We start from the raw sequence: 264,695 nt of genomic DNA, 5'->3' as shown, positions 1-264,695 counted from the left end.
AACTTTAAATGAGTTTATTCTCATGGTTGGCTCTGTATTTTCCTGAGGTACTTTTGGCATCAAAACGCCGTGTTTGATAACATTTGATAACATTAATTAAAACTTCTCAGTGTTTGACATGTCCTCCGGCATCTTTCAGATCAATTTGAGAAGATTTCTTTTAAATCATATTTCACCTTTTATTGTGTCATGTAGTGCAGGGTGCTGGTCTTGGTCTTGACTTGGTCTCGGACCCTAAAAGTCTTGGTCTTGTCTCGGTCCCTATACATTCTGGTCTTGGTCTTGACTTGGTCTCAGGTTAGGTGGTCTTGACTACAACACTGACATCTGTTTTCTATAGTATGTGTATAATGGGATGAAACGTGTTAAATTTATGTAATAAGACCAAAAGAAAGGTGAAATCTGATTCAGAGAAATATAGCAAATGTGATTAGGACAAAAAGTTGACAAGTGTTCATCATAAAACTATTTTGGCTATTCAGTGACTGATTAACTCAACAGTACCATTAACATGATAGGCATCAGCACACTTCATTTCAGTGACACTTTATTAATCCCAAATGGGGATTTCCTTTAAATAACATTGGACAGGAGGAGTTGTATAAAAATAACACATCTCACTAAAACCTATTCACTTTTTATCTGTAAACAAATTCAACTGTTGAGCTAATTAACACTTCATATTAAAACTTGTATCTAATTGTCTTTCGAAGTGCGCACAGTTTGCAAAAAAAATTTCTCACACAAAGGTTTTGCTTTTTCTAATCATTTTGAAGGTCAAGTGTAATTTTAACTTACAAGCATTTTCAAAAAGCAAAAACAAATGATTGTAGTAGAGATAAACATATGGCCTTAAAACAGCATCTGACTTTAAAAATACAATAACCAAGAATCAACAGTGAAGTAAATTAATTATTTTCTTAACAAAATCTTTATTTTCCATAAACAATTTGTGGTTTGAGCCGTCCACACTTCCTATCCTTAACTACATAAAACGAAAGTTTGCACGACATAACAAGGGAAAAATCAGAAAACGTAGTGACTCATTTTCCTCTTATACGATGCAAAGTAACATATGACCCTTCTGAACATATTTACATAGACGTGAACAACGGATTCATCTTGACAATCATCTTACAACGTGTGGTTAATGAGCGACGTGGAAGTTAAAGTAGCTCACTTTTACTGGAATCTTGCCCATCGGCCTTTCAGAGCAGCAAAGTGATCAATGACCTTCTCATTAAAGCTATATAGATTCCTGACTTCCTTCCCACTGAAAGTATTGCCAGTGAACCTCCTGACCCCCAAGCATTTCACAGGAGCGTCTTCATTCTTTTTAAAGTGGAGAAAAACCTCTCAGCTTCAGCTGTTGTCATCGGAGTGGCAGTGTTTGATGGAGTCGCCGTCTCCTGGAAGTTGGATCTATGGAGAGCCTAAAGTGGGCCCAGTGCATCACAGCACGCCTTGAATTCAAGATCCTCACAAATAAGGGACATTTCTGCTTTGAGCATGGACTAGTTTAACACTGGACATGCCTTCATTGTAGCATTTAGAGCAGGGGTCCCCAACTCCAGTCCTCAAGGGCTACCATCCTGCAACTATTAGATGCATCTCTGCTCCAGAATGTCTGAATTCCCTTACCAGCATCTAATCAGCTCTGCAGTATGCTGGTAACAGAGATGCATCTAAAAGTTGCAGGATGGTAGCCCTTGAGGACTGGACTTGGGGACCCCTGATTCAGAGCCTCAGCTGGAAACGTGTGGCAAGGCTTTTTCTCTGGTCTTGCAGGTCTGATGTTTCGTAGATTGGTATACCTTGCTGTATAAATGTCCTTTGCTTCATTTTCCCAGCATTAAACAGCTTTACTGCATGTATTCATTTAACTAGGGCAGCTCTGACCTAAAAAGGGCTGAGCAATATAATCCAATCTTACCTTATTGCCTCCACACGGCTTGTGAAGCACCGGAGGGCACCTTAATGAAGAGCGCATCAATGTCCTTCAGCAGCCGGTACAGCATGTCAACATCAGGCATGATTTTTGTGAAATGGCTGCAGAAAATACTGTGATCATCTCATCACACTTACAAAGCCAGATGCCTCCCTCAGTGTGGTGCTGTTAAAAAATTCTGATATCCTGATGGTTTTCAAAACACTAGGAGGTCATCTTGGTTTCACATGGTATTGGTAGTCGGCTGCCGCTAAACTTCTGTCTTGCAATTGAAACTCTAAGCAACCTTCTTGTAGCAGTCTTACTTTGAATGCTTGGTTTTTTGACCTGCTAAAACTGCCTGTGCCACTCAAGTCTGAAGAAAAAAAAAACTTCACTGCTTGTCCAATTACATTGGTGTGCACTGGAGTTTAAATTCCCATGGAAGTTTGACAGCATATAGATTAATACAGAGGGTTCTGCTTTCAGTGTGGAATAGCAGCTAAATGACCAAAAGCTCACCATTTATTGACTAAAGTTTCAATTTAAATGAGTATGGTATCTACAAGATGATTGCTAGAAATAGATTAGGATGAACACAGTTAGTTTATTACCGTACATAAACCACATTATTACATTTTCATTTCTAAAGTGGAGCTATCTTCCCATTTTGTAATAATTGGTGCAAGACGTAGTAACGTTATTACACATGCGGCAGAAAGTATTGCCAAATGCGTACGTAATGCGGTTCAAGTGTTTTGACATTTTCAAGTGCAGTTTTTGTTACATTATAATGCAGTGTTTACAAGGCTACCAAAACCACCAAGCTGTGGAAAAACATCTGGGTTGTTTGAGCCCCGATCTTCGTCTTTACCCCGCAGGGCTAACTCAAACACTTTCCATGGTCTATGAGACGGGCTAGAATAGAACGGGTGTGACGCTTGTTTTTTCACCACCAGGTGGTGGACGTTGATGCTTTAGTTGTCCAGACATTAGCATCTGTGCTGCCATCTGGATGGGGGGGAAAAATGCAGGGGAAACAGAAAAAAAAAAAAAAGCACCTTACGTTTTCCCATTCAAACCAAATGCAGGAAAATCCTCAAATACGACTGTCTGTCCTTTGTGAAAACTTTATTTAAATAAATTCTGAAACTTTTTTTTCTTCATCTGACACATTCTGTCAGTGATGCGTCTGAGCTGCTCCTTTACATCGCCCACATTGACACTCAATGCAGTCGTGTAACTGTTCGGGGTCAATTGCTTGATTTGCATGATGAAATCACACAGGGCTTGCCCTTGCCATCCTGTAGGCAGTGTGTATCGCTGTGTCTGAATGTTTATATTTCAAAACAACTCAATCAAAACAGGAAGTAGGTCTGGGGTGATGTGGACTGTGGCCTCTGTCGGCTGTAAAGGGCAGGGCTAGGCCTGTCGCGATAAACGAGAAATCGTTTAATCGTACGATAAATTAAAACTATCTACGTCATTTTAATTATCGCCGTTATCGTCTCTTCCAGCCTTTTTCTCTTTCTGTTGATGACACTAAATGAAAAAGGCTAAACTCCGGTGCTCGCCACTGACCCTCCCTTCCTCATTTCCTTAGTGTAATGCCCAGCGCACACTACACCATCTTAGTGCTGTCGGTCGATTGTCGGCCCATTTTCAAAATCTGAGACCACACATTAGCCGACAGAAATCCTAGGTATAACGGTTCCAATGGCTGGCTACAAGTCCAGCTAACTAATTTTAAAACCAGGCATTAATCAATGCTTTACTACAATCTATCTGCAACGCATGTGGCTCTAGTGTCAGCGCGTCCTGACTGAATGAAAATCAATAGAACCGATTTATGTCACGTTAACGAAGAACAGCTGAAAAGTTACCGGGTTCATCAACGTAGCGATTTCGCTCCAACTCCTCCCCTCGTCATTTCTATATTCTTTGTACAAAATGTTTTATAACCATTAATGTTGTTTCCACATATCATCTCCAATGTCCGCTGGACTTCGGGTTGCGCCGTGTCAGCTGTTTGGGATTCCCCTCGGTAATTTCCCCTCAGAAAGCGCGGAGCAGAATCCGGCTTTCTGACTGTCACATTCTGATTTAGATTGATCTAGGCCATCACAAAAAGAGACAATCAGAAAAAAAAAAAGTTCTAAGATTGTCATTCAATGTAGGTGTGAACTAACCTGCAGTGTGAACTATTGCATCAGGTAGTCGATGTGCCCATCTTCTCTATTTAAATCTAATGATTACTGAAGGGCAATATGGTAAACAGACTTTATAATCTGCACTCTTTTGGTTGAATGCAGTATTTATTTACACTTTGGCTTTATGTTATTTATTTTTTATTCAAGTACATGTTTGCTAATGGAGACTGAGAATCAATTTTATTTTTATTTTTGGTTGTTTTGTTTATTTTGTTTATCAGTTCCAGTGTTGGGTGTTCTTTTTAAAATAAAGTGCATCTATCTTTGGCAGGAAATCGCATGCATTATTACGTCATTTCCATTAAATCAGTGTAAAAAGGTCTTCAAACAATACTATCGTCTATCGCAATAGTTTTTTGAGACAATTAATCGTTCAGCAAAATTTGCTATCGTGACAGGCCTAGGCAGGGCTTCAGACAGCAGGGCGTTGTGTTGAGTGGAAAATAACAGAGGTAGAGCAAATTTCTCAAAATTCAAAAGTCCTCACTGCTCCTCAATTTTCACCACTTGCGACTCTGCCCCGCCACGGAACGGATTCAACGGTAATTATCTACCCTTAATGGTCAATGAGCGGATTCATGCTGCCTCTGCAGGGCGCAACCCCACGCCACAACGCGGCAAAATTATTGTGCTCAAAAACTAGGTATAAAAGAAAAGAGGGCAATCTTTTTCTCCTTTTTGACTTGTCGACCAGTTGCTCCATGAACAAGCCACCCATGTTCAAATAGGTATTCCCTAAATTGCCCAGAATGCCCTGCATTCCCTCTGACAACAGGCTACGATTAGTTAACACGTTTCAAGATGTCCGCTTTTTAGCAGTTTTAAAAAATTTTTATTTCAAATTTTTAATTCAGTAACAGATGACTTCAATTGTAACTGAGTGAAATATGTAGAACACACATCACCAAAGTAAAAGTACAGATTATTAAACCTGATAAAAAACGTATGTGATTAGTCGCAATTGAACATTCAGCACGTCAATACGCCAGGAATGGATTTAATTTCTTTTGTTAAAACCCACATAAAATATTTTCAAAAACGGAACAATAAAAAAAACGGTGTGAGCGGAGCTCAACGTTGCCGTATTTAAGTCCAGACGAGACACTTTGATTTATTTTTCTCTTCCCAGTGACTTACAGCAAACACATCACTTTTATTTAGTGATAATACTTTATACCCCCCCCCCCCGTCTCCTTCCGCTCAAAACCATCAGTCCTATTTGCAGCTCTTTTGTTTGCTGTCAAACTCCATTAAATCCTCTCTGTATGCTGTCCAAAAACAATTAAAACCACATCAAAGAGGCACACTGTTGCATCTGGCAGTGTGCTCTTCACCTCCGTGGGCATATCGCTTGCTGAGTGCCAGCCCCGCATGCATCCGCCTGTACTCCAGCCAAAAACGCTCACCAAAGAACGTGTATTCATACCTGAGAGACTGAAGCTTCCCTCTGTATGCATTATTTACTTATGATCACCAGAGTCTGGCTGCAAAACAAAACCACAGATGTTAAGAAGCCACCCACATAGCACCGCGTAATGAGAGCGAAATCCACGCCGTCTTTCCTTTCGAGCGTTATAACAGTCAGGCAGTTATTAATAAAACTGGGAACCGTATTTGCTTTTCTTTAACGAAGCTCCTTGCTAAGGAGGTTGTTTACACCACTCTTCGCATTTGTCATGAAGCTGAATTAGGTGTTTGTTATTACCAGGATTGAACCTGCAGCACGTTCGACGTATTGAGACGCAGCCAGGAGGATCGGACAACGTGTCGCTACCTTGTTGGGTTAATAACTTTTGTCGTCTCATAAAGTCACGTCCTCGAGTTAGAATATCTTTATCCGTTGGGTATTGTTTTGCGTGACTTGGTAAACATTAATAAAAGCTTGCACAAGTTGGTAAGTTATGATTCAGTGCAGTCAACTGAATTCAACAATACATGGCGTTAAATTGGGTCAGTTCTTTTTCCCCACTGGCGAAGATGAGAACTGTCTAAGAGCATAATAAATTATGATATCAGACAAACGATCCCAAGCGTTACAAAGCAGTAACCCGATTTCAACAGAGTTCGATGTTCTTGCGCAGTGTTTGGATATCTTCTGTAGTTTGGTGAGGACAAATGTCATTGCTGTCTTTGTAGTACGGCGTCGGATTGTTTTGAACTTTACAATCACAACAATGTGGAAGAAAAGTAGCTTTCAAATGGTTTTCATATGTGGGGACTTAATTAAGCACAGTTCTAATTATTAATTTGAACTATTTTGTCAGGGTGGAAAGAAAACACTTAATACAACTTGATATGATTTGGAAAAGAATTGAATGCATGAGCACAGCAAAAAAAAAAAAATAATAATAATAATCTTGCAAAGCATCTTGTATTCTAAGACTGCAAATATCTCAGTACTTGAAATAAGATCAATGTAACACAAGTGACTTTTCAACAAGCTTGTTTCAAACCAATAACTTCTTAATATTGATAAAAAAGTACTAGTAAGTGAAATAATCTTATAGGGGAACTAGTAAGAAGAACAATAGTTTCACTGATATAATTCAGTTTTTGATTGACGTGTATATTTGTAACTATAAGTATAATTTTGACCATATGTGAAATAGGAAAAACAAGTAACTCAATTCCTAATTTTTGTAGCAAATTCTCATTTTATGAAATTAGTGATTCTTTTGTTTGTTAAAGGTTTTATATTACATTCATTGACATGCTGGGTGTATGTTAATGCTATCCCCAGCACGCTACACTCTAAAGGCCTTCCAGGTTTTTAAGCCATGAAGCTGGTGGGGACACTGTCAAGAACTCATAGACCTATGTGGATATTTTTAGCACGTCGAAAACTGTCAAGACAACCGTGAAACAAACTGAACGCACTCACTGGTGAGACCAAATATTCGGCTGGCGCTGGTTGCAAAAGAAAACAGAATAAAACAGCTCCTGCGTGGGATTTACCTGCCAGAAAAGTTTGAGCAACAACCATTTCTTTTCTTGTCTTTTCCGCACTTTTAATTACCACGAACGGAAAGTCACTGTTTAAATACACGCAAGCCCAAAACGCGTAACAGAAACATGCTCATACTTGAGAGAGCAATTAAAGGCTCAGGAAACCTTGAGTTAATGAGCTTATTAAGGTGTGACAAAATGAGTTTAGAAATATTGTGTTTATCCACAACGCTCCAATTTTCTGGGTGTTTTTATAATCTGTAAGTGATAATCATCAAACATGGTTTTCTGTGTTTAAATTTGCATATTAATTTAGCAGTACTGAGTGAACCTAATGCAAAGTAAAGGAATAGTAAAATATGCAACCCTGATTTAAGCAGTTGTTGTCTTTGGTAAATATTTACATGGAAAAGGTGTATCTATAGCTCCTTAAGTTTTATACAGCTGCGTCAGATTGCCAAAGTACCCCCACCTGTCAAGTATTGACTTTTCAGTATTTAAGTCCGATCAGATTTGGCGTTCCCGATCAAGAAGAGAATAGAATGAACAGTGAATTTGATCCTTTATCCCAATTTCTGAGGTCTGGCTGATTTCGCCTTATTTTACACGTGCATGTTCAAAAGCGCCGACCATCTGTGGAAACAGATTTGTGCGTTTCTTTACAAACTTATTTATATTTAGAAAATCGTTTGCGGGGCTGAGCTGCTCACATATTTTAAGTGAGAAAGTACACAGAGATCTCAGACACATAAAAAGGCTTGACATTGTATGGAGAGGCTAATGAAAGCTGCACCGACAGAGAGACTACAAAGATGAAAGCAGTGGATTTAAAAAAACAAAAAAAAACAAGCAATAAAGAAAATGTAACTGACAGATTGAGGGGGGGGGGGGTAGAAATACGGCAGGCAGATGGCTCAGAGAACGATAGACGGGACAAGAAGCGAAGAAGGAAGCATGAAAAGGAAGGACGCAAAATGGAATACCAGAAAATTTCCTGTCAGGCTGAAAGGATCAAAGAAATCGTCAGCTTCCAAAAAACCTTGATGTTGTGGAATAGAGACCAATTTACTGTGGATGGCAGAAAGCCTGGCTTCACCTGTAAATTGCACTATGTCTGCCGGAGCAGAGCAGAAACAAAACCGGGTCTAATGAAAGGGAAACTGAACATGACGGAAAATGACTTAACGTGTTGAAGCGACAAAGATTCAGCGACGGGGCTTCGTATTCCGCTCACTGTGCTCACTTCTTTTGCTGTACGAAAGAAGCCAACGCTCTAATTATTGTTGATAATGCACAATTTATCACTGTTGGCTGTACGTAACCAAGCTCAAGTCTCCCTGCGTGCTGAGTAGGGTAAAACTACAAAGCATATAATTTGTCTTAACTTTTATTTTGTGCTTTGCTTGGATGGTAGATTATTATCATCCTAATAGTGAGTATCGCTCACTTTTCTCTCGTTGTGTTTTTTTGTTGATAAAAATGCTCGTCCCAAATGACTGCAGGATTGTTGGAGCCACCTCGATGTTTTTTTACTTTTTGCTCTATGTTGAATCTCTTCTGTTTTACCTATTCTAATATAAATCCCAAGGACACAACGCATCTTTAACAAAGGCTCCGAGAGTAAGAACAAAACAAAACAAAACAAACAATTATCTTCTGTCCATCAGATGCTTGACATTGAGCCTGTACTCTTCAAGCTTTTAAAATATTCCAGCCACATTCACACAGGAATATGTTTCCAGATTTATTACCACGCCGGTGATGCTCAAAAATCCAACATTCGGTTTGAAACTTTGAAGTACTTTAAGGAGTTGTTCTAAATGTGTTTAAAAAAAAAATCTAATTTATTTTGTAATTATCTAAGAGGCCCTTGCGCAACTGCTGAAAGTAACTCTTCATTGTCTCAATTCTTCACTATTAGTTGTAGAAGTAGCAATCATAGTTGACTAATGTTGGAAACAAACAACAACAACAAAAATTGCATTTAAAGACTGTAAATTCGGGGTGTGAAACTCATTTTCATTTCGGGCCACGTCCAGATAAACAGCCTCTTTAGAGGGCCGATTGTGTCAGAAAACTACCATGAACAAACTATTTCTCATTTGAGAACTTCTTGAAATTAAATATTGAGCATTTGTTCCCTTTCACCTAATTTGGCTGAATACGGAAAAAATTGTTTTCATTGATAAAATACTTTTTAAGCACACTGTTATTGTGAAGATTTCATTCCCAGAGTGTCGAAGACCGCATGAAATCTTCTGAGGGGCCCGATATGACCCACGGGCCTCGACTCTGACACACGTTCTGCCAGTTAACATTGGAGAACCTCGGTCAGCAGTGGCCTCGCTCACACTTGCTGTTCTGGAAAGAGATAAGGATTAACATTTGATAGGCGGTGTGCTGAAAGATTCTTTCACACCTGAAGGAACCAAACTGCTGCTGCTCTGTCCGTCTTATACTTATTTTTGTACAAAATCTATCATGTACGAAAACAGGATAGATTTCGTACAGCCATAAAGATGCATGCAAGCATGTACGTCCTCCAGCAGGAGCCTTTTGTGTTTTCCTTTTCGGTCGTTTTCCATCTCGGACTGCATCTGGATCTAGTAGTGATCTAGTAGGATTGGCAGCTCCTTTTTTTGTCCGAAACCTACATTCTGGTGCTGTGGTGAGTATCTTGAGCTAAATCCTAAAGCTGAAACAAAAATGGTAAAACTGCAACAAACTGTTGGCCAGTCCGTCAGTTGTTTGCAAGCAAAATACAGGCTGCTAAACTGAGTTGATTGAAGTATTTTTATTAAAAATTGTTTTCCCGTACTAACAAAAACTCCTAAAAACAAACCCTGACACCTGGCCAACAGGAGAGCCACTTTTCTTGGGCAAGTTCTGTTAAATTTCTGAACATACAAAGAATGTAGCTACACAATCACTATCTTTCTACGAAAGAAAACCACTGCTCTTTGATTTATTTAAATATGCATGTTTATAAAATTTTATTACATACAATTTTTTTAAAGTATATAAAGTATTTAAAGTATTTTTCTATTTAAGATTCCCCCCTGCTTTTACTCTGTTGTTGGACTTTTAATTTTTCCGGCCATCTGAAAAAAATGTCATCGGTATATCAATCGACCTGAATAAATACCATCCATCCATCTTCCTCCGCTTATCCGGGGTCGGGTCGCGGGGGTAGCAGCTTCTGAAGCCTGAATAAATAAATAAAAACCAATAGATTTTTTAATAACTTTATTCGGGATAGTAGCCACAGTACTTTGCACCACGTTCAGTTACGCTAACCACAGCTAGGACTACTTACCGTCAGACCTGAAGAGCAAAAGAAATCACTTTAACCGAGCCCGTCTAAGAACGAGACTTTAGGACTCCAGGAAACGGCACTGAGAGCCATTACCCGTAATGTCCTTCCCAAAATGACTTTAAGAAAGCAAAAATGACTCATCCTGGAGGATTGGACCAAAAACGGTGGAAAAACTCTGGCTAAAAAAAGAACACAAGGGCCCATCTCACAGTTTGCAAAAGTCTTGGCCTTTTTTCCTTTTTCTTTTTTGAAAGTATTCCGTACTGATGAGACAAAAATCGAGCTTTCTGGATGAATAGATCCAAGTCAGAAAAAGAACATAGTACCCAAAGTTCAAAGTGTCTGGAGCTGCAATTCTGACCAGCTGTCATTTGACCAGCTTAAAGATGGCTAACTTATTACCACTCTGGACAGTGATCCAAGGAAGGCACACTAATCAGCAAATCCACCTCTGACTGCGTAACCTCTGAAGTTCAGGCTATGGATTAGCCTAGTCAAAGTCTGGACTGACGTCCAATTTAGATCCTGAGGCATGAAATTAGACTGTGAAGACGAGTTGGCCAAAACTCATTCTAAGAAATGTGATTCTTACAACCAAGATCATTTTAAGAAAGTAAAAGTATTGTATTATTAATTTAGTTGGTGGCAAATGAGGATGTCAGAATTGTGCATCATATGAACATGCACAGAAGGTTTTGTTTGTTTTTTACAAAGCGCAACATCGCAGAATTATTGACCAGTGTAATTACATTCACATGTGAACTGAAAATGAAAAGAAAAAGGAAAAAAAAAAAAAACATCTCTTGTGTTTGATCTTGTAAAAAGCTTCAAGATTTCTGGGGAAATTTCAATACATAAAAGGCCAATGACAGAGTAGTGCGAGAACTAGATGTGCCCTTTAAGCTCTTAGGTGCCACTACATGACAAGCCATCATGTCATTGTAATCGATAGACTCACAGAAGCTGGGGTCATCCCGGAAAACCAATGTCAATCACCGCGACCTTCTGACGCATCAGTAAATACGACCTGAGGGTGGACACTGCAAGGACGAAGACATGCCTTGCTCTGGGCAAAGTTCTGTAGCTCGTCTCAGACGGTGGATGTGTGTTCTCAGATGACTTCTTGTTTCCTCTTTGTTTTAGGCAAAAACGAGAAAATAACCTGCTTGTGTTTCTAGACGTCTACAAATTAGAATAATGTTCCAATAGCTGTCAACGAAAGCTGCCACCGCCAGCAATTTTGATGATGTACAGCCAAGAACGTTTGAGGATATCCGTTCAGTATGCATGTGTCAAACAAATGGTTGTTTTATAATGCACAATGCAGCCTCCTGCTACACAAGTTTTAAAAAGTGACAACAAAACAGAAAGGACTTTGAGCTATTTCTAAACTCTGTTTGGGAACGTTGAGGTTTCACATGCAGCTACACTGCAGAAGAAAATGATGGACCAAACCACAGCCTTATGCCACAGTATGCAACCTTCAACAGCAATAAGGTATGTTGTTGGCTCTGCACTTTACTGAATTACTAATATGAATGTAAATATGAGTGGTGCTGCAGAAAAATCCGCTAAAGTTCAAATTCAGCCGCCTGCAGCATTCAACCAATGTCCCAAACCCTTCATATCAAATAATATGCAACAGCACAACAGTGCTGTTATGGCAGAGGGGATTTCCCTCCAGCTGCACTTTTATGGTGCATTCAAGTACATCTTAAACGTTGGATTGGCTAAATATTAAAAACACCAACGTGATGTAAATTTTTTTTATTTTCAAATGTCTGTACCTTCTTATAAAAATTCTTAGACAGTTTTGGAGTAGTTTTATTGGTTTAGCCGTCCTATTAATGTTTGCGACTTAAAGTGACAGAAGAGAATAGGATTTGTTCACAGAAGCCCCAAACTGGAACTACCTTTAACAGATGAACGGATTGAAAACGGCTCCAAAGGGCTAATCATTTACTGTGGATGGCAACTGGTAAATGTGCATTGTCCACCTTCCAGGCATTCTGGAAAGCTTTTTTTTGTTTGTTTGTTTTTGTGCCTTTATGTAACCTTGGTCTGCTCTTTTCATGACGGATCCAAATTTTACAAATGCAACCCAGGCCACTAAGATATGTGGTCCTAAGTTTGATGCATATCCGATCTCTTCAAATGTGACCTGTGTCTGTACGTCAGTCATCCGACTTGTACGCCAAACGCCACTGTTCTGCATCCTGATACGCAGAAGCGTGAAGAAAACCAACAACCACGGTGGACCACGATGCAGATTGAGTTGTTTAATGTGCTGGCTCTTGTTACAACAACCTTATAATCTCAGGTTGCGCTTCACCATTACCATCCATGTTTACTTCCGCAAACACTGACTTTGTAAAAGTAAAGTCAGTGTTTGCTGACTTTAATGCGATATTATTGCCCTCCCCCCCAAAAAGTGGGTGTCAAACATGTTTGGTCAGCTGGTTTTACCACTGTATTTGCTGTACAATGGCTGCTGGAAAAGATAAATGGTTTTTTTTGTGGTCTTTTCATCTACAAACCACTTACTGCATTCTTGTTGGTTGAGCTGGAGGTTCTACTTCTGCTTTTGGGCCAAGGATTTGCGGTTGTACAGCTGTGCATCTGTTTGTGCACCCATTTTCATGCGTGTTAAGTGCGAGTGTAAACACAGATTTGAGCGTAGGGGGTGCGGTCAGCAGCAGCTTATTTGAAATTTGAAGTGATGGGAGTCTGAAAACAGCTCATTCTGAAAGATCAATCTAGGCAGCACTCAGCAGATGAAACCTCATTATCCAAGACTGATTTTGTGAAAGGATTGTAGTGAAATTGTTTTGTATAGCCTACAGGCCTACGCTAACTTGTTCAAGGAAGCAAAATAAGCCCTCTTTAAGAAGACCCCAACGTAAATATTTAGTCTGGTGAAACATCTAGGCTGCATTCTCCAATAATCAGAGCAGAAATTGCATGGAAAACCACTTTGAGACAAGAACGAGGCTGCTAACAGCAATGTATTGCTCTTTTGCATAATTTTCTCCAGCCTATCAATTAAATAATACATGTCGTTGCACACTTCCAGCCTCCTCACTTTTTGTTCCTCACATCAGTTCTGAAAATCTCTAAAATACACTTTTCTGAAAGATTTCTCCAACAGTAGTGTTAAATTTTTATATATTCACAGTTTCTTTGATGGTGTGCAGTTTGTATTTCAAAAACCTTTCGCATGAAGCGTTAAACGTCTTTGTCATTGTTAGTTAACGGGAAAAGGCAAAATTCAGAATGAGACAGTTGCTAAAAGAACGCGCATCATTATTGAGCAAAACAACGGACAGCTTTATATTTATATATAAAGTGAACTCAACTTTATATATAAATACAAGAATGGGAAACATGAAAATATAAGACAAACACCAACAATTTTACCCAAAGCAAAAACTGTTCCACCAAAGCAGACTTTAAAAAGTTGCTTAATGTACAACGGTAATGAACCTCAGGTATGTCATACCATGCACAAAGAACAAATGTATGGAAAGCAGTTTTGCCAAATTCTGCTTATGACTTAGGAACCATCAGTCTTCGGAGGACTAGATGTTACAAATAAAGGTATTTTAGCAGACTGGAGACCTAAGATGGAAACTCGCTAAGCAGTGCATTAGCAATGAGAGTTCAAATGTGAGTTTTTCTTCAGACTGATGAGACGATCAAGCTAACCAGGTTAAGTTCACAATGGTGAATCCTTGCTGTGGCAGCTGTAACAAAACGCATCAGAACCAGAATATGTTCTGATGAGGCTCGCTTTGTCAGATGGAAAGCATCTTATGAAAATAACCTTAAACATTTTTTATTAAGCCCAAATTTCTCAGTTAAATGTTTTTTTTAATTTTTATTATCTGCAATATTGTTAGAGCAGAAATATATTTAAAATTATTCTACATATATTTTTCCATTAACTTAAGTGGAAAAACATCATTATTAACAAATGAAGGTTTTCAAATGTCCCTTTTGTGTGAAGTTAAATTGATATGCCAGTGATAAAATACTTAGACTTTTTAATAAATTGCCTTTTCAACAATATTCAAATTGATTTATTGGGTTTATGTAATACAAACGTGTACAAAACATAACTCTACTTAAGTGTGGGTGTGGTTTGGTTGGTTGGTAGGACGGCCTTAACTATTGAGCTAAAATGTGACAAAAAAAAAAAAAAAGCACCAGCTGCTTGAGTGTCAGATAACGATGATGTGTCTTTATCTGTCGTCCACTGACGAATACAAAAAATATATTCTGGTGAGGAAACCTGTCCATCAGACGAGGCAGACACTCAAAACTACCAGTGTGCTTAGAATGACAAATCCCAGACAGTAGAAAATGCGACGGCACAAGCACTTCCCTTATTAAGAGTGAGACCAGTCTGGGCAGAGCGAGAGAGACGGGAAGAGCGCGAACAGAGATTAACCCCGACTGCATCGCCGTCGGCAACACGACAAGTAAAGAAAATAAAACTGAGAAGACTGGGTTTTATCTGAAACTCCTCCAGTTGCAGCACGAAACCTAACATTTTTTCTCGACATGTTCGGCTCACAGTGAGGTCGTTGATTACACATCTTATAGCGAAAGTTGTTAACTTCTAACTGTGCAACACAAACATTTGTAAGAAGGTTAAGAGCCTGAAAGTAGAAAGATTATGGCCCATGGTTTGGCATCTTCTATCAAATATGCGAGTGTGTCTCCTCAGGCTTTTTGGCTCTTTGAGAAAGTAAACTTTAGCCAGTGTTTGGGTTGCGGTGTTCCTGGAGGTCTAAAGTTTGTCTGGAATTGGTTTGAAAGCTTGGAGTAACTATCTGGACAGATGCACAGCCACTGGCCTGGAGCTGCTGGACGAAGCAGGACAGGTGACCCAGCAGCCGAGCAGAACAGTGTGTAGTCTCTGAGAATCTATTAAAACCTCTTTTTTTTTCTTTTCTTTCACTTTGGCTGAATTTGTGGAGCACCTAAATGAGGAGCGTCAAACTCATTAAAATGTCGGTCCACGTCAAGATTATAAATGTCTTAGGCATAACGGCCAATCCTCTACTTTCTGAAATCATAAGGGGGAAAAAAAAGACACTTCTCTTGAATTACATTGTTTTCCCCCAAACTAAACAAGCCCCCTTTCTGTCACGTTGCTGCCAATGGTGCCAAAAAAAAAAAAAAAAAAAATTTTTTTAGAAATTAAATGAAAAAACAATTTCATAGTTCTTGCAGTTGGATATGCTGTTCAACTAACAAACATATCAAATTATCCCTTGATACAAATCTTTGTAAAAAATCTCAAAAGTGAAACAGCCGCATAAAAAAATATCTTGACAAGTAGATGTAGCATTTCTCAGTGTTCTTGTCACCACTTTGCTCTTTTTTCTCCTCTTCTTTTTTGAGCGAGTGGCTCCATCTGTAGTGTTGCCGCTGACGCTCGGTCCTCTGCTGGTACTTGGCTTTTGTTTGGTCATTTAGCGGCTTTCCAGCTTGAAGCCAGCGAACATCTGGGCACACGAGCCGATTAGTTCTCCAGAGCGCTCTCCGATATTTAATATGCTCGCTGACATGGCTAATATTCGTCACGTTATTCTAAGTGGAATGCATTGGCCGCCCCGCTTTAACATCCACGTTAAAGTTAAAACGTTTAATTATGCCGCCGCTGACTCGCTACATTTCTGCTTCTGTGTGTGTGTGCAGCTTAATGGCACACTTTTATTTGATGAGTACTATAATGCAGTACAGGTTGGATCTTATAGGCAATAATTGGGAGGCATTATCATGATATGGTGGAAAACTTTCTCATCGTGTTGCACATTAATTGGCCTGCCTACATGTACGAAAATATAGGGTGCATTTATCTTCCCACAGGCTCCCACATGGTGTCAAAGACTTACCGTACATCTAATTACAACATTTTTGGATTTTGCCATCAATAGAGCCGCTTCACTGTAAACCGCAACAAGGGAGACGTAATTTTGCTCAGTTGCAAGGTTGCAGGAGATCAGACCTGATATATTGCCTCTTCTTGTAGTTGTAGTTGAGTCTTAAGGCGGCAGCGATTCCTTCATCCATGTGTGGAGCGTCACTTAATCTCCTATGGGAACCAGCTGTGCAAAATATATGGGTGGAGCTACGGTTTCCCAGCTTCCGCCTCACAGAGCAGCCTCTCCCCTCACGACTCCTTCACCCAGCTCCTTTAGGCTAGCCAGCAGCATTTAGTAAACACGTGTTGAGCTACTTCCCAGTGAAACGCTGGTAAAAAAAACATTACAGGATTAATAGAGGAGCGATGTTGTAATGCCTCCCTGAAGGCAGGGTTTCATTTTAAAGCGACAAGAGGCCCAATTTCAGGAAGTAAAATTTCCTGTCATATTTGAAATATAGCATTCATAACCACTGAGGCTAATACGGTTACTTGATTGTGCTATAAAAAGGCAATATGCCCGGAAAATATTAAATACTGCCCCTTTAATGCATAGAAATGATCCAGTGCTGCACTTTCTGAAAACATCATTTGTACTTCAGGATTTTTTGTAGATCCAATCAAGCATTCACACTATACAGATTTTTTTTTTTTGGCAAAGGAAAGTCAAAAACTGTTTAATTTTCACCCCTTTTTACAATTAGGCACCACGTCTGTATGAATGTGTGCAATCTGAGTGGTTCTGAATACTTCTGCAGGGCGCTGAATGATTGCTCTGTTGACACACTGTAGATCTATATGTATTATCGATGAATCGGAACCATGTGATCACACGTGCAGAAAATCAGCCAAACACAAATAATCAGACTTTACTTATTTTATTCTTTTTAGCGCTAAAAAGAAAGAGACGCTTACCCTCACAGGCTAATTTGTTGTGACGTGAATACACCGGGACTAAACAGCATCTGATCAAAAACGGACGATCCATTCTTTATATCTAAGACACGCCTTACTGGTTGTCTGATGAACTACGTCAGCTAAGGAATGTCATGATATCATGGTGTCAGCTTAAGTTTCACTTCTACTGAAAGCCTTTTGTTTGAAAGTGAAACATGCAAGGTCAGGTTTCATTCCTCCAAAAGCTCTCTGTGCATAAATGAAACATACTATGTGTGAAATACAGCTGTATGTGCATGAGTACACGTGCAAATGATCCAGTGCTGCACTTTCTGAAAACATAATTTGCACTTCAGGATTTTTTGTAGATCCAATCAAGCATTCACACTATACAAATTTTTTTTTTCTTTTTGGCAAAGGAAAGTTAAAAACTGTTCAATTTTCACCCCTCTTTACAATTAGGCACCACGTCTGTATGAATGTGTGCAATCTGAGTGGTTCTGAATACTTCTGCAGGGCGCTGAATGATTGCTCTGTTGACACACCACTCACTTTAAGGTTTTACGTTGGTGTTTTGTTAAATGTGTTTCTCCCCAGTAGCTTACACATACCCAAATTAGCATAACGCAATGAACCCCCCCAAAGGAAAACATTTCCATAAAAAAATGTTTTCGGTAAAAAGTTGAAGTTCTACATACCAGCTGTTGGCTCTGTGGGTGGAGGATTGTTAGTGGAAGCAGAACAAGTCACACAAGAAATGTTAACTTTCCTTCTGCAACAAGATTATTAGAAAAACTTTTCTTTTTTTACAGTGAACATTAAACTCTGGATCTTCACCTGGATCCTGTCTCAATGGCTTGGATCCAGGTTCCTAACTATTAGACTTGGGGCTTTCTGAAATATTTTACAAGTGCATAGAACGCTGTTGAAAACACTGAAGAGAAGGGGTAAAATCCTACAAAAACACAACGGCGACCCCTTTAAAGTCTAGGAAAGACTGGAAGTGGACAAATAGACATTAACTCCACTCTCGGCTCATCATTGCAATGCCTGCCTTTGTTCGCAATCTTGCAAATGGCCCAGTCATTAGGATACACTGTATGAATATGTAACTTGCACTTCCCTCAACAATTTACCTGATGCTCTGCCAAGCAGCACTGGCAGTCAGAGGCAGAAAAGACAGCTCTCAGAAAATGCGCTGTTGTTGGAAATCAAAAATGTCCTGACATGATCGTTGCCAGCCTTTCTGCAAAATAACACAGCCTCTTTTTTTCTTTTTCTTTTTATAAAACAGAAAATGTTTTGCATTGTTGGCCCAACCTATCACTGGAAATCTCAGCGTCTTGCACATAGACTGTTTCACATAGAAGAATATATATATATATATATATATATATATATATATATATATATATATATATATATATATATATATATATATATATATATATATATATATATATATATATATATATATAGGCAACATTATCTCACTTCCCTGAATCTATAATGCTATCGCTGTCGCTGGGTGGAATGGCTATTGTCTCCTGTGAGAGATTATGTCAGCTCTAATAAGTACAATTGTATATATTTTCATGCATTCGAAACAATATTTTCTGGCATGTGAATTTTTAGCTCTGTGAGGGAAAAAAACAAACAAACAAAAAAACACAATTCCCCAACTGGAAATAGCAGGCCATCACCAGCTGCACATCTAAAACTTGGGAGAAGGTTTTAGCTTTGCAGCTGTGCAGGAATGATGTGGCAGCGCTGCTGCCTTGCACCAAGAATGTCCTTGGTTCAAATCCTGGCCTGTCGTTTTTCTGCATGGAGTTTTCGTCGGCCCTCTCCCAAGTTCTCCAGCTTCCTCCCACAGTCCCAAAAGCATGACTGTTAGGCGTTTCTCTAATTTGCCCTTAGGTACGAGTGTATGACTGATTTTGATTGCTCGTTAAGAGTCGAGCGCCATTGGCTACGTTAAGCTCGTAAGACTCTCCACATACAAAACGTACAAAGCAAAACGGCCGCATACAAGTCACGAGCTCCACAGAAATATCATTATATTTTTAAATGAGGGGGAAAACTACATCCAAATTCTTCAACTTCGCTTTAAGTCAACATCTGAACAGGAACAGGTGCGCGTTCCCACAGGATAACGATGCCAAACTTTCCTCAACACTACTTTTGGAACGGAGAAAGAAGTAAACGGTAAGCGTCAGAAATGATCTCCACAGTCCTGCTGATGCGCTTCGAAGCCAGAACTCTGATAGGAAAGTCAGTTTTAAATTAGCTTTCGTTTCGATATTCAACCAGAAATGATGTCGGAGGCTAAAAACTGAAGCTACCTTGTGACTCAATAGAGGGCTGTGATCCAAATATTAGAGGGGAAGTATTCATGATCCTCTTGGTTTTAGAAGCTTTATAATAAAATCAAACTCGTGATCATAATTTAATTTGTATATAGGTTATTTAAAACAAACGACTCTAAAAGAGGCCTCGATGAGCCTGAGGAACGCCTGTAAACTTCCCACCAGTTCTGCATGTCCAACCCACTAACACTTTTTTCTCTTTGTGCATATTTTCCGCAGGTCTTCACGAATCTGGACGCATGGCTTTTTAATTTATTTTAACAAAGCCGCCTCCTCTGCCTTTTCCGTCCTCAGCCCATATCTTTCTCTCCCCGGCTGAAATAACACGCGGAAAGGACCGAAGAGTCGGTTGAGTGACAGAGAGGAAATAAAGGGGGATAGGAAAGCTAAATAACAACGCATTCATTTACAGCCATTAGCATTCAAACAATCGTTCGAGCCTCGCAATCTGGCACAAAGCCCCCCCCTGTCACATCCTCACCTTGGACACTTGCCACCAAAACAGACTTGCTCCTCATACAGTCGTTCTTCGCGCCTGCCGTCGGCCGGCTTTATTTTGAGGGCGTCGGCACTTAAATGCCACTCAGAAAAAAAGGGAAAAGGGAGAGGAGCGGGATGGAGGGGAGGGTGGTGACAGAGCCTGAGGGAACAAACATCACCACCTGTCTGGCTCCCTGACAGCAAGGAGCAGACAGGTGGAGAGAGGAGGAGGACAAGCAGAGCACCGTGTGTGTGTGTGTGTGAGAGAGAGACTTCTTCTTCATTTTTTGTGTGTGTGTGTGTGTGTGTGTGTACAGAGCTGAAGCATCTTTCCAGCCGAGAGATTGGCATCTGTCTCCATTTGATTCAGACTATGCCGTGCGGCAGCTGTCCGTGACTGTCTGCGTAGCGTGCCATTAGACGCCATACCTGGCCAGTTCCTCTGGAATACCTACATGCATCTGTCCGTCCGTCTGTTATCCTCACGCCGACTGTCAATCCGCCCGCCTTCGCTCATGTCCGTCTCCGTGGCAAAGCCGCGCGTCCTCATTGTGACGGGAACGCTTTGCGTCGGTTTCTCTGTCACTCTGCAACATGTTCCCCGTACACGCTTGCAAACTCCGCCGTGTTCTTGTCCGTTTGTTCCCAAAGGGAACCCGTACACTGGTGGATGACAGGGAGATGTACTGGGATCAGAGCCGCGTAGCCTTCCCCCCACCCACCCCATCCCGTCCTTCCATTCCTCGGACTTCCGGGCCCCTGACGGTGGCCTTCAAACACAGGCTCAAGCTGGCAGCTTCCAGACACAACCGATATGAGACACAGTCACTGGTTAAGTAAGGTGTGCGGAAGCTGCCATAAAATTTAATGTGCAGCTGATAAATCAAGTTCCCATGTGCGCTTGAATGTCAGAGAAGGTGAAGGTCTGTTTGATTTTCACAGCTGATGCCACTCGGTTAAAGAGAAGCTTAGCATTAATCATCTGAAGGAGAAATAAATGCCATATTACGCCACAGAAATGTTAACGCGCCTGCTTGCTTAATAGGATGCGATTTGGAATTAAAATGGCTAAATAATTTTCCCGGACGCAGATATTTTATTACTTTAATAATGATAAACATTCTAGATTTGATTTCATAATGCCTTAAGCATGATCAGGGCCTTCCCTAGCCTTCAGAAGTTTAAGGTAGGGAGAAATTCAGGTGTATAAATCTGTGTATAGATGTGTCACCTCATGCACTGCTGTTATAAATCTGCATTTGCAGTGAGTTGGGGGCAGCTGCACCTGCTTTCTAAGCCACTCTATCTCTGTCACTAAATGGATACACAAATTAGTATTCGTACCCGGGACGCTCCCTCCATGTGTCTGAATAACGGCCTTTTGATGAAACTCGTCATGGAATTCACCTTCCAAAAAATTAAAAGCAAGAAAGGAAATTTAGAGAATTGAGTCACATTTTGTTGTGTATTCCTGCCGACTGAAATAGCTTGTGTTGCCACTTGCATTTTGACAGCAAGTCAAAAGATTGCATGCGTGTGGACTGCTGTACACTTTCACAAAGCTTTAATATTTGTACATGCCGAGTTGTTTGTGTAAAATATTGCCCCACTTTCCTCTCCATTTTGCAAAGCGGTTCACTGAAATGTCATTTCATCAGTCCAAACTCCATTGTTTCAGCTACGTTAACCAAACAGAAATCGCCTGTTCTTAGCTATTAGAATAATAGTCTGTTTAACACTCCTTCACACAATTCTTCAATTGGTAAAATGTTTGTGTTGCACTTTATCAGCATGGATGGAGGAGGTCCAAGGCAGGTGAGAATGAGCGATATTTATTTTTACTGCAATAGATTTCTTTCACCCCTAACTTCTTATTCTCTGGTATATTTCATCTTTCATTTACATTTGCAGTATTATCTGTAAGCTATATACAGTTGTGGTCAAAAGTGTACATACACTTGTAAAAAATCATAATGTTATGGCTGTCTTGAGTCTTCAATAAGTTCTACAACTCTTATTTTTCTGTGATAGAGTGATCGGAACACATACATGTTTGTCACAAAAAACAGTCATAAAGTTTGGTTCTTTCATAAATTTATTATGGGTCTGCTGAAAATGTCACCAAATCTGCTGGGTCAAAAATATACATACAGCAACATTAGTATTTGGTTACATGTCCCTTGGCCATTTTCACGGCAACTAGGCGCTTTTGGTAGCCATCCACAAGGTCCTGGCAAGCTTCAGGTCGAATGTTTGACCACTCTTCTTGACAGAATTGGTGCAGTTCAGCTAAATGTGATGGTTTTCTTGTATGAACCTGTTTCTTTAGCACTGTCCACATGTTCTCAATGGGGTTTAAGTCAGGACTTTGGGAAGGCCATTCTAAAACCTTAATTCTAGCCTGGTTTAGCCATTCCTTTACCACTTTTGATGTGTGTTTTGGGTCATTGTCTTGTTGGAACACCCAACTGCGCCAAGACCCAACCTTCGGGCTGATGGTTTTAAGTTTTCCTGCAGAATTTGGAGGTAATCCTCCTTCTTCATTATCCCATTTACTTTCTGCAAAGAACCAGTTCCACTGGCAGCAAAACATCCCAGAGCATAATACTACCACCACCATGCTTGACAGTAGGCATGGTGTTCCTGGGATTAAAGGCCTCACCTTTCTCCTCCAAACATATTGCTGGGTGTTGTGGCCAAACAGCTCAATTTTTGTTTTGCCTGACCAGAGAACTTTCCTCCAGAAGGTTTTATCTTTGTCCATGTGATCAGCAGCAAACTTCAGCCGAGTCTTAAGGTGCCTTTTCTGGAGCAAGGGCTTTTTTTCTTGCACGGCAGCCTCTCAGTCCATGGCGATGTAAAAAACACGCTTGACTGTGGAGACTGACACCTGTGTTCCATCAGCTTCCAAATCCTTGCAGACCTGCTTCTTGGTGATTCTTGGTTGACTCTTGACCATCCTGACCAATCTCCTCTCGGCAGCATGTGATAGCGTGCGTTTTCTTCCTGATCGTGCAGTGACACAACTGTTCCATGCACTTTATACTTCATGTATAATTGTCTGCACAGTTGCTCTTGGGACCTGTAGCTGCTTTGAAATGGCTCCAAGTGACTTCCCTGACTTGTTCAAGTCAATAATTCGCTTTTTCAGATCCACACTGAGTTCCTTTGACTTTCCCATTGTAGCTTTTGTAGCTGAGTCTAATCACTGGGACAAATTAGCCCTATAAAAATGGGCTCATGAGAAGTCAACATCAGAATTCAATCAGAATCACATACAAGAAGTGAAGAGGCCATGACATGAAGCTAATTTGATTGACACAACTCGCTACATCACCAAAATTGACATATTTTGTTGCTGTATGTATATTTTTGACCCAGCAGATTTGGTGACATTTTCAGCAGACCCATAATAAATTTATGAAAGAACCAAACTTTATGACTGTTTTTTGTGACAAACATGAATGTATTCCGATCACTCTATCACAGAAAAATAAGAGTTGTAGAACTTATTGGAAACTCAAGACAGCCATAACATTATGATTTTTTACAAGTGTATGTACACTTTTGACCACAACTGTACATGCATATTTCAGTTCTCAGCCACTGTTTGAAAAACATTTCATTGTATTTGCATGAAAGAATTTCTGATTCTGGATCCTATTTATTTTATTTTATTTTATTTTTTCCGGAAGGAAATTTTTCCGACAGCCTCGAAATATCAACAAATGTTGCTGGCATGAAAGCGATGTAATAGGCTTCAATGACATCGGTGCACTGAGTGCTGCATTGTCCATTATGCAACGATTGCTTGGAAGCGCACGCACACTTGTTTGCGAGTTGTGTTATTTGAAGGCACTATTTACTTTTGTTTCACACCTTAAATGATTTGGCACGTTAAAGAGAAAATGTCTCTTTGACCATGAATGCCATTGTTTGGGCCTGCGTGTGTTTAACTGTTTTGAAAATGTGGGGCTTTGAGTTGACAGCTGCATGAAAGCAATCAAGAAAAACTGATTGATGATATGTAATTTAACATTCAGCACTTCTGCACCCACAACAACTAGGCTAACAAAATAAAATTGTGACCAGATACAAATGAAGAAAAGATTTTATTATACCAAGTAAGCAATGTAGAAATAAGCTACCAAAAAAAAACTAACCGACGTTAGAAGTAGCTAGGCTATATATATTGATTAGCTGCATGTCTGGCTGGCCAGGTAGCCTAGCTTCTACCACAGCAAATTAAAACTACACAGGCAATTTTTGTGCCTCTCTGACTCTGGCAAATATTCCCTCTTCATTTCTTTTTTGGTCACCGGACAGTGTTGAAATATTTTGACATAATGCTTTCTGAAGTCACTTACATTACCAGACTCACCCCACTCATCCCCCCCCAGAGCGCGACTGTCAGTGAGCAGCAATGGGGCAGTGAGGGGAGATGGATGAAGCAGTAAATTATCATTATTATTATTATCATTAGATGTTGTGTTTAATATTCTCTGCTATTCAGTTGAATTGGTGTACAATCTTTAACATTACAGTTATACTATTATTTACTTTGGATCAACATTATTAGCATTTTCTTCTTTTGCTCTTTCTTTTGGTTTGCTATTTTGTTTGTATTTCCTTTTAAATCCTGTTAAGCACTTTGTATTGCGTGGTTGCTGAAAATGTGCTATATAAATTAAATTATCTTTTCCTGTTACCTAGAAGTTTTAAAAAGAATAGTTGCTCTTTCTTTGAACGGTTTTATGGCGCCCCTGGTCTGGTGGCGCCCTTAGCATTTCCTTATACTAGCTACGCCGTCAGCCGGTCCAGAGTGTGATGAATGATAATGAAGGGATGTGGGTCAAGCCACAAATTACGGGTAGATGGACAGACAGAGATGTCACCTGAGCTGGGTCAAAGATGAATAAACGCAGTTTAGATATTAATTCATTGTTTTGTGGCTCTCTACCAAAATAATCAAACAGAAGCCATAACAGCTCAACATCCATTTGTGTCTATCTAAAAAAAGGAAAATCATTTCGCTCTTTTAATGAGAGTAAGCAGGAAAATGCCATCAACTTAACTTTGTGATCGAGAGTATTGGAAACTCTAAAATACCTGAATTGGTCTATTTCACACAAAAACAAAAGGAGGGGCTCGTCTAGAGTACCAGTCATACTAAAATCGCCTCTTCTCTCGTGGTCATAGTGAATAATCACAATTCGTCGACAGTCCTGACACCAGGATATGATGCAAAGCATTTAGTTTTGGCTCAGGGTTCTGCTGAAGCTTGATTTGCTGCTCATTTTACAGTAGCTGCCGTTTTGCTCAATGTGGGCGTTCATTTATTCAGCATTTTGAGGTAAAACTGATCTGTGAACACTTACTAATCTGCTCTTTTTGAAAAAAAAAAAAAATCTTAAAAATTGTTTATGAAGAAAATAAAAAGGTTGGGTTCAAGTAAGCAGAAGTGACAGGGTGAGAGCACTTCCCGTCATTCATAAAAACATTTTTTTTTGTAAATCCTCTTCAGCTGAGATTCATTTTGACTTGCAAGCTGAAATTGTTGCGTCTGAATTCCAGATGAAGCACACCCACTGGCATTTTGTTGTGCAGGTTGTCTTCTTTTTCTTTTTTTGATTCTGGAAACAATATATTCAGTCTGCTTCTGTGGCCCATCCAACTCAGAGTGCCTGCCAAACACATGTATGGCAAAACTGGCTCTCCAAGCGGCACAAAATCCAGGCAGATGTGTTCCTTGGCCTGAATGGGGAAGAATCGGATCCATTCAAAACCCACAGAAACGAGCACAAATGTATATTTTTAATCCAATGTAATAGTCTCCCACTCCATTTTCTTTTTCAATAATAGAACCCCTCCTCCCTCAAAAAAGAAAAAGGAAAAAAAGAGGCAAGAGCATACACGTCTCTCTCGCTCTTTTGACAAACACTCTCACAGTCTCTCTCCGGTGGATAAATCAGCCCTTTCATGCTCTGTCGTCTGGCCGGCCCCGTTATTCTCTGCTCTTACAACACGGCCAGAGCAGTCCCACTCTCTCTCTCTCTCTCTCTTTAAAAAAAAAAAACTTTTCTAATGGTCACACATACTTCTCTTCTCGGCCTCCTCCGTTCTTCAAAGAGCTTCCGCTGGAGTCAATCTACAAGTACCGAGTCGACTGGAGATATGGGGGTTTACAGCACTCATAATGACCGGCGAAACGTGTGAGAGAGTGAGTGTGTGTGTGTGTGTGTGTGTGTGCGCGAAGACGACAAGGTTTAATTTGCTCCGTGGTGATAAGGAAGGAGGTAATGGCCCTTTGAAATAAAACCGTGACTGCGATACAGATGGTCTGATTAACATAAATATAGAAATGTTATCACTTGATTGTCAGCTGGTGACTACTTTGGTGTGATAATGAGGGCCAAAATATTTGCTCAGGATAAGAAACGGGGACGGATTCAAAATGATCTCGGTGGATATTTGTGTTGTGTTCCTTGTGCCCAAACTGAGGCTGTATTTTAAATTTGTCGACAGCTAAACGCGTCGCCGATGTTATGCGCCGCTTTCGGTGCTTGTAATTAAAAGGAATCCCTGCAAATTATTGCAGTCAGATTAGCAGTAACGTTGTGATTAATGCAGCAGTAAGGTTCACACTATGGATTTATTCCTTAGCATTCTGAACAAAAGGTTGCTAATAGCATAACTCTGTGAGGCCCAGGCAGCCAAGTACGGCATAAAATAGGATCCAATTAAAAGTGCCGGCAAACTTAATACTTAGAAATTGTAATTATTTGTAATTTTTACCCATAGTGCATTGGAAAAGTTTGTGTACCTGATGAATGTTTCTCCATTTTGTTATGCCACAAACAGAAATGCAACTTTTTTTGTTCTTAGTTTTAGTGTTTTGTTGTGGTTATAGATGGGCCTCCATAAATTCAAAGTCTTGCCTAAGATCAGGGCTTTGACTGGGCCGTTTTATCACATGAACATTAGAAGTGCACCGATTTATCGGCAAGCCTATTTATCGGTGCCGATTTCCTTAATTTTGGGAACTCTGTGATCGGCCAATTTTTACATGTGAGGGCGATCTTATCCACCGATTTAATCGACCTCGGCAAAGGCCTATAAATCAAGCACTGTGATTTTCTTTTCTTTTCAGTCAAATCCCATGAGAGAGATTTGACTGACAAACCTGCCGGCCAGGTCATGTCTGTACATTTACAGTTAACGATAGTTACCCCATTGATGCCAGTTCAACAACTATCTTGAGATATTGAGCAACATTTCAGACAAAAAACTGGTATCAGCCCAAAACAGAATTGGTAAGTTAGGCTTTTTGAAAGATTGGTAATTGGCGATCGGCCAGAAAATTGCAATCGCTGCACCGCTGAAGAACATGCTTTTGTGTTTAAGGTCCTTCTGCTGGACGGTAAATATCCACTCCAATGTCTTGTCCTCCCCCTATTACTGTATTGATTTGTATTTACCTCCATCTAATTTTATCATTATTTCTCACAAGAAAAGCATGATTGTGCCGCCACCGTGTTTCACTGTGGGGATTGTACGTTCAGGGTTAAGTGGAGACAGGAGGTCCAGACAGTCCAGCTGTCACCTCATCTGACCAAAACAGGATCTATAATGAGAATTCGGATGTTAGTTTTCAATTTCCTTTTAGAAATACGTACTTGTCTGCGTCGCTGTGTCACATAAAAATCACAGTAAAATGCATTGTTTGTGGTTCAGTTTGAAGTCTCAACTTGCCACATAGCTGAGCTCAAAGTTGTTACCACAGCAACACAAACTGCACAGGTCAAGATTCCCGATCTGATCCATGCTGGTCAGCAGCAGGTTCTGGGGCCACAAACAAAACCCCGAAGGCCTCGTGCCTTCTGAGATTCATAGAAGTTTATTCTCAGAAACCCTCAGTGAATATTTTATTGTTTGAGAGAGCAGGGTGTGTTAGACCTCACTTTTCCAGATACCAGAGAGAGAGAACTACTTTTCTATGTTTTCATTTATGCTCTTCATCTCTATTTCTGCTGCTGACAAGATTGGCGCTGACCCTTCTTTATCTGAACACATCGAGTCTCCTCTGCAGCATGCAGACTCCATAAACCCCCGAGCTTTGCAGTTGATCCAGTACTTAGTTTTTCCTAGCTTTTCAGTGATTGAAAGTAAGAACTGTAGCTGAAATCCCTGCTGCCCCCGCTGCCCGACCTTTGGATTCGGCAGAAGACGATGGATGGATGGGTATAATTTATGGAGTGCTGTGTACAGCGGCTCTCGTAAGTGTTGAAATTTTTTTATGGTGGGGAAAATAAAAACATTATAAAGATTTTAACTCTTCCCACCTGAAACATGACGTGTCCATGTTACATACGCGTTCACACCCTTAAGCTAAACCTTTGTTGAAGCTCATTTTGATTCTGTTTCCGCAACAAAAGTAACCTTTTGTTGAAGGCGATTGCCATCCCACATCTTGACTTCTCCAAATTTCTGACTTTCTGTAGTATGGTCTTTAGGTGACCCCACAGATGTCCTGTCAAATTTATCTGCAGACTCTAAGCCGTTGCAAAATTTGACTTTCGTTCCAGTGATGCTTTCTTTTGTTGAATAAAAAATACGTTTGGACTTGCTGCAGTTCTGTTCAAAGAAAGGTGGAAGAAGCAAAACATGACTGAGGACAAAAGGTGTTCAAAAGTAGAAAAAAAAAATCAGTTAAATAACCTCAAAATAGGTCAAACTCAAATGCAAAATAAATCAAATTATATATAGCATGGATTGGGCCCCACTCAAGTGACGTCAACGAAAAGCAAACCAAAGAATAAAAGTTGCTTAAATTGGGGGTGGAGTAACCCAAACTTGCCACATGAGGGAGGTACAACATAAGAAAGGAACAAAATGAGCAAAAACACATGTAAAACAAATAAAACACACGTGACTAAACTTAACTTATTCACCAAATAAGTTAATATTAAAGTGACAAAGTAAGGTCAACTTTAACAAGTACAGTTCCCACGCTTCAGGCCTTTGTAAAAGTTGTATGTTCCTGGCTTCAGCAACTCTGTTTTTTGCAAAGCCTAAAAAAAAACCACAACAACAAAAAACAAACAAGTGTAAGTAAACAAGACAAATATTAATTAAAGTGCGCACCCAATAGGAAATAGCTTGAACTTATGCATATTAGTGCAGTTTCACTCAATGTTAGCCAAAACTAGCTATGCTACCTCTGTGGTGGGAGGAGCATCCTCTATAGGTGGACACCTGATTTTTGTTAGACAATCACACAGGAAGGATGAAGGGTAAAATTTTAATTGGGTATTCCAACAAAGTACAAGGTTAAGAGCATGTGCATGCATGACACCAGGGACAGCTCCTTGTTTTTAATTGTTCTCCTAGATTTGATTTTCATTCGAATGTGTGAGATAAAAAAAAAATGGAGAAACTCTTTCAGGTCATAAATCATTAGGATGCCGAAACATGCCTGACCAAAAACAGTTATATATATTAGAAGAAAAATAAAAATACATCGGTGGTCATGGGGTGTGTATGGGATGGATGGCCTTTTGTTGTTTTAATTGGGTTGATTTGAACCTTGGCCATGCAGTCCTGTGTCTCAGTGTTTCCCTCAATGTTAGATCAATTGCTGTTTGTTGCTAGGAGTTCTGGTTCGGAGCGGGTTTGTCCCCATCGCTCTGCAACCTTGAACAGGTCAAGGGGACTGCAGGAAATTCATGAATATGTCTTTTGTGAACTTTTCATCAATGTGTATTCATGAATGAGGGAATTGTAAATGATCCAATCTATCTGAGGTGGATTGGCTCTCTAGTGCAGTGTTTCCCAACCCTGGTCCTCAAGACTCACTGCCCTGCATGTTTTAGGTATTTCCTTGCTTCAGTGCAGCTGATTTCAATTGATGACTGATTAACAGGCGTTTGTTGAACTGCAATCAGTTGAATCAGGCACATTAAAGCAGGGAAACCTCTAAAACATGTAGGACAGTGTGCCTTGAGGACCAGGGTTGGGAAACACTGCTCTAGTGAAGAGATTATTATTATTATTATTTTAACAGCTAAAAAAATTAATGGAAAAAAAAATGAAGTATTGAGAACTTGCTCTTGTTTGGAAAGCCCAAGCCCAGAGGAAGCGTTTTGACGTCCTGCTGAAAGCGGCATCATTTTGAGTAAAAGGCTCCGAGTCGAGCCTGCGACGTAACGGCGCCTTTCAAATCCCAATGGCTCACTGAATGAGACATTTTGAGACGTAGGCAGCCCCCAAACAAAGCGAGAGGATTGTGTAATATCAAAAGTTTTTATTCCACGGATCCCTCCCACCCCCTCAAACAAGCGCTCTGGAGAAATAAAAAGTGATTATGCGTCGCACGTCTCCTCTAATCTCGCATTTCCTGAAACGGCAGGGAAAGGTCAGAATCAAGAGTATTAAGGGCGAGCGGTAATAACTTGCACTCTACCACCGATAAATTTACGAGACACTTTAAAAGTATTGGAACCGCCTTTGACAGCAAACTCTTTCTAAAAGCTTTACACCAAACGTGAAAATGTATTACTTTGTATCGCAGCTGCACTGGAGGGCTGTTCATCTGTTTTGCCATTAGCTAAATTGCACAAAATCAAATTAATGCACAATGCAAACTATGTGCAAGCTGAGTCTAAGTACCCCTTGTAAATCCCTTTTGTCAGAACAGCGAGACTTCCTGCAGCGCTCTGAGAATCAAGTCTTGTGTTTTACATTGCCACATACTTTATCAGCCGTTCACCGAATAAGTAAGAGTACGGGAAGCAAAGGCTATTGACTTGTGTGTTTTTGCTGCATTTCTAAATTAAGTTTAAATAAGGACTAATGGATGCTTTGCAGCTCAAATGTGTCCATGTGGAAAGCTTGGAAGAGTGGGAGCATAAATATGACGGCACTGCAAATTCTACAACTAGAGACCAGGGAGGGACATAGTGATTTGCTTATGTATACAGGTCTTTACCGTTCTTTTCCACTTTTTTTAAAACTCAAAAGAAACCCACAACTTCATTATACTGCACTGGGATATCATGTGACAGACCCAAATGTTCAAAATTGTAAAGTGGAAGAAAAACTGTATGGCATTCAAAATGTTTTCACAAAAAAAAAAAAAAAAAAGAAAGAGAAGGGTTGTGTATTTCTGAAGCCCCCCCAAAAAAAAGAAAGAAAGAAAAAGCATCCAGTTGTTCTGTGAAGGCATCAGAAGTTTGCTGGAGAACATGAGCAAACAAACGGCACCGACTGTCTTTGGATATATCAGAGTTCTGTCCAGTCCGTCATCTGTGACCTGACGCAGTATGGAACAAAGGCAAAGCTGCATGGACATGCAATTCTGGCCAATACAGGGGAAAGCTGTTGTTCAAAGAAAGTCTTAAGTTTAGAGTTTGTCATAAGCAGAGGTGGGTACGAGTAACTAGTTACATTTACTGAGTTTCTAAAAAGTTGTGTAACTTTTAGTAAAGAAAAAAGCTTTTAGTATCTTTGCGGCACTTTACTTTCATTTGGCTGATATTATTATGAACTATTTCTACCAGTACATTTCTGGATGCTATCCTATAAAGTGACTGCAATGAAGGACATATTTTAATCAATAATGTGTAAGAGACAGACACATCTACAGACTTTGTTCAATGTTGTTTTCAGTCGGCACTGTGAGAACTGGTGGCAGCATCATGCTGTGGGGATGCTTTTCCTCAGCAGTGGCAGAGAAGCTGCTCAAATTTTAATTTTAAATTTTTTATTTTTTTTGTTTTTTTACTCTGGTGGCCCTTATTTGAAAGTGCTCAGATGGGAAAGTGAGCAATGAGAGAGAGAGGGAAGACAAGGGCAAATGTCACCAAGCTGGGAATCGAACCTGCGACGGCTGTGTCGAGGACTAAGGCCTACATTAGATCCAATCACGTACTTCTACAATGACACAAAGACTTAATTTAGCTTGTGAATTTAATGGTTAGTTTGTAACTCTATTTAGTATCTAAATATTTAGCTCCAATTTTAAAAAATTATTTTGCTAGCTAAATATTTGGTTCCAAACTAAGCATTTAATTTTCAAGTTAGCAAGCTATTTAGCCGGCTTGCTAACTAAATATTTAGGTTGCTAGTTAAATATTTAGCTCGCAATTAAACATTTAGCTAATATACCAATTAGCTTGTCGATAAGTGGAAGTGGAATATCAAAATAAAGGGTGGAGTTATAAACGTGAGTCAGAATAGACCAGGAGCTTCTTAAAGAGACAGAAGTCGATTTCAAAGTGTCAGAATGGAAAGTCAAGTTTTCTTTAAATCATATTTGATGCAGCATTTTTATAACTGAAGGTGACATAGGCGCCATTTCATAACATAATCAAGTGACCACGTGCCAGAAAATACATAATATCGACAATTCAACTCAATTTAACAGAATTTTAAGCTTTACAAAAAAAGAACAAGGTCCCTCAAAGTATTTACTCAGGTGAAGTATTTTGTTAAAAAGCATTCCTCCCACCTTTGCTCAAAAAACAAAAATATAAAACTTGTAAAATGACAATGTGAAAAAGTTTCTGCATGGTGTGATAATATATATTTCTAATATTATAAAGATTAGGACTTGGATGGAAAGCTGGTAGAGAGTTAAAAGTTACTTAAAAAAAGACATAATATGGTTTAAAAATACTTAAATGAAATGGAAAGATTTTTCACAGAAACATGGCCAAATGGATGCTTCAGAAGCTGCGCCGATGTTTGAAAGAAGATCCTATTGATCGTCACGATGGTCACGGACGGAACCGCGTGGGGTAATGAGTCATAAGGAACATAATGGGGCGCACGTGTTAATCACTTCCGAGAGGGAGATGAGAGGGAGAGCCCGACAGAGAACCAGGAGACAAAACCGAGCGAAGCAGAGGTAGACGCTCAGGAAAGGAGAAAAACAGAGGCGGGCTGGGAGACTTTTTCCTTTTTTTATTTTTTTTTGGAGTCCCGTTATTATTGGTAAAGCTGAGCTGGAGTCAGAGCGAGAGAGGGAAAAACAGAGAGAGAGGGAGCAGAGAGCAGAGAGGAGAGAAAGCCGACGATGACAGCGTTCGTCCTTCTCCGACTCAGTTTTGTGACCGACTGACGGACAGCACCAGCAGCCGAAGAGGAAACTTAAGATAATCACGCCGAGATCCGACACCTGAAGGTATTTTTGCTCCATTTTTTTTTTTATTTTATTTTAAACCGTGATGAACATGTCTGCTTCATATGTTCACCTCGGTCAGGCTGAGTGGAGATGAGACCCAGTTTCCCTCATCATCATCATCACCATCGTCGCTCGGGTATTTGGGAATCGCCTGTATCTCCCCGTCTGCTCTTTGGCATACCTGCTTGACACTTAAAAAAAAAATCAGGCTTAAATTATTACTAATATTTTTATAAACGAGTCTTTCAAAAAATGATGCTACGTGGATCCGTGGATGAAATTTTAGGGAAACGGAAGCGTTAATGGAACAACTCCGTGCGCATTTTTGCGAGACACGGACGTGCCTGAGCCTGCTTTTATTGCTACGAAAAGACAAGAAAACCCCCCCCAAAACACTAACAATCGAATTAAAGTGTAATATAACTGTATAAAAAATGTTCAGCGGAGCCAATTCTGCGATGCATAATGGTAAAAAGGCAGGAGCCCCGTTTGGAAGTCCTTGCTCCAAGACTGAACCTGTCCCCTAACGCACAGCAGCACGCGCTTTAACGTGAGGGACTTTAACCGCCTTGATTAAAAAACACAAACCGGACAGTGATCGATCCTCTGACTGATCACATTGATCCGTTCGTCGTTTCCACCTGATTTGTGTTCCGTTTAGGTGTTGCCCTCGACCGCAAGGTGAAGGAAATGACCCCCCCCCCCCCCCCCCTCTCTCTCTCGCTCTCGAGCAAACTGGACGGGCGTGATATAATTTTTTTATTTTATTTTCCCTTTTTTTTTTTTACGCGTTCCTGACAGGCGCAGACAGTCCGGGGCGCAAACATTTTACCGTCCGCTTATGCGCAAATCTGTCTGCGGTCCAGCGTGTCCCCAAAGAGGCTGCGAGGCGCTTAATTGCCAGTGGCGGTACCGACGGGGGTGGGGGTGGAGGGCATTTGACGAGGTTTGGGGCAGGGGTGGGGGCCGGTTATACCGCTTCACATTGCATCACTAAGAAAGCCGTCAAGGGAATCATATGAGCCAGAGATGATGGATCTCTAGTAGTACTGTCTTTTATGTAATTTATTCTATTATTTTTATGTTTTATGCATGAAATTAAAAGAACAAAGACCAAACTTTCTGAATTTGCAAAATTAATTAATTTACATAAATATATTTTCTTTTTATACCACCGTGCATCCATTTATTTTGCACAACAAGCCTGTGGAGTCACTGGTGCTCCACCAAGGGGACCACCAGTAGTTGCGAGAGCCACTCTTAGTCAGACTGTCCTATATGCATATATTTTTTGTATGCCTATGTTTAGGCATACAACATAGGTATATGTTGTTGTAAAAACTGTCAGCTTTTATCTGACAGTTTCATGTGTTTGATGATCTTATGCATTAATTTAAGATGGCAAAGGACTGGTATTGTTGTAACATAATAGGTTGTTTTGACATTCCATTGGCACTTAACACATCAAATCGGCCTTGTTAGACTTGTAGTTGACAACAGGAGCTTACCAGAATTCTATGATGCTGTTGCATTGGACCTAAACTTCACATTCCTTCATATCCCCATTTCTATTAAAGCTCCTGAAATTCTGCGTTGGTGGTTGGTTTTGGTGAGTGGCCACAAGATTATTCCAGCCCCGTTCCACCCGGCCACCCTCTTGCAAAATTTTCTTGAGGAGCTCCTGCTAATTGCTTCCATTCATTACACAACCTCATAAGTCAGTGATAATAAGTCTTTGGCTTCGTAACCACTTGTGCTGGCAATGTGCTCGTGCCTTTGCAGATATCACCTATATTTTTTTATTATCTTTATATTTTTTTCCCTGTGCACAAATGTAATAATGTGTGTGTGTGAGAGAGACCTTAAGCATCCACTGCCCCTCCTGGGAAATACATTTGCTTGGATTTATGACCTGCCTTCTCAGGTTATATCGATTATTATAGCCTGGTGTGTACCAGCTATATTTTTGTAGGAGCAAGAAAAGTGGGTCTGCCGTATCTATATATAAATTCTGGATGTTGTCGGGAGCACAGCGAGCGTTTGAAACAGTCATCTCCGCAGCTGAGGTCAATTCTCCAGTGAAACATCTTTGCTCTTATAGCCCCTTGTTGAACACATTAGGACTAATGTTATACATGAATGGCTCCCACACACACACTCGCGTACACACTTATGATGGGCCTTAAGCGAGCATAATGGCTCTGTTCGGTGTGAGAAGTGCTTATGTATGTGGAAAGCTCACATAGCAAACATCCCTGGGTGAAAATTGCAATTACATTTGTTTACGTATACAAGGCCATAATTTGCTTCTGAATGTGATGATCTCTGCGTATCAGTTTCTTTGATTGCATTAGCACTTGTCTATCAACTTTCCCCTGACCAGCAGGGGCATTGCAGGAACTCAATTGGTAGGAAATCAAAAGAGCGAAGCATGCTGCTTTTCTCCTTTGGTTTGTGCCAGTCTGCATGTTAGCATTCAATGAATAGCTTTTTACCCAAATGGGACATGGAAAGCAAAAGGGGTGACGCAAAGCCAGGATGAAACGCTAAAAAAATAAAAAAAAGGCATTGAGGTATGAGAGGGATGGTGTGATAAAGTGAAGAGGACTCAATGAAAGGTGGACAAGGGTAAGGTTAAAGAGATAAGGAGAAAGAAAAATGAGCAAAGAAGAGGAAGAGGAAGAGCAGGTAGATGTGGAAAGGGGTTACACAGAGTCTGACTGATGTTGATGATGAAACTGCGCAGACATTACAAACTGGAAGGAAAGGTGTTGCTGTTGTAGCATGGGAAAGACAGACTTGGCATAGGTACTGTCAATCTGAAGACAGCTGGTTTGGGAAAGGATGATGAAAGAATGGACATACTGTATGAAGGGGAATGTGATTTGTTTTTTTAAGCATCAGAGGTCTTTTACAAGGTTCCTAATCTGGAACTAATCTTGCATCTCTGGATTATCTGGAAGGGCTATTGAAGTCAACTCTTACCCTGTCCACTTGTTTGCCTCTGAGGCGACAAACAACGTAGTCGCGGCCTCATAGCAGTTCGTTAGCCTTCTTGTTTTGCGGGGTGATAGTGATGTACCAATGACAGATGGTTTATGTGAACCCAACACACATTGGCAGCAAAGTGAACCAAGATGGAACGAATCACTGGATGTTACCCAGGAGTAGCGTTGACACTAAAAATCAAACTAATAAGCCACCATGCTTATCATAATGTGCATAGGAGTTGTCTGACACACTCATGTGTAGCAGTCTGTGAGCCCCACTGAGTTAAACTGCACACCTTCCCTTGTTACTGCCTCTGTTACCTGACTCCATTGTTGAAAGTTCTTGTCTGTGGGAAATAGGGTGCCTGATGGGTGAGGAATAACATCAAAATCAGATAATAAGAAATTGTCTTCTTGATGAAACTGTTGATTTTAACAAGATCTTTAGAAGCTTACAGTACGAGAGCCATTAAAGAGTCCCATCATGCCATTCATACAATTGATAGTCATTTTATTGAGAAGCTTGGGGAAGTGTTGGAGTGGTCAGAGTTTTCTCTGGCTGTTTAAGGTATAGGGTAGGTTAGTGCGGTACCCTACCTGTTGCTGCGCACTTCCAGCAAGCTAGCTGATTAGGCTCTCACCTCATTTTTCAGTAAAGACAAATTAACCGCAAATTATTTTATAGAAATATTTTGTTGCATGATAAAGACAGACATTACTGGTATGGGCTCACCACACTAGTAATGTCTGTAATATTACTAATATTACAAACTCCCATTGAGTTTGAAATAGACTCAGTTAGAGTCTGTTTCAAACATAAATCCTTTGCTAAAGAGGCTAAAGATTGATAGGGAAACAAGGTCTGAAATCTCCTTTGTTTTATTATTTAATAATTTCTTCTATGGACATTCACACCTCTAAGGTAACTAGTGTTTCCTTGCTGGAGTGACAAATCACTCACTAGCACAGTTGTAGAGCCTGCGTTGGCTGTCCTTTCTTTCTTGATGTGATCACAGTCCGACAGCGATCTTGCAGATATGGGCCAACATGGTGATATCTGTTTTGTTGAGGCAGATGTAACGTCCACACAGGGAACACGGTAAATTATCAGTGAGTTCCCCATTTCCTTTTGATTCCCTCCTAATGAGAATGAGAGAACCCCCGTGATGATCACCCTGGGGGGCTTTTCTCTTTTGTGGCAATGCTTGTGTGTGTGTGTGTGTGGCAGTCAACAGCAGCGTACCATTCATTAGCTGACAATTCAGTGAAATGAATCAGACAACATAGGCTCCCAGGGATCTGTGTGGAGAACAAGGAAATGACTGCTTATTGCTCAACACATGAACATTCCCCTGGGCCCCCATGCACAGAGATAATGCGGTGGCTCAATTCCCTTTCCAAGTCTTTCTAATGGTGAAGGAAACATGGCGCTTCTGCAATCTAGCATTGCTTCAGATCCCCCCTGTGCTTTCCAGGGAGGAGGAACACAGACTGAGCCGTGCAGAGCTCCTCTTCCTCTTGAGTTGGACTTTGGAAGGGGGAGTAATAAGGCCTGCGACTCTGCATTGACTTTGCTGAGAGCTGGATCTCAACTATATCAGCTCAAATTACCTACTCAAGGCAAGTGACTGATGAGGCATTTCTTACCCACACGTGATGCTCCTTTTATACACCAGATAGATGTATGTGTGTGTGTGCGTGTGTGTGTGTGTGTGGGGTGATGTACTATCCCTTCCTCTCCATGCCCTTTGATGGTGATCGCGCATTAAAGGAAGGGAAAGGCGGATGATTGCTGATGCAGACTTTTCAAGAAGGGGAAATTTGCCAGCAGTTTCACAGCAAGATTCTCTGAGGAGAAGTGTTGGAATTAGCCTGAACATCCCCCCACCCTGCTCTTCCCTCCAATCCCAAATATTTCTTGAATGCTAAGCTCTGCCTTCAGCATACTGAGTTGAAATTTAGGGCAGGACACACTGACCCTCAGCCTTTGCTTTGCTATGTTGAGACACAAGGCCACCATCTCCCTGGCGCTGAGGGAGGAGGTGGGAGAGGGTCATTTAGAGAAAATGGTTCTGTCTGGCGGGCGGCACAGTGCTCTTTTTTCCCCCCTTTGTAGAAGCCTGCGGTATAGTGTTTCAGACGATGTCACGGTCTGATTGTCACAGACCAAGAGCGTTGTTTACGTGCGCGTATGTGGCAGTGTGTGTGGCCGGCACATTTTCATGCACATATTCAATTGAAAGCTTTCAAACAGGCTTCCCTATGTGCTGTTCCTCCAGTTTTATTCCCCTTTCACCAGAACTAAAAATGCAAAGACCCAATTTTTTTTCTCCTTCCTACTAACTGCAGGGGTCTGTATTACTGCCTGGTTGAGCTAGATCTCTATACTAGATTGTTGAAAACAAGTCCCAGCTCTTTGGTGGATGGCTGTCAGGATGGGCGGAATAAAGGAGGATTCCAGTGAGAAAAAATAAATTGCACAGCATCTCGCTCCACTGGAGACAAAATACAGAAAAACAGGAGGCTGCCCCAGGCTGGGTGGCTTGGCATTTGCGTGTACATGGATGTTCTTCGTATTAACATTTATACCCCACTGTAAAGAAATGAGAATGAAAGAGGGCAAGCGAGGCAGACATTGACAGAACGAGAACAAGTGTAAGGGGTGACTGTGTGTGTAGATGTGTAGGTTCTTGGTTTTGCCACCATCGGCTGTAGCATTAGAGCAGTGAGCTAAAAGAGGAGTCCTTTCTTATTGCTTTGGATAGAAAGTTTGAAGAAAGTTTGTTCTTTATGTAAAGAGTGACACAATGTTTTTTTGTTGTAGAGGCAAAATATCATTCGAGAGATGCAAATGGTTTGTGACAAACTGACTGGCGTCCAGGCACAGGAGAGTCACTGTATGCGGATGACAGTATGTGTTTGTGCTGTTTAGTGATGACCTTTCTCTGTAATATTGAGAACCTTTTCGGGCAACACTCCATTATTGCTGACAGGATAACTTATCTCACAAGGAAAAGGCAGGTTTGTCTGCAATAAATGAATGTCTGTAATTTGTAACTAAATACACTTTAGGGTTGTCCTGTTTGTTTTAGTTTTCTTAAATTAACTTTTTTCATGCAATACCATTAGCTATAAGGTGACCCGTTCCCATGGCAATAAGCTGCAGAACTATGCATAAACCTTATTACTCAGCTACAAGATTCGTCCAACGCAGTAGTTTGAGGGTAAAACCAGAACTGATGCCAAAGCATATTCTTTGTTGTTCTATAAGACAAACTCAGGAACTGATATAGGCTTTCCACAGTTAGAAAACTGCCTTCATCCCAAGTTATTAAATATCCAAAAACATCTCTTTGTAAATGTTTGTTCCTCCTTCTGTTGTGTTCAACATTTCTGTAAAAGACAAATCGCATCATTACTGTAAGTATCCCTCAGATGTCTTGGGTCACCATTTTAATTTGTAAAGGTTGCTTATGAAGGCAACTATAACCAACGTTTCTGATATCTGATCAGTAATTATCAGCAAAGCTACAGCTGAAGATGTTACCACCAAATGCTGACGTGAAATGCCCCGACAGTGTACATAAACGTAGTTGGAAGCCCTTTAACATTAAAGTTTCGCTCTGTGACTTGCGTATGTTTTTCAGAGTTAGAGAGCGTAGCCCTGGGGAAAACTGCAATCTGCTTCCCTTTGATTCCACCATACACGATCTGAAAGCACACATGGCCAATTTTCTCAGCAAGTCAAGTTTATTTAATAGTACGTTTCGTCAATATGGTAATTCAAACATGAGCCATGATACAAACACAACACAATAAGCAAAAAAATAGAAAAGCATTACATTACAGTAGCAAAGTAAAAAAAAAAGTAATAATCCAGATGGAAATTAATGGTGATCTTGATATTAATTAAAGGCAACTGTAAGCAGACGGGTTTTCTGCCTTTTAGCCTTGATTTAAAGAAACCCAATGTTTCATCAGTTTTCTGGAAGCTCGTGCCAGACTAAAAGAGCATAAACGCTGAACGCTGCTTCTCCACGTTTGGTCCTGACTCAGAGAAAAACCAGAAGACCCGAGTGGTCTGTAAAGCTGACACCACGACAGATCTTTAATGATCTCCTCCTATAAAAGGAAAGAACAAAAAGACCCAAATTGGGCGATTCACGCTTGCATGTTGATCATAGAGCTTTGACGCGAAAAGGGCTAGAAATCGAGTTTGTAGTCTTCATAAACCTTAGCACACTGTGTTGCATCGACTCATATAAAATTTTATAACAGGCGATAATAAAACTGATATCTTATTGCAGTGAACAGATATTGAATCTTTAAAGACCGGCGTCTAAACGGTTGGTCTTAAATGAGGCACATTGAGAAGATGTCTAACTAGAGTTTTAAACGTGGCTCCCACAACAGTTTGACTGCTGTGTTTCATCATGGGCCCACTTTCTATTCCAGCAAAGAGCCGGTGCTGAGGTTAGCCACTTTTATGGATTCTGTCGCCACGTTGTGCACCAACCCATTACCCCTTCTTTGCATGAAAAAAAGGAACATGTGTTGGAAAAATAGAGCTGATTTATTACCGTCACTGGTTTAGCGCTTCAACCGCTTCGGTTGATTGGGTGGACAGCTTCAAACGTGTGTGTTCACACTTGACATTGAAATCCATCCTGAATGATCACATCTAACTTAGCCTCTCTTCTTGCAATTAAACGTGGAGCAAGATCAGAGGGCTGAGAACTGAAAAACAAACCAGACTCTTTTTCTTCTAAATTTATCTGAAGTTAGTCTGACAGAAGCCATACTCAATAAAGTCAAAAATAACGAGCTATAATAAAGACCTCTAATAGGCTAATGAAACTAAAATGGGATTGCTATATTTTAGGATTTTCTACTATAAAAGCAGGACCTTCAGCTCTACCCTCCCTTTACAGGCTTTTATCACTCTTGGCTGAAAGAGTTACAATTTTGGGATGAAGGGTGATTATTTCTATTTTAAACCCATTGAACAACGGATGAATTTACCCACTTATCTAATCCTCACATCTTTGAATCCTAATAAACATGTGTAATTCCAGTTTCCCCTACATTAGCGGCAAATAAATACCGTATTTTTCAGACTGTAAGCTGCTACTTTTTTCCCGCACTGAACCACGCAGTTGAACTCTGGTATCATAACACCGAGCAGACGGATCCAAAATAAATCAGAAGCCACAATGGAAAACCAGTTTTCCCTTTGTGTTTTTTTTTTTCTGCTCTTGAGCACATGTGAAATTAAAGGCAGCAAGTGGAAGCTAACTGTAATAATTTCGTTATGGGTTAACACAATTTAGAAAGACTTTTATGCTGTTCAACAAAAAGGTGCCTCTGACTGTAAGCTGTGCTAAAGAATGAAATTTGTTTTTTTCACATTCAGAAAATTAGCTAATATTTTGAACAATTGGGTTTGGATCAAAGCAGCAGCTTTCACACACTGGTAGTACTGCCATGGTGCTGGCACTGGCAGCCCAAAGTGAATAAAAAAAAACACTCATCATTTTATTTTGCATCAAATACTCAATGACCTGCTAATCCGAGTAAAATCTGTGGTTTTCAAATAATTCGATTTAGTCAGAGGGAAAAAAAAACCAAACAACTATTAAAACCAACCTGATCCTACAGTGTGCTTAGAGAGGAAAAAAAAAAGTTGCTTTCACTTTTTTAAATCGTGAAATAGCGACGTCATTCAAAGGAACGACCCGTCTTCAATTGGATGGCAAGCACCAACCTACCGGAGATTCTGAAGTGTCACGTCAGCCTTTCCCACCTCATTTCTTTCCCTACTTTTGTGTTTTATCGAGTCCCTTCCCTGTTTCAGAGGCGAGAGTCAGTGCTTAGGTATTTGCTCAGGTGGCTGATGATGCTCTTCTGCGTGGCTGTGAGTTACAGTTCAGCCGCAGATGTGCCTCTGTGGTTGTGGTGGTGGGGCTTGATGAAGAACACCTACAGCATAAGCTGCCTGCCCTGACACAGGAGTCCTGCAGGAATTTACAAAATCCTATTGCAAATTTCCCTTCGCCATGAAGATAATTGGCTTATTCCTGTGTTAAATAGCCGGTCCTTCAGGATACCGGCTTCAGCATGCTCTGTGTAGACATGTGTCTGTTCCTCTGTGTGTGAGGGACTTACAGACATATTACATTCTTACTTACTGTGAGAAAATGATAAACTGATAGCAGAGTGACTCTTCGTGTAGCTGCTATGCTGAGGTGTCTCGGAGTGCAAGGGCACGGGCTTGATTCCCAGTGGGCTCTTCTTTTGAAACTAGCCAAAATGGCTCCTTCTTTTTGATGTTGGGGCAGCGGATACACAGACAGCCTAGTTCAGGAACAATCTGTACATCCAAGCTGCATTTTTCATGCCCTCTAATGCACTCAATTTCTGCTTTTTTAAATTAATTTATTTATTTTTTGTTGAGCTTTACACCTCAGTTTGAGGCTTTCACGCAGACTTGGATGTGGAGAAGGTGTTGCCTCGCCTAAATCATTACCCGCACATCAACCACAATCTGGGTCTCTCTCAGAAGAATCCTTCCCTCAGCAGTCTCGCGCCTGGAGGAGGCACGACCTCAAAAACTGTGCGAGCGGCGCGCACGCGTGGGCGCACGCATACAGATGGGCTCGCGTGCGCCTATTTTCACACACACTTTAACCCCGAAGTGGCTCCGCAGCCGCACTAACAGCGGACGCTTCTGTGTTCTTGGCCTGCGGGCAGCTGCTTAGCGATGAACCAGACCTCAGCTGATCCAGCAGCTCGGAAAGAAAAGGAAATCAACTCGACGCTCGAGCCAGAAAGCGAGCGGGTTCGGAGATGGATGAATAGTCGGCGGATGCGCAGATGTTCGCGTCCTCTGCGAGCCCATGTTAGAAACCAGAGAGCTATCGCGCATAATTCTGGGACGTGACCGAAAACTGTCTAGTTAGAGTGCATCAGGAAATGGATGAAAGGGGAGAATTCCCCGCACACGGTGGGAGGAAAGAGACGGAGCTAAAAAAAAAAAAAAAAAAGAAACGAAAAAACCCAGTCTCTTCTGTGTGTGTGTGTGTGTGTGTGTGTCCTGATGGCTGCTTAGTTGAACAAAGACAACAGAGAGACAGTTGCTATGATGTAGTTTCAAACCGAGTGCTCTGTCAGTGTGAAAACATGCTGGACCTGCTGTGAAGTGAAATGGTTGAAAGCATCTTTTCAAAAGCCTGACTGATGATATTGAGCAGATAAAATGGCAGCACCTCAGGGAGGATTTTTACTTTTTTTTTTTTTTTTTGAAGCTAAAAATACAGAAGCAAAGTACAGTTAGATCAGGCTCATAATGTCAAATTACGTTAATAAATAACATGTTGTTTTAAAAAAAAAAATTGTTTAATGTAGCTACTTTGTCACATGGGAGATGGGACTAAGAGTTTGCATTCTGCTGAATGGCCGTATTTTCCAGGCTATCCTACAATCACAAGGGGCGAGCCGCAGAGCAGGAGGTTCATCAGCGGCGTAATTAACGCAGCGTAGTTCAGTTGTCATGCGTGATATTTCAGAACTACGATCTACTTGAAAAGGCCTTTTGATGAATGGCCAATTAGAGGCAGACTCCTCATGCCTGGTGGCTGACTGATCTCTTTTTAATGGCACTCCTGTTTCTTTGATAAAACACAAAATGAATCATCGATACTCTGTCCTGAGGGGGGGAGCGCTGAGCTCTGATTTGAACAGTAATTGGGTTTGCAGCAGCAGTTCGGGGTCAGTTTTGGGTTGCGGCGGCTCTGTGGCAGTGGCGACCCGCCTCAGTTGTACTCTGATTCACACGGCCGCTCCTGCGATTTGCTGTTTGTTTTTCCCCTAACTACTGCTAACAATTTAACCCACAGACGATGAGTTTTCTTTGTTTGTTTTTTTTTTACGTTTGCGTTTTGTGGTCCTGGACCCTTTTCCTCCGTTTCTAATGCTAAACTACGGAATAATCGCTGCTGTTTGCTGTCAGACGATCCAAAGAAAAGGGAGAGAATGAGCCGTCGTGTTGATTGAAATTAAAAACTGGAGTGAAAAGAATAAAAGTTCAAACTGGAGTCACTGTTGGGTGTACATACTTGTTCTACTCAACATTTGACTGTGTTCTTGGTCGGAGATACTTCTGGTGGAGATTCTTTCCCTTTCTATGCAGCTGGAGTCAAAACTGCCTGCAGTCAGACACTCGTAGGACATCTCAAAACTTCTTCCACAGGTACTTGTTTTGGTCTTTTCCTGGATGACACCTGGTGCTTTGGACAGCTGAGTTTTGCAGACAATTTGTTGCTTCTGTGAGCAGATGTTTATAAAATGACTTTCTTCAGCGTTGCGTCATGTCATTTGCTTATCAAAAACATACCTGAAGTGTTGCTTTGATTCTTTCACGTATGTTGGAGAAGTCCTTTAATTTTCCATGGGAACCATTCAGCTGTGCAAAATTGTCGCACCTCAGAGGTTTGTTATAGGAGTCACTTCGGTGAAGCGATGCTAAAAACGTTCTTAGACTCTTAATAGGAGTGACGTTGTGACTTCCTAAAGGTGGACTTTCAGAAACAGCAGGAGTTTTTTTTTAAGAGACAGAAGTCCAATTACAAGGCACTAAATGATTTAGTTGAACCTCTTTTAAGTCATATTTAATGTATACAGCATTTTTACAACTACTGAAAGTAGCACAGTTACTTGATCACGCTATAAATTAGATCTGTGTGCCTGGAAAACGCGTAACGCTGCCTCTTTAAGTTTTCCACATACAAATATTTTCTGTATAAACACCAACTTGAGTTTGTGAGGTTATTTAATATGTCATCAAAACTAGATTAACATCAATAGGTTCAGTTTCTAATGTGTAATCCATTTTTTTTTTTTGTTGCATGATTATTTCAGATTCTTTGTGTTTGGCTGGAAAAAACCCCACTTTGATTAAACATGAGATATCTATCCTTGATGTCTATGCTCTGATTGCGATGCATTTAAAAAAAAAAATGTTATTCATAGAGCATTCCTTATTCTGCATAATTAATGTTCTGGGAATAAAATACAACCACGGCAGAGATAAGAAGTGCCGCAAAAGGTACAACAGAAAAACAAAATGTCTCATTTTCTCTTTTATTTACCACTCCTCCTGTGGAGATGACTAATATGTGTTTGCCTTTCTTCTAAAAAGGGGTTGTCATGGGAGAAAAGTTGAAGCTGCAAATCCACACCGTGTGGCAATTTGAGCGAGCAGCCCACCAGGCCGCTTTTGGCTCCCCCAATGGGCAGTGACACCGTTTTACTTTTTTATTTTATTTTTTTTATTTTTGCATCAGTGTTTTGCAGCGGGGGCCTTCAGCCACTGGAGATTTCTCCGCTTCCCCGAGCAAACAGAAGAGCCTCAGATGGAGGCGATTAATGCTGTCAAAATGTCACTGCATCCACCTGCTGGCGTCGCGGGAGCGGGACGATAATCTTATAATTCATCGCATTAGCCCGCAGGACTGCGTCTCTTGTATGCATCTGGCTGGAAATGGCACAGGAGTTTATGTATACGTCTCTCCGCCCCTCCCACCCCACCCCTACTTTCCCCTCCGCTCCGCTGCACAATGCAATGCGGCTCCTCAGCGTGAAAATTGCAGAGCGGCCCTTTGCGAGTTCGGTCGCAACAGAAGTTTGTTCGACAGGTGGCCGCTCGGGGAGAGATACAGAAGTGGGGAAATCTCATGTTGTGGGTTTCCACTTTATAAACGTCATTATCGTCTTCACCTGACCCCGAGGATGTTCCGCCGTTCAGCTTCGACCCCAATTTTGTCGGAAAACCTCAAGCCGCGGCGCGTGTGGTTTTCTCGAGCGAAATTGGCAATCGAGTCAACAAAAGGGACTTTTTTTTTCTTCTTCTTCTTCTTCTTCGTTCCTATCTCAGAGTGGAGTGTTAGGCGTGACAGCGTGTGCCTCTATGTGGCGCACGCTGACTCAGTAATCTTCCCCGCCTGGAGCCGTCAGCATCTTTCCTCCAAACAAAGTTTTCTGACTGCGCCTCTGCCAGATTTGGACCGTGTAGAACATTAGTGTAACAGCCCACGCTCCTAGAATACAGATTTGTTCTTGAGTGCACGCCAGAAGGCCTCCATATTTTACGAGCCCCCTCTCTACCAACACAAAGTCTTGAGACTAATTATCGCCGTCGCACTCAGACACAAAGCTCGTTTATTATTGCATCGACTTCACATTTGTTTTGGCCCTGGCCTACATGGCAGGGAATCCACGGCGCTCAGGAGCCGCAGCCGCTCTGAACTCGACGGAGCTCAATTCAGATGGAGAATCCGCTCTACTGCGCGTTGTAGGCTAAAAGGTTGTTTGTTTTTGTTTTTAAGAGTCTTGTCATGCGTCTCTTCTCAGTCGACGACCCTTTTTTAAAAAAGATGTTTTCCCCGTCTTTTCCACATGTGAGCTGCTCACTTGGGAACCGAGCTCGGTTCCTGAGAAGGTCTTTTCCTCATCTGTCCTGCCCTAGAAATGCCTTGATACTTTTATTATCACACTGTTTTATCCCCCCACCTTCTCTCCCTCCACCCAGCTTATTGTATCAGTCCTCTGATTTAAACTATTTTTTACACATGGTGCAAGACTATTTTTAAGAGCCCGAGAAATGTTGATCGCAAAAATGGAAGTGGAGCACGCCAGCGTAGTTTAATAAAGCCACTCACTGATTCACGGGAAGAATTCTGCATTTCAAATCTGTAAATATCTTTATTCAGGATTACGTAAACAAGTGTGACATTTACCTTTATTACGTCTGAATATCCTAGACGGCTGGTTTCTACTTCCGGCTGTGATTATCTAGAGGTAATAACTGTCAACACGTGGACTCATTGCCAGTCAATAACAAGCTCCAATCATTTAACATCTCAAAATATTCCCAGGTTGAAGGGACTTTGCAGTCAATCCTGGCATGATTACTGAGGGAAATATTCCAAACAAGCTGTCAATCTCACGCCGGCTGAGAGAAACGTACTCAAAAACATGTTAAGTATGTGTTGGTGAAGTCTCTTGAACATTTGGCTTTGGAAGGATAGGTTAGATATTTTATGGAGTTAAAACATAACACTGAAACAAAATAATACACCTTGGAAAAGTATTTATACTCCTTTAACTTTTGATCTTATATGTTATTGGGATTGTATGTTATAGACCATTACAAAAGCCCATAATTTGTAAAGTGATGAGAGAATAACTTATTCCACACAAAAAATCTGAAAAGTGTGGCACACACTTGTATTATTAAGCCCCTCCCCTGACGCCCGGCCCCAAAGGGTGAATAGTTTGTAGAACCGCCTTTCACTGTGATCACTGCTCAGGCTTCTACCAACTTTGCACAAAACAGCTCAAGACTTTCTTTGAACAAAAATGGTCGAGTCTGGGCAAAGGTTCTTAATTGGATCTAGGTTTTGACTTTAACTGGTCCATTCGAACACGTCAATATGCCCTGATCTAAGCATGCTAACCTCCATACCAGTACCAAGTCTTTTGTACGCTGTACTTGGCTCTATCCATCTTCCCCCAACACTGAGAAACGTATATCATGATGCTGGAGGTCATAGCATGATGTAAAGTTTCTTCCATTTGTCCTCTACATGCCTTGTGATAAACTCCAAACAGGCCATCTCAGTACTTTCTTTTGAAAACGGCTTTTTACGTGGACAGCCGGATCTTAGTTCAGTTTGGAATTGTGCCAAACTCTATATTTTGTGACGACGGACTGAAAAGGTGTCCATGACATGTTCAAACCTCAGGATATTCACCCATTCAACAGGGGCTCAGTGAAAGGGAGTTACCTTTTTATCAGTTTGTGTTTTACTTTATGTTGAGTATATTATCTGTTTTCTGAATGTGAGGCTGCTGCTGTTCCCCAGTATCTCTGTCACAACGTCTGGGTGTTGTATGGTTTTGTTGCGGGTTTTATTTTCTCGTCTTCTAGTGTTTTGTGTTCATAGTCGTTACTTTTATTAGTCATGTCTGTTAGGTTTGTATCCACAGTTCTTGGTGTTCTTCATGTATTATATCTCCTGGTTATTTTCTGATATTTTGGGGTTATTTTATTCATGCCTAATTTACATTTGAATACTTGTTTCTGTTTTCCTGTTTGTTCTGCTTTCCATACCTTGTCTTTACTCTGCTATTCTCCATCCAGCCTTACTCCACAGTTTACTTTCTGGTCTTGGTTATTGTGCTTTTCATTTATCAAGTTCTTGTCTCGGTTTGGTTCCAAGCTTTGATTATTTTCCTGTCAGGTTTCATTGGTTTTAGTTCAGTCTACGCACCAAGTTTCCTGTTTGCTGTATTATTGTGAGGTCTGTCGGGTTTCAGCTTTTTCTCTCGTTGCAGTTAATCAAGCTCACGTTTTTCACCTGTGCCTTCCTCGTCTCTGTCAGGCTTGTCATCTGTCTGTTGTGCTATGTGAATCCCTGTCTTGCCTCTTTTTCGTTGCTTTAGTCTTGTCATCGTTAATCGTCACTGTCGGTCGTTTTTTCGTTCACGTTAGTCAACATTTACCAATTTTGTTTTTGTTTTTTGTAGATAAATCTTCCCACCTAGAGGATTTATCTACTAGGTGAATAGACCCAAATGTAGTCACCATCTGCATTTTGGTTCTCCTTTAAAGCAAAACTATCAAAAAAGTATATGTTATGTTTCTTAGTAACCTAAACTTGCTTTAAACCACGCCAGTGTTATCCCAGACCGGTGTGCTGCATTTATCCTGAGATTAAATTACACATTTTGTGGATTATGTGTAGTAAACAGGTGACCTCTGAAGGTTGTAGTGATACTTATTTATGTGTAACAGAATAGGGGGAGGTTGAATACAGAGTAATAAGTAAAATGAATTTGGATTTGTATGATTTAAACCAATCACGGATTTTCTTTTGAATCTCTTCTGATGTTGGGGCTTATACTCTTACCTCTGTCATTGTTAGTCATTTCCACTCCAGATCTTCATCTCTTTTACAAGCTACCAAAACTGAAAACAGGCGAGGTCGAAACCCAAAACAATTTGTGCCCAAAATTCTTCCCTGACTTGCCTCTGTCAATGGGAGAAATAGAATATTTTTGTCTCATCTTGTTTCTTCTTTTAGAAGCAATTACAGCTTTTCTCTCACATCACTCAGCATTCCCCTGGCTCCTCTCTGTTTACCGCCATGAATGGCACATAATTTAAAAGCTGTCACCAGACATAAATTCAACTACAACACTGCAGGGAGACTGTTCCTTTGGCTGTGTGGGGGCCCCTTCGTTCTTATCCAGAAGTAAATAAAACAGATTTACCCAAACATGACAATTGCATGCTATCGTCGTTATGTTTTTTGGTTCACCCACCCCCCACCCCAAGTTTTTCTCTTCTCTGGACACATGCCGTGACGATGACTGCGCTTGCCGATCTTCAACTGACTCCCACGATGTGACTCATACATTTTAAGTCTATTTATGTTTTAAAGCCTTTCAGTTTGAAAAATATATTTTTTTTTTGTTCTCAGTTGGCCAGCTGAAGTGCCTCCGAATACCTAATTAGAGTTTCTCGGCCTTCTCGCGTTACGACGGACGCCCCTCCTTTTCCCCATAACATTTGATTCTGACGAACTATTTCAGCTCGCCTAGGCCTGTCACGATAGCAAATTTTGCTGAACGATTAATTGTCTCAAAAAACTATTGCGATAGACGATAGTATTGTTTGAAGACCTTTTTACACTGATTTAATGGAAATGACGTAATAATGCATGTGATTTCCTGCCAAAGATGGATGCACTTTATTTTCAAAAGAACACCTAACACTGGAACTTATAAACAAAATAAACAAAACAACCAAAAATAAAAATAAAATTGATTCCAGACTCCATTAACAAAAATGTACTTGAATAAAAACGAAATAACATAAAGCCAAAGTGTAAATAAATACTGCATTCAACCAAAAGAGTGCAGATTATGACATTTATATACCATATTGCCCTTCAGTAATTATTAGATTTAAATAGAGAAGATGGAACATCGACTACCTGATGCAATAGTTCACACTACGTTAGTTCACACCTACATTTTCCCCTTAAGACAATCTTAGAGTGTCAGCTGTTCTCGATGCAATTTGGTAACAGATCATCCTGTAGTGTGTGGTGTGTTACGGTAGATCGTTGTGGCCGCTCCGATCTAAATCAGGGGGTTTTCCCACTGGGATCGTTAACGCAGCCTGTTGAATGTGACAGGTAGCCAATCAGAAAGCGCAGATTCTCCTCCTGCTTTCTGAGGGGAAATTACCGAGGGGAATCCCAAACAGCTGACACGGCTGAAGTCCAGCGGACATTGGAGATGATATGAGGAAACAACATTAATGTTTATAAAATATTTGGTGCAAAGAATATAGAAATGACGAGGGGAGGAGTTGGAGCGAAATCGCTACGTTGATGAACCCGGTAACTTTTCAGCTGTTCTTCGTTAACGTGACATAAAAAGGTTCTAATGATTTTCATTCAGTCAGGACGTTACGCTGACACTAGAGCCACATGCGTTGCAGATAGATTGTAGTAAAGCATTGATTAATGCCTGGTTTTAAAATTAGTTAGCTGGACTTGTAGCCATTATGTTGTGCCCACTGTCGGCACATCGAACCCGATGGAACCGTTATACCCAGGATTTCTGTCGGCTAATGTGTGATCTCTCAGATTTTGAAAATGGGCCGACAATCGACTGACAGCACTAAGATGGTGTAGTGCACATATGTCAGAGTCAAGGCCCGCGGGCCACATCCGGCCCGCGAGAAGATTTTCTACGGCCCCTGGGATGATCTTGATTTATTATTAGAACCGGCCCGCACCCCGTCTGAAAAAATGCGAGATGCACACCCCTCCCCGTTCGATCCTCGCGCGCTAACCCCGTCCGCAGGAAATTTACGAAGGCTTTGGTCCGATGTACTAGACCAAATGCGTCATTTAAAAAAATCTCAATGAACATTCGATCAGTCCGGCCCTCGGCTTGTAGCTAAATTTTTTATTTGGCCCTCCGTCCATTTGACTTTGACACCCCTGGTGTAGTGTGAACTGGACATTACACTAAGGAAATGAGGAAGGGAGGGTCAGTGGAGAGCAGCGGAGTTGAGCCTTTTTTCATTTAGCGTCATCAACAGAAAGAGAAAAAGGCTGGAAGAGACGATAACGGCGATAATTAAAATGACGTAGATAGTTTTAATTTATCGTACGATTAATCGATTTCTCATTTATCGTGACAGGCCTAAGCTCGCCTCGTCTTTAGTGCTTGTGAGGGTGTCGGGCCTCTTCTCAGAGGTTTTTCCCTTCTGGTGTTTTCGCAGCAACAACTATACACTAATGCATTCTGCTCTACTTTTGTCACAGTCCCTCTCTACGCACCTGCACCAAACAGGCCGTGACACGGAACACGGTAAATGTCAGCAGACACAAGGAGGAAAGGCGAGTGATGATCGGATATTTCTCTGATCCGTACATATGGAGTCAATCAGATGTCTGCGAGTGAGGCTCCTCTCTCTTTTTGTGTTATTGCATGAGGTACAGTTGGAGTTGGAGCCGAGACGTGGGGAGTGTGTGGGTGTTGTGGTGTGACACATCTGGGTAAAGTGACATGAGGAGGTCCTGATAGATTTGGGCTGAGCGGGAGCTTGTTTCTGTTGTGCTCCGTCAGGCGGAGGCTCCTTCCACATGCCTGCCTAATGCTCCTGATAACTGCTACCTAGCCTGAAGCTGCTCTGCGTCTTTATCTAGACAGAGCAGCTCAGAAGTTTGCACACACCCATCTATGCCATGAGTGTCTTTGTTTTGTGCTATACCGTTCCTTTTTGATGAACTGATAACAGATTACAGGTTCAATGATTTCTAAAAACCAAACAAAAGCAAAATTATTGCTCTTGTTTGCGTATAACCTGGACTCATCTGTAGATAAGTCTTTTAGTACGTTGTACAGAAGGTTTTTGGTAGCCATCTTCAAGCCTCTTTCATTGTTCTGATTGGATTTGTGATCAATCTTCAAATCAAAAATGGCATCATGTCGTTGGTGTAACGTCAAAGAAATGCCTACATCACCACGGAGACGGACTTTTATCATGCGTCAATCCAGGCTGGTGGAAACAGCTACTGAGCTTTGCCATAATGGGATGTTCCTGAACCCCTGAAGACCGAACTTCTCCTATCCTGAACTGCAAAACTTATGAATGTTCAGTAAGGTTGAGATCCCAGAGATTCGATGTTAGCCTCTTCCATCCCTTCCTCCACCAGTTTTGATGCGCAATTGGGATCATTGTCCTACTAAGAGTACACTAGTGTAACATTTCAACCACTTAGCTTTTGATTTTAGGTAAATTTGAAGAATGTCAAGATGGTCCGTTTTTAGTTTTTCATTCTCTTTTTGCAATGTTGATGAAAGAGCTCCTTAGCTTGATGTTGCTACCACCAGGCTTTACATTCACGACAGTGTTCTTTGGATTGTGTGATGAAATGACTCAACTTTTCTTTTGAGTGACGATGCATGTTTCCTGCAAGTCATTTGACTTGTTCATGTGGACAAGTTTCATTTAAGCTTGAAGGTGCCAATTTTGGAGCGAGTGCTTCTATGTTGATTGGCACCCCCTCTGTTCAATTTAACATTACATTTTAATCTGTAAAAAAAAACCCTTAACTTCCATCTATTGCCGGTGACTTTGCTCTTCGAGCTGCTTCCAGATTTTGCTAGGCATAAGACCTTGTGGTTCCTAGGTTTGTTCCTGGGCATCCTAATGAGTTTTCTCACGTCTACCATTAACCGTTTGGGTCAGCGTGTTTAGACTTTGACTCAACTGGGTTCTTCAACAAACACAGATCAGAACCCACTTTGTACTGCAAACATTAAACTTCTGGAAAGCCCCTGACCTCAACGCCATTGAAAATTCCAAAATCTGCTTAAGAATCATGTCTGCATCAGAAAACCAGTCAGTTTAATTCGGCACTATCGTCAGTTCAATAAAAATGGTTCAAGTGCATATGCAAAGCTCCCAAATTAATGAGACTCATGTACATCACCGGATGCTTATGACTATCTCTGCATGCATAGGTGTGTGTCTCTACAGGCAACGGGTCAAAAGTGCAGGCAGCAGTGCAGAGTGTACTCTGAAATGTGCATGTGTGACATGATTTGTGAGTCCGGCAGAAGATGGAGGGTGTGAGATTAAAAGGACGCAACACAAGGACGTGAGAAAAGACCTGCCTGACGCCTTTGCATGCAAAATGGCCAAAAAGCCCTCAGTTGATGAATGAAAGCGTCAGTGGCAAAAATGCAGTATGACCATGAAGTTGACAGTAAGAGCGACATTGAGCCCAAACAATTTCCATTTTCTGTTGAATTTCATTTCTCTGTTTCTTTAACCAACGCGCGTCTCAAGGTTAGCTGCTAGGTTGTGCTGCTTGTGTGTGTAGTGTGCTGAGGTCTGGAGTGTTTTGTGCCTGTGCACAGGAGTGGGTATGTATACGCATGTGTGTGTGTGTGTGTGTGCGTGCGTGGGTGTGTGTGTGTGTATGGGTGTGTACGTGAGTTGGGCTCCCAGTGGGAATTGTATTTCGGTTGCTCAAGCCTGACAGATAACAGCCCACCCTGCTCGTCACATCAATTATTGAGGGGACGGGAAATTGATCGGCTCAAACAGTGAATGTTACCCTCTCTTGCTAGTCTACTCGGGTTCTGTTTTTTTTTTTCTTCTTCCTCATACTCATGCTGTTTCCCCTACTTTATTCATCCTCCATCTATCTCTTCCTGCTCTTTTAATCCCTCAGTCGTCCTGTTTTGCTTCTCAACCTCTGTGCCTGACCCACTTCCTCAACAACTTTCTCTTCTCTTTGAATTTTCTGTTCTTTGGGATGCCATTGGCTGGCTTCTCTTGATATTTGCCTTATCCTACAGTCTTGCTCCAGGATATAGACAACTGCTTTGACTAAGTTTCTCAGTTATCCATGTAATTCGACTTCTGGTTTTCTGGCAAACTCTGCTCTGTTGTGTGTCAACACACCCAATTCTTATTCTCTTGCAGTCTGTACAAGCCCCTTTTCACCCTGCTTCATCCCTGCATCCTCTCTTTGCCAGCTAAACATCTTTGATCCGTCTCCCTTGCAGCTCTTTCTCACAGAAACTCAAGTGTTTGGTCTTTGTCGGGTCGACAATGCCCCTCAGAACCACGTGCTGCTAGCCAATGGGGATGTTTGCGTTCCTACAACAGTCGTCACCGGAATGAAAAAGGAGGCCTAATTTGAGCTCAGTTCATCATAGCGAGATTGCCCCGCTTTTATTGATAATTGCCTTTTTCCGTTCAAAGGGATGGGCGCTTAAGCTGTCAGCCGTGTAAACATGAGAGATGCAGCTGTTGCCACAATTAGCGTCTCACTTTCCCCTAATGAAAGGATTAATCCGCCAGCAAATCTCTCGGCTTCTTTTCAAATGCCAAGCCCCCCATTCAGCTCGCTGCCAGTGGAAGAAAGGCGGCCCATGTCGAACAAAATGGGACAATCTACAACCGGAGCCAAAAATCGCATTCATCGGCTCAGCCTGGTGTCACATCATCTGGGTCCCTTTGCTCGCTGCGGAACAAGAGAGACCCTTAACCAACTGCTGTTTGATGATTTCCTGAGTGCTGCCTTTGCAGTCGTCTGTTCTCACAGCGTGGCTCCTCTGCAGAGCCACCTCCGTCACCACGCCTTCAGCCTCTTTGCTCAGATCCATGCGCTCCGGCCCTGGAAACACAACACAGCCTCTTGTCAAAATCCCTCGTAACGGAGGGCTTTGCTTTCCGCAGACAGTTGAACGTCACTAAGTGAATAGCTGTCTCGTCCTGGAACAAGATGTGTCTGGCCAGCCTACAGTGAATGACAGACAACAGAGAATAGAGGAGAGCTTAGTCTATACCTTTGAAGCCATTGATTGGACTTATTGATTGGTTTTCTTTCTCTGCAACATACAGACAAAAGGCACAGGTGTGGAGTTGCCCCGCAAGATCAACTCCATTACGAATGCTTGCATCCCAACTCTTTGAGGTCAAGTGTTGTTCAGAAATAGGACCATAATTTACATCCAGTTATTTAAAGTGTAAGTCAGTCCAACTCAGAAGTCAGATTGCCTTGCAAAAGTATTCACAACCATTGACTGTTTGTTTTCTGACATTAAAACCTCTAATTTTAACATATTTTGTAAGAACTTTATTTGACAGATGAACACAAAGTTGGTCTATCATATAAGGATACCTATTTTCTAAAATGCTTTAAAAATAAAAGTCTAAACTTGCATTCACCTACACTACAAAAACACAAAATCTTACTAAGTATTTTTGGTCTAATTTCATGTGCAAATGTCTTATTACACTTGACATGCTAATTTCACAGATTTATTCACTTACAACAAGACATTTTCTCATGTCATAAGTGAAATAATCTGTCAGTGGAACTACCACTTTTCTTTTTATCAGTATTAGAAAAATACTTATTGAGATAGTCTTCTATATATTGCTGGAAAGTAAGTTAGTTTTTTCTTATTTCAAGTTTGCAAAGATATTTGTACCTAGAAACTACCCGAAAAATACTTGATACAATTTTGAGTTTTTGCAGTACATAATTTCCTAACAAAACTGAGCTAAGTGCCTTCAGATTTAATTTAATTAGTAAGTCCAGCTCACCAAAGTTTAATTTAATAATATTATTAATCCAGGTGTTTGTAGGTTTGAGAACATTCGCAAAAAAAACCGCATCATACAAACCAAAGGAGGAAAGAAGTTGAAGAAATTTATGCAGGATAAGTAAAACAAAAAGAAGATATCTTGAGGTTTAAACATCTCGCATAGCACTGTTCAATCTTTTATCTGAAAACGGAAAGAGTATGGGACAACTGCAAACTTTGTTAGACATTGTTGTCCATCTAAACTGAAGAAGAAAAATAATTGTTTAAAGAAATATTTTAAGATACTCTGTTTTAAAGTCTGCTCAGGTACCACCAAAATATTGAAATACATTTATATACTTTATGGCACAGACAACATTTTGAGTGGTGGAAAATACTTAACACGCTGAGGGAAGAATTTTAGTAAACCAGTAAAAGACATTTAGTAGCTCTAAAAGACTTTAGACTGGGATGGAGATTCACCTTGTAGGTTTAGACCCAATACATAAATTCCAATAAAACTCAATCTTGGCAAATGCTATTAAATTTGTCCAAGTGTTACATATTCAGGCAAACTACAGTCATATTCATGTTTCTTGTGCTTTAAATTGTTTTCCTATGTAGTGGTTGGCACATCCCCGCAATAAGCATACAGACTGGGGGTTAAAGTGGCGATAAGAAACCCAGTCTTACTTTAGCAGTCACCTGAGCCCTTAATGTCACATTTTGTGGCAACCAGCAGGTAATTCATCACAGTGACTGTCACATTGGCTCAGGTCTTCCAGCTCAGCCCTTTGATTTTGTGGCAAGAAGAGAGGCTAACACTTGGCAAGCTCACTCAGGTTAGCGTTGGGTATTAATCAACTGCAGGAGCTCTCTGCTCTCATGATCTTAAAACAGAGGGGATCTAACACGAAAATAGACAAAACACAGAATTAATAAAAAAACAGAATATTCTGGCATTCATTAAAGATATTAAAGTGATTTTTTACATCTTAGTCATATCAAAAGAAAAAAAAAGTATTTTCACACTTTGGTCTCAAGAATAAAATAATTGCAATGATGAGGCATGGAAATAAAATAAGATTTGAGAGAGTGCCCTTTGCAGTGTTATCAGATGACCCTGCAAAGTGACAAATTAAATAGGCAGATGGCAAGTTTTAGAAGGTGAAGTCATATAATTAGTGAACTGAATGATTTTTTCCTCCTAAATGCACATTTAGGAAGGAAGCCGTAATGAAGTTTCAAAGAATGGTTTGAAACTGAATATTAAAAATAAATCACATCGAGGCTAATGTAAATACTGCAGTTTAGCTAGATAATTTTTAAGATAGCATAATTATTTTTTCATGCGTTATGAGGATGAATTTACATTCTGTAGCAATAAACTCAGTGTAATGATCAAAAGTGTCTATATGTATTTGTATTGTAATTTTTTTCACCCCTACTGTTTCATTGAAGATCACTTGGATCATTTTGCATCTGTTGGATTCTGAATTTAATCAAAACATGTGTTCAGATGTTAGTTTCACTAACACAGACCTCCATCTTTATATCAATGAACTCTAGACGTCTTGTTTCGTGTTGCTCCTTGCGATGCCTTCGCTCTTTATCAGAGCAGATAAACACATCATGTGTTAAGTGAACCCGACCTGTTGTGAGTCCACACAGTTTCATCTTTACCTCACGTGTCACGGTTGGGCTAATGGCGCCGGTGACACAAGCGCACCTAGAAAGTCTGATAAAACGCAGACGTGTCAGTCATTTCATGAGGCTTTTATTGGATCTCTGTTTGTCTTTGCTTGGTTTTCAAGACCGCTTCAGGGCTAACAGATGGTGAAGTTTCACCATGCGGCTCTGTCACAGTAGAAAAGAAATAAACATGGTTGTTTTTGGTTGGTTCTCAGAAACAAAAAAAGAGATTTCTGGGAAAAGCGTAGTGGAATCATCTAAGTTATTCCACGATTATTTAGTCCACATAAATCATGCATTAAGCATCATAAAGTGATTAGTGCTGGGAAAAAAATGGAGATATTTAAAAAAACACAGTGGATTTTCTTGGTAGGTTCGGTTTGGATGTGGAGTACCAATTAAGAGTAATTTTTTTAATTTTTTAATTTTTTTTTTTTTTTAAAGATCACTATCAGAGTCTCTGCTGATACTTACTGTTGGTCTACTGTTTGCCATTTTATCCCAGACTCACTTGCACAAGCAGTCACAATTTTTGAATTGGGCTATATGGGCAGTTGCCCAGGGCGGCAGTAGAAAGGTTGTGCACTAGAAAATGAAACTTAGTGTTCTTGATAGGTTTCCCATTGGTTTTATGTACGTGTAGATGAGAATAGGGAAACTACATTATGTTGTGTCAGTGAGATGGCACTAAATTTTATCCCACACTAGAATATCTGATCATTTCTTCCGTTGTCATCGGTTTGGTTTGGGAGGCAGTTTTCACGTTTACATGTTTACTGCTTGCAACTCATGTTAGAGGCTGTGAATATAATTTTGTTGATCTATCATGTTTTATTTTTTCTTTAGATTTGAAGTGTTTTCTTCTTCTTTTTTACACAGTGGGGCCTGTTGTTTAGCCACAGGTACAATAAATGCATCAGGGTTATTTTTCTTTTTATTGTATCATATAGATTAGCTGAGAAAGGAAAACACATTTAGCACTTTAAAATCAGTCTGTTGTGAAAGATGGCCCTCCTGGCTCACACTACCAAGTGCAGTCGTATGCAGCTACAACCGACTCTATTTTGAACTGTACTTTGTTATTAGTATATTGATTGATTTTAAGAGCCCTGGATAAAGCAGCCATTATTGGTCAGAGTATAAAGCCTAGTTAAGTGTCTGCTCTCTGTCTATTTTTAATTTATTTGCTCTGAGCTGCAGGGCTTTGCAGAATGCTAGTTAATTATCTTATTTGAGTTCTGAAAACTGTGTTTGTAATTACAGCCAAACACATCCAATTGAATTTTTATTATGTATTAATTGGAATATGTAAGTTAAAACCCAAATGCCCTTAAATCAAATATTCAACTTAAGAATTGATCAAAACAACGACTGAAAGATACAATTACTGAGAACTTTGTGGCGCCTGGCTTCCAGGAGTCTCACTGGCTCACCGGACCAAACGTTAGCAGTGGAGAAATAATTATAAATATGTATGCAAACAGTGTTTGTACTGATTTTTCAAATGCGTATCTACTTGGGAAGTGAGCCATGAAAGGACAGTTTTCAGACTTAGTCAACAGTTAAATTCTCTCAGCATGTAGGAGCTCTTAAAGCGGGAGAAATGAATTCGCAAGCAAGAAGAAGCCAAAGCACACCAGCCGTAGGTTCTGTTTACCTGTGATTTAATATTAATAGATCATTGATCCAATAAAATGCAATCTGCAACAGCCTGAAGTTTGCTACATACATGAAATAAAATTACATTGCCCGTTGTATTCCCATCAACAAAAGCAATCAGTAAGTGTCAGGTAAATACAAATTGCATTTAAAAGAACATGACAGATATTTTCCATTTGCACCAAAAGTCAAAACGAGGTCATCTAAAAGTTTTTCAGCCTTTCAGGAACATCAACATGATTGTAATTTGTTATTTTGGTAAGAAAGACCACAATGACAGAACATGTTATCTCCTTCCTCCATTTTGGTAAAAATAAAGTGATAGTGTTGTCAATCATGCATGTGTATATGCTGCTCAGTATGCTAATGGCAGAGAAACAACTTGCAGATGCAGGAAAACTGTTTATCCGCTGTCATCGGTGGCTATGCTAACTAGCCTGAGCATTTATGGCAGACTCCGGTTTGGGGAACTATCTGCAGCACAGCAGAGAGAAGGGAGGACGGAGTTGGATGAGAATGCATGAGAGTGATTGGCAGCACTAAGCTCCTCCTCCTGGCTCTGATTGGTTGTTTCTGACCGAGTGGTGTATTTCTGCATGTGGCAGTAGGACTGCAGGGAGCTGGTTTTCTCACAGATTACCTGCCTCATTTTATTCTGTCATGACAGTGGCAGTTTTAACAAATGTCTAAAAAATCACATATTTTCTAATAAAAGTAAAATTTTTCCACAACAGCACCAAATAATCATAGTTTAATACACTTGGTTGCATCACAAGTTTAGTATTTATTTTTTTGGCGCAGTCTGTAGACTGGATTCAAGGGTTTTATCTAACCATCTCTCCTTATCTTCTGTTTTTGTAGCTTGTGCCAGAGTGATTGAACAGAAAAATTGGATGAAGCAAAACCACCTGGGAAAAATCTATGGACTATGAGGTAAGAATATGCAAGATTACTTGGTAGCCACCAGCTAATCAATTTAGCCCCTGTCTTGACCTTCACAGATGAGGTCTAGTTTGTTGTGTTTATCTTTCTGTCTGAGGTCTGAATGTCCGCCCACAAACCTGACCATTTAGGTTTACCCCCCTTGTCATATATTCCTTTTCTTTCTACCTGAATACTGATCATTAATGATGTTTCATCTGTGACACTGAAACATTTAGATTCAGAGCCAGGACTGATTATCTGCTTGTTTTTAATCAGTTTTTTGTTTTTTTGTTGTTGTTGTAATTTTATGTCTCACGATGCGTCTCCCTTGTTGTTTTCTCTGCTTGACCTAAACCAAGCAAGGTCCCTCAATCAAGGTCTATTTGAGTGAAGGATTAGATCTCAGCCGCCATACAGATACATAAACAGTAATTGTCTTAATCCCTTGTTCGCACACATCTTTATCTCTGTCATCTTTAGCCTCGTCGTAAGGCTACCTAGTTCTCCACAATCCTCCACATCTATTCATTCACTGTAATTTAGAGCTCCTCCACTGACCTCAGTGGTAGCCGGCTCATCTTAAAGCCCAAGATTACACAACTGCCCTTCTCCGTATCTCCACCACTTCATCTCGGACTCTTCGGCTCTCTCTTTGCTAATCCAAGAGTATTATCTCTCAGCTTTGACTGTCTCCCAACTGTCTAATTCGTTCCCCCACCCCACCGTTTGCCCCCCCCCCAACCTCCACCATACCCACCCCGCCCTTCTTCCCTTCCGCCCCCTCCTCTCTCTCTCCTGGTTTTTTGCGTTCAGCGTTTCAGAGCGAGTTTATTGCTATGACAGGCGATCATCAGTAGAGGCCGCAGCGTTTAATGGCTGTAAGCACGCACCGCCGACACGCACGCCGGTCTGTGTGTTTCAGCGCGAAGCGGCACAAGCAGCAGGGTCAGCGCACACAAACACACACGCAGTCTCTTTCACAGCTGAGTGAGCATCCTGCTCCCTACATGCTCCCCTTCTCTCTGGCTGCGAAGGAGCAAAGGAAGGAGAAGAAAAAAAAAAGTCTGGCCTGGACTTCAGCTGATAGTAACTAATGACTGTCTGATTAGTTCATTAGTCTGGCTCTCCATTGCCTGCCTGCTGGAGTCAGAGCAGTTTACTTTTTTTTTTTTTTTTACTGTAGATCAACTTCATGCACAAAAGCCACCCACGGTCTTCGAGCTCTATCTCCCCCTGCTTTGTTATGCTGCTTCGCATGATGCTTTGAGCAAGGCGAAAGGATTTCGCCTTGGAGAAGTTCCCGGACCGATTGTTGAATTTTCTCCTTTTGTCTTAGCTCACATCGTCGATCTCAGCTGGCCAACAGCTGCGAACAGCTGAGCCTCGATTTCATTGCTCGACATCGAGGCCCAGCAAGAACCAGATACGGCTAGACTCCACCGTTTTAGTTTTAGCAAGTGGAGTGAACGGGATTATCTGCCACCCAGCTGGAGAAATGTTCAGATTTGAAACGCAAAGAAAATAGGATGCTGCACGTTGTGGTGTCGTCTACCAGTGAGGATTCCCAGCACCTTTTATTTTTGTGAGTTTGACAGAAACACTCACCTTTATCTCAACCTCCCCCAGTTCTGCCTCTGATAACTGTGACTGTTTTCTATCAACTCCTGACAACATACCCATAAAGTGAACCAAACAATCTGTCAGGAAACAAGTTAGAGGCAGAGCGAGTGGGATTTTGCAAGAAAACTGTAATATCGCGAATGAATGAGATGCCTGAAGTCTGATATTTGATTTACCTCCGTCAATGATTCATTCCCTAAAAACCTTTTTGTTTTTTCCTGAAAACTGTTTATCTGTCTCACAACATGCATTTGTAGCCTCTGAGATTACATTTTTCTCAATCAGTAAATGTCAGTGTCGCACAATAAATGGAATTACAGCAAAACGCTGCACTATCAGTATATGCAAATCTGTAATTGCAAATAGCTGCATGGATTGAATGTTTGCTGGATCGCAACAATTCTAGTTCTGTCCAATAAAACTTGTCAATCATATTTGGCCTATTGACCAAGACCATACTGTTCTGAGAAAGAAGTGGAGGCATCGTGCAACATGGCAGACATGAAAAGGTGAGGGAGCGCAAAAGGTCATGACCTTCCCAGCAAGATATAGGCTGGCATGTTTCGTCTAACCGTACGTAAAAACTAGATGGTTTTGTGGTATCAGAATTTTCAAAAAGAAAAAGTTTGAATAAGAACAATTTACATGATTGCTTTTATCCAAAAGAATAACACAAACATAAAAAAAATTATTATTCTGATAATCTTTTATTACTTCTGTGTAAACTTGAGCTGAAATGTGGAATAAATTTTCTATAAATTTTTACTTTGAATTTGTTATAACTTTGGCTGTTTTGCTTTGTAGAGAACAATATTAGCTTATAAAGGTAGCTAGCCTTTGTAAGTACGCTAGCTGTCTTACAAAAGCTAGCTACTCTCTGTAAGTAGGCTACCTTCATAGCTAGCTTACTTACTAGCCACAGTCATGCTACTTTTTGCTTGATAACTGTAGTGTTTGAAGTAATGGCGTCCTAATACGAGTGTCTCTCCTTCAGTTTAAGCTTCCTCACATGATTGTCTGTGCTTTTGTAAATATTTTATATTGGGTATTTACAGCAACAGTTGCATTTGTCTTTATTGCTCGAAAGTGCTGCAGCCTTCTTTCAGGCAACTGACCATCAGTGCACATCAGCAGTGTTAAATCATGATCACGCTGACACTTTATATGGCTTCAGAGAGAGATGCCATATGAAGAGTTTTTAAACTGCTGCGATGGTGTGATAAAGCTTTTTAAAACCTTGATATATCATCATGTCTTGACATATTTCTTGAACCTTTTAAACTCCTGCCATCATGGATCAACATGAAGACTTAAATAAATCAAATCTATTTTATAAGATATTCTTTTCTAATTTTTTTTGGAGTCTGTTGATGATTCAACTGGTTCCCATCTCCAGTAGTCAATAAGCGAGACATTATTAGGGCTTCTCCTCATTCTTTAAAGATTTGCCAATCATTACTGCAGCTCTCTTATTGTTTTGCCATGTTTCTGACTAAAAACAGGAAACATTTAGTCTGATTTAATGTGAGAAAAAACTGTTTCTTCAGTGAGTCTCTTCCATTGAAGGCACGTATTAATTAAAGGGAATCAGATTGTTTTGCTGGTTTGCTGGTGTTCACCGTCATCTTCACGGTTCCGTCTGTAGTCAAACATCGAAAAACAAAGTGACGTTAGGAGTCTTCCACTTGGCCGAGAAGGTCGAAGAGCGAGATGAAACAGAGAGGGGCTGTCGAGCTTCGAGGTTGGCTTGCTTTGTGCAGGAAAGCGAGCCAGCTAAATGGATGTGAAGAGTCAAACATGATTGAGAAGAGCGGTGGGAGATGGAGTGGAAGGCTTGATAAAAGACTGTAGGGAAGCAGTGGGGGGGAGAGGGTGTCCTAAATGAGAACAGTAACCTGTGGAGGGCGATAAGAGCTGGCAGATGGGTACGGCGATAAATAGGCAGATGGGTGGTTAGATAGATGAAGAGGGCTGATTTGCCGAGATGGAGAGTTTGGGAGAGAAGATGGGCAGATGGGGTACAGAGATACAGCAGAAGTCAAGCCAAACTTTCTTCCTGCGCAAACACTTCAGAGCTAAGTGTTTTATTTTTTTGTTTGTTTTTCTGTTTCTTTTCCTTGTTAGCTGCCCTTTTGCTTCGCCCTCTTACATTCGGCCTCCGTTTCCTGCCCTTCCTCCCGTGCGCTCACTCTGCCGTCCTCTCCCCTCGCCGTTTTCTCCTCAGCCACCGCCGCACTCATGGGATATTTTTAATAGAATTAGGCCGCCCTTGTTATCGGCGGAGCGGGTAGCCGGCGAGTGAGGCGAGATTGAAACAGCGATTTCCAATTTGAGATTGTGTCACACACATCCACCCGTGCGCAGATAGCATCGACGAATCACCAGCCACCATCCCACTCTCCCTCTCCCAGGCTCTCACCCGGATATTTCGGCCGCGCTCGGTTTCCCCTCCTCCTTCCGCGCATGCAGGGCTACATCTAAATGCATCCATGCTCGCTCTCTGTCGCACCGGATTCCCCGGCTCCTTTTGACAGTTTATCTCCCTGTCTCCCTCGCTCTCATCTGGGCCGCATGCAGAACACATCTCTCTTTCTTCTCCCGGGCCCTCGCTCACTTTAGAGCCTCGCGAATGCTGCCTCTTCTCCGTTTTTACACTCGGTCTTCATGTCTTTTCCCACTCCTCCCACACTTGCTTCCACCTCTCCGTTTGCTTTTTCTCCTTTCCTGTTATTCCGCCTCTCCCTTCCCACACCACCTCCTCGTCTTCTGCCTCCGGTTCCTATTTTATCGCATTCAAAGTTGTCCCCCCACTTGAAAATGTTCCCCCTTCATTCATCCTCTCTTCCCTGCTTCCTCAATTCACTGGATCTCTTTGGGTTGCCTTGTCAGGTCTCCGTGTCGCTGTTGTACCTCTGGAGATCCATAATGTTGCGTGTTCATTGAGTTCAGTCAGAGTGAGTGTGTGCAGTGTGGGCGTTTGTCAGGTCATTTACTGTTTTCTATGGCCAGAGGGTCCTTTCTCTTTGCCACGGCGCCACAAATCCACCTTTTGATACAACTCGGCTGAATTGCTTCCTAATGCGCTGCCCTTATTATAACTCCCAGCATATCGGCATGGCAACATTAGTTGAAATCTCGCCATGCAGCCTCTCATCACACAGAGATCCGATTCATTATTCACATTGGGATGAAGTTTACGACACAATCGCTCTAAAACTTAGAAAATACGAAAGCCAAATTTACTGACTCACTCCTATTCAGATTTGGTTTAACCAACATCTAAAGACAAAGTTTCTCTTCTGCCTTGAAATGCAAATGAAGCTTTGTTGCATAAATGTATGCTATATAAAGTGCAGTGTTAAAGTGAACAAAAATTTGGCTTCCTAAAAGTAGAATTTATTGAGTTATTCTATTTTTTAACACCAACATCAATAGTTGGAAGAGTAGAGCTACAAACTAACTTTCGCAGCTGTACATGTGCCTCACAAAATGTAAGTCTGTTTTTCAGGGGGGTTTTAAATATGTAAGAGCTTCATGCACATTTTCCTTGGCAAATGTGCAGTCAAAACATCAAAAGCACAGTTGGATAAAGAAGTTTGGATTTTCGCTGGAGCTGAAATGATTCTTTTTATGACTCAATGATGCTGTTTTCCCTGTCAGTATATTAGTGGAAACTGCATCTCCAGTGCCTCCCTAAAAGGTTGAGTTAATTTTAGTTTTCATATTTCCCCAAATTGAAAGAGGGATTTTCAAGACGGGCTTGTTTGTAAAATATCTTGTCTTTTTATTTATTTATTTATTGATTTATTTTAAACTGAGCCTTATGCTACGTGATATATTTACACAACAGTTCTGTCTCTTCGTGATCGTGCCCCAGTCTGATGGTTTGTCACGATTTGGAAAAGTTACAAAACCACTTCCTTTTTCCGTCGCACCATTTCCAAAGTTCAAATTAAACGGGTGTATAAGATGGCAGAGGAAGTTTGGAATAGAGTTTTCTTTTTAGTGGCATAGTGTGCCCTGTGTTTTGATTTCTGTCTGTTTAGGCATACTCTATCATCCCCAGACATTTCACCTCATTTAGGAAAGATAACCTGATGGAAAAGTCATATCTTGCAAACTAAAGGAGCTCCGTTGTTACTATTGCTAAGGTAGTGCTTTAATAAAACCACATCTACTAGAATTAGAGGAAGCTAACCTGTCTTTGCTAAGCAGGAGAGTGCTAGCTAGCCAACTAAGCTAATAATCTGGCTAGTTAACTAACCATAATGACTCCTGTCAGACTCATATGACTCTTTGAGGAGCTGAACAACAAGAAACAATATTCCGTGTTACAAGTTAATTAAACTAAAGACTAACTTAAACTTAAATTCAGCTGATGTTTAGTCCATATTTCAGTCTTCTAGAAATTTTTTGAAACAACCTACAGATTTAGCTTACATTGACTTTAAATTGAAATTAGTACTTATGACAGAAGTGAAATTTAATTTGTCTCTTCTAAATATTTGTAGCGCAACCAACCTTATTTGTAAATCACTGTCGCGGACTAATTTTTAGCGGGTGACTGTCGACATTTGCTTGTGTTGTCTTTCCTTTTGGTTGTTGGAACACTCTATCAAATATGTAGACAGCAGAAAAAGGAAATTTAGACCTGGATGTCCTGAACAATGGGATTCCCTGAAGTTTGTCTCAGTAATGCACTCCATTCATCCCTCCTGGAGGAAACATTCAATTTCATTTTGAAGAAGTCCTCAGCGCAAAACATCTGCCTTGATGCTTTTTTTTGTTGTTGTTGCTCAGAACGGCATACTGATTATTATGACTATCATATTTTCTGCAGGGTCAAGTGTGTCGCATGGGGACGGTAGTGATAAAGACAGAAAAATCACAGGATAAAGACCTTGAACATCTCACGTTTGATGCTACATCTAAAAACAAGCAAAAACCCCACTGGTTGGTTTAGCTCAGTGGCGTAATGTCGACAGCAACCTTGCAGATGGATGCGTTTCTGGTTCTTGAAAATGACACCACCCATCGTGACAATAAATTTTAACCATTAAAGCACGAAGCAGATGTGATGTCCCGAGTCCTCTAGCAGAAACCGTAGGAACAGCTGTGAGTCGGTCAGACTTCCAAGTAAGATTTGCAATAATCCCCACCAAAGAAAGAACAACAACAGATCGGAGCGCCTTTGTGCGCAGATGGCACATATTTCCTTTAAAGACAAGGAATCATCAGTTTGTTGACTTCAGTGTTTCGTTTGTGAACTTCGTGATTTTGTCCAGGCAGGACAATGCAGAGCTTTAGGTTATTCTGCTAGAGACTCTCTCAACTTACAAGAATTAACAGCAGTATTTCATTTTTAGCAGGAAAACTATTGAGGAGAGTTTTTTGTTCAAGGACAATTTCCTCGAATGATTGGTTTCAGGATATGAGTGTGCACATGAGTGTGCACATGAGTGTGCAGAGTCATGATTGTCAGCATTGGGCATCAGAGATTTTGGTTTTTTTCTCCTACTACTCGACTACTAGAGTATTCATTCTAGAAGAATATTCATGTGTTTTATTGAAGGACTTCAATTAAAAACATACAAACCACATATTTTCTAAATGAAAACTCTCAAAATAACCCGTCGGTGTACTTTAAGGCTTCTGTGACGTCACTAAATGTGGAAGCTCGTTTTTGGGGAGGGTACATTTTATTTCAGTTCAACAAAGTCTCACAACAAAACAGCAAAACGAGCATAAAAACCGACCACGACACGTTGTTCTATAGATTATGTGCTGTATCCAAAGACAGCGTGTGTAATTTATTCTGAAAGGTCTGGCCTGCAGCTCTAAAAGCACCTAGGTGTCAGTACATGCTCTCTAAAGCTCGTCAGGGGATAAAAAGAAGTGGAAAGGAGTTTTTAACATTTGCTGTCAAGCGCCCACATGCAGCTGGTTGGAGCTGAAGAGACTCCGAAGACTTCTAATCTTCCACTTTGCGCTTTCTAGGTTCAAATTTTTACTGCTGAATTGCTTTATATGTGAACGGGAGAACAAGATGGTGGAAAAAAAAAATCCATTCTTTGCTTAATTGCGTTTGGGTATCTGCTCGCTAAAGTAACTTTTTACCCCTAGGATTGCTGCAGGCTTTTTCTCAAAGAAGTGGAGAAAGGAGGAGGCGCAGCGGGGTGCAGTGGGGGATGAAACAACAGACTCTGCTTCTTTTAAAGCTGCTCTTGTATTCCTGACCATGTGTATATCAAAAAGCCCTCTTTTTAGACTGAGTTATGCTGAAATCGCCAATCCTCACCCCTTTTTTTTGCATATTCAAAAATTTTATTTTTTATTTTTTACATGGCGTTAAAAGCCTCGAAAGAAGCCGGTAAGTGGGAATCATGTTTGAAGTAGAGCATCGTTAGGAATCACACTGTCAAGGCCAGCTGAATATATTTACTTATTCAAGTCACCAGGAAAATGAAGCAGAAATACGTTTTGGGTTTGCATAAATAAGTTCAATTTTAGCCAGGGTTTGATAGAATAAACGTTTGTTGTGCAGTACTCTGTATGTCCGCAGAGTTTTGGGGGTAACTGGTACGTTAACATGCCAAAAGTAGAAATTAATGCCAAGTGGGCGTGAGCCAGTATGAGGTGACATCGCAGTATTATCACAAACATTTAAGACAAATTGTGCAACAGAATCTAAATAGTTTATTAAAAATAAAAAAAAGCTGCAGTCATTTCTAATGATGCTAAAATGTAACGTATCAATATGAAATGTATATATAGTAGATTATATTGTTGTGCATTTAGGAACATTACAGTTGTCGTTAAATGATATTTAATTTTTTGTTTTGATGAAATATACAGATTAAACACTTGTTAAAGTTTGTTGTTTGAAAGTTTTCACTGTGTCAGATATTATCCCGTTCCTATATTTCCAGTGCAGTAATCTGCTTTTAGCCAGCTAACTGACAGCATGTAGTAACAGGTGGGGGAAGGGCATTGTCCAATTCTCTACACAGCCAGGAAAAAAACAACCTCCAGGACTGATAATGCAGATTTTTTTAAATGTGATTTATTTTTATTTTTTTGCAGTTTTTAAACTCAAGCATTTTGAAACTTTCCAAAGGTTTTATTTGTGTATCCAAGAAGCAAAACAATGCTGTGAAATTTATGCCTATTCCTAAGATTTTGTTCTCAGCGCTAATTCGCCAGAAGTTGTAAAGAGACTCCAGGCCAACAGGGGGCTCAGAAGAGCTTTTAAATTCTCGTACCAACTATAGATCTAGCAAACAACAAAATAATTTAAAAACAATTATGTTTTATGACTCTAGCAGGAAATACATTTCTTTAAAATCTAAACTTTTAATAAAAGATAAATGTTACATATTAAGCATCTGGTGTTTAGAAGTCGATACAATTTTCAGGCACCAACCAGTTTCATCTGACGACTTTAATCGGGCTCGGCTTTATCGTTGCTCTCTGGGAAACCAACTCTCTGGCTTTTTTCTGAACTCCTTCACTAAAATTAAAACACGCTGCTCCGAACAGGACACGTTTGCTAATGTGATCAAATGCGCGCGCACACAAACACACACGCACCCACACCGCACTAATAACCCACAGAATAAGCTGCTAAGCAATGACTGATGAGCTTCCGATGAGGGTGATTTGATTACGTCGGCCGTTTGTCCAGATATTTTACCCCCTACCACTCTCTTCTGTCTCTCTCATCTTTCACCTCCCACCGTGGCAATCCATTTCCCTCTGAAAGTGACACTGTAAGCGGCTGATAGCTCTTCGGCTGAGGTTCAGGGCCTCGGATCGATGGCAGGCGGACACGGGGCGTCAAGGTTCACCAAGGGACACGGACGTTGAGGTGAACGGAGCGGGTAGAGACTCTTTAAAAAAAGAGATGTCACCACATAATACTAATATGTCCACAGAAAAACTGAAGGCAACCTTTATCTAGTGTTTTAAAAATAACTGTGGTTTATTGTTCCATTGGCGGAGAAGACATTTGGAGCGCCGGTTGTGTGACAACTAGGCACTGATGATCTAGTTTGTCGGTGCGAAGATCAAAGTGTTAGCATATCATCCCCATTTACTAAATTATTCTTACTCTTTACGTCCCGCTTGCCTCCATTTTTGATGCACAGGATTTGAGCGTGTTTGTTCACATAGCCTGGTTTTGTTAACTGTGCCAGGGGCTTGTTCTGCACTCGCGGGGCAAAGCACTAAAATATTCTGTCTTGGGAATAAGCTCCAAAAATCACCTGAATCTTAAGGAGCTCATTGAAATGAGTGAGTTTAAGCAACTTTTAGATGTTATGAATGCTCAACCATCTGGCTGTAAATGTTTTTGACTGATGAATTTGCTTGTGATTTGACTAAACACATATTTGTTTAGATTTTTTTTTAAATTGAGTAATTTCTACTCAATTTTTCTAGTCGCCGTCATCTTAGAGATGCTAAAAATTGCTGTCAAAGGACACAAGTTCATGCAGGAAGCTGGCAGGATCCCATTAAAAGTGATTTATTGCAAAGCAAGTGTACAAAAAAGCCTATTGCCTAAGCCAGCTTGAATACTGCCAGGGTGTGTATTGGAGTAGAAACAGGTGAAATTGAGCTAAACATGAGCCGCTGCGCGTAAGGATGAACTGAAGGAGCTGGGTGAAGAAATTGCAAAACAAAAGCAGAAAGAGAGGAAAGTTGAAAATATTCGGATTAAATTAGGAGCTGCGGAAAAGTAAAATCATGTTAACCGCGTGGAGAAGCGATTGTGGTTAAAACGAAAACAAAATCCCCAAAGTAACTTATTATCGGCGAAGAAGCTCCCCTTTTCATCCTCCCAGAGTTATTTCTTCTTGCTACAAGCATCCTCCCCTAAAACATTTGTTTGCATTCATGTGCACATCCCAGCTCCTATAATTACTCTACCTCTTCTGTACGCCTCACTGCTCCCGAACAGAGTGGCTGTGAAAATAGAATCCATTTTTATTTTCACAACGGGTGTCGAGGCGTGCAGCTGTTTCTGTCGAGGCAGGGACAGGCGGGGTGAGTCTGGCTGTGTCTCGTCTGTGTCTCTAACCAACCCCGTGGTTACGGGCGATCCATCCGTGCTAACTAGCTCCATTTTCAGCCCCTGCCGGACCTCCCGGGGAAGGACCTCAAACCCGGATCGGCTGCCTTCCTCCCCCAAAGCAAGCCTTGGCAACGGCCACCATGTTCAGCCGGTTCAACTTCTGGGGAGCCAGGAGCTGTGGAGTATAGATGGATAATTATTCAGGGGTAAAGCCCACCTTCAGGTGCAATGTGTGAGAGACCATAGGGAGAGAGAGAAGGGGGTGGGAAGCACAAGCTCCCGGCTGGGATGGAAAAGGGAGTGGAGCCAGAGCAGTCAGCCAAGCCTGTTTCCACACCATCTTCATGCACCCCAGGGCCTGTCACACAACCAAACCGTGGAATCAAGGACAAGAAAAGGAGGAACCCCCCCCCTACCCCTTCCCATCCAACCCAACCCAACCCGCCCTCCTACACACATGCGTTCCCAAAAGAAGCACAATGCCCCAAAGTCTGCAACGTTCTCCTCACATTTTACATGAGAAGCATCTCCAGCAGCACAAACGGCCAAGCCGAGATCAGGCCACGGTAAAGTGCGAACTGCATGAATATTCATCTGCAAGCGAACAGCAGTGCGGAGGAGAGATCTCAAAGGAATACCGGGATTTTCTTTTTATACATCCATGCTGCTGTGAGTCGGACTTATTACTGTGTCAGAACATTTGGTCCTCTGCAGTTGGAAATGTCATCCATGTAACTCGGAGTCAAATCTAAAAGCAAACCATCGCCACAAGGACTCTTTGTCCTGGACTTTCAGAGGCCGGATTAGCGGCTTTGTGAAGCTCCCTTTTTTGTCTCGTTCCTCGCAGGCCCAGAGAGATAAAGCGCAGGCTTTTAGTCCGCGTTCATGCAGCCAGATGATGCTTTGCCTCCTGCCGCTGACCCCCCACAGGCACTGGATTTGCGACCCAGCGTGCCGGGGGCCTCCGGGCCTCTCCTCTTCTCTTCCAGCTTCCTCCTGACGCGCTCATCTCATATCTCCCCCATCTCCCCGAGTCCTTATCGCGAGACCACAGAGCACCATATTTTAATCATGCCCTCGAATGGAAGACACTTTTCCAATTAACGGCACTGCCGCTGCGACGCACTGTAACTCGGGAGCCGCAATGCGCAATCAGCTCAATAAGCCGCTGACGTTTGATGTACAACTGCCTCATGAGTTTTGAATGGGAACAAGATGGGTTATTTATTTATTTTCTATTTTTTGTGAAGGGAATAATCTGCTCCAAAAGTGAGACAGTGATGCTCGGCCGAAGCTGCCAATGGGCCGCCAGTGGACGTCTACGGTCGGCTGTCGGGCGGGGATTTACAGAATTGTAAATGTTATGAGAAGAAAAAAAAAGAAGACCATGCTCACTTAGCGAAAAGCTGCCGGGGATAAACCATAAAAGGTCAGAAGCTGTGTTGTGATCAGACTGTGCCAAGTAGTATCAGAATCTATTGACAGGTCACACTGCAGACAGCTTGCTATTCTTCCTGGCAGGCAGCAGCTCTTTTCGACTAGAAGAGATTTGAGTTCTTATGTCTAACAACATAAACAACCAAAAAAGAGCTTTGGAAATAAATGGAAGCATCGCAGAGATTCTCTCGCTTTTATACTTGCACTTTATTTCTGGGATGCCGCGTATATCAAATTGTGCATCCATAACAGGTTTGTTTCAGCTCAGATCGGGAACAATATCTTTTCTTCTTGGCAGAGCGCTGGGAAATTGCAGTGCCTGCCACAGATTTTCGTTCTCTGAACTTCCCCACATTGTCATGTTACAACAACATTGTCCATTGGGCTTTTATGCTGTAGGCCAACACAGATTAGTGCATTATGTTGAAGTTGATGGCATGTGACGCATGGTTCTCAAATAAAAATACACTTCAGAAAGTTGGGAGTGCCTTTCTATTCAGTCTCTCTATTTTGATTTACTTAAAGTAAAGTTAGGTTAGGTTAAAAATAACAGTGCGTTACGCTTTGTAGTTCTCCCTGGGGACCAGAATCTGGCAACAGAAAGAGCACTGAAGATATTGCAAACAATAGACGTGGGTGTCCAACTAATGCCTGGCTCACATGTAGGCCTGTCGTGATAAACAATAAATCAATTAATTGTACGATAAATTAAAACTATCAACGTCATTTTAATTATCGCCTTTATCGTCTCTTCCAGCCTTTTTCTCTTTCTGTTGATGACACTGAATGAAAAAAGGCTCAACTCCGGTGCTCTCCACTGACCCTCCCTTCATCATTTCCTTAGTGTAATGTCCAGTTCACACTACACCATCTTAGAGCTGTCGGTCGATTGTCGGCCCATTTTCAAAACCTGAGAGATCACACATTAGCCGACAGAAATCCTAGGTATAACGGTTCCATCGTGCCGTGTGATGTCCAACAATGGGCACAAAATAATGGCTCCAAGTCCAGTTTACTGATTTTAAAACCAGGCATTAATCAATTCTTTACTACAATCTACCTGCAATACATGTGGCTCTAGTGTCAGCGTAACGTCCTGACTGAATGAAAATCATTATAACTTATTTATGTCACGTTAACGAACAACAGCTGAAAAGTTACCGGGTTCATCAACGTAGCGATTTCGCTCCAACTCCTCCCCTCGTCATTTCTATATTCTTTGCACCAAATGTTTTATAAACATTAATGTTGTTTCCTCATATCATCTCCAACGTCCGCTGGACTTCGGGTTGCGCCGTGTCAGCTGTTTGGGATTCCTCTCTTTAATTTCCCCTCAGAAAGCACGGAGGAGAATCCGCGCTTTCTGATTGGCTACCTGTCACATTCAACAGGCTGCGTTAACGATCCCAGCGGGGAAAATCCCTGATTTAGATCGAAGGGGCCACAACGATCTACCGTAACACACCACACACTACAGGATGATCGATTATGAAATCACAACGACAATCGCAGAACGACCAAAGTTTTAAAATTGCATCAGGTAGTCAGATGTGCCCATCTTCTCTATTTAAATCTAATGATTATTGAAGGGCAGGTAATGGAATCACTGTTCAGTGACTGCAAAGATGCACGTCTCAGGATGGAGAAAAATACATGTCGACTTGGCAACTGTCACTGGGGAATCCACAGAACAGGCTTCTATGAAGAAGTGACAGAGGAGTTAGGTGTTGAAAGTAAGCCTTAAGTAAGCCACGCCCCACAGTTTGAGAAGCCCTGGTTTAGATCAAAGCATATTTATGTGTTGTTATGACCTTGTCAAAGCGAGAAAGTAATCCAATTGAGAGTCTGAGGCAAGAGATGCTCTCCATCCAATAAAACTGAGCTTGAGCTGCTTTGCAAAAATGGAAAGGGCAAAAAAGTGTAAATGTGCAAAGCTGATGGAGAGTTACTCTGAAAGAATACAAATGATTGCTGCAGTTAAATCTCTGAGAAAATTGTAACGTGGAAAACATTCCACTTTAAAATTATACACAAATTTCTGTTGGGGTATCAGATCAAATCTCAATAAGAAACGTGAAACTGTGGCTATAAAGTCAACAAAAGGTGGAAAAATTCAAGGGGCATGAGCACTTTCTTTTCTTTTTCTTTTTTTTACAAAACACTGTGTAATTCAACAGTCCATGTGTAACTCACTGGCTCACTCCAGCTTAGATGGGGACTAATAACTTTCCTCCGGGATGGAGTGGTGGGGAAATATGGAGTTATGTGTTTGATTATGTTTCTGTGACACATCCGAGGCTTATTCTAAAAGTCGTTTGGGCTTGAATACAAATGTCTTTAGGCACCACTGAAAATGGAGGCCTTCAGTCACCCGAGTGCTCACCCCTCTCCCAAAAACCCCCCTACCTCCCTTCACACTGCAGCCCTTTACGCAACCTGTGCACTTCACGGCGTTCTCTCCTTTGGCTACACGTATTAACTCGGCCTACCACTTCATCAATCAGCCTGACACCAATCAGCGGGAATCCGCTGTGCCTAACATGTTTACGAATCCAAATCATTTTCCAATGCCTCACCGGTCCCGGCAATACGGTGAGCATCTTCCACCTGGCTCTCCTCTAAAGACGCACTGCCTCCGACTGAATTAAGAGGGAATTGGCTCTTCTCCCGCTTTGACAGCGAAGGTTGAACGGGCGTATTAACCAGAGGTAATTGAATGTAGAAGCAACAGCGCACAGTCGAAGCGTCGGGATTAACCCTTGCACTGCTGCTCTTTCAATTCAAACGAGGTCTTGAAAAGGAAACTGAGAAGTTTTGATCTTGTGAGACCGGCTGAGTTCAGCACAGCTCGTTGCTATTTATCATGAGTGACAGGCAAGGAGAAAGAGGAAAAAAAACACAAACAAAAAAAAACAAAACACCTTTGTGTGTTTTATTACTGATGGCGGGAGCCAACATTGTTCTTACTTGTGTTGTTCTTTGGAAACTACAGTCAAAAACGAACAGTCGATCTTCTCCTAAAGGATTTGGACACAAGTGAGGCGATGTGGAAAGAAAATAAGCACAGATGTAAGATTTAATCTGGACTTTTCCGTGATGATCTTGCATGCTGACATTTGATGCAACAGATCTAACTCGAGGCTTAATTTTTTTTTTTCTGCCAGATTTTATTACAACATTGAATCTGACAGGGAGCGGCGGAAATAACCTCATTTTTAAGGTTGGGATCATGACTTTTCTGCAGGCATTTCTACTTTTGATTTATTTTTCTACTTCTTCTTCTTTTTCCAAAATTCTGACTTGAGAAAGTGACCTGAATTTGTAGGACGTGTTTTCATTTTGTTGGCGCAGGAGGAAATACAGTCAGTCAGACATTTACATACACTGATGCCGTAGACATGAATACCAAAAATATTCAGTAAAAATAAAATGGTCCAGTTCTTTAGGTTTTACAGAGTAACTTAGAGTTGGAGTTGTTTTCCAGACCTGTTTGTTTATGCACATTACAAGATGGCAACTCTAAGGGCTGACCTAAGCAAACACTTATCTGGCTCAATTTAGCAATTGACCAAGCAACACTGATGTTTGTTTGGGTTCATTTTCCCCTTTGAAACACCTGCATGACCCCAAACTTTTCTCAGTTGTTGATTAGACGTTCTACTGAAGAGATCCTTAAGGCTTCTGTCTTTATTCCATTATTTCTGTCGCCTCAAACTTTAGGTTTCACAAGTACGGATGTCCCGATCTGATCCCAGATATTTTTTTTTTTAGTGATCGGTATTGTACTCCGTGTCAAAACACAACTTGTCTTTGGTCTCTTTCAAAAATGCTGATCTCGTATTTTCAACCTTTATAAGAACGTTCACTAACACTGATCTTCTGAGTTTATAAAGCAGAACAACAGCTTTTACTGGCGCTTTCTTTCACATGCCATTAACTGGAACTACTTTGAAATTTAAGTTGAAGACTCGTAACAAAACAGAAAACATGTCAATGTTGACCTAAAGCAGCGCTGCAGTGTGCTCCAGATGAAACTGAAGTTAGACTGAAGCTATTCTAAAAACAGTGCAACGCTGTGAAAACATTTTTTAAAAGTTATTTCAGAAAGTAACATTTTAATCATACAAAAATAATTGCAGGTAGTGAAATATTTATTGCCTTTATTTCTCATAATGTTCATGATTGTGGTTTACAGAAAATTATAATAGAAAACCCCCCCAAAAATTCAGTGTCTCAGAAGATTAGAATATTAAATAAGCTCGGGAATAAACAGAATGTCTTATAGGAAATATCAGGCTTCTGAGAAACGCTCATTTTTATGCACTCAGTACTTTGCCTCCACGCCGCAATACTGCATCAATGCGACCAACAATCAGTCTGCGCGAGGTCAGGTCAGAAGGTTTGCTGTCCAACCAAGCACCGCAATGCCATGGTTACTGATCCAGCTGTTGGTATCTTAGGCAGTTTGGACAAGTGCCAAGTTCTGCTGGGAGAAAGAAAATCAGCATCTCAACAAACGTCGTCAAAAGAAGAAAGAATGAAGTGACTTTTCTGACGTTGTCTCTGGTTCAGTTTAGCAGGAGGGGCCCATGCGTGTTCGTCTGTGTAGAGTGGCTCGTGATGCACTGATTCCAACTCCAAACCGAATTAATTTGCCTGACTATCCCCTCAAGGCTGTGGTTTTCCCCTGTTGGTGGTGCAACATTTCCTACCAGGCTTTCCTCTTCCACTCAACTTTTGTATGCTTGAATACAGCACTCTGAGGAACCGGCTTTATCAAAGACTTTGTTTGGCTTCCTCGCCGCATGAAGACTGTCAACAACTGTCTTTTGGACCAACTGTCTAGTCAGTGATCCTCGTCATGGTTGCGTGGCCTATTGACCCGGACTGAGAGACCATTTAAAGGCTCAGGAGAGCTCTGCAGGTGTTTTGAGTCAACTAGCCAACTAGGAAGTCACACCTCAAGTTTCCAATATTTAACTTTTTCACAATATTTTAAATGTCAAGGACACAAATTTAGCTTTTCGGACTCATTAGAGTTATAAGAAATAACAACTTTCCACTATGTGTACTAAGTTTCACTTTCAGAAACCAGTGAAAAAACATTGAACTTTTTCACAATATTCTGGTTATTTGAGATGTAGCTTCATATGTCAGAAACATCCCGAGAAACGAGCGACAAAGCCATCGGTGTTCCTGCGCATATGTTGTCAGAACGTATTTAAAGTTCCTTAACTGCGTAAAACTCAAGCTGGGGCACCATTTTAATGACGTTCTGTAAAAATGCAGTCAAACTGGGACGACACACCTGTTGCTGAAATGTAAAATGGATCGGACAAGACAGCAGTAACTGCTTCTGGTGGGAGAATCGAGTGCTGCAAAAATGCAGATAATGGATGCAGATAATTTAAAACTGATTGAATCCAGTTTGTTCCTTGACTTCAATTATATACAAGACTCTGACTTTGTATCGATGAAAGCCTATTCTCAAATGTCTTAGCTGGGCTGAAATAAACCCCATTCTTGGACACCTTGTCTCTTTGGATAACAGTTCCTCAAATTCCCCCCATTATGGACTGTTAGACAGTGTGCTCTGTAGTGTCAAACCAACTTTCTGTGTCAGCACAGAGAAGCTGATGGCCTCAGGCTATCCTGAAGACTAATGGAAATTTAGTCTCTGTAAAGGTAAAAGACCAACTCATAGAAGAAATGGGTGTTACTTTTTAAAGCTAATTATGCACGCTGTGGAATTAGGAAAAGAAAATCTCAGTCGTTCTATGAGATTCGTGCTCTTGATGGCCTTTCTATCGCTAGACGAAAGATACGTCGATCGACATTCAGCATTAAGAGAGACTTGAGCCAGCCCAAAGGAAGAATGGTCGTGAAGAAGGACGGAGAGAGGTTGTCTAATTGTTCGAAAGGGAATGCGATTTACACACGAGTGTGTTCGGTGACCCGTGGAGTTCAATCAACAGGAGAAAAGAAAGGAAAGTGGATGGAAGAGGAGGGGACGAGGGGGCCGGATGGAGAGTAAAAGAGACAGACACGGCCAGAGAGTCGGAGAAAGAGAGGTCCACCGTGTCTCCATTTCCACGGATACACAATCTGAGCTAGTTTCCACCAATTACATTCGTGTCAGTGTGTGTCCCGGATTCAGAATGCAACAACAGCCTCCGGGGGCCTTCAGTCTCCGAGTACCCGCTCAGCATCTCTCCTTGCCTGCCACTGCGAAGACACACACACACACATACACACACACACACACGTACACACAAATAAATCAACCCACACATGCAGACTCTGTATATGCATGCCTCACATTCACGCACATATAATAATCTCGTCACTCCCTGCAGCTTTGTCTCTTTTTGTCACCCACACGCTCACACTCACGCATACACCTTCCAGCCAGCCAAATGCTTTCCCACCCTGCATTCACAAACAAACACACGCATAGACACTTAGAGAGACACAATTTTTTTTTTTTGTCATTGCCTTCCACTGTCATCCAGTTTCTTCCTCTCACCCTTTTCTCCTGAGGCTCTTCATCCATCCATCCATCCATCCAGCCACCCCCTACTTCGTTCATGCTCTCTCCACGCATACACAAACACGCTCGCCCAGCCTCCGCCCGCTCTCATAGATTTTTGATTGTGTTTCGACGAGCCCGTGCCCTCTCCTCTCAGACGATGGTAATAAGGAACGGGGATTGGCAGCGATAGAGATGAGCTATGCCGCCTATTGATAACCGTGTCCGTGACGGCGAGCGAGATGTAGGGGCCCCCTTCATTATTAGGCGCAACAATAACGGCAACACTCCGTGTTTAATTGAATGAAAAAGGCCCGTGGCAGCCAGACTTACGACCGGGGAGGCGGGTGAGAGTGTTAAGAAATAAAACAAAGATGGGACACGGGGAGGGATTGATGGCGAAGTAGAGAGGCAGAAATATGACGCCTGGGGAAGGAGGGTGATGGGGGTAAAAAAATAAAAATTACAGTAAGTGAGGGAATAGAAGAGAGAAGCAGAGAGGAAAAGAGCTGGAGGAAGAGAATAAAAGAGGGACATTCGGTGAAGTGGAAAGTGTGGCCCAGAGAGTATTCTGGAAAGAGACGTGACAAGGAATGTGGGAAAAGTGTGGACAATAAGGACTTTTTTTTTATTGCGTGGGGTGATGAATAAATAATTGACATGGTAGTGTAAGAGTGGGAAGGAAGGAAAAAAAAATTGGCTTATAAGACAGAAGGGGCTTTTTAGGAAGAGCCAGGAAGCACATAAAAAAAATTTTATGGGCAAAGAGAAAATATTAACATATTTTAATGGACTGATTTATTCAAATAATAATAAAAAAAAACCTGAAAGATTTCAGTGACTGACAAATTTTCCTTAATCTGCTCAGAGTGAGCACATTTTGAGTGAGTTTTGTATGTTTTCTGGAATTTCAGCAAATCCTGCCATAACTTATACTATCTGATCTAGTAGTTTAATTACTTACATATTAGGCAAGGCTACATTTTGACACAAAACTATGCAATGCCTAAAATATTACTGAACATTACAATAAAAAATATCAAAATCCCATTTCCTCCTTTTGTCACATTGAGTCTGTTTACATGTCACATGAGGGATTTCAGCTGCAAAGTGGCAGATAAGAGCTCCCTGCAGAGGATAGTGACGGGAGCTGACATGTTGAATTGGTATGCAGTTGGCACAGTATGATGAACTTGGAAAGGCATGGCATGGCTTCCCAGTACTCAAGCAAGACTACACAAAATGATGTAATTGCTTTTACATAAAGCATTTTTGTATTGCTGCTCTAGAGTGAATTTATGTATATTATAAAAAACTGGTAGTAGTTTTCAAATATTTATTGTAAAGAATAACATCATTTTTGGATTTCTAATAGAGAAACAGAGGTATAACAAACTGAGATTAGCTTGTTAACTAGCCAAGCTATCTGTTTGGGCTGGACTAGCTTAGATACCCAAAAAATGCTAATGCTAGCAGCAAGCTAGCATCAGTTTTGAAATGGCACTAGATTCAACGGAGTGACTAGATGTTTCAGTTCCTAAACCTTTGTTGGTGTTTATTTCCAATTTATAGTTCAGCCCTAATCCTAACTCACCGCTATGCTAACAAATATTTGGGGTGCGCAGCATAAATGAACTTATAATAGAGTTGTTATGTTGACTCAGCTCAAGACATTGGGTGTTTCGAGGTAAGGTAATTTTATTTTTAGAGCACATTTTCAGCAACAAGGTAATTCAAAGTGCTTTACAATGAGTTAGAAGAAACACAAACAAAGTAACAAAAGAAAAGCAAGAGGAAAATGAAGGTATAGAGCTACATATTGGTTCCCCATGTTTATTAAGAATAAGAATGTATAAACCAGAGTTTCTCTGGATTTTTGATCTGATAAAACTAGATTTTGGTTCTCCATGTTTGATTCTGTAAAGTAGATTATTGTAAATGTTGATCTAAGATAATGAGTAGTTTCTCTAGATTCTCTGGATTCTAAGTTTGTTCTAATTCCTGTTCTGGGTCGAGTGAACTATATAAAGTAGTAGTTCTCCTGTTCTGGATTGCTAGATAAGTTTTACGGCTACATCGCTTGAGAATTCTTGTGCAGTCAAAGTTTGTAGCAGCCTGTGTTTGTTTCTTTAACACTGTTGGAAGAATGGCGTTCTGTTGTGTTCGCTGCTAATTAGAACCACGCATGTAATGAGTCTTCTTAAATTGTTTTATTGCAGTTGACTCAACACAATCGCAAAGAGTCAAAGGTCATTAAACACACATGTAATCCAAGAAGAGGCACTCCAATCAGAGGCAAGTCCAAAATTACACACAGTCAGAATCACTGGAGACATTTAATATGGAGGACAAAAATAAACAGGAAGACAAGGAAACAGGTCAAAACACAAAACGGTGTGGAGAAGGGATATCTGGTGGGGAAACTCAGGAAGTGCAAGAAGACAAGATTGGCGTACAAAATAAAACTGGAAGTAGACAAACATCAAAAGCAGATGCATTACTGTAAACGAGCTGGACATCACAACAACCGGATGGTTTTTTTAAAAAGTTGACTTTCCCGATTTTCTTTATTGAGGCCCAAAAAAGAAAATGGTTTCAGATTGTCAAACAACAACAAAAAAGGATATCTATGCAAATTTACTTCAATCATGCAAATTACACACTGATTATTTCAAATGCACCAAATGAAAACTGATTTTATGCATTATTTTTGCCCTTTTTAATACCTGAGCCTCCACTCGCTGAGTAATTCACACATCAAACCGCGCGCTGGTTTTAAATATATTCACGTTGGCACTTCAAAGAGTGGTCTACATGGAAACAAACAGGAGCAAGAAATTCTGTGAAACTCTGTTGATCCCTAGTATATTGAAAGAGGCAAAAAGAAAAACAAAACACACAAAAATAAATCAAAGATCTTGACTCACAGATGGCTCAGTAAGACGTTCATGTAATTTAGATTATGTGTTGGTGAAGCAGGAAAGCGGGAAGATCTATCAGTGGGACACATTTTTATGCCAAAGGCCTGTTGTGCTTTGCTTGTTTCTACAAGCGGCGAGGAAGAGAAAGGCAACTTAACATATCTACCAGGGGAAGTCGCGCATGTTTCCCGGATAAGTTTGCTGAAGTTAATCTGCATCTCTGTAGCCACAATTTTCTTCATCGTGACATTTGTTTAGTTGCTTTCAGTCGTTGACTCACAGTAATAATAATAATAAAAAACGCCAGTCATTCTGTGCCCTCCTGTTATTGACAGCCTTGACTAAGCAGTGCAACAGCAGCACCTACAAAGCTGCTAATCGCATTGTCAAAGTGCGCCGCAAACATACTAACTACAACGGCGAGACAGGTCCGGGATCACGCTAATGACATCATCACTCTTAATAAGACGGGATGATTTGCCCCATGCCCTTTCTGTCCATTTCTGCCGCTTCAAAAAAAATAATAAAAAGAACCCCAAAAACAAACAAAAGCATCTCTGAGAAAGAAAGGAAAAGGATAACTGGAGGAAAATCAATGTTTGTATCTCCTCTCGTTTCCATTTCTTCGTGGGAAAGAGAAAATATTAATAACCAAGGTCAATTCACGCTAGCTTAACGGAGTAAAGGTAGTAAATAGCTAAGACGTAAAGCTGAAGGTATCGGATTTCTCATGGAAAAGAAAGATGGAAAAGGACAGAAGAATAAGAAATGGGATAAAAAAGAGCGGAAAACAAATCCAGAGTAGGTAAAAAGACAGACAGGTGCATGGCTCTGGTCCTGAGGTGTCTGAGGGACGCTACTGGGTGGCGACGGACGCGGCTGCCCTGAATTTTTTATAGCCGGCTTCACGTCGAAATAGCAGAGAGAGAGAGAGAGAGAGAGAGAGAGAGAGAGAGAGTCACAGTGATAAGTCTGAGCTGCACTCCTCCGAGAGCGGCCTTTCATTAGTCGTCTCCCGACCCAAGGTGAGGGCGGCGGGGAGACCAAGTCAGGAGGAAATAAAAGTCGAAATTGTTTTGAGAGAAAGGGCCGAAAGAAAGTTAATATACTGAGGAAGTTGTGAGTGTATTTATGGTCCTCTGAAAAATAAAAGCATTCGGTCTCCGCTGCTGGGGAGCTGTTATGATGGATTTTGGGTAATGGAGTTTTGATGGATGACCTGGGCCTGGGTGGAGAGGAGAAAAAAATAAAAAGAAAGGGTATTGCTGGCTGCACTGTACTGATATCTGACCACAGGAAAATTACAGCATTCCCTCCCTCCTGTTCTCGGAGGCCTGTGTCTCTTAATTCTCCTGACCGAACTGTTTTAAGTGTGCCAGATCTTCTAACCTTTTTCTAAAAACTCTAAAGAGATGCAAACCCCCCCTGAGTCAAAACCACAGAGGAGCCTGTGCAATCCGCTTTCCCTGTGATCTCAAATACCCCAATTCCCTTTCGGCCGTCCCTCTTTAAAGGGTGCAATTACGCGAGGTAAAATGATAATGTTTTCTCCAGCGTCCCTTCGGTAAACATTGCCATTAGGATCAATTAACCAGCGGCTGATGAGGAAAGTGGGGGGGGGAGGGATCTGCCTCGATATTGCACCATTGTTCATTGGTGATTTTTAATTAATGGATTTTAAAATGAAAAAAATTGCGAAAGTTTTAATTGTTTTTCTTTTTTTTTAAATGTATGTAGCTGTGATGGAGAGGGTTGTGGGATGGGGGGTGGGAGGGTAAGATCAGAGTGTTAATTATAAAGTAGGGGGCTTTAAAGTGAGGAGGATTTAGACTTTTAATTAAAGAAGAATTTGATGCGACCAACAGACTTGGTTCAATCGGCACACAATCCCCTGCCCATCATCTTCTGTCTCCCCCGTTCTGCAGCTCGCCATGTTCTGCCAGTCACCCTTGTGTGGTGTTGATGTCTGACTCGTTTCGGGTGTTGCTATAAGAAGGCGGATTAGGGATTTCGAGAGCCACGCTCTTCAAAACGGTGAAAATGAGGCCCGGGTTAAGACGAGCTGAAGGAGGAGGGCAGCGCGGAGTTTTGAGGGGGGGAGAGGGGTCGATGGAGAGGCTCAGTCACTTGATCGGATTTTCAAGATTGACTTAAGTGAGCTTTAGACAAATCAAACTTCGCTTGGTCGTGTTTGCTATTCGGAAAGAAATAAAACTCGCAAAACAAGATGAGACAAGATTTTGGCAGATTTTGCAACAACATAATTGAGATTGACCATTTTTGGGGAGAGGGGTCTCAGAAATCACAAACGACGTTCTATAGAAACATAGTTGTATCAAACTATCTGTGCTTGAAAAGTTCGTATAAAGTGTTTTGTTTCATATGTGTTACACTGTAGGGTGTTTCCAAAAACACACACAGGAAGTTTTCCTTTTACGTACATAAAATACATACATTATTCTTCTTCTTACATAGAAAGAATGAATTAATCACAAATTTAATGAAAATGACAGTGCAGTGCAGAAATATCCTGTTCAGGTGTGATCAGTTTTGGCATTTTAGATTTTGAGTTGCGTATAATCAAATATGGCCGAGTCTCATTGAAAAACTGCCACTTTAGCTTAGCGCTGAGGGAGGCTCCAAAATGGACAGTCAACTTTAAGAAATGCCAATTCCATTTATATAGGACAATTAGGAACCACAACGTAGACAAAAAGTTCCTCTCGAGACTAAACATCATTAGAGATAATAAAAAGGGCAGATTTAGATAAAATATACTCGGCAAATTGAGGTCGACAATAAAAACAGTATCGTTAATGGCTAATAGCCAGTTTTGGCCGGATACCCAAAACATTTAAGTACAGAAACTCTTTGAAAGTGCTCGAGGCTTTTCAAATGCGCATTCAACTGTGTTGTCGACCAGATGGACAAAGATGGCAACTCACAAAATACTTTTGTTATGTCAAAATAACAGTTTCAGACAAATACATTCATTCTTAGCTCTTAGCTATGGGTTGGTGCTTCCCAAATGTTTTAGTTTGTGTAACTGAGGTCTAAGAAAACAGCTTCAGCAGTCCTCACAAACTAAGGAGGCAGCAAAGAAGCTACACTTGCAAATACCCTCACAAATACATTTGAGTGTATTTATATTTTTAATGGGAATTAGCTTGGACTATTAAGATATATTACACTGTGTTTTACTGATAATCAGCATTTTTTTTTTGTACGATTTTAATTCTGAATTATTCTCATTCTTATGTTTGGGGGTATAGTCAAGATGTTTTGGAACATCTTCTTGTTAATGTATTGGTAATAAGCAAAAACAAAACAATCCTAAAAACATTTTTGAAATTAGATTGTTTTTTATTTTGTCGTTACCGGGGAACAGTTGACATTCTCTTTTGCTGATTAACTTGCTTGAAAAGGATATTTTTCTCTCGCAGAGTTGGTAAATTGGACACGAGGAATCAGCGAAGCCTGATGATGGGTCGGCTTCTTGAAGAAATGTTGCATTTTTCAGCTGAATATTTGAACCTTTATCTTAATTGTGTGCCAAGGATAAAAGGATAGCTCGGGGTTGAGGTAACCCTTGGGAATGTCGAGCTTAAAGAATTTACCTCCATATCCAGGGCTTATAATAACAGCATACTTAATCAGGGAAAGCCACATGACTTAGTTTGAAGGAGGAATATTGTAGCGTTTCACCGTTGCCCGCTCAGCTCTCTCCATTGTTCCTCCTTCTCCTCCCTCCTGCAGCCTCGCCTCCTCCGCCTGTCTCTCCATCTTCGCTTGTCCTCAGCTGATCTCCCTCAACGGCGCCCGAGATTGTTTTCATAGCAGTGATAAATTAGGCTGAAGTGATTAGCGTGGTGTGAAACATGATTACATACTGTAGCTCTGCTGATTTGTCGAACAGATGCCCTCCGCCAGCCGCATTTCGGCGGGTTACGATGTTCGACTCGGTCCGGTCCACAGCTGGAGACCCCAGCAGATCTACACAGGTTTATTGCCTCGATTGAGGATAAAGCTCTGGCGTACCTTTCGGGAACGCAACTTAAGTTTTGTTTATCGTTCTTCTCGCGGGCACAGCGTTCACAGCGTTCACGCCTCCTCGCAGGACACGCTGGATAAGCTTGTTTGTAGTCCGGTACACATCCTACTAAAGGCAAGAGCGAAAAGTAGTTGGGGTGAGACGCAGGCGTGACGTGGGACATTGAGTCATTCTGCTGTCAGTTGACTTCACGAATAGACGAAGAGGGTAAAATTAGAATCTAAGAACACAACATTTTGCCAATCTCTAGGATTAATGATTTGGCAGGCTAACTTCAATCAACAGCCGTGAAAATGTGAGACAAAGTGCTGTTTTTTTTTTTTTGAAGGAGCCACATCAACAGTGGCAGAATAACGCGGGCGGAATACCAACTAGGGAAATGTCTGACCTCCTGTTGTCTCACCCCTTCCTCCCGTGTTGCCGTGATTACGCCAATCACTGTCATTAGCATTCCCCGCTATTAATGTGATTTCTCATGCTTTGTTGCATGCATGCTAATGACTTACACCCAGCTCCTTCTCTTGTTCCAGCTGCCGAAGCCATCCACGTCTCCCTCTCTAAAACACTTAGCCGAATTACCGCGGCTCCTCGAGCCGCACTGTATTAATAAGCGGCATTCAGCCCCACAAATCCACCCCTGATTAAGACAATAACCTGGCCCTGCGTTCATCTACTCCCTGAATCAGCCCTTATCAGTTTTTAGCCCCGTGTGATTCTCATCTCTCCTCCGTCTCCCGCTCTATCCTTAGCTCATCTCATTTGCCCCATTTCAAGGAGGAGCGGGGATTACCATACGCCACTCTACCCCCTGATCCCTCCACCTTTTTAACTTTGTTGCCTCTCATCACGTGGGCTCTCTCCTTATCTGTTTATCCCACTCTCACTAATCTTGTTTTCTTCCCCCTACTCCTTTACTCTCCCTCACTCCCTGCATTAACGTCTTTTCATTGCCTTCATGTGACTCATAGCGTCTCCTGTTTTCATGTGTTCTCGGGCTTTGCTTAAGGTTGCTCTTCAATTGCACATTAACCACGTTCCTCACACAACAGACTGAGTGCTTTGGAGATGCATTTTGTCTTGTGACTTGTGTAGCATGAAGCATTAAGGTCTCTGGGGACATTTTGGAGCACAAACAGGATTTGTAATATTTATCTGAAGGAGAGGGACATGTAATAGTATTGTGAGGAGATTATTACTGTTATGTATTTGTTAAACAAACAGAGTGAGTAGCCTGCTTGGCTATGACTTAAACCTTTTTGCACGTTATGCACGAGGCATGCCAGCGGTGAAGCTCCTGCTTTGTTCGGAGCGAAGTATTCACACAGATGCTGGCACTAATTTCTGCAGTTTACAGATTTGTAAACTGTATTCTTCTTGCGCCGTAGAAGCATAACCTCTCTCTGACAAGTTTTGAGAGACAACAGAGATTTTCTACTGCTCTCACTAGAAAATCTCTGGTGACGCATTGGACAGCATTCTGTGTCCTCCTTTAACCACACAAAGGGAGGGACCTTGAACCATTCCTGCATGGGTCCCATCTTCTCTCTCACACTGACATCAACATGAGAGGAAACTGATTTTGTGTCTGGTGCTTTATGTCTCTGCTGATTGGGCCACATCTGTTGTAACGACGCCCAACGATGAGCTATTTCCAATTTATTAAGTTGTGTGTTGTATGAGGAACAAGGTTAATGTGCTACAGTTGAGGCCATAAAAGTTTTATGTGTAAAGTTCAAGTATTTTGGAGAGGTTGTGATGTGATTCTCTGGAACAATGCTCCTTGTGTCCTTTTGTTTTTAAGAAAGAGGCCAACAGCAGCCCAAATCGTCCACCATATTTAAGTTTGGCATGAGTTGCTGCGCCACATGTTATCCTTTACTTTATCCCAAACCCTTTTGGAGTGTTACTGTGTGAAGGGGTTAATGGTTGTCACATCTGACCAACGCAAATGGTCTCAGTAGAGTTGAGGAAACTCCACGTTTATATTTATGAAGGTGGAACTAAAATGTTCAATTTTCTGGTATCTCACCCAACAATAAGTTGCATGGGTTTGGTGGTTAAAGACTTGGTGAGGTCAAGAGTTCACTCTCAGCTGCAGTTTTTCCAGAGTGAAATTTGGCTGACCTAGCATAGTCACTAAGGTGCGGTTACTCAGTGCCTAACCAGTCAGTACTTGTGTCTCTTCCTATGTTCTATTTCTTTGGATAAATACAGGCACTGCAGTCTCCTTACGATTGGAGTTTGTTAGGAGTCTCACTTGACTTTCTCCTCTCACACAACATGTTGGTGGACATGGCAAGGAGACCGGCTCTCGTTGGAGAACCGTCCTTCTAGGAAAGAGAAACACCAGAGTCCTTGCTAACAGCATGCAGATTTCATCTTCATTCTGCTTCGTTCCTATAGAGCAGTATGGAATGGGTTGGTTCGGTTTGGTACTCTATTTGATCTGTTTCCACTGTAAAGGAAACCCATACAACCGACCCGTACCGCACCATTCCATGGCCCAATCCAGTTGGGAGTCCATTGGACTTTGGTATGGTACCATTGGGGTGGAGCCACTGGCATCCCACAACACTGTTCAATAATTGGGGGTTGGAAAAATGCCACTGTTTGTGACAAGCAGGTGATACAGCTGTCTGTAGAAATGCTCTCCTAAATACACTTTGCCAGGGATCCTCAAATTGCCGTCCTGCGACTTTCGGTTGTGTCCCTGGTTCAACACGGCTCAATCAAATGGCTGAGTTACTTCCTCAGCGCAGTCAAGTTCTCCAGTCTTGCTCATGACCATATTATTTGAACCAGGTGTGTTGAAGCAGAGTCGCATCCAAAACCTGCAGGACATCGTTCCTCAAGGATTCCTGCACCAACCATAAAACAGCATCCGCTTGATTCTCGATGCTGAACTGCTCAGTGGAAACAAAGCAAAAGAGACCTGACTTCATTTGTTCATCCCAGACTTTGAGACAAGACATCAGTCTCTAGGAATAGCTGAGGAGGACCCCCTGCATGTACAGTACAGACCAAAAGTTTGGACACACCTTCTAATTGAGCTCAATTAGAAGGTGTGTACATGCATAAAAACTGCAGTTCTACTAGTGACTGTAGACGCTCCCTGTTTCCCCAGACCTAAAGAGTCACAGGCCTATTTAACTCAAAAGAACTCACTGTGGTCATAATGGTATTACTCCAGATACCAACACTAACTTTGAGATTTACATATAGACATACAGATATCCAGATTAAATCCACATCAGAGTACATCAGCAGTTTAATTTTATTATATAGGTTACAATAAGAATTGAGTTGCTGAGTGTGCGCATTTTCAACATCAACATGTGTGCTCACCTAACCTACTGGCTGGGGGCAGTGGAAGACAATTGGGCCTCCGTGTCACTCCGTGTCATGTTATATTTATGCTCTGTGAAAACAGAACGCTAATGATAACTAATTAGATTACAATTATTTAAAAGAGGTTTTTAGCGGTACCAATAACTGTGCCACAAGTGATTGTTGAATTAATTAGCTGAAATCAAAGGTTGAGTTTTTTTTCCTGCAATTTCAGTGCGAGATTATGCTACCGCAATAAAAGATGAATTAGGCTTGAGGCTTTTTTTTTCTTTCACACCGTTAACTAGATGTTGCGAACCATTCAGGGTCAATCATTGCGACTCTTACATTTTTCAGCGGGTCGGACATACTTCCGAGGTCAAGAAGGTCCACTTTTATTTTCTTTTATTGTTCTAATTGTGCTGCGGACATGCCTGCCAAACATCAGTGTGTGCTGACATTATCATTGTGAGTGCTCTCGCTGGGGCACTCGTATTTCTGTGGCATCTGCGTCTCACCAGAAAAAAAAAAAAAAAAGCTCACGGTTCAGCACAGCACTCTCGGTGTAAATGTCAAAACTGCGAAGCAGGTGTTATTTTCTGCTCTCAACGTTTCCAGCCTGAACCGCTGCTTTTTGTTTTCGTGAACCTGAAGGCTCACTCCGAGCAAGGTAGCATTCATCATGATTATGCCTCCATGATAATGAGACGTGGCGGAATTAATATTCATTTGTTCCTCGCCTTCCGCGGGGACTCTGAAATGTAAATAGGTGCACTCTGCTGTGACACGCTGGCTAATGTACAATATGTAAGTTTAATGAAATTAAAAGAGAAAGTGTTTAGAGCTGCTTTGGCCATTTGGCTCAGCGACATTCAGCTTTGCTGTTGTATTGTCTGTCGCCCACTTGTCTGTTTGTTTTCTCATCAAGCTTTGAAAAAAAACTACAGAGCAGAGTTTCATAACTCCTTCTGGAGCAGAGAGGCTCTTCAGGGGCAAAGCAAAAATGCATCCAATTTTGGGTCCAGATCTTTTCCTTTTAAACTGCTAGGAAGGTTGTTCACCTTGACAGAGGGATGACCTCTGCTAGCTGTTGAACCCGGCAGAATTGTTATAGAAGTTTAACTCCTGCAGTACTGGAGAGTCAACCCAACATTTATATTTATAAAACAAGTATTTTCTTTAAGGACGTCTCGATACTAGTCGTCCTCTTAGGCATTTTCTAGCACTTCACTAAAATTATTACCATGAATATGTAGGAATACGTAGTAGCTTTAAAGTGTGGTCTGCATTCATACAATGCCAGCATAGTAATGCTATAATATTTACTCTCTGTTTTGATATGACTTGTTAATAACGTGTTACATTTGTTTTAACAAAATGTTTAACGACTATTGTTTCGGCTGCTCCTGTTGCAGTTGAGGATATCTGGGCGCAGAACAGGTCACCTGACACAGACAGGAAGCTGGAAAGCCAATAGCTTTGTAAACGATGAAAAACATTTGAAATGCTGGCTAAACCAAAGGCTTATTAGACCAACAAAATTTGCACTAAGTATGCAAATGTGAGCCAAGCCTACAAAACTTAGCCTGGCCATTGTCTAGATTCTCATCTCTCTTCATTGCTCTGTCTGGGCTTTCTCTCATTAACTTGGATTTCTCTGGTAGAGTTTTCTACCAGGCCAATCAGCGAGCAGAAGAAGTTGTGCACAATGACGGTGATTTTTTTTCTGCGCTGTCTTAGAAATGCAGTCTGTCTTTTACCAATGGTTGTTTACAGCACAGACTTTTGCTTATTTCTTAAAATTGTTACCATCATGACGGTGTGAGACAGATAATCTGTAAAAAAAAAAAAGATTACCTCTTACCAATGCTACTGTTTCTGCAGTCTGCAGAAGTGTAATACTCCTGGTCAACCAATCAGAACCAGGGGCAGGGTCTGTCAATCAGGCATGTGTACGTGTCTCTCAATGTGCAAATGGCGGAGAAATAGCTTACAGTTACAGGGAAACAGTTTATCCGTCATCATCGTTGGCCATGCTCACTAGCCTGAGTATGGGGGACAGTGTAAGCAGCGTATACACAAGCATGATCGACAGCGCTAAGTTCCTCCTTCTGGCTATAATTAATTGTTTCTGATATAGTGGTGCATTCTCCAGAGGAGCTATGATTTTTATTTTAACACTACTATTCTGTCACGACACGGTGATAGTTTTAGGAAATATGTAAAATTCTTTATTATTATTATTATTATTATTATTATTATTATTATTATTATTATTATTATTATTAAAGTTGCATATCGCAGCTTAAAGTGGGAAACAAGTGGGACTGCATGGCTTGCTGGGGGATGACATACAACCAACTATAAATTGTATCTGAAGTCAAGATTACTCAGGAATCCTGATAGCTACCATTTAAAAAAGCCTTGATAGGAACTTGGAGTCGATACTTAGGATCTTATTAGCATTACTTATTATCATCATTATTCGTCTTAATTAAACGGGGGAATCAAAACCCACTTCTAATGTAACTTGAAGTGGAGCAAAAGCAACACGGGTATTTAGATTTTTTAAAATGCCACCTAATTACATACCTCTGTGTTTTTTTTCCATATATTACATCTGTTGCCGCGCTTCTCCCAGGCTCAGCCGCTGCTTTCAACTAAAACGTTCCACTGGGGATTTGAAGTTGAAAATAACATCAGGTGTGTTTTTGATGAAATGAATATTTTTTCTTTTTTTTTCTTTTTTTTCTCTCGTTCATGGTGCTTTTAGTCATACAACTTTTGCATGGTGGAGAATGAGAGAAGCATATGTATTTCAGACTATAACACGAGTTCACAACATTCCACTTTCAGGTAAAAAAAAAAAGTGGTGGTGGGGTGTGTGTGTGTGTGGGGTGGGGTGGGGTGTTGGGGGGATAAAGAAATAAATAAAGCTGGATCTCTGAAATGATTTGCTGAAGGGGACTCTTTCTATTGCTGGCCTTTAACCTTTCAGTTTATTAATTCCTCTCTGCGGCGCTGTACTCCACATGGTTATGTGTGTTTTGATGGTTGCGATAAGTGCTTCCTGCGCTCTAAAGAGTTGCAGGGCAGTCTGGGTGCAATCCAGAGCACCTGGCAAAACCCATCACACTGCAGAAAGAAAAGCTGTCCTGGTGAAATGCAACGGCCTAGATAAATAAGGCCGCACTTTTCTGCTGAGCAGGACGGAGCGCTTCACATGACTCCATTCATAACTCCACAGGCTGCTTTTCATTCATTTTGTACAGGTGGTTAGAGAAATGTGTGAAAGGTCTCAACATGAATGTACATTTTAGTAAATCAGCAGATTTTGGGAGGAAGAAGAAATTATATTAGATGTGAGCACATTTATTTGTTCAGGTTATTGGTATTCCGTGTTAGGGAATAATTATTTTCAAGAAAATCCCTGTCGGCACTTTTTTTTTGTTTGTTTTAATCACTTCAGAAGGAAATTACTTGACACATTTATTATTATTATTATTTTTGTATTTTTAGTTAATTTTTCCAAGTAGACTGGGAATTTTAAATTACGAACCCATAACTTTCTTTTATGCCAAAGGTGTAAATGCACCGAGAGCCCATTTCCTCCAGCTGCTGGCCAGTACCGGACAAGCAGTTCATCTTCCACCATGTGTAGTGAGCAGGATGGAGAGGTAGAATCTCACTGTTGGAGGAAAAACGAGTGGCATCTTCCATAACAATTAGTAGATATTTCTGTATTCTTCAGGTGTTGCTTCAGGTCATGCTAACCTCAGAGAATGACTGAGTGACCTTGGAAGTCATAAGGAACTCTTCAGTCTTAAGTTCTTGTAACTGTAATTATGAATCAAGTTTGGAAAGTAATGTTGTGTTAAAGGGTTGATGGGTAAACATATCAACTGCAGAGCTACCAAAGGTCGCACCACTGGTCGTTTTCTTGAAAGCATTTCTTCTGTAATATAGGAATGTACTCAAAGATTAGGGTGTTTGTTATGAGGGATTTCAACCATTTTTTTAAAATAGAGACGCACCGTTCCGATGTTGATATCTGCATCGGTCCCGATGTTGACAACATATTTAGATTGGGTATCGGTGACGACGCGCTCCATCCATAAGGACTGATCTATTCAGTCTCATTCTATGCTTTATGTGTTGAACGACGTCATGCTTTATTATTCGATTTCCATTGTATTTGAAATCCTAACTGCACTCTCTGAACCACTTGAAAGGAGGTTTGTTGCAATTTATTTCTACAAGTTAGTCAACCTATTGTTTTTGTCAGTTTTCTGTTTCTTTATTATTTATTTTTACATTGACTGTTCTACTCCTAAATTGCTCTGAACAAATTAAAGTTGCATTGTTTGCACATGTTTAACCAAGCTTGTGTAGCTATTGGTGTACCGGTTATCAAATAAACTTGTAATTCAGTTCATTCAGGCCTGTGTTCAAAAAGATTTTAAGTCAACTCGGGGTGTTTTTCTGCATCGAATCGGCATCAGCTGATGCTGAATCTCGGATGACGGGATCGGAAGTGGGGGGAAAAAATTGGATCGGTGCGTCTCTATTTTACAGCTTTCACAGATTTTGTCCACAGTCAGTACGTCCAACGGTGCTTGTTTCCTTCTGATGGCATTGTGACCTGTGCGATAATTAGCGTTGACATCACCTTCTCTCTCTCCTGCGAACGAGGAGCCGGGAGACGGTGAGGACAGTGCTCATGGTTAACCGACACGGCCGAATGCAGACGTCCCGAGAGCCTTTTCGAAGGGAGAGCGAGGGAAAAACACGTCCGAGGCAGTAAGGTGGAAATGGAAGGATGAAGGTGATGGAGGGCTGAGCAGATATGACCTCTGCAGCTCTGCTGATGACATGAAGCAGAAGACGAGGTGGGGCGAGAGGGTGGGAGGTGAGCAGAGGGGGGGAGACAAACTGAGCAAGGAGGATTAGGAAAGCAGCTGGTGAAGATGATCCACCCGAGAGGCGGGAGGGAGGGCAAGGAAGAGTGACGAGGAGAAGGAGGACGCTAGAAGAAAGTGGAAGAAGGGGAGGTGCGAGATATTGATGAGAGAGAGAGAGAAACTAATTCTCACTTCACTCTGGGATGGGAGATTAGGGAAGATTAGAGAGATAGGGTGAGGCAGCGATGGAGTTTGGGTGATAACTTCTACCATGTGTCACAGACAGATCTCTGAATGACTAATACTCAAGGAGAGACAATGAAATGGTGACTGAGAGGGTGAGATTGTGAAGCAGATTGTGGGGAGGGTAAAAACAAATGACTTAAAGAGTGAATGATAAGGAGGGAGCAGAAAGAGTCTGAGATGGAGAGTGATAGGCGAACGAGTAGATAAGAAGGTATGTGTGCAAATCAGGCTCCAGGAGCGTCGAAATGTCCCGTAAAGCGGAGGCCGTTTCTGCCGGAGTGCAGTAATCCTTGCCATGGGAGCGTAGATGCAAAAAATCCAGGTCATCTTTATACTTTTCCCAGCTCTCGCTTTCCACGAGACTCCCCACTGGGATTCACTCTCTTACGCCGCGCAATGTCTTTGTGACGGTATCTTTTACATTCTGTTCTTTTTCACTTTGGAAAAGAAAGGGGAAAGCAAAGGGGAAACCTATTTTCTATTCCCCGACACTGACAACTATTTATTCTCCCCTTAGAGTGTCCTGAAAATATTTTAGCAGACACAGCTCTGGGGCCTTTTTCGTTGCATTTTCAGGTTGATGGGGGTGACGAAACTAATGCAAAAGGAAAGAAAAAGGTGCGAACAACCATGCGAGCGCGCATTATGCCGGTGTGCGCCTTCTCCGAGTAGCTATATTTCGCTTTGTTTGACAAATGTACGTGTCTGCATGCCGGAGCACGCGCCTGCTGCCACAGAAGTTTCTGCCGAAATGGAGAGGAAAGAGAAAAAGAACAAAAATGTGGGGAAAATGAGAGGGGAGAGTGCTGCAGTGGCAGACTCAATCTGTCATGCAGGATTACAGTGTAAGCTTCTCCACGGCCATAGATGTGATTTTTATGAGAGAGACACAGGCTTTTCTGAAGGCAGGGACCCGTGCAATCCCGGATCCACATTAGAGACAAAGGCAAAGGGCGGAGGAGGTGGGAGGCGGATCCTTCCAGTGAGATCTTCATCGCGACACAGTGGCTATTGATACTCCTTAAACACTTTTCTACATTCTGTCGCATTATCGCTGCAGTTTTTGGTTGTGGTTTTTTTGTTTTTAATGCAGCAGATCTACAAAGTGGAGGGAAAGTGAGACTGTTGGCAGAAAATAATTTTTTAAACAAATTAGCACTGATGTGACAGTAATGCGTTAACGTAATTTGATTACTTTTTTTTTTTCCACGAGTAAAATAATGGGATACATTTGCAAAAAAATTAAAAATACGGCATTATATTACCGTTACTTTCCCTGTTGCTAAGCCCCGTGATTTTGTTTGCCAGCGTCCGTCGTCATGGTAACAGGCAGGCGAGGAGAGTGCATCAGGATCGTGCTGCGTCTGATGTAACTGTTATTACATTCAGGAGAGGCTGATGTAAATTGTTTCTTCTTGTCGCTGACTTTTACGTTTATTTTAATAAAGGCGTCCAAACACAAAAATAAAGTTTTTTTGTGTGTGTGTTGGAAAAGGAGGAAATACAGTTTTAACAGAAGAGGGACTTAATTTTCTTTAAGTATGTAGTGGAATGTGGAGACAAAATCCTTCAAAATCTTCAGAGACTGTCGCATTTCATTAAACTTTTGGTGACGCAATGTGGATGAAGAGTGAAACAAAAGTTTTAAAAAGAGCCTCTTTCATTTGATTACATTTTATATGATGGAATACGCAGAAAGAATAGACTTAGGCTGGAAGGTATAATATTGCTTTATACCATATTCATTTCCTTTTTTTAAAAAAGTAAAGTAATTAAGGTAACTGATTACTTTTGGAAATACATAATAAGTAAAGTAACTATTACCTTCTAGGGGATGTGATTTGTTACTAATTACTGTTTCCAAGTAACTTGACCAACAGTGTGAAAGACAATCCACCTAATTTAAATACAGTATAAATACTTAACTTTAGGGATCACTTATTCATTAAATATTTGAATGTAAATCCAGTTTAGATCAAAGCATATTCATATGTTAGAATGGCCCAGTCAAAGTCCAGACCTAAATCCAATGGATACTCTGGGGCAAGTCTAGAAAATAAAAAGTAGCTGTTCACAGACACTCTCCACCTCAGTTTGGATTATTTTGCAAGAAAAAGAGGAATATTTTCCTGCTCCAAGCCGGTAGAGAATAACAAACCATAAAACTTAAGTATTATTACCTTCTCACTTCACAGTTGTGTGCTACTTTGATTTGATCTATCACATTAAATCCCAACAAAGTACAATAAAACTTGGAGCGGTAACGTTATAAACCGTAAAAAAGAAAAAAATAAGTTAAACTTTGGCAAGCTGCTGTGCTGCTATCCTCAGTTACTATAGGATTGGGTAAAGGACCAATTTGGGTTCCCAGCTCACCTGTGGCTTCATATTCTGGTAAAAAGAACCTCAAAACATGATTTTCTTATGATTCCAGGAGTGACGGCGGAGTGCTCGTATCCGCCTCTGAATGTGAACCCCCAGCGCTGAGGTGGAGGTCGAACATCCAAAACGGCATAAATCTTGAAGAGATGTTCCACTCATAGCAAGACAAAAAGGAGAGGAAACCAAATCACCCTGAAAACAATTTGACAAACTTTTGATTTCTCGCTGCACACACCTCGAAAGGGCAAACAGAGCTTTGGAAATTGTTTCTCAGCCTTCAGGTGTTTTCTTCGAACAAAACAAAATCGAAACCATCACTGACATTGCTGGGCGGTTGGAAAAACTTTGCAACACGCTGACCTGCGTGCTGCTTGGCAGATGTTGCCACATGAACTCATGATCATCCTCGCTGAAAAGAAGATCTGTGCCGCGCCGCTGCTGCGTCGCTGCATGTTGCGCAAACATTGCACGAGGCGCCCGGGTTTAATTTCCACGTCCTTTATCGTGTCACGAGCCGAGGTGGCCGCGCGCTGCAACCTGCCAGAGACGGCGACTTAAACGCCTCGCAATCTGCTCCATCTCCCCGAGCCGCGGGAAAACAAACAGACCGACAGACTGACCCAAATACACAGAGACAAAGGCGAAATGAGTTTGAGAGTCAGGCAACGTCCTTATTAGAATAGCAACAATAAACCGCCTGGAATGGCACAGGAGAGGAGCATGGTAGCGTGAAAGTCACAAAAAGAAAGGAAGGAACTACATATACATATACACACACACATATATATATATATATACCCTAATAAGGCTCAGGGACCATGGAGCGAGACAGCATGAGTTTCCTGTCGGGTTCAGCCAGCATGGCAGAGCAAAAGTGTGAATTACAAAGAAGCAGGACACGACAACATCCCCAGGACAGATGATTCAGATCAAACGCTGCATAAAAAGCAGCATTCCCATTTATGCAAGTTGGGCAGTGTGTTAGCTGTTGATGAAGTGAAATGTAGTTCTTATTCCTGCACTTTTGTCATTTTCTACAACTTCCTGTTTGGGCAGGTTTATGTCTTGTGACGTCTCTGTCACAGCTGATAAAAGTTCCAGTCAAGTCTGTGACTTACGTGGTTGTTCTTTATGACTTTCTGTTTTTTTATGACATGGTTTCAGTGCCCTTTTGTAATCTCACAGTCTGTGTTTACCAGGGTTGGATTTCAGTTTTTTTTGTTGTTTTTTTTTCACCAAAATCTTGTGTGTCAACCATGGACGAAACAGAATGTCCTGCACTAAAAGATATGGGCTTTATCCTCCCCAATGCATTTATGCAAGCTTGATAATGATCTTTAATAACTTGACACAGCAAATAACTGCTCAGTCTTGTAGGAATTTAATTTTTTCAATTTTTTTATATCATGCGGTTCTTTGGTTTTAAATTGACATCCACACCTTAAAACCTTGAGTCGCATTCATCGCTTAGCTCCTATAAAACATGTCAAGTAGTCAAGCATCTGAATCTGTGAATGCTGCCCTGGACCTGCGTGGAGGATGCATTCGGAGGAGAAAATCCCAGTGCACAGTGCTGGCCCACTAATCCTGCAAGAACCTAATTAACAGTCCACCTGCTGGATCTGTCCTGGCGTCACTCTGACCTCGTCTCGGTGGGAGATGACAGAAAAATAAGATATCTAAGAAAAAAAACGGTACCAAAAGAGAGAGGGAGAGAGAGAATCAGGCGGGGTAAAGCGGAATATCGATTTCCTTCAGTCGCTCTCTTTATTGGCCGGTGGCCTTGATGATGCTTTTGAAATGTGCCATCTTCTCCCTGCCGTGTCGCATTATCACAGGCAACCTTGGACACGGTGTGTTTATTCATCTCCGAAACGACGCTCGTCCAGCCCGGGCGACTCTTGAAAGGAACGCCCTTGAAAGGTAAACAGCAGAGCGGCAGCAGAGCTGAGTTATAACCCAGAAGAGTGCCACGCAGCGGTAAAGCCCCGCCCCCTTTCCTTCTCATAAAGAGTTACTCACTCAGGCTGACCTGGAGAGATTTGTGGCTCATGTGGGAGAACTCTTGAGTTCTGCTGTCTTATAAAGTTTCTCCTTCAAGAGAAGAGATATTCTGCTTTTTTTCTTTTATTCACACGCACGCACGCGCGCCAACACGTGCACAACTTGAGGGAGACGAGGTCCGTCTGCTGTTCTGGAGGACTTGTGCTGAAATGTCAGTCAGCGTGTTGAGAGGATCAGATAGGTTTTTTGATGTTGCACACGCAGCCAGGCGGAAGAGGAAAAGAGACAGTCTTGATGGGCATCAGGTGTAATTCCAGTAACGGCTCTGGCAGCTGATGACTCACGATTCCGGCTGAGCACCAGCCTTGAGAGAGCGGCTGGCTCCGAGCGGACGGGCCCGCCTGATGTATAAACATCCCCTGACCTTTGTGCATGAAGATCATTGGAGCTGATCAGCTCATTCGGCTTCTCAGCGGCGCGAGGGCCCGAAGGTGGAGAGATGTCAGATGCTGTTAAAGTTCAGTCGCACAATGATAATCCGGCGCACGATGAAGACGCAACTGGGATCGTTCGACCTGAAGGAGCAGGCGGCGGCGGGTGCAAATTCATATTTGGTGCGGTGTGAATAGCTGCCTTTTTTTTTTGGTCTTTTTTTATCGAATGCAAAATTAATGGCTTCCAAAAGGATTAAACTGGGAGCCAGTTTCTGGGGTCTTTAGTGGGTTGGCGCTGCCACTGCTGGTTGGTTTTCACTTCTTCCCGGCACTTTACCTTTCGAGCAGACAGATCAGATTGAGGACCACTTGAACCCGCGCCAGATCAGTAAAATACGGGCCACGACAAAAGTTGTCCATGTTGTGACCTACTAGCTCGTCTCCTGGCTCTGCGATTCCCTGGACCGCCTGCTGTCGAGATTTATTTGATCTTTACGGCGTCTCTCACTGTTTATGTCCCGTGGTGGAAACAGAAGCAGCAGCCAGTAGGGCTCGCTTCCTCGTGTTTTCTTTCAGACTGTTTCTGTTTCCGACTGAAAAGGTTTTGTTCTCTTCTCAGTGAGTTTCACAAAGGAAGATGGCACACTGCACTCAGCCTTGATTTTTTTTGGGGGGAAAATAATCATTCGGCTTCTTTATAAATAACCACCTAGTACAAAGCGACAATGGCTTCGAGCACGGCTGTCAAACTCCAGTCCTCAAGCGCTGGTATATCCTGCAACTTTCACACACCGGAATCACATAATTGGGTCATTAGAAGGAGTCCTGTAGAAACTTTAGTACATCAGGAGTAATTCAGACATTTAATTCAATCAATTGTTGCAGGACATTGACTCAAAGACTGGAGTTTTACTTCCTTGAAAAGATTATAATCTGGCATGTGCATGAACTGCGATGATGATTCTCAGAACTTAAGGCTTCAGCTTCAGCCTTCAGGTCAAACTAACTAATTTGGATTTATGCTTAATAAAGACACCAAGAGTGAAAGCTACAGTAGGTAAGATACGAACTGCTTACATCCTTTTAACAGAAACCTAAAAAAGTCTGAACTATCCATTTAAAGGACCGTGTTTACTACTAAAGTATTGTTCAAATCATTTAAATTTCAGCGTTTCGGTTGTGAGATCAGTCTTGGATACAGCTGACTAAAAGCTGTTGTTAGATTTGCGAGTAAGTTTCTGCTAAATAACTAAAACTTTATTCTTTCGTCAGATTATTATTATGTTTTTCTCATCAGATCCAAAGCCGTATCTGACCTCTGCACTTCCCAATCTTTCTAGCTCATACCCTTCCCGACACAGAGGGGATATGAAGACTATTTTTTCCTCTTGCATTTGTTGTTTGGCACCAATTTGCATCTTTAAAAGTGTTTCTTGTTTCTTTTGTGATCTCCGAGAAAAGTGTTTTCACAGAGTGTTCCCAGCTTTTTAGCAACAGTGCTTTTCCTCTTTGAAAAGAAAGCAATACAATGCTGAGTGTGATGGAGTCAGAGATCATGAAAAGCACCTCAGTAGATGCAAAACTCGACTGAATTGTCAGGTTCAAACATTTTTTTTTTTGTGCTGCAAGAAGCATCAGTATCTGGTTAGGCGGAAAAGGGGGTAGGAAGGCTGGAAATATATGTATGGGGGGGTATTTATAAGTTTCATCTCATCCTTTTATATGTAAAAATAAACAATTCCAGATCTAAATTTGGATATTTTTTAATATAAATTTGCATCTGTAATGGCTCAGAAAATGATTCATTTAAAACGGTTCGTTTCTTAGTCGAACCTTAAATATATGTTCATGCAGTTGTTAGCAATTTCCAGAATGAAAGCATCTCTTAGCGTCTCTCAGCAGCTCTGAGCTCAAATCAGTGAAAAAGTTTCTGTTGTGCCGTTGCAGTTGTCGAGAGTCATTTTAATAATATGGCAGACAAAATGTTGGTGACAAAGGAGCATTTCTCAGCCGTATGCAGCTCAGAGCAACGCAGCGAGAAAACAAATGCTGCTGTTTGGAGAACATGAACATTCACGAGACGGAAACGATGACTTTGTGCAATAAGCATGTTAATTTGGAGTCCAAGTCTGAATTCAGCAACTCATTATTATGGCTTTAGTAACAGTTTTGTCTCTGTAATAATGAGAACCAATAGATTGATTTCTGTGTTAAAGCAATTAGATGTGACTTTTGTTTTAAAGGTTTGCGTTAATTTTGTATTTTACCTGTGGATTATGACTGTAAAATAAATCCAACAAAGCAACCAGAATCCGCGTTGCCCGTCACATTCCACCTTGTAACTTTACACACATAACCCTACAGCAAGTCGTCTCAGGAGTGTTAATGAGCTCTAAAATGATTTCCTTTGCAAAGGATAATAACAATGTTGTTTATTTGTCACTAGCTGAGGAGGCGACGGCAGCACACCTGACCTGTACAGGAGCAAATATTGTTTCTACAAGAAACGAAAAGAAAAAAAATGAGGTCCCGATATTTAAAGAAAGGGGGGAACCGTGGCATTCACATAGAATAGAGCCATTCAGTTTTGACAACTTGTGACATTGCCTGTACATTGCCTCAGTTATTTCTGCTCTTTCTGTCATATTCCCATTCCCTGCATGTCACCGGCTGCTGTCCCTTTTTACTCTTACTGCTCTATATTCTCCTGAATGCGGAGGGAGAAACCAGACTGCTGATTACCTTGAATGGGGAGCAAAACCGGACTAAAAATGGATCTATAGTCTCTATGACTGGAATCCTTACCTTTAATACTTGTATCTAAGTCGCCCGGTGAACCGTTCTGACTGCTGGACAGAGCTGTAGGAACTTTTCCGATAGCATCTGACACAGAGAACACCTAAATCATTAAAGGTAGGTGTTTCAGTCACTTCCATGGCCACAGGTGTAAAACATCAACGGCTACGTGGACAGGCTACGGTAAATTATATTAAATATTCCACTGTTCGCTGTTGTTTTGTGTTATTATGACACTTTGGAAGGGATTTGGGAAATGCCATTAGCTAGGCCACGTAAGATTAAATACAGATTGATTAATTCTCTGGCGTCAACAGCAGCAGACCTCCTAATTCCATGTGCTCTCTTGATTAGCTTGATAACAATGGATCGGGTTGTAACGGCTGAGCAGCTGCTTCCATACCTTCCATCACCGAGTGGAAATGTGTTCTTTGGAAGAACTGGAATCATTTCTCAACCACTTGATTGGGTTTGATATTTGTTGGGAGAATTTAACTTGTTTGAATGCGTTGCATCAAACATAAAGTTTGGTGCTGGGTGTATTACTGATGTTGATCCTTTTTTTTCAGCAGCTGCACGTTTGTTCTAGTGAAAGGAAGCTGTTTGAGGATTTCAAAATGTTGCTATATTGCTAATGTGGCTATTCTAATACAAATGCGAGTTGAGCGATGAGGAACTTGACTGTCTGCAGATTCCCAACTTCTCAACCTTTGAGTTGAATTGCAGTGGTGACTATGAGTAAGGCAGCATTGCCCAACATTAGTGTCTGACCTCACAAATGTGCTTCTGGAAAAATAGTAATAAATTCTCATATGCACACTCCTAAAATTATGTCGAGACAATTGTGAGTAAGCAAAACTTTGAAGATAAGAGTCAGAAAGTGCTTCAACAAACAAAATAAACACAGAAAACAAAATTAATCAAAGGCAGATTTAAAAAGAGAGGGCATAGCTGGAAGCCACTGAGTCCGCTCATGTGAGCGACATGCTAAGATTTTGCGTTCATCTACTGTTCTGTTCAAATATTCATGATCGACAGTCTTCATGCAAGGAGGCGGGGCGGAGGCATATTGGGGAAACTTTTTTGGGCAATTCAGTAGAACGTGACACATTTTAATTTTCAGACTAGAAACCAGCCAACAGTATCTTCCATTCATTGTCCTGAAAGCATGCCACCCTTCAGTCAACAGGTTCTGCTATTTCATCTTAATTTAAGCTGTCTTATCATATCTTACTTCTAATCAAAGGAAAAAGTAACACTAACTTGCACATAAATACTAATCAACCTGTCAGATTTCTCTATCTTGTTAGCTTACTTTAGCAAAGTTAGTTTTCAGACGTCAAAGCACAGAAGAGACATAACTCGTAAGATTGATGAGACATGTTTGTGTATTGAGTCAAGGCGAGAAAGAGAACTTGAATCCTTAGCTTGATCGTGTTTTCCATTCTAAATGCACATTTTTTTTCTGTTAACAGAAGTGATATTGGGTGATATTCTCCAAGCCATGAATTTGTCTGTGTATTGTAACCCTCTGTTGTATCTGGAAGCCAGGCAAATCACACTGAGTATTTTTAGTCTTAATCTCACCAACAGGCAAGCAGCCACCTTTAAGTGGACTGAAACGTTGAGCTGTCGACATGCAAAACGTAAATTCATCCCGCTATCTTCCTCTGTTCCCCCCACCCCTCCTCTTGTTTCCAACACCCAGTAGGGAGTCTTCCAGTGTCCACAGGCTGCTGCTGCTGCCTGGTTTACCAGGAGAGATTAGGACCTGCTGTCGATATCTCTGTGGGGCTGAGATGGTTGACAGAGGTTGGTTCACCGGCGAACAGAGGCTTTTTACATGTTTACAGATGAAAACCAGCCGCCGCTGCCGCTGCTCTCCTCCTGACAATGACAGGTCCGCATTTTATCTGCCACGGTTCAAGGCGGGAATGCAGCCGCTTCACGGAGCTCTGCACTTAAAACAGCCCGGTCGGCCTTCATAGGACGCCCAATTCCCCACCCCGCAAAATCTTCCTCTGAGCCCCCCGCCGCCCCACCTCGGTAGCTGCCATCCTTCACTGATGCACATGCTGATACACCCAAGAAACATAGATGCTTCTCCTCTTTTCTGGATCTTGTCTTTGTTCTTCCATACATAATTCTTTTGGGATTAATGTTTTTTCTTTTCCACTGGTGTGAGGAAGGCTTCCTTTTCTTTTTTTTTGTTGCCTTTCTTTGACTTTTCCTCCATCCACAGAGTCAATCCCCTGAGATTTCTTTCCGCCTCCTACCAATTTACTTTTAAGTGGCTATTCTGTGTATGCTCCGGTTTTTGGTGCCATTGACTTTATGAACATGTATGTGTGTGTTTTTTTGGAAAATAGATGAATAAGCCTTTGTGATTCAGCTATTCTTTTATGGATGAATGTGGAAATATATTTGGTTTCATGGTGAATATACTTTTCTCTGGGGCATGAAGTCCATAGTCATATGTGTGTATCTTTGAGGACAGATACTCACAGGTACGCTGTGTGATGGGGCGTTTAGTGTTTGCGTGATTAATGGATTGGCTATTTAAGGAGAGGCAGTTTAGACACAAAAGCAAAAAAAGATGAATCGTGATTAAAATTTTCAGTCTCGTTAAGTTGCTGACAGCTCACAATCGATGGTGAGGATCTGCTTCCAATACTAACGAACCAAAGCCTCAGAGCTGATGAGTTTTAGGAGGCACGGCAGAAGTAAGGGGAAAATAATTAAGTTATTCATTGCCCCAATTTATCAATTCACTGAGACATACGATGCACCCTCTTTCAATTATAAGTTTTCACATATCAGGACATAATAAAGAGTCTTCTGGCTCCCGCCAGAGCCTAAAATTAAGCAAATAAAACCTCAGAAGAAGAACTACAAGGCATCTTATTGCTCATTATTTAATGAATTAAACATACTCATCAGCAACCCTGTGAAAAGCTCTTGAGAAAATTGAAAGAAACTTTGGCGTTTATTATTCCAGAGTGGGGAAGATTATTTACAAGTTGAGTGTAGTCAACACGGTTTCCAGTTTTCCTATAAATGAGCAGTGCAGCGTCTTTCAGCAAGACCACGCTGTGCAGTACTTAAGAAATTACAGTAAACACAGTGAGAAATTAGGGTTGGTTGAGAGGAGAAGGCTCGTTTTCTCAAAGGAAAACCATATTTGGGGAAAGCATAAAACAATATATTTCAGAATGACAATAAGACAAAAAAAGGGCCCTTCTGCATGAAAAATCTCAACAGCCTAGACACAAATGCCTCACATGTGTGTCTCAGATATTACATTGGTCACCCAATATTCTCATGTCATGCTTTTGCTCTCTGTATTCATAAAGATTTGCTCGCCTGGGTATGCTGAATGCTTGAAACTAAGAGTGAATGTGAGGCTATGGCTGCTGTTAATTTACCTAAAATTATTTGACCTATTCAGATCAGAGCATTTAAATTTTATTTGTAGACAGTCGGTCGGTCCTTAAGTATGAAGAAATACATCAACAAGTGTTTTGGTTGTGTATACTATAGCATCCAACCTCTCAAAGGGGATGACTTCAAATAAAGACTGATGTGGACACACAAAAGATGACTCATTTGATTGAACACACTGCCACTTGGTTTTGGTTTTTGTCTAAAAACGACAGTGTAACGCGAGTATGTACAAAGAACCAGATGACATTATGCCCAGCTACCAGAAACCTCAGTATTTGAAAAGGAAGATTTTACTGTTCACTCAATGTTTACGTTGCAATGTAACTTAGTTGGACTCATGTGGTTATACTTCCAGAAAAAAAGACTTGAACAGCATATTTTCAAAAGCAATCATTGCCCACCGCGTCACCCCATAAGCCTTATTTACACTTAGGAAAATCATTATACCTTAGTAAAGCCAAGTGCAGACTCTCTGGCCCCATCCTGTTTCCATACGGACACAGACTGCAGTTCCATCGAGTTGTATTATAAAACTCTAATGAAAAAGTATGACCTGCCCAATGCTTCGTACTGCAACAACACAATTATGCTCACTTACGCTGTGCAGCCTGATGCGGCGAGTCTAACCACCGCTCTGGGTTGAAGGTGCCCAGCTCCATGTGAAACCGTGCAACACAGATGACTCCGCTGTTCTGAACGGTGTTGCTCCCAAAAACTGGTGCAGAAGATCAAAAGGTTTGAAGAAAATAAAAGATATTTATTTCTACTTTTCTTTTTCTTTTTTTGTGCTTCAAAGAAAAGTTCACACTGTCAGAACCTCCCACGCAAAAATGTTTGAAATTTGTTCATTGCAGACGCCGTCCACCCTCCCCCGTGTTAATATTCAGCCTTGCGTCTGACCACCTGCCCGGGGTTTGTTAACAAGGTGCCTGTGGCAATGATTGCCTGGCTATCAAACTCCCAGCTGATAAGTTCCTCTGGGAGGGAGAGAGGGAGAAACAAAGAACTCTGGACACTGAATTTCCCTGATCGACTACTCTTGCAATCAGGGAGAGTAGGTGATCATTGGAGATGATGTTTATCTCCTACGATAAACATTGGAGATAATGTTTATCTAGTGCCAACCTCACATTTGTATAAAGCGCATTCTCTAAAATCTCCACGGTGGGGTTTTCTGTGAGTCTCTTCCGCAACTCCGAAGTCGTATCCTAGATTTTGCCGCTCGGTGACTCGATTTATACGGACAATTACAGTGCTGTCGCCTGTCGGCAAGACGGTTGCCAACGAGACACCTGTCACTTCCAATGTTGCAAGACCGGGGAAGGGAAGGGAAGGGAAGAGGATTGGCCAATTGATTGAGGGCCGAGTGCACGGAGGGTGAGGGACGTGGTGACAGGCTAGTGATTGACACGGATGAGAGGGAAGAAAAGTGGACGGAGTCGAGCAGCGACGAGGACAGAAAGCTAAACAAGAGTAAGGAGAGGGGTGGATAGAGGGATATTTACAAAGATAGAAGAAACAGGTGGTGAGTGGGAGAGGTGGCCGCAGAGGAGGTGGAGGGGTGTTTTTTATTATGCTTTCACCAAAAGAGTTTTGCCCTGCAAAAGCCTTCAGGCCGCCTTTTCACATTGAGAAACTCCGGTGTAGTTTACGACGTTTTATGTGATAAGTGGAGAAACCACCACAAAAAGTGCATCGGCGTAAAATGGAAAAGGAATGGACGCACGGTTTTTAAGGGATTTTCAAACTTAAAAATCTGAAGAAAACATGGTTTTTCGTGTTGCCCTGCCGGACCTCTCCAGGGGTTCACTCTGCTTCTCGCACCAATCCTCCCATTTCCATCTGCATGGATAAGCAGACGGAAACACAGACACCTGATTATGTTGTAAAATAGGCTAGCAAACTGGTGAAAATAAGGTCGCCACGTCATTTTCACCCAGTACAGGGGGAAAAAAATAAATTCCCATCACGCAGAAGGAATGCAATTTTCTGTCAGATGAATACGTGCCCATTGGATATAAACCACTCATCTAGCAGCTTATGGAACAATATTGGTGTCTTTGTGGCTTAAAGTTTAAAACTCAGTGAGATTTTCTCCCCCTCTGTCAGGTATGTGCTGATTTATAAAGTCCATTTCAGTATTTTGCTGGGAAGCACTCCCAGGGCTGCTGTTTCTCTGAGTAAGTGACAGGGAAATGCTTCCGTTTGCATATTGTTCCTGCTATCCGGTCTGCCGGTTGGATCTCGGTCGCAGCAACACCTGCGGGGTCATAGAAAGCTTTCTGCCTTATTTTGTCTGATTTATGGACAGAACTGTTATAAAAATGTCGAGAGCTGATTCAGACTCTCTTCGTTTTACCTTTCCTCTCCAGAAGACCGAAGCTGTCTGAAGATGACACGCTGAAATGAAGCAGGTTGGCAAAGACCAGGTTGAATCCTCAGAGATGAAGGATGCTGAAATTAAAATCTAATCAATAATTTCTAATATATATATATATATATATATATATATATATATATATATATATATATATATATATATATATATATATATATATATATATCTTTTTTGCTTACTAGTAAAAAAAATAAAAAGAAGAAGAAAACTTTGTTGGACTAAAACCAAAATCTGAACCAAATTGTTTTTGCATACAATTCCAAGTGTTTTTAGGGAAATGTCTCTGGCAGCTTTGCATGTCTAGAGACTGAACTTGTTGTCCAGTTCTTCAGTAAAAACCAGCTTAAGCTCAATCAGACTGGATAGAGGGCTTCAATCATCTCAGGTTTTCTTCTGTGTTTAGTTTTATCCGTTCCCTTTCACTGCAGGAGCGACTTTGGCTCCTTCAACACATACCGGGCATGTTTTCTTTTTTTTTTTATTGTTGTTTTTTTATCAAGAGTCGACAGAGCAGAGCAGATTGCTGGACTTTCGCTCTGTATGTAGTTTTATGAAGAGCTTTATTCTTTCTGACTTGAACAAGTTTGGAAAGTGTGGGTTGTTCAATAAGAACAGAATGAATTTGTACGTTTCATCAGAGTGTGTTGGTGCCACTGTGCGATACCCTTTGGTTTTTTCTGTGATCCAGAATCCCAGAGTGTCTCTTATGTGCTTCTCTTATTAATGATCTTTCTGCTGTCAGTGTGGATCGAGGGCCCTGTCTGCATAGTTTTGCCATAATTCTTTATTTTTGTGGAAACAGAATTGAACACGAATGTTTCCTTTCCACTTTACAAACAGGGCCTGATGTTTGATGTCGTCAAGGATATAAAATCTGAAACTATTAATTGGGCTAATCAGCATGAGTGGATTATTGAAACGATTTAATAATCTATTAATTGTTAATTGGGCTATACAGACTGGAGAAAAGGCTTATTGCTAAAAGAACACCTTCAGAGCAGAAATAATGCCAAAACTGTTTAGAAATGTACACATTTTGTATTTAAAATAATAATAATAATAATAATAATAAAAAAATACTTTGTCTGTAAAAATAATTTACCTTGAACTTCTGAAGTGCCAGTTTTAGTTTCACCTGATTCAAATTCAGTATAAAAAACAAAATCTTGATGTTACACCCTTACATCCTTTACTACAAATGATCAAGTGCAGAAACAAAATGCTGTTCCATCACGTTTAGGCAACAAAATATTTATTTTCTTATTTAAAAAAAGAATTGAAATGTTTTTTTTTTTTTACTTTTTAGGTGTTTCTGATGTTGTATAAAATAATCTTAAGTAGCTAAATGAAAAACTTGCGTTTAATGTGCCAGTTATATTTTTTTTTAGATTAATTGATTAATCATCAGTGTTATCGACTGAATAATCTATAGCTAAAATAATCTTTAGTCGACTCGTAGCCCAGAAAATCTCAATAAAATACATACAAATTTATGATCGCAAAGTAACAAAAATGTGAAAAACATCCGAGGGGTGTTAAAACTTTACAGCGAGGAAGTGCAAAGAGCAGGAGGCTGAAAGCAACAAGGATGAGGAGGAAAATAAAATTATGAAAGTATTCCAGGAGGAACCTTCCCACTTCAGTCTCGCCCCAGCGAATGTGCTGACGGGGTTTGTCTGCGGCGAAGACAGGAGAGCAAGTGTCACACAGCCGGATAAAGTGAAACCGGCATCGCGTAATCCATAACACTCGGCTTTTACAAACTACACAAACAATAAATTCAGATTCACAAGCCAATGCCAGCTCGAATGTAGACTTTTTGCCTTTAAAGCCGTTTGCTTCGTGTCCGGTCTGCTTCAATGAATCCGCATTGAAGCAGGTTTTAAAAGCTGGAGGCGTTCCTCTGCCATAGGGAAAGGTGTCCGATCAAAGATTTCACAGCGCAGATTTATCAGTCACCAGCGCCTCTGTTTTGACCTTTTCGCTTATGAAGTCAGACTAATCTACGGTTTTCGCTTGCGGTTTGCAGATGCAGCATTCAATCAGGGCCCTTTCCTCCACCTCCTTCAACACACACGCGACTCAGGTGGAATAGTTGCAGGACTAAGCTGTAAATCAGAGCCAATAAAAGGCTAGTTATTGATTGTTTCCCTGTGCTAGAGCACGATTATAAACACGTCCACACCTCCACACGGCCCCTGCCACATTATCAGATTTTATGTGAAGCCCCCGGTTTAGTCTGCGTGGCCGACTGGGACAGATGTGCAAAGACAACAGGAGAAAAGGAATGAAATATGGACGAATGAACTGGGAAAATGAACTGATTTTTGTTGGGTTTTTATTCTTCTTTTATGGTTCCATCATTGGTGTGTGTTCAGGCTCGCTGTTCACAACGGGAAAGATTTGTCCTCAGAAAAAAGTACGCCGAGGCAGCGACGGTGAGCCACTGCACGCAAATAGACACTGACTCAGTGTCCAGAATCAAGGTGTAGCGGTTCAAAAACGCAGCGGATTCAAAACCATTTAAATATAACGAGATGGTGTGCAGGTCAGTTTAATGAGATGATGAAAAAAAAGAAAAGTAAAGAAGAACACCATCATCCAAGAGCCAAAACTTATCAAAAAACTAGTTGTTTTTTTTTTCAAAGTTGCTGTGTTTCCATTTTAGAAATGTATAATTGCACGATTACGTAATCAACGGAAACGCCGCTAGTGTTGCTTCACACTGCTGATCGGTTAATTAAAAGAAGGCTACTGAACCTTTCCCTTGAATTCAAGAGTCAAAATTTGGATGTTTGCTTTAGAAAGGTAAAGGAGTGCCTTGAAACAAAATCACACACACACTCAGATGTTCCTGAGACGCTGTAAGGCTGCTGACATGTTGCAGCTTTCTACACATTGCAAATATAAACATCCAATCAGTTCTTCCTAACTGTGACACTGCACGCAGAGATTATGAGACGACAAGAGGTGCAGGAAACTGCAATCACGACATCCGCATGTGAAGTGTTGTAATTTGTGATGCATTGTTTGCAGTATTTGCTAAAATGTGACATTTTAAGAGTTCCTGCTCTATAAACTCACAACATGTCAGGCCAGTCGAATGGACTGGACTTCCCCCGTGTTTTCAGCATCTATGGTTGTGGAGACGTTACGTAACGGGACAGAAAGAAAAGTTTCCTCAAAGTGAGAGTTAATCATAAATACAGTCATCACATCTACAGAAATAGTGTCACAGTGAAACATCGTCCTGAAACTGTGCAGCCCTAGCGAAGACGACTGTCATTTCATATTTACTGTCTTTACCCAGAGCCACGCAGGCTAATGGTTTGGGTTATTTTTGGACATACCTATGTTTGTGTCTGTGTATGTATTTCAATCATGCCTAATCTCCTGCGAGCACCGCAATATCATGGAAGGGTTTTGCGAAATCTGTGACGCCGAATTCAGAGTTTTCTTGCATTACAAATCCCTATCTGTCTCCGCACACGTGGTAGCAAAGAAAAGCTTGTTATGTTAATGCGATCTGGCAAACAGCGACTATATTGGCTTGTCAGATGTGTAGGCAGGCATTACTGAAACCTCACTGAGGGAGTCTAGTCGTGTCGGGAGGAGAGGCGCCGTTTAGGGGGGGAAAGTTATGACAACTCCAAGGGCCCCTGACCAACAGGGGGCCCTCCACAAATGTTTTTGTTAATGAAATGGAGGCAAATAGTCTGTAGCTAAGCTAACTATGCTAAATGGTTGATAATCTCACACAGTCTACCCGCCTCTCTTGAGAAAAACTGGGTTACAAACTGACACTCTTACCTTTTTCTCTCTCTAATTTTCTATATTTTTGAAAACCTAACTTTATAATATTTCTTAGCAGCGTAGTAACAGCCAGAGTCGTTCTTGTTTTCCACTGTCTGCTGCTGAACACCGTCACCGTCAAGCTGCAGGCAGGAAGGATCCATTTCATGCAGATCCAGGGGGGTTCAGGGTAAATGTGAGCTTTTTGGTCTGGGAGGGGTAGCGTTTAACTTTTACTGCTAAAAACAACTCTAGAAAACACAACACAATTAATTTTGTAATTGACAGGGCCCCAATTTTTTTAATTTCTATGAACAAAAAAACAAACAAACAACAACAAAAAAAAACCAAACATCTGAAGGAAATGTATCTCTGTTGGACTGTTTCCTCCATCAACATTCCCTGGAGGACTTTTGGCAGAGCTGGAACTGTAGACCAGTTTGCTTGGTGTGGGTCAAATGTCTGGAATGGTCTGCAAGATGTGAATTGTGACAGGGGTGGATATGTGTGTGTGTTGATATAAAACACTTATTGAAAATGAAAATAAAAAGTAAAAAGAAAACCTGATTTAAAATTTAGTCAATTTTAAATAATCTGTGCAAGTTTTAAGAGAAATATAAATATAAATAGCTTTTGCTGAAGGATTGTGATCTTGGTATTAATCACTCTTTAGTGATTGCCTTATATCAGCAGACATTCTTTTAAAAAAAAAAAATGTTACCTATCATTGTTTCCTCGTGGAATGCTTTGCAAATGTCACAGTTAAAACTTTTAAGACATGCATATTAAATGTGCAGCTTTTACATAAAGCATTTAAAATAAGTTATGCTTTATGATATTTTCTTTGCAGACAAAGACAATAGAATATTAGTTAACTGAGAACTTTATATGCTCTGATCTGTATGTAGATACAGATCAGAGCATGTTAACTAAGGCAATATTAGACCAGTTTATGCTACATATCAAACACAAATTCAATCAGTGAATCTGTGTTCATTTCTTAAATATCCTTTTTCACGGAGACTTAGTTACATCTTCTATCCGGTCACTGGAAATTAAAGGCAATTAATTATTAAGGTCATAAATCACTCCATTGATTAAATTTTGACATAAGGGTTTCTAAATAGTCTCTATTGTTCACTTATTTATGTTGTTGAAGCCTGATCCTAATGCCGTGAAATATTATATTTCGTTTCAGGGTTAAGGTGTAGATTAAGTTTAGACTGAGGTCAGGAGTAGTTTTGTGTTCTGGTAATGTCAAGGTTTGGGGTTGTTTAATGCTGCGTTCACTCCAAATGCGTTACGCGCATCAAAAACGTGTCCGACGCTTCAAGTTCGAAGCGTGTCCGCTTTGCTGCGTTCACACCAAACATGTTTTGAGCGTCAGGCGCGTCTGGTTTACAGTCAAAGTCTATGTGGAAACGCGTCGAGGGCCGTTGTGGCGCGTTTGGAGCGTTTGACGCCCTCGACGTGTTTCCATGTAGTCTTCAAATGTACAGCAGACACGCGAAACGCGTCAAGTGCCTGCATTCAAAGTGAACACGCGTCGAACTTGAAGCGTCTGACGCATTTTTGACGCACGTGTGAACGCATCATAGAATTCCGGCGCTTGACATTTTGCTCTACGCCTATCGTCTCGCAAGACTCGTTTGCATTCAAAGTCTATATGGGGGCGCGTCAGACACGTCAGCTCTACGGCTAGGGTGTAAATAAACGGACGAGGCAATTAACTACATCAAATATATGAAGTTATATAGTCCTGCCACCACTAAGTTTAAGACCTTTGATTAATGCATTTACAACTAATTCATACTTTTCAAATGAATTTAAAATATTCTAACAATCAGAGTGTCTGACTCAGGGGTGCCGCCAGGAATCTTGGGGCCCACCACAAAAAATTTAATTGGGCCCCCCCACGCAGTTGCGTTTACAATTTTTTTTAGTCTATCTGAGCCATCAAAAGCGTCCCAATTTTAAAGGCTTGCAACCGCCTTGCTTTCTTTGGTCCAATAGTGATAGCACAATATTTATTGCTCATGAATTTTACATCCAACAGTAAATCCACATACAGTTTGCAAGTAGGTTGCTGGTCGGGAGACACGCACACTGATGGATATCTTACATTTTGATTCTCACGTGTGTGTCTGGAGTGCGGGGCGACACCCTAAAAGCAGCAATGTGATAAATCCGGGAACCTTTTGAGTCGCTCCAGGCCCCTTAATGCAACAAAGTAATGCTACCTGAACGGCTTCGTCTGAATTGACATTTAACTGACAGGATTTGTGTCCAACCAACTGATTAATCAGAAATCAAAGTGTTATGAAAGATGGCTTTTTTTTTGTTTGAGCTTGCCTCTTTTTTTTAATTTTTCTTGTGCAAAAGTGGAGATCATCTACTCGCGTTGTGTTTTGAACAGAACTTATACATGGCCTTTAAGTACTACCAATTTGAACAACTTACTGTGGTTTATAATGGCCCACTTTAAGTCACTTCTTAGCAGAAAAAGCTACATACTATAATTTCTGCCTATTCTTCTCAGCAACATAGCAGAATTTAGATCATCTGTGAAGATTGATTTTCGAGTTTTCCTTCAAATGTCTTTAGTTCTATATTAGCTGGGACATTCTAGCACAAGATATTCTTTAATCTAAATCATTAAATTGTAGATCTGTCTTTCTGTTTTGTGTGTCCAGCATTGTCCTGTATCTTAACCCCATCCATTGCCCAATCGACTCTGACCAGTTTTTCTATAAGGAAAAGTGTCCTTCAAGCATGATGCTGCCACCACCATGTTTCACCATATAGATGGTGAATTTGATGACATGCATTTGCAGCTTTCCAGTTGAGCTTTGGTCTCATCTGACCAGAGCACCTTTATCCACAAGTCTGCTGTCTCCTCTTTTTAAATTTTAAACCAGGACTTATTTAGGCTTTTTACAACAATTGTTTCCTTCTGTCCCTTCTTTCATTCATTTTCTGAATGCATCAGCTGTCCTGGAAACAGATTATCCCACCTGAGCTGTGGATATCAGCTGTTCCTCCAGAGGCACCCTGAACCTCTTGGCAGCATTTCTGATTATCACCGTCCTCATCGCTTCTATTGGTACTTCGACGACACACTGAAAGCATAATAGTGTGATGATAAAACTGGGCCTCCCCAGTAAAAGAAATAGAATGAGAACCATTATGAGGGTATAAATAGAAACATGTTCAGAGTTTAAAATCCCCATTATGCTGGCGGAAACGCGATTGTCGCCGTGTTAAAAGGTCTCCCCGGCCTGCCTGTGAATCGTCCTACCTGTCTGCGTGGCTCCATTTTTAATTAACGCAGCGCAATGATTAAAGTTTTGACTTAATTATCTTTATCTTTTCTCCCAGGGTGTTCGAGTCTCCGCGGGAACCTGAATGAGATGCTTCACAAGGGAGGAGACGAGGGGAGAGAAGAAAAACAGCTTGCGGAGGCTTTGTGAGATAGACGGAGATATCGGACCGCATTGACGAAAAAGGAGGAAGTGATTGACGCCTGCCCTCCACCTCAGCGTGAAGGGCAAAGGATGGGAGAGTGAGGGGAGGGGGATGAGGTGAAAACAAACGAGAATGAAGACAGTCAGAAAACAAGAGCTGCCTTATTACATCCCCCGTGCGAATTAGAACGTCCCTCAACAAGACAAGATGATTGCAAGAAATCTTCTCCTGTTGGCGTTCTTGTCCCTTTGGGCGGTTCTTTTGGGAGGAGCCTCGGCGAGCAAGGTGATACGCAGGAGAGGAGTGGCCGGGTCGCACATGGCGAGGCGAGGGGACAGCAAGCCAGCTGATCAATGGGACGACGGCGAGGATTCAAACACAATGCCCATGGTCACTTTGAGGAACCTGATAAGTCACGAGCAGCTGAGCGACTCCAGATTTCCTTACGCCAAAATGGTTCTGAGTAACAAAGAGAGGCAATCCATTAAGCCCAAGCGCGAGGTCGACTCCGTCAGCAGAAAAGACGGGATGCCGACTATGTTGTCCAGCAACAAGGCGTTGAACATGGAGATGAGGAGAGTTAAAAACAGCACAAGAAGCGCAGAGACTTCCAACACGTTGCGGTCAGAGAAATCGTTCGTCCATCACAAGACGGACATGCATTCCAATAAAACCAGGGTCAAATCCGGCTCAAGGTCCAGGAGCAGGCCCGATTTGAGCTCTCACACCACAGGTATTCCCGGGAAAGGGTTCAACGTCGATTCAAGCAGAAAGCTCAACCTCACCGGTAGTTACGGCGTGCTGAAGCTGCTGTCAAAAGAGAACTTAGTCAGGATTGTCAATTCCCAAATGCAGAAAGTTCCCGGCCTCGGCTTTCCGAGCAAGGGCAGCCGGAGCAGGAAGAGAGACTTGATTGACGTTAATCATGAGCAATTAGAGACTCAGAAGGAGCAGAGACAAGATATGGCTGCCATTCAGCCTCACGCTGGAGTCGATAATCAGACCGCATTTCCATATGCGAGCACGGTTACCAGCCCAGATCTCTACCCCCGCCAAAACGCCGCTACTCATATTAATCTGCCGAGTGATGCCAAGCCGGCTTTAAGCAAAGGGCAAGACAGCTTGGGAACACCGAGCTCCGACGGTGGTGATAACAAGAGCAAACACCTCGCTCGTTCCCTGTCGACACCTCGTAGCGAGGTCGCCCTCGGCCCCGAGAAAGAGGCGATAAGCAGCCAAACAGAGTCGCCGTTCACATCGACAAAGCGTCTCCCTGTGTATGTTCTTCCAGAAACAAACGATTCTCCTCCATCTGTGCTGACGATGCAACCCCTGGGAGCAAGAGGAGGGAACAGAGCAGCAGATTCCCACAGAGACCCATTAACAGAGTCAGCCCGCGCCGCTAAAACCGATCCAGGCACAGCAAAGTTTCTCACAGATGAAGACTACAAACTTGTCAACAGCAGCCATGTCCTGAGGCTCCAGCCCGCTCCCAAGTGGAGCCGCGGCGCAAAAGAGGTTGAAATCCAAGCCGCTGACCCGGTAAATGGAAATGGCCTCGTGTTCGAAGAGGCGTCGGAGTCGGACGCAGAGCGGGAGGTGCAGCGGCCTTTGGAGGGGAGGAGGTCACGCTCTCGCAGCAGGAGGAGCTGGATCTGGAACCAGTTCTTTGTGATCGAAGAATATGCCGGCCCAGAACCTGTGCTCATTGGACGGGTAAGTACAAAAGAAAAGAAAATCCTCTACCTATTGGGATGTAGAAGCGTTGGACGTTTTTTTCCGACACATTTTCGATATTCACTTTTCCATCTGAAAAGTGGATCTCTGCAGCTCTTCCAGAGTTTTCTGTTTCTAATTAAAGCTGCAGTATGTAGTTTTCATGATATTGTGACAGTACAACATGAGACAGATTATTTGTGCAAACATTTAGCTCCTCTGCCTCCTTTCTATTGCTCTACTGCCATCTGAAGTCAGAATTAACCAGTCAGAACCAGGAGGTGGGTCTTAGTGCTGTCAATCATGCTTGTGTACATACTGCCACTGTGCTAATGGAGGAGAAACAACTCAGCGTTACAGAAAAACTGTTAACGTGTATGTTAACTAGCCTAGAGAGAGCAAGGGGGGATTATCTGTCTCATATTTTACTCTCCTGACAGCTTCAACAAATCTGAAAAGTTATAATTTTGTCATATAACTTACCTGCTACATCACTAAGGCTCTGCTAATTTAGTGCTGGACTTTGACTATGCATTCTATCACATGAATAGGCTTCAATCAATCAATCAATTTCTGCTCTATAGATAAGATTTGTCCAAATGAAGGGCAAACCTCCTCCCCAAAGGTTTACAGCCTCTACCAGGTTTTTCCTTTGGGATTGCACTTTATTACCTCCAACCATCTTTGCATTAACTCTCCCTAGCTTTCCTGTTCATGCCTTTGACCTGGATCCCTCCAGCACAGTTTGCTGCTCGACCCATGGCTCTTTGTAATTAGTGAATATGCAGGGCCTGAAAATGTGTTAAAGCAAAAACCAAAAAAAAAAAAAAAGTTTTATTCACCTTTTATTGCTCAGATGCTGCGAACAATTTTATGAATATTGTATGAAAGTTCCAGGCACTCTAGTATTTCACGTAGCTTATTTAACCTCAGGTGACCATCTCTGTTGCACTCCTTACACCGAAGGTGATTAGAGTAATATAATCCCAGAGTCACGCTTCAAGTTTTTTTTTTTTTGCGTGTGTGCATCGCCATAACCCTGCAATTGGAATTGATTTACATTCCTCGTCTGTGACGCGGCGCCTTCCAGGTAGTCGTAAAATGCTCAATGAATCAATGGTCTACTGAGGCTCAGCAGGAGCCCCAGATCTCTTCTGCCCAACAGCATAGTCACGATCAGTACCAATCTGCACACACCAATGGGAATTGACATGTCCAGCTGAATTAATAGGCTGGTTTTTGTTCCCTCCCCCATCTCCCACCATTGATCCTCTCTTTAAGGCAGAGAGGTCAGAGTGGTCCCTCGTGCTCCTGTAGGCCAGACCTGTCAGCTCTCCTCCCTGTCGGTCTGTAAGGTCCTGCTTATGATGTTTGATTCAGATTGATCTACGCTCGGTTTGACGGCGTTCTCCTGCCACGCTCTTCCTTTGCTCAACACGCGCGGGGCCGTGGTCCTACGGCTCTGCGATTTATTACACTCATTGACCGGGCTTGTCTCACCACCCGGCTCCACCGCCACACATTCTCTCCTCTTTCCAAAGAATTACGAGCTTCAGGGAGGTCACGTCGACTGGACAGAAGGTGTCTCGAAAGCCGGGCACTGTAATGGCTGGCCTCCCAGTCCCAAGCATGCGCCAACTGTCTCTGAACCCAGCTGCGGTAGATGAGCTAATTTATAAGCCTGTGTGGCCAGTTTGCTCAGCAAATGAATAGTAATGATCCCTGTGTGACTGCTGCGGGCTGCAGAAAGCCACGGAGAGCGAGAAGTGTGTTTGTGTAAGTGTTAGTACTTTAAGTCGGGCTGCTGTTTATGAGCTTTTTGGCACAGTGGGACACGTCTCACACTTTCGTAGACAAAATGGCACAAATTGCTTTTGTATTTTTAGGCCTTGGTTCCTTCTTTCCCACATATGGATGCGACCTGAATTATCCTGCCTCCCTGCCGTTTAGCTAACATTCAATTTGGCTTCTTTTGCACCTTGACTGATAAAGGTCTGAGCTGGGAGTGTGAAGAAATCTCGTGCCACTCGATCTCGACAAAATATGTTTTCGGTTATACTGAAGTTTTTCCTGCTTGCCATCAGTTTTGGAAGTTTGCCTGTTGGAATAAGTCTGAGTTATTTTTAGGAGTCCTTCATATGAAGACGTGTGCTGCAGACTTGACACCCTGTGTCTGTGTTTGAGACCCTTACTTTGAATTGAAACAGGAAGCAGTTGTTGAGTTAAACCGATGACTTGATTGCAATTGAAAATAAAGGCTTCTGGCTGGAACGACCAACACTACTATTTTCTTGAAGGATGTAGTATGTACTTTTCAGGCGCTTAGCACCATTTTATAGCACAATCAAGGAACTATTTTGCTATGATCAAATAAACTTCCAATTTATTAGAAACTGTGGAATAGAAATTTTTATTTTGTGACTAACCGGGTATGCTACTCTCAAAGTGCTTCCAAATGCCTTATATCTTACCTGTTGCTGCTCATACGTCTCACTGAGTATCCAAAATGGTGGCTGATAAAGGTTGTCGGTAAAAGTAGCCGGTTGTTGTCCACCAATCGGTGGCCATCTTTATTAACCTCCTCTGTCAACACAACGGAGCAGCTGTTTCCAAGCTTTCATGCTTCTGCTTCACAGAGCAGCCCTCCCCCACTCAGTTCCTTCAGACTAACCAACAGCAATTAGCAAACACACCTGGTGGATTTGTGCATCAGCTGAGCTCATTATACCAGTCACGTCTCAATGCAGCACTGGTAAAAACTTTGTTAAAAGGTTGAAAGAGGAGTGATGGGATGGCTTCTTGAAGGCGGAATTTCATAAAAGGGTTGAATTTTTAAAGAGACCCAATTTCAAAGCGTTAATTTTGTGAAGTTGAATGTCTTAAGTCACATTTGATATATCATTTTTATTACAACTGAAGGTAACACGGTTATATGGTCGTAAAATACATAACACTGTCCCTATAAGATTAATGAATGCCTTATTCCGTCTGCACAAACAAAAAGCGGGAGCATTTTTACGCTTTTTCAGCCATTAAAACCTGCTTTAAAATAAGTTTTAAAAAAAAGAAAAAAGCATATAAACTACCACCGATACATTAGCTAACACTGGATTGGTAGGTTGTACACTCATTAAAGATGATCTCCTAAATAGTTTTTGACTTCGGAAGCCTTCACTCTATTTGCGAAAACAGAACAATTTGAAGTTTTGACCAGAGCGTTGCCACATTCCCACCTGGTTTCACTCTCTGGAGCTGGATATTGTGCACCGCACTGCCTCGTTTCAGCAGCTAACTGCAAAATATGTAGCCTGGGCAGGATGCAGTGATGTATAGTGGGGCTTGGAGAAGTCGTTTGAGCCAGCAGTCCAGCTTACAGATGGCATTGTGTGTAAAGCCATTAGTGCCAATCTGCTGTGTCAAGCAGGTATTGGTGCCAGCACATTGTAGGGTACTCAAGGAGGGCACCATGCCAGGCCGCACACATGTGCGCATGGCGGCGTCAACACTTGGGAGAGTTCCCAGACCTCTGCTGTGACTATGTGTTTTCGTGCGAGGCCTCGCTCAGAGATGTGTCCGATTAGTACCTCGCTGTAGCGCGCAGTGACAGCACACATGAATAATGCTCTTATAGACCTTAATACGCTTATGAATTTTTAATCTTCAGCTCTGCTGCAGTGTAGGCTCTATAGGTAGAGAAATCAATGTAAGCATTCTCCATTGTTTCTTTCTTTTTAATTTTTTATTTCCCCGCCCCCCCCGTTCACCGTTGGAGCCCTGATTGAGCTTTAATGGAGAGAGTTACAGTGATGGCGTTCTGATCCCAGCTGCACCGCGCAGGCCCCAACGCCTCCATCTGGCCAGATGCAGCACGGGTCCAAACCAGTTCAGTCAACGGCAAACGCGGTCGTCTGAGAGTCATGATGCATTTTTCCACCTGCACTCAGCCGTCTGGTCTCGGATATGGAGCAAGGATGGCGTTCGTATTTTCTTTTTTCTTTTATCGCCACGATTCTGTTGCGTGTCTTAATCAGCCTTATTGTTTGTTTTTCCAGTCTGAATAAATCTCCACTAAAGCTGGAAACAAGAGCCAAGGCTCTTATCTGGTGATGTCAGTGGGAGACAAATAATCTTTTGTTAAACTGATAATGAATTATGGGGTCAAATACGGGGAAGAGCAGGTGGTTGAATTTCCAGTAGCTGTGAATGTTTTTTTGTTTTTTTTTTCCTTTTTTCTGTTAAACAAATAGAGAGAAAAAGATTAAATCTAAAAAGAACGAAATGAAGAAAACCGAAATAGGAGCCCTTGAATTTTTTTTTTAATCTCTTTGAGATCTGAGTCTTTTTTGTAACGGGTTGTTCAGGATCACAAGTCACCAAAAAAAAAAAAAAAAAAGAAAAAAGTGAGAAACCTTTTAGCATTAATATATCTGAGTATTTCTCCTATCAATGCTCGCTCTTTATCTCTCGCCTGCACACGCAGATCACACCCAGCACACACACACACACACACACACACGATGCTGCGCCGCTGTACGCACTCATGCTGTAGCGTCACTGCCCCATGATAATTGTGAATTTAATTGACGCTGTCACATGGTCTGTAATGGGGTTTCAAGTGATTGCAGAGGCTGTGTGAAAGCAACAAAAAATTTTTGAGAAGAAAAGGCGCCTCAGCAGAGCAGGGATTAAAAGAAAAAAAGCCCTTTCTGATTAGCTTTTCCTCTCCTGTTATTCTTCTCTTGAAATGCAAACTCCCCAACAGCTCTTGTGTGGAGGAAACGTGACATGTGACTGTTTCTTCCTCTCAGTGAGGCGACTCCATCTTGGCCTGTCACCTTAAAAGCAGCTTTACTGTATGAGCTACATAGCAGGCTAGCAAGTGTGCAAATGTAATGGTAACGCAACAGGAAATAGACTTAGGCTATTTTTGTAATTAGCATATCATGAACACCACAATGCATATTCATAATACATTGTGTAATGTGGTGGCATAATAGTAACTATATCACAAAACAAGCGTGGGCTGGTGTGTAAAAATACTTGAAACTTGTGTCAAGTGAACACAACCTTAATATTTTCTAATAAACAACCCACATCTGCTGTGTTTTAGTCGATAACTATTCTACGCAGAAGGGTTTTACAAATTACTGTGATGCATCATGTTGTTAACGAGCATCAATGTAGTGACTTATGAAACCTGAAATTCTTAAAAAATATTTCCATTTCTATTCACTAGTGTTTTTAGATTGGTAAAAATAATCTAACTTTTTTGCCATCCTGTGCTTTCACTTTATGTTAAAGTGTTATACTGTTTTTCCATGGCTTTGTATAGGAAGAGCATAACAGGCTTATTTTAGCAGTTTCATTTGTTGGGCTATCTGGACTGGGAGCCAGCCCACAGTCAGCTGCTTTACAGACATGCCACCCTCAAACCTGAGTAACTTAAGGGTGCATTCACATCAGCCCTGTTTAGTCCGCTTTAATCGAACTCTAGTTTGTTTCTCTAGAAAGTCCAGTCCGTTTGGTGAGGTGTGAATGTCCAATCAAACTCTGAAGTCTGCCTAAACCCCCCCCCCAAAAAACTGAGTTTTGGTTCGGTTGAAGTGAACACTGGCAGTGCTTGAATGCGTATCTGGATGCAAGTGGATCAGAAACCGCTCCAGAAGCAGAACGTGGACAACAGCATAGGGCATTCTGGGTAAACAAAACACAACCAAAAGAAACGCGTGTCTAACCTAAAGGGAGGAGTGGCTTGCGTAATTCCACGAAAGACAAAAGAGAAATCCTACAACCGCTAAAATCTGACGCTACTCAATTTTTGCTTAGATTTCACGAATTTACAAAATGCACAGGATCCATGCAGGAAAACAAATAACCCACTTTACTACCCAATGTGTTATTGATAACTCTGCTTCCTCAGTGCAACAACCCCTCTGGGTGTGATCTGCACAACATGCGGCATTGTGAAAACACTTGTAGAAAATCATTAGTGAGATTCAGGAGGAGAGTGTCACAAGAAGGTAAAACGTGTTGAAGTCCTTTCTGCAGCGGGTGGGTGACGATGTTTAGGTGCATCACGCAGCTGCTGTTTCTGTTGGCGTTTCTCGTGCTACGCCTTTGCGGGCACAAACATTTATGGCTGGCATGTATCGACTATAGCTGCATACTTACATTCATGCCTCTCTTTATAGCCTCAAGTTTAGCTGTCACTACCAAATCATACTCGATGAAAATGGCGTGTGGTAAGATTTAAATGAAATGCTTTCCCTGGCTGAGGTTTAGTGAACAAACTGCAAAGATATTCTGACACGTTTGTGATCTATTTCAAACTGAAATTGCCTTTCTTGAGTATTAGACTGCAATTAGACAAAAACAGTTTTTTGTTTTTTTTATTCTTATTATTATTGTCAGCGCTGGAAACATAAATTATTTAAAACACTTTGCACAGTCAATTTGGGATACTTACCCTAACCCAATCTGTTTTTGCTCTATGTGGCTTTCTGTATGCTACAGTAACATTTCTGAATGCAGCAGGGCAGCGTGTTCTGTAACAATCCCTCAGACCCATGTGGATATATTGTTCACTGTTGCCTGGTCTCTCATGTATTTCCTCCTGAGGGCTGGAAGGTCGCATGCATCAAACAGAAGCTTTCACTGTTACCCTTTACACGCTGAGATTTCCCCCGACTCCCTGGATATTTTTATAAAACAGCTAACTGTGGATGTTGAAAGACCTAAATTATTTGTGGTTTTCCTTTGAGAAATTCTTCTTTAACCAAGGGATGAAACTGGGCTGAGAGCGGTGGATTGCAACCAGTCCTTTGTTGAAGGGTTAAGACTTTGGTAGATGCTCTTTTGATACCTAATCCGCAGTCATAGAACAGTTAATGTACTGATTACATTTATGTAGAAGTGTACAATATACCGAATAACAGACATCACACTATGTAGTTCGAATGCAATACTTAAGTGAATGTGCTATTTTAAAAATGATGCATTTTATTTCTGCATGTATACTTGAACAGTTGGATGGACATTCACTGGCTCTTGTGTCCACACCTGTTGAAGAATGTATTCATTGAGATATAAGAGCTCACACAGATTTCAATACAATAAAACTTAACAATAATTTTTGTGCCAAAGGTAAATTCAATGCTGCCATAACTGGTATCATCCAAGCATCTTCCTCACCTGTGGTGGCGCTGCGCCAAGAACTACTGAAGGAAATGACACAAAAACCTCAGACGACATGAACACAACTAACTGGCATTAAATCACAAGCGGTTTTAGGCTTTCTCTTTTGTTTTGGTAAAAGACCACGAGCCATTTCTCTTGCTAGTGTTAGACTCACACACTCGTTTAGGTTTTATTTACCCAGAATGCCCTGCACTATAGTCCACTTCCTCCTTTTGGAGCAGCCTCCAGTATTCATGAAATGGCGTGTGCTAAGATTTAAATGAAATGCAAACTGCAAAGATATTCTGACACCTTTGTGATCTTTTTCAAACTGAAATTGCCTTTCTTGAGTATTAGACTGCAATTAGACAAAAACAGGTTGTTTTTTTTTAAATTCTTATTATCATTGTCAGCGCTGGAAACATAAATTATTTAAAACACTTTGCACAGTCAATTTGGGATACTTACCCTAACCCAATCTGTTTTTGCTCTATGTGGCTTTCTGTATGCTACAGTAACATTTCTGAATGCAGCAGGGCAGCGTGTTCTGTAACAATCCCTCAGACCCATGTGGATATATTGTTCACTGTTGCGTGGTCTCTCATGTATTTCCTCCTGAGGGCTGGAAGGTCGCATGCATCAAACAGAAGCTTTCACTGTTACCCTTGCTGAGATTTCCCCGACTCCTGGATATTTTATAAAACAGCTAACTGTGGATGTTGAAAGACCTAAATTATTTGTGGTTTTCCTTTGAGAAATTCTTCTTTAACCAAGGGATGAAACTGGGCTGAGAGCGGTGGATTGCAACCAGTCCTTTGTTAAAGGGTTAAGACTTTGGTAGATGCTCTTTTGATACCTAATCCGCAGTCATAGAACAGTTAATGTACTGATTACATTTATGTAGAAGTGTACAATATACCGAATAACAGACATCACACTATGTAGTTCGAATGCAATACTTAAGTGAATGTGCTATTTTAAAAATGATGCATTTTATTTCTGCATGTATACTTGAACAGTTGGATGGACATTCACTGGCTCTTGTGTCCACACCTGTTGAAGAATGTATTCATTGAGATATAAGAGCTCACACAGATTTCAATACAATAAAACTTAACAATACTTTCTGTGCCAAAGGTAAATTCAATGCTGTCATAACTGGTATCATCCAAGCATCTTCCTCACCTGTGGTGGCGCTGCGCCAAGAACTACTGAAGGAAATGACACAAAAACCTCAGACGACATGAACACAACTTACTGGCATTAAATCACAAGCGGTTTTAGGCTTTCTCTTTTGTTTTGGTAAAAGACCACGAGCCATTTCTCTTGCTAGTGTTAGACTCACACACTCGTTTAGGTTTTATTTACCCAGAATGCCCTGCACTATAGTCCACTTCCTCCTTTTGGAGCAGCCTCCAGTATTCAGGCGGACCAGAGTAGGCGTTTTGGGTCCGCATCAGAACCGGATTGCACATTCACACCTCTTCAAATGAAGCAAACTTCCTAGACAAACGAACTACGTCTTGATGAAAGTTTTTTGAGTGGGACTTTGATCGATTATGGATTGATGGATGGTTTGAACGTTCTCCTCCTCTCTCTGCTCTTCTGTTTCTGTGAATCCTCCTTTTCAACTCTGCTTGTATTTGGGGTCGCACTTTAAGGTATTTAAAGACAGTACCTTGTTCCCACGGTTACGGATCACAACTGTTGCAACATAATGGAGTCAGGCAAGCACCATTGGCGTTGCCAAGCCCAGAGAGGCTGGGTTCTGTACTCCATGCAATATGTCTCCACAGCGCCACAGTAGAGTCCAGTGGTTCTTTACGCCGATTCCTTGACTTGTATTTGGTGCTCAGAGTCCTAAAAACCCAGTCTATGGATCTCTTTCCTCATTGCGTTGAATTAATCTGAAGGTCTGCAGAAAGTTGATGTCTTCTCTGTACCAGCATTCTACTTTGTTTTATTACCACCAGCGGATGTCTGCTGAATGTTTCGCAGTACAGGAGAGTCACAAATGCACTTATTGGACAGGTGGCGTCCTGTCAGGGCACCACACAGGAAGTGACTGAGTTCCTGGGTGAATACAACATCTGAATTCAATGGTTGTTGAGCCAATTTTTTAGAAAACATTTTCTTCTTGATTCTTTGCAGAATACTTTTACCAAAAGTAAAATTGCAATTCCATTATATACAGTACAGACCAAAAGTTTGGACACTACTGTGTGTCCAAACTATATATCTATATATCTATATATATATATACTTTATATATCACTCACAGTGTATCTTGATTGTTTTTTGTGGAATTTGTTTTAAAAAGATACACTTGTGCACTATTTACAATAGTAGTACAATTTTTTTCGTCAAAGCTTTTTCATTGTTTTTGTTTAAATTCTCTTCATCTTCAGCAGCTCTAACACTAAGCTGCCTACACAGCGACTCTTCACCTGCATCTATCTAATGAGGTCAAAGCTAACAGACTTTTTGTTTAGGAGGGCCCTGATGTTACCAGTTTAACTGCGTTTTGCTGCTAATGAATATAGAAGTGTTTCATATATCCTATTGATCCTTTGACCTGGACTAAAAAACTTACCGTTTTATTATCGCCTGCACTGAAGACAAACAACTTCCAGCTGCAAACTTCTGCTTTCCAATAATGCGACTGGAAGCTACTCTAACCATACAAACAGCTGCAAGTTCAAATGACACACCGACACCGAAAATACGTAAACACCACACAGCGTCAAAACTATAAAGGGCATCAAAAAACACCAAAACCTTACAAATATGGCTTCAAAGTGTAAAAAACCCCACCTCGGATAAAAGGGTGGCTTACGAAACTGCAGGAAAGAGAGAGCTGTACAGACAAAGAAAGACGGGGGGAGTAGAAAGCCCTGTATGATGGTGCCAATAGGAGGGCCAAACTGTCTGTAAACACACACACACCTCCTGACAAGCAGCTCATCAATAATAATAAAAAAGACAAGTCGCTCTGCAAATATCTCTGTTTTCATGTGCTTCCATTCTCCCTGTAGAAATCATTTAGCCTCTGGGTCCAAGCACAGCAGGGGTGAGACAGCAATTAGAGAGTGACTTCAACACAGAGGGGAGGGAGGGGTGCGGGGCTGCGTGTGGGCGTGTGTGTGTGTGTGTGTGTGGGTAACAAGGTGGAAGAGAGACATTACTAGACTGGACGAAGGAGAGATGCTGGTGTGAAACAAGGTAAAAAAAAAAACAACTAAGAGCAGGGTTAAATAAAAGAGAGGGGGGGATTGATATACAGTACTTTTCAAAAGTATTAATGCTGGGGTTAATGTGTTAATTTTGATTAATTACATCATTTTAATATGTATTTTGTTATGCAATTAATCACATTTTCATTTTTCTTTCTATACAAAACCACCGGAACCTTTGTACTGTGTTTCTGGTACGCCCATAAATCTGACGCACAATCCCAAAACAACAATTCTGGTTCTTTTGGCCCACTGGGGGTTAATATTTGCTTCAAAAATAATCTGATTGGACTCTGGGAAAGACTATGGTTGTCTATTACATGAAATGCCTAAACCTAAAATATTTTTGTCGTTTAGCTCATATTCAATAATTGAGCAGCAAAAAAGCTTTTCGAACATATTCGCTATTTTGTTGATATATAGTTTTCGAACAGATGTAGTTAACTAATTACAGACCCTGAAATGAACTCGATTAAACATTTTATTTGAGTTCTACCGCTCGTTAATACCTCTTAAGCACCCACAGGTTTGGACTACTTACAGCTGCAAACTTAAATGTATTTTATTGTGATTTTTTCTGACAGACCAACAAATAGTATTTCAGAAGATTAAACAATATTACAAGTCACAGTTGTCCTTATTTTTATGCACATACAACAATGAGGAGCGCTTCACACGTTTGTTTGTGTCCCCCTGAGACGATCATTTGTAAAAAAAAAACAAACAAACAAACAAACAAAAAAAAAAACCTCTGGCTGTAATGGAAACTCCCAAGTCCTTTGAGGCATGTCTCCACCAAAAACAGAAGATAAAGTTTTGGTCTTGCTTCAAGGAGAAGGAAAAAAAAGGGAAATCTCATAGCTTAGCGTCTCCTAGCTACCCGTTTCTTCAATTCACGTATTCTTCATCGCATGTAGGTCTGGACATTGACTGGACCATCCAAACGCCTCTACTTTGTAACTCCGGCTAGATGTTCAGTGCCTCAAATCGTTTGCCGTTTTCTTTCAGGACTGCGCTGGTTTTTGCTTCATCCACCTTCCCATCAACATTCACCAAGTCTCTAGTCTCCGTTGAACACAAGCGTGATGAGATCAGAAGTGAAACATAGATTGGGTCAAGCTTTGGCTGTGTCTGCCTCAAATTTGTGGAATGGCACGACAGAGGGGCCGTGTGAAGTAAGGAGACTAAGCAGGAGCTTGGTTGGTGATTATGCATTGCCCTGTGTGAGCTCTGTGACTGTGACCTTCAACTAATATTTATGCGTGGGCCAGGACTTTGCGCTCCACGTCTCCCCGTGGCCCCGAAGGAGACTGAGAGTCAGGGAGGTTTCCCGTCCGCTCCCTCTCCGTCTCCGACCAGGACGAGGGCAGAGGGGACAACAGGGCACAGTCGAAGTTAAAGGAGTTATTGATTTTAGTAAGTTGTCGAGGTTTGTGCCTGCATACAGTTATTATGCAGGAATTAAACAAAACTGGTTTTCATCACTACAGTCAAAACCAGATACTTACTACAGTGTGTAGAAAGACATGCTCCATTTGTGTTGTATAACATGAACATGTTGATAAAACCTTTCATGTTGTAGTTTATTAGAGATGAGCTTTTTAAAATTTTGTTCAAATTTAGTAATTAGCTTAGAATTGACTTCTCAACTGTATACAAAGCCTATAAAAAGTTTTCACCCCCTTGGATGTTTAACCTTTTTTTGTTAAACAGTTTTTTTGCGTTTACAAATCAGGATTGACAAAAGTTAGCTTTTGAGGAAAAGAAAACACAAAAACATCAAAAATAACCCGTTTAATGTCAACGTGGAAGTGATTTCCACAAAATACGGCCAGTTAAATAAAAATTTTGGAGACATTTAAAGCTGCAGAATGTATCTTCTATAAACAATTATTTTGCGTATCGATAAAACTGTCACCTTGTCGTTGAGCTCCTCTACCTCCTCCTAGTGCTGCTACTGCAATCTGGAGCAAACAACCAATCAGAGCCAGGAGGAGGGTCTTAGCGCCGTCAGTCACACTTGTTTACACACTGCTAATGTCAGAGAAACAGTTGCAGGGAAATTGTTAATCCGCCGTCCTTGGTGGCTATGCTAACTCGCCTGAGCATTAATGGCAGCCTCCGTGTGCTAGCTGTGCTAGCTGTAGCACAGCAGACAGCCAGGGTGGTTGACAGGTTGTGATTGACAGCCCTTAGACCCTCCTCCAGGTTCTGATTGGTTGTTTCTGACTGAGCGGTGTACTTCTGCAGATGGCAGTAGGACCACAGGGAGGAGGTAGAAGAGCTTGATTTTTTTTTCTCACAGTTTATCTGTTTCACACTGTACTGTCTTGTACAGGTTTAACAAATATGTTAAAAAAAATATATCATTTCTAAAAATTTACGTGGACTTGACCATTCAACTGTAAGCCATTGCCCTATAAAGTCAGTAAGAAACACGCCGTCATTAATCAAGTGCAAATGTGTTTGTTTTGTATTTTGTAGCAGAGCATCGTTAAAAGAAACACCAGCCAGCTTACAAATGAGTGAGCTGGGCAAGCTGACTGATTTTCTCGCACAAGTAGCCTGACATGCTCTTACTGTTTTAAGACATTTGAGGCGTCGCATTCGATTGCTGGTTCACAAGGAAAGAAGGGTTGATGTGGCACAAACAAGATGTAATTAGGTTGGCATTTATCTGCTGTGTCATCCTGTGTGGAGATGGCCTTCAGTAATGGCACTGCTGGTAAAAAAAAAAAAAAAGAAATCTGATAAGGGAATTTTTTTCTCTGAGTGATGTGTGTGACCTCCCCTAAAATTTTATTGAGAAATCACCAATAAGTGTCCATGATAAATGTCATAGCTCTCTGCAACAGTTTTAGATGCCTTACCGTTAAACGTATTACTTGAGCTGCTGAAACGACCTGAAAAAAATGCAGCTGAGTTTCTTTTGGACAACTTAAAATATAAATGGGGTGGGTGACACTAATAAAACCCTTTTAGCTTAAAGTTAATTATATATGTGCCACAGCTGGTGTGAGCATTGAAAACAGTGTGGGGAGAGAAAAAATCCCCGATGCAGATGCTACAGGGTACCACGGCGAGGGCTTGTCTGAAGAGCGTAGCGATAATCCGATGTGAAGAGCAGAAGGCCAGAGGAGAGGAGAGCAGCCCGGTCAAAAGGTGGTGCCGGGTGGGAGGAGGTGACAGGGCTGAAGATGGAAGAGAGGGAATACGGGAGTAGAGGAGGGAGCAGTAGTCAGGGAGGAGCAGGAATTTATGACACGTAAAGTCAGGCAGGTTAACACTCTGAAATGACCAGGGTGTGTGTCCTGTTTTAAATTGGCGGTAATATGTATTTTCATGGCACAAAGTGCCGCTTATTTATTTTTAGCACAATCAAGTAACCATGTTACCATGAGTTGTTGCACAAATGCGGCAAATCACATGTAACTTAAAAGAAATCTGACTTTGTAGTTTGACACATTGAAATTGGGGATCTGTCTCTTTAAGAAGCTCCGACTGTTTCCGATACGTCGTCAGAACCATGCCTTTCCATGATGCCGTTTACAACCCTTCTTACGTTGGACCTGTAAGGCAGCAGACTCACAGTTGCACCAGGTGTTTTCTAACTGCTGCCGCCGCTAGTCTGGAGGAGCGGGGTTGGGGGAGAAGCTCGTCTGGAGATGATAACCCTGGGGAGCTTCAGTGTCCCTGAATGGGTTGCCATGGGAGATTCAAAGATTAATTAAATATGTATGAAAGAATCAAAGCCACACTCCAGGTATACTTTTGGTGAGCAAATAACATTGTAACATGATACAAAACTGTTGTTTAACTTCTAAAAAATAATAATTTACTTAATAACTTAAGGAAGTTAAATGTGATTTAATAGTTAGAACCCAATTTAATAGTTTTTACCCATCTCTAACATCCAAGGCCATGGCTTCTAAATTAGGTTAAAAACTTGAACACTTTGAAACCACATTGCATGCAAACAGTGATGAAGCCACTTCACACAGTGGACTGTCAGCTGAGCAACAATCCGACCTGCTGACGATTCTGTAACATCGCCAGTACATATTTAGTCTTCAACATGGCAAAGAGTTGTTCAAGCCGCATTTGTTATATCAGGTACAAAGTCCTTGTGTATGTCTGTGTAGCCTAACAGACAGAGAGGAAGTGGAAAATAAATAACGTGGGGCTTCTCGCCGCTCTGCATCAGCACGTCGACAGGGATGTTTTGATTGTTGGTTTGTGCACTCTGTGCTGTGCAGATGCACCTTCCACGTGTCAATGCATTTTTAAAGTGCAATGAAAGCGGCAGGTTTCAATCGGCGCCAAAAACGATCAAACTACATAGTTGAGAGCCGCTGGTCAATAAATTCCCTCCTTGCGAGAGAATGTTTATGTTTTTATTGAATGGGATCCCGACAAGTCAGACTTTCATCCGAAAACAAGTCATACAGCTACAGTGTTCCTGATGTCGGTTTGATCGCCTCTCCTGGGAGCACAGCTGATTTTGATATCAATACATTTGTGTTTTTTTTCCTATTGAGAGTCTTTCTGGTAACTCTGCAGCATGAACAGAGTTGTGACGTGTCAGTCGGTTGAAATTTAATCTCATCAAGGACAGACAGCATTCAGATTCCCAAAGTAATTCAGACACAATTATTCAAGGCCACCTGTGTTGTCCTTATTGTGTGTTGTGTGCGTGGGTGCGCGTACTTGCCTGTGTGTGTGTGGGCGTGTGCGTATGTATGTGTGTGTTCACACCTCTACTTAGCAATGTGTGGACACAATCTGACTGCCATTCAGGGTGCATGTTAGCGCCGGGGCCTGAAGTTTCAAAACAGTTGCCAAGATTTCCAAATTCAGCACTTTTTAACCTAAAAGTGAATCTATACAGTTTGCTTGGCTTGCTTGTGTAGCAAAAATTGCATTATTACTTGAAATTAACTGCATTATATGAGTTATATACAGCTTGACTTCCTATACCAGGCTGTTTCTTTTTGTACCCTAAAGGTAAGGTTGAAGTAAAATGACTAGCAAAGTTTAGCTTTCTGTTACAATAGCTAATATGCGTGTAAAGAAGCCAGTTTCACTTTAAAGGGCCAGTATAATGTCGAATTAACCTTTTTGAGCTTTATGTCATGTTATAATGTTATTTCCTTCTGTCATTCTGTGATGACTAAGCGCTTGCTCCCACAAAGCGCCACCTATTTCCATGCAGCTCCCCTTTGGAGCTGTAGTGTCCAACACATTTTAGACCTCATAGAGCAACACTCCCCTTCAGTTTCTTCACTGAGCTCCTTCAGACTAGCGGTAGCAGCAATGAGCAAACACCAGGTGGAGCCAACACACCATAGGACAAATGCAAACAGCACAATGAGAAACACTGTTGTGATGACGTACTTACGGTGGAGTGTTAGAGTAGGAGTTTCCTAAAGAGATAGTGGCCCAATGTCAAGGTGTGAAATTACAAAGTTAGTTTTCTGTCAAGTTATGTTTGATTATATGCTGCATTTTTCTAACTGCTTAAACTAAAGTTACGTGATTGTGGTATAAAATGAGACCATATTCCTGGGAAACACATAAAACCACTCATTTAAATATATTTAAAAATGTTTTAAATGGGTTCTTTTACCTTTTGTGAGACCTGAGACCCATTTTCGAGTTTTTGACCAACCAGTCAAGATAAAATCTGTTTACCTTCAACACCCTTCTTCTTTTTGTTTTTAGGTTTTTGCATTGCACCTTGAAACTTTCTATCATTGCAGCACATTTTTCCTATCATTTTCCACCCAGACATTCTGACTCCCGCGCCCCAGCGGCATAAAATATCCCCCCCAGCGGTGTCTCGCAGGGCACCACATATCTGGGCGAGTTGCCCTTTAAACATCCACCGAGTCAGGCCTCCAGTGGCCTTTTCTCAAGCCTGTCTCTCTTGGCTAAAAATACGGACACAAAGTAAACGATGCTCGACTGGCACTTTGAAGCAACAGAACACAAACAGTCGTCTGACTGGCTGCCACACACACACACACACACCGCTCCTCGTACATCAGCTGATTATGATAATCAAAAGGGAGATTTGCATACTCTGAGGCTAAAAGCAAAATCTAGTTTTGAATAATGTATCGTGGAGGAAGAGAACAGTGGCAAGATGCATTGAACATCTCATGGCACTAAAGGAAAAGTCTAATAATAATGAATAATGAATTCTCTTTTAGGAAGTGTGTGGGTAAGAGGAAGTGCTCGAGAGCAACACGGAGACGTTTAGTGAGTGCGTGGGCGTGTGTGTGCGTGCGTGTGTGTGTGTGTGTGTGTTAAGAAGGCTACATGCATTGCCCTCCAGAGACTTCCTGAATTGGATCAAAGAAGAACGGGTCAACATGTCCACGCCACAACTGAATTACTGACGGTGTCTTAGCTTTCCAAAATATCAATGCCAAATCGATGCTGCGCCGACGGGAAGGCGGTGAACTGCTGTGCCTCACAAAGGATTTAAAAAGCACTAAAACAAGAGGACAGGAAGCGGGACGTCAGGCTTCTCAATGGCGACGAGCGGAAATCTCCCTCACAACCCACATTTAGTCCAAAAACGGTTTGATTAAAAGTTCAGACGGACTTTGAAAACCTGCCTTCCCTCTGTAGTCACAGTGGCCCTTGTAGTCTGAGACGTTTTCTGTTGTGTGTCCATTTGATGTCTGATTGGAAAAGTGTTTCTGTTTTGTGTACCTACAGTGATTAAAGAGGAGACTTGGATTAAAGTGTGAAAACCTGTGTGTGTTTGTGTCACACCTGGCTGAGAATATTTTGTTATGATTGTAGTGGTTTCTCATAATAACTGAAGGAGGTTAGTAGGTGAACTTCATATATTATTGTGATATTAATATATTTCACTCAGAGTTCAGGATGTTAACATTTCACCACAAGGTTGCCTGGTTTGTTCTGTTACTGTATTTGTTAGTCAGATTAATATTTAAATAATGACTTGACTTTAAAGTACGTTTCACCAACCGGTGCATCAATCTTTTGTCTTTTATTCTGGTTGTTTAGCATTTGATTTGACTGATTCTGTTTTGTTTGAACTGTTCAACTAAATCTGAAATCTTATCGATAAAATTGAGCTGCTTGTTTTTCCCATGAAGTGATTCAGGAATATTAGGAAGTTTGGCTAAAGAAGTGAGAGTTACTGTGCAGATGCTCATAGTGTAAACATATTGTGTGAAATTCACTAGAAATAAGCATCAAAAAATGCATTTATTAAATGTATTAAACATAAAACCCAGCAAACCAGGAAACAATGTTTGAATTTAAAAACCTGAGCTGTTGAGCAGAGTGGACCGGACAACTTGCTTTAAATATTTTACCGCTCTCATATTGTAGTGGAGCTACTTTTAACAAATGACCACCTCTTCAAAAGTTGTGCAAAAGGTGAGAGTGATCTATTCATTAAGATAATAGAGCTGGATTTCTAGATTTACACACATTTACAGTCTGGAAATAAGCACCGCATGAAAGAAAACTCTGCAGCAGCATTATGCCAATGGAAAGACTTTTTTTTTTTTTTTTTAAGTACTAAAATGATGCTGAAGTTTCAGAACCGCAAGTAAGATCCACAGAAACCCATTTGATACGGAAAAGATAATTGTAGCTTTTGACGGTAAATTAATTTTCTTACAAAGTGGGCGATTTAAAAAGTCGCTCCAGTCTTGCTTAGCTGCATCAGCTTCATCTATAATCACAGATGGAAATATCTGCATATTCATGCTACTGTTAATAGATACCGCACGTCTAAGGCTCACATGGGACTCATCACTCGGCATGAATACATACAGTCATTCGAAGCAGAATAAGAGCAGCCCATTAGTTATTAAATGTTCTCAAAAGTAAATGACCAAGCAGCACTTAAACAACAAACATTTTACCCTGCTTTACGTGTTTAAAATAAATGATTAAATGAACAGTTGTTTATCTGACTGAAGTAAAAGTGACACCCTTTGACTGAAATAGGTTTAGTGAGAAACTTTAAGAGTTTCTCACTTGTAGGTATTTAAGAGTCCATGAAGTCAGCTTGAAGAAAATTCTCATCACCTTCAGCTGTGAGATATTATTTTGAGTTTATGACAAAAATGTCCTTTATTCTGGTGCCAGAATCAACTGTCTGACGAAATATATTGCGGAAGTTCTGATATCTGTCTATGTTGTCTACTGGCAAATTTTATTCTGATTTCAAGGTATTTTGCACCTTGCAGTATCCTTCTAAGTGTACACACAAGGACGTAGGTGTCTTCAGTGGAAAGGGCCTGCCTGTTGTGAATCCTGTGGACTGATTGAAGGGTTTCTGGGGACTTCTTGGAGTCTTCTTTCATAGTGAAGTTCCTTGAACGGCCAGATTGTCCACGTTGGCATTGGCTTCAATTGTCATGCATTATTTCCAGTACAGCGCAGCAAATTCTTTTTTGAACTCTTTAGCTCTCTTACCAAGAGCATGTTATTATTAAAAACAGCAATAAAAACTACTATCCACTTATACTCTTGACTCCACTCTTGTGCAACGAGTTCAGCTTCTTCCAAAGAATGTTGCATATTTCCCGCATCTTTCAATGAAATCGTGTTGAATTTGAAAGCTGACCGGTGCGTTTTAATGGCGTCTCTTCACAACTGAATTCTTAGACGGCATCCATCTAAGCCTGAGCTTCAGTAGCTGATGTTCCAACTTCTTGGCTCTGAACTCTCTATAGGTCAGCTTGCTCATCTCTAGGTCAGTTGCTGTTGGCGCTCAGAGACACACACACACACACACACACACACACAAGTTCTTAGTCACGCGTTAGCTGCTTGTTCACTCTGGGCTATAACTGTGCCAAGCAGAGCTTTTGCCAAGCCTGAAGAAGAAGAATCAGAGTCATTACACTGGTTTCTTGAACGTTACACACACCGCCGCCCACACAGATACACTCACCTGTCAAGTCTCTTGCTAAAATTTCCAGCAGCAATAAAGCTCACTTTGACTCAAATGTGGACATGGAAAATTTACACACAGCCTCAAGCAAAAAAAAAACAAAACAACCCAAAAGCATTTGATAGGATGGAAGAAGGTAAACTGGCCACGGGGCATGGTTTCATTTTGAATTGTCTGTCGGAAGTCGTTTTGGGCCCTGTCCCAAAAAAATAAAATAAAATTCTGCCTTTTTCCCTAAACGGTCGGCTTTCTCCGGTTGTGTCTCTGAATAGGGGGGACCCGCTCTAAATCGATTGCGGGTCCTGGCCGAGACTCACCTCACCTCGCCCAGCTTTGCGTCCGCCACAATTCAGTCGTGGTTGTCCCCCGGGCTTCCGGCTCTTTTAAACTCGCCAAAAAGGGGAAGATGAAAAGGCCTTCCTCTCCTCTGAGGCTTGCTGAGGGAGATTACGAGATAGTGGAGATATTTTCACACCTGCCGGCTTGCCCTTGGAAATTTTCCCCGATGTGTTCAGGGAATATGAACCCCACTGCCAATCACAGGGATCAGCGGTGCCCTGCGTCGCTGCTATTTGCCCATTGGCATTTCACACAGGCTGCCAGATGATTTTCCACAAAGTTACTTCTCATGCTTGTGTAACCTTGTCTGTACAATAACAGCGTCCACACACACACACACACACACATGCAGCCAAATGCACGCAAACATGCCGAATTTGTGGGGAAAACATCCACATTCATTAGGTTAATGCACATCTGTGGGAGGAAAAAAAAAAAAGAAAACACATTTTCTTGGTGTTTTTATGATTTATTGTGCAGCGTAAATGTGAAATTGTGTGTATGGGATATTAGTTATTTAGGTAATTTAGAGGTTGGCAGAGAGTATTTTTCCTTCTCACTTTGTGATTTATGGTTATTACAAAAATGTGAAATCGAGTTTATGAGTATAAGCATATTACCTTATGATAATATAAATAATTGAGGAGATTTAGGATTCTGGGGAGAGAGAGAGAGAGACAGGGTGTCGCATTCACAATGGCATCAGAGAAAATGGAAACAGCCGCGTATCAAGTTTAAATCATTCCCCTTGCGGAGGTGACACGTCACTTAATTTGGCTTTTGTGTCCAGTAGTTTGATGTGGCTCTTGATGTATTCGATAGTATATCAAGGGGACGATATGAAACGTGGGATTTATGAGATCTGGCATTTTTCTCACTGAGAAGATGTGAAATATGGTGATGGCCGGTGTTGTTTAATGAAATACAGTTTGCTATCCATCGCCGTTATGACTTCTTTTCTTTTTCTCCTCTTGATATAATTTCCTATTAATCTTGGAGGCAGAGATACGGGTGAGAGGTCAACCTTAAATGGATTTGTGGGTTGTTGTTTTTTTTTTTTTGCTCCAGAATCACTCTTAGCTGTGCTTTCAATCAGCCCTGCCACCACTCAGTGAGGTAATGATGGCCGGCGCTTCATTAGGAAGCTCGTTAAGTCTCCTCGTTAAGCCGCAGGGCCGTTAAGACTTTGATTGTTAATGGCTTTTTGTTACGGAGGAAGAGAACCCAGGCTCCTGTGGTGGTCCTGACCCACCGGATGTTTTGGCCAATTGCCCCCAGTTGGCCTCCTCTGAAGACGAGAGGAACCCGTTACTTTCGATTAGTCCGAGTCAAAAATGTAGAACATCTTTTAAAAGAGCAAAACAGAAACCGTCACGCACACCAAGTGGGTAACGGTGATGGACCTGATGAAATGAGTTGCAAAGGAAAAAATGTAAATGATGATGAAATGAGTCTGTTTCTCAGACAGGAACTGTTGACTTCAATCACCAACCACTTTATTAGGTACTTATTTCTTGTAGTGGGTTAGATTTCCCTTTGCATTAGAGAAGTGTTTTAATTCCTTGAGGAGTTTGCTCCATGTTGACAAGACGGCATCGTGTGGTTGCTGGTTTGTCGGGCGCATGTCGGTGACGAGGATCTCCCCTTTCACCACAATCTGACGTTGCTTTGTTGCATCGAAATCCTGTGATTGTAGAGACCAGAGGAGTACAGTGAACCCAACATCCAGTTTGAGATAATTCCACCCGGCTTGGCAGAGATATTTAAAAAAAGAAAAAAACAAAACAACTTTGTTGGTTTTAGAAGACCCAAGAAATCTTCCTTTAAAAAAACGTGAAACAGCCCTCGATGTTCATTCGTTTGAATTGTTTGGTCCAAAAATGTTGCCCACGATTAATTTTCTACGTGCGGAAGCTTGTCGGAGGCCTTTGTAGCAGCAGCAGCAGCAACTCCGTTTCTAACTTGAAAACAGGAGTGTTAAGAGTAGATCCAGCAGAGTTTCAAGCAACAATCACTCTCCTTTACATCTCATAATAATCGCTTCCACTAGATAAAGTCGCATGCTGACAGGAAAGTAGTGGTGCTCCTTGTGACTGACTTCACTATGATGTGAAATATCACGCTGAGATCTTGTCACATTCCCCGTAATAAGCGCTTATTTAAGCTGCCGCTGCCTTTTTATCTTCATGAACCAGCCTGCCCATTCTCTGTTGACCTCTGACATCATCAGGCTTTTTTTTTTGTGTTCACACAAATGCAGCTTGTCAGATTATTATTACTTTTTTTTTGGACATGTTTCTTAGGAAACCCAAGATGATCGTGCTTGAAAATTGCAGTTGATCAGCAGTTTTTGACTTCAGTCCCAAAGGGAAAATAAATGTTGTAACTCAAACTGTCTTCAAAGTTTCTTCTTCAAAAAGTGATTATAGACTGTGATGACCTCCTGTAGCGGTCTGTATTACATCAAATCTAGAGCATCCGACTGAAAACACAGTCTAATGAAGAGGATCCTCATTGGGTTTTTTTTTTTAATGTTCCTTTTTGTTAAATCATCAGCTGTCCCCCAAACAGAATCAACCTTATTTATCCTCTTGTTGAGCTTTTTCCAACAGATGAGGTCTGAAAGGATTGGACTCGTTACGACAGACTTAGAGTTGGATTTGAAACGTAATCAATTACAAATTTATTGACGGAATCTGACTTAATGTTGTGTTTTGATTGTTGATTCTATGTTGCATTGTGTTTTGGTGTTTGATTTGATGTAAAGCACTTTGAAATGCCTTGCTGCTGAAATGTGCTATACAAATAAAATTTGATTGACCAATTTATTGATTGACTTGTAGATGATATGCAGCATCTTTCTGAAAACACCGAAGGATCAAAGTTTTCACAATAGATGCCGTCTGCTCTGTAGCTTTACTGCGGCACCTCCAGTTTGTCGTCTAGAGGTGTGTTCACCTCCGACACATTTGGTCCGCTTTAAACAGACCAGAGTGTATTTCCCCAGACCTTTTGTGCAGGTCTGACTACACTCAAGACCCCTGCGGAGCAAACAACCAGACCAAGATCCACTCTTCTTTTGAGGTGATCTCTGTCCGCTTCCAAACAAACTTTGGTGTAGTTCGCATTTGGTGTGAACACAGACCGACTTCGATCCGAACTTAAGACATTAACTTAATAAATGTCTCTTTGGACTGCACAAGCCACGGTTACTGGACATTTGGATAAAAACGAGCCCTAAAGTGTTGCCAACGCAACTACTGCATGCACTTATTGTACTGACATTAAGTCAGTACAATTCTCTGTACCCGATTCTCTGTTTTCTGCTTAGCAACGCTACTGGCAGCATGTTGTGGGTCAGAAAGCGCAAAGCATCTTGTCTCACTCGGCCTGGAGCACGCATTTGTCGACGCCGTTCTAAAACTTGAAACTTACGTAGGGTGAGCTGCTCTTAAATTGTTGTACCGCAGAAATGCAACACGCAGGTTTTCCACGTTTGTTTTCCTCCCGGGTTTGTGCTCCGTCCCACCGCCGTCATTTCTGTTGAATGGGAGTCACGTTGGGTCGTCACCGGTGCGACTTTATTTTCAAATGATGGTCCGCTTAAAGGAAAAAAACCAAACAAACAAAAACAACACAATATGAAAGCAAACCACAACAAAATAATATTATAAAGTACTTTTTGTTCCCGACCAAATAAATGGCCAAAGGACGCAGGAAGTCTGAGGTGTGCGTTGTGAAAAGGAATAGCTACAGTACAGGTCCCTGTGGTACTCCTCGGGTACTCAGCACCTGGTCAGACAGACACACAACCTTTTAGCCAAACAAACTGAGGTCTGCTGACCAGATCGTTATTGATCTGAGCGATTAGTTAATGATCCAGGGAACAACTACCTGTATCCATGACCTAAGTGAGTGAGTCCATCTTTCACCGATATTCTGATGTTTGGTTTAAACTTCAGCAAGGAGTCTTCACCACCTGTAGATGCTTAAATGCACCAAGATTCTATTTATGTTAACATGCAGATAAACAGCGGTGCTAAATAACGTAGCAGATGAGTTTTGTTCAGTGTTTTATTGGATTTTCTTGGCCTCTCTGGGGCAGTTTTGCTTTGCGTTTTTTTTTTTTTTTTTGTAGAGCTAAAATGAGGCATAGGCCTCATTTTAGTCCTGAACGATTGCAGCTCTCGCTCAGTTAGGGCTGGTGTATTGAACCAGGACTTCCCATAAAAACAAATGCACACGGAGAGACAATTCATCTGCTTTATTACTGTAAAAATATTAAGTCTTGTCTTTGTTGTTTGGTGTGGGCTCAACAGCAGATGGATAGTCTGCAACCAGGTCCCCAATGGGGAGGGAAAATCAATTCAGTTCAGCTCAATTCTACTTTATTAATATAGCTCCAATTCATATTAAAAAAAAAGGTGAAACCTAATGCAATGCTTTTTTTTTTTTTTTAGAAAAAGGGGAAAAAAACAGCGGTATTCTCACTATTGACACAAAGAAAAAACCCGAGTAGAACCAGAGCCTGAAGGGTGACTATCCTTCTGAACATATTACACACTTTTGGCAGAGCACAGCAGGGTACCCAAGGTGTAAATAATGACATTAATTATAGTTTTTTTTTTTTTTGTTTTTTTTTGCACCTCCTTTATTTTCACAACACCGATACAGCACTTGGAGGCAAACTTTCCTGCTGCTAGAACTCAGTGGGACATAGGAATAGAGCGTCTGTAATGCGATGCGATACCCTGTGATCTTCCCTGCTGTGACAAGTCGAGACGTGTGCTCTCAACATGGCCCAATCCTTCCCTTGGAACAAAAGATCATGCAATAAAAGTCATAAAAAGACAAATGGACACTAATGAGGGGAAAAATGTGAGCATAAAAATATCTATGTATCTTGATAACTTTACCTGCTAAGCACCTGCTTTACCATCAGAGAAAAGAGCAGAAAGATTAAGTACTACTGATTAGGGCTTTTTAAAGCAAAATGCTTGCACTTTGTTTTACTTTATTTAGTGCATCCTGTTACTTTGGGTTAACAATTTTGCACCACTCCGTGTTCGTCTGTTACATAAAATCAATACAACGGTGAAGTGTGCAGTTGCGACATGAAGAATTGTGGAAACGTTCAGCTCAGTGTAAATACTTTTCCAAATTCATTTTATGTGAGTAGTTCCCGTCAGAGGCCCTTTCCTCGTACCAACAATAAAACCATTTTGCCGTCCAGCGCCACCTGCTGATGGCCCTCACACACTTGTGCCGGTCCACACAAAAGCAATAATTCTGTAACTGGGGAATTTCTCTTTCAGAAACCATTTCCAGAAAATTGAACTTGCATACTTTTGTCCACAGTTGAGAGGTTAGAGTGTTTATGGAAGTCTGCCACAGCCTTTCATTTTATTTCACCAAGTTGTTGAAGTGTCCAACGGGTACGGAAAGCTGAAGAACGGAGCTGCTGGGATGACAATCCAAAATTTTAGTTTGTTTTCTGTTGAAAATATTTCTTTTAGGCCAAATCGCCTTGGAGGCAAGCTTCCCATCATAGTTAATGTTTTCCATGTGCTCTGTGCTGGAAAAGTAGAAAGCCGCCGGCTACTAGTTGTTTTTGTAAAAACCCACCATCATCAGCAGAACGGATACAAGAAACAGAGAACTGGATTGTTCCAGCTACTGTCTATTTGTGTTTGTTTTGTAGAAAATTCTCCAAACCTTTGGCTATTGTTTTGTTTACTACCATATCATCTGTTGCCTTCCGTTGCACATTATGCAGTCATAGGCAACGCTTTGTGGTCGTATTAATTGTCCTGGTGAAACTTGGTTACCACTAACATGGATGAAATAAAGAATCGTTAAGCTCCACCTATTTAGCTAGCGACCAAGTTTTTCAATATTAAGAGTTTTTTTTCCACATCTCTGTTAAAGTGCTAAAATTTGTTTGTCGTCAGGTCAATTTGGTTTCCAGCTCGTACTGATATCGCTCCTGACTGAATTTCAGCAACTGATTTTTTTTTCTTTGTTAAAGTTCTGAATTGCCATTAAAGATTTTAATTTCTTTCATTTTCTCTCTTGCTGCAATGTGCTATGTAAATTAGCTTGATTGATTTATTGACTAAATAAAAATATAATTGTTATGACACTGAGGTTTTGAACTGCTTTTCACATCTTATTCATGTTTAGCAAGGATAGCAACACTCATAAAGATCTCTGTGTGTATTCTCTGCAAAGTCCACAGAACCGCTATTTATTTTTCCTAATAATATTTACTAGTTTAGCCTGTCGCTAACCCCTACTTCAAAAAGATAGAACAGACAAAGTCGTAATACTTTGTCTGTTATCTGGTGACCTTTGAACTTCTTTTTTTTTTCTTTCTGTAGTGGCAACTTCTGCATTGAAGAGTGTTGTGCATAGTGCTACCTACGAAGGCCATATTCACATAAAGTTCTAGTTTCCAATCAAACAATTTTCAAATAATGGCAGTCAGGCATTGGTCTATCGTGATCTCTAGCAGACTTCTCAGGATGAATGAGCAAGCTAGCTACGGCTTTAAGTATTTGACAAAAATGGGATGTTTATTACATATCAGGCGATTCGACTTTCTTTAGCTTTCACTTGAAATTCTGGACCTGAAGTCTCTGCTTGGTACAAATAACCTTGTCAACATCCGTGCTCATCGTCTTCGCCTCAGGAAGCTGGCAAAGCCGAGCCATCCCACCCCAGCACACCCTGTGAAAAATGGCAGTCCTCAAAGTAAATGAACATTCGCATTCACAGTATCCATTCTCATTTCATTTAGCAAATGTGCTTAGCTGTTGCCACGCAACAATGCTTTCCCCCAGCAAAACCCTCTTCCTCGTAGCCCAGCTGCCTCTCCTCCGCATCTGAAGTCACAGTGTCACACTTACTTCAGAGTGGGGGGCTAATTTACCGCTTTCTTTCTATTTTTTTATTTATTTATCTTTTTGGTCACAGTTGCTATTCCATCCATGTCAGAGCGGCGGGTAATGAGATTGAATCTGGAATTGCTCGCCGTGTCCTGCTGACTCGTCTCTCTCGTTGTGGGACCGAGGACGGCGTGCAGCCTTCCCCGATATTACCTCTCCCCGCGTGAGAGGATGCCGGTCGCTTTGCCGTCCCGCCAGGCACTGATCCAATGAAACGCAGCACGAGGGCTGTGATCGATACCGAACACCCCACCGCCACGCACCCCTCTAGTCTCACTCATAGACACCTATTAGGGAATAATTGATTGGCCTACTGTTCGTTATCCCTTTGATATGGCGCTTGTGAAGTTTTTCTGTCCACTCTTGCTGGGAACCGACGAAGGGCTCAAAGTGTGAGCAGCGGAGTTTGTGTACTGGATATTTTGAAGATTAAGGAGCTCCAGGTCCACAGCTGCTCATACAGCACAGCAGAAATAGAAACATGAAGCACCAAATAACGACTGCAGGAAGGAATAAAATAATAATAAAAAAAATAACATTGTGAGGGAGAGCGAGGTATTGTCTGCTTTTCTTTTCTCTGCTTCTGCTTAAATTCATTATATCCTGGAGGCATGCGGAGGATAATCTGCTTGTTTTGTCTTCACTGCCTGACTGTCTGGAGAAAAACAATCTTAATTTTTAACTGGTGTTTACTCTCGTCTTTCTTTCCCACCCATTGTATTCTTATCTTACCCCACCTCTCACTACCTTACATTTTCAATTTCCACTAATTCCTGTTCTCCTCTTTCCCGACCTCCCCCAACTCCCTCCCGCCTCTTCTCACCTAGCTCCACACTGACATGGACAGGAATGATGGCCGCACCAAGTATATCCTGCGAGGTGAGGGGGCGGGCTCGGTGTTCGTGATCGATGAGAAAACGGGCAACATTCACGTCACCAAGCCCCTGGACCGGGAAGAGAAGGATGAGTACCGTCTCATCGCCACGGCCACCGACAGGCAGACCGAACGTCCCCTGGAGCCGTCGTCACAGTTCATAATTCGGGTGCAGGACATCAATGACAACCCTCCCGTCTTTGATGATGGCCCCTACAGCGCCACGGTGCCTGAGATGGCAAATATAGGTACTGGAATGAGGGAGGGAGAGGGTGTGGTGGGTTCTGTGTGAATTTGGGTTTGTTAAAGGGATGTACTGAAGAATCAATCGTGGCGAAAACGCCATTTTTTTAAAAGAAATCACAGTTATTCAATCCGTCTTTCCTCACTGAAGGAGAAAGATGACTCATTAAAGTTTGGACACCAAACAGGAAGCCAAGGTCGACCAAGAGAAACAAATAATATCACAGTTACTGCAAACTCTGTCTTTTTATGCATAGTTTCTTTTAATGATGTTTCAGTCTGTTAGTGTTAAGTTCAAGCAGGATTCATGTAAATAATTATAAGTCAATTTAAGCTAAAACCAAAACCAGTACAAGAACTTTAGTGTTTTTATGTTTTGTTGCTCTAATATTCTCCAAAACAAACTTTCGTATAAACAGAAGAATTACAAAAGGGGACGCCTCGTTTCCCGAGGCTCTCCAGAAGGAGTTTCAGTGTTATACAGCAAATAAAGATACACACTTTAGTATTGGCTCTCAAGTCCCTATTGGTTATAAAGGTAAACCTTGAGGCATTAACTTTTCACTGTTTCCCATGACATCATATTATTGACCAAAACCTTTAGTTATTTCTTCAAAATAAACAAGTTTTGGGAACAATATTGACAACACCCTGCATTATTATTTTTCCACTCCGCTTAAAAGTTACCAACCACGTGTCAACATAATGGTCACAACGTACATTTAAATATTCATGAGAAAACATGATTGTCTGTTCCATTTTTAATGTCTCCCGACTTTTACGGCTAAACTTACTTTCTGACTTTCGCCTCTTCTCCAGCACAAAATGTGGATATAATAAATATGACGTGACCGTCCAAATTGAGGTCACTTTGGAAAAATCATCAGGTGCATTTCAGCTTGTAAAGATGCCTGGGCGTGAAATAAAAATAATAATAATAATTAAAAAAGGGTCATAACGGGGCAACTCCAGAACTACTTCCACTTCACTTCATATGTAGGAATCAAAAGCAGCCGGATGACTCTGTGAGACAAAACTTTGTTGAAAAAAATATCCTGTCGTCTTCGTGTCTCTCTACGTTTTTACACAAAGCGTCCGTTAAGCATTAATCCATCCAGAGCGTAGAGAATTATTCGGTTTTACAGGAAAGGAAGATCACTGTACTCACTCCTTTGACAGGCAATGTGATTAATACTTGAAATTTTAAAACGGTTAATGTTTAATGTAATTTTAAATGCAAATTTGTAGAGTGACCGCCCAGTGCGCTCCTCACTATAGTCGCATTTATACACCAACATGGAGATCGGTAGGCAGCTTGGGGGTCCAGTGCTTCGCCCATGGGCGTGTCGGCATGTGGCGGGAATTGAACCCACAACCTTCCGATTGGAAGACGACTACCCACTGTGACAGAATCACCCCCGATACACATGTGCATAATAAACAAGAAGAATTAAAAGTGACTAACTTGAACTTCTTGCTACAAAAGTTGAAATGTTCAACCAGCAGACAGATTGTTTTCCTGGAATTTTTTTTATTTTTTTATCTTAAATACCATTTTTACCACCACGTCTGAGCACTGAGAGCGAAACAGAAATGATAAATAATCTCAGTGACAGGGATAAGAACTTAACCTGACACAGTGGGGATATTTAAGTTACATTCTGTATACAGAATAAGGCTGTAGCATTTTATTAGTTTACTGTTTAATCAAAATAAAGCACCGGCCAGTGACTGCTGTCGAGCGCCAAAGTGATGGATGTTCCACTTGAGCGCAGCGAGACAGTATGTTTTATTATTTCTGTCTGAGTTGTCTGACGACATTTTGTTCGAAAGCCTTTTAGCCTCCACAAAGATGTCCTCTACGGCAAAAAAAAAACAAAAAACAACCCTGTAAAATACGTAAAAAAAAAAAAAAAAAACACAAAGTGGCTCTTACCGGCAGTAAAATAAATCAATAATGAACTCAGCGTTGGATCTTTAAAAGCCTGTATTAGGTTAACTGTAATAAAAAGACCTATTCTTAGAATGACTTAAGTGGGGACATTAACCATTGTTTGCAACACAGGATGGTATACGTGAATGTCTTTTTAAATGACGTTTTGACAGGTGCAGTTACACATCCATCATATGCAATGAAGCAATGCCATAACATTGATGCCTACAAGGATTTCTTGTGCAATACGAAACATTTTCTACACGCAATGATGTTCAAAATGGATGCCGGTGGCAAAAGAGAGACTACTGAGGAAACCTGACATAAAAACCAAGAGTTTAAATTCTGCATCTGGCTTCAAAGGACCTGCTGCTTACATTTTTTATTTTTTTATTTTTTCGCATATCTCAAATGTACCTTTTGTCCTGGATAGAGACCAAGTCTCTTGTTAGCTGCTACCAGTTTCCAGCGCCTTTCAGGTCTGACCTGTTGATTTCAGTAATGAAACCTTGGATCGCAAAACATAAAAGAGAGAGAGAGGGAGAGAAGAAAAATGTTCTGCGGGTTCTTTGTTAGAGGTAGCGGTTTTGAATCTGACTGCGGATGAATACATTAAGAGATCATTCATACATGAAAGCATATGTACTAAATTTTATCTGATATTTTTTTTCATGAAGCTTCGAAGAAAACGCGCATGAAAGAGCATAATTTTGGTTCATGTCGATGCAGACCGGAAAACGGTCGGAGGTTCTTGGTATGTTTGCGTAGAAGGAAAAAGAAACATTCATCCTGGAAACTCATTAGAAAATTGGATGAATCTGATCTCCGGTCAGCTGATTGGTGCATTTCTACATAATATGATTATTTTCAAATCCAATACGAAAAAAATACATTTTATTATGCATGACAAAAGTTAAAGTAGTTGGTTTCTTTTTTTCTTCTCTTGCTAAGCTAAAACAAAGTCAACAGGAGTTTTTTTGTATCTATCTTTGCTCTACTTCCTTATCGCTGACCCCCTCATTTCTGAAAAGTAGTCCAGACTCAGACTCAGCGGTAAGGAAACATGTTCTCGGTGTGATATACTTCTTACTCAGATACGACTGAAAAACTTTAGATTCAGGTAATAAAGCCTGACCACAATGGAGACTAGATTTCTGATTTTTTTAGAATAAAATTACCAATGCGTCATAGATCAGTGTTTTCCTCCTTGATTAGTTCTTCTGTTTTAGGTTTTTGTCACACTTTAGTGTTATAGGTCATCAACCAAATTTTAAAGTCTGTCAAAAACGGACTTAGTACATAATTACAAACTGCATGGGAAAAAAACAAAAAAGTCAATCCAAATCAACTTATTGTTACAGGAAAACATCCCTACCCTCTTGTTAAATCATTAATTAACTGTAACTAGTCATAACTATAGTTAGTTATTTGTAACAAGTAGCAATTAGGCCAGGATAGTGTTAGTTTCATCATTTGAAACCTTCATTTTGTATTTATGAAGCTTACCTTTGTCTAAAAAAACCCAAAAAAACTTGTAGATGTGACAGGAAAGTGTAAAAAAAATAAAGATTTATCTTTTTTCACAGTTCAGCTTGTGTTACATTCACAACTGGCTGCATCTTATTCCTCTGAACGTGTGATTGCACGTTGTTGGATTTCAGAATAAAACGCTAAAAAGCAGAGATCGATCTCCGAGTCTACCGAACCAACATCGGTTTTAGGCTTGCGTTTCTTCTTTTTAGGCTCTGAAGAGTAATCTGCAAACATTTACTCATGTTAGACTGACAGATGTTAAAATATATCCCTGCCTGTTCTGTGCAGATTGGATCGCCGCCGCTCGTCTTCAGAAAAGCTTTTAAAGCTGCCAGGAACTAAAAGCAGCACACAAGCAGCAATTGTCCAACAGAGAAGAAAAAACAAAACTTTTTACTTGTTTCACTTTGCCCCAACAATTCTCTAAACGGTCGCTGCAAGAAATATGCAGCGGTGAGAGAACGGATTTGCCTGTTTTGCTATTTACAATTTTTTTCTTCATGTTTTTGGCACTTAAATGTCTCAAATCATCAAACTAATTTAAATATCAGACAAAGACGGTACCAATAGACACAACCTGAATGCATAAAGTAACTGGTGCAGCTGAGTTCAATTACTTCAGCCACACTCAGGCCTGTTCTCAATTTAAAAGAAAAAAAAAATACTCCAACAAAATCCAAAAACACTTTAAAAAAGGACGAGTCTGACAAAGCGGAGTCGACCAGAAGAGTCAGACATCACCACGGAAGTTCAGAAACAACACAGAAACTAATTCTTTCTGATCTATTAGTCTGGAAAATGTTAAAAAGCCATTCTCTAACCACAGTGAGAGTCACTAACTGCAAATAGTGAAAACATTTGGAGGAACAGCAGTGAACCTTCTCAGGAGTGGACGACCAAAACGATCCCAAAGCGCAACGACGACTCGTCCAAGGACAACGAACCGCTGGCCTCACTTTGCCTCAGTTACATTGTTTATGAACAATCCACCTTAAGAGACGAGTCAAAAATGACCTGAAAAATTAAAACCACTGCTGAGCAAAAGAAACGTAAAGGTTTGTCTTAGTTTCACCAGAACGCGGCATCTTGATGGTCCCCAAAGATTTTTGAGTGAAATACTGTGAGAACTGAGATAAAATATACTGCTGGAGAGGTGTGTGTCCCTTTAGCTCTAGCGAAAGTTGACAGCATTTCAGAAAATGATAATATTGTGTAAAATATGGCGGTGATGGTGTGACAGCCCGTGGCTGTTTGTCTGCCTCGGGAACAGGGGGGGACTTGTAGCGGGACAACGGAATCATGACTTGTGCTCTCTCCCAAAAAATGTCCTGAAGGCGAACGTCCCGCTATCCGTTTGTGACCTCCAGCTGAAATGCGCTTTTGGTTCTGCAGCAGAACGAAGATCCAGCACAGAGTTTACTTCTGAATGACTTGGGGAACAACAAAACCCCAGGAGTGGCCTACTCAAAAGTCCTGACCTGAATCAAATCCTGATGCTGTTTCTCTGGGTGACCCAACCAGACGTTTTGTTTCTGATTTCCTCATCTACCTGTCGAAAACATACAAAAGTTGACACGTGTATCTAGTATGATAGCCACATATCAAAAAGTTTATAAGCGTGCAAAATATTTTTCCAAGTATGTAATGAGTGGCTAAACAATTAATTTTGTTCTTATTTTTTGTTTTTGCCACAAAATCTGCCCGTGTGTTCACCACCCGCCGCTGCCAGGCAGGGGAGAGTCTGATGGCTGGATCTGCTCAGACACACAGATCTGTCCAGCTGCGCAGAATAAAATGCAAATGACAATCCAATTTAAATACAATGCTGACAGAATCTGCAGCGCGTCAGATTAACATCTGAGTGTTAACGGCGTTGCCGCCAAAGACGCTTTTAGGATGCATGACGCCCGTCGTCTCTCATTACGGTCCAGAGTCCGCATGCTGTACCTACAGTGACTAATTTAAAAGATGTACTGGTTGTGATTATGCACAGGTCAAACGACCTGGGTGATAATATTAATGTGGCGATTGATTTCATGGGGAGTGTCCCTTGTTACGCAATCTTTAGAGGCTATTGCTTCTATTTCTGCTCTAACGTCCATGCTGTGTCCACGTGCATAAACAGCAAAGGTATAATACTCCATATGAATAATTTAATCACTTTTAGTCAGACAAATCACACATAAAACTTTAAAAGCAAAACAACGTGCCTGACGGGGTTCCTCTCTGTTCGTGTTTGCGCGGCGTGCTCTCTGCTGCCGCTTTGGGACGGCGCTTAATTGCTGCCTGAACTGCCCTCCGCGCTCATTTAGACGCTGACATCCTCTTTAGAAACGTGTCAAGGAACTGATGTGGCCATCAGTAATTGAAACCGTTAAACCTCCAGCTACAAATAATGTCTTCTGACTCCTAATGATCCCGGCGTTCTGCTGCAGCGTCTGGACCTATGAGCTAAAACTTTGCAAGGATTAATTGGTCACGCCCAGTTTGTTTTCCTGCTCCAACTCGCATATGTCGACTGCTTTAATAAAGCGGGCGCTGTTTTAAGCATATTGAGGCCGAAGGGGGTCAGTACGTCAGAATAAGCAGGATCGGTTAATTATTGTTGGCATTCAAAAGGCATATTGATTCTCGCAAATCTGTTCAAATCCAACACACATTGTTTACTTCCATGGCTGTCGGACCGTGGCGTCAGCAGATGTGTTGTCTAGAGTCTGAAACTTGCTCCGTCTTAAGCATCGGAGCTGTGAGGGACACTGAGAGTTGACTGACACTTTTGATAGACTACCCTAATAGCTGTGCTGTAACTACTGTTAGCTATAAAATCTAATGGTAGTAGGTTTCCGACTATTTCATGCATGAAAGACACAAAAGAAAAATGTTACGGTGCTCGATCTACCACTGAGAAACAAACTGTCAAAGCTGATAATGATTAGTAGATATTTTAGCTACGTTTAATATCCAGGGACTTGCACAGATTGGACAAGAATTATCTTCTTTTAATTAGAGTCTTGTGTGTGGCCCAAAGCAGCACATAGCTATTGATATGTAATGTGGTGGCAGCCATGTTGGATGCTAAGCTAGAAGTTGCTTGGACATCTCAGATATTCCCAATCAGAAATCCAGTTTCAGTGGGCGCATCACGCTCTAGTAGCACTTAAATCGCAAAAACAAGTACTGGTGTCAAGACAATCATGATTTCGGGCGTGCTGAGGTGGCGTAGGGAATAGCGCGACCCACATTTGTAGGCCTTCAGTCCTCGACGCAGCGATCGCGGGTTCGATTCCCGGACCCGGCCGACGTTTTCCGCATGTCTTCCCGCTTTCCTGTCAGCCTACTGTCATATAAGGGACACTAGAGCCCACAAAAAGGACCCCCTGGTGGGGAAAAAAAAGATCATCATAATTCATAATCATAATTTCCTCAATCATAAATAAAGGAAATAAAAACATATATATCATAATAGTTCATAATTATGACCACACTGATTTCTCTTTAAGCTGAATTCTGTTTGGGCATTTAGAACAAAATGCACTTTATTGATCTGGAATATAATATTTTCTCGCTGTTGAGTGAACATCACTGTGATCTGTCATTGTAAAAGCACTTTATTTTCCCTGTCACTCACACATTTGACTCTTTGTTCTGTTATTCATAATGCACCTTGAAACCTGTTTTCTCTAGATTTCCATTGGGGAGAAGAAAAAAGTGAACAATTTCAGTACGTGTGTTGAACAGGCGCTGAAAAAAAAATTCAAAAAATAAAAGCACTTCCTGTTTGATTCCTTCAGAGATGAGAAACTAACAAATGTTTTCCTGTTGCTTATGCTAGTTTTCTGTCTAAACAAATGTATAATTCTATTTTTAATAGAGCTAATGTGATACTGGGACATTTCAAAAATAATTTTGTTGACTTTTTAAATGACATATTTAGAAAAAAATTACTTATACAAATGTGAAAAGATGTAGTATTTAGTAAGGTGGTACTTGTTCTAAACTGATGACTTTGAGGCTTGATGGTGACACAGAGATGAAATTCTTGCTAATAACAAACAAACACAATGTTAGCGAGTTAAAGATAATAAACTAATCTAGTTAGGTCAGACAGAAACAATTGTTCAAAACAGAACTCTCTATTTGAATGTTGATAAATATGAATGAGAGAGACTATTCAAGAAAGACTAGACTTATTCACATCAGTATTTTCACCGGAATGCTCGTCATGGTGATCGGCCGTAGTGACGGGATTGTCAATCTAATCCTCCACAAAAAAAAAAAAAAAAAAAAACGAAATCCTGTACAATCTGACAGCAACACTTGCAACAGAAATGAAATCGGAGCTAAAGGCAGAGCGGGTGGATTTTTGTACACTTGTAGCAGTGTGAATTTAGAAGGACAATCACTGTCTGGGATTGTATTTCAGATCACGTTTGCAGAGTTGATTGTACGAAAAGGCCAGTATGTCCCAAATGTACCCTCATCTTCATTTAGACTGTTCTTGGACCCCTGAAACGGGTTCTGCTCTCGCCTGGCAGAATTACTTTTTGGAAAACTTTTGAATCTGCAACAAAAACAGCCATTTTTCTACATAATTCCCTCCCCTAAAGTATTTAGTTTAGAGAAGTTCAGAAAATCTGGCATGAGGTCTCCGCCATCTGCCACTGAAAGGTGTTTTTTTTTTTTTGTGCTTCCCCCATCCAAGTTTCCTCTTGTGCAGAATTGTTTAATTGAGATTAGAGTAATGACCCCCCGCCTGCAGGCTGCTGGGGCAGAGTCCGGGGAGACGATGCAGGCGAGCGGTATTTAGTAATCCTATCAACCGCCTTATGAGCTTCTGCTCCTCGCCGAAGCTCAAGTCTTCAGATTGAGTTGTTCAGTCAATCATGGATTCAGTATTTACTCACCGATTCAATATTTACCAAAGCACTTTCCGCCGAGCATGACTGAGGAGATAGGGCCGCGCTAAGGATCCCATCAAAGCCTCGTTACATGAGATTTTCATGGAGGAGACGCATGGAGGTGGAGGCGAGGACGTCTCATGCGACAATATATGCGCGCAAAGCTGCTCTGGAACGGAGCCAGTTCCTCCTGTTCGGGGGTTTTGTGTTGGTTTCACCCGACTGGTTGTAAACATCCCCTCCAGATGTGTAGCTGCATTCTGGGGGAATGACTCGCATCTAAAGTTTAACCTTGACAACAAAGTCCCGGGATTCTCGAACACAGAAACTAGGGATTCCTAGATTCCCAGTCTTTGTCCTCAGAGGACAGACGTCTTAAAGTAAGAACAGGCGGATGAGTGGCGGCTTGGATATTTGATCCTCGTGAAGTGTGACTGGCTGTGAAGCGCGGCCGACGGGATGCATACCAATCAGTTTTTGCCTCCGCTTTGTACTTGTTGCGTCAACCCACATCATCGTACAGTCTGAACCCAAAGATTGATTTTTTAAAATTTTTTTTTTGTCTGCTGTCAGAGACATTTATGTCTACTTACTGATCCGCTGGTGAGTTCTACATGAAAAACGTCTGAAATATAACGAGAAACAAAGGCAGGCTTTATGCTCTGCAAGCAAAACTAGCCTAGGAGTCGTGACATAAAATACAACTTTTAAAGTTTTTTTTTTCTTTGTTTGTCTTCAGAGTTAATGCCGTTAAATCACATTCAGATTGTTCAAATATTTTAAAACGGGGTCAATTTTCCTTTCTTAAATCACTCTCTGATTCTGGTAAGCAGGAGTCTCAAAGGATTTTTAGCTTGACGGTGCCTGACTGGAGAGTTAGAGAATTGAACATGCAGGCACTGAATGCATCATAGCTACTCCTAGCAGGTCACGCTAACCACAACCCCCGAGTGAACCAGACAAGATGGCTACTTTGAGCATCAGTCAACATACAATCTCAATACATGAAAATCAAAGTAGGACCTGACCTTAAGGCGCTAAATCCAATTATTACAGAATCTTTAGTGTGCCGTTTTAAAAGTTGTTCAGACAATTCATGACTTTGGGTTCAAATTAAATCTGGGTTGTTTTTCTTCACAGCCACTGCTTGTATTCAAGAAATAGTCTTCAGTAGTGTCCATAATTATGGTGATGTCCTTAAGTTATCTGGATCTGCTTTTAATTTAATACCTCTGTCAAACTGTAGCACATTCCATGATTTGTCAGCTTAAAAAGATAGTGTAGAATATGATTATTTTCTTTTAGCATTTTGAACGTTACTAAACAAAACAAGACTGAGAAAAGAAAAGAATCCTCCAGACAAAAACAGGTAAAAGAAAGAAACAGAAAAAGTGCAACCCAGTGATTTCCATTAAATTATGTACTGCTGTGTCTCAAAAGGTCCAACAAAGGTCATCATACATTTTCAAACTCCTTTGCTTTTCCTTTGTCAATAAAAGTTAGCTTTTCCAGCAAAGTGAAAGAATATATTTTCTTCACCTGCATTCTTGTTATTGGTGGGTCCATTTTACTCCACATTAGGGTAATGATTCTTCTAACATTTAGTAGTCCAAAGTCAACTAGAGACAGTAGAGATATTTAGTTTTACATAAAACAACGTCTGTCTTATCTTTCTTCACCTGTGGCATACCTAAGTTGGTCACTATCTAATCCAGGCTGCCACAGAAATCAGTGAGTACTAAAATGTTGGACATTAGCCCCAGTGCTGTGGAACCTACTGAAACGTTATGTAAATGTTACGGTAATTTATCAGTACTGGTGCTTAAAGGTGCAGTATGTAACTTTTATAAAAAATGTTAAAACTGTCACCATGTCATGTCAGTGTAAAATGAGACAGATAAGATCGACCATAGTAGCTCAGAGAACAACTATTAGCTAGAGCTACTTCTGTCGTCTGAAGGAATGCGCCGCTGCTGACTAAAAACAACCAATCCGAGCCAGGAGTGCCTTTGTGCTGTCAGTCAATCCCATGTACTCGCTGCTAAATGTCCTAATGGCGGAGAAACCACTTAAAGTTACAGGGAAACCATTTATCCACCGTCATTGGTGGCCATGCTGACTAGCTTGAGCTTTCATGACGGGCTACGCTAGCTGCAGCATAGCAGAGAGCAAGAAGGAAACAGAGAGGGGGGATTAGTAGCGCTGCATGGAGGGAGATTGACAGCACTTAGCCCCTCCTTCTGGCTCTGATTGGTTGTTTCTAGATAGCAGTGGGAGATTTTTGTTTTTCACATAGTATCTGTCTGATACCATACTGTCATGCCATAGCGACAGTTTTCACAAATATGTTAAAAAAATATAATTTTATACTGCAGCTTTAATCTTATGCTAGGATGCAGACGCTCTATCTGGACTGAAGATTCATTCACCTGAGCTGAATGTTTGAAGCGGCTCCAACGGCATGGCGGTTCGACCTGCTTTCTGATCCTTTTAGCTGATAACTATTGATAACTACTCATAAACTGCATGCAGGGCATTGAATCTTCATCGTTATTATGAATGAAAATATGCGTCAGCAGCGTTTACTCGGGTTTACTTGAGTTCATGCTTGTTTTGCTTTACGCCCATCACCGCAGTTATTAACATGCTTCCTGCGTGAAACGGTGACACTGATACTCAGGGTTTTCTTGAGTTAATTCACTTCACTTTAGTTTAAACAGAGTCTTTAGTCTGTCTGTCCTCCAAATAAAACTGTAGGCATCTTATGCGTCCTCATACGATCATCTGACTGACTGACAACAAGCGGATTTCACTCTAAACCCCTCACCAGTGGAAGGAGATGCCCATCTTGATTTATTCAGCTTCATCTGAGGATCTCTTCAAGCTAAAAGACGGTTGGCCTTTTCAATGTCGCCTCTTCAGGATTCGAGCGACTTCAGTGGCAAAGCTACTTTTAAATAATTTGCATAATCGAGCATAGGAAAAAAGCTCTTTATGTAGAGAAAGGCTGTCAATTCAGCATGACATATATTGTGGTGACTCAATCTCAGTGGGAAAACCGAATCAGAAATTGAAGCTTTTATACTAAAGTGTTTAATGTAAAATTCATATTGCTAACACTCACATCGGTAAGGAAAAGCGAACACCGCTCTGCAAAAATTTAAACAGCGTTCCTTAAAAATGTACTGTAAACATCAGATCCAATGGTCAAAGAGGATAAATGTGGACAAACCAGTGACGAATTGGTTCAGCAGCGAGGGATCATGTAGTCCCAATTCCAGTTTCCATACCAGTAGAAAAACAGTCCTGATTGTTTCCACTGTGACTCTCTCTGGGTATTGATCACAAATAAACCACCGGCTGCCACCGTCCTCCTCCCCCTCGACTCGAATTTTCCCTGAAAATCACTCATTCTGGTCGCCCCTCCGTTTTTTTTTTTTTTTCTTTCTTTTTCCACATACTCACACCTACACAAACATACAACAAATGGGCTTCGGTTACTGTCATTCATATATTCATATATTCTTATTTTTGCTTACAATTTCAAAAATAAAAAAATAAATAAATAAGAAGAAGATATCCTGCCAAATTGACACTCCCTGATCCGTGGAAAGAAGATTTAAGGGGGGAGCGAGAGGGAGGCCAGTTGAAGAGACAGACGGTCTGATTGAGAGAGGGAGCAAGAGGGAATTGGAGACGGAGATGAAGAGAAATGAAGTGAGACAGAGAGAATGGAGGGAGGGGAGCGGGGGGAGGTAGGTGACTGGCAGGAGTGAGGAGGGCGACGACGGGGATGTGTGTGGCGGGCCAAATGAACTATTTGTCACACTGGTGTTGGAAAGAGATTGAAAAACAGAGCGGGGAGAAGACTGGAGGTTGTCCCCACGCGAAGCTTCGCACGCTCCTAAAGTGCAGTTCGTAGTTGGGTCTCTTGATTCCTCCTTCACTTATTTATCTTTTTTTCCCTTTTTCCCTTCGCATTTCCTGTCCCCGTCTCCTCTGTCTCTCCTCGTCTGTCCTCCCCTGCAGGCACGTCCATAATCCAGGTGACGGCGACAGATGCTGATGACCCGACATACGGGAACAGCGCCAAGCTTGTGTACACACTGGTGCAGGGCCAGCAGTACTTCTCCGTCGATCCCCAGACAGGTGAGCGCACGCACACGTACACGCACACAGGTGGTGCAGAGAAAAGCTGAAAGGATGGACAGATGTCGGAAAGCAAACACCCCCTGCACGCGCTGCGGAAAATCAAACATGCCCAAGTTGCTGAGGAGCAAACAAGTGAATTCAGTCTTGACTGATGATCGGTGTACAGATGCAGCTCTGAGGATATATCTGTGTGGATAGACGGGGCCTGGAGGACCCACTCGTACGTGAACGCTGGTTTGGGTGTGTGTGTGTGGAAGCGTTCAAACACAGTTGGGTTTCTTTCTCGTACTTTGTGTCTAATGCATTTCCCACTCCTGCGTTCCGCCGTTCCCCCGTCACACTCACTCATCTGTCTTCCCTGCTTGTCATCTCCCTCCTGAACCCGTTCAAACTCACGGAGGGAACATTAGGTGGTAAAATCTCGCCTCTTTTTCGCAGCTGTTTTGCGGATGCCGTTCCCTCCGTTTCTGCTTGGGAATAGAGCGAATTGCAGCAAATGCACGCAGACGCCAACAAATCCAGCGGATTGGAGCGATTTGCAGTTATTTTTTTAACACGAGGACACAGTCCTTTAATGACAAACGTGACGAGAGAGAAAGAGAGGGGAATAAAGGGATTGAGTAAAGTGTCTTTACTTTTTTTATGATTGAGCACAATTTTAAAAAATGGAACATCAGTCGATGTTGATAATTATTGTGAACATATGAAATGCTGACCAACTGGTGGCGTGACCTTTCCGTTTTTATCCACAGTTTTCACTCCACGCTGTTGTTTTTTTTTTGTTTTTTTTTTCATTTGAAACCTGAAACTGCTGCTGCGCAACTTACTCAACAGGTTGTTGCTAGGTAACCAAAACATGAGTGAGTTTGTTAATGCCGCCCAGCTTGCTCAGCTGGGGCCTTTCCTCTGCCTACATCCCCCAGAATTCTGTGCGGTTCTGCATCTGAGTTCAGTGAAATTCTTAAAACTTCTACGTCTCTTAATATTGATCACATGTCTATTGTGATGTATGTTATTATCGACTTATTGTCCAGCCCTAAGCAGTGGCTGTGAAATTCACTCTCAGAAGCAGCATGACTTTACTTGTTTTCCTGCTTTCCAGTCTTGTTTCAATCAATTACACTACAGCTTGATAAATTCTTGTCTTTTTTTGTAAAGCCAACATCACATCTAGTGCTTTTTTTGTAACCCCAGATTTCATCAGATGGTATTTTTTATCAGCAAACTGCATCAGAGCAGAGACACTAATTGCACTGTAGAAGTATTTTAAGAGATTTCTTGAGCTCAAGTTTCCACACACTTAGCCCCCGCAGGTATATTAATGAAAGCCACCTCCACCCTAAACACACACACGCACACCTTCACCCCTCTATTTCTGTTAAATACCTAAATGTTTTAATGATGTGCCTAAGCTCTACAGACCCCCGCACCCCAAAAAAAGCTACAGTCTAATGTTATTCCTGCATGATGAAACACAAAAAAGTGACATGTTTATGACAGACTTCAGGAACAATTTGTGTAATGTAATGCAGAACGGATTGCAAGAGAGACAAAGAATCTGTCTGTCGTGTCACCTAAGGGCAAAAAGTTTTATGGTTCTGCGGCGGGTGCGTTTTTTTTCTCTATGTATTTATTTTTGTTTGCTTTGGAGCTCTATATCCCCCGAGTGGAGTCGTAGCTCAGTTGTATCCAAGATGAAGTTTAACCTGGCGCTTCAGATGTCGCTTTGATAGACAGCCCCTCATGGAAGCACTCAGGATTTAGTTCACAGCGAAATATATCTGATGTTTCTTTTCTTTTAGTTTACCCTCTTGGATCGCAGGTGGGCACTACTCTTGTTTTGCTTTGTTTAGCAACATGTTTTATCTAGTAATTGATTGCCTTGACATATGGGAGTTGCGGCTCTTTTTGAAATGCTAATGCGGAGTTTAAGGCCAAAGCCACACAGCGCGCGTTGTAGCCGTGACTGTGTGTCGTCAGGCGCGATGTCGAACGATGCGTCAAGATGAGAATTTGCTCTCTGTCAGCATGTCAGGCTTTTTGTCATGGACTGATTTATTTATTTTCCTTTTGTATGAACTTTTTTTTCCTTATATCCGTGCTTTGAGATGCAGGAAAATGTTTGCATAAACTTGACACGAATGTCGTTCATTTTGGTCTTTTAATGGATCATTGGAGCTCTTTTGTTTTCAGGGTGACATGATTGACAAAAATGAATTTATTGTAGTTTCTTTAATCCACCCAGATGAAAGCCACTTCTTCTTTTCTAACTTTGACATCGTCACCTTGATCGCCATTCCTTTAGTCGCCGTCAGGATGATTCTAGCTCAATGTTTGACCAGAATTTTTGGAGTTATTCTAAGTTGTTTAGTTTCCTGAGGTGGATTGGGATTTTAAATAATTGGGCTCCACACATTTTTCTATAAGCTTGAAGTCAGGGCTTTGGAAAGGCCCTTTTCAGGACCTGGACTTTGTCAATTCAAAATCCACTTTTTGTCTGTGTTTGGGATCCCTGAGAGAGAACCACAAATTGCACTCTGGGAAGAGCGGCGCTTCTTCAACACATTTCTACTCAAGTAAAAGTTAAAAGTAGCCGTAGAAAAACTAACTCAAGTGACTGTGGAAACGTATTTGATGAAAAGGAAACTCATGTACTCAGCAACTGATCAAAACATCTATTATTTTGATCGCTACGAAGAGCTTACACCTGAGATGTGGGTTGCTAAAGGAATAATAATAACTGTGGAGGTGCTTGTTTTACTACATGGATTAAAAAAAAAATCCATGTGAACTCAAATCTATGCATCCATTTTTATTTTTTTTTGAATAATAAACATTTTAGTTTTCCAATCTAATCTTAGCTTTTCACCGGAAGCGTGTTTGTATTTGTGTGTCCGAACCCGTGTTTCGACGAGCCGTCACCAGGAGATGAAGTCGTATATTGTCGCTGTCAAATTGAAACAGAGGGTCTCCAAAATGTCAGGAAAGCTGTCAACGTGTCAGGAAGTAGCGCCTTGCCTCCGGCCTGATGACGGTGCTTTTTTTTTTGACACGGTGCCAAAGGTTTCAGAAGAGCCTCACAAATAAAAAAATGAAAAAAATAAAATAAATAAATAACAAAGTGAATCCCTAAGTGGAACTTTATCCATCAAACAGAATAAAAGCACTCTAATTACCGTGGAAGTACTTTGTGACTCTATTACCTTTGGTAATGATCAGATAACAACGAAGGAACGCTGACAGTTTTACGGCTCGGCTCAGTGGCCGGTTGTGATTGCATGAATTAAGTGCCCAAACAAAATCACTGTCCTGTTCTCTCTAAGTCTTAACTGCGTTATCTGGTAGTGGTACCTCTCTCTAATGAGGTACTTACACACAAGGGTTTTATTAGCTGTAACTAATGGATTCAGTTATGAACACTTTTGCAAAGCTGCTGACATGCATTCGCGCTCAGAACTTTTACATCCACACATAACAGACATGAATGTGCTCTTAACGGTTTCTTTGAGCTGCTAATTGTTTTGGAGTGGAGGTTTTTCTTTTGTTTTTTTGTTTTGTTTTACAACAGAGAATTAAAAATTCGAATTGGGTTTTAATTCCTTCTGGATCTTCTCCCCCTTCCAATATCAAAGGTGAATTTCGCCAGGCTTAAATACTGATACGGGAACACAACAGGACCTAAAATATGGTAGTTTCCAGGCCGAAACGGGAGACTTGACAGGTATGCCTCTGAAAATTAAGCTAGTCTTCAATTCTGTTGGCATTATGCGCGTCAATGCAGGCGGCTTTGAAGATGGTGCATCCATGGTGTTTTGAACCTCGGTGGTTCCTGATCAATTTCTCTCCATTTGAACAGAACCGTTGAGCTCAGATCATTAAAACTGGGTTTTCCGACACGACAACGTCACAAAGCACACATTCAAAACAGATTTTGGGAGAGTTAAATTAAGCTTCCTGATGAGTCTCCCCAAAGTCCTGACCCTAACCCTATTTAAAATTCATGGACTAATGCTTCAAAGCTGTTTCCATCCCATGAAACCAATTATTTTAAAGCGATCTCATTCTTTCAAGGAAAGTGCTCAGACATCCAGTTAGAAAAATACTGAAGCTACAAAAAGCTACAAGGTGTAGATTTAACCAACTATTTGTTGGGCGTATGTAATTATATGAGTCTGTTTGTAAAATTTGGACTCTGTTAGAGAAAATCCACAATAAAGAATAGTTTTTAAAAAATCAACAAAAATTCTCAAATCAATGTAATTTATATTCCCACGGCGATAAGAACTGTATCCAGACTGGAATATGAAGCCAAAACTAGACATAGATGTAAAAAATCATTACAAGCAAGCAAATGGCCCCAATGAACTTACTAGTTATACAACATATCTAACAATTTTACAACAAGTCAAATCAGCAGAGCAGTTCAAAACGTTTCTGAAAAGAACAAGCTGCAAAGCATCTGAAAGCATCTTCAGAAACCATTATTGGCATTTCTAGCTGGAGGCTACTCGCCGTGAAAATCAAACAAATGCACAACATTTTATTAACGAGTTACTAACACGTGTAAACGGAGCCTTAATGAAGTCTTAAACAAAGGGGCCATGACACTCTCAGCTCATAATGGGCCATCAAATGTGCTGTTATAAATGTTAATATGTCATTAATAAAAGGTCAAGCTGTCTGTTAGGGTTTTCTCTCCAACATTTCGCGGCTCGAGCCAGCTGTGTTTGCCGTTTTCACGCTCCAAGAGAAGAACAGCAGCCCAGTCGTCAACGCGAACCCACTGCGTTGCATTAATCCATCAAGCCTGATCACAACATCTGGTAACGGTACTTTTAACGGCACGTTGCTGATCCACGAAAAAGTAAATGAGTGATTTTTAATCATTAGCGTGGTAATTAGCCCGGGATTCTGTCTGACAAAGTGATAGAGTTGTGGCACAAAAAGGTGTAAAAACACTTCCAGTATGTTTACAACATAGTCAGTATGAAGCAAAGCAAATGAGGTTGAATGAATTCTCACTATAGATGAAGGAGTTTTTCTGATTGGGAAATATATTTACATTTTAGAGTCTTTTCATATTGAAAGTATGAATCACAAAAAAAAAAAAAACGTTTTTCACAGTAGGCGTATTATTTTAAAGTCACTTTTTGACAGCAACAAAAAGCATTTGTAGTCACATCTTTCTGGTGAAATGGGAGCAAAGCTCTGTATCACAATGGCTCGTTTACATTTGCAATATTTGACAAAGTCTGCTTTCTTCATTCAGCATACATCTGAACTATCTGAAGGAACATGCGGCTCAGGAAGGGGAAATACTTAGGCGCAGTGCCGCTTGGCATCCTGTTAGCTGGCATTTGCAAAGCGGTCAGTCCAGGAGCGCCATTCATTTCCATTAGTGCCGATTGGCTGTAACCCCAACAGTGGGGATAAGAAAGACTGCAAATATTTTCTTCTTTGGTTCTGCGTGGTTTCCACTGTGTACATTAATGCATGTTATGGTGTTTGAACCCCTGAAAGTAGATATTTGAGCAAATATTTCTAGGGAGGTCGTCAGGTATTCATGGGTTATAGCTATTTATTAGCCAATGTGGTACCTTATTCATAGGGTTCCACTGTTCACCGTCTCGTCACCTCTGCTATTCCCTGGAACCTTCATGCATCTTATTAAACTATTTATACTCATTTATATATCCCCTCCTTCTAGTCCCAGTCAGTCATGTCTTTAGATTCTCTCCTGATTTCCATCTTCATTTTGTTTCCTTTAAGTTCTTTATCTCTCCTGGTGAAGTGGGCCACTTTTATAAAGGATTCCTGAATTTTGTTTTGGTGCTTCCTAACAAAGTTCGAGTTGTTCTCAAAGCCCCTCATATAGGACGATTTACAGACATCTATAGCCAGGGCAACGTTCTTACTCTTCTTTTTCATGCAAGAGTAAAAAGAAAACGTTTAAAGGCTATGGTAAAATACTGTAAAATGATGAAGCACGCATCTACAAATAAATCGTCAACATTAGAGACATGGGTGAGAAAGGATAGATAGCTCAAGCAAGACCACGAAGGGTTTTGCTTAGACAGTTTCTTTTTTTCCTCTGTGTCTGAGCCGAATGAAGGAGAGTGTCAGAAATCTGATTGTATGCTCATATTTTAACTTCCCTTCCATGATGTGACTCTTTAGGGCCAAGCATGTTTTCTCTAAACTAACTGTAGACAATAGAGTTAGAGTAAAGAAACACTTTAAGAGAGTTTTAACTGTTTTTATTTTTGTCTATGACAACTTGTATATGTTCTCTACTGTCTTGTGTTCATTTTCACTATAATTTTTTTTTACTTAAGTCTTGACCTGAACACACTTATAAAGGAACATTTGTAAAAAGAAAAAAAAAATCACCATTCTGTGGCCTTTAAGAAAAAAATAAAAGAACAATTTAGAAACCAACAGGAAATCACTTATAAATATTGAACACAACATAAAAAGCCTTTAGTCTCTCAGGTATAAGTCTTGACCTTTTACTGTTTTGTTTTCCAACTGGTTATAAAAATTCATCCTGGACCTGATTTTTCTTTTCATGTGTGTTTCTATGTGCTTTTTTTTTTTTTTTTTTTTTTTTTTTACAGGGATTTTACGCACAGCGATCCCTGATATGGACAGGGAGACCCAGGACCAGTACCTCGTGGTCCTTCAGGCCAAAGACATGGGGGGCCACCTGGGCGGATTATCCGGGACCACCACCGTCACTGTGAAGCTCACGGACGTCAACGACAACCCTCCCCGTTTCACCCAGAGTGAGTAACTCTCGGCGACTCGCACGCTTCCCAGAAACAGACAGACAGAGCAGCTCTGACATATGGGAACGCCCATATGTCAGAGCTGGGCACGCCGCGCAGCGAGTGGGGGGCGGGGGGGGTTGCATATGGGCAATAATTGTTGTTCCTACTCCAATTGTTGTTCCTACTCCAATTCGCCAACTCTCATGCATTCTGTTCGCGCGCGCGCACTACGTGGGAATAATTCATCACGGTCCACAGAACCAAACTAGTTGGGCCAGCGTCTCATTAGAACAAACGAAGCCGAGCCCAGCTGTCAGTCACCAAGCGAACTTGCGGAAGCGGCTTACTTTGTTATGCTAACTCTGTTGTTCCTGTTATCAGAAAATTCAAGGAGAAAACAAACTGTTTTCTCTGTGCAGCAGAGGACGGAGGAGGTTTTTTTTTTTTTTTTTTTCAGAACCTTTCTGACCCACAGGTCTTGTCAGGATTTTCGCAGCTGCAGCCCGGCACAGGAAACTCCTGCAGGGCAGGAAAGCATCTCATCAAACATTCAGGCATAGATTTAACTCGCCTCTGCTATCATAGATCAGCTACTATTTCCATCTGCAGCTGGACTGTCAGATTGCATCACATTTTCTGACGGAGCCTTGACATGCGCTGGCCTAATTGCTTTTCTATTAGCAGTGCTATCGTGTGATTTCTTCTACGTTACAATCAAATTATTAAAAAGAAGGAAAGTGGAGAAAAAAAAAATTGTGCTCTCTTCTTTTCACGTGCTGAACAGGCAGATTGTTGATTAAACCTCATCCCTAAAAGACACTCTGTAGAGCAGACTGATTGGGAAGTAAATTGCCTAGAAGCTGCGCCTTAATGTTGAAAATCATGATCTGAGTGGCTTTAAATTTTTCATTAAGGCGTTTTTTAAATATACATTGGCTAAGCATGTCATGCTCAGATTTGAAGACGAGTTCCAGGAAGAAGAATTAAAGCTAACGCAAACTGACAATGACAATCACGATAAAATACCCTGTGGTTCAAGTTTCCTTAAAGGAAGAGGGTTCCTGATAAGAGCCTTGGCAGGGTTCTTTCTGTGTGTTGTTAGCATGTGTGTTGTTAGCATGTGTGTGTGTGTGTGTGTGTGTTGTTTGTGTGTATGGCTTTCTACAGGCCTGAGTGCAAAACCTCGCCTACGCATTTACACTCCTGTTGCTGCGGGGGGTTTTTTTTAGCCTGCTGCATCCAGGACTTGGATTTATCAGCCTATTCTTTTGCATTGTTTGAAGATAAAATATGCAAGGAAATAAAACACATACACATTTTTTAAATATATTTTGAAGTGGTAGAAAAGATATAAATAGCCAAAAGCACAGGAGACTAAAATGTTACAAATCCAAGGGAGCATCTTTGAACTCAGGACTTGATAAAAATGCTAAACAAATACAGGTCGTTCACCATTTACATATCTGATATATTTTTGTGAGTAAGAGTTTTAATTAAAGCTGCAGCGTCTGACCTTTATTAAAAAAAAAAGTTTTTTGACGTATTGGTTAAAAGAGCCACCATGTCGTGATAGTATGATACAGATCGATTCCTCCACCTCCTTCTGGCGCTCATATTGCCGTCTGAAGAAATGCACCACTTCTGACCAACACCAACCAATCAGAGCCGGGGGCGGGGGGAGCTCTGAGCGCTGTCAGTTATCATCGTGTACCTGCTGCTAAATATGCAAATGGTGGAGAAACAGCTTACCGTTACAGGAGAACCGTTTATCCGCCGCATATCTGTGGCTATGCTAACTCGCCTAGCATTCACAACAGGCTCTGCGGAGCTGCAGAGGACAGAGCAAGAGGGGAGGAGTTGAGTAGCGCCACTTGGAGGGTGATTGACAGCGCTAAGACTCACTTCCTGGTTTCAATTAGCAAAGGAGCTCAATTTTTTCCCCCCCACAAATTACTTGTCTCATTTCATGCTGTCACAACATAGTGACAGTTTTAATATGTAAAAAAATGAACATTTGTTTTCCCAAATGTTCTGCAGCTTTAATTTTATTTTTAGGTCACCAACTGTCTTGTCAAGCTATAAACTTGTTTGGACATTTTATTTGGGGTATCTGATCAGGCCTCCTTATTGCCCCTCTTTGGGGGGGGTTTTCCTAGCTGGTGTACCAGGAAAAAAAAACTTTTTTTTTTCTTTCTGGTCTTGGAACATTTTAGGAAACACCCCAGAGGAATGCTCATGTTGTTTCCTGCATCATTACCCCTGTTAACCGATCTCAGGTAATTGGAAGACATTTGAGGGGATTTATGAAAATACAAAATGTGAGCCAGTGGTGTACAATCATTAAGATACAGCTGTGGATGTTAAATCCATTCAGAGCTGCTAATGACGATATATTTTTAACTTTAGCTTTCCATTGTGTTCCTCCTCTCTCTTAGCTCCAGGCTGCATTCATATTTGCTATTGCTTTATGCCATTTATTAGTCAAAAGCATCTTTATTAGACCAGTCATGCACACATTGTATGCAGCCATGAAAGAGGAAGTAGCAGCCTTGGGCTTGTCAATCAAATATCATTGATTATTTGATCATCAGCTAAGGATTTAGACATGAAGAATGAACTGTTGCTGGGAAATCAATCTGGGGTCATAAGGTCGTTTCCAAACAATTTGAAGTCTATCATTTTGCAGTGACAAAGATTACTGGCAAGGGGAAAACATTTAAGAAGGATGGCAATCTTCCCAAGAGTGGACATTCTCGCAAATTCACCGTAGGTCAGCCAGGCAGTGCTGAAGAAAGCTGCAAAAAATGCTTTGGGTCTTAGTCAGCATTTGATCTGGGCTTTCTATGCAGCGACAGAATCTGGGTTTTTTGCAGGAGAGACGGGCTGTATCGATCAATAATATTGATACCGAGTCAGTATCAGTGTCAGATTTATAAGATCGGTGCTTTGGATTCATATTTTCTCATGAAACTTTATCTTATTCTTGCTCTCTACTTTCTCAGCTGCACCATAAATACACTTCTGCTTTGATTTGGTCACAAATTATCTTGTTTTGGCACTTTGTTTATTTCGAAAACAATTCACGCAAATTTTTGTTTTCATTTTTTTCTAATCATGTAAATGTATTATTCAAGTATTATATAGGTAGGTAACACCTATGAGCTTTATCTCAATTCTATCCTAGATTTTAATAAAATAATTCAAAAGAAATGCCAAAAGAAGTTTGATGATGTACTTAAGATAATAAATGATAAGTAATAAAACTCGATTTTTGCTTATTAAATCATGGCAGCATTTTATCTATTCTGCATTTTGACGTCACATTTAGGTAAAACCCAGTCTTTATACATTCAACTCAATGTCTGAAGAGGGCGTTCGCTGCACAAAATCTCAGGTATTTTCTGCCTAGTCTCTAGTGCAAGTAGCACAGCAGTTGCAATAAGACAAAAATAACTTATGTGTAACTTTTTAGCAAGAAATAGGAACTTGTAAAGAGTTAATAATTTCTTAATTTTGGTGAAAAAGCACTGCTTCCATTGGCAGATGATTTCATTTACAACAAGTACGCCATCATCAACATTAAGGAATTATTGCCTTAATTGAGCTTCTGTATTTTGCTGAAAAGTTGCTTGCAAGTTAGTTTGATCTTATTTCAAGTGTACTAAGATATTTGCTCTAGAAACCAGACTAAAAATACCGGGTTAGATTTTGAGTTTTTGCAGTGATACTTTCTGTTGTCACGACTGCAGGTGGAAAAAGTGTTTCTGCTTATTTTATTAGTTTAAGACATATGATTCGATCCTTTCAAAGGCACACAAATGAAAAGATACGCATTCCATTATTAGCATGTTTTTTAATATTTACCTTTAGTCCACAAGAAAGTAGGAGGAAATAAAAATATTACTGATCATTTCACTCTTACGATACAGCATGTGTACACACTAGAATAACTAGAACTACAAACATGCTGTGTTCACGGCTCTCACTCTTGTTTTAATAATCCGTGCTGCTCTTGCAGTGTGGAAACTCTGCCACATTAAGATTTCATGCAGGATACGACTCATAGACCAACTACCTGCCAGGTACGGCGGGAGATAAACATGCACCGTTGATTTGAAGACCGCAGGAAACGAACTCCCAGGAGCCGGACCGGCTTATGATAAAGGTTTCTTGTCCAATGCAGCGCTGGCTTCAATGCCAAAAATTGAACTAATGATGTCCTGGGGCGGCAGCTTTGTTGGTCGACTTGATTCTCCATCAAATATGGCGTTTTGGACTGAGCTACTTTGAGGACCAGAGGGCTTCTTCGACAAGAAAGAAAACAAAAAAAAACAAACTTAATTTGCTCTGTCTGAGTGACGGTGGCTACTCTAAAGCCTCCCGGTCCTCCAGATTCTCCGCACCGTGTCCTCAGTTGCTCTGCAAACGCACACCTTATTGAATCTCTGTGCCCGGATTTTCTTTTTGTGTGTGTGTGTGTGTGTGAGGTTGTTAACGTCCTACGCGTTCTCGTGTTTTTCTGTGTTTGGATCGGGCGCACTCTTACGTCGCACTCTTCCCTCCCCCTCGCACTCTGCGCCCGGAGACGCCATCAAAGCCGGCCACCCCGCCGCTTCACTCGATTACGCCGGCGGGCTTTTAGAAAGATACCCTCAAATCCGGCCCTTGTTGTCTCCCAAGGTCAGCGCTGCTTATTCCGTGTGGCATTTAGCAGAAAGAGAGGATTACATCATACTGTGCAAAACAGGTATTGGCCACGCAGCAGGGAGGAGGGCAAAAAAAAAAAAGAAAGAAGAAGGAAACCTTCTTCTCCTGCTTATTTGCACTTCACACTAGGATATTTTTTTTCCCCCTCTCCTTCCAAGACATGATTTTAGGAACTAAGTGAATTTGTTGTGTGCACAGTTTTAAACATTGTTAGGGGATTTCTCTAAGCCCGGGGGAAGAAGCGCAGCGGAGGAAAAATAGGCTACTATGCAGATTGCAGCTGATTTTTTTTTTCTTTTTCTTTTTTTTGATTGAATGTTGGATATTTCCAGGTGCTTCATTGGCAAACATGACAATTTAAACACACACTCCTTTGGGGATCATTTTTGAGATGCCATGACGCCTTCCCCAAATTTCTTACTTCTTGAATACAGTTGTGACTTTCAGACACTGATCTACCAAAGACAGTTATGTCTTTACACGTCAAATACTTTCCTGTATGACCTTCAGCTGCACAGTTCTCTGTTTTTTTTTCGTTTGTTTTTTTTTTCAGGACTCAATTCACACTTCACCAAGATGCATTAAAATCTCACATCCCTCTAGGGAAATTGCCGTGTTGCAGTGAAAGTACGCTGTGAGCCCCGTTGAACCGTCCTTGGCTCTTTTTTTTGTTTGTTTTTAGTGTGACTCTTACTAGGGAAAATCACATCAGAACATTTTTTTTATTTTATTTTATTTTTTTTGGTGACATGTTGCTAAAAGCAAATAACTTGAAGATCCCATTGTAAATGGGTGGCTCTGTGCTAAGCTGTTTGTTTTTATAAATTGCTGCCAAAACCAGTCCAGTACCTGAATTTAGATATATTTGCACATGGATGATTTATAGCTTAAGTGCCGTAGCAAGCAAACGACAGCAAAAATAATAATGGAGAGAATGAATTTAAGCTGTAAGAAGAACTGTGAGAACTTGAAGAAGATTTTTTTTGCAAATGATCCAGAGTCAGATTATAAGAAGTCCTTGCTTCTGGAAGCAAGCTTTTAAGAAATTCATATTTTCTTGTGAAAATATGAATTTTCTTGAGAAAATTCATATTTTGAAACTGAATGAATAGTTTTGCACAATTCTATGTTTACATACTTAAGCACTATAATCCTCCTCCTTCATCCTACGTATGAAAAGCCAGTAGATGGTGTAAATGGCTGATGTCACATGTCTCTGTGTGACTGGTGTGTGTCCAGTTTTAGAGACTGATAAATAATCCCAGACGAAGGTCTGAAATTTTTCAGTGATCTTCTTATCTTTTGGTTTTCCCTTAAGTGTTTCTTTGGATGTAGTTCTTGGCCCTGGAAGAAGTGATTTATTTTGGGAAGAAAAGTCAGTTTCCATTTCTGAGATCACTTCAGAATTACTTCTTACTCTTACTCTAAATTGCAGCACAGATCTCCCACGAGAACAAGGATCCGCGTCGGAGGCAAGTGATTGAAATGGGAGAACATTCAAGGAAGACGTTACTGGTAGCTTAATTACACAACTTCCTGTCCTCACAAAGACTTAAAATACAACCTGTGATGAAGAAATCAGTTTGCTGAATCCCTTGAGGCTTTTGTAAGGTTATAAGTTATTCTTAGTGTTTCAGATAAAGTAGTGGAAGTCAGACAGATGCTGTTGTTCCAATACTAGTTGTGGTAAAAATTTTTTTTTACACCAGATAATACTTGTGGGTGTGTAATCTGTGTGTCTCATTAGCTGTCTTATAATGTGACTTGCCAACCGTGACAGCTTGACCTTATAAGGTGGCACCAACGCTTCACAAAACGTTTTTTTTTTTGTTTTTTGTTTTTTGCACCCAGAACGGATTTCTATTGATCATTTGTCCGTTCAGTTTATGGTCGCCTGCGGACAGAGTAAAGCCTTCTAATGAGAAATGGCTGTAAAAACCAAACAAACTGAAGCTTCAATCTGATTGGCAGCTTCAAACGCACAACGGATTTAAATGTCAATTTAGCATTTTTTAAAAAAGTAATCTGGACTGCATTTGATTGCCTGTACTGCACTTGATGTACAGATAGATTTATGATATTTTTTTGGGAAATAAAGGGATGATTAGACTACCAAAATATTGCTGAAATGTAGATATTTGCTGTCTTTTTATACATCACTCTATAAATCTCAACATCTTCCTTTCTATATTTCTAGATCTCCCTTTTGTACACTCATTAGAAGTAACATGAATGAGATAATTATACAGGTAATTATTAAATATAAGACAAGTTATGTAGTAAAAGGCTTCTGCGTGTTGGTCGAATAGCCTTCAGAAGAAGAGTCGTCCTTTCATACTAGAACCTCCACTGTCATTGTGTGAGACTTTTATTTTGAAGTTAGGCCTGGACAAGATGACTGAAAATGTAAGAGTTTCATATCACTGCGCATTGATAGTAATTGCTTGGTAACCAAAAAGTAACTGAGTTAGTTGAAAAAGCCTTTCCTGTTTCACCTCTAGGTTAGCTAAATGGCTATCTTAACTAACTAGTGGAGCTAGCTCTAGTTCAGCTAGCTTACTAGCTAGGTAGCTGACAGTGGGAAACAGTTAAGGCCTTTTCTTTGCCTACATCTCCCAGAATGCTGTGCGATTCTGGATCAAAGTTCAGTGAAATTCTTAAACTCCATCATTGGTACTATCTATTGACACTGATCACGTATCTATCGCAATATATAATGTTATTGATTTATTTCCTAGCCCCATTTGGGGACAAAAAGGATTTATTTCTTGAGTTGAACTGCTGCATTGACAGAATCCACTAATCATTGCATAAGTCAACAACTCTGTTACAAAAGCACAGAAGATGATTTTACTGAGATCCAGTTTCCTCAAAAGTCTTTGATGACCAGAATCATCTGAGAATCATCCACGTTTTCAGAGCCCATTTTCCGGCATATTTTTTAAAGTTTGTATACTTTAACAAGCTGGATTTAACTCAGCTGGAGCTGTAGTTTGGACCAACCTTCTATATTTTCAACTTTATTTAATTTGTGAAAACACAAAAAGAAAGATTTGCAATTTGCTCGTTTGGTTTCATGGCTACCTTTTGCAAAAGTATGAAAACGGCAACAATTGGACCAATTAAACACGGACAGGACTCTTCTAAACTGCTTACAAACTCTTTCAGACAAATTTTTTGATTTGTGAAACCCTTATTTGTAAAAACCTTGCAGGTGAGATATTTTTATTTTTATTTTTTTATCATAAAACATCTTTGCTCAGCCAAAGATCGTGGAGCTTTTTATCTTGCGAGCACTCCTGAAATACTACGGGACAAGCACTGTTGAAAATATTAAATAACCACAAAAACACAAGTACTCCCAACTACAGAGTTTTTCATCAAACCATCAAGGGCAAAACTTGCTTTTAATGAAACAAATCACAACCACTTTATTCTTTCTAAGTTGAAATGCCACTATGTGTCATGATGTGCCAGAAACCCTGGAGATCAGTCCACCTGCTCTACCCTATCCAATAAATCTGCAGGCTCCCAAAGGGCAAAACTTTGATTCAGTGCCTGGTGATGCTCACTGCAGCCCTTTTTTACACACACACACACACACACACCCACAGAAATACTCCCAGATGTTCCCGGAGACTCATAACTTGTGCTTGAAAAACTTTCTGTGTGAAAGAACCGTTTGAAAAGCCACAACTCTGCTCGGTGACAAGTCCGCAGACAGAAGCGCAGGTGCCACTTCGCGTTTTTTATTTATTTTTATGTGGCTCCCAAACAACCTTGGTTCGCCAGCGGTGTCACATAAAACACTGAGGGAGCCATCACTCCAGCACCGCTTTGATGGACGGAATGATAGATGGGCTGACAGACGACTACATAGGTAGCGCCGATAAGATCAGTGTCATTTTATGCACCAGGGAAATGAGACACGGCGTGAGGGAGTGACCGAGAGAGTGGGCTTCATCATAAATATTACTAATTCATTCCCCTGGAGAGAGAGAGAGAGCGAGAGAGAGGTTGTAACAGAGAGAGTGTGAATGGGATGAGAAATTCATCGAGGAGGAGGAGAACGAGGAAGGCGCATCAACGTATGTTTGTGTTTGAGTAGGAACATTCTTTTCTCTAAAAGAGAGAAAGATGGAGTCGCAATAAAAAGGGACGTGATGAAGTTGTTAAGGAAGTAAGACAATGAGGGAGTGGGTGAGGAATGGCTCCGGGGATGTAAGGGAAGCCACGGAGAGACAAAACGAGTGGGGGCGGGGATGGATGGATGGATGGATGGATTAAAATGTAGCACACCCTGTCACGAGACAGTACAACACAGCTAACTTTACACACTTTATTCTAAATCATACCAAACAAGACAGAAACCTCTAAGATCTGACTTGATGCCCCCAAAATAGAAGTGATTCCCTCACACCGAGTGTCCTTTTCCACACACTAACACACATGGGAAGTCAGGCGCAGTGCAGACAGCAGCTTTATAAAATGTTAGTGGAACACAATTGCTGTAGTGTAAATTTGCTCTCTCTTGTTAACAGAGACAGTAGATGATGCCACTGCTCCTGGCATGAGCCAACATGCTCCTCTGTTCTGCTCTCTCTTTAGCATTCCAATCACACTCAACCCCATCAAATACATATCGAAAATAGCTTGTGTCCTCTTCAATAGGGCATCGATAATGAATTTAGTTAAATGCCATGACTAATGTGCATTTGTGGACTCGTAATGGGCTCAGTTGGGGGGGGAGGGTTACGCGAGAGCGGGCCAACCCGGCTGCCCACGTCTGGCCGCCCCCGTCCAATGGTCGTCACCCACACGGCTCCCCGTCTCCCGTTGTTTGGACCGGCCTGATAGACTCTTTAGAATGCATGAAAGCGAGTCCCGGGGGGCAGGTTCACCAAAGCGTGAAGGATGGAGGGAGGGAGATGACAGAACGGAGGGATCGGACGTGGAGGTGGTAGCAGAGGGGATAGGAGAGGAGAGGAGTAAAAAGGAAAAAAAAAAAGCAAATGGCTTTTCGGCATCACGAATAATCAGGCTAACTAAAAATCACTTCATCTCATGCAGAGCTGATACGGCGCTGATGGCGTGCTGGGAGACGGAATGAAGCAAATTTTCTGTGTTTAGACGGCGCGATGCGGGCAGATGTGATTCTGTTTGTTTGTCCGCGCGCAGCCGGGTCGGCGCTGGGAAATCGGCATAAGGCTGGTGTACAAGCGATTATTTACACATGCTGCTGATCATTGTCTTAAGAGTTGGTTGGAAAATTCAAGCACTCCGATTCTATCACGAATGCCTCTCCCATGCATGGGTGCATGCAGAACGCCGGATTTGCAGCCAACGCCAGACAGCACCGGGGCCTGAAATGACTCCCTCGCATCACAACGCACAATTAGGCCTGCCATCGCATTAGTGCCCCGCAGTCAGTGGTGGCACAGTTCAGAGCTCTGCTTGGATGGCTTCCTTTAGGCTTTCACCCAGCGTGCGTATGAAAGCTGCAGCGGCCCCGCTAACTGCACCGCGTCTCGTGTCCAGCACTTGCTCCAGCATTAAAGAAGAAGCAGGATCAGTCAGCCCCTGTGGGTATGAGCTGTTATTATCTTTCCTCTATTGCACTCACTACATATGCTGTAAATGTGCAACAAATGACGCTTCTCCTCCCCCCACCCTGACATGAGAGCCCCATCAAATTCTCAGCTCCTTTGAGGGAAGAGCTTTGGCCTTGATGAGGTTTTCTGCTGCTCTCCAGTGCAGCCAAAAACAGCCTGTGAGCAGAGATTCCACATACACCAATCGTCCTAGCAACGCAACGACTGTTTTTCTAGCTTTACCTTGTGTTGTCCTGTTATTCCTCCAGGTTTGAGAAATCCTCGAATCTCCCATAGCAACCATTCATCGGAGCAAAAGGCCTGGGTGGATCTAGCGCCGCCTTCGAGGTCGAAGCTCCTCCTCGGAGCTGCAGGTTTTCCCTTTACCCTTTACTCCTCCTCTCCGCTCCTTCATACTAGCCAGCTGCAACAAGCTAACACCTGGTGGAAGTACGAACCTGCTGAGCTCAGTAAATTAGCGGCCTCTCAGCGCAACGCTGGTAAAAACTGCTGAAGGGTGAATAGAGGAGTGATGGTGTGATGACTTCTTGAAGGCGGCGTTTCAGAAAGAGACAGAGGCTCAACTTGAATGCGTTAAATTATGAAGTCGAACTTCTTTTAAATTAGATTTGATAAATATAGTAACCTAGTTTATTGACTGTGCTCCAAAATGGTAGTGTGACTAGAAAACACATAATACTGCCCCTTTAAATGATCACCAATTTGTCCCACTGAGGACTGTGGCTCAGTGGGTAGACCAGTCGTCTTGTATTCGGAAGGTTGGAGGTTCGAATCCAGCTGCGATCCTAGAATTTCATGTTGTCTATATGTGTGTATTTGTTAGTGTGACTGTGGGTCTATTGTAAAGTGCCTTGAGTGGTCAAAATGACTGGAAATGGTCAATTTTCAATTGTAACGTTTTGTGTAACAACGCAGGAAAAGTGGCAAATTCTAAACTTCATAAAGAGGCCAAGACGGAACCGTTTTCGTCCCCTCCTTTCTTCGTTTTTCGGTTGTTTCAACCGTAGCTTCAGTGGAAATTGGATTTACCCGTCGCTCTTTCTCCCCGGGTCGTCCGCTGGCTGAGAATGTTCAGGAGTCACGGCGAGACTGCCTTCGCCATTATTCATTTATTTATTTATTTATTTATTTTGCATTTCTTTTTCATCTGACCTGGCAGTGTGCCCCCTCACGTAGAATAATTGGAGCCAAAGCCATTCTTTTTTTCTTTCCTTTTCTTTTTTTTTTCCCCTTCCTTCCGCCAAGCCATCAGTGAGCCGTGGAGCACCGGAGAAAGCGATTTCCATGTTAATGGGAAGCTTCCCGGCGACATCTAAGCCTTTCTCCGCTTCCCCTTTTCCCCTCCGTCGTCGTCGTCACCTCCTCTCCTCTCCTCCCGCCTACCTCGTGGTTACCTCCCTCTCTACCTGCCGTCATCCCCCAAGGACTCAATCCTTCTGCCATTGTCTTGCAACGTCACCTTTCACCTCTCAGCCTCTGTTTACCTCCTTCTCCCTCTCCTCTCTGGCGCTGCCTTTGTCTCTGTCGAGCTTGATAAATGGAGTTGCTGGACTGTGAGCGGCACATCCTCAACAGGGTGTGGTGAGCCATTGCGAGCTGTCTCTCATCATCGTGTGTCTATTTATTTCTTTCTTTTCGTGTTTTCTACTCCAGTTAGCCCCTCTGCTCTGGCATGCACTGAGGAATCCTCCCTCAAACTCAGGCCTCTCCATTCGGGTTCGCGGGGAGACACTCGGACGGACAGGAGAACTCTTTGAAAGTCTCTGAAAATCTTTTATTTGATGTTACAGAGGAGGAACACTGATCTCCACTTGGTTGAGCATGCTGTACGCGATGCACACCTCCTCCTTGAGGTTTCTTTCTTTTTTTCTCCTCCACCTCCCGCCCTCACCACATTTTTTGACTCAGTGTTTTCTTGGGCTCTTCAAACCGCAGCAGGAAATGGGCCAAGACGTCATCCCCCTCGAGGTATTCTAAGTAGCTCCATCCACCTCAAAAACTCTGTCAGGAGAACAGCAGTGGGTAAGCTTCCATATGAATCAGCTCGACCACGCACTCGTTTGTTGTACAGAGTCCTCGACACTTATTGGCGCTCCTAGTGAATGTGTGTGCAAACCTTAAAAAATATATATATTTCATCGCAGGAACAGAAAAATGACTACATTTGTTCACTAAAGAGGAAAAAGAATATCCCACTTTACAAATTGCTAATCCCGGGCAGGCCCGGCATCTTGCTAGCTTAACCGCTTTCGTCCTTTGTGACATAAACTACAAAAAGTAAGTCAATTATTTCTGTATAGCAACAATATTTATTGGTAATAAATCTTAAACCATTGGAAAGTTCCTTAAATTACATTTGTAAGGAAAATGTCTCTGGGTTGAACAGAAGAGTTGAATTTGTAGGTTGCTCCAGTGAAAAGCCTCTTAAAATGCTATTAGCTTGTTGGATTGGACTTATTCATTTACTTTAACTGTTCATCTGATTAAAGAAAGCAAACAACGGTTTCCATAGTACATGGGAAAACTGTGCACAACTGCCTGGCATTTAAAAAAATTTTTAACTTTCTTGATAATGTTTTTTGAGTTTGGGTGAGGGCTTTTTTTTCGTTTTACAGGCATATAGAAATGGATGTATTCTTCAAAACTTCAATGGACACACTTTTTTTTTTTTTTTTGCATCTCACGAGTCACGTGATCAACAGTCAGATGTTACTAGTGGCAAAAACCACAAACAAGATGACAGAAAGTTGTAGGACGACGATGGTTTGTTTCTTGTTTTTGTTTATTGGACGATGTGCATCTGACTCCATCGGAGCTCTCACAGCTTTGCAGAGCTCATAAAAACGTTGAGTGCAGTCTGAATGTGTTGAATCCATTGCTCTTCTTTAAAATTGGCTGACTACAATTTCCCCAAAACGCCGCATATGCAGCCGCTCAGGAGCATAAGTGGCTTGTCGCTCCAAAGCCTGAAGAAGGTGCCGACGTCTCCTCTGACGGCTGATAGATGAGCGTTAGCACCATGGCTGAATTATGAACTTATTTCTGGTAGCTGTTTACATCTGTGGCTGTCTTAATCCTCAATGACAAACTTACTAACGTGTGAATTTAGTGTCCTTTCTAATTTAGTGGAAACCCCACAGTTAGGAAATGGTATTTGGTTGACATCTGCAGAATAATGACAAATATTTGCGCACATTTTTAATGCCTTTGACGGACTCTGCACTTGAGCGTTGACGTTTTGGGAGATACAGTTGAATCCCTGAGAGAGGTGACGTCGGCTTGCTCTCAGAACGCCTTAAACGAGGGAAATCTTTGTTTCTCCCACTAAGGGAGATGCCGTCCCACTTCCTCCACCAACACTGTTTTGCCATCTTCAAGCTTTCCAATAACGTAACCCACATGCTCAACTTTGGCTGCTCAACCCAAAAATGTGTTTTTGTGAAAACAGTCCAGATTTTCAGCGGTGCAAGATTTACTGCCAAGAAGCAATTTCCTAAGATCAAATAAATTGACTAAACAGAAATGTCCTCACTTTTTGCGCTAAGTATAGATTGAACAAGATTTCAGAAACATTCCTCAGAAACAATCTTGGTTCTTGTCAACATGATGGCATCTTTTGGTTGCCACATTCGCAATGGGCACTTTCCATTCCATCACATCCTCCGTCGGATGAACCTCTGGTGATTGTGGAGGCCGTTGGAGTAGAGGGACCTCTTTGCATTTAAGGGACCAGCTGGATGTTATTTGAGCGTGTTGTCACGGTGCTTTATCTTTTTAAACGCGTATGGTTGGGCACAAAACACTAGTAGTTTGTGGTGGTTAAACAATGCGGCTGTCAGTATTAAGGCGTCCAAACTGTGCCTAGAAAATATTCCCCAAAATCATTACCTCATCACCAGCCTGCACTGTGTAGGACAAGCAGTCGAACAAGTTTACCTAATAGAGTGGAGATTAAGTACATTCTACGCCTTTACACATTTATTTAATCATAAAATGGGCATTTTTTAATCAATGGGAAAATCATTTTTGTCAGAGCATAAAACAAGCACAGAGGGGATGCAGGAAGATGGATGTGAAGCCAAGATGGCTCCTGCAGGGCCTCCATGGTGTCTATAGCTTCCAGAGGTTTAAAACTTATACGGTTTGACAGGAGTCAGTTGTTTGTTTCACGTGACTATAAAGAAGTCTTTTATAATAATTGGAACAGGAAAGGAGGAATTCATGAGGCTTGTCCTGAGAGGTAGGCGATGCTGTGTTTTCACAGCACCGGACAATTCGCTCTGCTGACTCAAATTGGTGGGTGGGGGAAAAAAAGAAAAGAAAAGAAAAACACGTCCTCGCTCTGAGTTTCAAATGAAAATGTCTTGCTGCATACTTTCTGAAAGTTGTCCCCCCCGCCCCCTTTCTGATAATTTTGCCGAAGCGGAGCACCTGCACCGCCGTTGTTTTTCAGAAATGTACGAAGGCTCCCGCGTGGCTTAGCACATTGTAACGACCGCACTTGCAATTATGAGTTCAATTCTCACCAGGCTGATTCTGCTGCGGCGCGCGGATGCAGAGTAAAGTGCTTTGCATGAAAAACACTAAACGGCTTCTTCAGTCTGCTCCGTGCAAGCTGTTTGGGAGTTATATTCGTCTATATCGAAGCAAATCAAGTGTACTTTATTTCACAATCTGTAAAACCCCATATTCTTAGTTGTTATAGTTTCCAATTATAAACACATAAATTAGTTTGTGTAAGATTTCATCGACTGCATTGTTGTTCTTCTGTGCTGGGACACGTTTTCCTCCTTCACCTGCCTTTCCTGCGTGGAGCTGCTGGCCTGCACTCGCAGGCGGAGGCGGCGGGATGAGCGACATTTCGCAATTTCACCGAGACTCGATAGACGATGCGTCCGCAGGAAGTCACTTTGCTGAACATCAGCGAAAAGTGTCAACTCTGCAAGTTTATGACAACGCAAAAGGCAGCCGGGCGATGCCACGCTGCTTTTGATAAAAGAAAAGACTGCGAACGGCTCAGACAGCACATGATGTGAAGGTTTTTTGTTTCTTTTTGTGTTTTTTTTCCCTTACGGCCTCGTTCAAAAAGTCACGGCGAAGCAAAAAGCGCACGCCACCCAGTGTGACCTAACGGAAATAAATCACCCAAAAGGGCATATAAGAGGATCACCGGCTGCCTCGTCGTGCACAATAGGAGCCAGATTTGGCTCTAATATTGACCTTATGAAACAATAAAGAAAGGTCAGCCAGCTAAGTCAGATTTGGCTTTAAAAGAAGCGCACATTGTGTTGGATCATCTCTTCAGGACGTTCAAGTGAACACAAATGAGTGTGGTGAGAACTTTAGTTAGCCAGACCTGCAACGTCTTTATCATCTCATACAGGTCATAAATGTTAGAACTCATTTAACTGGATTTTTATTTATTTATTTTTAGCTTTCTGGCATTAAAACGTCATTAACTTTCCCTAACTTTTCTCTATTTGATGAAATGTTTGCACTCAGTCGCTCAGAGACGCATTAGAGCTGCTCATTTAAACTGTTGAGCTCATTTCAGCTGGTTTCTTGGCATTCGCCTGGCTTCCAGGCACACACAGATGTTCAACATGGTGTGAAGTTTGGACACTTTAAGCAACTTTATGATTTATAATTGGGATCATTGTCCAGTTGGAACACTCAATGTAGCTGTCTAGCTGATTAAAGTCATCATATTTAGTAAATTAGAGTATTCTTTCTCATGATGAAATTGCAAACTTTAGCAAGATGTTAAATACACTTCCCATTTATGCCCACATTTCTAATATAAAAATGGTTTTTATGTGGAAAATTATAGTAACTAATAGATATGATAGGATAAATAATTCTACATGATATGTCTCACTTAGTGAGTGGGAGTTACTAAAGTAATTTAACTTTTCAATAATATTTCATTTTATTGGTTCGATACTGATTTCCTTTTTCGTTGAGTTTGGGGGTCAGATGGTTGAAACTTGAAAAGAGTTTGGTGAAAATGCGAACGGATCTCAAAACTCACTTTAGAACAGTTGAAGTAAGCTAAGACTACGGTTTTAGAACGGCTTCAACACTGCTGGAAATCTTCAAAATATACCTAAAAGCCGCTTTTCCGGTTCTATCCAACAAGAACTACGCCAGGACTTTGTTGATTCTTATAAAAAGTGCAAAGTTTGTACATAAGTGCGTAAGGAAGATCCAACTAAATATAATTTCTGGTGTATTCCCATAACTGAGCCTGTCTGTATAAATGTTTGCTCTATAATCATTCCACCTTGGGAGGGGAAAACGAGTCCAGTTCAGATCTCTTATAATCCCCAAATTAAAATATTAATGCCTGTGCATAAACTTCTCACCATCTCTTCAGTATGGCTCAGATCTTCTGGTTGTTGGTAAATAGCTACTGTACGTCTCTGAGGCCCCTGCATGCACTGACTGCATCACTTCGCCCAAACAAGTGTGTTTTGCTTAAGCGATGTGGAAGTCTGATTCTGCTTCCTCTCTCCAAACTGACAAATTGCTGTTTTCGTTTGAAAGCCATCGTTCTCATTTAGGTGTATCTGTGTCCGCGTGCCGTCGGGCCTCCGGGCTCCGTGTTAATTAATCCCGACTGCTGGTTCTGAACTGACGAATTCCAGGAGGAGGGAGGGGAAAAAAAAGCCAAATTAAGCCTTTTGATTTTCCAAAAAATCAAAAATAGAAAAAAGCTCCTGATTTATTTCATCTAGTGTTAATGCTTGGTTGAGGTACAAGAGAGTAATAATGATTACTGTGATAAGCCAAACAATTAGGTAACAGGCAATAATTCCCAGTAATTGGTATTCCCTAATTAAGTTTTACATGTGCAGAACCCAAATAGGAGACGGAGGAAATGGAAATGAAAGGAGAAACTAATTAAAATGGAGGTGCCTAATACTAGCACGCTTTTTATCCATTTATTTTCTCCATCCCTCTGTTTCTCTTGCTCTGAATTAATATTTCATCTAAAGTTCAGTGCTTTCCGCTTCAGTAGACAGTAAAATCACTGCTGGAAACAACATAGCTCTTGGTCACATCTCACTCTCTCTCCCTTTTCCCTCCCCCCCTCTCTTTTTCTGTCTTTTCCTTCTTCTAAAGCCCTCTTTTACTCGCTTTCAGTCTCTCTTTGCTTTTTCTTCACTTCTCTTCCACCCCTCCCCACCTAATCTTCTTTAGTGCTTGTTGTTTGTTTCTGTGGCTCTTCTCGTCTCTCTGCCTCGCAGGTGGAGGCAGGTGGAGGCCACGACTCTGGATGGTTTTTACCCAGGTGCAAACTGTTACTCTTTTCCCTCTCCCACATCAGTCAATCATTCAGCCGCAGCTTGCCTGCTAGCTTGCCACAGCGTCGCGTTATCATTTTTGTCGGAGCGCTTTAAAGTCAGCCAGTGTACGTCTTTAATGAAAACCTCAAGTTGGATGTCACTATTGTAAGTGCAGCGTAGGTGCCCACACCCGTCACTCTCCGGAGAAGAAACCTTTTGGTTTTCTTAAAGCAAGAAAGAAACCTTTCTTGCTTTAATCTGAAAACTCTGCTCACTGCGTAGATCTCTCATTAGGAGTGAAAACGAAGATTACTGCACAGTAAAACACTGAAGTACCTACAGATTTGTAATTGTACAATATAGTTACCTGAGATCACTTGAACATAATGATGGGCTTCACAGACATCAGATAGATGTGAATTTTCTTTTAACTAATGGCGATACATTGGATCTTTCTGGGCATATATATATATATACATATATATATATATATATATATATATATATATATAGTGATATATATATATATATATATATATATATATATATATATATAGCTCTGTCAGTGTGAAGAGGTCTTGTAAATGCTTCAGATCACCAAATAAATTTGAATATCAGACAAAGTTAATCTGGGGGGGGGAATTACCCTATGAAAAAATATAAATGTCCCATTGTTAAGTCATGAACTGGATTAGCCACATTTTTCTGGTTCCGTTTCGATAGCCACACCGAGGTCTGATTAACCTGTAGAATTAGGAAATCACTTAAAAAGAAGCTGTGTGACAGCTCACAGTCGGTCAAAAGACCTGGAGAAAGTAACGCCTTATTCAAGAACAGACAAAAACGATAATTGGAGGGTCTACAAAGCCGTTTCGGGAGATTTGAGACTCCAGCCAACTTCATAAAGAGCCATTAGCCTCAACCAGAGAAAACACTGATTAGAGGTGGCTACCAAAAATACTCCAAGATCACGTTGACTCATCCAAGAGGTCACGAAGGACACCAAATCTAAAGCACTGCAGACATCACCAACAACTGCTATGGTCAGTTCAGCCATAAGAAGGGACTGGGCAAAATCAGCATTCATGGGATAGTGGAAGAGCCAAAAGCCCTACTGACCAAATACAGAGCAAAGACTCATCTCACGTTTACCAGAACACCTCATGATGATTCCAAAGCTGTTTGGAAAAAATAGTTTCAATGGTGGAACTTTATCGAAGACTCAGGGACGGTCATAGGGAGTCACACAGTCAGTGGGAACACTGCAGCTGTTGGCCACCACCAATGCTGAAGACCTCTGTCCTGAGCGAGAAAGCTGAGAAACTCAAAGCTAAGAAATTCTACCAATCAGGGCGAGCGACGCTCGCAATTCCAACTCCTGATTCGCTACCGGGGGAGTATGTGTGTCTGAGGGAGATGATTTTATACCCGAGGCTGTGACGCAGACATCAGCCATGAAGTTTTGTTTTGTATTGGTACAGATGTGCCTCCAGCACACAAAAAGAACCTCTCGTCGAACCAAATGTGAAGTAATTTACTACTGTTTAGTAATGATGCTTAAAATCATTAGGAAGTCTGATTAAGTCATGTTGTCATATGATTAATTAAGGGCACCTTTACACTGGGGGAGGCCCTGGTTACTCTCTTTGTGACCTAGTTAGCCTGTTCTAGCGGGATATCCAGTTTATTTGGAACGTCGACCTCAGAATGAAGGTAATGATGACTCAGCTAAGCTCTCAGTGTTCACCTTACAGGCTTTTCTCTGCTATTTTTTATTTTTCAAAGAAGCTTTCTTCTACCCATCCTGTACGGTTTGCATCACGGTTGGACCATAAGTTGCTCTCAAAACATTATTTGGCCAAATTGGATCAGGATTCAGAAACACATTTTGAAATAGGTTTGCTATATTCATAAAGATGGCGACAGCCCAGCTTGGGGTTCTTAATGACTGTGGAAGCTCAGAACCCTCTGGGAACTTCCTCAATCCATATTGGGGAGTTCACTGCTTCTTAATACTCCCCAGAAGAGCTTTTCAAAGATCATCTGAAGTCTGGCTGATGTTTAACGTCTTAATTCTGCCTCCAGCAGGTGTGAAGGGACCCAGCAGGTAATTATGAACAGATCATTTTAACATTGCTGAGAGGATTTGACACCGTGGAATTTTCTACTTCAACGACAAGAGGGAAATTCAATTAAGTAAGCTATTACAAAAAAAGACACCTTTATCTTTTTATCCAAATTCAGGGATTGATTTGAACATTGATGGGGAATATGTATTCTTTCAAGCCCTTTCTGAAGTGAAGAAAAAAACAACATGGATCGGACTGGAGCGAATGGTTTTAAGATGCTAAAAGGCAGTTAGCCTGGCTATAGGCTTCCTATGCAGTTCTGCTTGATTCAAATCTCACTTCCCAGCATAATCCGGGATTTCTCCTATTCACTTCGATTCCTTCAGTAGTATTTCAACTGGGCCAATCGGCGAACAGAAGGAGAAGTTGTGAGCGATGACGGCGATATGTTGTCCGCCTGTGTTTTTAGCAACGACAGCGGAGGAACTGATGGAAGCCGTTCAGTCTGTGTTGGCCACGCTTCCGAATACCGAATAAACAACAACAGCCGCCTCATTCGGACCAGCATTTTTCTGATCCTCGGCGGAGGATGGCTGTTTACAGCCCAGAAGATTCCTGGTAAGCTTCGTAGCTTCAAACTGTCACGTTACGTACGTCAACGATAACCGTTAGCGATTGGGTAAAGTCTCAAACTTCAACACAGGCAGTCGTTTCTCAATAGCTGAGAGGGAATTAGCCTTGTCCTATGAACCGTAGGACAAGGACCTGATTCTACCAAACAGGCAATACAACTGAAAAATATACCAATGTACAACCTGTTGATTCTTAGAGGAAGTTAGCTATGAGTGAGTATTGAAATATTTGTAATATACGTGCTGTTTAAAAATAATAAAATGTGTAATATCTAAACAAGCATGGGTCATTTTCACCAGCTTGTATCCTTCACAGCTCCAAAACTGATAAAGAATTGAAAAACAAAACACGTTCTCTGAAGATGTTATGATCAGGAATGTTTTTTGGGGGTTTTTTTTAACTCTTCGTCTCTTTCGCCGCCGGCAGTGCTTGTAGGGCCGTTAAAGTCGGCAGCAGGCAACTAAAAGACACTAGATTGGCTCCGCGTTGGCACCTGGGTGCGCCCACGCCTGTGTGCTTCAGGGCGCTCATTCACACGGTAATGGATTATCGAACGCGCACGCACTCGGGCACACCTCACATTTTTACTCCTACTCCACAAGGCGTGTGAACTGAGCTCGGTAATGGCTAATGGCCTACCTCTGTACACGGCAAGTTAAGCAGCGGCGGCGGCAGCAGCAGCGTGCGGCGCTCCGCAAGGCTTGCCTCGGAGCCGGGGAAGAATAAAATCCTCTCTATTTTCTTATTAACCCCATGAGTACTGAGATGGAAGGCATCACTTACACTTTCACAGCATTCAGTCTAATTCCACCCCCACTGCGCCTTTAGAAGGATGGGGGGGGAAAGAAAAACCTCTTTAGATGGCAGTTGCAGGACTCTTTTTCATCCCTCTATCCCTCCTTCATCGGTCTGTCTCTGTGATGCCTAAATCACAGTGTGCTCGTCTTGATCATCCCCTCCGTCTCGCTGGCCTTTTGCCTTAAACCCTCTTGGGTATAAATACCTCTGCGATGGACTCCTCCAGCCCCACCGCCACCCTTTCGCCAAAACGGATGCAAATTTTATTCAAGCTTTTTTCAGAACCACTGCATGCGCTTTAGCCAGCTAGACATTTTTTTTAATGACTTCCCTAACTCGCAGCCTTCAGCCACCAGCGGCATCACAAGAAGCATGCCTCCTCTGCTCTTCTGCCTCAGATAAGATGTGCGTGTTCTCTTCTTCTTCTTCTTTTTTATGTATATTTATATATTTCCACTTAACCCCCTCCGCCTCTCATCTACAAGTGCTTTTACAGCAGAGTTTCTTGTCCACGTGCGGTTTCTCATCCTGTCTGTTCTTTTCTTCACGTCTCTCTCACACGACAGCTTTCATTTGACATTTATTAGAAATCTTATGACCCCCCCCCCCCACACACACACACACAGACACCTCCCCGATGACCTCTTCTCCATTCCTTCAGTCAGATCACGCCGCCTTTATCTGGCAATTTGTCAATTTTAGGTCTTTTTCTACACTTTTAAACTTGTATTGAACTGCAGCTGCTCCAATTAACACCCACCACCTGTCATTCTGCTTCATTTCCAGCATATGCTGCTGCTGCCAGCGTGGCTCTAAATCACCAAGTCACCTGTAAAAACTCCCAGTCCCTTGCAGCGCCTTATAAGGCTACTGAATGCTGTTTATGACTTGATCGTCTCAGATCTATCAGAACCATCAGTCTGACGGAGTCTGAAGGCTTTGCCTCAATTTTGGATACATCTAACTGCATAAATTAATATTATGTACATTGAGAAACCCAATATTGACAGAGTAGTTGACATTTAATGAACAAATTGGAACTTGACACTTTTAGAACCAATCACTATATTGTTGGTGGTATATTCAATGGTTTGTGTTTAATTTGGAGTTAATTTGACCTACCTGTAATAAAAATGAGCTTTTCCACCCCCGCTATGAATCTGATTAGAGGATTTTTTTTTTGTTTTTTTTTTTGGTTTGGTTATAAAAATCAAACTCTTTTTGTCACTGAAAGCCAATTTTGAATGAAGCAGATTAATTTAGTATCTCTATCTCTATCTCTATCCAGTCGTTGCCCAGCTGGGAAGGTTTGACTCTCAGACTGACTGCTGGTTCCTTTCCTGGCGCCAACTCTTGAGTGTTTTGGTGGATTTTTACTAGGATTTCGAAACCGAATAGTAAACAGTTGATGAAAGTATTTTATTTTTTTTTAGCTCTACTGACCTTTATTTGCAAGTAAAGCGACAGAAATGGGGGGGGGGAAAACATGCTGCATTTACAGAGGACGGGATTTGAACTCGTTGAACCACTGCGCCGTTCAACACCCAGCAGTTGATAACAGTGGCCTTGACAGCTTCTGCAACTTCTGGTACCAAAGCAAAACAAATTGAAACCTGTCAGAACTTTACAGATTATATGGTGAATAAAAAGGTTGCTACTGATAGAAGCATTGCAACCAGATCTTAACCAAGAAGACAATCCTGAGTAAAGGCTGGTTGACTTCTTGGTTCGGCTGGCAGAAAAGAGCCTTTTGCTTAGAGAAATCTATTGACGCGTGTTCCGATTTCGAAAAATAAATAGCTTCTGTTCTTGTTTTTGAGAACGTTGCGGCACAATCTGTGGTTGAAAAGATCATTTGAATTCAGTCTGTTCCCATAATGAAGGCCGTCTGCACACAACTTGGTCAGAGAGAGTGAAAATTCAGAATTACAGAGCCGAGTGTTTTATGCAGCTACACCCTTTCAGCAACCCTGCGGTGTGCAGCAGTCACGGGGGGAGCCGGTGCAGGCGAGTTGAGACAGTGACATGAAGAGGAAGTGCCTTTCGCTGCTAAGATGGGCACAGGAGCGCTCCCCGTCCTTTCCGTGGGACAATAATAGCCAGCTCAGCTACATTAGTGAGATATTATGAGCGGGGCTGACATGTCCATGCTGCTTCTCGCAGCTCTCTCTAATGGCTTCAGCCGTGTGAACAAAAGCAGAAGACAGGTCGTCAGTGCGCTATTTTAAAACCCGAGGTGTGATTTTTATCACAGGCCAACCTCGGCTGCTTTTTGAGCTTCTTTGATTTGTTCGCGTACCACTCACTTTTCTCCTCTAACCTCTCTACCCGTTTCCCCCACTGGCTCTCTCTCTCCCACCCCCTTCCTCCCCGCCCTCCTCTGCCTCCCGGTCCATCACAGGTGGAAATGATGTATGGGTTTTGTTGCCAGCTGCTCTCCAGTGTGAACAGAAAGCTGATAATGACTAGGGCTAGCCTACTTTACCATCATCACACCCCCTTTGTCGCTATTCTCCTGAGCGCTCCCCAAGTGTGACAAGTGTGCATTAGACAGAACAAGGCTAGAAATGTTCTCTGTCTTGGTGTGCATGTGCAAAGAGAAAAAAATAAAAATAACTCCAGAGCATGTTGTGTCCTACTTTGCCACACAGTCCTCTCCAGATCAATAAGAACCACACATTGTGATTTGTGAATAACTTTGTTAATTTGCTTTCTCACTAGCAACAGGCACATTTATGTTCAAATTGCCTTCGTTACAGCCTTCTGGTGTTATGTCAGTCCCAGATGGTAGGCTTGGTAATCACGCCACATAAACTGGCATTTAGCATTGAGTTATTGGCACTTTCTGTCCCTTTTCAGCGAGCCGAGCCCCGCACAGCCATGTCGGCATTGACAAACTTTGTTGACGGTTAAATAAATCCTCCTGAAAATGGTGTGCTCTCTGACTGCTGTCGTATGCTTTGTAATGTACTGCCATGGTTTGGGTTAACCTGCCAAAGTACAACAGAGTACGAAACCGTACCAGGTGTCACCTACGGTAACTCTGTCAAAGACAGTTGGGGTGCATTCTGATCGACCTCGTTTCATCCGCTTTACTCAAACTCCAGTGTTTGCGTGGAAAGTCCATTTAGATCGTTGAGGTGTGATTGCGCAATTGGACACAAAAAAGGCAAACTCTGGTGTGCTTAAAAACCTATGATGTGAGTGTGAAGTGGACCAGAGATCCCTTCAAAAGCAGGAAGCAGACTAAGGGGCAGGGTATTCTGGGTAAATGCAACCAAAACAAACATTTCAGTCTTCCGAATATGATTCAGGGATCCAAACCTTTATCTTGTCTGATGAGAGCTGGAGAAAGCAGGGCTTCTCCTATTGGGTATGGAGTATGTAGGATTATGTAATCTGGTGCCCCAGTAGATTATATAGTAGTCTGCCCCAGTCATTGTTGACTCATGGTTGCTAAAACTTTTACAAGACCGACTGATTTTAGTGACATAGTGGGTGTAAAATATTGAATAAAATGTTGTGCTACATCACTGGCTTTATTTTCACTCTTACATTTAACTTTATGACACACAAAATTACAGGGGGATCGTCCATATTGTCTCCAAGTGTATTCTGGGTAAAGCTTGTCACCCGTCCACTAACGTCATCATCAGTCAGTTGACAACAGATGGCAACCTAGCTAGAGCGTTTCTACGCGTTTCTGCGTGTTCGGTTCAACGAGTCAACCAGGCTTCAGGCTCTGAGTTGAAATTGATAAAGTGTTAAAATGATCCTGGGCAAATCCAGGCCTTGAGGACCGGTCTCCCGCAACTTTTAGATGTATCTCTACTTCAACACACCTGAATAGAATAATGAGGTCATTAGCAGGACTCTGGAAAACTTGACTGCACTTGGGAGGTGATTCAGCTGTTGAATTCAAGCGTGCCGGACCAGGGAGACGTCTAAGAGTTGCAGGACACCGGCCCTCCAGGACCAGGATTGCCCACCCCTGTCCTAACCCATCCACGGTTCTGAACTGATTTGGATTTGTGTCATTTCATCATTAGTGACCAGTAGTCTGATGTTTCTGTTCTCTTGGTTTGTTATATTTCATGTCAGATGGATTTCAGAATGACATAGTCGCTCTCTGTTGAGGTGAAACCTGTAAGCTCTGCTCTTGCAGGCATGTCTGTGTTGTAAAGTTAAATTATCATGAGCGTTATTATTTGGGTATAAAGGTATTATCCCCGCCCCCCGGCCCGACTCTGACTTGTTCCGCTACTGGCAGGTGTGCAAACATCCTTAAGCACCCAGGAAGGCAGAGAATGGTCTTATTTGGAATAAAAACTATTAGTCATTCTCTTCACAAAGGGAGTTTATTTATGCAAGAGTGGCAAGAGGAAAGCTATTGTTGAAAGAAAAACATAAGAGCCTCCACCTGATGAATGATGCGCATTCATGTTGGGAAGCTCCAGACAAAAATCTAATTGAGAGTTTGTGGCATGACATGAAAATTGCACAGAGGTACCCATCCAGTGTGATAAAGCTTGGGTTATTTTGCAAAGAAAACTGATCAAATATGTCAGTCCCCACATGTGGGGGGAAAAAAACTGGAGGAGATCTGCAGCTGTCGGTTTTACAAAGCGTCCATTTAGAGGCGCTGAATGCAAATGTGTGTCGGAGCTTTTTGGAGTTTATTTTTTCCGCTCTGAGTATGATGTACTGCTTTCTGTTGGTGAATCTCATGAAATCTCAGTGGAATACAAACTATAAATAATTTCTAGAGGTATGAATGTTTTAGGAAGCACTGTAACGGTCAGGCAAACACTGACTGGAAGTCACCACACACAGGTGAGATTCCTCGTACAGTACACAGCATTTCTGTCACTTTATAGAGATAAATAGGGGCCACGATTTTGGGTTTGTGTCATGAAGGTGGGTCGTATTTCGCAGCGTTGCAGTTATTTGGTATGTGAGCGTTCCCACCCATGTTCTGTTTTTCTGAATCCTGGGGAGCGAAGAGGTGGATATTCATAAACACAACTGACCTTCACATTTATTTCTAGTCTTTTTCTTTCATTGAGAAGATTTTGATGTTAGACAAAATCTTTTCAAACAGCGATTTAATTTATAAAGTGTGACGGCTGGTAGTTTGGGTGGACGGATGGATTTATTTAAACAGAATAAGTCTGTAAGGGGTCAAAAACTTTTTCACATCACAACACCAGTTCCCGTTCTTCATCTCCACCAAACTGCATCCAAATCCGACCATTTGTTGTTTTGCTATAACAATCCTGAGCAAGCAGCTGTGGGGCAGCTATGAAAGATTTTTATTGGACTGTTTACATGGTGAACATCTGATTCATGCCTCCAGCAAATGTTAACTTCCTGTTATGGTGAGTGAAGCTCAAATTATGAGGTTTCCTTTATCTTCACTGAGTGGTTTGTACCCAAAGAGCCACCACAAAATCAATGTTGTAGTGAAAGTCTAATAAAATTGTCTATTTCTCTATGTACATTATGCCCATTTTTAGTAATTTTAGTTACTATTTGGGCCAAGAATAATTCAATTTGGTTAGAGAGTGAACAGAAGTTTATTATTTAACTAAGTTGACATATTTGTTAAATGGAACAAATCAAGAACCCCATTGAAAACCTCCTGGTTATTCCACCGAATATTGTTTTCTGAACTCTTCCTGAGTTAAAACATTAGTATTGTTGTTTCTAGATGAATATGAATGTATTTTTAAAGCCTGAAAGCGCTGCATCTTTTTCATTATTTCTGATTGTCTGCAAATAAATACTAAATTTGTGCTTGGAATTTCAGAGACATGTTGTCGGTACATCGTAGAATAAAAGAACAATGTTCATTTTACTCAAACATACAATGTAAAATCTGAAAAACTGTTCATTTTAAGTGGTTTCTTCAATTTTCTTTTCCAGAGCTGTATATAAAAATAGTCAATTACTTCCTGTTTTTTTTTCTCTGAGTTTTTGAAAAGAAAATCATATTCACTTCACATTCACTGAAATTGGCCATCTTTACTTTTCCCTTTTTCTTTAAAGGAGCTATTTGATGCAAGCATATTGAAGGTCACTGACACTTTTAACATAGGAGTTTAAAGAGTGGGAAGGACTCAGTCACTGCATCTACTGGAGAAGCTTGAGAAAATTGCAGAAAGCCTGCAGACTGAAGAAAAATAATAAATAAATAAATAAAAATCAGGGAAAGAAATAAGTGGCCTAAAGAGCTGGCTGGAAGGCAGTTATAGGGCCGACTCACAGTCCCTGGGAGCTTAGAGGCCAACAATGGGCTTATTGCTGCTGTCACAGTTACTGCTCAAAATGTGTGTGGAGGAAATGACTTGGTTCCAGCGAGCAGAATCACTTAGACATATTAGCAATAAGAAACAAATCCCTCTCTTGTTTAATTTTTGTTTTTTTTCGAAGCCCTGAAAAATAAAGCTAACTCTCCATCTTGTTCAGAAGAAAAAACAGTTTACTCCCATTCCAATAACGAGCACTGTGCTCATATTCATTAGTTTGTGACAATATTTAGAGTGATACTAACTGGGCAGTGAATGCTTTCACGGAGGCAGGTCATGGATGTCGAGCTCTTTAGAAAAAAATAAAAACCGGGGTGCTGAAGATCATAATGTCTTCCAACCCCATAATAGACATTATTGTGAAGCCCAATTTATAAACCCGTGTGGAATTACTCTCTACCCTCAAAAACTCCAGAGTGGACATTGGAGAGTGAGAGCACAAATATTTCATTTCACGTGAGACACTTTGACTTGGTTTGTTGGTGAAATCTGCTGAGATAGGAGTGGATTTTCAGTTCAACCCCACAAATTCATGCTTTTTAGTTTGAATTTGATCGGTTGAACTTAAGTTGGATATAACATTAATATTAAAGGAAATGGTCACAACTCTGCTTTTTGCAGATGAAGTGTTTTCGTTGAAGTCTTGGCTCTCTTTTTTTTTTTTTCCCCACCACGGGGTCTTTTGTGGGCTCTAGTGTCCCTTATTTGAAAGTAGGCTGACAGGAAAGAGGGAAGGAGAGGGGGGACGACATGCGGCAAATGTCGGTCGGGTCCGGGAATCGAACCCGCGACGGCCGTGTCGAGGACTCAAGGCCTCCAAATGTGAGTCGCGCTGTCCCCTACGTCACCACAGCACGCCTGAGTCTTGGCTCTCGTGAAGCAGTTCCTCCAAGTCTAAGTTGCAAAACGATGGAGATTGATAGATCAATGCCTCATCTGCCAAAATGCATAGTTTATGGTGCATGCATTGTTTCGGTCTGTTGTGGTAAAGAAGGAGCTAAACCAAGAAGCTTCGTCTATGTTCTTACACTCACCTGTCTTGCGCGTGGAATGGATCATGACTGAAATAACAAGATCATGAACAGAAACGGATGAAATTTGCTCCGTCTGTAGGGTGGCTGGCCTCAGCTTCAGACATGGCTTGACATAAATCAGCTATCGGCCATCTGAGATGTTTTGATAACAAGTGAATTTGGTGTCTTCTTCAGGCGTTCGAGCGGCAAACTCCTTTCACTTTGGAGCAACTTTGTTTTGGGCAAATTGTCTTCGATGGTGTGAGGCTTCTGCTGCAATATCCAGAAATAAAAAAAAAAAAAAAAAAAATCATCATCCTCTGACTACTTCCTGTTGTCTTCTTTGTTGTTTTCACCAGTGGTACCATTGGATTGTTGATCACGTGACTTAAAGTTTTTCCGTTGCAGTTAATACATCTATTTCAATATGGCAGAAAAACCGGGCGTTGTTTAATTTTATGACTGATGAAAACTCGGCCAGCTTCGGTGGTTTGGGCAATTTACTTTTGTCAGTAAGTTCAACGGGGAGAAAACCCGACGGCAGACGTGGAACTCTTTGGAGGAATGTTGTGTTTTCGGATCCGACCACAGACGGTGAAAAATATTGAAAAATCCTCCATCATTCTCTGGGAATTTATGAAATGCAGCAGCACAGATACGTTCACACCAAAGATGCAAAGCAGCCTATCACACTTTATAAGCATGCATGTAGGAAAAATAATTGCCTCGGCCGTAGATAAATGAAGAAAGACTTGATATTTCATCTACATATTTATGCATGGAAAACTGTTCACAAAATCTATTGTTGAGATGCATTTGTGACACCAGAAAAAAAAACTGTTTGAAGGAAACACAAATGTTTTGTTTTGTTTTGGGGTTTTTTAACTCCTGCAATGTCATATTCTGTAACAGATTGGAAACAGACTTTTGATAATAATAATAATAACTACTCATAATCCAGCCTCCACAGATTGGACCTCAGCGAGCGTCTTAAGGGACGGACTCTCGCTGTCAGTGGACGCTCTGACATCTGAACCGAAACTCCGATCAGCAAACTGACACCACGTTCCCTCCTTGTTCTGCTGCGATGTTGTCACGTTTGCAGAATTCACCTGGCTGCCTGTTGGCGCTGATACGGCCTGGTTGATGCGCTCTCTGTCTTTCATCCTGTCAACCCCGACGTGTTTGTTGAGACGCGGTTCTCTGTGGTGTTTACAAGTCTGATCTGGCTCCTTTAGCCTTAGCCGAGGGAGATAACAGCCGATGTTTCGATGTGTGCGTTTCCGAACCCGTTTCCTCGATTTCTACATTTCCCACAGACCGTGTTCTTGCCCGTGGCAGCTCTCTCTCTCTCTCGCTCTTTTTGTGTGTGTGCGTGGGCGTGCGTGCGCGTGCGTGCGTGTGTGTTAAGATGAAATGAGATGTCTGGATAATGTGTGTGAATTCAGTCTGTGTGGTTTTTAAGCCTACAAAGTTTCCTTGTACATTGTATTTTCTCCACAAATCAGACGTAAACTGCAAAGCCAGCAGATGGATTCATGAAGTTCTGCTTTAATGTGCACACCGCTGGAAAAAAAAAAAAAAGAAAAAAAACATGTTTGAACATAATGGCAGCGAACAGGAAAGACCCTTGTTATCTTAATGAATGCTTGTTAAGCAGGAGGAAGAAATGGACAACTCTGGGACTAAAAAGCAGATGATTGTAATGAGTAGGTGGCTCAGTTCATCAGGTTTAAATGGGAGGTAGACCGAGAATCTCCCTTCACTGCAGCCTGTTCTTTCACTCCATCCCTTCTTTCCTGTCTTCCAATCCCAGCCTCCTTTAATTCAGTTATTTTTGCAGCGAGTTTCCCGTCTTTTAACGACATCCTAGCGGCTTGTGCTCAAGCGTGCGCGCGGCCTTCATCCGCTGCGCTGATTGAAATTAACAGCTGGCCTTACCTGTTAATATTTCCTACAACGAAATGTTGTAAATATTAGCTCGGCACATGTGTGGGGAGTCGTTCCGAGGACATAGCGACGCATTTAGTTGACAAATTAATTGTGTCAAGCGCTAATGACGTGACGCGACTTGGACACCGCTGTGAAATAACAGGAGGCTGCAAGGGCCGGGCCCTTTGCGGAGACTGCCACCAGGTGCCAGGCGACATGGGATTGGTGGTTAAGCAGTTCATGCTTAATGTGCAAAGTGCTGGATTAGTAATGGGGAAACATTTGAACGGAAAGAAAAAAATTTAATGAGCAAACTAATTGGTGCTGAACACAGCGGTGATGGAAATCACCGTATGTATACATAATGTGAAATTGACTGATGGTAATGAAAGCTGAATAATAATAATAATAATAATAATAATAATAATAATAATAATAATAATAATAATAATAATAAAGCACTGTCAAATTGGTTTCAAAATATACATTTATGTGCATATACACGACCCCGGATCATGGTGCTGCCACCACCGTGTTTCACTGTAGGTATGATGTTCTTTTGGTAATGTGCAGCGTTGTGTATGTATGGTTGGATCGATTTCACTTCCTCCCACAAGTTTGAATTTTTTATTTTTTATTTTTTCAATGTTAGATGTTTTCGCTGTCACAGTTGCTCGGCAACAGCACATAGGTAAAGGCTGAATGCTACACCGTCCAATTTCACAGTGCCAGTCAGTTTTGCAGACCCTAAATCTGAAAACACCCACAGTGCTTACCTCTTGTTTTGTATCTAGCTCCTGACTGATACCTTTGTTCAATAAGATCACTTTGACATTTTTGTAACCTCTCTATGATGATAAAAATTCCAAATAGGAAAGTTTCAGTTAATTTCAGGTTAATTAGATGAACTATAACTGATAACTGTGACCTTCATACCAAGAAAATAATGCCATTTTATTTAATCAGAAGATCAGAAGGATGTTTTGGTTTTACCTTTTTCTTCTGCACAATTTATTTTCAATTGAACATTGAAGGACAAATCTTGTGATACTTTTATATGTCACAAACTGGGAAGTGGCAATTTTTTTAGTGACTGTTGCTATATTTGCATGCAAATTTGTGTATATACTGGATGTTGCATCTAAATCCTAGTTGCATATGAAACCCTGTGTTATTAAAAAGAAAAGTAATGTAGCTAAAATGGTCAGGGAAGGCTTCAAGGCTTCTACTACAGAAACATTTTACCCAGTCACCAATGCTTAGGACCTCAAGACAAAAAAAAAGAACTGACAAGATGACGCTGTATTCAAGATGACGCTGTATTCAAGATGACGCTGTATTCAAGATTGCTCAACAATATGGGCAATTTTTCTATATCATTAATGGGAGAATTTCATATTTATCTAACGGGTGGCGCTTCAACCCTAACTCGTGTCTCCATGCCTCTGCTCCCAGGCATGTGGTCCTTCTCCGTTTCCGAGCTCGCCATCCCCGGCGCCGAGATCGGACGCATCTCCGCGACCGACGCCGACCTCGGCGAGAACGCCAAGCTGGAGTACACCATCCTGGAGGGCGAGACGGGGGAGACCTTCAACATCACGGCCGTGAGCCAGGAGGCGGTCATCATCCTCAACAAGGTGAGAGGAGGAGGACAGAGGAGGACAGAGGATGACGCGGGGTCAGGATGCAGGCGCGGTTACAAAAAAAAAAAAAGAGAAGGAAAACGTTGGTTGTGTGTTTGGGAAAGAGGAGAAAAAAACCCTAAAGAACCTCCCTCCCCCTGCTGTACAGGAGAGGTTTTGGAGAGCATAGGCAGACGGGGAACAGATGATGAGGGGATGACACAGGTAACGTGGGAAGGTCTTTAGAAGAAAGCTGTTTAGAGTCAAAGCATAGCTAACAACATGTTGTGTAAGCCCATTAAAGTAGAATTACCTGGAAATAAACAGAAACCTCTGTAAGCCTGTAAGGTTTTACACAGTTCATCAATTAGCAGCCTCTTCTCTCAGCTTTCTTTCTTTCTTTCTTTTTTTTGCCTTCCTGCTTTTGAAACCAGCTAATCTGTATTCATCCTACCTTTTCTCTGCATCCCTCTCCCATCGGATAGGCAGCCTTTTGATGGCTTTCTGACAACAACAAGCTCAATTTCTTGCATGATTCACTCGCAATGAACCAGACTCCCTTTTTTTTCTTAATCAATATTTCCATCTGTTTACAGCAAACACAATGAAACATCTGTACGGAAATCAATTAAAGCGCCGCGCATCTAAATGCAAATGCCTCCCTCTGGGTTTTTTTTTTTTTTTTTTTTGAAGCAGAGTGCAAATTACTGAAAACGTGTTTTGACCACCGCTGAGGTGTGTTTTGACTGGTTTGCATGGATTGCTGAGGCTTTTTGCATTCCCATCCGGGGAGCAGATGCCTAATAGATCCCCGTAGCGTAACGCTGGGTCCCTTTCAGTTTCAAAGCCGCGTGCCGTTTCCAGTACTCACCCCCCCTTGAAACCAACGCGCCCTCGCTCGCGACCGGTTTCCGATCGGACACGCGCTCCGCGCGCTCCCGGTGGAAGAGAGGCTGTTGTGGGAAGCCAGTCTGAGACATGACACTTTCATGTTAAATGAGCTCTTCAGAAGCCTCCCCGGAGCTTCAATGAAAACACACAGAATTCATTTTTAATGATGTCAGAAGTGTGTCTGATCCGCGGGGTGTCAGTCACTGAGGGTTTTTTCGAACATGACATCGCCGCTCGGCATGTGCTAAGTGCTCTATTATTGAGGCAGGCATGCGCGCGCTGAACAGGCCTGGACCCAGCAATGCGGTCTGTCTCTGTTCCCCTGCAAAAATGTTCAGGCTTGATGTCGTTCAGCAACACAAAAGTAACTGTTCTCATTTGTGTTCTTCCACATTGAAAAGGAGGTGATGCACATTTTGTATTCGGACCCCTGAGTACAGACTTTATAGAAGAATGTTTTGGTGTAATTAAAGCTACAAGTTTATTTGGGTTTTTTTGTGGAATAGATTTTTTTACAGGATTTTCACATCTAAACCTTTAAGTTTAAACCATTTTCTTTGTAAAAATATAGAAATATATATTCTTATATATATTTTTATATAAAAATATATATATATATATTGCAGTAAGTAACTTTTACAATAATGTAAAAAAAACAAAACATTTTTTTACATATTTGTTAGAGCTATCCCTATTTACATGAGTCAGATATTCTGTGAAAAAACTGAGCTCGGATTATTTCTCGTGCTTCGGTTTCACATACTTCTTTGGGTTGGTCTGTCTCATAGAATAAATATAATTTATTGAAGTTTTGTGTTTGTACTCAGGACAAAATGTATGGATATTATACCGACGCTCTGTACATGTGAAGGAAAGTTCACAGAACTCGATAGCAAATTGAGTAAAGTATTTAGACAGCTCAGGGATCCTTCAGAGGTTTATTGAACTTTTCCACTCTGTGAAATCTCAAATCTGCCTTAGGAGAATTTGATTATATGTCTAAACAGAGCGATGCTAACTGTTTTCACCCTGACAACAGAAACCGAAAGAATAAAGCAGGGCGTGCTAATAAGTCATTCTGCTGTTCATGAGGTTTTGATATTTCAAAAATCTGGATTTTTTTAAATTTTCTTCTTCACTAACGTTCTCTTTGGACTTCCATAAATCAGAGTGATGCCAGTCTGTCCAGGCCGACCAACTTGTTGTACAGCTTGTGTTTGGTTGAGCTTTGAATTCAGGTCGACTGCCAGAAGGGATGATTGAAATAAAAGGGTTTTTTTGTATTCTTTTTAACATATCCATCATTTGTCATTTTGAAAATGGAAAATGAGGAAAGCAATTGGGCTAGAATTGGATTTGGGTACCAACAAAACCACCAAGAGATTTTATTTTTCAGCTGTTTTGCCCAGCCCTAAAATAAAGTCAGGGGAGCTTTTTAACCACGAACCTGGTTCAACGATTCCTATGCATCTCCTGACCTTTGAACTTATTCTTTAAGATCATACTTTTAGTTTTCACAAACCCTTACCGGCACAGCCAGCACAATGAGTCATTAGGTTTAGGGTTTAATTTTGATGTATTTATATTTTTAGAGTAGTCAAAGTGGTTTGAAAGTCTTTTTTTTTTCCTAACTGAATTTGAAAACTTATTTTTGTTTGTGTTTTTTATTATTATATGTTTGCTTTGTACATAAAATGACTATGGTCACTGAAAAAAGTAGTTTATTTGTGACTTTTTTGCTCCAAATTCTGACTTGTTTTCCCACAGAAATTTGAAATCAGTCAGATTTCTAACTTTAATCTCACAACTTTTCCTCAGAATTCTGACTTTAGTCTCAGAAATCAGGATTACAAGATTAAAGTCGGAATCCTTTCATTTTCCAGCGGCCCCGATCCTCTCGCGTAGCGTCGATATGAAATTAGTTTGCCTCTGAAACAAAAATAAAAGAAATCTGTGGAGCGCTGAACACTGCCGCTTTTGGAGGTAAATCTAAAAAATATCGTCAGTCGACATTTTACACAATCTTTTCTCTGGTTTGTTGCTTGTAAGCCTGTTGAGAAACAGACTGATGCATGTCGTCGAAGGGTGTGGGTGTGAATTCAACAGGGTGTCACGTTACAGACAATCCAGAGCTTGTTGAGGGTGATATGTAGAGCAGGGACCCCAGACCCTCTGAAAGCCTCTTTGAAGAGAAACAGGTTGAGGAGGGGGAGCAGGCGGGGGGCTGTAAGACGCAAGAGGAAAGAAATGGAAGGTAGGGACCCCGGGATGATGAGGGATGAAGAGACGTGGGGATGAAGAGATGGCAGCAGTGAGGGGAGCGTGTTTAAATGAGGTCCTGCAAGGCAGTGACAGGAGAGAGTGCACTATAACAAGGGAATAAGAGGCAGAGGGAACTAGAGAGAGAGAGAGAGAGAGAGATGCACAGACAGCAAGAGCTGTGAAATCAGTGACAGCCTCGCACAGAAAAATAAGCACAGGCAGAGTGAGAAGCACAGGGAGGAAGAGAGGAAGGCATATAGACAGCTAGGCAAGCAGGCTAAAATGGAAAAATAAAGAAAAAAGAAATATAGTCGGGATGAATTTAACACAGGGAGAATATCTTACAGTGAGAGAAGAGGACATTGGGGCAAAAATATGACAGAATAAGACAGAGAAAAGGAGATGTTTACCAGGGGAATCGATAGCGTACAGCAGGCGGGGGGTAAATTGGACGTACGGTAAACAACTGCAGCGAGCGTATCCCGCCCACAACGCCAAGACAGGAGCCTGCAAAAATATTCCTGCTTTCCGAACTTTTTACCCCCCCGTTTTGACACGATGCTACCTCAAGTTTGACGTATTTTCTTAGGGTTTTACCACTGACGAACACAAGCGCACGGCGCAAGAATGGTCTTGAACGCATGAAAACATTAAACGCATCAAAATTTTAACCGTTTTTTTTCGTCTAGGACTAAGGCCTCCAAACGTGGGGCGTGCTAACCCCCTGCGCCACCACGACACGCCCCTCGTTTTGTTTTTTTATCGCTTTTATCGGCCTGCCAAGACACGACGAAAGGTCGTGAAATTAGGTTGGACCAGGTTACGGCCATGTTTGATAGAAAAGTAAGAAAATCTAAATCAAGGAGCTCTTTGAATCTTTGAAGTCCAAACGAACCAGTGTGGACGAAAGCTGGCTCCCGCCTCTTATTTGAAGCCCTCGTGAGTGAATAAACGTGGCTGATATGTGTACAATTAAGAAACAAACAGCTGAGGATGCATGAAAAGGGAGTTAATCCTTCAAGGGAATACACACTTTACTAAAAAGAATGTGAAGCAGTTCATAACTTTAATAGAATTAAAGTAAACAAGGCGTTAAATTGGCGCTAAGCTACCGCCGGTTTGACTCCATTAAACCCGGAAAGGGGAAAAAAAAAAAGAAAAAGAAGGAAATTTTGGAGTTTTACGCAGGCATTTTATGTGCATGTTCAGGGTATGTTGTAATGACTCACATGCCCTTGTGTTCATATTTTGGAGCAAAGACGGCTCCCGCGCGGTGAAAAATTTATGGCGTCGAAAGAACCGTTGTTGTGCCTTGAGGGAGAGAAGGGCTTCGGAGCGGAACGACTTGTGATAACCAGAGCGCGCTGGACTTGACCTCCAAGTTGACCTCCACGGCCGCATCGCTGCCGTGGGCCGAATCTCTCCGGCCGCTCGTCTGCGAGAAGCGTTCTCTTGTGCACGGAGGCCGCGGTTGGGTAGTGAGCGTGGACGCGCACCTACACAAGCGAGCTGAAGCCGCAGAGGAATACAGAAGCCCGCATCGATAACGCACACTTGACCTCGCGGCTCCCCGTGTTTACACTGCCGGGGAACAACGGAAGAGAACTAAAGGGAGAGCAGGAAAGCGGCGTTCGCCTTTGCCTCAGAACGTCATGTCAGATGGGAGCTGCAGGAGGGTTAACAGCAGATTAGGAAGTAGCAGAGATGAGAGGAAGAGAGAAAGAGAGAGAGGGGGGAGGAGCAAGGATTTGGGAGACAGTTAAAAGAAGGCTGCAAGAGAGAAGAGAATGTTTGATGACAAAATGGGGAAAAGGTTGAGAAAAATTTGGAGAAACGAAGACTGAGACAAAAAGGGAAGGGCACATCACAAAGATCATGGTCATTAACACCCTCCCTGGAGGTAGGGGGCGACTGAAGCCGCCTCCTGCTTATTTCCAATCAGCACCTGGAAATAAAATTTAAAAAAAGGAATTCTCCCACTTTTCTCCTACCCCTCCAACCTCCACCCTGCCACTACCTCTCTCCCAGCCCTGTCATCATCAGCTCCTGCCTCTGTGCATTCTGCTCTCTCCCTGTCTGAGCTCCTCACACGTCACACGAATACAGAAAAAGGGAGCGAGGCGCGGCGGGCGTACATGCGCGTAAACACGCTAACGCTAACGCCGAGCGCTCGGCTTGTCTGAGGTCAGAGGGCGTCCCAAAATTAATATCACATCGCTAAACCTGCGTTGTATGAGCTGCTCTTGATATTCAAGATGATACTGCAGTTTTAACAACAGCACAAATTTGCAAACACACGTGCAGAAAGCAGGACCTCCAAAGTTAGCTTTTTTCTTTTTCCCCCAGATTTTTACTTTGTCCCGTCTCCCGTCAATCCGGTCGAATGGGAGCAACATTATCTTTGCATGGCTTTTGTTTACAAATTACAGTCTGGTTTAAAAATAAAAATAAAAAATGTGAAAGCTAATTGCTCCAGATGAAATAAATTGTCTGCTTTTTGTCTGGACCAAGCAAACAGCAAACATTTCCTGGTGTGAATTCATGGTAATTCGGGTAATTCAGTCACTAATTTGCTTTGATGGAACAGGGAGAAACCAGGGCGTCTCTCCAGGACTGGTGGCGTGTTTACAGACGTGCCTTCCACAAAAATCCTCTCCTTTAAATGGAGCTTCACACAAAAAAATGTGAACCATCCCTTTAACAGGCGCCTGGAGGTGACAAGTTTCACTTCACTGAGATGAATCCACTGTGGCTCAGTTAGTCTAACAGAGGTGGGGATCTTGGGGGTGGGGTGGGGGGAAATTTCCCGCTACAGATGGGTTGTTAAACGTTTGCAGCTGCATTTCTAATCTCTGTCACAGCAAACTGTTAACCATTCGCGCAAAAAAAAAAAAAAGAGGCAACTGTGGAATAAAGCTGTGATTTTATTTTAAACACCTCATTACACATGTACACCACTCCTAATAGCATGTCGTATTACAAAGCGGGATCACTGTAGACGCCGTCACAATGGCAGCATTATCGTGTGAAATATGAAATATGTCTGTATCCCGATTCACCAGCAGGTTTCACTTTTCAGGCGTGCTCTTTGGGGTGTGTAAAGCTCGCGCTGTTTTGTGTGCCTTTCATTCTTCCTACCTGAGAGACGGGGGGCGGGAGTGGGACAAACTAGACGATGCGCGCGTCGGTTCGCCGTTATTATTTCCATATGCTCTCACTTAAAACGGCTGGCTAATCCCTGGTCACACGCCAGCAGCGCGATCAGGATTATCTGTGTTTGTTTTCTCACACCGAGGAGAGATTGTGTTAATCTCCTCAGAGGGGAAAAAATAGAGAGATGGAGAAAATTAGAAAAAAAAAGATAGAGGGTCAGACCGATGTCTTGCCCGTAGGTTTAAAGAAATAAAAGGAAGCTTGATGGGTGGAGAGCAAGACGGTGACAGAAGGCAGGAGACAAAGTGACAGAGGGGAAGGGAAGATGGCAGACAGAGTCAAAAGGGAGATTTAGCTGGCTCTTTGTTCTCTCAACTCTGCAGCTGGGCTTGTTGGCAGAAACGTCCAAAGCTGTGTTTGTCATCAGACAAATGTGATGTATGATCTTGATTTAGAATGCAGGAAATAAAAAAAAAGGGAGAGAGAGAGAACTAGCAGCCAAGGACGCGCACAAACCAGTAAAAAGCACACCGCGATGAACACACACCAGGAGGCGAAGGGCAAGGATATGCAAAATTCATCTTCATTTACATTCGAGCGAAATCTTCATTCCTTTAATTTTCTTTTCTTCACTCAGGTGTAGTAGAGGTAGAGAGAGTCATCGCCTTGCTAATTCGAGATCCCGCCTTGTAGTTATTACCCCCGTTAAAACTGCTCCTGCAGCATGCGCGCGCGCGTGCGCTCTCTCTCACAGACGCGCGGTGGAAATTCGCGCGTGGCCGTGAGCGGGCCTCTTCCAGGAGGGCGGTAGTATGTTCTGCCAGTCTAGCATGCGGGCTAGCTAATTAATTTCTGCTTACTGTGAGCCGAATCTGAAAGGGAAAATGAATAGAAATTAGAATTTCAAAAAAGGGACTGCTGGAGCACGACGTCACAGGACGCGGGAAGGTCACACTTGTGGAGCGCGTGGGCGTGAAAACACCAGGGCAGTTTGAGGAGACGGTAAGCTGTCTGCGCTCGCACGAGGGCCACAGGCCAATTATGTTTCCTCAATGTCAATCTGTCGGAGGCTCTTCTGCCTAAGTAGACGATTATCTGTAAATGTTCGCAAAACGGCGACAAGATACGCTCTTAGACTTGCTTGTTTTGATTAAACAATGCCGCTGAGTGTAATGATCTTCCTGCTAAAAGTGTACAAATCAGCTAATTCCGGGTAAATGGAATCAGCGATTGTTGTCTGTAACTGCACGGTGAACTGGTTAAATCTTTTAATTGTCAATGTTATTAATTAATTTTCCACTCAGCGATCAGGCTAATTTCATTGAAACACTTGAATGAGAGCATTAAATGTTAAATGTGGAAAGGGAGGGATGTTTATCACGAGAGATGAGAAAACAAGTGAACTCTTAAAAGTGTCTCTCTGAGGTTGTATTTTTCTTCCACGGTGACCGCAGTGGTCACTTTTTTAGCCTTACTATTGGTGGAGTTTTAGTTTACTTTTCATTCAGTAGTGCTGGAAAAATGTCAGAGGGAATGGGACTTTCAACAAGAATAACTGGTTCACTTGTCATCACGAATAAAACGTTCAAAAAGTTGTTTAGTATTTAAATAAACTTGTTTTATATTAAGCTGAACCAAAAGAAAAATCAAGTTAGGTGTACATCGATATAAATTCATCTAATTGTATTTATTAAATGAACTGTGTTTGAAACAGTTTTATGATTTGAAACTTTTTAAAATATTTTCTTGATTGAAAACCATTCCACTCAGGTGGCTAAGCTGAATGAAAATAACAATGAGGTTTATATTTATTTATTGGACGTGATGGACCAGTGACCTGGCCTGTCCAATGACCGCTGGAGGTAATAGCAAAAAAATCTTTTCTGGCCAGTATTATTGAATTTATTCCCCCTGGACTTACAGGCCATAACCAACTTCAAAATGTTCCTCCATATGACCAAACCTCGGCTAAGAGAAAGCTAAAAGATCTTTGCTATAATAATATTTATGGTAAATTTGACGTCTGCCACCTGATTGTCACCACTAATATTGAGACTCATCAGACCAGGCTTTTTTTTTCTCTCAGTTTGGCTGAACTTGTGTGAATTGTAGCCTCCGTTTCCTGCCTCACCAGCACCAGCCTTGGTCTTCTTCTGCTGCTGTCGCCCATCTGCTTCAAGGCTCAGCGTCACGCGTTCAGAGATTCCATTCTGCACACTTCATTGTTGCAAGTCCTTATTTGTGCTACTGATGTCTCTCTATCATCTGCAAACCATCTGCTCATTCTCCTCTGACATCGAGACTTTGCAAAGAAAACATCTTCATCCTCACAGCTGCCTCTCGCTGGGTGTTTCCTCTTCTCCTTTTCCTCACACGAGCGTGTGGGATTTCTGATCCTTCAGAAAATCAGATATGGACGCGACTCAGTTTGTTTTTCAGTGCAGTTGCAGAAAGCAAACAAGTTCTCAGATTCATTTAAAAACATGCTGTTGGCTCATTTTCTTGGCATGTTGTTGTCAGATCTGCAGACTCAGGAAGGTCTGAGCTGCTCTGGTCAGTCTTCATGATTTTCAGCAGTTACAGATGCTGAAACTGACTGAGCAGCTGCTAAAAGACAAAGTTGAAGGCGAGCAGAAGAGGTCAACCGGTAATCACTTCCCTAAATCTCTGCAGTGTTCATAAATCATAACAGCAGACGCATTAACATTAGTGTTAATATTAGTGGTTTATGATAGAGACTCAGTGATTATAAGTATCTAACTATATAATTAGTTTAATTAGGTTTTATGTCTCGGCTCCCTTCTGGCAATAACTCGAGAAACATACAGCCACATTGTTAAATTATAAATTCTTGAGCCTCTATTTCAGGAGCGAACATCATGTGCTCAACATCATGTTTTCTCGAAGCAACGCAGGCGTATTTTGACTGAGTTGCAGTGTTTTCATCTTTGATCTTTACCAAATGAGGAGAAGAAGGAAATAGAATTTACAAATCCCCTTACTAAGCAGCCTTGCACTGTGAAAGAAACTTGTTTTTTTTTTTTTGGTTTTTTGTGAGAAGTGTCTACAATAAAACCTGCTTCTGTGTTCCATTTGTAATAAGATGTACTGAGATATACATCAAAATTCAATCTGGCTGCCACATGTATAATAAATAGTGCTGTGTGCAGCAATAAACTTGTGCATCTCAACACAGTCAGCTTCCAGTCACAGGGACGTCTAAAAGCATGAAATGTTCACCGAGCACAACAGTTTGCATATCTAAATAGTGTTTTTTGTTGCCAACGTTGAACATCTTTGCCGGGTTTGTGTTCCTGCTTTTAAGGTGAATGGGTTTTGAATTGAAGAGCCACTAATCAAATCAGGGAGAACTGCAGCTTTGACTCAAAAGCTTCACCTAAATATGTAAAATTTGATCACAAATTTGGTCTCTGTTTAAATTTGGCTCGTTTTCCTTATGCTGTTGTTAAAAAACAAAATGTGCTGCATACTGCAGCTGGAGCTCTTGTTATTACCAGCTGTCAGTCAGCGTTAAATTGAGTTCGACATGAATTTGAGCAAATATTCTCCTTTCCTGTAAGAAGTTTGGTCACTGTTTACACTCTTCTGTTTGTGTCGCCTGCCTAAAGCGACGGGTCTTGTGAAACGCCCCAGCTTTGTGTCGTATTTTACACACTCCAAACAAGGAATCGTACCTGCAAACGTGCGTCTGTGGAGGAGCGTGCGCTGTTTTCGCTGTGGAAAGGTGGTGAGTATTAAAATAATGAGGAAATAGTGTATTTATTTTCCTGACTCATCACTACTGCCTCTGCTCATTTGCGCCCTAACCAGCCCCGCCGCGGCAGCTTGAGGAGCGCTCTTACTCGCTCCTCTGCTGGTTGAATCAGGCGAGAATAGCGAAGTTAGAATGTCGTGTTTACCAATTTTAACAATCCCTGATGGGGCGGGGGGGGGTTTTTTGTACTCATGGGTTGTTAGCTGCTAGAGAGTGATTGTTGGTATATTTATATAGATTGTGCATAAATCCTTGAGAAACTGATCAGAAATATGAAAAAGTCAGCTTTTGTTGATTTATTTATTTATTTTTATTCCTCCCCTCAAAGGTTTCTTCTGTGGAAACGTCTTTCTGTCAAAGACTTTTTCTTCTTTTTTTTTTCACCCTCTTAAGTAAATAGATGCTTTCCTGCTTTCTCATTCTACACTTCCCCTTCCACATCAGTGTTAAATTAATATTAAGAATTTAATATTCCTCTAAATCACTGCCTTAGCCTTGGGTGAAGGTGGAGATCTGAGGTTTAATGAAGTCTGCGTTCCTGCTGCCAATTTCAGGTTGTAAGAGAGACATGTCCGCCTGCAGCCTCAGGGATGCTCTGGCGTGGATCTAGCTTGGCTTTCATGTGTGTGTTTTGTTCTTATACCACAGAATCCTGAAAAGACCCCAGCTTACCCGGACTTCTCGTACAGTGTCTTGGAAGAAGTTTTGAAGATCCTGGAACTTTCCCACATTTGGTCTCTTTACGGCCTCCACCGTCAATGTGTTTGGTAGCGATTCGGTATGATGAAGTGGTGCATAATTGTGCAGTTAAAGGAAAGTGACGTGTTCTTATCACATTTTCTTATTATAACCAAAAAATCGTTAAGCTGTATTGCCTGCATTCAGTGCCGTTTACCGAGTTCAAGTCTTACTATGCAGGATGTTATTTCTGTTACCTAGCAACCCAAGTGACGCTTGAGGACGCTTGGTTTTACTGCTGATTGCACAACGGCTGCTGGGAAAGACAGGTGTGTTGTTGTCGACTTATCATACAGACACCACTCGCTGCATTCTTGTTGGTTGTGCAGGAGGCCCCACTTCTGCTTTTCAAAGATGTATGGTTGTACAATTGGGGTGGCCGGCAGAAGCTCATTGAATTTTAAAGTGACAAGAGGCTCTTAGATGGAGCTCAAAATACGCCGCACTGACCAGAGTCAAATCTCATTATCGAATAATGGTTTCGTGCAAAATAATGTAATAAACATGTTTTGTGAGACCTATCCTAACCTGTTCGAGGAACCATAATAGGTCACCTTTAAAGACTGGACTGAGAATGTGCCGTTTCAATAAAGTGTAACCTTTGGGAGATTGAATCAGACATACATGGTCGGATGGATGTAAACCTCACGCGAGCTAGCGGTGGATAAACCCAAAGCACAGCAGAATAACTGTTGCAGCGCCTGCATGGTAACTGATTCATGTTGGGGCCCATGAGGGTAGGAGAGTGTGTGCGCTGCGGTTTGACACACACACAGAGTCTACAGGGAAGGAGAGAAAAAAAAGATTAGAGTTGGTTGATCGGGGAATAGGTGATGGAGTGTGTGAGGTGGTGACGGAGCGGCGGCAGAGTGATGGAGCTGGATGGAGGGAGGGGGTTGATGAGTGTGCGCTCACAGTGTAAGTGACACCTCTCCTCCTTAGACAGATTGTCTCGTTCTCCCAGTAATGTGGGCCCCGTTAGAGCGCATTTTCCCTCCATCTACCCTCCTTCCACACATCCACTCCATCATGATCTCCGTCTCTCTGTCTTCCGTGGCAGCTCTTTTTGTTTGTTGCTGTTGTTTGTTTTGATTTTTTTATTTTTTTATTTTTTGCCTCGGAGAATGTCTGCAAATTGCCTCCACTGCGCCGTCTTTCTGCTATTCCTTATTCTTCTGCATAATTTTTAATCAATCCCAATTTCTGCCTAAAACCGCAAATTTTATGTATTGTTTTTTTTTTTTAACTGCTTTAAGGCTTGGAAAGGGGGAAAAAAAAATAAACACAGAACAGAAGGAGAGAATGTCAATACTTACTCTTTTGACTGGATCACGAGTGATTTTTCTTTTTTCTCCGTTTTGCTGACAGCGGAAATTCCACCAGAAGTCCTGTTTATAATTCATCCAACATGATTTATTTATTAATTGTTCTTTTCAGCCAATCCCAGCGAGACGAATCACGTACGTTGCTTCCCTTAAAGACACATTTTGAGCAAAAGACACAGGCTCAAAAGAAGCACTTGTACGCCCACTCGTCCCTCAAACAGATATTCTGAACCAGACTCAAAACGTGTTGCCTTTCTGAAATTTAATCAGCAGCAGGTGCATGACGGTGGGAGATAGTAGATGTGTGTGATTACTCGTGCGTGCCTGTCCCCTTGCTAACAATCATCTCCACGAACCAGATCAGAGGCTGTCTCTTCGCTTCAGAGCCGCCGTGCTGGCAGGAGAGCGGCGCACAATCACACAGAGAGACCTTAGAAAAAAAAGAAAAAGAAAAAAAGAAACAACAGAAAAAAAAGAAAAAACAGGTTTCATAACTTCTCTTCTCTATCCCAAATGAAATCTCCTACACCTGCATAGATGCAAGTATACAAGGGAATTTATAATGCGCCTTATATCCAGGTACAAGTCTCCATGGTGATGGCGGAGTCTCCATGGAGATGGAGAGTGTCTTCTAAACTAGGGAAGCGTTGTTTGTGAAAAATAGGATGGGATGCTTTCGTTTGCGCTTTCATCATGGGAAGCTCTAATGTTTATGGAAATGATCTGCCAACGTAACATCTGTACAGCGCAGCAGATGCTTTGCAGTTCTGCAAAGAGTGCAACTTAACTTTTACCTCTGAAACAAACCCTACCAACACTTTCGTAACTTGTTTCCCCCCCACACACATTTAAATGCAACAACATATCTCAGAGTTTTTGGCAATACTGCCGGCTAAAACCTCCAAAAAGGAAAATGTGGTTCCACTGTGCTGCTGTTACTCACAGATGAGTCAGAAATACCCAAACATAAGCTACTAAATATGTAGTCGCAGCAGTGACTGAATATTAAAGATGCTCTTGGACTTTGTGCCAGGGAATGCATTGCCAGTATTGGATGGATCAATACTACATGTCATATTGTTGGATTTAAGCCATTCCATTTTGCTTCTTGTTATACATTAATCATCCCCACCTGGCTGGAAGGTAAAACTCTACTCCATGCTGAAATCTTTTGCAACTTCTAAGTTGTCTTTGGTTGTAATTGGTATTTATTTAGCTTTTGATGATCCATCTAACCAGATTTACTATCTGTGGGGAGGTTGTGATGGTGTGCTCAGCGAGGGGTACAGCTTTAGTTTCCCTCCATGCGCGACATTTATTTTGAAAACCTGAAAATATGGCCTAATACATTAAATCTTAAAACTTCACAAAAGAGCTTTGTTACAGAATCTCTAAAATTATAGACACTTGTGATTAAATCAAGCACAGGTGCCTAAACTCGTCACAATATTAAATTTCACTGGATAATAAATCGGCCCAGAAATGATTGCAATAAATGATAATATTGTTATTATCACGACCATTTTCATGCCATGTATTGATAATAGCATAATAATGCAAGTTTTCCCTCTTAAACTTAAATTTTTTTTAAAAAGCACTTAATGCAACTGAAAGATATTTTAAATATTCAAAATCAAAAACCAATAAATAAAACAGAATTAAAAACCGCAACTAATATGGATTATGAACAGGCTGTAAGTAAAATTGTAGTTCAAAAAAATTTTAGAATAAGAGTGGAAATGATCGAGCTAATTAAAATGTAGAATTAGATTAATGATTTGCTGTGACGGGCTTACAGGTCGAGTTGCTTAAAAGTGATTTCATTTAGGGGTATCAGAGCAAATGAGTCTAAATGCAAATGCATAAGGAAGCTTCTCCTACCAGTTCACACCAACACATTGAGGAGTTTTTGCCAGCGCAGTGGGAAGAAAACAATGCTAAAGCTAAAAAAAGAGACAAAACTGGATTGGCTGCTCAGTGCAACGCTGCTAATCTCTCAACTCCCACAAATGCACGCAGCTTCTTGGCAGAGTTTTTCTCAGCTGTACGTTCTGTAGTCTCAGCATGTCAAGAAATATCCAGACATCAACTCGGAGCGACATGCAAACACGCAGTCACATCAATGGCTGAGTTCTGAAGAGGCTTTTTAACTTTTGAGTGTCAGAAATCTCGCTGGCGATGCCGTAGCATCGCCGCCTCATGAATGCGTTTTCTCACTTCACACACAAAAAAAAGGAGCCACCATCTGATGAGAAGCCGCCCGCCCACAACAACCTTCAAAGAAGCCTCTTTAGAAATCCAAATGTCACAACATGGAAGGTAACCGTGAGATTATTTCCCTCCAAATTGTTCCGAGCCGATCCTGGACGTGGCCACTCTCACTCTCTGATGTGCTGATACCGTTCATAATGCGCCGTCTCGCGGATTTTGATATGTAATTCAGCAGCCGTCCGCGGATAATTTGGTGTGAGAATTAGTTCAAATGAAAGTGCAGACTGTTGGATCTGATGTTTTAAACATTGGTATTTACGCCTTTACTTGCTACTAAGAAAAAAATAATAATTAAAGTGCTCATATTCTTAAATCTTTTTATCTGGGCATTTTTCCAACCGTTTCTTTTTTTTGTTGTTTGTTTTTTTCATTGCTCTCCCCCCAGCCTGTAGACTATGAGAGCCGGAGTTCCTATTCCTTCTCAGTGGAGGTCCTGAACCCCATAGTGGATCCTCGTTTTCTACGCCGTGGCCCCTTCAAAGACAGAGCTTCAATCCGAGTGGCTGTGCTAGACGCCGATGAGCCCCCGAGGTTCTCCCGATCCAAATACCACATGGACGTGTCTGAGAACTGCCCACCAGCCTGCACCGTGGGCCGGGTCAGCGCCGTAGACCCCGATACCGGTCTGACTAATAATATCAGGTAAGGCATAAGGCGTCTTAATGAACTGCTGGTGATGTTTGGCTTTGTTTTTGAGAAGCAAAACTGTCCAGTCTTTTTTCTCGATTAATATTTGTAGGTCAAATATATGGAAGAGGATTAGTGCCAACGGAAGGTGAAAAAAATAATAATTCTGACTTTTTACTTTACTTTTCAGGCAAGGCACCTTTATTTGTTTGGCACATTCTATCCTCGCATTTCATGGAAAAAAAGTCAAATCGGACTTTAATCTAGGAATTCTATGTTTAGGGCTAGAAGGTAAAAAAAAAATTTAAAAAGAGGAGCACATTTCCACTGAAATGATCTGAAATTTTTTGGATTAAATTTCAAAAGTTAAAAAGATTTGACTTTTAAAACTGTGAAATTTCTGTGGTTTTTCTAGAAAGTTTGTTAGATTAATCTGAAACTTTCTGAGTTGACTGGTGGAAATTTACTCCTCCCCAGTTTTTTTTTTCATGCCTTTCTGTTTTTGACTTTTCAAACTCAGAAATTAAAAAACAAAATTCTTGAAAAATGTTTGCTGGAATTTACTCCTTTTCTTTCTTGTGTACAATGGCCCTATTGCACTGTGGTAGCTGAGGGTCGGGACGGCAGGAAAGAGTCGCAGCAAAAACCCACAGAAACAATGATTTAAGAAAAACATAGAAAGTATTTAAAGTTAGTGGCATCATCAGCTATGTCCTGTCTAGAAGCGAGAAAAAGTATAACATCAAAAGCACAAGGCCAGAACCAATTTGTTAAAGGAGAGAAACACAAGTTTATAGCATCAAAAGCTCTCAGTGGTTACATCTAGGATTAAGATGTTCTAGACCAGCGGTACTTTCCACAGAAAGAAAGGCAAGAAAAGTACACAAAAGCAATCATAACAGTGACTTTCTCAGAAGCACTAGACTTGGTGTACTTTCTATAAGAAAGAAAACAAGGAGGGTTCTCAAGGGTGCTTCAGTCAGTACATTCATCCACAAAACAGTTTGATAATCACATAAGCCAGGTGCACTTTCTATACATATATCAACTACACTATGTGAAAAGGTTCTGTACTTAAGAAGTTTAAAGAAGCAGAGGGAAATAAAAAAGAAAGAAAGAAAAAGCAAATCAACTCCAATAAACCATGTCCCAATTAAACGCAAAAGCACTAGGAGTGAAGATGTGGGGAAGAATGATAGCTGGTATATTGCTGGAGATCTTTTGATAATCCTTTTCACTTCAAAAAAACGCCCCAATCTGCCAAGATAATCTCCCCATATTAATTCTTTGGCCATTTGAATGCCGTCCCCCTTATCGCTCCTTCACACACTTGCCCCGGCCGCTTCTTTCACTCCGAGCCCCGCTGCCAACTCCGCTTGCTTCCTTCCTTTCTTTTGCTGGGGCACTTTTTTATTTTTATTTTTTTTACCCCTCCTCATCTCCCTCACCTTTCTTCTGATAACTTTTTCTACTGTTTCTCTCTCTCTCTCTCCGCTTCGCTTCAGATTCTCAATAGACCCGCAGTCGGATCCGGAGGCCTTGTTTCGTATCAGCCCAGAGACCGGCCTCATCACCACGGCGATGGAGCTGGACCGTGAGCGGGAGCACTGGCATAACATCACTGTCATCGCCACCCAGAGAGGTCAGAGGTCACATTGCTGCGTCTTTAGAGCGTTTTTTGTTTTTTTTTCTTCTTCTGTTTACTGAGTTATGTCTTCTACCGAAATCATTATTTCGTTTAAACCCTGACACCTGGAACCAATGGCGACTAAGAGGTTTAGCGGAGTAAAACCCGACGTCGTACAATGTCTGAAAAGCTTGGTATCCTTTGTGAGTTGCCGCTCGCTAAGCGGCTTAGCCTTCAAGTCATCAAGCCGTGAGGGGGATGCTGTTTGGCCGCGAGACCGATTTGTTACAGCACGCCTGAAAATCAGTAGATCTATGCGGCGTCGGTTATCCGACGCCGCAACAGATCCCTTCCCCACAGGAACACGAGCTAACTCGCCGCATTAAAGCAACAAATTAAGGACAAGCATTGCTTTCCTGGCACATTGTGATTGCAAAATGGGAATGATAAACACCTGCGGAGTCAAAGCAGGTTATAGAAAAAGAGTCTGGCACACCGAAGGACAACAAAATAAAAACAACAGACATCTGAAGTCGATGTTGTGGAGCTGGCAATCATGCATGAAAGGTAATTTTGTAAATAGATGCTTTTGAGTGATTTGTTTTAAGAAAGCAATAAGTGCCAGCGTAGAGCCTTTCGAGTAATTTGGGTTGTACAGCCTAGTGCCAACACACAAATCTCCTGAAAGCCAAACAGTGCATTAACATGCTGCAAAGTCATGCATGCTGTTTCAAATTCTGTGTGCTAACGCATAAAGAATGCAAAAATTTAATTAAAAAAAAGCAACTTCTGTCCATAACAAAAGTATTCACACCCTTCAGACTTTTCACATTCCTTGATGTTCTAATAACACACTTTAATGTTGCGTCACTGGGATTTGCTGTGGTGGACCAACACTTTTTGCATATCAATGAAGTGGAAGGAAATTTTGACATTTGTTTCAACATTTTGTACAAATGAAATCTAAAAAGTGTGGCTTGCATTTGTGTTCACCTCACCTTAGAAACTGGCATATTTGCTCATTCCTCTCTTTACCAACAGCTCAATTCAGTAACATTGAGTAGAGAGAGACGTGAAGATATTACAGAGTCTCAGTTGGATTGAGGCTTGGACTTTGACTGGGCCGTTCTAACACATGGATATGCATTGATCATGTAGCTCTGGCTATATGTTTGGTGTCACTGGTCTGGCACAGGGATCCATAGTGGATCTTGTCTCCTGTTGGAGACCGGGGGAAATATTCTTAATTAAAAAGGTAAAAGAAAATAAGCTAGTTGATACAAAGTATTTTTTTTTTTTTAGTCCTTTTGTTTTGTCATTAAAGCAGCAGTATGTGGCTTACATATGTTTTTTACATATTTGTCAAAATTGTCACCATGTCGTGACAGAATAATATGAAACAGATAATTTATGAAGAAATTGAGCTCCTCTGTCTTCCCCCTGTGGTCCTGCTGTCATCTGAACAAAAACACAGCAGGTGTCAGCACTGGTAAATGCTAAGGCTAGTTAACATGGTCACCTATGACAGAGGATAAATGATTTTCCATCCGCCATTAGCACATTGACCAAGCACATACACAAGGTTGATTAACAGCGCTAAGACTTTCCTCCTGGCTCTGATTGGCTGTTTTTGACCAACTACACGGTAAAAATTCTGGCAACCACAGCTGCCCGTAATTTACTGTAAATAAGAGACTTTTTTTTTTTTTTTTTTACATTGTATCACAGTTTATCTGTCTCATGTTAAAACTGTTACAACATGGCAACAGTTTTACCAATATGTGAAAAACATATTTTTGTAAAACTTTCATGCTGTTGCTTGAAGCTGAAAACTACATATTTTTTTTTGATTCCCCCATACCCCATCCAAAAAAAACAACAAAAAAACAAAAAACATTCAAACGTTCCTTTAAGAAAATGGTAGCTTTTGTCTTCTTTCACAATTTGTACATTTGGCTTAATCCTAAAACTCAAAATTAGATTTTTTTCTTCTTTAATATAACTATACTAGAACATATGCAGAATGGCTTTATAAAGATAACCTAATTACCCTAAGGATATTTGAGCGTACGACCAATGCTATCTAGTCAATGCATTCTGCTGCCGGCGCTGTGAATCTCTGCAGCTCCTCCAGAGTCACTCTCTAATTAATGCTGTTTTCTGGCCTGTTGGCTTAATTTTGGTTGGTTTGTTCTCTGCTGTTCTCTAACATAAACTTTGACAATTGAATCACTAGGTTTGTGTTTATCACAATGTAGAAAAGGAGGAAAAAGCATGAAGGCTGTATAGTTGAATAAAAAGGAAGCTATTTCTCCAAAAAATGGAAAAGTAGTCCAAGTTGTATAGACATTGTTTCTCATTCACCACCGGTAATTTTACTGGAATGAACCACAGCGAACGTCTGACAGCAGCACTGCATCACCATCGTCATTAGCTGGCAGCGAAAAGCCGTGGCTGCTAATTCAAATAAAACACAGTTTCTGTTTTAGCTCACCTCACCTTGTTAGCTTTTTAGATTATCTCTGTGAAATATAACTAGCGAAAAGAAAAGAAAAAAGCCTCAGCCGAGAAAATGGGAGCAGTGAAGTGAGATAATAGCACCTCATTTTGACGTTAAAGACAGCTCCTCTTCTAAACCAAACATCGCTTTTATGCCTTATCAAATCCAAACTTTTTCTCATCTGCCAACAGTGAGGGGGATCACAAAAACAGCTAGATGAATCATCTTATTAGTCATTCAGTAGTTCTATAGCGCTGGCAATCATCCTTGCTGTCAGGTTCCAGACTCAGATTGCACGTGCTATACGGGTTATTGAACAGACATTGACAAAAAAAAGAGTCTGTTTTCTGCTTTATTTCTTTTGGTATTCTTAGAATCAACACCAGCTTGTTGGTAAAGCCTGGCTCAGTTCCAGTAGCATTCTTTTTCTTTTCTTTTGTTTGTTTGTTTTTTGTTTTTGGCCGCAGTTCATTATAGCCCCAAACATCGCGATCCATTTTTAATTTTTATTTCTGTACAAGCGAGAGAGCATTGTTAAATAATGCCGCCCACTGTGTGCAATGAAGGAAAGTTGCTTTCCTGCCAGGTCCTGTTCCGGACAAAGCTAATCTTTGCTTAAAATCTACTCAGGGCTGCTTGTGGCAGGAGAGCGCCGGTACAGCTGAGTCGGCGGCACAGCGAGCTCCTGTCTTGAATAATGAGCTCTATCTAATAAACAGACTGTTGGTGGTTGTGTTGACACAAACACAGTGGGAGCTCTGCCATGGCCACAGGCAGGCCTGTTCACCCAGTGGCATTGCGGCAACAGCTCATTTTCAGCTTTCTCGGCTGTGACAGGGAGCGGTCGCCGCCGTCCCGTGACGCATTGCTGCTCCTCCGCGCTCAAAAACGTGTTCATCTTACATTTATAGAAAGCGTGGCGTCGGGTTGGCCGCCCAGATAAACCAGCTCCAGTGATGTTTGGAGCTTTTTATACAGCAGGCTAAAATGTAAAACGGGCGAATAGCGAGGGGACTTTACACGTTTGACACTCTGCCATTGAAACTTTATGGCCGAGCGCAAGTATAGCCAAGTGATGGTGGAGTGGAAAAGCCAAAGCCAATCAGTTTCAACTGCACCCTTGTGTGACGCGCAAACACACCGACTGCTCTCGACATTCCTCTCTGCCTGACTTCTCTCGTTCTTAAAGGAACGAACGCGCGCGCACTCGGCACTTTGAGGAGCGTTGGCTGCGAATCGAACGCTTTGATGCGCAGAAATCGGACCGCCATAAAAGCATCCAGCTGGGATCTTGGGAGCCACAATATGAGCCAAATGAGACCAAATGTACCACGGCTCCTTTAGCCAAATGACTGCTGGCTAATGGGATCTGAAAATTGTTGAGGCTTTTTGGACAAAGAATAAAATGTTTTGTCGTTCCTACGAGGACAATTGCACGGACTTAATGAAGCGCAAACCTGCACTCAATTGTGTGTGTGTGTGTTGTTTTTTTTTTCCCCCCATTTGTTTGTGTTCATATAATTTTTCCAAACGCAGGTCAATGGGTAGATGTTTTGGTTGGCAACATTAAAACGTCTATTTCTGCTCTTTGCCTTTCCCAGACAATCCCAGCCAGGTGTCCAGGGTTGTGGTCGGAATAGAGACGTTAGATCTCAATGACAACGCTCCCGAGCTGGACAGGCAATACTCCACGGCCTTGTGCGACTCATCCAACGCTGGCCAGGTCGGTATGGGCTTAAATTAACTTTAAAATCGGATTTAAATTGTTGGTGGGGAAGTCTAGAAACAGAGAATCTTGTCCAAATATTTGGGTGCTGTGGTGGCGCAGAGGTTAAGCACAACCCACGTATGGAGGCCTTAGTTCTCAACACGGCGGTCGCAGGTTCAATTCCCAGCTGGGTGATCTTTGCCGCATATCTTCCCCTTTTCTCATTACCCACTTTCCTGTCAATTCACTATCATATTGTTTAACACGCCATTAAATCAGTTAAGTCCTATAGAAACATGGTCAGCTTTAATTATTTCCTTTTATTCCATAAATTAAGAAAACAGGTTGTTGATTAATATTTTATGAGTTGTATTTACTCACTCACCGTATTGTAGGTATGCGTGTGCTTTTCAATGTTTTTTGGGGGTTTTTTTTGTATTGAAATCAATCATAGTGACCCCCGATTGCAGATCCTTTCTATATTCAGGTAAATATACGATATTTTGTGTAAAAAGAGTACCAACATCTCATTGACAGTTCAGGATGTTTAAAAGCATCACAACCCTCAGGTTTGAAGAACTTGTTTGTTACTACGCAATAGCCAGCCCCGCCCTCTCCTCACAACTCCTCGGGCTGACTACTGAACCAGTTCTCTGTCTAACAGGTCCGGAGAATCTCTAAGACCTGGGTCTTACCCTGAACAAGATCTATAAGAGATAATCTATTTAAACTGGTGGCGAAAGGGATTCGTCTAGCTCTGACTACCTCCTTATCCAGAAGTTATGACCCTTCCCAGTTAAGGAACAATCAACCGAGTAGCCCTCACAGCCGCATAGTTCCAATAACCACTTCTGTTAACGGTAGTTCCCTTTCTAAAATTGTAACGTGCACTTGGTAACGGCTAGATAATTTTTAGTGACTAAGACTAAGATAATCACAGGGTCATTATTTTTCTCTCACCAAAGGAAAGTCTGAAGCCACCACATTACTAGAATCATGCATACTGATTTTACTATAAATAGAAGCACTTTAATTCAAATGACTCAATTAATTTCAATGTCCACAACCTAATCAGAATTTTTTAAAATATATGAATTTATTAAGCAAGCTTTAGCAGGGAAAATGACAGGCATACAGAATTTACTTGTGATTACCATACAAAGAAAATCAATATAGTTTAGATCAATTCAACCTTTACCTAACAACCTCCCTACACTGTCATCTATCTATCAAATAAGGCTTTGGGGTGTGGCACAACTCATACCCATCGGCAGGCATACTTGTGACCCATTTTGTTTCGGTTCCAAAGAGGATTTATGATTCAAAGTCAAAGACTCTGACCAAGGACTACAAGGACTCCTGTTGCCAAGATCCGATACCATCCGATGCCACTTGTTATTGCGCCACACCCCCCCCCCCCCTTCCTTCCTTCTCTCTCTACTCACTCACTCTCTACTTCCTCTTCTGAGAGGGGAGATGTGGTACCAGCTCTCCATCTAACGGGTTAATCGAGTTTCCTAAATCTGCTGAGATTTACCCTGTCCAGAACTGAAGTAAACTCTGTTTAAGCTGGCATCGGCTTGATTCGCCTGGTTTCTGACGACCTCCATCCAGGTGTCCCACCCTTCTTCCCCCTGTGAATTAGCCAGACTGATCAGCCTGCAGCCAACTAGTTTCACAGAGCACACCTGTTAACGGTCGCTCGTTCTACTGAATTAAACATGGCGTCCCCACCCAGGGACGCCATGTTTGTTACTACGCAATAGCCAGCCCCGCCCTCTCCTCACAACTCCTCGGGCTGACTACTGAACCAGTTCTCTGTCTAACAGGTCCGGAGAATCTCTAAGACCTGGGTCTTACCCTGAACAAGATCTATAAGAGATAATCTATTTAAACTGGTGGCGAAAGGGATTCGTCTAGCTCTGACTACCTCCTTATCCAGAAGTTATGACCCTTCCCAGTTAAGGAACAATCAACCGAGTAGCCCTCACAGCCGCATAGTTCCAATAACCACTTCTGTTAACGGTAGTTCCTTTCTAAAATTGTAACGCACTTGGTAACGGCTAGATAATTTTAGTGACTAAGACTAAGATAATCACAGGGTCATTATTTTCTCTCACCAAAGGAAAGTCTGAAGCCACCACATTACTAGAATCATGAATACTGATTTTACTATAAATAGAAGCACTTTAATTCAAATGACTCAATTAATTTCAATGTCCACAACCTAATCAGAATTTTTAAAATATATGAATTTATTAAGCAAGCTTTAGCAGGGAAAATGACAGGCATACAGAATTTACTTGTGATTACCATACAAAGAAAATCAATATAGTTTAGATCAATTCAACCTTTACCTAACAACCTCCCTACACTGTCATCTATCTATCAAATAAGGCTTTGGGGTGTGGCACAACTCATACCCATCGATGGTATCGGATCTTGGCAACAGGAGTCCTTGTAGTCCTTGGTCAGAGTCTTTGACTTTGAATCATAAATCCTCTTTGGAACGAAACAAAATGAACTGTCTGCTTCATCCAGCCGAACAGCCCTTAGTCGATACTTTGACTTTTGATCAGTTCCCCAAGTCTGTTGCGATGTGGTTTTGAGATCGCTGGGTAGAGTGCAGAGTTTGGAAATCTAATTAGGAACCAAGGCAGTGGGTCGGTGGATCTCGCCCTTTGATCCGGCGTGAGGAGCTCCGTTGTCCTCCTTGTGAGGCGCTTTTCTTGGTTCAGGTGTAGTCCTCTGCTGGTCTTCTTACCACACTTGTGTAGAGTCTCAGCGCGGCTGACGAAGAACATCGTATCACCTCGGTCTCACATTTTATACGTTTCTGCACTTGTGGGCATGTACCCCAGATAGAGAGAGAGAGAGCAGGGGTGCTGCTTGCGTTTGCCCGCCTCTACACTCAGGCCCCAACCGTTGTGGGAGATTGCACACCACTCTGGTGACATTCGTGACTTGGGTCATATTGACCCTGTTGCGAGATAACGTGCTTTTGACACCTGCAACTATTGGAAACTTTCTCAAGTGGCAGGCATACTTGTGACCTGGCAGTTGCACAACTAAACCCACTCTCATGTTCTGACATTTGCAGTTTGCACCCACCTCAGCCTTCCTTCTCTTTCTTTGATTCTATACTCTTATCCATATAATTAACTTTAATCAATAAAGTTTGTTTTATATAAAACATCAATTCATTACATTAGATTATTTGATTTTGGTTCATCGTTACAGAAAACATACTAAAATACAGAGATTACACATTAAGCAATCACTATTAATCAACACACAAAGCTGTAGCAGTCTCCTAGGCATTTTTATAGAAAAAGAACATCTGTAAGCACATCCTCATGACTGCGCAACCAGGCCCCAACTCTTAGCTCAGGCCTTCGCCCCGGTTACTGTTGAAGGTTGCGAAATAATGCACCTGTGACACTTGTGACCTGGGTCACTTTGACCCAGGCACGTAGGACACGACTCCTTTTCCGAGAAAAGGAGCAACTGCATCCTCCAAACTCACATCTTCGCACCGAGAGTTGCTAAAGTCGCACCCACACCCCACTTTTGCTCAACAACCTGTTTCCAAGTAAGGTGTTGACCCTCTCTGCTCTCCTGTTAGTTCCTCTTTCTCCCTTAACCTTTCACCTACAATCTACCTCCAACACATCAGTGGTCTTTAATTGCAGTTACACCTTTGACACCATTTCAAGTTCAGAGTAAAAATCACATTTATAACTTCTTTTACTTCTCTGATTTATCATTCATTTATAATGTTATGATAACCATAATTTATCAGTTACTCTTATTATAATCTTAATGTGAGTTATTACAAATGTTTTCTGTAAAGAAACCAAGAATAATTCATGATTCTTATTATTTGATATCAAAGTTACAGTTACTTGTTTTAAGAGTTCCCACTAATGTAAGTGTAAGTGTAAGTATTATTACAAGTAAACCAATATTAATATAAGTATTTTACTTTGAATCTTATCCAATTACTCACAATATTTAGATTTCTTTCTTTAAAACTTTTCATGCTAAGTAATAGTCTGAACTATTTTTATAAATCTGCAGGCTGGAAACTTACTTCCTCTTTTTCCAGGAAACTGCTTTTCCTGTTTCATGACTCTCTCTGTCTTGACTATGATTTCTTATGATTAAATAGAAAAAAGTAGAATTAAAGCAAAGTTTGCAGGAGACAGAAACAACACACACAACCAAATTGATTTTATTGACATTTAAGTCTAATGTTGGGTCTAGATTTTACTTGAGTAATTAATTTTAAAGATAACTTTATTTATTTTTACTGTTAAACTAAAATCTCCAGCATGGGGAAGTGGGATGATCTCGGATTTTCTTGACAAACTGCATGAATATCACTGAGGTGTGATTGCACAGAGAAAGCAAAAAACGTCAAGTATAGAAACACAGAAATCGACTTGAAATGAAGTAGAAATGGTTGGGGTCAGACTAACTAAATGGCGAGTGAGAATTCGATCAACAGTCCTTTTTATGTGGATGAAAGCACAGTGCAACCATCAAAAGGAGAAAAAAAAGAGCCACCAATCAAGTCTTTTGGGTCGAGTGGCTCCTCAGAAGCATTCCTTTCTGAACTGCATTAGACGGCTTCCCGCAAGTTTTTCCCAAATTCTGCCGCATAACTCCAAAGGAAGCAAATTTTCTCTGATCTGACAAAGCTGAGAACTTTTTTTGATCAATTCTCCAATACATGTCTGGAGGGCGGAAACTGGGCACTGTGCTTCTTTTAATTAATGCTATCCCGATAGTTGAGTGTATCCATGGCAGCCTCATTCTGTGATGATCTTATTCTGCTTCAGGACGTAGCAGAGAACGACTACTAAAATTAAGAAGAGACGCTGGCAGATAAGCAGTGATCAGTAAATCCTTGAAGAGGATTTCACATCCCCTGGTAGGCTCTTGTGTGTTCACTTCAAACATCTTTTATCAGCAACTTCTTTTTTTTTTTTTTAACCAAAACAACACCCCATTTAAGTAGCTTGCTTGATGCATTTCAAAATTCAGATTTTAGTAAGTATAGGTCTTTCATCTGGGTAGAGCCAATGTGTCCAAGCTGAGGGTAGCAGGAAACCTTGGAATAATTAATGTTTACAAGGCCAAAACAAAATATGATGATCTCAGTAATATGGCAGCAGACTGGATGCTTTACACAAGTAAAATGTCCATCTTACTCACACTGTGCCAGTGTCTGCTTTTCCACTAGCCATATAGTTACGCAAAATGGCAAAATGGAAGTAAATTTGCTTAATGGAAACATGGTAATTAAAAAAAAAAAACTCCACTTTTTTGTTGAAAAGATTTTCCCCTGGAATGAGGTAGTTTTTCAAAATTGAAATTGAAATTAGTTTGTTTCGCAAAACTGCAATGGAAACACTTTTGTTTCCGCTCCGCAGCAGACTTGTGATCAACAACCAGATGTTGCTAATGAAGAAAAAGTCAACAGGAAGTGGTTGTGCGGCGTGTTTATTTAATGACCTGTCGCAGGAGCAAACTTATTCACTTTATTGAAATTTTTATTTATTTATTATTATTTAATGAAAACACAGCAGTTGCAAAATTGCGGGGGGGGGGTTCAATTTGCTCACATCTGTAAAGGAAACACAGCCCCAGAATTAAGGGTCAGTTTTTTAGTGCTGTTCTTTTTCAGCACGTGAAAAAAAAAAAAAAAAAACAACACAGGCAAATTTCAGTCATTCCTTGCAGATTGAGTGGTTAAAAGGACTGCTTGAGTTACTAGAATTAACCTAGTCTAAACTTTTGCCTGGTAGGTTTAGGTGAAAACTCCTCAACTAGGTTAGTGACTTGGGTGTCTAAAAACATCAAGGGAAATGATCTGGACAACAGTTTCCTCTAAAAGAGTCAGATTTGAGAAGGGAATACTATGTTATCAGATGCTTGTAGAAGGCTGGCTCGCTTTGTAAAACAAGGTTTTTAAAGCGGACACCACCTGCTCCGTACTAAACCTTGTAAATGTGACCCGAGAAAGAAGGTGGAACTCAGAGGCTGGATATCAAGGGAGTGTGAAGTGGGAAAATGCAGAAATTCAAATGTTTTTCGACCGCAGTCCGCTCCCAGAGGAAATGTTAGATCACTGGAATAACTGGTTTATCAATATTCAGAGGAAGACGAGAACCCAGGAACGTCCTGGATCCAATCCAGCTCCTTCACCTGCCCTGAATGAAGATTTCTATTCTCCTTGGATTGCAACTACTAGTTTAAGGAACGGATATTATTTTTTTAGTGTTTCAGTCAGTCATTTCTTTTGGATCCTGTTGGAAAGATGAAATGAGATTAAAGCATCTGTGGAGTCAAAGAAGAATTTAGGTATAAAGAATAAATATAAATGAATTATTATTTGTCTGGGATATTGCACCCAATCAAAGTCATGTTTAAGGGGCGTCGTTATAACTTCAGCTTTACGGCTATAGAACATATTACAATATGTTCATTATAGTAATAAATCAAATAACTGCTTGAATTGCAGTAAATATAGATATTAAGTTATCATGCATAATTCTCTTTATTTTCTCTATTCCTGAAACTTATTTTTTATGCAGCATGAACTTGTTTTTGAAGTCTAAGTGTCGTTACTTTTTCCAACATTATTCCATGTCTTCCTAAGGCTCAGACCTGTTTGACATTTAACCATTTAAAAGGGTCTCCCTTACACAAAAATCCCATGAAAATCACATGTGACTTTCACATGTGATCCACATGTGGTTCACTCAAATTTTACATGTGAATGATGTGAATCACATGTGAAAGCACATGAATACGTGTGATTTTGGAACGTTTTGTAGTAAATTCACATGTGATTCACATGTGAATCACACATTTCCACATGAAAATCACATGTGATCACATGTGATTTCATGGGATTTTTTTGTAAGGGCTGCCATGACACACACTCTTCTACTTTGTGTTATTGTGATTCCCAGATAGGTGAGCTGCACTTTGACTGTTTTGAATCCAAGTGTCTGTTCCTTTACTAGAAAAAGTTCACTTTGAAAAATAAAATGGGACTGGATAGGTAATGACGAAGGCAGCAGAGAAATAGGACTTTAAATAAAAAGTATCACATCATCGGCATAAAGTGAAACTTTTAGTTCAGTGTGACCCCCTCCTATTACCAAAAATATTCTCACAGCAGCAAAAGGGACATTGCTGCAGGTTGCAGTGACTAAATAAAACATTAGGACTAAGGGGGCAACCCGTTCATGTGCCTCATCTGAGGTGGGAAACTTTACATTCAACTTTTAACAAACTGCTTTTTGAGTAAAATAAGACAGTCGCAGTGTTGCTGTTGGAAACCCATTTCCAACGACATAACAAGCGCATTTCGAAATGTCACAGGTTGTACTGTGTGTTCCCACCTTGGGAACAACTTTATAAACCTGTCCTCCTATACTCTTTCTCTGCTCAGTTCTCGGCTCAACAACTTTTAAAGGTTGCCAGCTTTGCTAAAGATTGCAATTTGTCACCAACATGTCAGAAGAATTTATGCTTTCATAATGGCAGGACTGCTGCCGCTGTAGGTGTTAATGGCTACATACATGGCTCTACAAGCACATTATTGACTTTTGGGGCAGAAGAAGATGGACACTGCTATAGAAAGTCGCTGCTGTAAACATGTAAAAGGGAATAAAACTGATTTGCTGTCTGGAAATGTGGTGCAGGGACGATGGTTTGACAGTTTGGTTCATAAAAATAGAAGTTTTCTGCTAAAATGTGGTTATCTTGATCACCAAAATCAAAATGTTCCCACAATGTGATATCCTAAAGTATAAATACTGGTTTCATAATATCACAGTATTTTAAAAAATAAAAGCGTTTTTAAAGGGCACAACATGATGGAATCTTTTTAAAACAGAAAAGCAAGAGTTTTTCTTCCATTTTATGTCTATGTATCAAATAGACAGTGGAGGAATAATTGTTGCTTCTCACACACTGAATGTTGCAGTAACGTTATCTACAACACAAATCTTAAAGGTTGCAAGTCATGAGCATAAATGCTCTTATAATTGCACACAAGAAGAAATTCTTTAAAGTAGCTGACCAAAAGTCGGCAGAAACAAGTGGGGGAGGGCATTGTTGTTTTACTGTACGCTAACAGTCCGAGAAGTCTCTGAAGCAGCTACAGAAATAGCAGGACCTGTTTGACTTGTTTTGAAAACGTAAATTTTTAAATCCTTGGTATTTCTTGATCCCAGTAACCACGGGGTTTCAATACAGACGAAGCATTGTTGAAATTTTACTTTTGCTGCTGCATCTAAAATGATTGTGTTTATCACCATCAATGGTACCATCTCCATCAATATGATGGTCACAGTTGAACCAGTGGCTCTGAAATCATCTCTTGATGAATTCAAATTTAAATTTAAGTTCTCCTGTGGTTTTGTTAGCCCACACGGTCGGTCGGACCTTTATAGCACAGACTGGGAAGTCTAAACAATGTGTTGTGAGCATGGAACAACTCATTGAATATCCTCAAGTCATATTGACATTATTAAAGTATTAAAATCTGTGTATAGTTTGACGTCCTGCAATTCGGAAGGGACCCAAATCATTGTCCAGTCCCGTTGTAAATCATCTTTAAGGGTCAGTGGGTTTTAGCAGGTTCTGCTCAGTTGGTTACAAACTTGCTTACCTGTTAAACTTTCACGGGAATTTTGAGCCGAGTTGTTTTACCAAGCGTGAAAAGTCAGTTTAACTGCCTGCTGTCTCAACACCACGGACAACACGTGAGTGACTATTAAGTAATTAAATCCATCATGCAGCAGTAACAACTTCAACTTGATTATAAACCTGCTGAGGGCAACAGCTGTTTTGAGTGTTCCCCTTTTGAAAACTCATCAGGGTTATTTTTAAAGCGAATCACCTTTTTGGTCTTCAGTAACTGTAATTACATTTTTATGTCATCTTCCTTTTTCGGATTTCAAAGATATAGCATGAGTTTTGTTTTTTTTGTTGTTTGTTGTTTTTTTGGTAAGTGAAAACAAGCAACAAAAAAGAAACACTACTATTTATTTACCCCATGGTGTGCGAGTCGTGGCATGACGCCACATAAACAAAATGCAGAAATCCCTCAAAGAGTCTGTTGAATTATGCCATGAATATATGAGGAATATTTTCTGAAGACTTTGCTGCATTTGTATTTAGAGCAAGTTAGGAAGGCGCAGCAGAAACAGGCAATCTGTGAACACATTATTAAGTCATTAAAAGGGGAATTAGATGAAAGCGCTGTGATGTTGTTTAGAATGTTATTAATTTCTCCTAAAAGAGAACATGAAGTATGTCAAAACAGCTTTGTATCAAATATGAAAGTGCACTATGCTTGTCTGTAGCCAAGTATAGAAGCATATAGGGTTTGGTGATACGACCCTGAATGTAGAGGAAAATGAATTCTGCTTGGCTGGGTATCTAAATGCAGCAGCTATTCCCAGAGTAATTAAACTCCAACCTTCTCTCAGACTGTATTAGTCAGTTTCAAAACCGGATTACATGCACATTATTTTGTTGACCCAGCAAATTTAGGCTTTCCAAGGCAATCTAAATATATTTTCCCCTTTATGTTGATGCTCTCACTTAGCGAGACGGTACTGGCTGCTGACCCTGCCTGTCTCGTCACCTGCTTTGTGCGTTGGGCTCACATTTTCCCAGACCACTTTTTATTTTGGAGGTCACCAGGGCAGAAAGCAAGTGAAAATTCTGAATTGAACGCGCTCTTTGGATGTCTTTTGTCGAGCAAATCTGCCCCGACACATGTAGGCAACCATCTTGTCTCTATGGAATGCCTGTAATGCCAAGACAGGACACAGGAATAGCAAAAAGAAATTCTTAAATGAAAGCAACGACAATGCTTTCTGTTTAAATAACATAAAATTTTTGTTGAAAAGTCAAAATTAGGATACAATGATGTCCAAATTAGGTCTTTGTACATGAACATGGTCAAAAGGTAATTGGAGTTGATCAAATAGGATGACCAAACTTGACTTTTCCCGTTGTCTTGCAGGCTGAAAGTAAAACATGGTAGCATTAAGCTTGCATCCATGCTTGAAAATACAATTTGCAAATTGTGAATGGTAACAAACCCCATTAGAAAGCTCAGGAAGGAAACGGGTTCTGTGTACAAGAGATTAACATGCTTTGGTGCTAAACCTGGGGCAGAACAGAATCTACACTGAAACAAGTCCTGTTCTGACCCGGGATGACTCTGTTCAGAGATGTAGAAGCCATATTACATTTAGCATATCCATACAGGGACAAAGACTTTCGTTTTGATCTGTTGGAACTAAAATTGAAGTCTTTGGCCATGCAAATATGCTGTATTGACGAGCATCATTACATTTGGAGGAATGAAGTCAGAATCTTGCAAATATAAAACAAATTGAAGCACTTTACAGGAAAGGACAGAACATCAGATGGGATTAATGAGGCCACACCTCAAAACATTAGAGCCAGGAAGTTAATTTGTGCCCAAGGCGTTTTCAGCTTGAGCAAAAATGTGTGTTCCCATTGGACAATGACCCTAAACATAATGCCAAAATGGTTACGCAGCGGCTTAAGGACAAGACGGTCAATGTTTTGGAGTGGCAATAATCATTGATTTTAATCTCGTTTTAAATTTGTGGGCAGAGATGAAGAGGTGTTTGTCAGACCAGACTCCATTACATCCGTTCTGTCAAGAGGAGTTGGCCAACCCTCCAGAAAACTAGTGAACAGTGAGAAACATGTGGAAGGATGCCCACAATGTTAAATTACATCTTAAAAGTTATTTCTTCCAAATAGTGAAATTTATATAGTATATCAATTTCCCAAAACTGCTCTACTGTCCTTGTGTTTAGCATAAAATGAACTATTTTGGAAATTCTAACTGACCTAAAACAGAAGGTGTTTGAATGATCTTTATGTCAGTTTGTTTAGCGTATATTAATATCTGGTTTCGACTGGAAATAATTCTAAAAGCGCACAAAGTTTGGTGAAACAAAGTTGTATGTAGAGGAAGGTGAGTGCTCCTTGGCCTGTTATCCAAATGCAGCAGCTATTCCCGGTGTAATTAAACTCCAGCCTTCTCCCAGACTGTCTCCCTCCATCCCACTATCCTTCATGCTTTATTTGTCTTCCTGTCTATTTTTCCGCATCACGGTTTCCCATATTTGATCCCATCTCAATTATAGAAATCTTGTCTTCCCTCCTCAGTCTCGCCGCGGAAGCCAGCCTTTCGCTCTCACTGTTTTCATGTTCTCTCCTCCATCTTCTGTATTCCACGCTGGCTCCGACGCTATAATTTGGTGTCTTGGCCCATCTGTTGTTTTGGCTGCTGTTTTTATTGCGCTGCTTGAGTCTTTGTCGTTTCGCCACTAAATCTGTGATTCTGTGGCAACGCCCTTGATTTATGTGCGATCCTCGTTGTTTTGTGTCTGCGTACATTGTTATTTGAGCGAGTGGGAGACGACTCGAGAAGATTATGATGTCTTTCACTCTGTTAAAGTTGCGTGTTCACGTCTCGGCTTGACAAGTCATTAGACAAAACGCCTCTGAATATTCACGCCAGAAGCCGATAACGTAGCGGCACTCGACACTGCGGGTCCTCTGAAGGCCTGGAGTCGCTGACTGACTCGGAGAGCATCCGGCTCCGTTCGTTCCTGCTTTTCCCACCTTGCACTCGAAAGCATTCCTAAAAAACCAAACACATTGCATAACGACAAGCAGAGTTTTTCATTAAGACGAAATTACCCGTCAGGCGTGGGCTGCGGGAGATATCTTTCAGATTAATTTTGTTACCATTTCCAGTGAAGATGCTCTTACTAAATTGAAAGCCACACTTCACTGTATTTGTGAAAGCTGATTCACATCAGATGCTGTTAAATTTATTTGGTGTATCAGACACTGCTCGCTTGTGTCTTCATACTAATTGGCTTGTTATGATTCCTGCCGACATCAGCTAATGGTTCATCGCTAAAAGCATTCTCTGTGAAGTGTTTTTCCATTGCTTTCTATTTTTTTTTTTTTGCTTCTTCTTCTTCCCCCTCCATGTATTCCTTCTTCTCACACAGACACATGCACACGCACTTATTCATACCCGCCCCTTGCTCAATCTTGTCCGTGCTCTATCGCTTTGTTTCAGGTGGTGCAGGTGTTGCGGGCGATTGATAGAGATGAGGGAGGAAACGACAGCACCGTGTATTTCAGCATCCCTCCAGAATCCGGCGTTGCCCTCAACTTCAGCGTCAGAGACAGTGGTGGTAGGTATTTAATCTTTACCTCCCAGGTGCTCTCTCTTTATTTCTTTTTTTCCCCCCCAGTCTTTCTGGAAGACATGCAGCTTTTCTGCACTTTGTAAGACCCTACGTCCCAAATGTTTTCTCTTTTTTCCCCCAGACATTCTCTTTCCTATCGCCGTTTATTCAGATGTCCTTCTTCTCCTCATTTTCTGTCACTGAATCTTCATCAATCTGTCAACCAACTCTTACAGTCCCTTTGTTCGGCCTTATTATCCATCTTTCTTAGTTTAATCCACTGGTTTGCCGTCCTATTTCTCTCTTGTATTTATCTCCCCAGCACTGTCACATTTACTTACTGTTTTTGTAAAATGAAAAGACCAAACAGATTAATTTAATTGAGTTCATACACATACATTCACATACAACATCCATGCTTCTGGCTGTAGACGTTTTATTAACAGCATGTAGTAAAAAGTAAGAAGTCAAACAGAGAAAAGAAAAATCTGGTCTTGGTTGACGTTTGTGTTACTTTTCAGCTGAATAAAAGCGTCCAGCCATATTTACATTCACTTTCATAATCAAATAGGGAAATCCTAGCGTTGTTGTGTAGAAACACGTGGTTTCATCTACAAGTGTACACTCATTGGCTGCACAGTGGAGGAGATGCTGGCAGCGTTGCCTTGCAGCGAGGTGGTTCTGTGTTTGAATCCCAGCCAGGGTGCATACATAGACTCTCTCCAGGTCCTCCAGCTTCCATCTACCGTTCAAAAACATGGATTTTAGGTGAATTGGTCTCTCTACATTGCCGTTAGTTCTGTGTGCATGGCTGTCTGTTCTGTGTGTTGTCTCATGCATCCAACGGCACCCTCACAACTCTGGATGAAAGTGTCTATTTTAGCCTCACAAAGGAACAAGTCTAAAATCATCGTTACCTTTTTTACATGCTTCCAGATGATATAACATAGCAACAATTTTTATCTCTGAAATTCGAAGGCTTAAACTCGTGTTTCACTTACGTGTCAGTGGCAGGTGGGGACATCCGGGTCGCTGCGATACAAAGCCTGGAACCTTTTTGAACAGCTTTTTGTCCCTTGATTAGAACACAGTGATGGATCTCGGATCAGGAGCATAAATCCACTGACGTGTGGTTTCAAAGTCCTCTTTGATGTGTCATCCAGCAGCAGAACAGAGGAACAATAAGATCATGTTCCGTTCCCATATGGACAGCTTGTCACGAAAATGTGCCTCATTATTTGCTTTGTTACCAAACAGAAAGATCTGATCTGTGATTTCAATCAACGGAGAAGATTCAGGATAATCACCCTTGTCATGTTGGTGCAACTTTGCACTGACATTCATGTTGATAAAGAATATCCATGCCCTCTTTTATCTCATGGCATTCTGTTTTATTTTTCTTTTCTTTTGTTTTTGGTTTTTTTTAGTCTACGTTATTTGATTTAGAAATATCTAAAGAAAACATTTTCCATGCACATAGACAAATCTTTTTGTTGGACGTTAGAAGAGACATTTCAATCGCAAAAACATTGCACACGAGATTCTCAATATCTCGTGTGCAAGATATTGGATACAAGATACACTTTAACATGTCAGGTTTTGTCGCGTTTGTACTTTCAGAAACTTCAGCCTCTTACAAAGGTTTTCACATCCCTTGGCATACTTTTATGTTTTGCACCCACAGCCAACTGGAATTTAATGCTACTGATTAATGTTACTGGTTACCATTTCTAAATAGTAGCCCCCTTTTCTTGAATACTCCAAAAGGAAATCCAGTGCAGCTAATTAATAGATAGAATCCAACTGAGTGCAACTTTAAATGAACCAAAACGTGACCGCTAATCAAAACTAACAGGGTTTTGGGCAGGGCAGATATTAATCAGCAAAGCAGCCAAGATTTTGATGGTGACCAAGAGAAAATGAAACAACTCAGAGTTGATTGAAAAATGGCTGGAGTGTCGGAGTTGAGAATAGTTCAGAGGTTTCCCTTCCAGCAGGACAAAGGCTGGGTGGGTTTCCGAGACATGGTTTATGTGTGTGGCAGTGCGTCTTGATGGATGATGATTGTTGCTTCGGTAGGGATCAGGAGTCAAGAATAATGGTTCCTTTAATGGCTCGCTAATCTAGTAATTGGCCGTGTTGGTGTCCACAGAACTGGCATAAGGGTTGGGCTGTACCTGCTGAAATCAAACAGTGTATTTGTGAATTTAATGCTTTGGATTGTTTCATTCTGCATGACATTTAGTCTTTTACCAGAGTATGAGCATCTCTATTGAAAGGCAGCTAAGACACATTGATGCAGCTTGGCATTTTGACATGTTCGCATCTCTTGAACGTCTTTGCCAGCCATGACTCTTCAAGTGGGCTTTTGATACTGCTTTGCCATATCATTAACTCATATAGCATAGTCATTCTTGTTACAAGCAATGTGGTCTGTCACTTAAAGTGTTCAAGTTTTGGAAAATGTTGAAAAAAAAAAACCTAAAGAAAAGTTTGAAAATTTCTAAGGCTTTTTTTTTTTTCCTGCTACTGACACAAGTCACAGATTTGTGAACTTGAAAGCTGGGCGTTTGAGGCACCGTTTTCAGAACGCGACCTCCTGCCGTGATTTAGCACAGAAAACGGAGAATCGTAAGAGGCAGTTAACCGCTGATTAATAACACGTGTCTTCCTGTCTGTCTGATTTCCCCGGCAGGCCCCACAGCCAGCCTGGTGCTGCTGTCCCAGCTCCAGCCGTTATCCCGCTCCCCATCCTCCACCTTGACGCTGTACGTCCCGCTCGTCCTCAGGGACGGGACGTCGGGCCTCACCAGCACGGGGACGGTCACCGTGTCTGTCTGCCCCTGCCTGAGGGGAGGAGCCCGCGCCGAGGAGAAGGACAAGCAGACAGAGGGAGATTCGGACTGGGAGAGAGAGGCAGTGTGTTTGCCTCAGCAGTCCATGCTGCCCTCCCCGGGGCTCAGCACTGCCGCCCTGCTGGCTATCCTGGCTTGTGTTGCTACGCTACTAGGTAAATATTTTGTTGCATAAAATATGCAGTTGAAACCAGATACCTGCGCACACCAGAAATACACATTAAATCATACAGAAACTGCTTAAAATGTGTGTATTTGCTGCGGTTGGCTGGAAATGTGTCCCATTCCTCGTGACAGAAGTGAATCAGGATATAGCCAAACAGCTTTTCCACTCAATCCCACAAACGTTCTTTGGATCTCCTAGAGCTGGACGATATGGCAGAGAAACAGACCACGACAGAAGGGTTTCATGTCAGTCCATGTCGATAATTAATGATTAGTTTTTGGTTTTCAATATCTGAAATTCTGCCAAACTGGTGACGTGACCTTTCCTGTTTCATCCAAATCTTTAGTTTTAAGCAGTTATGAGGCACGGTGGTGAAACCTGAAACTGCTGCTGCGCAATTTACTCAACAGGTTGTTGCTAGGTTACCAGTGAGTGGGTGAGTTAGTTGATGCCGCTCACCTTGTTTTGCCGGTGATGAGAGGTTGAGCAGCTAAAGCCTTTCCACTTTCTACATTTCCCAGAATGCTGTGCAGTTTTGGATCCCAGTTCAGTAATTTATTTTTTGGATGGCTGTCTTCAGGAAAGTGTGATGCTCTCTCTGGGACTCTTTCATAAAAGCAAATCAAAACATGCAGGAAGGGACAGGACACCCTAGCAGGTGCAGATGAAAATGACACCTTTAGATCTCTAGATGTTAATCCCAGAGATCAGCCAAACTTGAGGTCCAAAATGCTTGTTTATTTTATTTATTTATTTTTATTTACACATCATGTCACACAAGGGTATAAAATACCTCAAACTATGACGTCATCTGGACATTCCCAAATTACGTGGACACAAAAATCCCATTAAAAACAATGAAGAAAGATAATACCAATTTTATAAAAAACAGTTGTATGACTTCGCAAATACAAAAGTTGATAACCCTTACTGACCCAAAGTAGAAAAAAAAAAACTAATTTAAAGTCAGACGGTGAGATAAAAAAAAAAAAGATTTTGTGTCCTTTCACTTTAAAAGTATTTGTGGTTTTAAACATGTTACTGCAATCTTTATGAGATCTCTTTAACTAAAATAGCTGCAGTGCTGTAATGATAAACAGAGTATCATTAATCATTTCCCTGTAAAAAAAAAAAAAAAGCCTTTTCTTACATAGCCTCATTGATGATTATATGCCAGCACTCATTGTTATATATACAGCAAAGAAATATAATTTTCATTTTAATGCAAATCTAATAAAAACTGCTGAGCAATTGGTGTTTTAGTGCTGTATTTTTACCACTACATCAACTCCCTGGCTGCCTAATCTGCATATGGAAACAATAAAAGCAGCAGTGTAAATATTTCTCTGAATCACGGCCACTCAATAGTCGGGTTTGCTTTCCCTTTCAGGTTTAGCCCACTTATTTCTTTTGGTAAGGTCATCTCCGATCAGCGCTAACGTAGCATTACCGACTGATTATCTGGGTTCTCCGTTTTTGTTTTCTTTCTTTTTTTTTTCCTGTAGCAGCATAGCCAAATGTCACTGCTCTGCCTCATAATGCTGAGTCTCAGAGAAGGCCTTGGCTGGCGGCCAGCATCGTTGTCGGTTCCATTCAGCCAGCTGGATCGCCACTCATGCCGTGTTTGATGCCGTCGTTATTATTCTGGGAGCGGCCGGTTCAATCACAGCACTAATGTAACATGGTGTGAGTGAGGGTGGCTTTGATGGAGCTGAGGAATGAACCACAATAGGTAAATGCCTGAACTGTGTTGTAGAATTTGACAGTCTATAACAGGGCTTTTTTTTGTTGTTGTTGTTGTGCGATAAAGATATAACACAGAGACTTTGGCAATGGCTCCTTGAGGATCGCGTCTGGTGATTAAGAAGATACTCGGCCTGCATTAACAACCTCTGAGAGCTCTGTTCTAGTAAGAAAACGTGCAGTAGGCTGTGAAAATGAGCCCACACATTATCATGGATGTTTATAATATTTTTGCCCATGGATCAGTAGATCTTATTAGAAAATAAAGAAATCAACTTCTGACAATATTGCGGCAGCAGATTAACTTAATGCAGCAGCTTAGCCGCCCACATGACACCCACTAGGAGATATAAGCGTGCGAATGGACACGCAATGATGCTATCGTTCTCTTCTTGCTAAACCCCTTCCGTGAGCTTCTGTTGCCAAATTATAAACAATTGCAACACAACAAGAAATTAATGTTTTAACCGTGTAAAATCTTCATATTTATTTAGCACGTCTGGTTAACTGATCAACCAGTCGTAACAAAGACATACCGTTGTGCCTCAATTTCGCTAGAGCGGTACGTCACGGGTCGGTGTGCGCTGTTTTATTTGTTATTTTATTTGCATGGTGTTTGTGTAGCAGAAACATTGGTGTACGGTCTGTTTAATGCCAATCTGGGGATCCGTTAAATGGGATCTCAGCATAAAACATTGTCAGATCCAACGCCAGGTCTTGGGTTTTGTAGTTAAGTTTCTGTGAGTGTGGACTGGTGGGGCGGTAGTGGAAATAAAGCTTATTAGTCCGCACCATTTTCCAAATTATAACAGGACAATTGGAGAGGGTCAACCCCTGTTTCTGAATACTGATGTTTTTATTGTTAAATGATCTTGGTTTGACATAAAGTCTTTGTGAAAATGACAATTAAACACAAGCCTAGTAGGGAGAAAATACTTTTTCGACACCATTGTAGATAACAGATAATTAAGAAAAAATATTGGGAAATAATAAATAGTTTTGGACAGCAGTAACTGAGCTCAGGGTTTTTGATTGGCTATTTTACTTAAAATATTGTATAAATTACATGATTAAGTTTTGATCACTTGCACAAAACAACCTCCACAAGATACACAGAGAAGATTTGCGACATGGACATTGTGTAGTTCTGCACAGTATTGCACTGGATGTGAGACTCGAGTTGACGTTCAAAGCCTGTATGGTCTGAAGATTGTCAAATTTCTTCAGAACCTCGTTACGCTCTCCTTATACGTGGCTTTCAAATGAAGTAGCATGACAAGTATGCTATTAATATATTACTTCGTTTCTATGCCCATATCTAGGCCAGTTGTTGAAAAGCGAGTTTCAGAGTGTTTTTTAGTTTTCATGAAAGATCTCAGATTTTGGAGGTTTACGTCATATTATAATGTAATTCCCTCATCAAAAACATACCTGGAGTGTTGCCTTGATTCTTTCGTGAGAAATCTTTTAGTCTCCTGTAGCAACCATGCAGCTGTGCAAAACATCTGGGAGTACCGAGCGCCGCCTTCGAGGACGAAGCTCCTCCTCAGAGCTGAAGTTTCCAGGCCTTTGAACTTCTGCATTACAGAGCAGCCATACACACACTCGGCTCCTTCAGACTAGCCAGCAACAATTAGCAAACACCTAGTGAAACTGCGCGTCAGCTGAGCTCATCATACAAGTGCAGCGTTGGTAAAAATGTTGTTAAAGGGTTAATAAAGGAGCCATGTTGTGATGACTTCCTGAAGGCGGAGTTTCAGAAAAATTTTCTTTAAGAGTCAGGGGCCTAATTTCAACATGTTAAATTATGAAATTAAATTTCTGTTCAGTCATATTTTATATATATTATATATATCATTTTGGCTGGAAAACGCATAATACTGCCCATTTAAACAAGTTTCAATATAAAAGTAAGTTTCAGTAATAGTTTTGAATTAGTTTAAATCCAAGTTCCAAATGGTTTAAAGTTTCATGCCGAGGCATTTACATTCCACTTGGAAAGAAGATTTTCTTTTTATTCCCCTGACACCAAAACACATTGAAACTATTTATTGTTGTTTTTTTTCTTCTTCTTCAATCTGATTGTTGCCCTACAGTTATACACATAGTAACATTTTCCCCAGTTAGTAAGGTAATTATGATTCCATTGTAAATTATGAAACCACGCACAGTGGCTAAACGTGGCCACAGGTATCCCTGCTGAACACGTGCTAATGAGCTTCCATCGCTTTGCTCATTGCTACAGCTCAGGGTCAAATGCAGCTCCTTGCTTGGAGAATATAGAACAAGAGTCATGGAGTCATGAGAGAGTAAGGTATCAGTCAATTACAGAGTGGAGGCATGCAGTCTGCTGATATGATATACTGGCCCTCTAACCTAAAGCCTCTTCTGCATTCTGTTTGTCTTTGAGAATTTCACCTCTTTGTCCGCGTGACTCTCACTCACTCCGTCCTCCACCTGCTCTCCTTTATTTCCCCTGTGGTGCACCTTCTTCCTCATTGTTCGTCATTCTTTCTCTCTCTCTCTCTTTTCTCTCTTTTTTCTTTTTTTTTACTTGAATATCATCGACGCCTGTCCCCTCCGCAGCAGTGAGCGCCCTGTCGCTGTCGCTGCGCCGTCAGAAGAGGGACTCCCTGTCGCCGCTGGAGGAGGACGACGTGCGCGAGAACATCATAACCTACGACGACGAGGGCGGCGGGGAGGCCGACACGGCCGCCTTTGATATCGCCGCGCTCCAGAGCGCGCCGCACAGCTCCCGCTCTCGAGGCTATCGCACGCTGGACAGCAGGAATGTGTAAGTAGGCTGAGGGGTTGTTTACATAACGCTCATACAAGTTCGGTTTCATCAAAGCCTCAAAGCTGGTCTCACATTACACGCCAAAGGGAGCAGAAGAGGTAAACATCACTTCCTCAGCACCCCTCCATCCCTCCGTCTGTAGAAAAGGCTTCCATCGCACTCAAGACTCAACCGATCCACTTGAGCAGCCGGTCGGGTCGCAGCTCTCGGGTCATAATCAATCCCCGATCAAAATGCCGAAACAGAAGGCTATCAAGCGCGGCGGTCCCGGGAGACCACTTTGTTCTGTCCATTTTTGTTAAAGCTTGTTTGTGTCCCGCTACATCAGAGGGCTGTTTGCAAACACTTTGATGCTTCTGTGAAACGTTGTTATTGCCTTTGGACTAATAATTAGTTCCCGAATTCATGCGGGCCATATGGAGAGGCCATAAACAAGTACAAAGAGTGCCTGCAGTTTATCGAAAATTGCTTTTTTTTCACTTTATAAGACATGGACACAACAACATTTAGAAAAAAATAATCTAGTGCAATACAGTGCAACGTTACTGCAACAATTCCTTTTTAGGTTTTATTGTTGTTGATGCAGTGTGCCCGAGAAGTTATTCAATTAAACTTTGTGAAGCCGCGTTTTGCATTTTTACCCAAATTATGATTGATTTTTTTGCAAAGCAGTTCATTTATTGCCTTATATTCGCATTAGCATATTTGACCAAACAACATTTGCTGTTAGTTCAAGCTCATTTGTATTTTCAGTAACTTGCTCTCATAGTGGCTGATCTCGTACAGATTGGTATCAGATTGGTAGTTTACAAGCAGGACAGTTGTAAGATCAAAATATCCCTGTTTAGTGTAAATCAGGTAGCACATTTCTAAAAAAAAATAAAAAATAAAAAATCGATATAGGACTGGATGAAATGGCTGAAAACGTATAAGCATCATCAGACAAAATGGATAATTATTGCTTTGCTTTTTGTTTTTAATATCTGAAAACAAAAAGGCAAACTGGTAAAGACAAACAGTGAGAACTGGGAATAAAACTTCCCCAGTTTCATCCCCAGTTCTCACTGCATGCTATTGATTTTTATTTTTAAGTTATGACTGTGGCAAAACTTGAAACTGTTGTTGCACAATAGACTCAACAGGTTGTTGCAAGGTAACCCGTGAGGGAGGGAGGGATGGATTGATGAGAAGTTGAGTGGCTAAAGACTTTCCTCTGCCTACATCCCCCAGAATGCCATGTGGTTCTGGATCAGATTTCTGTGAAGTTATTGGATATTCTATCAGTATCACACACTGCACAGCTTGAAATAGTGCAATTATGAGTTTAATCACGAACAGCGCCAGGAACCAACAAGTTAACTTTTGGATTGTTATCACGATATACATTGTTATGGATTTATTGCCCAGCCATTAAAGGATCTAGTTTTGAACATTTTGTTTGTTTTCCAGGCGTTACACCCAGCAAGGTCAAGACAAAAGTCGCAACTACGCCTGGCCCCAGAATCCAGGTGTGGACCACAGCTACTCGGCACCAGGAGGACCCCTTTACGGCCGCCTCTGCTACAGCAGCCACACCCTCCCGGTTCTCCGTCGTACACCCGGTGGAACCTTCGATCCTGGCCTGGCGGAGCTGGCGTACCGTATTCCCGGAGTCCAGCCGGACCACTCTCTGGTCATCCAGAACCAAGGCGCCATGGTCGGGCCGATGGAGTCGGGGGCAGTGTACGTAGCGCCCACAGACCTCAGCACAGGGAGCCGAACGGGGAGTCGCACCGGCAGCCGCGATGGGACGGCGCCGCAAAGCGGAGTAAGCACGTCGGACGGAGGGACTCCGAGGACTAGCGACAGTCAGGAGAGAGGAGGCGGGACGGGACCCGGAAGCAGCTGCATGGACGGAAGTAATGAGGACAAAAGTAATCAGGATCTGGACTGGGTAAGGAATATACGGAAAGGATCGCTTGGAAAATATGCATCACCTTGCAGAAGTATCCACAACTTAAGATGGAGCTAAATATTGCACATTTCTGAAAGAGAAACCTAAAAAAAGACTGTAGGTTCATCTCATCGTAGGACACCAACCCAAAACATCGGCAACACATGAATGTCCTCAAAGGGCAGGTCGTAGCATAAAACTATCTATTAACAAACTGCTAAATTTGTTAGTTTTCTACGTGTTGATTAGGACTTCTTAAAATGTAACATTTTCTAACATTTTTTCACACTGATGTAATTTGGTCTTATACAAACAAACACTGACTTGAGTTGACTAATAAAAACGTAGTTAAACAAACAACTATTACCATATAGCTTAATTTATGTGGCCCTCTATATGCCAGGGGCCACATAAGTAACTATGGCCTCAAGCTTAACACATGTGCTCAAAGCAGAGTCATGTGTTGCAAATACTCAGTTAATTCCTTGTTGGATTTGGGTCTGGACTTTAAGTATCGACTCTTTTTCATTCCACTTCTCACGTTAAAGTTTGTGCCTGAATGAAGCGAAGACTTTTGCGAGGCACTGTTGAGAGTGATTAGGAAGTTAATTCAAGTAACGTTGGATTATAAATCAACTTTTTTGATGAGTTGAAAGAAAGTGCCCTGTTTACAAAATGGATTTTTTTTGGTTCTGATTTGCAGGATGCACTGAAACGGTCCGTCTAATTATCTTCACATGTTCGCTGTGCAAATCATGCATGTGTGAGCATTTGGTGTGAAAACTGGCATCCTGCTCTGCAAAAGCAGTGAAATACGTGAACAGATGGAGAGCTAGACTTCATGAGAAGGAAGGAAAAAAAAAAACAAAGGTAGATGTTGCACTAAATCATAAAATAAATGTAAAATAATTTCTTGGCTAATGATAAATGGCTGCGTCGGAACTGGAATTAAAGTTGAATGAGTGACTTAATTATTCTATTGTGTGAGCAAATAATATGTTAGAAAGTAATTAAGCAAATATAAAGGAATTGTTAAGTTTCCATTTAACTTAATACGGTAGATAATTGCGGTTCTCCCACATTAAAGCGCTTTAGTGTCTGTAAATCAGCAGAACTGAGCAGGACAATAGTGGGAGAAGTTGATGGTGCAAATATATCAGCACATTTATACCCCATTGTACATTTTTGTGTCTTCTTTTATTTATTAAGTCATAGCAAGGCACTCCGCTGCTTTATTTAATTTTCAAATGTTCTGTCTCTCTTTCACCTCCCGATTCATCACCCTTTCACTGTTGGCTCATTCTGCTTTTCAATTAATATCTATGACTTCGTGCAGCTCCTCTTCCACTCCCTTCACATGACTTCAGTTTCTCTCTCTTCCATGTCAGGCCCTTTCTATCGTCGTTTTTTCTAGTTTTTTTTCCCCACAGGGTTCCCACGCAGCGAGCAAAATTCTGGAAGCGGATGGAAATTGATTGATGTTTTCTTTTTTCCAACTCTGGATGAGTTTGGCGAATGATGTGTTTCTATGTTTTAATTTAATTTTTGCTCACATTAATTCATCAGTCGATTTGTATTTCTCCTTCATCTTTTGCATGCTTCCCTCCTGCTTTCTTTTCTTTTATGCTTCCATTATTCTTTTGCTCTTCCATCTCGTCCTCTTTCTTATTTTCTTGTTCCTTCCTTCCTATTTAGAAATAGAAACGAGGGATACAACTTATCAATTAATGAGTTTATCTAAAGCTGATTCATCATGATAATTGATAAGCAGCCGTTTTCTTAAAAACTTGAGATTTCTCTTGAATCAAGATGGCCGACTGTCTTTCCAAAACGGTAAAGGGCAAAATTTTCCAAAATACGCTGAATTAAAAAATATATATGTATTTTGTGTCAGCTGTACTTAAATACTGCCTGAATAAACAGAAAATGGCCGTTTTTTCACATTATTAAACCTTGCAGCACATCAGTAATTTGTGGTTGAGAAGTATTTCAAAAATCTTGCTTTTTTTTAGTCCGTTTCTCTTTCCCGTTCTGGAATCTCCCCGCCATCTTTAGTCTTGTGTCAGCTGACTCTGTTTAAGGACGACAAGTGGCGCCCTCTTCTGAATGAAGGGCAAACTACAATGCTAGTAAGCGGACGTTATTAGTTAATTGATTCAAACAAATTTGAATCTAATAATCCAATCAAAAAGTAGGTTGATTAATTGTTTGTATCCCTAATAGCTAACAAACATTTTTTGTGAAGTTTTCTGTTTAAACTTTCAAAATGAAAATATGCTAAAGAGGACCGAGAATTGATTAAGTCTGGAAAAGTTTAGACTTTTATTAAAAACTGTGTGGGTGCCATCATCCGAGCTTTTTGTCACCACTCTACCATATTTACTGTCTCTTCTGTTAAATCTTTCTTCCTGTTTTGGCTAACAAGACTGATTTTATTTTCACAACTGAACGTAATCACGCTCACCCATGTTTCTCCCAGGTGCAGTCAGAGACGTTGCCCAGGGAGCACGGCCTCGTTATGACCCGCTCTGGCTCCTTGATGGGTCAGGGTCACGCCGTCGGAGGCTGGGTTTGCGACTCGGCGACCCTCCCCGTGGCCGGGCGCAGGGCCTCCCGCTCCGGCCCGTCCCCGAAGCGCACCGGACCCGGTCTGCCCGAACACGACCCCAACGGGGAAGGAGGAGGAACCGAAGGGGGAGGAGGGGAGCGGGGACGAGGAGTCGGGAACGGGAACGCTTCCAGAGACGGACAATCAGTCGGCGGACGCAACTACGCCACTATCCTCCAGGGGGAGGTGCCTGGAAAGAGGGACTACACCAGCAGCCTGGGGAGAGGGGGACTGGAAATGGGAAGCAACTTTGTGGTGGCGAGACCGGACAGGGAGAACGGAGGAATCCCGCTGACCGGAACGCCCTCTGTCTTCTCGGAGGCAGCTGGATTTATGGGGGACTGGCGAGAGCAGATGGGTTTAGGGGGGTACGTTTTGGGCAGGAGGGACATGAGCCCCCAGCTTTTACCCTTCCCGGGGCAGCCGAGGGGAACGCTAGGGGGAGTGATGGGCTATGGGCCCGGCTGGGTTCCTGGGATGGAGGCAACGAGAGGGCCGCAGGGGCCCGGCGGTCCCTCCTTGGCACTCAGGGTGGGTGAGTTCCTACGCCTGCGTCTCGCCCAGGTCACTTTCGACCCTTCTCAGCCGCCGTATGACTCTGTGCAGGTGTACGGCCTGGAGGGGACAGGATCCAGAGCCGGGTCCCTCAGCTCACTGGAGAGCGACGGCGATAAGGAGGATTGGGGCGTGGGGCTCGAAGACTGGGGCCCTCAGTTCCAGAAACTAGCCCAGCTCTTTAAAAACAGAGAGAAAGCTAGAGAAGATCAAGAAAAAGTTGAAGAAGTTGCCAAAAAGGAGCGAGAGCAGAAGGAAGAGTCTGACAAAACAGAAAAAAGGGAGGTGGAGGAAGCAAGAGATGAAGGGAAAGACTGAGGAGAGCAAAAAAGACAAAACAACAAAAAACGGGAAATCAGTGGGGGCAAAGGAGGCAGTAAGGAAGGGTAGGTGATGAAAAGGCAACTAGAGGTAGAATAATGTGAAGAGAAGTTAAAGGAGAGACAGATGAAGAGGCAAAGTAATAAAAAGAGACAGAGAAAAATGAGCCGAGGGAGGATGGAGAATGTGAGGGCAGGAGAGGGAGTGATTGATGTAATTTAAAGCAATAAGTGTTGAAACGCTGATATGGTTGAGCACAGATACTGAGACAATGCGGAGGCTGCATGGGCTCGGGGCAGCAACAATTTGTTAAACGCTCTGGACAAAGAAAAACAACCCAAACATCCCAGACTCGATTTAATTCAGCCCGCACGTATGGAATGAGAATTAGCAGGGAAAACAAGGAGAAGGAAAGATGCTACTTGTTGTATGCGTGTGTATGAGTGTGTGTGTATGAGTGTGTGTATGAGTGTGTGTATGAGTGTGTGTGTATGAGTGTGTGTATGAGTGTGTGTATGAGTGTGTGCGTGTTTGCGTGAGAGAGGAAGTCTGGCTTTGTAAGAACAAGTGCATTATTCAGACACACCAGTCTTTGCGAGCTTAAGTGTGAAGAATGTTAAGCGAGAGAGATGAGGAGTAGAAATCAAAATACCCAGGGACAATTTAAAGAGAAGAATAAGAAGTGTTGGTATTTGGAACGATGCGCAGACGGAGTCGGAAAGTGGAAAAACACACAAAATGGCCGGAAGGGTTTCTGGGATGAAGAGGGAGCGGGATGGCGGGAATGTATAGCATCAGAAATGATCTCATAAGTGAAGCGATTGTACAGCGAACTATTACTTTTTATTCCTTCTGCCGGGGCAGAAAAGTGAATAATTCAGCTTGCTTCTCCATTCCAAATGAAAACGATGAATCATTTACGTCCCGCCAAAAGATTCCAAACCCCCTTTGAGTCCCACAAGTAAAACAGACATTGTGAAAAATGTAAACCATTGAGGGACGTTGTCCCCCACTCTCCCAACACCACCACCCCGTCTCACGCCCCCAACCTTTTGTAGTCGAGTGTTGATATGTTTACAGAGATTTTACACGCTGACACGTCCCAACAGAAAGGACTGAATGAAGTAAAGCGTTGATTGTAGTAAAGCAAGGTGATCCAGAGTACCTTCAAAAGTATTTGTTTTCTCTCTTGAATCTTTTACATTTTGTCACACTGTAAGCTTCTAACCTCAGAGGACTTAGGCAACACAAAGTAGTGCATACCGACGAAGTGGAAGGATTTCAAATGTTTCCCATGCTCCCATTAGCTCTGACCACCTTACAAGTTTGCTGGACGAAGTATCTCCACGGCATGATGCAGCCGCTACCATGTTAAACAGTAGGAGTGGTGCAAATTCTGTGGTGGTTTTCTGCCCCATAAGCTGTTGTCCTTGCTAATGCTAACTGTCATTTGTGCCCATAGTGAGTTTTCTATTGGCCACTGTCCAGAGAAGTAAATTGAAATTGAGTGCCCCCACATATAGCTTAAACACTAACATTTGTCTAATATTGCTACGGCTAAAGAAATCGACGTGGGTATTTGAGATGGAGCTTCAAATTTTCCCAAACTGAAGTACACATTTTCAGTTTCGTAAAAAGAACTGCCTTTGATCGCCTACTGTCCCAAATGTACAAATAGTTCGATTTGGCACACCTGAACTGTTCTACACTGAATACCACCTGTTTAAACAGTGTGTGTTTGCTTACTGGTTGATGGGGAGAATGTCAAAGAAGGCCTACTGATGTTAAATTTGACATCAGGGGGATGTTGACTATATAGGAGACTTATGAAGTCAATCCACTTGATTTTATTTAGGGATGTCCAATTAAAGGGGTTGAATAAACTGAAGCCAAGTTGTTCTGGTCTTCAATTGTAACAAAAATAATAATAATAATAATTAAAAAAAAGAAATCCGATTCTTTCAGCTTTAAAACTATGCACTACTTTGTGTCAGTTTGTCTTTTAGATTTGCCAATTTGTTTAGACAAAACAAACATTGCAGACTAGCAAACAGAAATATTGACCTACAAAATAATTAATCAGATATGAGAACCAAAACAAAAAGAAAAATGGAACAAGGGTACAAATTACAATGGATACATTCAGGACAAAGACAAAACACAGAATATTACCAAGCGGTGTCAAAACAAAGTCCCACTAAAATAATTACCTAAGTCTATTTTTTTATTTTTTTTTTTCAAAAGTGATTGTTGAAAAAGAAAAATCAACACCTCTTTAATGATGCCAAATAATCAGTTTAGGCAAAAAAAAACAAAAAAAAAAACACTTGGGCCATTATTTTATCATTGAGGTTTGTGGTTCCGATGTGACAAAATGTGAAAAGGTTCAGGGGTTAGAAATACTTTTTCAAAGCTCTGTAAAAGTATTCAACTCACTGAGAACGCTAGACATTCAGTTGTACCTGTGGAGTCTGCTGTTGTCTTCTTCCTTTCTGTTTTCTGTGTGTACCTTTAAAGCCGCCCTACGTAGTCTCACTGTTCGCACCTCGAGGACTAAAGTATGCATGATTTCTGATAACAAGTGGGGGAGGGGCAATCAGTGCCGATCACTTCCTTCTCTGAACACTTGCACTGCCTAAATGAAAAACGTTCCACAAATCTTTTAATTAAACAGTAGGGGTGCGTCAGCGCAGAGACTCCCGCCGTAGGCCGTCGCGTTGTCATCAAAGGTCATAATGCAAATGAGTTTTGAGTTTTCAGCTGGAATGCACTTTTCTACTGTACGATGTTCAGTAACGGATCACGAACAAAGTCGAAGATAACACTTGTTTTATAAGATGTCGACTAAAAAATATATACGTTGTTTGACTGTATGTAAAATCCTTTTAAATGTAAATACCACTGAATAATACTGCTGAAAGAGACTATATGAGATTTAAAGAAGAAAAAATAAACAAGAGTTTGGGGAAGAAAAAAAAAAAGAGAAGAATAATTTAGGTGTTCGAATGGAGCACTGTCGGGACTATATGTATGTACTGTAGATTAGAAATCGATCAACTGAGCTGGAATAAAAGCAGCACCCTGTATTTAACATTTGTAAATGGGTTCGTCATGTGGTAGCTCTTCTCTCGACAATGGACAAGCCAACCGTTCAATTATACATGTGGCCTCTGGCAGACGCTTGTTGTGCAAAACAGTGGTGTAGTTACAGAGAAACCTGTTGACAAGCCTGTCCCAGTGAACAACTCATTTGAAAGAAACTGAGAAATCTGTATTTCATTTCTATTATGCACTAAAATGGAATATGTCGGTACTTGGTTCTGCCTGAGAGAGATGGAGGTTTTATAGATACTTACCTCTCTTTGGGAATTTAATAAACTGTGAATTAAGGGAAAGTGGCTTTTTTTCATCTTTTATGCATTTCTGCCTCTGCAATTTAAGTACCAAATTAATTTTGCATTTCAATTTACCTAAGGAAATTCTCAAGTTCACCTAAGAGTGGCTAAACACTCGCAATAGTGTCTTATCTGAGAGAGCAACTCTAAGTTATGGTATATGAAAGTCTCTTTTTTTAAAAGTAATGTTCACATGTCAGTGTGTAGTTTGTGTTTTCTTGATCTCTGGGAAAGAAATAGATGTTAATGTTTATAAAATTCCTAACGGCTAATGTTACATCGTTACTTCTGTTTGAGAATTTTTTCCCATGTTCATCCTGTTTTAAGCTAGCTTATGAAATGTTTTCTTTTTTTCCCCCCATGACTTTCTATTTTTTTTTAAAATTCTCAGTCAGTTTTTGGTGTATTTTATGAGAGATTTGGGGTTATTGCTGCAGGATCAGTTTTTTTACGGACATCTTTCTCACAAGCTAGCTTTGGGCAGTTTACCAAAGCTAGCCTTGGCTAGCTTAGGTAAACTGCCCAAACTGCTCCTAGCTTGTGAGAAACTGTACTTCAGAGGCATCACACTGACTTCCACTTCCATTTGGTTTGGGTAAATTTCAACAAAAGGGCAAAGTTAAGAAGCTGCAACGAGGATATCTGATTCATCTCATGAAACGAGATGATACATGATGTTGACTTCACAAGAATGAGATGGGATGTTTACAATATTCTTGGGGAGAAAAGAAAGCGTTCCGACTTGTCACAAATAGTGCGAAACCTTCACAAACCACAAAGATACACTCCAAGATACACTTTCTCTTTGCTCTCTGTACGATATCACTGCTCCAAACATTTTGAACTACTGAAATCTTGATATTATTGGACAGACTGTATGTCATTTTAAGCAAAGCGTTAGCCACACGTTCTCCAAGAGCTTAGAAACTCTTTGTATGTTGACTGTTTCTGTCATGAGTGCCATTTTAAAAATAGAGTGTCTCAGTGCTTTTTTAGTGGTGTCAGCCAGATCAAAAGGACAATTTGTTAATTTAGTCAACAAAACATCCCAAAATCAACTACTACTTTTCTTATTTCATCAAAATCAGATATGCAATGTTTGATACTGAACGTTAAGCTTCCAGAAGTTCAAAGGTTTAGTTGTGTCGTCATATGAAGTTGCATGCTATCAACCACAGAGCCTATGAGACAAAAATACTCTGACTGAAAGGTATCAAACCGTCGGATATTTTACCCTTGGCGGTAACATGATAAAATTATCCATTAAACATTTAGTGATGTTTAGTGACGATTTGATTATGTCCTGGGTGATATATTCACTTTAAAAACTGAAATATTACATTGTGAGCACCTGTGTGATGTTTTGCTGTTACATCACTTGAACAATGTCATCACTTCAGCTTTTGTGAAATGTTCAAACTTTTTGTCTGACTCAGCTATTAAAAAAACAAAATCCAAAAAAAAACAAAAAAACTATGTCACTCATTCGTGGGCAGTCACCGCATACATAATTAGCATGCAAGTGACCTTTCTCTCCTCTCTAATTATACAGTTTCTTCCACTGCCTTGATTGGCTGCAGGTGTCTCATCTGCAGTTGATTCAGCGCTCCGTTCGACTGATTGGTCAAAATCAAAAGCGATGATTCTCTTGATTTGTCTTATTTCTGAGTTTTGGATTGCTGCGCCGACTACACCACTTGACAGACCTGATTATCGCTCCCTCCGAGCCTCCCAAATTGGTTCAATCAAAGCCTGATTAGTGGAATCGTTTGTTTTACGGAGAATAAAGGCTTGCGGGATCTGCAGCCCTCCACGGCTCTCTTTTGAAACTCTTTCAGCGTCCATAAATACTGAGACAAAAATGAAAACTGCCTTGGGCCGCTCGTCAAGTCCTCACACCACTACAAGTCATGAGAGCAGATGATTGTTGTTTAGTTGTTGCCTTGGAAGGGTCACAAATTTCAATGGATTAAATTGTGACTTTATAGGAACAGACCAGAACAGAAGGGCTTAGCTGAGAGGTGGAAAAACAAGATTACAGGGTTTTTGTGTTTATCAGCTTTACTCGTGTAAATAACGAAATTCTTGCCTATGCTTCTTTCCAAAACAACTCATGCCGAGTCCAATGCGATTGGGATGTGATCTTAATTTTCAGGTTTTCAATTGGGTTTAAATCTGGACTTTGTCTTTCCCATTCACGACACTAATCGATAGGGCTTTATCTAAATCAATTCATTTCACCTTTGGCTTCATGATTGTTTTTGTTTTGACCTGCTAGGATGTAAAGTCTTTTGTACCTTCTAAATGGTTTTGTTCGAGGATTTTCCTGAAACAGCTTGCCCCGCGTCTTTTGATCACTGCTAACCAGGCTACCTCCTGAAGAAAAGCTTCATTTTGTTGTCATCGGACGGGAGGACCTTCATCGATGTCTGCTCCATACATTACTTGTCGCAAACTCTGAATTAGTCCAACAAAGACTCTTCCTTCCAGTCCTCCATGACGACCTGACTTGTGGAGTGTGCTAAAGAGCTGTGGATGTCTATACCTACTCCAGGATCACCATGGCCTCTACCTTCCAGCATGGTGAGCAGGTTTTAGTAGCTTTTCAGCTATTCCATACTCTTTCTACCTTTTGGGCTGATGGATTGAACAGTTTTCTGTTGAAGGATTGCTTTTACAGCCTACTCTTGCTACAAACCCAACCTCAGCTTTATTCTTGATCTGTCTGCCTTTACAGAACAGCTACATCAAAGGGTATCAGAGTAAAGAGGGGATGGATACCAATAAATAGCCTTTTTCAGATTTGTATTTGTTAGAACGTATAAAACACATGTATCATCTTCTTTATAGTCTGCTGTATGTTGGTCAATCAGCAAATATGTTAAAGTTTCTGGTGTAACGTGACAGAACGCAGAATAGTTCAAAGACGATGAAAAGGAAAAATAGGGAAGAAGAAAAAAGGAAAGGAGAACGTAAAGGAATATGACTGTAGTAGTCATACTCTGTAGTCTCAGAGAGCCACGTGGGGCTGACCTAAAGATCTCTCTTTAATGAAACAAGTTGGTCCCGTCAGTTCCTGAGCCCCCTGCCGACTTCGCTGCATCGGCATGATGTTGTCGATACAGTTCCACAAACCTATCCTGACAGTCTATTTGTGATCCTTGCCGTACCATTTTTAGTCATACGTTCTGAACTAAAACTGAACCTTTTCAAGGATGCAAGTGCATCCCGCACTTTGCCTACTCCCCCAGTCTCCCAAAATTTACAGGTAATCGGCTCTTTCTGTTGCATGTCGACAGCTGAGAGAAAGCGGGAGAGAAATGGCCCGTGTCAACCCGCGGTGCATACAAATGCGAGAGCACCTTGTTGAGCATGTGTCTCCTCGCGAGACGGTGGGTGTGCCTCATCAAATTGGTCTTTTGAAGCTCCCAAACCAAAGGCTAAGGTATACGTGAGAGCGTGCGTGTGTGTGTGTGTGTGTGCACGCGCGCCAGCCGGCAAGCAGGATGAAAGAACACCTTGTCTGGTCTGATTTCCTCTGACAGGAAGATGCGAGGTCAGTGATAGAGGACAGAGAGTTCTGCAGAGTAATCACGCTTTCAGACAAAGAGGGAATATTCTTCGTTTGCGCATTGGCAATATGGAAGACAAAGAACGGTGGCGGGGGAGGAGGAGGGAATAAAAAATAAAAAATGCATTTCAAACTCCAAAGCAGAAGCAAATAGAGCAAACCCCGACAGCTGCTGGCGAAATATACGAGGCCCGTTCAACAACCTTTCCGGCTCGCCTGATTTCTGCGGCGTTTGTCCTGCCGGATGATGGATTGGGGAGATGTGCGCCATTGCTGTGTGACAGAGTAGCTAGTTAAAAAGATTTATTACAATAATCAAATATGAAGGAGGGGATTATTACTACATGATGGTTTGGAGAATGATCGTGTTAGCTGGGTCTTCGCTTGATTACAATGATAATACCCGCCTCAAGTCAGGAAAAAGAAAGAAGCAAAGAGAGCGAGGGAAAGAAAGGAAGGAGAGAGGAGCATATTAGCAGTTAATATGCAAGTCTGTTGCATTACAGAAAATCATATTTGTGAAGGGTGAGAGTTGATTCTGCAGGCTGCGATAGAAAGAGCCTTTGCCACCTCTGTCAGAGGCGATGTCTTCTCATAATGGAGGCTGACTTGCCCCCCTCATTGCGAGCAGCACCCTTTATCTAAGGCGGATGGGAAATCAGTTGGAGGCCAAATAGGGTATTAACTTGCATTAACCACCACCAAACCTGATAAAACACATCAACATGTAACTAGCAGAGCCGCCTTATCAATTTGCAGCTTACCCGCGCCCGGCTCCTTCCCAGTGTCGGCACTGCAATGCAGTAGGCTAGGTGAGGCGCACTGTCACGGCTCTGTCAATAATTACAGCATGCATAATTGATCATAGTTTTAATGGCGTAGCTGGAGATGAAATGGGTTCTTAGAGCGCTACACACCTGGGAGTGCCTGACTACAGACGCTGCTGGAGAGCTGCACACAGTCAGTGTTGCAGCGTTGCATCACAGGGCACAAGAGCTGGTGTATGGGTGCATATTTGCATGTGTATGTTTTAGTTGTTTTGGGTTTTTTTTTTTTTGGAGGGAGGAAGTGGGTGTTTAAGTCCATTGAAATTCCTCATTCTGTTTGAACCTTTCTGACATTCTCTATCCCTCTGGCTACTCAGCACAGTGTGAGTTCTCGTGTGCTTCGCTCTGCACCATCGTGCATCTCTGAATTTCAAATACGTGTGTCTTCCAAGCACAGCTAACGTGTGAAGAACTGCAGTCGATCTCAGCAGACCTGCATTTCAAGCTTAGCATAACTTTTCAGACGTGACAGCCTCTATCTCTGTGAGATTTAGAGCAGTTTCCAGGCAAACTCCTGCCTCCGTCTGCGCCTGTAGTTGTTTCGACAAAAGACTCTTTCACTTCTACTTCTATGGTTTTCCACCGTCTATTTTTTTTTTTTTCCACGCTCTCTCACTCATGCGTTTTTGTTTTGTTTTTTTGCTGCAGTTGCTCTCGAAGTTCAACGGTTTCTTTGAAGTGGAAAATTAAATCTTCATTAACAATCTTAATTAGAGTTCGATCTCCCCCACAGCGAGTTGACGGGGAATCCATAGTGTAACGGGGGGAGACCGGGAGCGAGGGGGCTCGCTTTTCACTCAGGTGGGGAAGGTGGAGGATTAGCCGGGGTAATTAGTGGAGAGGAACTTGGGGCTAAATTATATGGGAGGTATTTACACTTTAGGGACAAAAGGGGTTAATTGGAATCACCTCCAAACTGCATGTGTAGTTACTTGTCCTTAGTAACTACTGCAGACAAAGGGGCAGTAGTTACTAGGGACGAGATTCTCATCGCGTAACCTATGACAACAGAGACTTTTCCACTGGTTTATGAGAAGGGCACAAAATGAGGGGTCACAAAGTATCCCCACTAAACTTCTTTCAAAACATTCCTGTGTCATTTTTAATCAGAAACTTCTTTGTCTGCCATGAAGGTCTTTAAATCAAACTCTACCCCATTCCTCCTAGCATAACTGTTCAAACTGAGTGAGATTGCATATTGGTAAACAATATTTTTTGAGTCTTCTGTGAGGTAGTGTAGTTGGAGCAGCAACGGAGGTGACAAGTAATCAGTGTTGGCAGAAAATACAGGGTTGATGGTGGCTTTGATTTTTTTTGACATCTTGGTTCTCTGACTTTGCCAAAATCGTACCGGTTTTAAACACAATTAGAAACACGGCAGCATTTTATTTATCCGTTGTTGGAAAATAGGTCCAACCAAACAACAAAATCTAAACAGAGAAGCAGGAATAAGATTATTTATCTAATCCACAAACTCAGATGCTCAACTACATGGTCTCCCAACTGAAACAACTAAAATACAGATCAACTCAAAACGTCACTTTAAAGAAAAAACAATATGATGCAAAAAAGAAAGCCCTCCATTTGGTAGAGCCCAGTGATGCAATCAGTGACATCATACGCCAATTCAAACAGGAAGTGCTGGGTCGGCTCCTCCCACAGACCTGCTCTGGCTGTAGGATCTGAAGGAACAAACAGCGGTGAGTACAAAAGAAAACGGAAGTAATTTACCAAAAATGCACCTTGAAACAAAAGGAACATTTAGACTGATGACATGGTTCAGTAGTGTTAGCAGTCTCCAGGCAGCAGTCTTTTGCTAACGTAGCCTTATTAAAAAAACACATTAAATGGGAAGAACAGTTAAGCAATTTTGAAAGCGCAAGTGTTTGAAACCTTAACTGGACCGTGTGTGACAGTCACGTTGATTTAGAGCAAGCAGCTGGTGTTGCTGACAAGCTGTGCTCTGCTGGGAGTCGTTGGGGTTAAAAGTGTGACATTACTGGTCAGAAATCTTCATTAGGATTGCCTCTTGTCATGTTTTCTGCGATGGTGCTACTCCAGGCGACATAATCCCTTATCGTGCCTCCATAGAGCTTCTTCCTAATACCAGCCACTAATCATTCAAAGACACTGTTAAGCACTTAGCCCGACGCTCGCTCTCTTATCCACATTTACATGCTACAGTACTCGGTTTCTGTGAAAACCAAACAATTATGTTGCTGCTCAATTGGAAAGCGCATAATGTTGTTAAAAATAAAAGCCAGAGCCTGGCTTCTTTTCAAGCTCATTCAGTGAATGACATCCATAGTTCACGGCTTCATTGGTAGTCAGCTAAACTATCAAAGAGCATCATAATCCACCCTGCAGTCCTTTTTTGCGGCTGCAATAATCTGAAAAGTAGGCTTCTTCTTCCTTTTTCTTTTTTTTTTTTTTTTGCTGCCTGAAGGAAACCAGGCAATTTGACCAGGTCCGGGATTCGGCCTGGGGGAGAGGAAGACCCTCAAACGCAGCCCAACATCCCAGCAGTCGCCAGGCGGTAGATGTCCTTGTAATATTTGCTCAGCAGTTTCAGGTGCATTACCGCCCAGTAAAAATATTTCCGAATCGGTGAGGCCAGCAGATAGCGTCTGGACCTGGGTTTTGTTTATCTGCTCGGAGCGGTTTCCAGGGAGCTGGGCTGGTTCACAGCCCCGAGCTGGGCGATCGTATCTAACGTCTCCGTGCGGCTGCTGAAGGCTCGGGAGACCGGGGACGCGTGTGAGTCGTCGGGAGGTGACAGACTCTATTTACACGACTGATCATTAGAGACCGGGAAAAAAAAGAAAAAAGAAGGAGGGAACATGATAACCAATTACTGACACGCAAACAGAGCCGAAGCGAGGGGGAATCAAGTACGTTCATTAGTACTTTGTGTCAGATTGGTTAATTGTTCAGTGAAGTGCGAGGAATAATAACTCGGCGAGGTTGTAACGCCTTTGGTGAAATGTTGATAGGATTCACTGTGATCAGATACGCCTGTTTTCATCCCGTATACGACATGGAGCTCTGCTTTTTGGCGGAGTTGCACCAGCTGAGCTGGCTAGCTTCCAAGCACCAACTCATTCTGCTGAGTGGGTTACCATCAAATATTCTCTTTTGAAGTCGGAAAATAATTTTGCCGTGCTCCTGAGCCCAAAAAACAAAAACAAAAAAACAAGATATCTTCCCACGAATCGTGGCCTGCAAATGTATTGCATACACGCAGACAGTTTTACATTGGCCAAGAAGTGACATTTATGTCTAATTTGAGGATAACACCGTATTCCGAATGGCTTGGTTACTGCAGGAGAAAAGTCTTGGTGGCGCCACTATCAATTTCACGTAGAAATGGTGAGCTATAACTGGAATTAGTCATTTTCAGTAACTCAGAATATTATTAGAAAGTACATTTTTATTCAGTAGCTCAACTCTCACACAGTTTTGCAGCTTTATTTGCTGCATATCTTCAAACAAAATAATAATAATAAAACAAGTATATATGTACATACTTGCTTTTAAAACACATGCACAAAATTCATTTTGCAACATGAAAATGAGACATTTTAGCTGTTTCTGTTTATAGTTAGGACTTTCCACTCAAAGGTAATGTTACTTTTCGGAATTGTCAGAACAATAAAACCCATTTTTAATACAGAAATGTCTGCTTTAATACCAGTTGAACACCAGCTCCAAGGTTATTTTTTTAAATCTGACAAATGAACAGTAATCTAGACGCACTGATGTAGGCTAATCTCTTTAGAATTTTTTTTTTCTTTCTAATTATTCTTTGGGTGTAAGATGTTTGAAATGTATCTCTATTTTATTATTTAACTGTCCCGAGTAACTTTGTGTTGGAGTTTCACACAAAAATCCCGATTGCCTTTTTGTCATTCTCTCTTAATAAATTCGCACTTTGAGGTTTCAGCCGCGCAGGTCGGTGAAAAAGCTGCACATTTTGCATATTGCGCTTCAGGTTGTACTTCCTCCAGAAGCTGCTATGTAACTAAAGTAATTTTTCTTTAGGCCAAGTCATTAGTTTTCTGTCTCCGGTGAGGTCCTCCATAGTCGACTACGTTTTGTAACGTTTTAAATAAATATTGTATTTTCAGTTGGAGATGCGAACGTTACTCCACGTATCTAACGGAGTATCTCCAAACCAAATCCGTCCGATTCAAGGGAATCAGAGCAGCAGAAGTTTTGAGCTCTTGGTTTTGTTCCCGGTTGGAGATCACCCTTTTCCTCGGCTCGTCTCCTCCAGCTGCTTTACACTTGTTCGAATCAATAGAATCCAGTTTGAATCAGTTTTACATATTGTGCTATCAGCCTTTTCGGCTCTGAGCTTTATGATTGAGTTATTTACTCCTCTGTGATTGTTTTGCCTGCAGCATTTATCAGATGGAAGTATTGAATGTGTTTGGGGATCGCTGATAGAATTTTAATTTACAGCCGCTCGCTGCAGCAAACACAATGGCCAGAAGAAGTTGTCTGGAAAAAAAACTGCAAAACAAACAGCATATTGTTTTGGTTAACACGAGTCTTAGAACAAATTCAATTATTCTTCTCTCATCAGTCGTACTCATAATGCTTTACAGTGATAGAGAGGCTATTTTCTCCTTTATTAAAAATAGATTGAAGAAAAACAATTTATGAAAGTATTCAGTCTTTGGGAAGAAATCTTATCAAGCTGCGATGTACAACTTAGCAGGAATCAATCCTAACTAAATTAATTTGATATAGATAACGACACGCAGTGATGGTGAAACGAGAATCAGGCGGCGCTTAAACTGTAAAGCAGGACCAAAACAGGAGCAAAGTCTGTTGGAGCTTAAAAAAAGCCTTTATTTTTTTTAAATCAAACAGGATATCTGTGCTTCTTATCACTTACCAAATAATCCTAACATGTTACTGTAGTAGTTGAGTTAGAAACGTCCCTCATACACCGGTCACATCACTGAGATTTAATGATATATGAATTTGTCTTTCTTTAAGTAAACAACATCAACTTTCTTTTCATGACCTCCAGCTAAGTCAGGGTGCCAGTTGCGAGAGTATTTCACCTCTTGCTATTCGTCCTGGGCTTAGGCGTCACTGTTGGAGAATTTTCCAATGACGCAACAGTGATCCCCTAATTTATGCTACACTATGCAGACGCTCTGTTTGCACAGGTGCAGATTCAGTGATCCACCATGGCGGAGGAGTTGTACGTTTTATATTAATTGAGATTGTTCCCATCTGTCTGGGGACATTCATACAGTGCTGCGCATTAAACGTTTGTCCTGACATGGCCAGGCGATGTGATGGAAAGTAGATATAAATGCATGATAAAATATTTTTAGTTATGTCACATATTTCTTTAAAAAGAGCGAGAGAGAGAAAAAATACTCCCCAAAAAAAACCAAAATCTAAAAATGTGCACATCCTCAAACCGATACTTCAGTTGTATAATTTATTTGTCTGATGGTGTCCATCAACCTTTCAAATCTTGCAATATCTTTTCAACTCAAAAGAAAAAAACAGCTCCCCAATCTTATTGTGTAACGTTCGCAATTTTATCAACAGTCATAAAACACTCTCCAGTAAAATCATGGATGCTGCCACCACCGTGTTTCCCTGTGGGTGGCGTGTTGTTTTTGGTGTTTTCGTCTTAAAGCTATGCGAACAGGGCGCCAAACCAAAACGTCAAGTTTGAATTTAACCACGTTTGTTTCTGAGTTGAACTGTGCAGGATGAAATAAAGCCAATAATGTAGTGGAACTGTTGCTGAACAATACATTTTGAAAGTGAAAACGGTGTTACATTATTGGCCGATGAGAGCTGACATTATGTTGGTCACATGATGACTATTCTCTTCCTGAACACAAACACATTCACCAACTGAGTGCAGCTTAAAGCAAATAACTGAATAAATTTTCTTGATATGTGAAACCTAATCTTTAGATATCATGTAAATGATTCGTGTAGAAAATAAATAAGGAGAAAGAGTGTTGCATAATGCGCATCTCTAATGAATGCAAATGATTTTGATGATCAAAATTCCACAAAAATACCTTTACTTCTCACAAATACAGTCCTTTGCATGTGTCTTTATGTTATTGGCTGCCGCTATGAATAAATGTTAATGTAACATTAAGTTATTATTAAAAATGTTCTTGGCTTTAACCTTTGGAAAACATCAATACGCTATTGGCAAGATATCGCATTGCAAAGTTTACTGCATTGAAAATGGTCAAAGTGATTACATTAACGGGTATCAGATTATTGATCATTATGACATTATTTACTACATGGTCCCTTAAAAACCAAAATGCAATTATTCACTGAATTCTTTCTTGAAATTTTCATGCTGGAGCATTGAAGAAAAAAAAAAAACGCAATAAATTTTAGACAAACGCCTAAAAATGTTGATCTGTGTACAGAAATCTGAAAATATTTGATTAACATTTTAGAGAAAATGCTCAAACTTAAACAAATAATGCAGAAGGTCTGTATAATTCTGGAAGTAGAATCAATTCTTTTTTTCTGTTTTTTTTTGCATAATGAAACTTTTTGATAATGTAGTCAAGCTTTGAGGTGGGCAGAATTTCCCAAGACTCATTAGAAAAATCGAATTAAGATATAAGGTGTGTTTGACAGAGGATACCAATTGGGGAAAAAAAAGAAACAAAAACAAAAAAAACATAAATCGTATAAAAAGGTTGAGAAGGTTAAATGCTTATGTAAATGTATATGTAATAGATTTTAAACACGAATGACTGAAAATGTCCCAACGTGAGAGACGATCAATGGAGTGGCTCGACAGAAACGAGGTGAAATATTTCTACAGATGCAAAAACATAAAAATCCGTTTCATAATCATCACTTGGAAATGATCAGTCCAGTCCACATGTCTCATTTAGCTGCAGCCGGCCTCTCCGGGGTGCACCAGTGCGGCGCTGCACCACACCAGGGTGTGATTAAAGAAGCTGCTAACAAGGAACTCAATCCTCTCTGAAAACGCAAGTGTGAACGATTGTTCATAAGCGCCTCCTATTTGAAACCTACACACACACACACACACACACAAAATATCCTGACACAAATATACTGATGGCTCAAATCTCCCACCGAGTCACGAATCTAGCACAGCTTGTTAGAGCTAAAAAGTCCACCACATGTCCAAAGCACACCGACATGACAAACCCCTGCGGGGGAACAGTTCATTGGTTTGTGTCTGCTGCCACCTGCTGGGGATAACGGTACCAACCACACGCTTTCCCAGTCTTGCTTATTTATTCGGGAGCTGTTTGGAGTCCGTTGGCCGGAGGGAACACCCTTCACAGATCATCGGCTCATTACGGAGTTAACTTACCGCTTCGGACTATCAGTCATATTTCCACATAAGGTCAATTAAAGCTCTCTCGATCTGCCTCGCCAAGCCCGTGGAAGCGTGTGGGATTTTTAAAAAGGGAAAAATGTATGCGTGTGCCCTGCAGAAATATTCGGATCACTTGAGCCTTTTCTCAAAGAAACACAAACGGCATCACGAAGACCAGAGGAAAACGGCGGTGGAGGTGTTTGCAAGCAGGGTTAGGTTATGGAAACGGTGTGGCAGGGCTGAGAACGTCTCAGAGACTACCAAGACATGGACATCCAGCCAAAATGAAAGGAAAAAAAAAAATAATAATAATAATAATAATCAGGTCGGCAGCCGAGGAGCTTAGTGTGGCAGCTTCACAGATCTGCAGCTCAGGTGGAAAAACCTGTCAGCTGAGAAATAGTGCTTCGCTGTAAAACAGGCAAGAAGACCTGGATGCTGCTAAGAGTGCAGATAATTTCTAAAATTCACCAGTCCAACAGAGAAACATGGGGGTGACCGTATCATGCTGTGGGGATACTTTCTCTTTTAAGACATCATCTGATCTGATGGAGCTAATGATCATTTAAAGAACGTTTTACTGTATAGCTGTCCAAACCTGGTAGAGTTGGCAGTATCTCAGTGGGGGTTACAACAAGACACATTGTTCAGCTTTTTAGTTGGAGGAAGAAGGAGGAAAAAAAAAAAATAATGCGTCACTTTGGTCCCACTTCAGATATTATTTTGCTTTGGTCTATCCGGTGAAGTCCTGACAGTTACCTTGGCATTTGAGGCTGTACGTAACGTGAAGACCTGAAAATTTCAAGGGTTATGAATATTTTAGCAAGGCACAGAACACCTCAAAGAAAACTCCCGGCGTAAAAAGCTGGAAGGAAGAATTAAACCTTCATGTCAGGAGATTATCACAGCGGGGGCTCCGGCGCCACTGCACTTTGCCCAAGTGATTGCCTTGAATTTGAATGTCGGTGGGTACTTTGAATGACTAACAGCATTAACTCCCATCAAACGCGAGAAATGCAACTAAACACGGCATATCTTCAAAAATGAATGTGATAATAATGTAGCATTTGCAGTCTTTTGCTTTTCTTTCACCAGGTGTTGGATGTTTTGGCATCGCTATTCTTTGAGGTGTAGAAGCGAATTCTGTTTCATGTGGGTAAATGAAATATTAATCAACCAGAGTAGAAAAGTGTTACAGTAGTTTGTACATGATATATGAATTCTTTTATAAGTAAGAGGCGTTGATGTTTGTCTTGTCTGGCTTTTGGTCAGTGTTTCCAGTTCAGTCCAGGGCTGTAGCTTCGTGGTGGCCAGAGGGGGCCTACCCTACATAATAAATGATAAAAGCCTCCGACAGTTTCTGAAGGTAGATATCGTCTGACTGCTGCCTGAGGGGTAATTCCTTTAGAGCAGTGTTTCTCCATTCCAGTCCTCACGCCCCCCTGCCCTGCATGTTTTAGGTGTTTCCCTTCTGCCACACCCCTGGATTGAATATTTGGGTGATTAACAGGCCTCTGCAGCACTTGATGGTCATGCAATCATTTGAATCAGCTGCTCTGGAGTAGAGGTACATCTAAAACATGCAGAGCAGGGGGGCCTGAGGACTGGAATTGAGAAGCACTGATTTAGAGTAACATGCAGACTCATTTTGAGAGGAAAGTGTAACCAAACAAGAACATTTCTCCTTTAGCTACAACAAATCACACCACCCGCCCGGATTAGAAATGACTTGCCCAATATTTTATTGTCCCCAATACAAATCAAGTAAATCTATGCATTTTTTTGACTCCTAATCTGATGATATAGCAAATTGTTTAAAGTTGTGCAACATATATTATTAAACATTTAGACACAATATTTAAAGTGCACTATTCACATAACATTTAATAGGTATAACACTGTCTACATTGTACTGTATGCAGTTTATCTCAAACACCAACAATGTCCAGGAAGCTAAAGTCTGGTATTTTTGAACGCAGGTATTCAAAAATATGCATTCTGAGACGCTAAGCTAATGCTAAGGCTAACACATCTCCTCTCTGTTTTGATGTAAATCGGGTCGAAATGTGTGTCCAGTGGTTCCAGTACGAAATTGCAAGAGAGCCGTTCACCTTCCGGTTTGCTTTCAGCGTTGTAAAACTTCATCTGTGGCGTTTCAGCTGCTCTTTGCTGAACTCATACTTGTGGAAAGTTGTTGAGGAGCATCTGCAACACACCCTCTCTTTCAGTGTGAAAGAAAGGTGAAGGGAGGTAAACAGACTGTAGGGGAAAAGTCTGAATTATTAGGGCAATGATGTGTACGGTAGTTTTGCAAACAGTTAATAACTGGCCGCACCAAACACAGCCACAAGCGGTACACTAACAACGCATTTAATCATGGACACTACAATGATTCATTAATAGAAGCCTTGATCACGACTCCCATTCAATACCTGGCATAAGTGTAAAGCATGCATGAGCATTGATATTTTTAAAATTATGTTTTAGCTTAACCTTTAAAAATAGGAATGTGACCTGGATAAGGATTTAGATCTGTGCTTCAAACAAACACATGCGCCCACACTCATAAGAGCAAATCTCAGTTGGATATCAGTGCTTGTAGATTTCATATTGACACTGACAAAAGATTTAAAAAAAAAAAAAAAAGCAACTACCACTTCCTGGCAACAACGTTTGGAGACTAAGGAGGGTAAGGCTTCTCGTCCTCACAGACATAAAAAATACTTAAAATTTGATATGCTACAACATCTGGTACATAATGAACTTTTTTTATTTTTATTTTTTTTTATTTACAATTATCACACAAAACCCCTTCGGCTCATCAAACTCTGACCAAAAGAGTCAAATGTAATAACTCAGCTTTCCTTTTTCTTACATTTTTAAAAATCCAAAACTGGTGAGATGGTCACTCTTCCAAACAAACCAAAGCAGCAAAACAAGACACAGCAAACAAACAAGGTGGTCTGTTATTACTCACCTGCCCAGCAGCCAAAAGGGTTCGTCAGCTTCTATCCAACCATCCTTCTTTCTTCTCTAGACTCATTACAGCAAATAAAAGTCTGGCCAGAGTCGGGCTCCTCCTGGCCAATTGTCTGTTCGCTTTCTTCATTTTGTTCCCCAGCCTGGTCTTATTGTGTTTTCATCTCTTCACTACGTCTGCCATGGTGTGTGCCCGTCCACCAAAATGTCTGTTTTTTATTTTTACTTTCATATGGAAAAAATGAAAAAAAAAACAACAACCCTTAAGCAATTTCTTTTTTTATTTTATGACGCAAATGTAGGCGTGTCACTGAACGGGAAACGAATAAAGTTTATGGGTTTGACTGAGCAAAAGTGTGACTAAAGAAAATATAGCAATTCGGTACAGTGGTCAGCTGCTAATGAAGTTAGAATCTGCTTTGTATTAGCTCTAAATGAAATTATTTCTGGTATTTTAAGTATCTGGAGGGCTTTTTTTTTTCTTTTTTTCAACCCCAGTACAAGTTGTGCAATACTTCTATGCATCTAATCTAAACAGGATAAGTCTGCACTGAACAGAGGGGATTAATCAGAAAGTTTGGGGTTTGTGAGTCTGAGAAAACCCAAAAAGGGAAGCATCTTGAATACGATTGCAATCACTAAGGAGTTAAAAAAGCACACAAACTGTATTGTTATGGAGCAGGTTGCATTTTTACACACCTTTCAGGGTAAGAGGGAAAATTTACAAAACGTTTTAGTCGGATTCATTTTTAATTGTTACTCGTAAGAGGAACACAACAATATTTGGAATACAATTAATAAATTGCAAAAGGTTTTCTTCTTTCATTTTATTATCATTATTCTCAAGAACAAAGCTTTAAAATGTATTATGTGAACATCTTATGTCTTTGTACCTCATTTCTCAGGTAAAAACTTGGACACACGTTTGCCTCCCAATATGGTGCCATATGCACCTGTGAAAACTAAGGTGATAGCTAAAGGGTTAATTTCCATAAACCGGCCGTTTGAGAACAACCAGAAAGGATTTGGACTAATCTCATACTTATAATCGCATGGAATTATAGTAAGTAAAACAGAAAATAGTTTTAGGAATTTTATTGAAATCTTACCGAATATGTACAATAAAAATCTCCTTCAAGTGAAGGCAATTTTTGCCACCATCTATAAAGTACAAGAGGGCCGAAGATATCAAAAATTTATTTTGTAATATTTGGCACTCTGGATGCTTTGGTGCCATTTGCATGTTTTTTTTTTGTTTTGTTTTGTTTGTTTTTTTAAACATGACACATTAGTTTATATATATATATATATATATATATATATATATATATATATAAACGAGGCTCTTTATAGGCTCTGTTAAAACCTCGGATATCATGGAAAGTCAAAAAAAGAAATTCTAGTGTTGTCAATTGATGTGTTGTATATGTCCTTTTGTAAGCCGAACCAAAAAGAAACTGCGGTAAAAATAACTAAATATTAATGAACTGTAATCAACATTTGAGGCATTCAACGTTTCCACAGATAGAAGTAATTTTGTAATCCCGAGGATCGCAGCTGATTAAAAAGTGCAGAAATCTAGCACTACAACTGCATAAGTACACACCGTCTCTGTGGCATAAAACTGAGTTTGATCTGAGTGCGAACTCCTGAGCTAAAAGTCAGCCTGGAGCAGAGGTTCCTCTTGCATCATACTAAAAAAGTGCTTTTACACACACTGATGTGCAGATGTTCCAGAGTGTGTGTGTGTGTGTGTGTTTTTTTTTTTTTTTTTTGCAGTAGCAGAAACTGTTCCAAGAGGTCTTCGACTGATCAGAAAATGGTGTTTGCCAAAATGTCCGGAAGAGTTTTTTGCATTTAAAAATGCTTGTGTCAGTCTTAAAACTCGACTCCTTCAGGGCAGCTCATTGGGTTTGTTGCCTCCGATTTGCATGTTGGCAAAAATAAAAACTTCTAGCTAAACCCAGCCACTTGAGTTTTTAGATCGTTTTCTTTATTATTATTTTGAGTATTGCCTTGTTTGCACTTGTTGATCTTTGCTGACATTCTCTTGGGAGGCGATTTCTATCCATCCATTTGTCCGTCCATCCACCATCGAGTTTTTGGAGACCAAAAACTCCACAACAGACCAAGTAAAACAATATTTTATCTTTTCCTTTATTAAAGGGGGAGTAGTGCGTAAAATCGCCTTTTTTGAGCTTTAAGTTATGTTAGTATGTTATTTCCTCAAAAACATTCCTGAAGTGTTGCCTTTATTCTCTCATGCACTTTTAAGAAATCCTTTAATCTCCCATGGCAACCACTCAGCTGCGCGAAACAGTCAGTGGGACCGAACGCCACCTTTAAGGATGAAGGTCCTCCTTGGAGTTGCAGTTTCCGAGCGCACAACGCTCCCACTCAGCTCCTTCAGACTAGCCAGCAGTAATTAGCAAACACCTGGTGGAACTGGACATCTGCTGAGCTGCTTCCTATTAAAATGGCGGGTAAAAACAGTTCTCAAAGGGTTAATGACCTCCTGGAGGCGGAGTATCAGAAAGAGGCCGGGGTGGGGGGCGAGGGGGGATTCTTAAAGAGACAGAGGTCCTAATTTCAAGGCATTTCATTACCGAGTCAAATTTCTTTTAAGTCACATTTGTTATCTATTGCATTTTCATAACAACTGAAGGTAGCACTTAATTATGCTGTAAATGATTTCATGAGGCTGAAAAGCATAATAAATAGCCTCAAACACCTTCTTATCTGGGGATCACACTAAGAACTGTAACGTGGTCAGGCAGACTTCATTTTACGTGTTGCTCTGAAATAATCGATGAATGTCTCATGAAATAATCTGAACATTATTATTACCATCCACTGTTCCACTTGGTGAGGAGACTGTATTATTTACATCTTTTTGTTTGTTGGGTTTATAATTTAATTTGTCCCTTCTTCCTGATGTATTGATTTCTGACTACGTCTCGGTTGCCGTGTAAAAAGGCTGATAAGACCGGATGCACTATGCAGCGTTCAGCTTTAGTAGACACAACTCACAGAAGCATTATTAAATGTTTTGACTCCTTTCCCATTAAAGCCAAAGTGTTTCTTTATTAGCGCTGCTTTATGCGCGGACTCTCTTTGATTTCATGTTGAATAATTTGCTTACTGGCCCTGTTTTGCCCTCCATGACTTTATTTTTTATTAAAGTCAAACCTCAGATCCTCGGACTCGGTGGTAGTTCTCTTTCATCCACGTCCACCAATCTGCTCTCCTTCCACATTTTGCCCCCCTGGTAGAAAAAGCTTCTTTGCTCACGTTGGTGTTTCCACTTTGTACATATTTCTTCATGCTGAATGATATCAATCCAAGCTGCAAACACTAGGGAACTTAATTATTCTTTTTCTTCTTCTTCAAAGTTTATTAGCTACAAAACTAATAAAACAGATCAAACTTCCCTTTTATGCCGTTTGTATTTTTCTTGCTTTTCTCCAACCCTGAGCTTAAATTGCAGCATTTTCATATTTTCAGTTATTAGTCCCAAATCCCTCTTGAGCAGCAGCCATAAGTGGTCATAATAAACTCCAGTGAGAGGTTTCAGCGCAGAACGACTGGAGTTTAAGACTTAAAGGACAACAACTCCCCGAGTCTCCAGACAACAGTTTCATAGTTTCAGACTTATAGGCTTGGTGGGGTTTTATAACCGAGCTGACTTGCTGTCATCAGGCCTCTGAGGATGCAGTGGGTGGAACATATAGGTTTGTTTTTTTTTTTTCTTCATTGCTGTTGGGAAAGATGGGCAAATACAGCTGTCAGTAGAGCCTTCAAAGTGAGCGCCTGTTAAAGTTCCCATCACTGGGGAAAAGAAAAAAAAAAAAGAAAGTCCATAATATTGGAAAATTTACAATTTCTGACTTAGATTTTTGCAAACGAAGAGGTTTAAGAAGTATAACACGATTTTAAACTGTACAAAGAGTGAACTTTCGACTGTTGGATGAACTCTGAATGGATCTGGATGAAACACCTTCTGTTTAAAGTTTAAAGCTACTTTTGCCCGAAGCTTCAACGCTTCTGCGGCTGCTTCTCTCTCTCCTTTCTTGTCGAGTGTTTAGTTTTCACATAAAAAAATAAAAATAAAATAAAATAGCATATTGTAACAGATTTACTTTCTTTGCAAAAATCTATATATTCCTTTAAGTGTTTCCCCATTTTCTCACATCAAAATGCAAAGTTTGTTTTATTGAGTCCTGCAACTTTTAGATGTGCCTCTGCTGCACCACCTGAATAGAATAATTAAGGCTCTGGAGAACTGATCTACACAAGGTGGAGGTAATTAAGCCATTTCATTCCAGTGTTTTGTACCTGTGGCACATCTAAAAACTGCAGGTCTGCGGCCCTCGAGGACTGGAGTTTGACACCCCTGCGATAGACCATGCATTGTAAAAAGAAAAAAAAATTCTATATAGTTCTCAAAATATGTCCAAATTGGAAACTGAAAGTGTGATGTGCACACTCACTAAAGACTCACTAAAGGTTTCCTAAACCTTCGTTTGTTGAGCTTTCAACAATTTTAAATCATGGTAGAATAATTCAGTCCATATTTGACTTTTCTAAAGACAGCAGTTCTTACTCTGGGTCTACTCTAAATGAACAAA

The 264,695-nt window shown here is 41.3% G+C and overlaps 1 protein-coding gene across 1 annotated transcript; it reads left to right on the top strand.

Annotated features, from left to right (window-relative positions):
• The first annotated feature begins 32,921 nt into the window (after positions 1-32,921).
• On the top strand, positions 32,922-244,187 carry LOC122840704. The gene is made up of 15 exons (XM_044133288.1): positions 32,922-33,260; positions 60,155-60,226; positions 114,951-116,753; positions 144,226-144,520; positions 156,909-157,028; positions 163,649-163,816; positions 195,618-195,799; positions 210,585-210,841; positions 212,332-212,468; positions 216,555-216,676; positions 228,834-228,951; positions 231,641-231,955; positions 236,296-236,503; positions 237,956-238,439; positions 240,919-244,187. The coding sequence occupies exons 3-15, from the start codon at positions 115,245-115,247 to the stop codon at positions 241,918-241,920; spliced, it is 4,917 nt and encodes a 1,638-aa protein (XP_043989223.1). The 5' UTR covers positions 32,922-33,260; positions 60,155-60,226; positions 114,951-115,244; the 3' UTR covers positions 241,921-244,187.
• Positions 244,188-264,695: the final 20,508 nt, after the last annotated feature.

Source organism: Gambusia affinis, linkage group LG12, assembly GCF_019740435.1.
Source record: "Gambusia affinis linkage group LG12, SWU_Gaff_1.0, whole genome shotgun sequence".
In the NCBI taxonomy this organism is placed as follows: Eukaryota; Metazoa; Chordata; class Actinopteri; order Cyprinodontiformes; family Poeciliidae; genus Gambusia; species Gambusia affinis.
This window is presented reverse-complemented; position numbering and strand designations above follow the sequence as displayed.

Coding starts and splice junctions, on each gene's coding strand:
- LOC122840704 (XM_044133288.1), top strand. CDS start 115,245: ATGATTGCAAGAAATCTTCTCCTGTTGGCGTTCTTGTCCCTTTGGGCG. Junction 116,754..144,225: donor AACCTGTGCTCATTGGACGG/GTAAGTACAAAA, acceptor CTTCTCACCTAG/CTCCACACTGACATGGACAG. Junction 231,956..236,295: donor TTGTGTTGCTACGCTACTAG/GTAAATATTTTG, acceptor TCCCCTCCGCAG/CAGTGAGCGCCCTGTCGCTG.